General features: G+C 38.0%; 3 protein-coding genes across 6 annotated transcripts; all 3 read right to left on the bottom strand.

The window, feature by feature from the left end:
* Positions 1-4,201: 4,201 nt before the first annotated feature.
* On the bottom strand, positions 4,202-6,391 carry LOC5564267. Of its 2 annotated transcripts, none has more exons than XM_021853606.1 (3): positions 6,153-6,391; positions 5,936-6,091; positions 4,202-5,879 (listed from the first exon to the last, which is right to left on the bottom strand). In XM_021853606.1, the coding sequence occupies exons 1-3, from the start codon at positions 6,268-6,270 to the stop codon at positions 5,464-5,466; spliced, it is 690 nt and encodes a 229-aa protein (XP_021709298.1). In that variant the 5' UTR covers positions 6,271-6,391; the 3' UTR covers positions 4,202-5,463. The 2 variants fall into 2 exon arrangements, with proteins under 2 accessions (XP_021709298.1, XP_001648613.2); XM_001648563.2 differs by having other exon boundaries at positions 4,206-5,876; positions 6,153-6,390.
* Positions 6,392-16,412: 10,021 nt separating this feature from the next.
* Positions 16,413-46,795, bottom strand: LOC5564266 (MFS-type transporter SLC18B1). Of its 2 annotated transcripts, none has more exons than XM_021851107.1 (8): positions 45,681-46,795; positions 24,812-25,129; positions 24,422-24,752; positions 24,189-24,354; positions 24,033-24,128; positions 17,719-18,042; positions 17,358-17,471; positions 16,413-17,298 (listed from the first exon to the last, which is right to left on the bottom strand). In XM_021851107.1, the coding sequence occupies exons 1-8, from the start codon at positions 45,789-45,791 to the stop codon at positions 17,214-17,216; spliced, it is 1,545 nt and encodes a 514-aa protein (XP_021706799.1). In that variant the 5' UTR covers positions 45,792-46,795; the 3' UTR covers positions 16,413-17,213. The 2 variants fall into 2 exon arrangements, with proteins under 2 accessions (XP_021706799.1, XP_021706800.1); XM_021851108.1 differs by having other exon boundaries at positions 16,413-17,286.
* Positions 46,796-65,744: 18,949 nt separating this feature from the next.
* LOC5564268 (protein takeout) lies at positions 65,745-136,676 on the bottom strand. 2 transcript variants are annotated; one of them, XM_001648567.2, is made up of 5 exons: positions 136,570-136,676; positions 129,589-129,890; positions 77,281-77,655; positions 66,503-66,652; positions 65,745-66,441 (listed from the first exon to the last, which is right to left on the bottom strand). In XM_001648567.2, exons 2-5 carry the CDS (start codon positions 129,671-129,673, stop codon positions 66,287-66,289), a joined length of 765 nt encoding a protein of 254 aa, XP_001648617.2. In that variant the 5' UTR covers positions 129,674-129,890; positions 136,570-136,676; the 3' UTR covers positions 65,745-66,286. The 2 variants fall into 2 exon arrangements, with proteins under 2 accessions (XP_001648617.2, XP_021705272.1); XM_021849580.1 differs by lacking the exon at positions 136,570-136,676 and adding an exon at positions 136,329-136,347.
* Between the last annotated feature and the right edge of the window lie 90,637 nt (positions 136,677-227,313).

The raw sequence follows: 227,313 nt of genomic DNA, 5'->3' as shown, positions 1-227,313 counted from the left end.
TCAAAATATTTTGATAGGTAGTCTCAGAATAACACATTCTGAAAATAATACATGCAAAATAAATTTGATTTAATTCAAGCAGTGTTCCCAATCTTGATGATTGTCATTGTGCTTTGAGTGGTCTTCTGAAAATAAATTATTTGTTTTTCTATTGTGCTTAAAATATGACGTGGGAACTAAATCAGCAACTCTATGAAGGCGTAAGTTATTTTTATTATAAATACTATATTATTACTTCCGTCTGGACGTACTTTAAACCTTAAAATTCTACTCATATCAGTTCCATTTAAATTTAAGATATTTTTCTTTAAAAAAAATGATAAAAAATGATTTTATGATATCTGCAAAATTGCTTCTCCAAAAATAACTTGATATTTTTTAGCAAGCTTCTAATTGATGATGCTTTCTAAGTACAACCATTTTTTGAAAATAAAAAATATAAATTGTCGAATTTTCCTGCCGATTTTTAATAATCCTTGATTTTGATAACCTCCAAAAATCGACCGTTCTAAACGTTGTGCCTTATTAGTGTGAAATCATATTATTTTGGTAACTTTTTTATTACCACAGCATTGTACAATATTAGTCGAACGATGTACAGAAAACCGATTTCGATTTCATTGATAAATTAAAAAGATATTGCATGTCCAAAGTGTCCACTTTATAAAATGAACAGTCCTTAGGTTATCGTCACACATGAATAAACATACATACATAACGTTCTTAGTAGCAAACCAATCTTTATCATTATTTAGATAACCTTTATCGAGGGTAACGCATTCAGGATTAACTTCACGTATACAGGTTAGTTTGTAATAACAAGATGTATGTACTTGGGAGAGATCTTCATCTGAACAATGTACATTACAGATGAAAGGATCGCGCGAAAACTCTGCGAAGAAAACCAGACGAAAAGAAGAAAATAAGGAATACTAAATGTAAGTCAAATTCTGATTCATTTAATTATTACTCTACTAAAACAATGTATTGCCATTCGCAGGAAGATTTTAATCCTGTTCCAATAAACTGATTAAATTCTCGGAAACGTTTCCTTTCTGTACCTTCTCGTTGACGATTGTCACCAGGAAGGCTTCTGAGAAATTACAAATATTCGTCGTCCAAGCTAGAAATGTTTCAAAATTTATTAATTATAAGAACATTCCCAGAGAAATCAGTGTTGAAAATTCTGAAGTAATTTTTTTCAGCATTTTGAGAAATCATTGAAGAAATTCATGAAAAAATAGCGAGAACTATCTTTAGAAGTAATTTTCGAAGATTCTTCGCAACAATTCCTGAAAAGATTCCTTAAGCAATACTGAAAAATGCTCTTCGGAACACTCACTCTCGGTAAACACACTTTTATTCCTCTTACGGAACGTGAGCTCATAAACTGTTGGACCAAAAAGACGGCAGATATATAGAGAACGTGATGAAAGCAGAGAAACTTAAATTTGTATTAAAAGCACTTTCGCTATGTTGGACGGAAATCAAGCGTGTTTTAGATTATAGGCCTATTTCTCTTAATCAATCCTGTATTTTGCCAAGCAGCAAGGTGATTCAACTTTTTCATCTCAGCACAATTAGAAGTGCTTCATTTTTGCGCCCTTAGGAGAGACAATTTAATCTCACTTACTTCTTGATACCGTAAAACGGGGTAACTTTGATAGTTTTTTCGAAGAAAACTTGAATATTTATGCATGCTGTTTCAAAGAATTTCAATTCATATTTTTAAAACAGGTACTGGTATCCTAACTATCGATTCCAGCTGATAGATTTCCAAAAGATTTATTCTTAATGGATGTATAATTTTTCATATAATCGAAAGTCGGTTTTCTGTTTTGGGGTAACTTTGATAATGAAGCATCACTCGAACAAAATTGAATGAATTACAGAACATTTGTAGGGCGTTGCATATCTTTAGGCGTTTAACGCTATATGGTAATATCTGACTTAGATTACAAAAATGGTCCCAGTTTGTAAAAATAGTAGTTTTGAGACCGAATTCGAGGTCTACTATAACTAGGCTATCAAGTATAAGTGACGAAATTAAAATTTAAATAAATCCTAAAATGTACTTGATTCCAACGGAAATAGCTTTAACATGAAGTGTCATACTAATACCACAGACAAACAGACGTAACACTTAGAACAAATTTCTTCAAAATCCATCGCCCAGTTTACACCATCATCATCTGGTGAGCATGTTGCACGAAAAGGTGTTTCGTGCAACAAGACCGGCAGATGGCGGTAGTGAGAAACGTCAAACGCGAAGAAAAACGATGCGCGCGCCTCTGGGTGTGAGATTTGTAACATAGCGAATTTGAAATGATTGTTAAATGAGTGGTCGATGGAAATTTCGTCAGTGTTACGTCTGATTGTCTGTGCTAATACTCTTTACTTTTGCATTCGTTTTGCTTAACAGATTAACAGGAACTTTGTTATTTCGTTTAGTATGTTGAGAGTTTCGCATTATCAAAGTTACCCGCATTATCAAAGATACCCCGTTTTACGGTACCTTTATTCGTAGAATTGGAGGAGACGAGATGAGAGACGTAGAAATGATCCTCATAGTAGAGACTTAAAGTGGAGAGTCCAGTGTTGTTAGCAATCACAGTTGTCGACACGTTTCAGTTGACATTCGAAAGTCTTTGCCTTCCGCAGTCATAAGACGAGTGATCGAACGAACGTACGAAAAAAAAATGTCAATTGAATGCAGCTGTCAACGTTGGCGTCTCCAGAAAACGGTACGGTTTTATATATTTTAATTTTTAGTGTCGTAATGAAAGCTGCTCCACTGTGTGACTGTCACATTTTACACAACAAGCAAGAATAATAACTCTTGCTGTATGTGAGCGGGCATCTCTGAAATTTATGTAAAATTTATAATTTATGAAAATGTCATTGTGTCATACGACATTGATTTCACATTGTTGCTTTGTTTTTATCAATGTGCTGTGCATTCTACCGTTCGTGCTGTGTGTGAGAAGTGATGGTAGCAGATTAGGGTAGAAAAATCAACTGACTGCTAATTATGGAAGCGGAACGAACTTTGCGAGAAATTTCAAATGCTTACAATATTGGACATAACATGCAACATGCAAGATAAACCAGTCTTTTTGTTTATGATCGGACATTTCTGAAATCTATGCAAAATTCATGATTTATGAAAATGTCATCGTATATAATACGAATATAGGAACTTAGGAACTTATAAGTCAGCTGTAAAGGAAGATATCAGAGCTGGCCTTTTTAGTTCGGGTCTGAAAACGCTAGCCATTACATTACACCTGTATCGGTCCATGATCAGCAATGTTTCACAAGTTGTAACAAGTTTGATTAATTACAGCAGCCAACAGGAACCCCAAAGAGGGCGAATATTAATTAAAAGATAATTGAATATGGCGATATCATCAATTATGTGGAGGTATGTACGACTGAGTTTAGGGTACTTTATTGTAAAACGAAGTCCGTAGTTTAAAATATTTTTACATACACGTTCAAAATGAACCTTTACCTGTTGCTTAAAATAAAAATTTGGTTCACATTGATTAAAAATATCATTTTAGAAGAGTTTTGAAGTTATGGCACAACAATTTTCTGAACTCAAAAAGGGATTAAAACTGTTCATGATTTCTGTAAACTGTATATATTTCAACGAAGTTTCTATCAGAGCTCACGAATATAATTAAAAGATTGGAGCCAGTGACCAAAATTAATGTTATAGTTCGAATTATTGGATTTTTTAGCAAAAATCATTGGAAAACTTGCATTACTCATAATTTTACCTAAATTTCATATATGTCCGCTGATAAATTGTATAAATGTACTTTACTACATCTGAACATCATAATAAAGCACTTCAGCAATCAAATAGAGCGTTTAAATTTAGTTTTGAACGTTGTACGTTTGAATTTTGGTAGGTGTACGAATATGGAATTGGGTGAATTTTAGACATACATTCAATACTTTTCCATTAATCCAAAGAAGAATGTAAATGGAAACATCATGTGATTGGCAAATAATAGATGACAACTATTGCCTTCAATGTGGATAAAGTATTTTAAACTCAATACATTATTTAATAGTTTTTTACTAACTTGATGTGAAAACAGTATCCTGTACGAATATGAAATTGGGCCACTGTATATCCGTACTACGCGCGCGTAGTGAGCTGTTGAAATCATGCTGCTGCAAGAACGACGGCCATCTTAAACCATTCAAATACTGTGTGTTTTGTCGCTAGAGGCGATTTTTTTCATCCTTGTTGTGCATTCTACCGTTCGTGCTATGTGTGAGAAGTGATGGTAGCAGATTAGGGTAGAAAAATCAACTGACTGCTAACCATGGAAGCGGAACGAACTTCGCGAGAAATTTCAAATGCTTACAATACTGGTGTTACATTCGACATAACATGCAAGATAAACCAGTCTTTTTGTGTATGATCGGACATTTCTGAAATCTATGCAAAATTCATAATTTATAAAAATGTCATCGTATATAATACGAATATAGGAACTTATAAGTCAGCTGTAAAGGAAGATATCAGAGCTGGCCTTTTTAGTTCGGGTCTGAAAACGCTAAACATTACATTACACCTGTATCGGTCCATGATCAGCAATGTTTCGCAAGTTGTAACAAGTTTGATAAATTACAGCAGCCAACAGGAACCCCAAAGAGGGCGAGCGATGATAAAACTCATTTTTCTCGCTTATTTACCATTGGAGGTAGGTGTTTTATTTTACACGCGTTATAAACAGGTATGAAGGTATGAAGTTTGTATAGATGGGTCATGAACTGTTATCGCCCCGATCTAATCAGAGTTGTTGCAGAAGATGATAAACAGACTCTTCTGATGTTCAGCGAATCATGATTGTTACTTTGACTGATAAGTGTAAGAAACCCTCAATTAAAAAAAAAATAATCCCTGATTTAATGATCAATAATTTGGATACATAATTGGAAGATACTGATCATATGTGCTATCAGCAAAAATAGTTCCCAAGTAGGACTGAAATTGATCGATTGGTTACCATTGTGTGAGCAATGGATCAAGTTTTAGCTCGAACCGCTCCTCTAAATTCGTGATCTTGAAATTTTTAGGCGTGGCTTCGATTTATCTTCATCTCAATCAAATCTTTTCGTTTCGGATGGTCCAATAGGAATTATTCAGTATATTACTCAGTTAGTTTATTTGACTAGTCATCCTAAAGAGAGATTCTTTGTATCATCCTCATTCGAATATCACAGTACATTGTCACAAATTTTCTAGAAACTCTAATTTATCATATAAATAAGCAGTACATACATTTTAGTCAGCTATTGGTTAACGTTGGACAATGCTAATGTTTATGTTTTCGTATAGTTTTAATATAGCACCATTTAACATAAAGTTAGCAATAGCTATCTTTAGCTGACTATTCCAAGAATACATTCAATTAGATTGGCACCTTTCATATTTTCACATCAACAGTCATCTGCTTCGGAACACTCCCCGTCCGAAAGTTCTCCCTGCATCGGAATGCACCCCAACCAATTTTCGAAAATACTATCATCGAAGTCTTCCTCACGGCTGTAACGATTATTTGCTTTTTCGACATTCGACACGTGGAATGAGCTAATATCTATCGCTACATTGGAATAGTTCCCAATGCTACCGTAATATCCTGGCCATGTAAAACTGGTTTGTCGCTTTTCTTTAGTGTGATTCACATCGTAGGAAAAATCTTGTTCATTTTTGGCAGTTTTTCTAACTCTTACGCTTACATTTAGGCAGAGTTGTTCATGCTCCTCACAGTTCTGATGATCGCTGATCCTTTCCGGAAGCCAGCAATTCAAATTGAATATGTGCGTTCCTGTTTTGAATCGGACTGGCTGATCTGCTGAAATGAAAATCGTTTTAGGTTTGCGAAGCAAAATTTTTATACTCTACCAATACCGTAGTTTCCTAGAAGGTCGATGTCTGTTTTGAAGTCAGTTACACTTTTTCTGACTTCCTCGCAGTCATTTTCTTCATCAGGATCATTGATATACCGTTTATACTGATCATCCGAGTCGCAGTCAGTATTTCGGCAACTGACACTCAGTTCTACACCTACAAAAACACCAATTTCATAACGTTAACTCATAAAGGACAACCAAAGAGCATATCGTACCTTTTACCACAATCACTTTGGCACACCGTAGCTCAACCGAAATGTGTACCCGTTCTCCGCAGTAAAACTCACGATTCCAATTGTAAGGAAATGTAATATCACAGCTTAAATCACGCATTTTGACTAGACTTTTTAAAAACAAATTGTGAAATTCCCTATCTATATGAATGAACAGAAATGCTTCCCGTTCTAACACGTTCGATTGCAATCGCTCTCTGAGGATGACTAAATGCCGGGTACCCGCACTAGACAATCGGCCGGCCGGTAACATGTGATGACACAGTGAACGCGTGCACTTCTGGATGCAATTGCATGCATTTGTGAGAGCGCAAGCGCCAGTTCAGTGGGAGAGTGCGAACACGGAGTGGGAAATCCCGCTTCATTCATAGAATAGCTTCAACAGGTTTTATTGAATGCGAGCAAAGCTTGAGGTTGCGTGCAAGTTATGATGGTGGAACATCCAAATCAAGACTTCTTGGTCGGCATACTTTTAAGGCGCATTCGATTCGTTCATACAGGTATGATTGATAGTGTGACGGAAATATAATATACTGAATAAGTGAGGATTATATTTTAATAGTTGACGCTTTGAAATTGATTTTCTAGTTTTTATTTTTTGTTTTTTTGTTGATATAGTAAACATCTGTTTTCACTTTTGAGCATGAGCATGATTGACCGTCCGGAGTTGCTACTCCGTTATTGCAAGGACAGCTGTACTTACACAAGGAACCAGCAGACGCTACTCAGGATCAGTAGCATTTTCAATGTGTAAGTACCCGAGGAGGAAAGAATAACTCGCAATAACTAAGGCATACCATATTTTGGTATCATACCATAATTAGGTTTTGTTCAGTTGTCAATACCTCATTTTGATATTATAATGGTATTTGGAAAAATATGTTTAAAACAATTAAAAATACTTCATTTTGGTATTCGGTAGCTATTGAGGACTGCTGGAGGTATTGAACTACTATTTAAAATTTCACTTTTATATGAAAATCCATCATGTATTATTTAGGTATTACAATACCTGATTCAATTATCAGCTATTATTCAGCTGGTATTTATAGAACATGCAGAAGGTATTATTTGGGGTATTTTACCTCTTATGCAGGGCTCATTCATACCTCATTCAGGTTGTAAGTATTGGAAATTATCAGGTATGGAATACCTCAATTTGGTATTCAGTAGTTATTTTGTTCTGCTCAGGTACTGGTGCCCCCATTATTATAACAAACAATACTGGCGCCGGCTGCGTCCGAATGCAGGTCAATTTGGGGATGGAAGGGAAATGGTGACGTATAACTTGCTTTATAGAAGCCGAGGAGTCCTCTGCACTTCCACAAGAAAGCACTGGGATTTTGGATATGGGAAAGGATTCGTTTTGGTCAACGATAAAGATATAATTTGAAATGAATACAGAAGCATTTACACGGATGATCGATAGTGCGGTTACTACGCGAACCAACCACAATTGATCCGGATTTCGTCGCTCGCCCACAAAGGAGCATGCAACAGATTCAGCAGACCAAAAACTACCCCACATCTGTTTTCACTTTTCGTATACAAAGTCAACATCTTGAAAATCACATTCCCCATCATACACGACTTGAGTACTATCAACACTTGGCCTACCACTATCTCTATCTGCAAGCATGTACTTCATTTAAGTAGAATCAATTTCAAGGCCTATCTTTGTTGTCTCCCTCTGCAGAGACAAGAAGGCTGTTTCACTGGTATACGATCGATTTCAATAAGTTTAAAATCGTAGGCAAACCCAAAGAGCATAGCATAAGTTGGTGCAAAAGCTCATCCAGAGTGCAATAATCAATATTTCCAGAGAAACTATATCAGTTGGAAGGAAGTAAATACCACACAATGAACCCTCAACACATTGGATACAATTTTGACGAGCAATCTAGTGTCAAAACATTTTCACTTTTAAGTTATAAAAGTTTTAAAACAAGAAAATGGAATGTGGCAAATAAGAATAAAAATACAGTAGATTAGGCTGATCACTTATTCCGAAACAATGAATTCCAAAAATAATATTCAGCAAAAATATTTGAACCTGGTGGAACTTATCTCCTTTGTGGAAGCCCACGAATACGCTGGCTGTACGCAGTGAAAGAAGATGGCAACCTTAAGGACATATTTGCTTGAGTACCAAAATCGCCTCTAATATGGCACCTCACTTCCTCCTTCACTTTTTGCTCCCCCCACCCAATAGCGTAACTAGGGGGGTGCGATAGGTGTGGTCCGCACCAGGCCCCGAGCTCATAGGGGCCCCAAAATTACAGTGCGGATTTCTCATAGTATTGAAAGTTCGACCTAGCTTATAGGAAATTGACTATTTGTATGATCCCAAACTAAAAACTTGTATAATAGGCTTAGGTTTTGGAGGAGATTTGGATCAGCTATGTACAGGGGCCCCTTGATTATCCCTTATTTTTATTACTTTAGGGCTAGATTTAGAGTCAGCAGAGGGGCCCCGGGGGATCATCGCTACGGGCCCCAACTTTTCACGGGGCCTCCTCAAATATTTGTTTAGTAAGTTATTTTCCTTGTTCTTGTAATAATTCAGGATATTTCTTAAAAAAATTCTCCTGTTCATTTAAATGAAATTATGCCATGAATTTTACTACTTTTTTTGTTAAACCTATTTTGAGATTCCTCCATGGTTTCGTTGAAAAATGGGAAGGTTCTTTCAAGAATTCGTTTAGAAATTCTTTCAGGAATTTTGCAGAAATGTTATTTGGATTTCTTCAGAATAAACATTAGCAACATTAAACATTACCAACATAGTAAATTCAGGGATCTTTTTCCAGTGCTTTCATGTAAAGAACATTATGAGCAATGCTACCTGGAATTTTTCAAATAATTTCTGAAATAATTGCTTCGGGTGTAAAACCACTATAAGATAGCTAGTTATAATCGATTTGGCATTCCGATATGGACGGCTATTCATGAAGGGGTTTTAAAAAAATGCCACAGAGATTCCGAAATTGATTACCCTGATTTTTTTTAAGGATCCTTGAAGATTGCATACAGGAATCGTTCTAAACATTTGCCCCTGAAAACCACTGAAGGGATTTCTTGGCGTACCCTTGGTCAAGTCTGACGTTTTCCCAAGTATTCCTTTACCAATGCAATGACTCCTGGGATTCTTCCACGAATTATACCTTTTCAAATATCCCCTTTGAGGTTTATCTGAGGACTTTTTTCTGGCATTTATTTTAGAAGTTTGTGAGAATTTCACAGTTTTTTTTTTTTTTTTATCTTTTTGGATTTGTCCTTCATTTTTTCTTGAGTTTGTTTATTACTACAGAGTGGCCGTAAATTACAAAACAACAGAATATGTGATAGATTATCACTCATATAAAACAATAAAAAACCTATGTCGATGTATGGTTTTTAATACATGTATGGAAAAGCGAAAGATATAATGATTGATATTTTAAAAATTAATGCTTCTTACTAAGATAATCCAATTGAAATTTATTGGAGAGGTTTTTTTCTGAGGGGCGCTAGCCATATTAGGTAGAATTTCTATAAGATGAATTCAAATATTCTATTTATGTATGAAATTATCTACAAAATTTTGGCTTTAAGATAGACTGGAAACAGAAAATTATTCAATTCAATTCCATTGAGTTCGAAGGGCATTTCTTTTCCATCATAAAGCTCGAAAAACGGCGTTCGTTAAGACAGTCCAACACGATTGGGATGGATTTTACAATTATTTGACATCAAAAATGGGTCAAATTTGTTGCTTGAGAACAAAATATTAAACCATGTAGGAATGATCAATGTATCTATTTCGGTTGCATAGAGGCATGTTTTCAAATTTAGTACGGATAATATGCGGATACCCTGCACGAGAAGTTCTCCAAGTGATAAAATCAGAAATTTACCCAGTAACATCTGCCAGTTTTTTGTCAAGAATTCTTTCAAATAGGGTAAGTGATCCATTAGTTGTGGGTGTTCATATAGTTGCGGTATTGCCAGTTGTACTGAGTCCATTGAATTAATCACAGAATCGACACATCGACATGCCGTTGGTTACTGCGATGAAATCAATTTTCTCATTTAATAGATGGTCGGAACGTCCCGTTACAACAATGATATGGACTTTAATTGCTCTTCTTGAATTCAGAGGAGGTAATGAAGTTGAATCGTGCTTAGTACCTCCACTATTGGCACATTTACCCTATTCCTGCAAAATGTCTTCGAAGACTTCTTTTACAAGGAGTTTTTTTTTAATCCTAGAATTTAGAGAATTTCGGTAGAGTTCCAGCAGTTCCAGAAGTTCCAGAGTTTTACTTCAGAAGAATCTGTCCATGTTTTGGTTTCACAAGGGGTCAATTTTCGGGATTTTTTACCCCCGCCTTAAATATAAATAGTTTGGCGCGTAAGAAATCTCAAACCAACCCCCTCCCCCCATAACCCCTTACGTAATTAATAAACGGCCCCCAAGGTATATTCTAAAATTTTCTCTTAGAGTACCTCTATGAATTTTGCTGGGAGTTCGTCATAAAAAGATATAAAAAATCAAGCATATTATTTTGATTCCTGGATCTGCACAAAAAAACACAACCAAGAATTTTCCAGTGTTTTGCGCAATAGCCATTTGTCCAGTGATTGCACCAGGTATTTACCTATGAATTGTTCCAATTTATCACGAGTTTTCAAAGAAACCAAATAGGAATAACCGTAAGCATACTATTAAATACCGTACAACATACAGGAAGGTATCCAAGAATATCATTAAGATCTTTCTAAATAGAAATATATAAGCTTCTGAAGAAATCGCTTTATATACACTTTAATTATTCCGTCAACCTCAGAAATACGAATAGCCGAGAATCCAGCAGCTTAGAATTCGGTACTTTTCAATACCGAATCTCGGTTATTAGTTTACTGATATTTCTGCAATCTGTTTTTTTTTATCGAGATTTTGGCAATCGCTACCGAGATCTCGGTAAAAAAAATTACTGAGATATTAGCTGTTGGATTCTCGGAGAATCCGTTTACCGGAGTAGATTTTTGAATTTAAGTGTGTATATATTGTTATGGGGTCTTCCTGAGTCGAGAAAGCAAAGCCATGCTGAAGGTGTCTGGGCTTGATTCCCGGTCGGTCCAGGATCTTTTCGTAATGGAAATTTCCCCGACTTCCCTGGGCATAAAAGTACTTGCTCGCCACACGATATATGTATGCGAAACTGTGCTCATAAGAACACTAAGCTGAGAAGCAGGCTCTGTCCCAGTGAGGACGTCAATGCCAAGAAGAAGAATAAGAAGATATATTTTTTTAGGTTCCACAAGACCTAACAACAAATACTATTTCTTGGCCGAAATTATTTTTTTGATTTTTCACGATTTTTCTTAACTAATACTGAAGGTACGTGTGACCTTGCTAATAAAAGACATGTTTTGCAAACCTCATTACGAGGGGCCCCCAAATCTACCCTCGCACCGGGCCCCCAAAACTCTAGCTACGCCACTGGACCAGCCCCCCCTCCCAAACTTCTCACAGTGTTTTGGAGAGTGATCACAAAAAATATTATTGTAAGTTAGTAATCTTATCGTAGAGGAACGGTTTCTTAACTGAAAGCATTCCATAATGTGTTTTTCATAATTTATCAGTTTTTGAACGCAAACGCATTTTTTTTTTGCTGTAATTTGTGTTGTAAAAAACTCCTAATTACCGAACCACTGCTTCTTTACCCACCGTGTTGTTGTTTGTTGGCTTTTTTGTGCTCGTTGTGAAACTCACTTTTATTTGTATTTCTACTCAACGCAGCGTTACAAAAATCTGATGCAAAACTTCAAACACTTTGTGTTTTCTCGCTGCGTGTTCCTGGGAGCAATAAATCACTTACAGTATGGCCCATAAAAAAATGTGAAATTGTTTGATCATGAAATGTGCAGTCACAATACTATATTTTTCCGAGGTCATAGATTTTGGAGCATTTGCGTCTTATATGTTTGATGTGCCTTCATTTTATGTTAAAGTTTAAAAAAAAATAAATACAGAGGTCTATAAGCTTTTGCTGAGGAATAAGTTTTTTCCTCTAGTTAGAGACAATTTAGATCAATACTAGCTCATAGGTTTTGACCAAAACAGAGCCGCTTATCACACTTACATGAAGGCTTAACCACTGCTCTTCAGATGAGCCCCTTTTTTTTCTAAAATATGTTAATGTAGCACTCCAGGTATAAATCCATTCCATAATTTGACATGCGCGTATGTTCAAGACGAGGCCTTTGAAAAATCTCACATCGTAGTTGATGTTTTAAAAGCTTTCATCATAAAGATATTGATCTCGATGACTGCATGATAAAATTTGATGGTATTCTTCCAATTCTTCTCTAGTAAGGTGAGATGAACAGATAAAAATCATGTCCAAAGTGAAAAACTGGGTCTAAACAGATAAAACAATACAAATAATAAATATTATTTTAGTTTCGTTTTCATTTTTCATATAGAAACTACCATAGAACATGATATGACGATTTTCACATTTTTTTATGGGCCATACTGTATATCCATCAATTTGTGCTCGAAAAACAACACCGGAACGCGAATGCACAGAGCCAACATTGATTATGAGTGGGATGCGTAACTCTCACTGATTGGAAGTGATGTCAGTTTTTATGTTTGGAATTTGAATTGTTTGGATATTCATACGCTTGCTTCAACAACGTATTCTAAAATTTCAAACACTCAAGAGGTGCACAATGTCACAATTTTTGCAAAACATTTTTTTACGTGTGAAAAAACATATAGGATGCAATTTGACAGCAAACAATAAATATTAGTCTCGCTTAATTTAAGACCTCGCCCTAAAGCCATTTGTAACCAAGTGTGTTGCTTGATTTTACTGAGCATACGAACTGATTTATACGTTATTTATTAATATTACGATGAATATAAGATCCTCCTCTATATTTTTTTCTATCTTTATGAAGGTAAAACAAACTTCTAACTTCTACTAAAATTTGAAAGGCACAAATCTCACGAAGAAAGCATACAACAAATGGTGCACTTTTTGTTTTGGCTTTGTGCACTAGCAGATAGTTTAAAATAAGAAGATCAGGAACGTTTGCCAACTTTTTCTCCAGCTTAGTGCCTTTGAAAACGTGAGTAGGGACACAAGTCGGCCGTTGAGGTCGCCATCTTTGCGTTCCGAATCTTTGCATTCCTTAACGAAATTTTTAGCTCTGGGTTAGTTCATGTCACGACCAATGGCTTAACTCGGGGATGGCATTCAATCCCAGGTTTTCGGCGTGAGTGGCGTTTGTTCTAACCATTACACCATGTCCCCCAATCCGCTATCTTCTAGTAGTGATAATTTTTCATGGTGTGCCAGAAACCGTCAATAACACAAAAAAAATGTCCAAGAATTTGGAAAGATATCGAAAGATATAGTATACAAATTAATAGTGATGCACCGTTGGGGATTATTGTAAAGCATGTAGTTATTCCTTGCAAAATAGCTCAAAACCTTCAAATCACGATAGGTTTCGATTCCCTCGTTAAAATATTTTCAAATTCTCGGAGAAGATGCTTGAATGCTATATCTTTTGAATGGTAGGTCCCATATTCTGGAACATTATTTTGTGTTAATAACGGTTTCTGGCACACCGTGTTCTTTTTTGATCCATTCATTTGCTTAAAAAACAACGAGCTACACGCTCGATTACCATTGGCTTTTTGGGCAAGATCATACACGCAGCAAACTGGACTATCGAAATTCATACATTTTGCCTTATGAACGATAAAACGATTATTGCAATACGACCACTCTATGTTTCGTTTTAACATCTTCCAACATCAAGGCGTCAATAGTCCCAAACGCTTATGTTTAACCCAAAAACACATGTTTACTCAATTTTTCAATGTGTTCTGTTTGTTTAAGTTCAAAAAAGATTTTTTATTTTTTTTTTATAGATTTTGTCACACTTCTTGACTTAAACTCAAATTTTGTATATTGTTTTCCGTGTCCCTTCCGAAATTTCACATAGGAACAATCCCAGTGTTAAAACAAAATTAAAACCCTTATGGTGTTTCTGTCGACTAAACGAACGTCAAATATGATCAAAAGTGTCAAAGTTGATTCGTCAACTTAATTTTTAAATTTAAGTTGAAATATGATATAGCCGTTATTTGAGCGGGAAAAATTGCTAAAATAGTTGCAGTAACATGCTCTTTCGTGTTAAGGTGATTATAAAACGAAGCCAAACTTTGAATTTTGAAGTGCACATCCATCACATTATAATGGACATTAGAGTGGTTCAAAAAATCGTTTTTGCTCCACACCGCTCATTAGATTTTAGATCAAATTCTGAGTGTCCTCCCAAAATTTGAACTCATTCGAATGAAAACTGAGACTGCACAATAGTATGGGAAAAGTAAACAATTCATGCAATCGGTCATAGTGTTTGCCCATGTGCTCTTGGGGTTTAGAGCAACGTTGATACTGTGAGATACATTCATCAACTTTGTGGAGGACCGTTTTCAATTCGGACGCCTCAGTAATTAGTTATTGTGTTGGGGCCCAGATAGCCGTAGCGGTAAACGCGCAGCTATCCAGCATGACCAAGCTGAGGGTCGTGGGTTCGAATCCCACCGGTCGAGGATCTTTTCGGGTTGGAAATTTTCTCGACTTCCCAGGGCATAGAGTATCTTCGTACCTGCCACACGATATACACATGCAAAAATGGTCATTGGCATAGTAAGCTCTCAGTGAATAACTGTGGAAGTGCTCATGAGAACACTAAGCTGAGAAGCAGGCTCTGTTCCAGTGGGGACGTAACGCCAGAAAGAAGAAGAATGAGCGGTGTGGAGTAAAAACGTTTTTTGAACCACTCTAATGGACATATACATCATATAAAGTTTTCCCATTTTGAAAAAAAGAAGCGAGTTATAATTAGATGCCAGAATGCTGCTCATCTGTGGCAATTAGAGTATGTTTTGACCATTGGAGTGGTCCACTGAAAAATAAACCTTATCTATTTCAAATATAGCTAGCTATAAATGACTTGCAATACGTCCTCCAGCGGTAACATGACTAATCGCTTCATTGAATAGTGTTTCCGTTCAAAACTTTAAATAGCGTCTAACTTGTAGATAACCCAGTTCCAGACGGATTGCAATGACAATCTAATGAATGAAGTTCAATTTTTCGAGTTAAAATTAGAATGCTTTGCATAGTTGTTTTTGTATAGCTAAAGAAATTCTTGGTCAGATGTTACTCGACACTTAACTGGTACCTACCACAACAGACCAGTTTGAATTTGAATCATCTAGTATTACATAGTGCAATCATAATAGCCCAATTACTATAACTTTCCGTTCCCCATCTGGAAACGTCTTGGATGCAGTAAATCTAGACGACTATTTTTAGAAAAGCTTATCATCCTCGACGCCGCCGCCTTGCGCTCAACTACGATTCAAATCGAGCATGACATCTCAAGACAAATAAGCCCGGCAACAAATCGTAGATTAACCTCAAGACGATGCGCTTTTTGTGGAAGGCGTCTGCCAGATGGCGCTTTCCATACCTCGTTGCTTGTCGCGAAACGTTCACTATTGGCTTGAGCTTATAAAAAATGATGGGAATGAGAATGGTAGTTTAGAGTAATTTTGCCTTTTTATGACACCCCTTTGCCATTTATGTGTTTTTGCAATAAAGCATTTCCAGCTCAAAATGGATGAAACTTTGGGCATACAATAGTAAGTTTTGTAATTTATGTCCTCCATATTGAAAATATAATATACATGGTACTTCACATAAAATTATTTTTGAAGAGGGCTTATCACGGAAAATTATTGATATGATTTGAAATTTGTATAGTTCAATCCAAATCAAATCCAAAATTATTGCTAAGCCGGTTGTTAACCAAAACATAATTGATGCAATGAACAGTTTATGTTCTTTGGAATGGTGCTTATGACACAAAAGTGATAAGCAGCGTTGAGACATTGTCCCTTCAGCAATCAATTCTGCACTTGGCGAACCTTCCACAGGCATCAGCTGATTGATAAGGTCGTGTGTTAGAAGACTATCTCTAGTAGGCACGTAGAAGGACAGAACCACTTCCTCGTAGCAATTGTTGAACATCTCGCGCAATGTTGTGGACAGATAGAACCAAGAAGTGAAAAATGACTATCAAAGGAGTACAAAAACTGAAAAGAACTGCCGATGGGCTTGTTGGGGATAATCGGATCCACAGAGTCAAACACTATACAGTGGCTTCGGTTTCATTATAAATAGCCTACATTTATTGTGCTTCTTGTTGGTAAATCATCTTCATGTCTACAGCTCTGAGCTTATCGCTTCCACGCTCTTTTGTTTGCTCCGTAGAGAGTAAATGCTATCATCACATTAATAAAGGTTCTTGATATTTTTTTTCGTATTTTCTGTTTCTGGTTCATCTCGCACCGCAAGCTCGCGAACCTCCTGTCATGGCAAGTGCTTTGCGTGAAATAGAGATTTGATTCCGTGTTTTTTTCTCCTACATTTCTGATGCTACAAATTACTAAGTACTGTTCTGCGTAAAAGACATACACGGGAGGGGTAGGCAAATTATGCGAAACGACAACGGAAAAATTGACGTGAACAAATGTCCTAGCTAAGTTGCTATACTGAAAAGTAATCGGGAAATTGAACTGTGTTCGCTAAATTTGCTGCCGCATTTTTTCGGCTACTGATTATGTCGCTTGGCCAGTCACGTGAATGGCAAGTGTTTCTTTGGTAACCGCGTTCCTATCTTTCTCTGCGCCTGACGTATTGCTGCATTATAAAGTACAAAGCTAGAACAAGTCTTATGGTTAAACGTTTAATCTTTCGGTTCAGCTGCTATATCATCGCATGCGATTTGATTAAGCTGCCGCTGCGCAGTGGGAAAGGGCGGATGGATTAAATCCGATGAGTAGTGTAGCATTAAATATATTTACATCCTAGTTAAGGGAACAAGAATGGCAGGTTTATCCAAAAATTGATCACTAAATTGACCAATCCGTTGGGCAGGAGATGAACTCGTGGTTATCCCTGCTTAAGACATCGTATCCTGATAGGCCGGTCGTGCATCAAAACTGCCATACTGCGGTCCATATTGTGCCACATTACTAGATTCCAACCTGAAAGCAATAAGTATCAGTGTTTGTAGACAATGGAGAAATGGGATTTCATTGCTTACTCCGTAACTGATCGAGCCCAGTGGCCTTGCTTGCTGTTGTAGCTGTTGCTCAGGATCAGGCTGTTGGCCGAGGGGCGCCACGATTCTATGGCAAGCGAATGCTGACTTCCTCGTCTGAAATACAAAGCATAGCGGAGAGAAAACAATAACATATCAATTCCTGGCCCTGAGCTGAACTTGTCCTAAATCCCGAGGCATTCGTTCGACGTTATTGAGAAAGCGAACAGAACTGACGGTTCACCGTAAACAATACAGCTTGATAGTAGCTGACAGGTTACAATGATAAGGCTTGCGAAAGCCGGATCACTGTTTGCATCGAACAAAGTGTTCCAATATCACCCTACAGTGTATACCCACGTACCCTCGGAAGCTGATATCCAGGCTGCTGCTACGGCTTCCCAGGATACTGTCGTGTGATTGGCTGTCCTGGCTTTTGATGAGCGACTCCACCGACGAGATTTCCTTGTACTGCGATGGAGTCTTGTCGCACATGATGAAGAACAGCAGGATGGTGCCTACGATCAGCTCCAGTCCGACGATGAATAGGGTTGAACCGCGGAAACCGATGGCATCGAAGAGGAGACCACTGACAGAGGGCCCGACGAAAGCTCCGAAGGCGAAGGTTGACGTCCACAGGCCGGACACGAGCCCGTACGTTTCAATACTGTCCGGGAGACCTTTGGCGCTGTGGATTAAAACGAAAGTTCATAGGTATACTGTTTTATCTTAACACGCTCACTTTAACTATGAAAATATTGTTAGATGACAAATATGTATATAGATGAGATTGGACGCATTCTGCAAATCTGTATATATATATATATATATTATATAACAAAATTGATAACACTACATGTCACCGATCAATTTGTGGGCAGAGAATAAATCGTCCAATCACAGTAAAATAACGTCGACGCTCATGGGCAAAAGCATCTTGTACAAATAACCAGATGCAAAGGTGAGCTCGGTTTATGCTATGTTTGCTTAACATCTGGATGGAGGCACATCAGAACAAGAAGTTCATTCGAGAAGTTCTTTCGGTATGTTACTTCGGAATTGTGATTTTCTTTGTAATTTCCCATGAAATTTCTTTCGGAGATTGTTTTAGACATTCGTTTGGAATTCTCTTTTGAATTTCCTTTGAAATTTCTATTTGAATTCGGAATTTTCTTCGGCATTTCTTTCGGATTTTCCTTTGGAATTTCTTTCGGATTTTTTTTTTTTGTGTTTGGAATTTTTCGCGGATTTTTCTTTGGGATTTCTTTTGAAATACAGAACTCCCAGTGGATTTTTTATTTAGGAATTTTATTTGGTCATGTCTTTAAAAATTCCTTTGGGATTTCTTCCGGAATTTCCTTCGGAATTTTCGGAATTTTTTTCGGGATTTTCTTCTGAATTTTCTTTCGTAATTTCTTTTGCCTTTTGGATTTTTCTTCGGAACTTCCCTTTAAATTTCCTTCAGAATTTTCTTTAAAATTTCCTCTCTGAACTTCCATCGGAGTTTCCTTTGGATTTTTTTTCGTAATTTACTTTGGAATTTCCTTCGGCATTTCCATTGATCGGAATTTTCTTTGGAGCATCCTTCAACATTTTCATCGGAATTTCCTTGGGATCTTCCATAGGAATTTCCTTCAGAATTTTCTTGGCAATTTCCTTCGGAATAAGAAACTCCTTTGGAACTTCTATGATTTTCTTCGGGATTTTATGTGGAATTTCTTTTGGATTTCTCTTTGGAATTCCCTTCGGAATTTCTTTTGGAGTTTCTCGAAGGAACTTTCCTCGGAAAGTTTGTAGGAAGATTTTCCAGAAAATGCTCTAGGGTTTCATCCAGGAGTTTCCTTCTATAGAAATTAAAAAAAAAACGTTTGAAAAAATTTTCTGCGAAATTCTAGGAGAAGTTGTTGGAGGAATTCCTGGGAAAATCCCTGTGGTAATCCTTGAGAAGTATTTACGGAGTAATGCATAGCGCATTTTTGGAGGAATTTATGAGGTATTCTAGGAGGAATTTCTATACAAATGTATTCAATACCCTGAAAATTTCCCCAAACTAACATTATTTTTAAAATAAATACAAATTTTGAAATGTAAATAATGAAAAAAAAAAAAAGAAAAGATTTCGGCTTTGTAATGCCCTACGGCGCACGAGCCTACCAAATAAACGAGATAAGTAAAAAAAAGGACCTTCCTTAGCCAAGTGGTTAGAGCCCAGCAAAGCCATGCTGAAGGTGTCTGGGTTCGATTCCCGATCGGTCCAGGATCTTTTAGTAATGGAAATTTCCTTAACTTTCCTGGGCATAGAGACTTCCCTGCCACATGATATACGAATGCAAAAATGCAAATGGTGCTCATAAGAACACCAAGCCGAGAAGCAGGCTCTGTCCCAGTGAGGACGTTAAAACCAAGAATACATAAATAAATCAGTAAAAACAGGAGGAATTTCCGGCATAATTCCTGTAGAAATTCATTGAAGAATGGTAGAGGGATTCCTGAAGACAAATTCAAAGGAATTCGTAGAGTAATTCATGAAACAATTTACGGAAGAACCCATGGAGAAAATCTTAAGGATTTTCCTGAACATCCAGACAATTTTTTTGAGGAACTTCAAGCGGAATGAAATGAATGGATTTCCCGAATAAATTCTGAAAGAATTCCAGAAAAATTCCTGAATTCGAAGGATCTTCTTGGAGGAACTTCCTTCAGGAGCTTTCTGAATGGACTCTATGGAGGAACTTCCGAAAGATAGTTCAAAGAAAATTCCGAAGAATCCAAACAAATTCTAATAGAAATTCCGCAGGAAATTTTGAAAGAAAATTTGAAATCAAATTCCAAAAGAAATTCTGAAGTTAATACCAATGCAAATTTCGAAATAAATTCCAAAGGAAATCCCAAAGAAAATTCCAAAGGAAATCCTCAGATGAAATTCAGAAAAAAAGATAAATTCCAAAGAAAATTTCGCATAAATTCCAAACGAATTTCCGTACAAAATTCCGAAAAAAATTCAAAGGAATTTCTATGTTAATTTTGAAGAAAATTCCTTAGGAATTTTCAGAGAAAATTCCAGAAGCAAGTTTCAAAGGAAATTAAGAAGTAATATCCAAAAGAAATTTCGAAGGAAATTAGGAAAACACATCAAGCAAACTCCAAAGACAATTGCTTAGGAAATTTCAACGAATATTTAAAAAAAGAAAAAATCCAAAATGAATTCCAAAGGAAATTAGGAAAAAAATGAAAAAAACTGCGAAGAAAATTCCTAAGGAAATTTCAAATGAAATTGTAACGAAAAATTCAATGGAAATTTCAAAATAAACTTAAATAGAAATTCTATAGAAAAATCCGAATAAATTCGGGAATTCCAGGAGAAAATTAGGAAAAAAATCCGAAGAAAGTTCCTAAGGAAATTTCAATGGAAATTGTTAAGGAAATTACAATGGAAATTCTAAAATTAATTCCAAAGAAACTCGAAGGGTATTTCGAAGTAAATTCTGTAGGAAAATTATAAAGGAAATTCCTATGTCAAATTCAATGGAACTTCCAATGGAATTCAACAAAATTCCAGAAGAAATTCCAAAGAAACACTTAACAAAATTCCGAAAGCAATTCCATAGAAAATTCCGAAAAAAATTAAAAGGAAATTCCGAAAAAAAATCCTAAGGAAATTGCAAAGGGAATTTTAATGGACAGTCTAAAGAAAATTTATAGGAATTCAAAAATGAATTCCGAACGAATATCTGAAGGAAAAGAAATTCCAATGTAAATTTCAAAGGAAATTCCGAGTGAAGTTTCAATTGAATTTTTAAAGGAATTTCCGAGGATGGAAATTTCAATGAAAATTCTAAAGGAAATTCCGAAGAAATTCCAAAGGAAATTCCGAAGTAAATACCCAAGCAAATTTTGAAGGAATTTGCGGGAGAAATTCTTAAGGAAATCCCAAATAAAATTGGGAACGAATTTTCAAAGGTAATTCGAAGAAATTCCGAAGGAATTTGCATGAGCAGCAGCACAGCAGAATGGGCAGATCAAACACCATTAACGCGATCCGTGTTCTATCGTGCTACGCGAGCGACGCGCAACACGATTGATCCTGACCGCATCATCCGCCCCCGCAGGAGCAAGCGACACGGTCAAACTCTCAAAGAATTTCGGAAGTAAATTCTAAAAAAAAATCTTCTAAGGATATTCAGAAGAAAAATCCAATTCCAAACGAAGTTCATAACGAAATTTTAAAGGAAATTCCATTGTTATTATAAAGAAAATTCCAAAGGAAATTTCGATGGAGATTCAAAACGGAAATCCGATGTAAATCGCGTAAAAATTCCAAATTCTGATGAGATTTTTCCAGTTCCATTCTCATTCATGGAGAAATCAACTGAAAAATTCCTGTATATAATAACTTCTGAACGAATTTCCAGAAGAATCGTGTTGGAATGCTTAGAAAAATTCTGGAAACTAGGAGGAAAATTTTAGGAAACTTCCGCGGTGAATTCCTGTGCGAATGCTTGGAAGATTTTGTGGAGAAAATTACTGGATACATTTCTGAAGACATTTCCGAAGCATTTTCTGAGGAAATTACCGAGGAACTACCAAAAAAAAATGCCCGGTATAATTCCTGAAGGAGATCCCAGAAGAAATTCTGTAGGAGTTACCAAAAGAGTACCTGTAGGAATTCCCATAAAAGTTCTGGAGGAATTCCTGAAAGTCTTTAAGGAATCATCCAGAAAACAATCAGTAGAAGAACCATAGGAGTTCCTGAAAAAAATACCCCGATAATTTCCAGGAGCAACTGCTTGAAGATGCATGAATTTTCCGAGGATTTTTGTTGGACATTTTTCGGCTGATTTGCCGAGAAATATTGTTTTGGAAATATAGGAGTTATTTAAGATTATTTACCTAAATAAATTGCTGGAAGAATTTACTGAGTAATTATCGGAGAGTTCCTTGAAGGAATTGTCTGAATTGTTCTTGTGGGATCTTCCAAAGGAATTCCAGTACAGATTCGTTGAAATTTTAGAGAATCTTAAAAAAAAATCGGTAGGGTGCAGAGCACTTTGGCTTGGAACTTTGTAATAAGAAGCACTTCAATACGACGCATATTGTGGCCAAACTGCCCTGATTATCCCCCTACCTTTCTCTATAGTTTTCCACCAACATAATCACTTCACCGGATCTATAAAAACACATCCATGCAAAATATTGAATATTGTTTTTTCATCCTTTCATCTTCCGCTCACTTGGGCAAGGTAATATTTTATTCGCCAACTTCATCAAAACTGACTCGTCCATATGTTCCGGAATGAAAACAAACATTCATGGTGGTAAGCTCCATCGAAGTTAATACGCCAATCGCGTATTATCCTCGATTGTACTATAGTAAAATTCATGATAGATATCATATGATACGAAGTTTGTATTCTCAAGGTTCTTATAGTGCAATTACCGGCCAAGTTCTTAACTGAGAGATGATGCTCAACTCCTTCGCTGAAGACAGTACTGTTCTATCTTATAAGGTATACGAGATATTCAACAAAACCCCCAAATTGATGAAATCCCTTAAGCACTGGGTCTCCTATAACGCGCTTGTTTGTCTTATAGGAGTGCGCGTAGTAAAAATACGCGTTATAGGAATGCGTTTAACAGCAATGTGATATAAAACAGGTGAGGAGATGATTTTGGATTTTGTATGTTTGTATGTATTAGTGCACCGCTAGCGTTTTCACTCAGCAACCCATTGAATCGAGACTGTGTGTGTCGTCATACAGTTTGTTATCGCAAGTTTCTAAATCTTTGTTGCTAGCCACCCTCTCGTTACCAAGGTTGTTTTGTGTGTTGCTACTCAAACTAAAACATGAAAAAAATCAGCACAGGAAGATGGTACTATAGGTGATATATGTAATTTAGTTCTAACTTTTGTTTTATTTTAGGATGAAATCTACAGGAGATAGAACCGTAGAAGGTTCCTATGAAATACTAGCCCGTAAAATACTGCGCCGTAAAGTATTAGAAAGAAATGGATGTGCATGAATTCTACCGCAATTTCGCATGAGATGATACGTCTACGAACATAGTGCTGAGACTCATTATGATAGGGCAAAGTAAATTGAGCCGCGAATGTATTGCTGAAAAATATGACTCCTACAGCTGCAATCTACTTATACAAATTGTACTTTTAAGTGTTGGCTGCAGATTTCTACCAGCAGACTGATAACTTGACTAGCTTCACAATATTGAGTGCTTTGTACTCACTTACAGCATTTGATTGAACCCGTTTGACGTCATCCATCTTCCCCTCAATGTTTCGATTTTACACTTTACTAATACAAGCACACAACGACTCTCTCATCACCTCTTCTTTATCACATTGGTTCAACAGAAGACCCAACTCTACTGGGAAGACCTTGAAGAGATTTCTCAGCAGCTAACTTTTTACGTAATTAATTGAACTTTGGTTCATACTTGTTTCGCTTATATCACTGAAAAGAATGTTGTTAAGCCAAAAAGTAAACTTCGATGAACTGACAAATTAAAGATAAGATATGGTATGTGCATACGATGTACGAATGCAAAAATGGTCAACTGACAAAGAAATCTCCCAGTTAATAACTCGGGATATACTCATAAGAAGCTGAGATGTTCTGTCCCAATTGGACCATAATGCCAAAAGAAGAAAACAATACTCACATTGATGTTCTAAGCGCATCCGTGAATCCTGATACTAGAACCGCAGCTATGCCAAGGCCGTGAAGTACTAGCCCAATGATCACCACGTCGAGAGTGCTGTATAATAAATGAATCTAGTGAATCGCTATTTTCAAAACATACATTCACACTACTTACGTCTCTATCGGTAAAAACGATGCTGGTCCAACCATAAGGAATCCCGCCACAACCAAGAAGCAACCCATAGTAGAGCACACCTTGGGGCTCAGGAATTTGTCCACCATCCAACCGAAGATCGGTGCCGTAAGTGCATAGATTCCACCGTTGATCACGAATACAACTCCTGTCGGAAAGACATTTAGGTATCAGATCATACTATTTCCTTAGTTGGATGACCTTCATCTACTGACCTAACAGAATTGGTCCCAGCTCAAACTGTCGCAAGTGAGGTTCCAGTGTCGCACTGAGGAATCCAATGGAAGCACTGGTAGCGCAGATCGCTAGCGAGCTTACCAGGACTCCCGGGATCTTTAGAACGCTCCACATGGAAGTTCGTTTGTCATTTTCTTCGAAGGCTTCGTTCGCGTGTTTGGGTAGAATGCACAGCGTTAGGATTGCGGTGACGAACAGGGCCGACCCGAGCACCACAAACGGCAGATAGTATCCACCCACGGAGTAGAGGGCTCCGCCAACCATGGGACCTACGATCAGTCCCAGCCCGAAGCAGGTTTCCAAGGATGCCTGCGAAATAGGAGTGGGTTCGAATTATTCTGATTTAATGTAACACCAGGGATACTTACGAATGTGGTGGCCACATTGTTCGGGAACTCTTTGGCGATGATGGCGAAAGAAGCTGTGAGGAACGCCGCATTACCCAAGGCTTCCACGATTCGAATGATGAAGGCACATGTGATGAAGGGGATGTGATCCGGTATCCGATCCAGCAGACCAAACAAGATGGCCGACGTGCCGGTGGTGAAGATTCCGCTGTTGAATAATACTTTTGGTCCAATCCGGTTGATGCACTGACCGTAGATTGGTGAAATTATGAACACTACCAATTCGAAAATTCCAAATACTAGACCGTACTCTGTGGCCGTTGCACCTTTCCGTTCCGCCTGAAATGTGTAGGAAAAATAAAAGCTTTATCAGGAAACAAGACTCGAACCATAATTAACCCTTCTATCCCCTATCTCCGTTTCTATTTCTAGCTCAATACGTTTGCACGCGTGATTGTTGCCTTAACAACGTAAGCAGCACAGCGCCAGGATCGAATTTCACATCTCGCTCGTGGGGAGCATTGGGAACACGCTAAAAGTGATTCACACTTGATTCAGTTACTTCAAAAAATAATGTTTAGCCCTTGGTAAGTGCTTAGATTGATTAAACTCTATTCAAGAAACATTGGTTCCGTCCCTTAAAACTACAACTAAATTATTTCAAATTTATTTTGAGGTTCCCCGGAACGACATTCCCCAGAACGCCATTCTCCAGAATGGGACATTCCCCAGAAAAAAACAAAAGATTTTTGGGGTGTTAAAATCCAGTTAAATGGTAAATAGTGAACGCATTTAACTGGAAAATTCGAGGAAAACCAAATTATAGTTTTTATAGGTAAAACATTTTCGTATTTGTTTTTAACGACAGGTTTGTTGCAGTTTTTTATTCATTGACCGGAGAATTTTTAAAATAAAAATTCTAGAAATTAATCAAATACAGCGCCACATATGGTCGGAAATGTTATTCGAACCGTTGGGACAATTTTTATATATTTTTGACGATCTCCTTACAAACTTCAAGCTCGTTTAGCCCTTCTTTAGAGTTGTTGGACTCTGTTCAAATGTTTACAATATTTTATTATAGTCTGATTAATATGGGTCACCCTAGTACACACAGACTACGATATTTTGTAGCTATTTAGTTTTGCTATAAAAGGAAATTACCATAGACAAGAGATTTTTTCTAGTGTAATTGTGTTCCGTTAATCTACATAATTTCGAAGACAATAAACCTAGGAAGAACAGCATATACAGCCCAATAAGTTCAGTTTCTTGTAGTTATTTAAGCAACAGAAACTTTGAGTGTAATCAAATATGTTTCTTTCTGATCAAATAACATCACTGTTACAGTCAAATTTATTAATAACAACTACATGTCATTGCTTTGCAACTCGACTTATGGGCATACACTTATGCAAAATAAGTTTTTTCAATGTTTATTTTTGGTAAAATAAATTTTAAGTGTTTTCTTCATTTTCGATTACATCCCAAAGATGGTCACTGAATTTCTACAAGTAAATTCATGTCAAAAAAAAAATCTATGCCATTGCTCTATATGTTGATTTTAAGCCAAAGAGGTTGAAATTCTAGGGTTTTTGGTAAATTTCTGGTAAAAAATGTTTATGTGTAATCCAAAATAACTATGTCTGCCCAAATGTGTTCGCTGGACATGTACAAGCAAATTTATACTGAAAAAGCTAGATATTATCCCTATGAATTTTGTTTTACATGCAAACAGATTGGAAACCTTAAGTGCCTTGTAGTTTTTTTTAAGTAAAACAAATTTTGAGTGCTATCAATAATTCATATTTCTATCCAAAAATGTTCACTGGACCACTTTAGTCAAATTGATGTCAACGAAACTACGTGTCATCGCTTTGGATTTTGTTTGATAAGCAAACAGTTTCAAATAACGAGTATTTAGTGTTATTTTTTAGTAAAACTTATTTTGAGTGTAACCATAAAACTCTATTTCTGATAAAACGATTTCATTGCATTTCTACAATAACTTTCATGTCTTAAAAACTATATGTTGTTGCTTTAAATTTATTTTTATTTTTGAATGTTTTTTTCCAAAATGGTTTGAGTAGACGCATTTATTCCAAAACAATTAAAATTTAAGATGATCTTGAATGATGCTTGGTTCCATTTCTGAAAAAAAAGTTCGGAATCGCTTCGAAAACAACAGCGATATGCATTGTCAAAGCTGAACTTCCGAGTTATTCAGGGAATTGGATGTGCAGGTTTAATGTGTATTTCATTATGCTGTAGTGTCACCCGAAATATAATGACAACTGAGTGGAAGATATCAGATGTATGACCAAGTTCTCCAAACATGATATCATTATATTTTGTATCGTTTATTTGTTAAGTATGAGAATGAGTTAACGGATTAAGCATGAGAATGAGCAGAGCTTGCCGAAAAGGCCCTGAAAAGGTTACAAAGCAAGCAGCGGCTGACAAGCTTAGGACTCCGAAGGTTCGAGGTGACAAACCTATGAAGAAGCGAGACAGAGAGTCACCAGGAGAAGAGGAAGTCCCAAAAAAGCAGCGCAACGAGCATGGAAAAGATGTGCCGGACGGAAAAGGACAAGAACAATGACTTTTTTGGGATCGCTCTCGAAAACACAGTGAGAAGCGTGTGAGGAGGGAGCGGAAAGTGAAGGGGGGAGGTACTCAAAGGTAAGTTCATTCTACTCAATTCAAGAATTTCATGCGTTGACCTCATCTTGATATGATGGGCATGATCGGCTATGTTCTATTAATTCAACCAATATGAATCTAACTCAGATTTGTTTTGCTCTTCACTCTATGATAATAATAGAAGGAGCGAATGCAGGAGGCAGTGAAAGGTAACACAAGAATAAATTAGAAAATACTCAAATGAGGAATTTTCATTTTATTTTTCGTGCTAAAGACGGGCTGTTTTTCGTCTTCTTTTTCCATGACACTCAACATTGATGTGTCGATATAGTTGTATCATGTCAAGGCTGTGCATCGTTTTGATTTTGTATTGGATTTTGACTTCTCCTGCTCTTACAGGCCTTTACACGAGACGTTTCAAATTAGCTGATCTTGTAGCACTTTGACTTGACTTTTATGGAAATGACAGCCCAGTGTACGCACTGATCATCCACCGATGTAAACAAATGCAAACACGATCCAACATTGAAAGGCCTATTATGGAAGAGTGAAAGAGAGAGGAAGATTTTTTTTCGTGCAAAGTGTTAACCCAGACAACCAAAATGTACGCACAATGAAATCAACTGGAGGCTTTGTATGTGCAAAATTTCACTTATAAGATGTCGCGAAAAGGCCTTCTACGTACAAAAGTGGAGGCGATATGCTTGCATATATTATGTGATGATCAATAACATACAGTGCGAGTATATAAATATTCTACCGAACTAACCTGTAATCTCATGCGACTTAACTTATGATAACAAATGTTGATTTGACAGCTGCTACGGATTGATTCGACTTACTTTGTACGAGTGTACGGGACGGAACAAAATGTACAAATGAACTCAGAAAAAGAGTGTTTTATACGAGGAAACTCATCAATTTGACGAGTTAATCCACGGTGTTTTGCGGGTTTGATGTAATTAGTATGAATTGTCTGGGAAGATTTGAATTCTGTCATACTGAAGTTAAAGACAATATAATAGAGAGCGTTTGTAATTGATTTGAGATTTTACCATGTTTAGCCTTGATTGCCGAAACAATGATATATCTTTTCAGAAGTTTGTGAGCATGTTTAGCGAAAGAAATCGGCACTAAATTTACAATATGGATCCGGCAGTATTTAACAAAAACAATGTTTCTTTCGACCCCCGAGCGTTGAAAATGATGTGTTAGTGTTTGCTCGAAAATTGATGCTGGAGGATAGTTTGGACGAATTAAAGTAGTGAAAGTAGATAGTTGTATTCGTACTGATATCCAAGATTCCCATGGATTGTTTCACAGGAAAATAGCAAACCAATGGTTACAGTTTTGTGATTATTGTAAAATATTAGCCTTTTTTTTCGAGGATACAAATAAATTGCGGTTATAGTAAATTATACGAAATGCAACGGTGAAATCATATGGTTTTTCCAAAAAACGTCCAATGTGTGAAAGTAAAAACAAAATAAGAACGTTTTTCCATAGGCGACTAAAAATACACTTATATCACAATAATGCAATTCAGATAGCTTTAAATGGATATACAGCGGGGATTTGCTGGTTGAAACACGACTGCCTTCCATTTAACGAATCCGACCCGTTAGTTGAAACGACTTTCAGCTGGTAAAAATGATCCAGACTAACGCATCTGGAGCGCAAATCGTTACGAAACGCACATATAATTACACATTTGTTCTATATATTAAGACTTCAATGCGACGGTAGTCAGACGTCAAAGTCAGTTTGACATCCTCTCCTGACATTCGAGTGCTTTTTAGTTGGCATTTTTTTCCGACCAGCGAACATCCAACTATCGAGTCCTTCCATGTAGCGGACCGCCAACGAGCGAATCGCCACTGTAGTCCATTTAATGAGACGTTTTTGAACAGCTGATCGCTTATTGAATGAAATTTTGACAGGAGGCGATGTCGTAACGTATGAAAGTAACAGCAAAATCATCAGTGTTGCCGTTTCGTAAAATGAACTATGAAACAATCCAATTGTAGTAGTGCGATGTTTACTGAATTTTCTTTGTTTGCTGTGTGGAAGGTAACATTAACAGAAAAGCTTACGAGTACTCACTTCGCTGTTGGACCAATGTCGAAAAAGCGCATGATATTTGATGAATTTGAATTAGCACATCCTACTTATTGGCAAAATATTATAACATTCAATCCGATTGAAATCTAGCTTTGAATTAAGTGAATCAAGTATACATAAATAAATCAATATCAAACAAACATCGATCATTTCAAGTAAATTGATCTGTCTAAAACAAATCATGTAATGGTGTTCGTGTCGCTTTGCTTGCTTTATTGTCCCAATGAAAGATAAGCGTGTTGATCGGGACGACCACGCAACGAGACTAATGGCATGTAGTTCGAGACGACCATGCTTCTAGAGGATGTTGTCTAAAGAAAAGGCAAGAGTGTTGATTGAAACGACCACACAAGGATATGAATGGCATGTAGTTCGAGATGACCATGCATTGATAGGATATTGTCTAAAGAAAAGACAAGCGTGTTGATAGAGATGACCAAGCAGGATGAAGAGCAGCATGTAGTTCGGGACGACCATGGGATTAAAATATTGAAACGAAAGACAAGACAAGGCAAGATATTGTCTAAAGAAAAAACGAAGTTGTTGACCGGATCGGCAAAGAATGGCTTTGACAGAAGCGAGTTGGTCGCAAAAATAATCAAGAATTTGAATAACACGTTGTTCACAAAAAACATGCTTTAGATAAATACGAAGGAGTAAATATGAGCTTATTGTAATAGCTGACGAAATTATCTAACATACAATTTTAATAGCGTTTTTTTTAAATATCGAGAACGTAGAGGTAATATTTTATTTTACTTTTAAATAGTATTAATGGCTTGTTATTCTATTTTTTCCTTTTATATTGAAACAAACTTAAAGAGAGCACAGTTTTTTTCTTACAGAGAAGGGGGAGGATGTGTGGTGTGTGCCAGTCTAGAATATGGACTAGTCTAAACCGCCGCTGACAGGCCAAGTTGATGCATACTCGCAACACATTTACATGCCTCAGCCAGTAAGCAGTAGATTCTCAAGGTGCTCGGTGATTGATTGTGGCTTTTCGAAGTTCCTCTACCAGAGAGCAAGAAACATAGAAGGCGAAAAGGACCGAAAGGTCGTATTCCAAGCAGCTAGAGCTGCTTTCAAACGCAAGATAACGTTTAGCAAGTCTAAGTGCTTCAAGGAACTGTGCCGAGCAGCTGACGCCAACCCCTGGGGGGACGCATATCGAGTGTCACTTAAAACGGCAATCCTTGCGTACCCGGATATGTTCCGGAAGGTGAAGCAGAAATGCCTGGACGAAGTCGTTTCCCCGATACATGGAAGAACCAGAAGCTGGTGCTTCTATCGAACCCAGGAAAACCACCCGGTTATTCATAATCCAAACTCTTGGAACGGGTCATGCTAAACAGGGTGGCTAAATGTGTGGAGAGCGAGAACGCACTACAATTCGCAGTTCGGATTCCGGAAGGGAGACGGTCGACGGTAGACACAATTCAGACAGTCCTGGAGAGGGCAGTGGAGGCATCGAATCAAAAACGAAGAGGAAATCGCTACTGCGCCGTAGTTAGGATAGAGTAGTTGGGAGGCCATCGCCACAGTGCTGCATAGAATGCGGATTCCTGACTATATTTGCCGTATTCTGCAGAACTACTTTGAGAATCAGGTGTTGATGTATGCAACCGACGTCGGCCGAAAGGAGTTATGAGTAATGGCGGGAGTTCCACAAGAGTCCATACGCTGTGGAATGGGAGTGGGACTCCGTATCCTATCACTGGAGTTGCCAATGGGCATCGAGATCGTCGACTTTGATGATGACGTCATTATAACACCAATAGGCAACACACTGGAGGAATTTGAAGTGCTAGCCACGGAGTCAAGCTGAAGATAGCCCACCACAAAACGGAGGTGCTACTAGTCAGTAATCGCAAAGCGGTTCAACATGTTTAAATTACCATCGAGGGACATTCATAGCATCACAGCGGTCGCTCAGACACCCGGGCGTGATAATAGACGATCGGCTAAACTTCAACAATCACGTCGACTATGCATGTGAGAAGGCAGCAATGGCGACCAACGCACTCACAAGGGTCATGCCGAAACGCTCATGGTTCGAGAAGCAGTTGGAGGCGTCTCACTAGCCAGAAGCGTCGATACTGAGATACGGAGTTCCGGCCTGGGGTGCAGCACTGCGAATCAATAGTAATCGGCATAAGCTCAACAACGTTCCGGATCATTGCAATGAGAGTAGCAAGCGTATACAGAACAATATCGTCGGAGGCAGTATGTGTGATCACCGGGATGTTTCCGATGTGGATCATCCTGGGAGAAGACATCGAGCGATATCAGCGGAGAGGCACTACGCAGGTGAGGAAATTGACACACGACTGGTAGATTGCGCTGAGTGCAAGAGCACATAGCGGGAAAACGTCAAGTCAAGAAGTGCAGATGCACAGCAAGAAGAAGTGCAGTCAAAAATCTTGGTTTGAAATCTGAAAAAAATAAAAAAAAAATTTGGAGGAATATTTATAGAAACACTTTTTTTCCTAGGTGAATCCATTGCCCAACCGTTGTGAATGAATTTATTTTGAGTGTTATAAGTGCTACTGACAAGAATTAGAGCAGAATTCTCAATAATCCTGATAATTTGATAATACTAATAATATTTGCGGATTTCCTGCAAGATCCTTTGTTGATTATTAACGAAATCCTTTTAACAATTTCAAGTAACATCTTCGAGAAAAGCGATATTTTTGATTCGATTTCAATAAATCTCAGAAATCTTAGCGCAATTTTATATATAAATACTGCAATTTTGTTTTCGGCCAGCCATTCTTTTCTGACTACGCCCATGATTATTTTACTTTTGACCGCAGTTGAAAGTTTGTCTCCAAATCCTATATTTAACAAATCATCAAATGTGTTGAGCATGAGCATAGATCACCGTGCAATTTGTAGTTGCTACTCCGCGATTGACCAGAACAATCGAAGTCACACAGGGAATTATTAAAATATTAAAAGTCAATATCGGCGCCGGCCACGTCCTTACGGTCATCGGGAAAGGGAAGGAATATTAGTTAGACAACCGTTTTCGCTAGAGACCGAGTATACCTCTGCATCTTCACAATTGTCATGGATAGGATATTGGGTTAGTGAAATAAGGTAAAAATCTGGGTGTCACCAATGGTTTGAGATGCGATCCATGATATAATCACGCCTAATCGGAATCGTGTAATAATTCGATTATATTAATCGAATTATTTCGCGATTATATTGTACGCCGAACAAGTGTTCATCACTCGCCCACGCAGGAGCAAGCGACGCGATCAATAGATCAAACACTAGGTACTAACGATCCGCGGTGCTTTTTCATTTCACTACGCGAACAACGCGCAACATGTTTGGTCCTGCCCTCATCGCCCGCCCCCGCAGGAGCAAGCGTCAAGGTCAGAGGATCAAACACAACTCTTAACAAATCATCAGATGTGTTTCCCAAAAACCAATAGAATGACATGGAATGGACAAAATATTTTGGTCACATGTCTGCATGAAAACTACCCATAGTGAGTTCTAAACAACGGCTAGAAATAAACTTGTTCAAATAATACTTGAATATTTATTCATTCTTCACATAATATAGCAATAATTTCATTATTACTTTAAATCTCAGAGATACACTAAGTCACCTCCAGATTTTTCTAAGCTACCTTATTTGATGTACCCCTTTCGCTGTGTGAACCAATTTTAGCGTGACGACACGCGCACAAAACCGATCCCGAGTCAGGGCTCGATGACCAAGGTCATTTTGCGTGATCACAGCTCTTTCCAGCACTATCAACACCAGCTGGAACGTGAACATCTCCTTCCGATTCGTCGTAAACTGGAAGCCGGTTTTCCGATTTCTGCTGACTGGGCTTATAGATAGGTAATACCAGACTAGTGCAGATGCGGATCTAATCTAAGTCTCATCTGATGCAATGGGGAATCTAGGCGATTAGGTTTATGACGTTCATTCAACGGTCATTACCGTTTGATTAGTTTTGGCGGCTCGGTACAAGTTCAGGGCGATAAGGATTCGCCTAACCCATGGCAGACGAGACGTGTAAGCGAATTGAAAAGAAACTATGATGCGAGTTATGACTTTAATTCATCCGGTCTCACTATCTCCATGGTTAGAAATGCCATCAATGGACGCTACCTTGGTTTTGAACTGAAAGAGGTTAAATGTACAAGCACATGTTCTAGTCAATTGTTTTTTCTTCGGTCTGGGTTCTAAGCGTATCATGGTCAATGATTGTATTTTTTTTTTGGGTTGAGAAGGATTGTGATTAGGTACGCAATGTGCTGTACGTAATCAGGGCTAGCAAAATTGCCAAGGTAGTTGCTATTCAATTTCTGTCACGTTGAATCATTAGTAATTTCGATCTGAATTTCTATTAAAAGTCAGTGAATTAAATTTTTAGTAGCGTTTTGGCATCCTAGAACATGTTTGAAAAAAATCATTGAAAAAGACGGAAAATGTTCTTTTAGGATATGTACAATCGCTGTAGAAGAAGTTCTTCTTCTTGGCGTTACGTCCTAACTGGGACAGAGCCTGCTTTTCAGCTTCAGTGTTCCACAGTTATTAACACTTCAGTCGTCGCGCTGTTGTATTTTGTTCAACACAGCTGAAAAAACCTTGCTTTTCGTTCACAGCAGCAGCGTAGTGGTTCTGATGGTGGCAAACCACGCGACGACTGGAAGGTTAACTGAGAGCTTTTTTGCCAAAGTTGCCATTCTTGCATTCGTATATCGTTTGGCAAGTACGATATTACTCTATGCACAGGGAAGTCAAGGAAATTTCCATTACGAAAAGATCGTGGACTGACAGGGAATCGATCCCAGACACCCACTCCGTTAAGGAAGGCCCCGCAGCTAAACGTAACATGGTCAATGATTCTGTTTTTGGATGAGATGGATTGTGACTAGGTACCTACGCAATGTTCTGTACGCAATCAGTACTACCGAATCAGTAGAAGAAGCCTCATAAGGATAAAACGTCGAAGGGAAATAATAAGGAGGAAACGAGAATTTCTTGGAGGAATGAGTATTTTTCCGAAAGATTCAACAGTTTCCTACAGTGCCTAATCGATTTTGGAAATTAGGCGTGATTTTTTTTATCATTTTTATCTAAGTATTAGAAAATATATGGCGATTATTACGAATGATTTGAAAAATATCTTGGAGCCTTCTTTATTTTGACTCAAAAGCAGAGACATCATGAACTGACTATATGCATAATCTGAAAAGCACACTTGATGCACAGACAAACAGACGTAACACTCTCACATTGTCCATCGATCACCTTTTAAACGGTCGATTCAAAAATATGGTAGATGGCCAATCCGCCACCCGCAGCTCTCGCATCGGTTTTGTTCATTTTTGACGTTAACACACTACTGCCATCTGTTGGCTCGTCGGCCAAACACACCGATTTTATCATTGGGCGTATATGTCCTAGTGACTTTGATTTTAATCGAGATTTTTGTCTTTTGTCTGTGCTTGATGAACAAGCGTGGTATTACTTTGAGTGGCCATTTTCGATTGTTCTAACTTGCAAATGTGTAGCTTTAAATCAATACCATATTGAAGGTAGCGAATTTCGAATACAAGTGCAGTGGAGGATCCTTTTGGGTTTTTTTCTGGAATTTCTGAGCATAGAGTGCAATTATGATTACCACACGACATATGTGAGAAAGTGAACGTTCTCATAAATTATTACGCTAAAATAAGTGTTATCTCAGATTGAATGTAATGTCAGGGATGCTTAATTTGCTATATAATTCAAACTTTCTGAGTACACGTAAATAAAATCGTCCCGGAAAATACGAACATCAAGTCACGAGTTCCAGTACAGGCTGTTTTTTGCTTTACGAATATACACTAGACTGATGCAAATTTTAAAGTTTTTGCTACCCTATGCTTAAACAATGTCAATTATGATGAAAATGATCCTTATCTGACTTACCTGAGTTACCTCAGGGATCCCAGACAACCAAAATGTACGTATAACGAAATCACCTGGAGGCTTTGTATGTGCAACATTTCACTTATAAGATGTCGCGAAAAGGCCTTCTAAGTACAAAAGTGGAGGCGATATGCGTGCATATATTATGTGATGAATAATAACATACAATGCGAGAGTATAAATATTCTACCGAACTAACCTGTGATCTTATGCGACTTAACTTATGATAACAAATGTTGATTTGACAGCTGCTACGGATTGATTCGACTTATTTTGTACGAGTGTACGGGACGAAACAAAATGTACAAGTGAACTCAGAAAAGAAGTGTTTTATGCGAGGAAGCTCATCAATCTGACGAGTTTATCCACGGTGTTTTGCGGGTTTGATGTAATTAGTATGAATAAACGAGTTGTAACGTGAACTTTCATGCGATTTCTGGTTGTCTGGGATGTCAAAAATCTTTGTTTGCGGATGACACAGGCCTCTCCGCCAAAGGACGAAGCCTGCGTGTCATCTGTAGTCGATTGCAAAAAAGTTTGGATATTTTTTCTTCATACTTGCAAATGCAAATGCTTCCAAAACTCAACTAATAATGCAAAATGCTTCCAAAACTCAACTAATAATATTCCCACATAAACCAAAAGCTCTTTATTTGAAACCTTCAAGTAGACATGTTGTCACGATGAGAGGGGTTCCAATAAATTGGTCAGATGAAGTTAAGTATCTAGGGCTCATGCTAGATAAGAATTTAACTTTCAAAAATCACATTGAGGGCATTCAAGCCAAATGTAACAAATACGTAAAATGTCTCTATCCCCTTATTAATAGAAAATCAAAACTTTGTCTTAAGAACAAGCTTTTAATATTCAAACAAATTTTCAGGCCAGCCATTTTGTATGCTGTACCAATATGGACTAGCTGTTGTAATACCAGGAAGAAAGCTCTGCAGAAAATTCAAAATAAAATTTTGAAAATGATTCTGAGGCTTCCTCCCTGGTATAGTACCAATGAGTTACATAGAATATCCAATGTTGAAACATTGGAACAAATGTCAAATAAAATAATTAATAATTTCAGGCAAAAATCGTTACAATCTTCTATTGTCACGATTAATGCGTAATATGTTTAGGTTAAGTTAGGTTAAGTATATTCAAAGCCTTTTTTTTCTCTTATAAGCAGGTGAAATCAACTCACCTGTAAAAAATCTGAACTGCTACGGCAAATGAAATGTAATATGTTATTAACAAAATGTTAATAAAATCTTAGATTTGTTTTACCAAATTAGGATGATAGTGTTGTCTAATAACACAGAACACCTAGATATAAGAAATAATGAATGTAATGTTTGGAATAATACTAATACAAAAAAAAACTAAAGCGCAAAAATATGCCTGGGCTATGAAAATGATCCTCCCAAAATTTGGAGTGATTCAGAAGAAGTTTGGATGTGCACACGCTATTTGAAGTTTACATGGAAATTACTATGGAAAAGGCAAATTATTTGTGTTCAATCCTCTAACTGCTCGTCATAATAATACATGGAAAAGTGAACACACTCATCTCATGTGAAAATTTCCCAGCTACAACTTTGCCGAAGACCACATTTCGATGGGACGTAAGGATAATTTGTTATTTTTGATAACAAAGTGTAAATCATGCTGAGATAATCATTCAATTACTTTCAGAGCAACACTGCTTTTTTGCTGTAGAACATAGTAGCCTGAATTACTTTGATCTATTCTTTCCGCCAGGAGCACCACTGTTGCCTGCCGAACAGTTGGTGGAGCATGCTTCATGCAAACCATAACAATTTATCCTGATGTCCGATCAAAAAGTGTTCTTCGGCAAAGTTGTAGCTGGGAGGATTTCACGTTAGAAGAATTTGTTCACTTTTCTATAAAATATCATGACGAAGAAATAGAGGGCTGAACACAAAAGATTGGCATTTTCCATAGTAATCTCCATATAAACTTCAAATGGCGTGTGCACAGTCAAATTTCTTCCGAATCACTTCAAACATTGGGAGGATGCTATTTACCATAATCAAAATCGTTTAAGCATAGGGGAGCGAACATTTCAAAATTTGCATCACTCTAATATACACCATGAATAAACATCATGGAATCGGGAACAATGTTTCACAAAAGATTCGTAACGCCTACGATTCTGATTACTGACAGCGTACTGATCATGGATTCGTGATTTTTGTTCTGCTAATCGAGAACATTATTCTTGGAAACAGGAACATTGTTCCACACTTGTTCCGGAAGCCGTGATTTTTATCACAACTTACAAGAACCTACTTTCTGGAGATGAGTTCAATTTTCAGAGCTAAAATGGATGTTTCGACCTGAATATAAATTTTTAGCAGCAGGGGATTTTTTTATTTCCGTACGGGTTTGGGCCTATGGGGCCCAGATAGCCGTTGCGGTAAACGCGCAGCTATTCAGCAATACCAAACTGAGGGTCGTGGGTTCGAATCCCACCGGTCGAGGATCTTTTCGGGTTGGGAATTTTCTCGACTTTCCTGGGCATAAAGTATCATCGTACCTGCCACACGATATACGCTTGCAAAAATGGTTATTAGCATAGTAAGCTCTCAGTTAATAACTGTGGAAGTGCTCATAAGCAGTGCTGGGAATGGTAATAGTAGTAGGCTTGAATTTTCGCGAAAATCACGTGGCTCTCCAGTACAGTAGTTCAAAAACGTCAATCTCATCAAGTAGCCTATGTTGGGTGCACGAATTTTCTAAATCATGAGTGTCATTGAAGGCTCTAAATGCGGGAAATGCAGCGGGAAGTAGAACATTTTTCTACAGTAATTCTGGGTTGCCCTTAGCAACGGGTGTTTTGCTATTTTCAAGGCTTTTCGCCTACAGCAGCGATGGGCGTGAGTTTCACTGGCTTCGCTGACTGTGATTGGCTTGGCTTGGCTACTGTAGAGTGAATTTCAAGATTTTTCCCAACCCTGCTCATAAGAACACTAAGCTGAGAAACAGGCTCTGTCCCATTGGGGACGTAACGCCAGAAACAAGAAGAAAGAAGAAGACGGGTTTGGGCCGAAAGGTCTCAGATTTTTATGAAACTTTTTCCACAGGCAGGGCTCATCAATATATGAATAAAAAAAAATTGAGAAAAATTCAGAGTCGCCTATTTTCCCGGAAAACTCAGTTGGAAATTTTTTGTTTTCCCCTGACACTACTTACTTTGAAAAATCATAACTCAAGAACGAATCATCATAAAAACAAAGTTTGTTTTATGAAAATGAAAGGAATAAAAAAAATATTAACTGGAAAAAGTTTTCCACCGTTGAGAAACGTAAAGAAAAGCCGGAAAAACTATGCTCCAACTCGTGGAAAATTTTCAAAAAAATATTTTTGAGAAGATAATTTTATAAACTTCAATCGCTAAAATTTTTGAAATGTACTTTTTTTTTCGTTTTTGAGTTATGGCCAATTGTGTAAAAAATGTGCAAATGTGCCATTTTGAGCCCTTTCTTTGAAAAGTCATAACTCAAGAAAGAAGCATCGTAGAAACAAAGTTTTTTTTTATAAAAATGAAAGCAAATTTCCTCATGAATAACAAAAAATATTAATTGGAAACAGTTTTCCACAAAATTTTCCACCATTGAGAAAATTCGTAAAGAAAAGCCGGAAAAACTATGTTCCAATTAGTGGAAAACTTTCAAAAATATATTTTTGAGAAGGTAATTTCATTCGCTGAAATTTTTTAAATGTACTTTTTATTCGTGTTTGAGTTATGGCCAATTTTGTGGAAAATTACCATTCTTTGAAAACCCATATTTCAATCGAAGCATCGGAAAAACAAAGATTTTTTATCAAAGCGATTGCAAATTTTCTAAAACATCTGAAAAAAAGTTATGGGATTGGTTTTAATGAAGTATAAGTCGTAATGGATGATATTTTTCATAAAAAATTACACCGCTAATAAAAACTGAAAAAACTGTTTCTGCCTTAATTTTTCATTACACTGAAAAGGGATTCTTTCTTTTCTATGGAACAAATAAGATTATTATTATTTTTTAAATTTTATTTATTCAATTATTCAGTTTATAACTTACATTTTCATCTTAATACTATCTATTTTTTCAACCGGGAAGATTGTCTTTGGTTGATAACACCAGAAGATTTTCGTTTCCTTGTATTATTAAGAACAAAGCATGCTGTATTTTCTTGGTTTTCATGTGCATCTGAGAATTCACTAGCAAAAATGCTTCGTTCATCTTTTGGTATAAATGAATGATATTTTTTTTTTTGTTGGAATTGGAACAAGGTTAGAAAATCTTTCCTGAAGAAAATTTTTCATGAATAGGGTAACGGTCGTATTTTGGACCCCCTAAGGAAGTGATTTTAGTTTTTTGTTTCAATTAATAAATTGCACAGCGTAACGAAGTCAAAGAACATGCCAACATGTAGCGAAAAGCTTCTTTTACGAGATAAAAATGCCCATACAGTCAGGTAGGATCCAAAAAACGTCGAAAATAATTGAATTGTGAAGCACAGTCTGTTATTATTTTGGACACACCAATACATTTTGGACCCTCAAGGTATATATTTTGGACCCTCGGCATTTTTTTTTATCGTTTGGCGACAAAGTCCACGACACTGGTTGTATAATATGCTTGCCCATAGTCTAATCAATCGATTGACAATGGAAAACCGAAAAAATTCTACGCTTTTAGTTCATAAATTTGAAAAAAGGTTTTGTTTACATTTGAAAAATTTCTGACGGCTTAGATTTCTGTGTGTAACGTGTTGTAACGGTTGCATGGATGAACCGATTAAATTTAATTAATTTCAGATAGAATAAACACATTTGCTATGTACAAACGCTTGATGCAAGTGCGGAATAGTCCTATCTTTCCAAATGGCATGCGAATTGAGTTCGATTTAAACTGGGAAATTTGCACCCTAGTCATTTTCAGTTGCATAGATAAATTCCCAATCTTTTTTAAATTGGTCTTTCACCTTTTGCGACACAGAAAAATTGTTTGACGTTATTAATTTCTGCTGACTTTCTAATACTAGCATATCTAGCCATTCGCTTAATGTCAAATTTCAAAAAATATATGCAACCATGAAAATGATTTTAAAATTAAAGCAGAATGGTACTGTTTACCAACCTCACATGGAAAAGGTCCTTGTGATGGTATCGGTACAATACTTTTCTTTACGAATTTTCTCAACGGTGGAAAATTTTGTGGAAAACTTTTTCCAGTTAATATTTTTTTTTATTCCTGAGAAAATTTGCTTTCATTTTCATAAAAAACTTTGTTTCTACGATGCTTCGTTCTTGAGTTATGATTTTTCAAAGTAAGTAGTGTCAGAGGAAAACAAAAAAAAAATCCAATTCCAAGTTTTCCGGAAAAATAAGCGACCCTGAATTTTTCTAAATTTTTTTTATTCATATATTGATGAGCCCTGCCTGTGGAAAAAGTTTCATGAAAATCTGAGACCCTTCGGCCCACTTTGTACGGAAATAAAAAAAAAATCCCCAGCAAGCACATTAAGTTTCAGCATTATCAGCCAGATTGTAAATATGTTAATAGCACAATATAAAAAAAGACAGCAGGACGAAGGCAGCAACAATCAATTCTGTCGAAATCTATGCTCTTTGGAGATAGAGGAATTTGTTAATATATTCAGATAGAGGAATATGTTAATAAGCAGTAAACCCGTCAACTTTCAAACAATTGACACCACTTTTACTAAATTAAAAACAGAACTTTTAAGAAATTTGATACAATCCACACAAAAAACGATCTTACATGCCATTAATTATGTATTCAAAATTCGCTGGAAAGCGAACACAGAATTGCAAACCCAAATTGAGGATTTCTTTGTTGTCTACCGTATGTTTGTTTTTTTGCGCATGCGCATTTATCCTTTTTGACAACGCGCGGGAACTTAGTTCTCTTTAACAGGAATCACATCGCGAATATGAATTTCTTGGTTCTAAATATCGTGATTTCAGAGTCATGGTATTGAAAGCGTTACTGATCAAGCATGCCAGTGGAACAGGCAAGATATTTGTTCTGGAATAAGTGACTACTTTCATGAAGACGGGATGCAAAGAATCACGCTTTTAGAAACTGAATCATGAAATAGAACAAGTGATGCGTTCCGTTTACCATGACTTTTTATTCACAAACATGGGAACGGATTTTTTTGCGTGTACCCAAAGATATAACGACGTGCACCCACGTGTTTCTAAAAACCGACAAAGTACGAGCTGCATTGGAAGCACCATTCACTGGACCATACGAGGTAATCTCAAGAAACAATAAGACAATGACCATCATCATCAGGAGTAAACCTGTAACAGTATCAGTCGATAGAGTTGAACCAGCCTACTTCGCTAAGGAACCTGATCCATCATTCGATCCTAGAAAATCCGATCGAATAACCAGAAGTGGACATCACGTAATATTCCGGAATCAGTGAGAATTTATCTAGGAAAGGGGAGTACTGTGGTGCCCAGCCAATCTGGGCACACTGTTGACTACTGAGCGCGACAACAGCAAATCGCAACCACGGTAAAAAGAAGCAAGGTATTATACTCCGAAAAATGACGTTTGGCAGTGACGTCATTCCTATCGCAAACTCGAACGAGTGCAAAAGAAAGCAAGGCCTGCTCTCCTTTACTTTCCTCAAGGCCTCCTGCTTGACGATAGGAATGACGACACATGCTTTGATGGAAAATCGTTGTTTACACGAGGGAATAGCCTACCTTGTTGTGTATACCGTGATCGCAACCATCTTCAGTTTCGATTGTAACCTTCACTTATTCGTATCGTAAATAAATCGCTCTGTATTGTAGTTACTTCCTTCTTCGTATTTTCATAATCCGCACCTTAGATCCATTGCTGTAAAAATTTTGGAAATCGCTCCACTTGGAGAATATATACATTATAAAAGTTAGAATTTGGATTCTCTTGATTTTTGCTCGATATTCGAAATATTTGTTCTTAAATACATGTATTATTCTTCTGATTGTTCTCGATGTTACGAGTCTGTTAAACTAAAAGTAGTAACTTTTTTGGTAAGATTTGACACGATGCTCAGGCAGTTTCTGTTAACAAAAAAAAATTTTTTTGGTTCAATTGCATATACGTGTTCGATAATAACTTTCACTCGCAGAAAATATCCAGCTATCTGAAACTTCAGTACTCGCGGAGAGTGAATTGATCGAGTGGCTGTGATCAAGAGCATAGGTCTGCATTTGGACACAAAACTGTCTTTTAGAGAGCATTACTTCATCACAGTTGCCACGGTAAACCGAAATCTGAAGTTTATATTCAGAATCTCCGGAGAATTCAGTGACCCAAACTGTCTACGTGCACTGTATTATTCTCTGGTGCACTCTATGCTAATAGAAATATAAGAAGTAGAATGCTAGTGGCACTGTTATCACAAAATAGAATTATTTTAATGTTCTTACTGTTGAAATTTTTGATTGCTTGTTTAGTGCCATGTTGTAGAGAATGTTTTATTTTGGTCGAAAAAATTGATTTGACACTTATAGACCCGGTACTCAAGCTGTCAGAGCGTGGCAAACTAGATGTTGGTCACACGAACAGTAGCGACATTAGCGTTCTACGGCTAATACTTCTACTTCTATGCTCGAGTGGTTTGAAGTCCGTACACCGGTATTTAGACATCTAGGATTCAGCCTCGATTCATCCTTTATGCGTTGAGGTTTCTTCCATGGCTTTATCCCACTAGTCACGCGCCGTATCAGAACCGGTGTCGGCTCCGTGGAATAGACACATAAAAGGCGGCACCGAATCGAGAGGGTATTGGTTGTGCAACAACTGCTAATGGATAGTATCAATGGACCCAATATTATTTTCCAAATCAATATCAATGTAATTCTTAGCTTAAGACACACTAACTTTCTTAGGTTATATTTAAGACTCACAGTGCGTTCGTCTATAGACAAAAATCAAATTTCAAGTTATTTTATTCGGCCATAATAAGTATCCATGAGTGTTTATAGATAGCATCCACTATAGCAGCAAGTATTGATAAGCTATACAAAGCACTAAAACTACTTCAACAAGCGTCGAAAGCGACAGTTTTCGGAGTTGCAGAAAAACTAAATTTTCTCGCATGTTTTCAGCATTCCTTTCAACTAGTACGAAGAGTGTTGAAACCAACCTATTCAATCAAAATCTCAAAGAGAACATGGCTGAAGGTTGATAAAGTATATTTGATGAGATAAGCAAACAAAAAAAGGTCCACCGAGTTCCATCCTAAATCACTTACAGACATGCTTCTTAGAGTGTCCTCTAAGAGGTCTGAAAGAAACAGCTGCAACTCCCTGCAATTCGAGATTTTTTACTTTTTTTGGGTATACTCCTTATCCAGCACAAACATTAAAATGGTTTGTTTGTGCAAAAAAAATCTGAAAATCTTTTAACACTGTGTGGCTTTGGCTCAACCAGACATTACACCAGAGCAAGTTTATGCTTAAAATAATATAGTTTAAATGAAGTTTCCAAGATTTTATTCAAATTTCAAAAGTCACTTATGCAGCTACGAGTGAGAAGAGACGTGTTTGCAAATAACTGCTTGCATAATTATGAGCAATAAAAGTACAAATTTCGAGGTTTTTCTTGGAAATTAATCAAGTTGGCGCTTGGGACATTTTTGCGATTATGCGTATATTATATGTCATTTATGCAAATTGTAGCTCTTTTGATCAGGAACAGCTTTTCCTTCCATAATAAGGTGCTCAAATGGCTTGATCTTCCAGTTTTGATTTTTATCCCGCATATCCATACATTCAACGCACTGTGAAACGCAATGAGTTCTTTGTTCAATCGTGTGTATAATCTGTTTGACTTCTGTATTAGTACTCATACTTTTATATATCGGCTACTTGTTTCCAATGCGTTTGTTTTTTAATTTATGTTTTATTCATGTAGACAATGATGTTACCATGTATGCATTTTATGGCAGTATGGCATGAATCTAAAAAAATTTTAAATTATCAAGAGCTTAAAAGTCTTTATTTGAGGCTGGGCTGATATTTTGTGCAGCGCATATCGCATATAGGGTGAATTGTCAGATAATAATTCTGATAAATTACATTTACCACGTAATGTATAATCTCAATGTGACTGTTATGCGATTACAATTATCAATATGACCAATTCAAATTGTGTTTTTTTACAATTGTTCGTTGAACAATCTCACAGATTTCAGTAAGTTAGTTAAAAAAGTTTATAAATGGATGACTCTCCACGGTGTTAACTTGAAATTTAAAAAACAAATGTCGAATGTGACAAATATGCAGTTATGGGCAGTATAATGGGTTTTCGTCTTTGTTTCCATACTGTTAAATACACATTATCAAAGTTGCCACAAACCGAAAATCGATTAATGAGATCGTAGATCCATTCAAGATGAATTGTTATACAATATTTCAGTTCTATCCCGTTGGGCTGAAAATAACTGAGAGTTCTTATGGGTCTTAAAGCCGCCTGGATTTGTAGGCAGAAACACCATGCAACTCACAATATCCACTGTGAAATATCACTAGAAAGAACAGCCTTTGTAAAAAAGAAGGAAAAACACTACGAAATGTGTCAATTGATGTTTGTATTCTTACCTTATACAATCAAACGTTCTTTGGTCTAAAATATTTTTCGGCCTAACGGCACTTAGCCTAACGGCCTTCTGCCTCACGGTATTCGGTCAAACGGCCTGCTTTCCTTATGAATCGCCACTGAAATGGCTGCAAATTTGACGGAACTCTATTTTCATCACGAAGATTGTAAAGGAAGATATTGGAGATACGGTTCTTAAGAATAAAGGACCAAATAGATTATACTATGATCCTGGTACTGGCCTCCTTGGTATACAATTTAAAAAAATAATCATACCTTGTCAATGAAATTTGGACAAGTTAAATCTAGACTAACATGTGAAAAGGGCGGAATAATTTCTACAACTCGAAGCTCCACAATTCTTGAAAATTTTAACTACTAAATTGGTAGTTCTGATTTCTTTCCATCATATAGAATTTGTTGAAACCGAGGTATTGCATGCGAGGAAGCTTCGATTTCCAAAGGTTGATCCGCTATTTTTATATATTAGCCACGATATTATACCCTGATAGACGACCCTTTAACGGATTTTGTTCGTTCTTACCTCATTGGGGAAGAATGGTGCTTGTAAACTGACGCAGATTGCATTGCAAAAATCTGCCAACCCCATGATGAACAGCGTGAGCCACTGCCGCCTGGTAAAGTCCAGCGCCATGGTTGTCTGCCGCTCCTACTGATACCTCAGCTATTCAAGATGAAAACGATGCAGCTTTTTGTCTGGTGCCACAGGATGGATCAGCTACTATCAGCTAACCACGGTCAGAGCGATTAATTTTCACGGTTGCACTCCGATGTTCTGCCAGCACTAATTAGAAAACTAGGACTAATTGCAATTGATAACGTCACTTGGACCGAAGATTTGGCCTGCCAATCTAAGGCGAGTGGCAGCAGTCTAGAGCGCACAATTTCATGCACCAGTTGGCGTTCTGTATGTATATTCAACTGCCATGCACAGGGAGATATGTATGGGAGATCGATCAGCGCGCGATCTACGTGAGTTACGAAACTTCGATCCACACCGATAGTTGTTACTCTTTTGCCAATACTCGTCTAATGCTGTGCACAACTCTTCTATTCAAGCGGGAATTTGTTTTGTCTAATACAACTACCACCTATTGTCGTTGAACACAATCACTCACTCACTAAAGACGATTATTTTACACAATATATCCTCGAGGAACTTTTCACTAATTTGTAATGCTGATTGAGTGGCTACACCTCACAATAAAAAACGAAATGCAGTCTTCTTTGGCACAGATTGATTGCCTATCATGGCTCACTCTTTGTAATCCAGCTGCAGCCCGATCCAATGAACTTTTCGTAAACACGGTATCTCCCAGAAGCGTAGGCTAACGGCGCGGAATGACCTATCTCCTCACCGGGTCGTAGGTACCGATAGACACTCGACCTTTGGGTACTCTTTGGGCAAAGGCATTTTAACTTCCACAAGGTATGGAACTTCAGTAGGTTCTTCGAAGCCAACAAAATATCCAATTTTCACCAACACAATACACCAATAGAATGTCAAACCGGGAAGCCCGTACTCTGCGCAGGACACTTCTTGAGGAGACGGATCCTGCCTTAGGTACTGCTCGACTGGACTCGTTGTGCACTTCGCACCGACGCTCGAATCGGACTGAACCTTCCTGGACCGGGACCGATCATCTCTAGCCAAGTAGAACTCAAATCCGAAAACGATTCGCGCACATTCTTATCGATCGGGATTCTGCCGTCATCTCAGACGGTTAGCTCTTCCAGAGCAAGCAAATGAGAGCGCTTTCTTCGATAGTGTACCGACTCTCTGGCGGGTTCATCCGTTAACTAGGTAAGTAACTTGGCGGAGAAAGTGCGTAGGATTTGACGGGTGGAAATGTGCTTTAGTAGTGCAGACACTATTTCTTATCAGTTCATGCAGGTCAATAGCGCGAGACGGTGACAAATGAACGACAGCTACGATGGGGATATTCTTAGAGAAGGTAAGAATTATTCAACCGGTGGTTGTAAATTATCGTTACATATGCACCACACGAGCTAGATGATGCATGTACGAGAAAGGAATGAGTAGAGTCTACTGGAATGGACATGGGAGTGGCGATGATTTCCATTGAGTGGTCAAACTTTTCTGAAGGTAGTAAGCCAATAACTATCATAAACGAAACTAAGCTACAATACGTCGAATTATTTTTGATTTGCTATCGTTTGGATAAGGGGTCGTACACTAATTACGTAAGGGCTTATGGGAGAGGAGTGCTTAATTATGGATTTCTTACGCACCATACAAAATATTTTCAATTTTCATTCAAAAAATGTCACCTAAGGGGGGGGGGCGTGGTATTAGTTAAAAAACGCCAAAATTGTCTTACATAATTAATGGTTAGCCCCTAAGTATAAAGATCTGATAAATACCATGGTTATGATTATGGTATCATAACTAAAATGCCTATTGATAAGCTTTTTTTTATTCCATCTGGCGTTACAAACCAACTGAAACAGAGGCTACTTCTCAGCTCTGTTATTATGAGTACTTTCACATTTATTAGCTGAGAGTTGTCTTTGCTAAATGACTATTTATGCATTCGAACATCGTGTGGCAGGTACGAAGATACTCTATACCCTGGGAAGTTGAGAAAATTTTCATTTCGAAAAGATCGTAGACCGGTGGGATTCGAAACCACGACTCTTAGCTTGGACTTGCTGAAAAACTGCTCGTTGGCTCTCTGGGCCCTGTTATTGATAAGCTGTTCCATTCGATTTTCCCTAATTCAGTATTATTGAGAATGCATATTTCGTGAAAATTGATAAACCTTGGTATGATATTGGATATTATCACAACAACATTGTTTAAATGCTATATATTTGTTTTTAAACACCTACTCAATAACTTATTGAGCTCTTAAAAACGCCGAATAACCTTTTGAAGAGCATGCTATAGTATGCCGGTATTCAATGTTAATACCTTGGTATGATATTCGTTTACTATACTTTTCTGCTCCGGGATTCGTGAGATTTCTTCATAAACTGTTCCAGATATTCCGCTAGTATCTTGAGACTCTTCTAAGCTAAATATTCTTGGAATTTCACCATGATGTGTGATAAAAGCACACCAAATTACTGCATGAGTTTTTCGGGAAGAGGTTTGACCGTAAAACACTTCAAGGATTTTTCCAAAAATAGCACAAATCATTCGTCTCAGAATTAAATTCGTAACTTCTCTTGAATTTTCTCAACAAATACTTTCTTTAAGATATATCCTCAAATACTTTCTTTAAGATATATCCTCAGGATGTTTATAAAGACATTACTCCTGATAATCGTTTGAGATTCTGCCATGCCTAACTCCATATTTTCCTCATCGAATCTCTTGTCTGCGGAACTCAATTTAGATTCTTGAAACCTTGGCTAAAATTTCTTAAAGGACAAAAAACTGCAAAATAAATCCTTTGGTGGTTTAAGAGACATTCCTTGGAATTTTTTTTAGAGAGAATGCCATTATAGGTCAGCGTTAGGTCACAGAGGACCAAGTACAAAACAAAAAAATCAGATTATGTCATTAGATGCAAAATGACGGTAGCTTCATTTCACTTTCATTAGGTTTGATGGATGTTGTACACTGCGAGAGATATAAAACTTATATTTTATTTGGTTATTCAATAAATTTTGATAAAAGTATGCAGTAAGAGTGGACCAAGTGCTTATAACCATAACAACGAAAAATATGCGCTGTGCAATGCGAGAAAATGCTAGACATTTCAAGTGATATGCCAGGTTTTTCGGCATCGAATGATTATTTTTCTCACTTACCTCTGGAAATTGATAAATGTAACATGAACCGATGCATTGGATTTTGATTTCTGGCCACTTATCGTATTTGGATATTTGATCAAAAATTGTAACAAATTCTGTGTAGAGCACTGAGAAGAACAGCAACTGGAATACTTACAGAAATTTTCGAAAGAACTCTTACATGAAGTTCTGAAGGAACTCCTACGGGAACTTCCGAACTATCTACTATAGGAATTTCCAAAATTACTCCTATAGAAATTTTCGAAGGAACTTCTACAGCAATTTTTACACAACACCTACAGGAACTTCTACAGGATCTCCCAGAGGAACTCCTACAGGATCTTCCAGAGGATATCCCACAGAAACTTCTGGATGAAGTTCTTCAAGAATTGCTGAAGAAGCTCGTACAGGAATTTCCGGAAGAACTCCTAGACTAAATTCCGGTCAAACTCATAAGAGAACTTCTGACGGAATTCATACAGGAGCTTCCAGAAGAACTCCCACAGGAATACTTACAGGAACTTTCGGAGGAACTCTTACAAAAACTTTTGGAGGAACTCTTACAGAAACTTTCAGAAGAATTTCCAAAGGAGCTCCTACAGGAATATCCAGAGTAACTCTAATCGTACAAGAATTTCCAGAGGAACTCCTAGAGGAACTTCTGAACGAACTCCTTAGGAATTTCAGAAGTAACTCCCTCAGGAACTTCTGAATGAACTCGTACAGGAATTTCCAGAGGAACTTCTAGAGGAGCTTCCAATGATACTCATACGGGAACTTCCACATGAATTCAAACGGGAACCAGAGGAACTCGTACAGGAACTTCCGGAAGAACTCCTACAGGATCTTCCAGAAGAACTCCTACAGGAGCTTTTGGAGGAACTATTTCTGAAGGAACTCCTTAGGAATTTCCGAAATTACTCCTAGAGGAATTTACGAAAGAACTTGTACAGGAATTTCCGAAGGAACTCCTAGAGGAAATTCCGATGAAAGTCATACGGGAACTTCCGGATGAATTCATACGGGAACAAGAGGAACTCCTACAAGAACTTCCGGATGGGGACGGACCTGGTGTAGTGGTTAGAACACTCGCCTCTCACGCCGAGGACCTGGGATCGAATCCCATCCCCGACATAGTCACTTATGATGTAAAAGTTATAGTGACGACTTCCTTCGGAAGGGAAGTAAAGCCGTTGGTCCCGAGATGAACTAGCCCAGGGCTAAAAATCTCGTTAATAAAGTCAAACCAACCAACCAAGAACTTCCGGATGAATTCCTACAGGATCTTCCAGAAGAACTTCTACAGGATCTTCCAGAAGAATTCGTACAGGAGCTTCTGAAGGAACTCCTACAGGAATTTCCGAAACAACTCCTACAGGAATTTACGAAGGATATAATACAGAAATTTCCGAAGGAACTCCTAGAGGAAATCCCGATGAAAGTCATACAGAGTTCCCCGAGGGCACCCTAATGAAGCATTTCAAATACATTGATAGTATTCTTAGGATAAATCATGCAGAAAAAGCAGTCGCACCTTTTTCGGTGAGGAAATACAGTTGTCCCCTCGAAGCAGTTCCCTGAGGGCATTCCCGTCACTCCAGAAACGACCCAAATGGCCCACACGGTGCCCCGACAGACCGTTATTATGTAAAAAAAATGTCCATCAAATCTGAGTACAGGGCTCGATTCCTGAGGTCATTATGTACCTCTGGACCAATTTTTAAAAAAATCCCTAGGCGGAATCTCGATAAATCCTGATTTGAAGTTTTTGACTTAAAATTTCAATATAATTTATATACAAATTACACAATAGCGCCGGGAAAACCTAAAAAATATCGTTCAAAACGACGGCCAAACTGTTCTTAACTAGTATATAATTGTTATAGTGGTTATATTTATAAATATGTTTAACTAACTTAACTAACCAGAGTGGTTTGAGTAAGTTTTTATATGGCTTAAACCTGTAAGTTTAGTTCAATTGAATGAAATCTAAAAAACTAAATATCAATATAATGTTGTTGTTATGTTCGATCAAACTAAAACTTTCAATGGTTAATATTATTTATTCACAGCCCATTTTTCGACCTTCACACTAAGTGACCAGCCCACTGAAGTCTGCCGTATTTTTTTTTTTTTTAATATTAGCTTCTTCATACATATTGTACTGCTCTTGATGTATACGTCTAGTTTTCCATCAAGTATTGTCCTCAGTACTTTACGTTACAATTAACGTATTCTGTATACTTAACCACAACAGGGTTTTGACTACACGTAGAGCATCATTTCCACATCTCAAAAGTGTTCCAAGATTAACATAGTTTTCAACAACTTCATAAAAAAAAACCCCAATAAGTACTACTAAAGTTTCAACATCACTGGGAGTCCTAGTTCTTGTCTTACTTAGCTTGTTACCATGTAATTTGTTTTTATACAATTCATTGTCATCTGTTTATTGATTTCAAGGTCGCGTTCGACTCAGTGACGCAAATCTATCTGTGGCAGGAAATACTTTAACATTAACTGGGAAAGCTGATTAAGCTGATATATGCAATCAAGTGTATAGAATGCATACGAGGTGTTAACTTCGTTTGTGATGTTACATGAATTATAAAAAATGCATTTCGAAATTTACTAGTCACCATTACATTCTGATGTATATACTTTTGCAGGCTTTGTAGGCGATGACTTTATTGGAATCGATCGCAGCGCAGTTGAGCGGGCTTTCACTATCTTAAATACACACAACAAAGATAAGCTTGTGATGCCATTTAACCTACCCAAATGTACATGGTTGCATGAAGAGAAAGAAGCAGGTTCAGTTGTGTTATGGCTGAGGCAGTGCTTGAAGGGGATATAGTTGAAATTGTCGAAGAGCCTTGGACGTGTGACAATTATGTCTCCCGTGCAGTTCTGGCTACGAATATCAACTTTTACGGATTACGTAACTAGCTTGAGGACCCGTTACTTGCAATGGCAAATTACATTTCTACACTGTTGCCTAATAAAAGCTTATCTAACTTCATCCATTCTCTCTTTCGTAAATAATTTCGCAATAATAAACACCACTGCAATGTTTCTATCCTACGATATTGCGATGCTTTATCGTAGAAAGTGAACTGAAAAGAGTTTCGAAAAAAATAGTCTTCAATAATAATAATGAAAAAATACATGATAGCAGGGCAAGAGAGTGAGAGTCCAAGTGATGTTGAAACTCGGATAGAACTAGGCATTGAAATTGTTGAAGACTTTGTAAATCTTAGAATACTTCCGACATGTGACAATGATGTTCCCCGAGTAGTCAAAATCATGTTGTGGATGAGAAAACAGAATACGTTAATTTTAACGTAAAGTTCAAGAACAATACTCGGTGGAAAGCTTGACGTATACATCAAGAGTAGTACAAGACGTACAAAGAAGCAAATAATATTAAGAAAAATGAATACGGCAGACTTCAGTGGGCTGGTCACTTAGTGTGAAAGTCTAAAAACAAGCTGTAAATAAATAATATTAACCATTGAAAGCTTTACTTTTTTCGAACGAAGCATCACCAGTAAATTGAAATTTAGTTTTTTTGATTTCATTCCATTGAACTAAGCTTACTGGTTTAAGCCATATAAAAACATACTCAAACCACGCTGGTTAGTTAAGTTAGTTAAAAATATTTATAATTATAACATCCATAACAATTATTTACTAGTTAAGACGACCAAACGTCATTTTGGACGATTTTTTTTAGGTTTTCCCGGCGTTATTGTGTAATTTGTATATAAATTATATTGAAATTTGAAGTCAGTAGCTTCAAATCAGGATTTCTCGAGATTCCGCCTAGGGATTTTTTTTAAATTGGCCCAGAGGTGCAGAATGACCTTAGGAATCGAGCCCTGTACTCAGATTCGATGGACAATTTTTTTACATAATAACGGTCTGTCGGGGCACCGTGGGCCCAATGATGACCCAATTACCCTCTTCAAATAATTTTAAAGTCTTCTCATGAAAAATAATGAAGAAAAAGCTGTCGCGCATGATCTTTGACGCTGAGGACTGAAAAACTCAATACTTTTAAGGTGAAGTAGGCCGTCATTGAAATTTGTACGTGTTGATGATGATTGTTGTTAAATCATGTTACAATTTAGAATAAAAAAAATCAGATGAAATTTGAAAAAATGTTACCAAAATTACAATAATAGTTTAATTTAGTGTTACCAAATAAGGATGATAGTGTTGACATTACATATACATACTTCGCAATTGGGTTAAATGGACACATTGATGTGATATTTTCGAAAAAGGTGAGGATCGAACTCACGACTCCCTGTTCACTAGATAAGGCGCATTACCCCTACACCACGAGAGGACACATGGATCCTTAGGTTAACCAGAATTTTGCGTGCCTGTTTCGGAAGATTTAGATGCCCATCAAAATACAAGTCGAGAGCGCATTATTTCTTAGGTATTGAAAGACCACACATTACTCTGGACAAGATTTATGTGAGGCTATTGCACCTTTTTTCCCAAGAACAAGATCTTATGAGATTTTTTTGTTTGTTGTTTTCATATGGAAACGATTTCCGTATGAAAACAATCCATATGTGTGAGTGTGCAGGAAAGAGAAACGTGATTGAACGTCAGATTGCCTAACTCGGAGAGATCATACTACCCAAAAAACAAGTTTACACTTAAAATTGGGTTAACTGCAATTAGTTTTTACCCACGGTTGGGTTGTTTTGCCTTTCACGCAACATCTATGTTGTCAAAGATAGAGAGGGACGCAACGAACCAGCATCGAATGTCCGTGGAATAAGCCAAATTTGGGTTCTTTCGAGTTTAGGGGAACTGACGAACTGAACGATTTGGACGAACGATGTGAATGTTTTTTTTTCACTCTGGATTACCGTTTTGATTCATATTACGGACAGCTTCAAATTCCGGACACTCTCGTTTGTATGGGAAACATTTCACACGAAATGTTTCAATTTTCGTTGTCCAAAAGTTCTCATTTTCGAGGCTCGTTTTATTAGGTTTTTTCCATAAATATCGTTGCAAATTTATAATGCCCAACTACCTTAGACGTCTCTTAAGTGGTTGAACGATTTTATTTGATGATTTGACTGTTCCATTAATGATTATCATGAGCTGTCCGTAATTCGAATCAAAGCGTCCGGAATATAAGGCAAAAGTGAGGGAGCGTCCGGAATAAGAATCATGAAAAGGCCACACGTATTGATTTATTTAAAATTATTCAAGTTGCGGACGCGTATTCTTTACCCATCATCCAAAAGTTAAGGGCTTCCGACGCTCGATAACGCTAAAAAATCATACAGAATGATTTATTTTGTATGGTCCAAGCTGGGTTATACTTCACTGAGGCCTTAAGTGTCCGTAATATGAATCAAAACGGTATAGAGAAAAGGATAAATATGCTTCTCTTGACATACAGTGCTGTTCTGAATAATGGCAGCGCATGCCGATTTTTATACAGAATGCTCAATTTTGGTATGCTGTAGTTTTGTTTCCTTTCAAGCAATCTAGTTGAAATTTTCTCTACAGAACTTCAAATACAGTCAGGTCTCCTATTAGACACATGGTTGGGGGGCGTAATAGGAATCTACGTTATAGGAGACCCAGGGCTTATGGGATTTCATCACTTTGGGGGTGTCGTTGAATATCTCGTATGCCAAAAGAGATAGTACAGTACTGTCTTCGGCGAAGTTTCAGTACTAAGTACGATCTACCTTTAGGAGTTGAGGATCATCCTTTTAGTTGAGAACTTGGCCGGTAGGGGCGCTTTTTCTGATTTGCACTATATGAACCATGAGGGATAAGAATGCAAAATTTTGTAACATATGATATCTCTGAATCCTGATGTTTTGGAAGGTTGGTGTTTTCTGAAGAGTTGTTCAGTAGCTCAAGGGCTGACATGTGGTGGCCATTCTAATACGGAATTACGCCACCAGGCGGCGCTAGTGGGCATGGAATTTTTGTTTTGCGCATAGCTCAGTTGCCTGACCACTTAGAAAAATGGCGTCTTCGGCAAAGTTGCTCAGTATCACAAGGGCTAACATTATTTGAGCCGAAAGTTTCGAAATTTTGCCACTAGGCGGCGCTAGTGAGCCAAGAATTTTTGATTTGCGCATAGCTCAGTAGCCTGACCACTTAGAACGATGGCGTCTTCGGCAAAGTTGCTCTGTATCACAAGGTCTAACATTATTTGAGCCAAAAGTTTCGAAATTTTGCCACTAGGCGGCGCAAGTGAGCCAAGAATTTTTGTTTCGTGGATAGCTCAGTTGCCTGACCACTTAGAAAGATGGCGTCTTCGGCAAAGTTGCTCAGTATCACAAGGGTTAACATTATTTGAGCCAAAAATTTGGAAATATTGCCACTAGGCGCCGCTAGTGAGCAAAAAATTTTTGTTTCGTGGATAGCTCATTAGCCTGACCACTTAGAAAGATGGCGTCTTCGACAAAGTTGATAAGTATCACAAGGGCTAACATTATTAGAGCTGAAAGTTTCAAAATTTTGCTACTAGGCGGCGCTAGTGAGCAAAGAATTTTTGTTTTTCGCATAGCTCAGTTGCCTGACCACTTACAAAGATGGCGTCTTCAGCAAAGTTGCTCAGTATCACAAGGGCTAACATTATTTGAGCCAAAAGTTTCGAAATTTTGCCATTAGGCGGCGCTAGTGAGCAAGGAATTTTTGTTTTGCGCATAGCTCAGTAGCCTGACCACTTACAAAGATGGCGTCTTAAGCAAAATTGCTCAGTATCACAAGGGCTAACATTATTTGAGCTGAAAGTTTCGAAATTTTGCCATAAGGCGGCGCTAGTGAGCAAGGAATTTTTGTTTTGCGCATTGCTCAGTTGCCTGACCACTTAGAAAGATGGCGTCTTCGGCAAAGTTGCTCAGTATCACAAGGGCTAACATTATTTGAGCCGAAAGTTTTGAAATTTTGCCACTTGGCGGCGCTAGTGAGCAAAGAATTTTTGTTTTGCGCATAGCTCAGTAGCCTGACTACTTAGAACGATGGCGTCTTCGGCAAAGTTGCTCTGTATCACAAGGTCTAACATTATTTGAGCCAAAAATTTGGAAATATTGCCACTAGGCGCCGCTAGTGAGCAAAGAATTTTTGTTTCGTGGATAGCTCATTAGCCTGACCACTTTTTTGGCTCAAATAATGTTAGCCCTTGTGATACCGAGCAACTTTGCCGAAGATGCCAACTTTCTAAGAGGTCAGACTACTGAGCTATCCACGAAATAAAAATTCCTTGCTCACTAGCGCCGCCTAGTGGCAAAATTTCGAAACTTTCGGCTCAAATAATGTTTGCCTTTGTGATACTGAGCAACTTTGCTGAAGACGCCATCTTTGTAAGTGGTCAGGCTACTGAGCTATGCGCAAAAAAAATATTTGCTCACTAGCGCCGCCTAGTGGCAAAATGTCGAAATTTTCGGCTCAAATAGTGTTAGCCCTTGTGATACAGAGCAACTTTGCCGAAGACGCCATCGTTCTAAGTGGTCAGGCTACTGAGCTATGCGCAAAACAAAAATTCTTGGCTCACTAGCGCCGCCTAGTGGCAAAATTTCGAAACTTTCGGCTCAAATAATGTTAGCCCTTGTGATACTGATCAACTTTGTAGAAGACGCCATCCTTCTAAGTGGTCAGGCAACTGAGCTATGCGAAAAACAAAAATTCTTTGCTCACTAGCGCCGCCTAGTGGCAAAATTTCGAAACTTTCGGCTCAAATAATGTTAGCCCTTGTGATACAAAGCAACTTTGCCGAAGACGCCATCGTTTTAAGTGGTCAGGCTACTGAGCTATGCGAAAAACAAAAATTCTTTGCTCACTAGCGCCGCCTAGTGGCAAAATTTCGAAACTTTCGGCTCAAATAATGTTAGCCCTTGTGATACAAAGCAACTTTGCCGAAGACGCCATCGTTCTAAGTGGTCAGGCTACTGAGCTATGCGCAAATCAAAAATTCTTGGCTCACTAGCGCCGCCTAGTGGCAAAATTTCGAAACTTCCGGCTCAAATAATGTTAGCCCTTGTGATACTGAGCAACTTTGCCAAAGACGCCATCTTTCTAAGTAGTCAGGCAACTGAGCTATGCGAAAAACAAAAATTCTTTGCTCACTAGCGCCGCCTAGTGGCAAAATTTCGAAACTTTCGGCTCAAATAATGTTAGACCTTGTGATACAGAGCAACTTTGCCGAAGACGCCATCGTTCTAAGTGGTCAGGCTACTGAGCTATGCGCAAATCAAAAATTCTTGGCTCACTAGCGCCGCCTAGTGGCAAAATTTCGAAACTTTCGGCTCAAATAATGTTAGCCCTTGTGATACTGATCAACTTTGTAGAAGACGCCATCCTTCTAAGTGGTCAGGCAACTGAGCTATGCGAAAAACAAAAATTCTTTGCTCACTAGCGCCGCCTAGTGGCAAAATTTCGAAACTTTCGGCTCAAATAATGTTAGCCCTTGTGATACAAAGCAACTTTGCCGAAGACGCCATCGTTTTAAGTGGTCAGGCTACTGAGCTATGCGAAAAACAAAAATTCTTTGCTCACTAGCGCCGCCTAGTGGCAAAATTTCGAAACTTTCGGCTCAAATAATGTTAGCCCTTGTGATACAAAGCAACTTTGCCGAAGACGCCATCGTTCTAAGTGGTCAGGCTACTGAGCTATGCGCAAATCAAAAATTCTTGGCTCACTAGCGCCGCCTAGTGGCAAAATTTCGAAACTTCCGGCTCAAATAATGTTAGCCCTTGTGATACTGAGCAACTTTGCCAAAGACGCCATCTTTCTAAGTAGTCAGGCAACTGAGCTATGCGAAAAACAAAAATTCTTTGCTCACTAGCGCCGCCTAGTGGCAAAATTTCGAAACTTTCGGCTCAAATAATGTTAGACCTTGTGATACAGAGCAACTTTGCCGAAGACGCCATCGTTCTAAGTGGTCAGGCTACTGAGCTATGCGCAAATCAAAAATTCTTGGCTCACTAGCGCCGCCTAGTGGCAAAATTTCGAAACTTTCGGCTCAAATAATGTTAGCCCTTGTGATACTGAGCAACTTTGCCAAAGACGCCATCTTTCTAAGTGGTCAGGCTACTGAGCTATGCGAAAAACAAAAATTCTTTGCTCACTAGCGCCGCCTAGTGGCAAAATTTCGAAACTTTCGGCTCAAATAATGTTAGACCTTGTGATACAGAGCAACTTTGCCGAAGACGCCATCGTTCTAAGTGGTCAGGCTACTGAGCTATGCGCAAATCAAAATATCTTGGCTCACTAGCGCCGCCTAGTGGCAAAATTTCGAAACTTTCGGCTCAAATAATGTTAGCCCTTGTGATACAAAGCAGCTTTGCCGAAGACGCCATCGTTCTAAGTGGTCAGGCAACTGAGCTATGCGCAAATCAAAAATTCTTGGCTCACTAGCGCCGCCTAGTGGCAAAATTTCGAAACTTTCGGCACAAATAATGTTAGCCCTTGTGATACTGAGCAACTTTGCCAAAGACGCCATCTTTGTAAGTGGTCAGGCAACTGAGCTATGCGAAAAACAAAAATTCTTTGCTCACTAGCGCCGCCTAGTGGCAAAATTTCGAAACTTTCGGCTCAAATAATGTTAGACCTTGTGATACAGAACAACTTTGCCGAAGACGCCATCGTTCTAAGTGGTCAGGCTACTGAGCTATGCGCAAAACAAAAACTCTTTGCTCACTAGCGCCGCCTAGTGGCAAAATTTCGGCTCAAATAATGTTAGCCCTTGTGATACTGACCAACTTTGTCATAAACGCCATCTTTCTAAGTGGTCAGGCAACTGAGCTATGCGCAAAACAAAAATTCTTTGCTCACTAGCGCCGCCTAGTGGCAAAATTTCGAAACTTTCGGCTCAAATAATGTTAGCCCTTGTGATACTGAGCAACTTTGCCGAAGACGCCATCTTTCTAAGTGGTCAGGCAACTGAGCTATGCGCAAAACAAAAATTCTTGGCTCACTAGCGCCGCCTAGTGGCAAAATTTCGAAACTTCCGGCTCAAATAATGTTAGCCCTTGTGATACTGAGCAACTTTGCCGAAGACGCCATCTTTCTAAGTGGTCAGGCAACTGAGCTATGCGCAAAACAAAAATTCCATGCCCACTAGCGCCGCCTGGTGGCGTAATTCCGTATTAGAATGGCCACCACATGTCAGCCCTTGAGCTACTGAACAACTCTTCCGAAAACACCAACCTTCCAAAACATCAGGATTCAGAAATATCGTATGTTACAAAATTTTGCATTCTTATCCCTCATGGTTCATATAGTGCAAATCAGAAAAAGCGCCCCTACCGGCCAAGTTCTCAACTAAAAGGATGATCCTCAACTCCTAAAGGTAGATCGTACTTAGTACTGAAACTTCGCCGAAGACAGTACTGTACTATCTCTTTTGGCATACGAGATATTCAACGACACCCCCAAAGTGATGAAATCCCATAAGCCCTGGGTCTCCTATAACGTCCTGGTGTGTCTTATAGGAGTGAGCGTAATAGGAGTGCACGTTATAGGAATGCGTTTAATAGGAGACCCGACTGTATGTTCAATTTTGTAACCACAATTTTTTTTATTTTTCTTACCTCCTGCCGGAAAGTTTGATATTAGGTGAAATTGTTTGAAAAAAATAACAGTTTTAAAAATTTAAATTTCTGCTTGGCATTGAGTTCTTAAATTTTAAATCATAAACTATTTGAACAACCTCCACCTAATTGACAAACATACACCCAAACCAAAAAATTTAAAAATATTTATGGAAGAAAAAAATAAAATGAAAGAGTGCTATTTTTTCGAAAAATTTCACCCTTGCCGGCAGGGGCTCAGAAAAATTTGAAATTTTGTGATTACAAAATTGAACACAGATGTAGTTCTGTGGAGAAAATTTCATCTACATTGCTTGAAGGGGAACAAAACTAGAGTATGTCAAAGTTGAGCATATTATATGAAAATCGACATGCGCTGCTATTATTCAGAACAGTACTGTATATAAATGTATTTTTCTCAAGAAAATCGTAAATAAAAACGTATAACAACGTTTCTTGCTGTTTTCGTTGCAATTTTCGTGCGATTTTCAAGGTCATATTTTAGGTCGATAAATAACTAAATTTCTGAAACTACCCGAGGGCCAACGTGCAATGTGCATAGTTTGTATTTCATGTAAAAAAAATTGTTAAATTCGACCTTAAAAAGCATAATGAAGGACCGAAACTTTAATCAACTCATGGGGGCCAAACGCTCACTCCTATTTCATAACACCAAAACAGCAGTTTGAATTCAAATTTTACCAAACGTATAGCGGCGCTTATTTTAAATCCACATCCAGCGGCGGCGGTAACGCGCAGATAATATGCGCGCAATTCAAACGCAACGTCAAATTCCAAGTAGGCTTAGATTGTTCCGTTCTGCAAGGACGCAAATGTTTCAAAGTTGACAAATCTGTTGATTTTTATTATCACTGCGACGGTATATCGAGATTTTCAGATATTCGCATTCCGTGGATTTCTCTTGCAGAGCACAATAAGGGTTCATTCAAATATTACGTAACGTAAAATTTGTCAATTTTAGACCCCCTCCCTCCCCCACGTAACAGCTTTTGTATGGAAAATTTTAAATTTTTGTATGGACCGTAACACTATGCTAGACCCCCTCCCTCCCCCTGTTGCGTTACGTAATATTTGAACGAACGAATTGCTACGATGAAGTTACGCGCTAATTGGAACCTCACAAATGTACATTTCTCGCATTAGCATGTATATTATTAATGAGCAATAACATCTGAACAAACGCCAGAATGTATGCAACATATAAGTAAGCAGGATTGTGTGCGTACGTTTACAGCACGAGTAACGCCGAACTCAAGCGGGGCGTTTACTCCGCAAAACACTACATATTCAGTTAAGCAAGCAAGAGACAAATTTAACATAGGGTAAATTGGTATAATGCGCCCCAACTGGACAATACGCCCCACTTCATTTTCAAGGGATTGAGGCTTCTTTAACACGTAAATATGATTACATATCTTAAATATCCGCGAAAAAATGATGTTGCGCATATAAGATCTTTGGGAAGTATGAACAACTAATTGAAATACCAAAAATATCGAAAATCAGCTATTTGGCGTAAAATTTTGGAACCAATAGGCAAGCCTCGTTGTAAATGAAGCCCATCCTTTGATATTGTACTTGTTACAAAAAACTTTTACCGGAAGACGACTGCTAATGGACCCTTTTAAGCTTAGCAAGAGGTGGAATTCTCCTTGGAAACATTTCTACAACGCTGCGGAACTTTTTCTACGGGAGGGGCATATTGCCCGGTTTGTTTTGAAACGTCAAGATTTGGACCGTTTACAGAAAACGTCTTTTACTCTTTTCAGAAGGTACCTGGCAAGAGAAAGTTGCATGCAGAGTATGACCAACTAAGTAAATAACACTTTGACACTAAAAACTATAGAAGTAATGCATTTGCCATTGCGATGGAGCAGTTTTTCCTTAGGGGGCGTATTATATTTGTTTACCCTATGTTTTGCATGAAAAACTAACTATAATAGTGCTCAAGTTGGCTCTCGGCGATAGTTTCAGAAATTTGACTATCGGCCTAAAAATGACCTTGAAAATCGCACAAAATTGCAACGAAAACAGCGAAAATCGTTTTTATTAGTTTCTTTACGATATTCTTGAGAAAAACACATAAAAATATATTGAGAGAACCATATTTATACATTTTATATGATCTAGCGTGGAAAAAAGCATTGTAAAACACACCGTTTGTCCAAATTAAGGGTGGCGTGTTTTGACCCCTATGGGCGAATTACCCTCAGTTCCCCTATGTCAGTTAATCCAGATTTATATTATCTCACGGAAAAGTCAAATTAAGTCAAAATAAGTCAAAGTTTGGTTGATTTGTGGATTTTGGGGGAAACGGAGTATTCGAGGAACTGGCATTCGGGGAACTGTCATTCGAGGAAAAATAGCACAACCTGTAGTCACGCCTAACGAATTCGCGCTTATTACTCTGTCTTGAAACGTCAATTGAAATTTCGTTTTACGTTGCTGGGCTCCGTTTTTATGACGACCGATTCCATAATAAAATCGATATTTGCATATCGCTATCTAACTTATGGTACTGTCATTTAAGCGAACCAGGTGTAAAATTCGTCAGCTGGTTAAAACACGCCACCCTCGTTTTGAAAATAGATATATTAATTCCAGAATAATGAAAATGGATGGCTGTTTATCTATCAGATAACAGTGTTGTGAAAAACTCAATTTCTCATAACTCAAGCTTGAGATTTTTCATGTGTGAGTTGTCAAACACGCAACTCAGCAGTCAAAAAATCATGGATGAGTTGGCTCACCTTTTTGACTCATTGTCTTGTATTTCCACAGTTTACTCACACTCCGCAATAATTTCTTGTTAGTCTGGTAATATTATAGTAATCCTTTCTAACGTAAACAACAAAGTTCGAGTTTCGCGAGTTTTTGACGGGTTTTGCGACGGAATCATGTTTTACGTTTTGAGTTGATTGAGTGATTTTGCATCAAAATCTTAAGCGTGAGATTTGCGAAGCAGATCTCTAATGAGTTTGCTCTCACGGGAGAGCGTATTGATTGAGATTTGAGTGTGAGTCTATACTGTCAGATAATGATTAAAAAAGAGCTTATAATAAATATAATACACATCTTCCTTCCTTAGCTGGATCGTTAATGCCCCAGTTTTCCTATGCGCTATTATGCGTGCTTCGATGATTTCTCTTTAACTTGGACCAATCAGTAGGCTTTGATAATTAAGCTACTTGTAAACTGGGAGATGCGAACTGAATATTAACAAGCCGCCAGGCTGCTTTCAAACTAAAATTTTCGTAAAAATGATCGGAGTATGCCTGGTCATGATTTCGTCACGCTAAAATTGTTATACAATTTATGTAACACAGAGACCGCCAACTATTTAAGAAAAGTTGAGATTGGTCCAAATTATGCATAAGTCTTTTACAACTGTTCTCAAATATATTTATAATTTACAAACAGCGAAAAACTTTCTAATTGTGTGAAATATGTTAGGCGTGCATTTTGAATGTTTCCTGCAAGACAAGCAAACCAATAACGGTTAGCACTCGTGCAAAAAATTGTGTTCAATTTGAACGACCTAAAAGATCGAGTTCGAACCTCCTAGCTTATAAAGTGAACTTGGTAGGTTGAAAAGGCATAATACGCCCCCTAAGGACAAACTGCTCTATCGCAGTAGCAAATGCATTAAGGTATATATTTATTTTTCAAGGGGTTATTTATTTAGTTGGTCATGCTCTGGATCCAATTTTCTCTTGCAAGGTAGTTTCTAAAAAGGGTACAAGATGTTTTCTGTAAACGATCCAATTCGTGACGTTTAAAAACAACCCGCGTCACATACTCCTTTTGTAGAAATGTTTCCAAGGAGAATTCCACCACTTGCTGAGCTTAAAAGAGTCCATAAGCAGTCGTTCTTCGGTAAGAGTGTTTGTTAAAAGTACAAAAGTTAAGTATTTGGCTTGTTTGACGGACGCAAAATTGTACACCAAAAACCTGGTTTTCGATATTTTTGGAATTACTATTGAGTTTTTATACTTGTCAGAGATCTAATAGGTGCAACATCATATTTTCAGGCATATTAAAGGTATGTAATCATATTTACGTGTAAAAGAAGCCTCAATCCCATAAATATGAAGTAAGGCGTATTGCCCCGTTTAAGCGCATTATCCCTATTCACCTTGTTGTACAATTTGAATGAATAATAAGTAGTACGCGTCACGAAACGAAGGTATTATTACTAAGAAAAAGCAGTTTGCTCTCTGCTGGTCACTGAGGACCAAGGTAATGAGGCCCATAGCTTAGAGTCATCCGAAAGCTCCTAATTTGTATGGACAGAGAAGCTTTAAAGCATGCCCTGCCAACGTACGGCCCGCGACCCCATTTCGTACGGACAGCGAAGAGTTCGATAATTCGTCTCAAATATGGCTTGTTGTTTGTTATATTAATTAGAAGTCAGAACATACCAAGTCCCATAATGTCGTTTATTTAAAATTTTTATTGAGCTTGTAACAATTTTTGAATTTTCAAAATAAATGATTATTTTGTAGCTAGACCATACGCTCTTTTTGGATTCGAATAACCTTCATAGCTGTTCTTTATAACCTCATAATAATCCAGCTTGAAAAAAACCGCTTTAAATACCGTAATGTAAAAGCCTGTTTTCCACTACTTGGTAGAAATAATATCCATCAAGCTCTAACGAAAGTTACGTCAAAAACATCTGGTAAGAATTATAGAAAGGACTCTCCCAAAATCCTGGGTGTTATTTTCGAACATTTCTGGGAAGGATTATTTAAAATATTTGGGACATTTTTCACAAAATCTTGAACAGGATTCTCAAAGAATCACTGACATAAGTTTTACTGGAATCCTGGGCATAATTCTCAAAAGTTGTTTAGCAGTATCCTGGGTAAAATAAAACACTGAATTTGAAACATACCTCTAACAAAATCCTGGGCTGGTCATCCTAACAACCCTAGATAGGATTCGGGAATTCTCAACAGGATTCATGTAAAATTCCAACCAACAAATTCTCACTGGACTTCTGGACAGGATTACAGATTATATCTTGAGAAAGGTTCTGATAAATTATACAGAATTCGGTGCATGCACCTTATCTAATCCTGGGAAAGCAGAATTCAAACAAAATCTTATGCAGCATTTTTAAAAAGCTCAGGACATGATTCTATGAAAATCCTTGGCAGAACTCTCATGGACAGGTAGGATATTCACAGAATTCCGAGTAGGTTTCTAAAATAATCTTTGACTCCATTCTTATATACTTTACGACAAGATTCATAAAAACTATAGGCTAGACTATATAATCCTGAGCGCAATTCTCATATGATCTTTTGTTCGATTTTGTAAAAAACGGATTTGTATGTGGACTACGAAAAAATTGGTCCGAACCTGTGACTGTTACTGAGATTTGGCCTGCGGTTCGGAAAGCTTGGGAAGGCCTGCTTTAAAGGGTCAGTGAAATTTTGAATTTTTGAAAATTTTGAATTTCCGCAAAAGTTCAGCTCCAAAAGATTTTAAACGACATTTCGTCCGAGTGCTATTTAATTCAAATTGAAATGTTTCAATGTTCTGCATATTATTCTCTCTGTGCTTTACAGACATGTTTACTTGAATTGAATAAAATGGTAGAAACATCCCTAAAGCAATCAGACTGCCCATTTAGATTGTGTCGAAGAATTAGTCTTATGAGCCTTATGCAGCGATTCCGGGCGATTTCTGGTGCAATTTTTCCCCCGAATTAGCGTCATAATATGGCAGTTAATTAACAGGTTAATGGCTCTTGATGCCCGCAGCCCGTACTAAATGTCAAGCTTTAGCACTCCGTCGCTGATCATAGTCGAAGGTCGCCCATGCATGAATGAACGCTGGTGGTCACGAGTTTTTGGCTGTGCAATGCGCTTATCGCGCCGTTTTGCTGGAAGTTCTGAATGAGGCACGTATTATCATCGTTTTTGGGGTGATTTTATTTCGAAAGCGTGGATTTAAATCGCTTCTGGATAGAGAAACCTACGTGCCATATATTGATGCGTCGGAATAGTTGAACAACCGGATAATTGGATTCGAATGAGCGACGTGTGAATTTTGTCATGGCGATAGGATGCAAGCGACGGTGAAATTAGGCAATTAAGTGATAGTCATTATAAGCTCGTTTTGGAAGGTGATGAAATATTCTGCACCGATTGCATAATCAAATTGTTATCAATGTTTCTTTGCAGAGAGAAAAAAAAATGTAATGCTTCAATTCGTGTATGATTTTTATTTCTGTTTTTCTCGTGTTGATTTTGCGTTTTTTGTATAAAAATAAAACTACACGATAAAATACTTTTAGTCATATTTACAATCATATGTGGCTTACAAACTAAACGATCGTATTTCGCAATAAGATTTTGTACGTTTCTGTCGTTTCTTCGTCGCTCCGCGGGAAACCTCTCACAGCCAATACCGAGAGGCGGCGTACGACTAGGAAACACGAACTTTCAACAGAAAATATACATTTTTCAACAATTCTACTACATCTTCAATAAATAATAACTTGTTTGTCGGTTTGGTCGACTTTCGGAAAGTTCTTCTGATCATTTTTGTCTTTTCTCCAAAATTGACGCTATTATTGACCAACTATGTAGAAAAAAGAGTTCCTCTCACTACGTCCTATCAATATCACTTAGCAGAACTAGGCAGAAGCGCTTATTATCTACTCACAACAGACACAGACATTCAACGATGATTCCAGGATCTCATTCACTTGCACGCGCTCACATTCACATCAACTTCGGCGGTTTTAGTTCTCCAGCAGCCACAACCGCATCGGGATGTTACTGAAGGCGTCATTCAGGAACCTGCGGAACAGCTTGGCGATACTCTGGGAAGCAGCTGGTCTCATCTCCTGGATCAGCTCGTTGGCGTTTTGGTTCAGGAACTGGTTGATGGCTTCGCCTGTTAGAATGAAATACAAGTTTTAGAAATGTTCAAGGCTTCATTGAGAATCGACACTCACCTAGCACATTCTGGGTGTTGACGTTGTCCTTGACCTTGAAGCGGGCGTTCTTCATGGTGAAGTCGACCAGCATCTTCTCGACGCTCATGAAGGTTTCTCCATCACGCTCCAGTGGTTTGCCGTAGATCTTCGCAATGGCGCTGATGTCAGCTGAAAGAAAAGGAAGACATCCATGATCAGTTCATTCTTCACTCGGATTTGACATTATCGATGTCGAACCGATATCCGATACATAAATAAATTAGTTTGGAAGTACAAACACCAATTTTATTTCAGCTCTCTTAAGACCTTCTACGACGCCTTTTTTCTACACACATTTTACGTACGGTAGTTCAATAACAGTTTATTTAGCTTAAATGCTATATATATACAGCCTCTTTTTAGCTGAATACACTGTTATTCAGATACCAATATTAACTAGGTAATCCGTGTTCTATCGGAGAATTATGGATGTGGGTGATGAATCTATGACAAAAGGTCGAAGGACAAAAGGTCGAATGACAAAAGGTCGAATGACAGAAGGTCGAATGGACAAAAGGTCGAAGGGACAAAAGGTCGAAGGGACAAAAGGTCGAATGGACAAAAGGTCGAATGGACAAAAGGTCGAAGGGACGAAAGGTCGAAGGGACAAAAGGTCGAATGAAAAAAAAGTCGAATGGACAAAAGGTCGAATGGACAAAAGGTCGAATGACGAAAAAGGTCGAATGGACAACAATTTAGGAAGAACAAAAGGCTATACTCTTTAGATAAAAAAGCAAGTTATCACAAGCGCTACAGCTAAAATAGACGCGAAGAAAACGCGCATATTTTCAGAAAGACCATACTGAGGGAGGTTCAATTTCAGCTGGTCAACGATCTTTTCGGGGTGAAATTTTGTTCGACTTTTCAGGTCGTAGTGCATTCAGAGTTACTGTGTACGTGCTGTAGCCTTATCTGCAAGAGCCACATTTCTTTCATGCTCACCCGTGCACTGTACATTTTGAGACCTATGTTGGTGTTCCTCGGTTTTTTAGGGTAATTTCTCAATGCGTCTCATGCGCTTCGTAACATACGTTGTTCAAAAACAGCACAATAATTGATGTGAAGACAAAGTTTTAAAACGAGAATCGAAATTGTAGCTTCCGGATCGCGCGTCTTAGACCGTACCATGTAGACCATCTAGACACCTGTATAATAAGGTAAAAATAGCTGTAGAGACTCATCGTTACTGAACAGTTGTTTTACAACTTGGAAAGCGATGGCGAGCGTAGCACCGAGCAGCGCATGTGTTGAATCTACCCTAGCGCGCGCTTTCAGAATATTTGTGAACCTAGCGCAGCACACTACGATTCTGATGCGTTGAAAGGCGATTTGGTTGGAGACTCGTTAGTTTATTTATGTTCTCCTGGTAATTATGTAACTCTAAGTGCATCGAGATGCATGCCACTCGATGTGCTATGTGTTGGGATGCCGAGTGCTGGAATGCAGTAACTGCGGTTGTCATTCAGATTATACTGGAATTATAGTACCTATGGCGTGCCGCCATGAGTTGACTGCAGAGCAGAGGGTTCGCTCTGCGGAGGCTGGTTACCTGTAACAATGTTCAAAACGGCTAGGAGAAGCAGTTTGCCTTGGCTTTTTCTTCTGCATATGCTAAAGTGTTGCATCGGTTCGGGTTGCAGATCATCTCCTAATAAAAAGCATGATGCACAAATGCAAAAATGATCAAATTATCAGAAAAGCTCTCAGTAAATGCTAGTGTAGCTGAAAAACAGACTCTACCCTGGTTTGGACTTAATTCCAGAAAGAGGATGATTCTTTTTCCCTGATGCTAATTTAAATCAGTCGAAATCAACAGTCAGATAAAACTCTATTGCATAGCCCTAAAACAGCAAAACTTCAAAAGAAGGAAAATCCTTTGTAAGAAGTGCAATTGAAATGCTTATAAACTCTATAAAGCGTGAAGAACAGCCAATATTTATAAGAAGGCAACATTTCAATTGAAAGAAAAAATACAGGCAAGATGTAAAAGTGAAATCTATGAAGAACAGTCAATTATAAAAGAAGGAATAATCGTCGATACAAGCGTCTACAACAGTATAAAACCACTATAATGTATAACTCCAAAAGAACAGCCAATGTTTCAAAGAAGGACAAATCTCTATTGAAAATGTATCAAATAAAAAGCTAATAATAATTACTTTATGCTTAGGAGTATCAAAATTATAACAATCGACATTCAGAAAATGAATCATTTGTTTGAAAAATAACATCATTAATACAAATTACTGCTTCAAACGATAGTTCTGAAGAACAGCTATCATCTAAAAGAAGGAAAAACTTCAGATGAGAAGGGAGGAATTTGTGATTGAAATGTTAGCAACTGAATGTACGAGAATCCTCTCAACGGTACAATTTGGACCTTTCATCCATTCGACCTTTTGTCCATTCGACCTTTTTTTCATTCGACCTTTTGTCCATTCGACCTTTTTTTTCATTCGACCTTTTGTCCATTCGACCTTTTGTCCATTCGACCTTTTGTCCCTTCGACCTTTCGTCCCTTCGACCTTTTGTCCATTCGACCTTTTGTCCTTCGACCTTTTGTCATTCGACCTTCTGTCCTTCGACCTTTTGTCCTACAACCGTGGGTGATACCTATGCGACCAAGGCTACCAAAAAACTACTTATCTCAAGTAGTCATTTGATCTACAACCATTGTTAGTGGTGTTTCAGAACCTTAAGAACTGAAATAATACTCATATAGGCTTATTATCTGAGGTTCCACCTAGTTTTGTTATTTTTTGATAATTTCAGAAAGCCATTGGGCTTAAAATTTTATGGAATATTGAAATATTTGTTATTATATCTCCGCAGGATCACTGGTTACGCGTATACAAAGGCCTCCACTCGAAAACGTTTTTGGATAACCGAAAATAATCGTTGGTGTCAAAATTTGATAGAACGTATTGTATTGAGCCTGTTTGGGTGTAAACTTTTTTTTTATAATGTTACAAAACTTACTTATTTACTGAAAGATCTAAAGGCTTTTGCTCGAAGGCATTTGCTTCAAGAGATAACCTGAAAACGTTAAACTTGGTTAACCATAATTGTATGAGCTCACATGAGTGTAAACCTCATAGTGTCGTCACTGACTGGTTACTTGTTATTCTGAAGATAGGGATAATGGACTATCAGAAAGGCAGTTTAGATTCCGGACGGGAATGTCGACGGTAGACGCAATTCGGACGGTCCTGGAGAGGGCCGAGAATGCTTCGAAGCAAAAACGAAGATGAAATCTGCGTTACTGGGCCATAGTTATGATAGACGTTAAGAACACGTTCAATAGCGTCAGTTGGGAGGCCATCGCCACAGTGCTGCATTAAATGCGGGTTCCTGACTATCTGTGCCGGATTCTGCAGAGCTACTTCGAGAATCGGGTGTTGGTGTATGCAACCGACGCCGGCCGAAAGGAGCTGAAAGTAACGGCGGGAGTTCCACAAGGGTCCATACTGGGTCCGAAACTGTGGAATGGGATGTACGACGGGGTCGAATCACTAGAGTTACCCAAGGGCGTCGACATCGTCGGCTTTGCTGATGACGTCGTCCTAAAAGTAATAAGAAACGCTTGAGGAAGTGGAAGTGCCAAGTGGAGGCCAAGCCCACCATAAAACCACAAGATGCTACTTTTCAGCATTCGCAAAGCGGTTCAAAACGCTGAGATTACCGTCGGCGGACATGTCGTAGCATCACAGCGATCGCTCAGACATCTGGGCGTGATGATAGACGATCAGCTCAACTTCAACGGCCACATCGACAATGCATGTGAAAAGGCGGCAAAGACGACCAACGCACTTTCAAGGATCATGCCGAACGCTCATGGTGCGAGAATCAGTAGGGGGCATCTTCTGGCTAGCATATTATCGTCGATACTGAGATACGGAGTTCCAGCCTGGGGTGCGGCACTGCAAACCAAGCGCGATCGGGACAAGCTCAACAGCACGTTCCGGATCATGGCCACGAGAGCAGCAAGCGCATGCAAAACAATATCGTCGGAGGCAGTATGGGTGATCACGTCGAGTATTATCAGCGGAGAGTCACTAGACAGGTGAGGAAATTGGCGAGGATCAGCTCGCTGGTCGCGGGGTTTCCAGACTACCACCGAAAGTGACGGCTAGTTGTTAGTGGATAGGCACGCATGTGAATCCCACTCAGTGTCAATTCTCTACATTCTTTCATAATTAGACCTGGGCTCAACGGGATTCTTGGATAACCCTAGTAAGACGTTGGACTACAAACTTGCTAGAATATGTTAGTTTGAGTCTGCTGTGGTATGAAGCTTATTACTGAACCTTCAAAAGATCTCAGGTTACGAGTGTAGGTACCATGGCGTTCACTCAAAGAAGTCTTTGGATAAATGTTAACAACCATTGATTACTAATTTCGATAGGACATTTAAGGTCGTACCTGTTTATGTGTAAATCTGGTTTATTACCGTTAGAAAGGGTACTGGTTATGCGTGTAGATTTGAAGTCCTCGTTTGGTTCTTCATTTTTCGGCTAGGTGGCACTTGTTGACATATTAAATCAAACATATGAAACAAATTCTATTTTGTGAACCAAATGAGATATAAAGTTCGAGTACTTGGGGAAGTCGTTCAGAAAGTCAAGCACATCCAAGAGGCAGGCAGTTTGATTAATAAGTTAGCCGTCAGGTGGCGCTATTGATCTCGTTCAAATGAATACTTCATACTAGTTCTATCTCATAACTTTGATTATCCTTCTAATATAAGAGCAGTTATTCAGAAAATCAAGGAAATCTTGTAGGCAAACAGATTATAGTGCGCGTTCGATTTTGCCACGGTTCGATATTGGAAACTCTACCGTTTGACAACAAAACTGTTCGATTTCGGCAACACGGAAATGCAAATACAAAAAAAAAAAGAAAAAGTAAGAAGCCTCCATAATTCCAACTTTATTCGGATTCGCACAAAGAATCTCACTAGAATCATTTATTTTTCTTAATTTCTTTCAGATAATTCCCTGGTTTTGGCGCTCAACGGCCCCGTTTGTGTGAGGGCACAAAGGAATTGATTTTCTAAGTTTCACTCCGAACTATGAGATGGTGGACCGTTGTCGCTTTGTAGAACCAACAGTAGTCCCCATGTAGAAAATATTTTCTGCAAAGCGTTGTTCGTATTGGTAGTAGACGAAATGAAGCGGGAGTATGTGTCCAATACCACCTGGAAGTTTAAAACAGGAGAGCGGGATAGGTGGATTCTTCCTAGCAATTTTCGTACACGTCTCGCAATTTTTAACAAACTTTTCGACCTCAGAGCTTTTTTCTGGCCACCAAAAATAATCCCTGAGGATTCGCTTCATAGCTGGGCAACCAATGTGACCTTGATGAGCTTCTTGCATGGCCTTAATACGGAGGACTGATGGGAGTTCTATCTTAGCCTCTATGGAAAAAAGTTCTCCAAAATCATGGAAGTTTGATTGCAATTTGTAGTGTGCGTATTCTTTTGTCCACGAGCCACCAATCCTTAACCACCAATCCTGTTCATCTCAATGTTTCTGTGTAATCTCTTTACAATCGAGACTACTTCGTATTACATTCAAGTGTTTCAGGTCTGTAATACTAATGAAGTGATTATGTTTTTGGGTTTTCGGCTTTCAGTCTCTAGGGATCATAAACGGATTTCCGTTCTACACCTGACGTTTCGGTCACATTTATTGTGCCTTTTTCGAAGGATCTACAAATGAACAATTAGTACGAAGCATAAAACATTAACATAAACACAATCTTACAGACAACGATCACTCCGTTCACTCGTTTCATGTATGTCTTAAACATAATTGTACGTCGGACCATAACTATAACGAAACACATGATCATAGGGTATCAGTTTGTGAAGGAGGTGTTAAGAAACTCACGTGTTTCGAGTTCCCTTCTTCTACGTTCGTTTTAAATCTACCGGTTGAATTTTGGTGTACCTCCTACGATAATTCACTACCGTCACTTTCGCGCCAGATATCAATTTCATGTGTGTGTCGTTATAGCTATAATACTATTGTGTGTTATCTCTTTCTGTTGTTCTACGTGTTGTGTGTTGTATCGTTTTGGCAGTGTGTAACACATCAGCGTACGTGCCGCTCAAGTTATCGGTATCGGTACGCTTGTTGACAGTGTGTGGTGTGTTCAAGATGTGGCATGACTCTAATATGGCTAAAATTTGATTTCTTGCTAGTGGAATCCAATACTTGTACCCTGTCTAGTAGAAATTGGTGGTTGTTGGTGATGCAATGATCCAGTAGTGCTGTTCTCTCCCGTAGCCTTTCCATCTCGTAGTCCGTCACGTCCTTCCCTGCTTCTCGCAATTCTCTAACTTTGTTGATTGTCGATCGGTGGCCGGACATCCGATCTTTCAGTCGGCATGATGTCATACCTACATTCATTTGTAGATCCTTCGAAAAAGGCACAATAAATGTGACCGAAACGTCAGGTGTAGAACGGAAATCCGTTTATGATCCCTAGAGACTGAAAGCCGAAAACCCAAAAACATAACCTCCATCACAGTCGATTCCTGTACACTAATGAAGTGAGTCAGGTCAGATTCATTTCATGTGATTTGATTAAAGTCTGGTACACTTTATACTCCAGTAACTACTTCATATTCATGTGATTCGGGTGTGATTCATTTTTGTTTCACTGATTCCTTAACAACTTTGCCGAATACTCGAGCGTTCTATCTAATGTGGATCACAAGAAGGCTTGATAAAAATGCTCAATTTTACATTCATACTATAGCGCCACCAAGCGGCAATACTAAACTGTTTTCTTCCGGATGTCCTTGACTTTCAATACAACTCTGTCGAAGACTCGAACTTTCTATCTCATCTAAATCATGAGATATATGCTCAATTTATATGCTCACTAACGCCACCTAGCGGCAAATTTAGAACCAAACTGTTAACCTTCCGGATGTCCTTGACTTTCTGAACAACTTGGTTGAAGACTCAATCTTTCTATCTCATGTGGATCACAATCTAGAACATGCTTAAAATACTCAATTTTCGATGTTCACCTAGCGGCAAAAATGCGAACCAAATTGATCCGCAGGACAACTTTGCTGAAGATCGTTTCTTTGCGAATCATAACAATCTCGAGTTATAGCAATGTGAATTTATTTGTTTAGAGTGATTATAAAATTTTTGGGGGTGATTCAATTTTCAACTGAGCGATGAAATATTTTTTTTAGTGAGTCCGTATTATGACGGAGAGAAATTGACTAAAAATGAACAAATTTTATATAAATCAAGATTCTAAAGTATAAGATGCCGATATCCACTCGTAGCCACTCTAAAACTGATTATAAGATTTTTAAACTTGTTCAGTATTCGCGGTAATCATTCTTCAGTAAGTCAGACCAGATTTTTTTTTAGCAAAAAACATTGGTATTTCCCTTAAATTGACTCATGATCCAAATATGTCCGCTTATGAATTGTCCAAATGTCCCAGACAACCAGAATGTACGTATAACGAAATCACCTTTTACGTCATGCGATGCTTATATGTGCCAAGATTCCGTATAAGATGTCGTCAAATGGCATTATGCGTTCAAAAGTGGAGGCTATATATGTGCATATTTTATATGATGAAAATTGACATACAATGCAAGTGTATAGATTTTATTACGAATTAATCTATAACCTATACGACTTAATTTATGATAACAAAGTTGATTTGACAGTTGCTACGGCTTGATTCGACTTCGTTTGTACGTTTATACGGAACGAATCAAAATGCACTGATGAACTCAGAAAACAGCGTTCTATGCGAGGAAATCCATCAATCAAACGATTTCATTCGCCATGTTGTATGGGTGTGATGGAATTCGCACAAGTATACGACTATTTACGTAAATTGTTATGCGACTTCTGGTTGTCTGGGGTACTCTAGTACATATGAACAACGCAATGAAGAACTTGAGCAATCATGTAGCACATTTAAAACTAGTTTTGAATTGTTGTATTTGTTTTTTTTTAGGTGTACGAATATGAAATTGAATCAATTGTAAACCCAAATTAAAAAATGTTCTGTTATTCCAAAGATTTAAGCGAACCAATACCGTTTATGATTACCAAACAATAGATGACACCTATGACCTTCATCATTGATAAAGTCCATAGATTATTGTTTATTGTTTATTGTTTATTGGTATTCATCAACAGGCTCAGTTGCCCAAATGATGATAAAAAAAATAAGTACATTAAACGACACTAATCAAACAATGAAAGCGAACAAAATTTACAAACAAATTAAAGCAAAAACAGACATTTAAAAACAACTATCTTCTTAAATATTCTGAGAATCTACTACGGAGTACTTCGCGAGACAAGTGGTAATCAAAGAGTGACGAAACGCGATTGAAGGTTCGTTGGAGTCCATTGATAGCTCCATGCATTGCGTAGTTTGTGCTACGATAGGGCAGTCGCAGCATTGCACTGTTACGCAAAGCCCGAGGTTGAACGTTGACGTTTATCTGTTGCAATATAGATGGGCAGTCAATCCGGTTACCCAGTGCATCAGCGATCAGAAGAAGAGATTATTCAATAGTTTTATCCCAAATTGATGTGAAAACAGTGCCCCGTACGAAAATCAGTTTGAGTCGCTTTACATACACTACCCGTCATAAATACGGACTCACTCAAATATGTATTGCAACACACAGCTGAATATTGAATCACCCTGAAAAGTTTAGCATCACCTCAAAACAGGTAATTTCACATTGCTATATCTCGAGATCCTTACGACTTACAAAGAAGCGATCTTCAGCAAAGTTGTTCAGGGGATCAAGGACATCCGGAAAGGGAACAGTTTAGTTCGTGATTTTGCCGCTAGGTGGTCGGATAAGTACTGTTAAAAAAGAAACAATGAGAGCACAGACAAACAGACGTCACACTCTCATCATTGTTCATCGACCACCTTTTTAACGGTCGATTCAAATATATTGTAGGTGGTCAATCCACCACCCGCAGCGCTCGCATCGTTTTTGTTCGCGTTTGACGTTTACACACTACCGCCATCTGTTGGTCCATCGGCCAAACATGACGATTTTAGCATTGGACGTATACGTTCTCTCGACTATGATTTTGATTGCGTTTTGTTCTAAGTGTAACGTCTGTTTGTCTGTGATGAGAGCTTTGGCAAAGCTAGTAGATCATCTGACCTGAACTCCTCGGCTAGTATGAGCACCTTGGAACATCTCACATGGATGAGTGAATTAGTTATGATACAGATATACCATGCCCACACAGTTACGGATCACCCACAGTGACGGATCACTTTGGCGTCCAACATCGGATAACTCGCTCAAAACATAAAAGTTGACGTAAAACATATTTTTCCCATGTTATACTATTTGTCTTCTACCATTTATAGTGTTAAGCACAACGTTAAACCGCTAAATAGCGGAGTATTTGACAAATGTTTAGTTGGTACCACACAGCTATCATTATATGGTCGTTTTCTGTAAGAAGTGCCGTCAGCATTCATAAGCTTCCACATGTGGTAAAATTCAAATGTTACAGTATAAAACATGCTCGTTCGCTTCGATTGAGTATGAATTCATCTTTGGAAAACATTTTCCTTAATTGTTGATTCTAAATACCGAATATTAGTACTTCTAACTAGTGATCCATAATATAGATCAGGAAATGATTGTTTACCACGGTTATGGATCACTTCCAAAGAATGTAGATTTCTGCCATTTTAAGCATTGGATTCGACATTTTCAGACAATAGCACTAATGATAAAACTAATAAAACATCAAGGTTTGAGAATTTCATTTTTTAGCCGACAAAAATGGGTGGAAAACTTGGTGTGGAACGAAAACAGTTCATGTCTCAGTTACTACAATGCAGTATCACATAAAAAGGGCATTTTACCCTTGTTTCTAGATCGAACACTGCTATTTTTTGTAGTAATATGTGACGCATTGTTAACTTTCGCCAAATCAGAATCAGAATACAGAAGCATTGAGTTGAAAATCTCTTGATTTTGCGTACTGAACGTTGATCCATAATATGGTTTTCAGAAACCGATACAGTTTTTAATTTTTATACAATCCAATGTAAATATTATACTCAAAATAGTTTACTAACCGAAGTTGCAATTTGAAACGGTTCGATTCGTGCTTTTAAATTACCATTTTACGTTGTCCATGTTGTTTTATTGAATTTTATAGGTTGGACTCCACACTATTTGATCCATAACTGTGGGGTCATGGTATTTATAGAACATGATTAGACGTGTACCGATATTGGATGCGGTAAAAATGTATAAAATAAATCCATATTCAAGTGCTTTTTCCAGGACCAAAACCTTTCCAATTGTTTTGGATATCTAGTGTACACATATATAGCCAAACTAGCTTTGTTAATATTTTTGCTGCAACTGAAGTCACAACTTTGCGAAGCAAGTTTGTAACTATCTTTCCTCCTTGATTTTATTCTGCCAAATATAGACACTGGATCAATATGACCCATATGTCCTGAAAGATTTGAGATGGTTTCTGTTTGTAGTTTTACAGACATTACTGTAGATATCGAAACTATCATTGAACTAGATCTTAAGAATTGATTTGCCAAAAAATGTTTTGATTATCGATCAATAATATAATTATCGATATAGGAAAATATCGGTTCAACAGATATCAGATATTTTATCGATAAAATAGAGCCAATAATATTGATGTTATTGTAATTGCTTCCAAATAATTTATATTATAAAAACTCACAGAACTCAGTCCAGAACTCTCCGTTGGACCGCACCGGCAGCAGCAGCACATTTCCGATGACCTCGTACTTGCCACGGGTTTCCACCCGGGGAATGCCCAAGCTCAAATCGATCCGGAGCTTCTTCACGTCACTGCGCACGTCCTTGATGGTGTAGTTTCCGGCTCCCAGCGCAACAATATCGGTGAACAGGGCCTTGATGCGCACCGCTCCGGCGTTATTCTCCATGGCCAGCTGGTCGATTCGTAGAGGCTCCAGCGGGGGAGTTTTCAGCTCGGCCAGCCCCCCGGCGATGTACGGCCGGATGTAGTTGAACGAGTTTTTGATACATTTGTTAATCTCCGGATCGCTCCGTCGGCAGGGCAGCACGTATGCGGCTGTTCGTGGGAGAGAGAGAGAAGAGGGCACGTGGTTAGATTGGTTTGCGTATTTATGGCAGAGTTGCGAGAATAGCATAACTAAAGGCGGTTATGCTTGATATAGATTAGTTCTTGCAAGGTGTTCACAGTTCGTCTGATTAATTTGCATAAGATTTCTTCATCTTGGCATTACGTCCTCATTAGGACTGGGTTTGATTCTCAGACTAGAATTCTTATGAGCACTTTCACAGTTATTACCTGAGAGTTTTAACAACTACCGAAAAGCTATGCCCAGGAAAGTCAATGCTCATGGTTCTCAATTCTTTAGAATTTGTTTTCAAGCTATCTTTCCAAAGTATTATTACTAATATTTTTAGTGGTGGAGTAAAATTTGTGGGGCGCGGCCCCATAAATGCGGCCCTGCTGGTAGGTATAACTGTATAATTCCTTTATGATCAGCTAAAGGTATTCAACAAACGCTGCAGTTTCGCCGGTAATCATTACTTCAAAATATGATATTAAATTGGGCCTGGGAGGCTTCTCATTGCATAAAAGTTTAAAGTCTTACATAGCTGAAGGGTTTGCGTGTGCATCTAAGCGTTGAATATTAGCCATAAATCGTGAGGTGTCAAAATTAGCAAGGATTAATTTGATTACCATCAATGATGAACCTTAATTATTAATAATCTGGGATAATTTATCACCGAAGCATCATAGGGTAACATTAACTCAACAATAATTCCTGAGATAAACCATATTTATCTTCCGGGATGTACACGACATACGTCGATTGATCGGCAGTGGTACACACGTAAGGCACACCCAAGAAAGGTGTGCCATTCATTCGTGAGAAGTCGATAATGCAAATGATAGTCTGTGGCATCACTACCGGAAAGATTACGTTCAAGGGCGACAGGCTGTAATTTTGTATTTATATAGCAGATATTTTTCAGGACCAATATTACATTATTGATGCAAGATTTTTGGACAAAAGGTCGAAGGACAAAACGGCGAAATGACAAAAAAAAATCGAAAAATAAAATGCCGATAAACAAAAGATCGAAAATGATATGTTTGGTTGGAAATTTTTCCATCTTTGACAAACAAATTTTGACCTTTTGTCCGTTTGACCTTTTGTTTTTCGTCCTTCAGTCCTTTCGACCACTTGTCTTTCGACTTTTTGTCAAAGATTCAGGTTGCTCATCGAACTGTTTTATTTCTGAAATTCGAGGTGTGGCTTTTGATTCATATCTACCTTGAACTTAGGGAGGATCAGTCACGTGCGACGGTCACTGGAAAGTATGGGAAACTGTTGCCACATAAACTCGTTTCTAGCTGTTATGTGTCGAGAAAAGTTCACCTTGTTTTGCTTTGATCGCTTCTTCACGTGTTTTTCACTTTTCGATCGAATTGGAATGCACAACGATCACACTCCAGTTAGGTGGCTCGAAGTGTTCCAGTTTTCTAAATAGTTGGCAATACTCCAATATCCAAAAATGTTTGACTTGAAAAACATGATCAAAAATTTATCTACAATATCAAATTGCTAAGAACACATGCGAAAATTTCGAAACAAAATCGTTTTTCTTCGTGATTTGACGCTCAATAGGTTGCACATGACAAAAAATTGTAATTATTGTTAATAGCATATGTTTTCAAACTGTTCAAATGCTTCTTAAGTCTAAGGAATCTATTAGATAAGAATCTTCTTGCTTTAGATTGTCTAAAAATTCGTTTTTGCAATAGGTTTTGTAAGCATTTATCATGATTAAAACTTGTCAAATATTGGGAATGCATAATTTTGCCATGTTTTCAAAATCTGCACTACTGTGTGGCCGTGGTCAATCTCTCCCATCATCTTCTTCACTTTGACCTTGTCCTTTCCATTTGCTGGGCCCGGTTGTGACCGGCGAAAGACAGCGTGGCGACCTTGAGGCATCAACTCGTCCCGTTCGAATCACGATGCATGTTTCGAACCGCGATGTATCTATGCTAATTATTTCGGTCAGTTTGCCAGCTTCCGTGCGGTAGAGGTTTCTAGTCATCTAGGAAGCGACTGTCGCCGCTAGATGGCCTTTTATGGCGAATGAATTTCGACGGATGTATGAGATGGAAAATTAGCATAGGCAGAATATTCAACGGGAAGTTCGAACCAGCCGTTTTGGGGGTCGCCTTCTGATTACGTAAGGTATTCTTAAAGATGTTTATGCAGCTGTTTATTTTATCTCTCTATTATATCATCTTTGCTTATGGATTTCATAATCCTTACTGTTATTGATGCACGAACTCCTGTCCGAAACTAACGGATTGGATTCTCGAGTTAGGAAGAATGACTTACTATAACGTCATCATTTGTACACCAATGTCAAATTGTTTAGCTACCCTGTCTTCCTATTTGATTTTCGTGCTTGTAGTGCATGGAATGCGGAAATCTTCTAAACCTGTTGCTTAGATAAACAGATGCACAATAACAGGACCTCAGTACATCTCAAAATTAAGTTAATGACATATCATGGGAAGTTGAGTGAATTAGGCATTTCACGGCGAAATTCTCTCTCTTTCGCTCTTCAACAAAACAAAACTTGGAAACAATGGTGCCAGTACCTGTCAACTTTGACAGGTACTGGCACCATTGTTTCCAGGTTTTCCGAAGGAGGGAAAGAGAGCGATTTTCTGATGACGTCACCGTGCAATGGGCAATTGAAGTGCAGATTAAGTGAAAACAACTTAGGGGTTGTCCACTAATAACGTAAGACGGAAAGAAATTTCTAACTTGTTTTCTAGAAGACACGAATGAATTTCCAGTGAATTTGATTCTTTTTTATTTTGGTATCAGGATCTCACTAGAATAAGGCCGGCATAGTGTTTATTGAGCACTTCCATAGTTAATGGCCGAAAGCTTCCTTTGCCTTTAAAAATTGCTTCAAATCAGTGCTGCCCTCCAGGGATTCTTCTGGAGATATTTTTCAGGATGCTTTCCTGTTCCTCAAGGTATTAAACTATGTATTTCGTTGAGGAATTCTCCAGGAATTAAGGATTTTCTATCCAGGAATTCCTTTAAGGACTCTTCCAAGTATTATTAATAAAAAAATCCTAACTGTTTCTTAAAAATCTGCGTTGCCATTTTTGCATCCATGTATCATGAAAAAGCACGACGACACTATGTTCAGGAAAGTGAAAGAAAAATGCATTATGAAACCGACCGGGAATCAGACGCTTTCTGCATGGCTTTGCTATGTAGCCGCGGAATTTACCAGAACGTTAAGGAAGGTCTTCAAGCAATTCTTTAAAAGTTCCCTGTAGGAATTGATGCTTGGATTTCGAACCCCATCAAGATCCATGTTTGCATAGTGAAGGTATGATTAGTGTATCTGAATAGTTTTACATTTTTACATAAAGATGTTGACCAAATGAACGTAAATAAAGGTACGTCACAATACCGTCACGCTGATATCCATTGATAGCACCTGTACCGCATTACATACCGTTATACAGTCCCATTAATCACAATCCGGAACACGCGCACGATGGCGTTTGCTGATTTGTCGAATTTGCAATTGTTTTCTCACACCCACCACCGGTTTTGTTCGACGCGTCACTTATGAACAATGTCGTTTCGGTTTTATCACGCCCTGATCCTTATTATTCAGAATACTTATCAACACATTTCACACACACAGCTTGTTTATGCCAATGTGTTTTCTGTGGTTTAATTATTCTGCTACATTTGATTTCATTCAATTTGGAAGGATAAGATAAGTTCTAGATATCAGAATTTGTCAAAAAGTGAGTTTGATAAAGCCGAAGCATACTATTACTATAAGAGTGCAGCTAAGTTTACAAAAGTTTTTAAAATCTGGAATGCGTATGCTCGTCTGAAAATATACTAGTTTGAGCTACAAATATTAACATTAGGGCGATCCAGAATTTAAAAATCTAATCTCCCATATATTCCTTACTATCCTTACCATGAAAATAGAGTTATGTGAAATTTGCAGCTTTCTAGCTGGTGATTTGAAGGGTACCCAAAGACTATGTAGGTTTATATGGAAATTACAATGGAGAAATTTGGAAAAATGTCTCGAACAGGTTAGTACTGTAAAGTAAGTACAAACTTACACTGTTCGACAAAAAAAATTTTTTGGCTGGATCAGGGACGCGTTTATATGGGTCTTGAAGTGCAAGAAAAGTGTAGAAAGAGGCCGTTTTCAAATGATTTGCAGCACCCTTGGATGAATTTTTGACAAAGTTTGAAAATTTTGCATTTTTCATCAAAAAAGGCGTAATAAGCAAAATATCAATATATTTTCAAATTCAATTATTCAACCATTGAATTATTCAAATCAATATTTATTAGCACTAGATCGCCTCAGGGAAACGTGCACCATTTCAGAAGAATATTGGCATCATTTTTATATATGAATTCGGAATGTTGACGATCATTAAGCAAGAATGTGACGATGTGCACCATATAAATACTGCTTATTTTTCTATTTCACATATCTGGTTCATAATATAATTATTATAGGTTCAAGAAGACGCTTGATAAGGATTTGATTCTTTGCTCCATTAGATAAAGCAATGAGCAATGCAATCCAGTAACATTTGATTTCAACAAGGATACGACTACGGAAAATTGATGTGTCTGTTATGTTTATATGAGATGGTTGGTCTAATAAACTCTCAGCAGAAATACAAAATTTATAAAGTTTGGACACTGACATGTAAGTGGTCTTACATGCGCTAGTCGGTTTATTAGGAGACGATGTCTGTAAAAAAATGTGATAACATTATTTTTTGCGATTTCCAAATATTTCGATAGGTACTCATTAAGAATTGTTTACTTATCGTGACATTCATTTTCCTCGGAATATCCAGTAGAAGCATTAACCTAAGAATGCTAATGTCGCTACTGTTCGTGTTACCAACATTTAGTTTGCCACGCGCTGACAGCTTGAGTACCGGTCCTCAAAGTGTCAAATAAATTTTTAAATCATCCACTACAACATGGAATCGAACAAACAATGAAAAGATACAGTTAAAGGTAATAATAAACAAATTCAGTTTTGTGAGAACAACGTCATTAGCGTTCTACTACTAATATATCTATTGAATATCCCTAGAAAAATAAAAGAATAACATAAAATAGCAACAAATAATTTAGTAATCATCATTATCACATTTTTGTCGAAAGCCGCTCAGGCAGGCAAGAGCTCTTTTTGATTCAGTCTGTGCACAATACTAATCATTTGTGAAAACTGATTTAGTGGTAACATGCCTGCTTCTTACTTGTAAGAGGAAACAATTTCTGGTTAAACCATTTCCGATATTTTTTTATTTTTCGGTTCTAAATTTCACATTTTTTTGTGCAATTTTAATCAAACTTTCAGTTTTGAGATTTTGAATGAATTTTACAAATAATTGCGATGTATTCAAAATGAGTACAACACTTGTTTTTCTATGTCTTCTTGTTTAATGAAGAAAAAATAGAAATTACGTGAAGTTTCGCATTGTTGTTCATAAATCTATGGATAAATTGTTTCTTAACTTAATTGAAAAGCAATTTTATTCGTTTCGAGTATATGGGAATCGGGGCTCATAAATGGACACGTTTGTCCTTATATGGGAGACGAGTTTAAACTAAACCTTAATGGTCGACTTCTTTATGATTCCAATATGCTTACAACTAAACCCATTTGAAGAAAAAATCCCATTGAACAAGAAAAAAAAATTGAAACTTTGATTTAAATTGCCGAGAAATATGTAAAATATAGAACCAACAAAAAAAAAAAACAAAAAAATCGGAAATGGTTTAACCAGAAATTGTATCATCTTACAAGTAAGAAGCAGGCATGTTACCACTAAATCAGTATTCACAAATGATTAGTATTATGCACAAACTGAATCAAAAAGATCTCATGCCTGCCTGAGTGGCTGTCAAATGGTGTCACAAAAAATGTGGAAACGTTGATTACTGAATTATTGGTTGCTATTTTACGTTAGTCTGTAATTTCTAGGGATATTCTGATAACAAATGGACCTCACGATAGGTAATCTATTCTTAATGAGTACCTATCAAAATCTTTGGAAATCGCAAATAACATTATTATTATCACATTTTTCACAGACTTCGCCATCGGCTCCTAATAAATCGACTAGCTCATGTAAGACCACTTACATGTCAGTGTCCAACCTAATTTGTATTACTGCTAAGAGTATATTAGACCAACCAGCCCATATAAACATAACAGATACATCAATTTTCCGTAGTCGTATCCTTGTTGAAATCAAATGTTACTGGATTGCATTGCTCATTGCTTTATTAAATGGAGCAAAAAAATTAAATCCTAATCAAGCGTCTTTTTGAACCTATAATAATTATTATATAATGAACCAGATGTGTGGAATAGAAAAATAAGTAGTATTTATATGGTGCACATCGTCATGTGCTTGTTTAATGATCGTTAACATTACAATTTCATATATGAAATTGATGCCAATATTCTTCTGAAATGGTGCACGTTTCCCTGAAGCGATCTAGGGCTAAAAAATATTGATTTAACTAATTCAATGGTTGAATAATTGAATTTGAAAATATATTGATATTTTGCTTATTACGCCTTTTTTGATGAAAAATGCAAAATTTTCAAACTTTGTCAAAAATTCATCCAAGGGTGCTGCAAATCATTTGAAAACGGCCTCTTTCTACACTTTCCTTGCACTTCAAGACCCATATAACCGCGTCCCTGATCCAGCCAAAAAAAAATTTTTGTCGAACATTGTTATCACCCCATAGTGAAAATTCATTATTCACACCTTAATAAAAGATGTTGCATAAGAAACAAACTGCTACACGTATTTGTTTCGGATTTTTGTATATGTTTGCTGAGCTTTAATCCCATATGAAGCTAAATATTAGAAATCAAATTCTTTAATATATCTCTTTTCCTATCCGTCGGATTGCAGCAAATTTTTTTTATTATGGTTCGAAGAATAAGTGTTCACTATGGTATGACAATTTTGTACTTTGAATTTATGTACTGGAATGTACTAAAGTGCTTGGTACATTTTTTCAAGATTTCTTCATATCCAATTCCATATAAACCAACATTGTCCTTGGGCAAACATTTCTAGTTTTTCAGGAATTTTTTATATATTTTCATGTAATTCAAAATCTTCAGCTTAAATTCCGTCCAAGAAAATTGAAAATCGGTCAAGCGGTACAAAAGTTATATTTTTTTTTAATAAAAATTTTGCAAAATCGCGGTTGTTTTGGTCACTTTATTCCGGAAATGGTCACCCTAATAAAAAATCCAAAAACACGTGTATCCTTATTTCGGATAAGAAACAAAATAGCAAATTTTTACGGAATTTGGTGACCCACTAGATCGGTTTTTTTATGGAATGGCTGTATAAAGGTGGCCAGCCCTGCCGTCCTGCTTAGTCGCGCTTAGTCGGCGACTAAGAAGCTTTTCTCATATATTTTTTTACAAATTAAAAAAAAAAAACCTGTATTCGGACCCTGTAGCATTTTGACTTTATCTCACATAGATTTTTGTGATGTCGTAAATTCGTCAACGTCCTGTCCTGTCTAAATTTTCTTACTGTGTCATCGCCCTGATAGAATTTTGACCATATCTTACTTAGGTTCCCAGTAAACCACGTATCGTATAAGAATGTGCATCCAAAATCACATATTCGTACGTCAAAAATCGGAATCGCACAATATGCCAAATAAGGCGTTATCAATCTCAACACAAGTTTATTCAAATCCCCACTACGATTCATAAACGACAATCTGTGTTGACAACAAAACATGTCGTAAATAGTACAACATAGAATCGCGTCAAGTTGTAAAAACTGACAGATTATATATCAATCCAGAAAACATCATATGAAGTCGCAATAACTTAGCAAGGTTTTCTGGAGCAATTTCTGTAAAATTCTTGATGTTTGTAAGTTTCTAGAAATAAAGATAATTCTAAAATAATCACTGAATAAATTTCTGAACATCTTTCTATAATTTTTCAATGGGCGGTACGCTGTTCATAAAAACTGCGCAAAAGGATAGTTGTACGCTGCTGAGAAGTAGAGCTGTTTTCATAACGCCTGCCATGCAAGTCAAATGGAGTCGTACGGAAAAATGTGCCATTCAATTACACTGCGGAACACGTTTTTGTCTCCAGCACCAAAATACCGCTATTCACTTAATAAAGGGTTGCTGAATCCATTTCCGTTTCTAGAAATATCATAGCACGTTTAGTTTTGGAGATATTGGTTGTTGAAAATGCAAAAATGATCATTTCAGACAACTTGCATGCAAGTTTGCCAGATTGTATGGTAGTTTATTTGCTCAATTTGCCACAGAACTCAAACTTTATGTGTACCGTTTTGACTCATATTCCGAACACTTAAGGCCAACAGTGACTTCAAATGCATCTGATTGGCATGAGTTGGCTGATATATGTGTAAATTTTAATTTTTTCGCAAAGTCTAACTGTTAGCTGTTGGGTTTACCAATAATTATGTTGATTTAATTAGTTTTAGTATTGTTTTTACGTAAAAGTATGTAACAACATTTTGATTCAAATGCCGAACACTGTGTTCATTCTGTCTCATATTCCGAACACCTTGATTCAAATTCCGAACAGCACGAATAAATCGTATTCAAATGAATAATTTCGCAAATACATTTATCTGAGGTTTTTCTACTGGCCTCAAACTAGATAATCATTACTACTCCAGCGGTATAAATTATATTGGAGACGTTAAAATTGAATTGCAATTGATTGCCATTTCCTTGTTATTTGGCGACATATATCAGCGAAACCAAATCGCCATACAAAAACTGAATGTTCGAAATATGAGTCTGTTCGGAATTTGAGACAATACGGTATAACAACACTTATCATCAAAGTTTATAATACTTTCGATGCGGAAAAGTTATTTTTTGATGGGTTAGATAATTATTGTATTTTGCCATATAAGAGAAACGGAGAATTTTGTATGGAGACTGCAAGCATGTTGAAAAAATCGGTTTAGTCGAAAATTAATCTAGCAATTTCAACCAAATTATATCTGAAATGAAAGTTCAAGTTCTATTTTGCATGCTTGGTGGATAAGATAACAAAAAAGTTTGATAAGTTATACTTTAAATTTCATGTAAACATCTATAAAACCAGTGTTTTATACAACTTTGGTGACCTGTAGCTAAGAATTGTGACGTGTTGGAACATTTCTGAGAACGGCATCAGATTCAGCAACCTCAAATCTACTAGAGACACATAATTTGATCCATGAGACACGGTAAAATATCATTTTTGTTACGCTGTGTTATTCTGCAAGTAAAAGTGACATTTCGCTCATACCGGATCAGCTGTCAAGTTTTATATGGTAAAAAGAAGAAATTTTACTTGAGTGTTTTACTTTTCAAGTCCGTAGTTCGCTTAAGGGTAAAAGGTAACTTTAGCTGCACAAATGCACGATCGACGACGAGGATTTTCGGAAGAATTTTTAGGATAATTTTCAAATTTCATGGAAGCACAGACAGTTGCTAGGAAAAATATAACCGACTCCCAATTTTTTAAGACGACATGAATAGCGTCGCTCTGGTGAGTCAAATGTCAACTAACACCTAGCACGCAATGTTTTTCTAGTGTCCATGTGATGTCAAAGTGTTCGTTTATGACATTTACGCTCAAAAAAGTTATACAGCTCACACGGGGCTGTTCAATATTGCCAATCATTTCTGAGTGTCATAAAATTAAAAAAAAATCAGGAACCAGCACAGAAGCGGGTTTTGTAGAATGTGTAAAAAACACACACATTTTAATTGGTCCAGAACAGTCTAATTTGATGTGAATCGTTCTCAATTCTTTCAAGTGCGTTTTTTTCGTTTTTTTTCTTTTTTTATTATACTTCAATTGCACGATAATATGAATATAGTCGAAAATAATGTTTACGCGCTCTTCACTCTAGTACTTGGATCAACGTATTTTGACAGCTACTAAAGGTACGCTGCATTTTTGTCTATTTTACACGAAAATACTCACACAGGTAAAATAGTTATGAAAATCCGTCAGATTTGTACTGAAATCGGAATATAAATTCATTTTATTCAATTGGCTTGTTTAGGGGTATCCAATTTTTTACATATCATGATTTTACGTCAAACATTGAGCCAAAATCCAAAATTTCATAATTTGCCGTGCACTGGAACTATTTTTAAAATACATTTGAAGTTAGTATGAAAATCGCTTTTGAATCATTGCTCGGCAAATGTTACTAAGGGACGATCTGTTATTATGTAAATTGAAATGTCATTGAGTCTACAGATTTAAATCCTCTTTAATCATTTTTAACGTCAACATTATGATATTGAAGCGTTATCAAATTGTATTATACTTGGACAAATGTACTCTTTCGATCAAGCTACTAAAATATTTTCAGTGCCCGTTTCCGCCGGTTTGGACTAGAAAGTAGGAGACTGTAATAGAAGCCTAAGGTAACTTTACTCTTCAATATTCACTATAAAAATGACTATGGAAAGTAAGACGCTGAGATCGATCATTAGGGTACACTTGCTAGTTTCGAAAAATTGTTGAACAGACAAGGAAAGCGACTTTTTTCTTTAAGGATATATGAACGTAATGACCAATAAATACTTTTAACAACAAAAAATGAAATTAACTAGAACTACTACTAAACAGCCTAATTTTGTTAAGACTTGACGACACTTGACATTTAAGACTCGAATCTTACGTTAAAGACAATAGTAATCAGAAATGACAATAGTAATGACAATAGTAATCAGAAATGACAAATTATTCGAAACCATTTCGACTGACAGTATTAGTAATGCACTACTATTTCAAACAAATTCTACACTACTATTTCAAACAAATTCTAATGGAGCTGCTGATTTTCATAATGCTTCCTTTTCTCAGAAGCAAGGGAATATGGGTACTTTTCAAAAACTACCACGTCACAATACTAATAAAAAACAGTGTTCATGTGGGCCCCATTGCCTAGTCCGTCTGAGTATTGGTCCTGGTAGAGGGGAAACTTGGCAAAAGCCAGACCGAGGGTTCAGCCTTGACAAGTTAAGCTGTCAGGCAACTCCAACTGAATACCATACAAAAAAAAAAAAAAAAAGTGAAAACAAATAACACGAATCTTTTCGTAAGTTCCAATCACTTCCGAGAATCAGATAGCAGGCCATAGCGGAAGAAAATAAAGAAAATCCTGATGTAAGTTTTGAACAACTATCGAAAGTTAAATTATATTGAACAATAAACAACAAGTAAATGCACTTTGTATTATTTATTTTATTATACCTATCTAAAATATCGAAAGGGTCGATCGAAAATCTTCCAAAAACACTGTTGTAAAGCTTGAAACTTTGCTGTATACTTAACTCAAAACCGACCTAAATGTCACTCTCACCCCTTTGTATTTGGGTCCCTCATGTAACCTAGACTTTCGGTCAAATTTCCCAAATTATATCAGATTCAATTCCTGCATTCAGTACAATAAGGCCTTTCTATGAACATATAGTAAATATATACTTGTATATAAAATATAAAAAAAAAACAACTTGCACGGCTAGTTATTTCTGAGGGAGGTAATGGGTTGTGATGAGAAACATGAAATAGAAGAAATGCATCAAATGACCTCCTAATCGGATACGTAACAAATTATTCTGCTAAGCTATCGATATTTTTCCATCCTATATAGCTTAATTTACTTAAATTGCATTAAAATATAACAAATTCCATACAAATCTGGTAAAAGTTCATAACTATCTACTAATACTAATGCACAGTCGTGAATAGCATACCTTCTATAGCTGTCAATATACTTAGTACTTGGATAGCGTGTCGTCGGTAAAATATATGGAAAATAAACCTTTCAGTTGTCGCGCACTGTACTTTGCGCAACACCCTAGATTGAGCATGTTCAACATGAAATTCCTTGCAATCAAGTTTAATTATGGACAACTATCTTCAACAAAGTTGTTAAGGAAGTCAAGGGCCGACATGCGGTGGTTCATCTAGATACGAAATTCCGCCACCAGGCGGCGCTAGTGTGCATGGAACTTTTGTTTTGCAGATATCTCAGAATCCTAACCACTTACTTGTTAAATAATCCAAGATCGAGCTTATTGATTTTGTCACCAGTTGAACATGAATTGTTTGTTTTGAAAATATCTCAGGAGCCCTACAACACAGAAAGATGGTGTCTTAGGCAGAGTTATTTAGAAGCTCAAAAGTCTGCAATACAAAAGTTCCATGCTCTCTAGTGCCACTTAGCAGAAGAATTCCGAATATTTTGAGGTACCATCAGATAGCACTCCCCCTCCAAAACAATTATAATGGAAAACCCCGATTTCGAAATTATATGGATTTGAGGTATACCTACTTACAGTGCTGTTCTGAATAATAGCAGCGCATGTCGATTTTCATACAAAATGCTCAAGTTTGACATGCTGTAGTTTTGTTCCCTTTCAAGCAATCGAGCTGAAATTTTCTCCACAGAACTACAAATATGCCCAATTTTGTAAACACAAAATTTCAAAATTTTCTAAGCCCCTGCCGGAAAGTGAGATACTAGGTGAAATTGTTCGAAAAAATAGCAGTTTTAAAAATTTGAATTTCGGCTTGACATTATAGTTTTAAATTGTATATCACTTTCCATTGGAACAATCTCCTCCTACTTATCAAACCTACACCTAAACCGAAAATGTTTAAAATATTTGTAGAAGAAAAATTTTAAAATGAAAAACTGCTATTTTTTCGAAAAATTTCACCTAGTGTCTCACTTTTCGGCAGGGACTCAGAAAAAACTGAAATTTTGTAGTTACAAAATTGATCATATTTGTAGTTCTGTGGAGAAAATTTCAGCTCGATTGCTTGAAAAGGAACAAAACTACAGCATGTCAAAGTTGAGCATTTTGTATGAAAATCGACATGCGCTGCTATTATTCAGAACAGCACTGTATTTTAAATTGCTGTCTACTCGAACCTTATATAGTGCGTTCATTATGTAGCTACTTTTATGTACATTTGTTGATTCTACCGCATTATAAAGGGCCATACTGTAAACAAAAACTGTCGAATAAAGCTCTTGAGAAGATTCTTGAGGAATACATTTTGGTTTGGTGTCCATAGATATATTTGTTGCAAAATTATAGCATACAAATCACAACACAGCGCGACAGCCCAAAGGTTAAATAATAGTTTCTTTTTCTCCTTTTAACTATCTTTGTTGAAACTGTTGCTTTGAAATGCAAGTGATATTTTTTCCATACTATCCTACATTCAAGTATTTGTGACATTACTCTTGTGAAGCTCCCTCGTAAACGTCAGAGTAGAACATCATGTTTTTTAAAAGAATTACGATTTTTGAATGATTTGATGGAGATGTGTACTTCTGACCAACATTTGTATGACGTACGGCCACTGCACTGTGTGTGGTGTAGTGGTGACGCGCCCTATCTAGTGAACAGGGAGTCGTGAGTTCGATTCCCACCGAGAAGACGTGTAATTATATTTTTTTACATATTTAACTTCAACTTGTTCATTTGATCCAATTAAAAGTATATGTATTGTTTAGTTTTATGATAGGTGTTTAAAATTTAAGATTAAATATTTATATTGACTTCTGCATGAAAGTATTTGATCTATTTGTGTAACTAACTTTAAACTGACTTAATTATTAAAATTGTATTACTAACCCTTTTAAAAAATTTAATAGATTTTTTGGAATGGTTTACTATTATCGCTGACACTCTTCTGGAGTAAAGTATCGTCAATACACGATCATTCATAGCTATATTTTCGGCAATGCAATGATTATTTTCAAAAATGTTTGCTCTGTTTGTTGTTCCATAGGCATAAACTGTTATTTACCATCATGGACTGTTCAATTTATCCGCATAGAACAGTGAAATTGTACATTTTGATCAGATTTTGTTGACGAAAAAAAGATGTGAAATTTTAACTGTTTAGCCTCAATCCGGGTTGTTGCTCCAGAAAACATTGTTGGTTTTTATGTTGTGCGATAGACATGGTTCTTCAAAATTCGTTGTTTTTTATCCATTAGAAACAAGATGAAACCCTGAAGGTGTTCATTTTACCATCACTTCTCTTTTCCCCTTTGCTGTATATGATTAATAGTTCACGACAATGGCACTCAAAGATATATGTAATTGGTTGGCAAGTATCAAAGTAATGTGAATTCCACTGGAGGTAACATTTCATATACACGGTAAGACATCAGCACGTTCGATTTAATGGATTGATCTCTTGACTCAATTCAAAACACCAATCACCATGATTTGAAGAGTTCTAACCTGGGTTGGCTCTACTGTCTGTAGCACTAGGCTCTGAAGTGAAAAGTCGTTGATTTTTAACATCATGTCTTTTGTATGAAAGCAATCATTGACAGCTAGCTGTAGGAAGTGATTAAAATTAAGTAATGCTGTCACATCTAATAGATGCAAGTTGGTGTCGAGGTAAGACACAGGACTTGCACCCCGAAGATTGAAGGTTCAAGTGTGAGTCTGGTTGTTAATTTCAAACCAAAACAACTGCAACGTTGAATTCAAGGGATGTTTCTTTGGTATTGCCATGATTAAACAGTAGTGCAAATCCATGTGCAGAACTATTGATATCATGGTTCTATTTTTTACTGTGTAACTAGAAAATTCACCTTCAAGACACATGTTCCACCTTCAAATCCTAATACTTGTGGATCAAAATTGTATGTTTTTCTTTTTTTATGCGTACATGACACTGAAGACTGCCTTACAATTGAGATCGAAAGACGCGTATCTGTAAAAGGATTCAAACTCTAATGGAATCAAATGGTACAGTATTAAGTTTGGTTTTCATTTAAGCATCAACTAAAGTTTTAAGAATTCTCAGAATTCATACGGAGACATAAATCACACGTTAAACTGTAGATGACGATTGAACTTGTTAATTACTTGATTGCTATACAATGTAAAACAAAATGCATTTAGTTGATTGTGATGATGAAGAGATTACTCGTTCTAAAATATATTACAAATCATGCAGGAATCCGTTATAAATGCATACTTAATTATTCCAAAGAATTCTCAACACTCTCGATAAACGGATTTAATCGCTTCATAGGTGTGACAGTAAACCAGTTTTGTAAAAACGGAGACAGTTTATCTCCAAACCTAGAAAGCAACAAGAACCACTTCCTTTCACCTTCGCAGAACAAATTTCCGTAGCGAAGGAAAATCCTGCACGGCGCAAATTACCATACGAGCATTCCACCATCACCGTTTCGCGCAGTCGTCGATCACACTCTTTGAACAGGCAGCACTCTGCTTGGAACGAGTTTTGCATTTCCCAACCCACACCGCTCCGAAGCCAGCCAACAGGAAAACTAATTGACTGGTTCTAATGCTTTCTAGAAGTCTTACTGCAAAAAGCCACCGTCAAATGGTGGCACAGCAACATCAGCAGAGAAGAAAAAAAACTTGAAACCGGATTGCCAAATCAGCTGACGACTACAGAGCAGAGACGTCTACAACAACGGACCCCTAGGTTGACTTGGCATCAGGCAACTCGCCGCCAGTAAGAGCCAGCCTTGCCACCAGCATCGAACGCACATTTCTGCGTTTGGTCTCTGCCGCAATTTGCAATTCCCCCCGATTCGGCAGAGGCAGAAGAGGAAAATGCATTTTTGTTCGCAGACATAGACACTGTACGGTTTGCTTGCGAAAGACTTCAACTCTGGTTGTCGTCGTCGTGGCACCACAACCACGTGCTACGGAGACGACGAACCTCTTCACAAATCGAAGCCCCATCACATCTTTCTGAACTGTTCGATTTCTTTGGTTAATCGTCGTTGTCCCGAAGTCACGGACAGAGTCTCATGATGTCGTCGTGCGCGAAAAAGTGACATACCTTGCGGCGGCGGCGGTGGTGACCAGTAGCCTAAACCCCCTTCCAGAACCGGTTCGGAACGCGTGCCGGCTACGCTTGTCAACTAGATAGGTATAGAGCACGGTGTGGCTGAAGCCGTTATTAATTTGAAATTTTTCTCACCAATTCAACACATGTTACTTGAAAGATATAGTTTTCCAGCATCTACTTCGTGAATGTGAAAATTACATCAACGTGGGAAACAAAAAATAAATGTGATTTGAAGATTTTGGACTACTTTGAAGGGATGCTTCAAAAAATATCTTGAGACAGCCAATTAAAAATGCGATTGAAGTTATTTGTTTCCATAAATTCTGACTTTAGGGCATATAATCCAACCCACGTCCTCCTTTATCATTCTCCAAGCTTGTTGCTAATGCAACAATGTTGAACAGAAGTTTGGTTGTGGATTGTGAAGTGTTATATCCATTGAGTTCTCGCTGTGCGGTGTCATAAATACAAGCGTAGAGTTGGTGGAAAATATCCCCATTTGAATTTGCCGGGAACAGCTGATTTTCGTTTATATTTTCCACCACAAATGTAGAGTAGTATTCGTGACATGTAACGTATATGAATGCAGTCATGTTACATGTTACGTGTACCATGAGTGCAGAAACCACTATTATCAAAGTTATCCCAAAACGATAGCGATCACGAGAGCTATTTTACAAATTCTACTCAAAATGAACACTTTCCGCTCCCTCTCGAATTGGTCTGAATTGTTGAGTAAAACTATGCAATATATCCCCTTATCTTTCAACAAGTACCTAAGCATCTTGTAATCTGGTTACTGAGTACTTGAGTACACTTGATTAATAATATTAGGATTTCAATAATTTTCTCCAAAATAGGTTTAATGCCCAGCAACTGCTTTGCTTACCTCCTGGAGGTACTGACCGGGGTACGAACTTTGGTCGTATGCTGACAAGGAAGGGCGGGTTTGCTTTTGCCTCTGCAAACCTGGAGCGTCTGTACTCCATGTTAGGAGCGGCTCACAACAGCATCTATTCCCCATGTCACAAGCGGCTGATCATCGCTAGAGTGCTAGAGAAGGACTCTAAGCTAAACTGTCCTCTATGGCCCTCCTAACATTTAGGGGGAATGATCCTCCGGAAATCTAGGGGTTGGTGTCAGACCCTGCAAGTCAACCGTAAAAACATATAAGCACAGGAACGTTAACGAGAGAATATGAACCTGAACAATCGGAAAAGACCACAGCTTCGGAAATGGACTAACATTGGAAACTTGTTACGTGGAACTGCAAATCTCTCAAATTCATCGGAAGAACATGCATACTCTCCGATGTACTGAAGATCCACGGTTTCGACATCGTTGCGCTGCAGGAGATATGCTGAACAGAATCGATGGTGCGAACGTTAAAAGGTAACCATATCATCTACCAGAGCTGTGGAGCTGTGAACAGTTTCAATAGTAATGGGCGATATGCAAAGGCACGTGATCGAGTGGTGGTCGATCAACAAAAGAATGTTCAAGTTGAGGATCAAAGGCCTGTCCTTCAACTTCATCGTCACAAACGTGTTTAGGTCTCGATCCGGAAGCACTGAAGATGACAAGGATGCATTTTATGCGTAGCTCGAACGCGAGTACGAGTACGCTCCTCAATGTACGGTATCGACGCTTGCCTCGATATAACCTAGCCTGACTGACCCAACCGAACGTTGCCACCGCATACGCGAACTATCTCGAGGTAGCGTTGTCGGAAGAGGGCGAGCTTTACGAAGCCCCTTTTGAGGTCTGCTGGAGCCATCCAGAACGCTTCCTTGAACATTGTCGGGTACGTGGAAAGTAAGACATATAACGTTTGGTTCGACAAAGAATGCAGGCAGCAATGAAGCGAGGAACGCGACAAAATGTGGAGCGATATAAATAGAAACGAAAACCAGAAACCCGCCTATTCCGGGACAAAATGCGTGGAAGAAGTGGAATGTGAAGAAATGTAGCAGCTGCATCGTTTCCAAGAAACGCGAAAATTCTTCGAAAACCTAAAAGGCTTCGTGCCGTGAGCCAAAATGTGTAGGGAGGATGGAAGCATCTTAACGGACGGATGTGAAATGATTGAAAGGTGGAAACAGCATTACAACGAACACCCAAATTGCATGGAGAACACAAACGTAGAGGGTAACGACAGCGAAGGAAGTAACTACGTCAGCACGGCTGATGAAGGAAACCAACCTGTTTCCACATTTAGGTAAGTTAAGGATGCCATCAACCAGCTCAAGAACAATAAGACAGCTGGTAAGGATGGTATTGGAGCTGAACCTATCAAAACGGTCCCAGAGAGGTTGGCCACCTGTCAGCATCGGCTGATTGTCAGAATCTGGGAAACGGAACAGTTACCGGAGGAGTGGAAGCAAGCCGATATATGCCCTATCTACAAGAAGGGCGTCAAACTGGTATGTGAAACCATCATGCAATCACTATCCTGAATGCCGCTTACAAAGTGGTATTCCAGATTATTTCCAGTCGTCTATCACCAATGAGTTTGTGGGAAAATATCGGTCTGTTTTCATCAACGGCCGCTCGAAGACGGACCAAACCTTCACTGTACGGCAATTCCTCCAGAAATGCTGTGTATACCGAGTCCCAACGCATCACCTATTCATCGATTTTTAAGCGGCTTATGATAGCATCGATCGCAAAGAGCTATGGAAATCATGGACGAGTACAGCTTTCCCGGGAAGCTCACAATACTTATAAGAGCAACGATGGACGGTGTGCAGAATAGCGTGATGATTTCGGGTGAACATTCCCATTTGTTCGGATTCCGGACTTCGACAGGGTGATGAACCTTCATGCCTGCTGTTCAACATCGCGCTAGAAAGTGTGATGCGGAAAGTCAAGTTTAACAACCGAGGTACGATTTTCACCAGATCCAGCCAATTTGTTTGCTTCGCGGATGATATGGATATTGTCGGCAGAACATTTGGAACGGTGGCAGAACTGTACACCCGCCTGAAACGTGAAGCGACAAAAGTCGGCCTGGTGGTGAATGCGTCAAAAACAAAGTACATGCTGATAGGCGGAACCGAGCGCGAGTGAGGCCGCCCAGGAAGCAGTGTTACTATAAATGAGGATACTTTCCAGGTGGTTGATGAGTTAGTCTTCCTCGGATCCTTGTTAATGGCTGATAATAACGTTAGCCGTGAAATACGGAGAGGCATCATCAATGGAAGTCGCGCCTACTATGCTGCCGTGAATCGCAAGTCAGTCCCATCTGCATTTTCGTCAAAATTGAGTTGACTTCAGTTTTCAACATATCTTTTAATGCTCTTTCAGCTGCCCCAATGAGATGATAAGATTTGTTCGGAAAAAGTAGGAAAAAATAGCAAGCCAAATTGTCCCATAATGAAAAGTAACCGCATATCAGTCCCACTACAGAATTTCGCACCGTGTAACACAAAAACGAACCGTGTTTTGATCATCTTTATATTTTTATCAGAAAGATATCGTAGTAAAAAGCAAATTGTGAAAGTTTTATAAAGATTTGAACATGTTCCAATCCTCTGGAATTTTTTGAATATACGTATGGAAAATGAGTGTGGAAACTTCAAACCCCATTTTCTCTATGCCTACTTTTTACAGATGGGACTGACTTGTGATTCACAGCAGTATGGGCTCCAGAAGAAGCTGCGGTTGAGAAAGATACCCCCAACCAGATGAAATTTTCTGGAAATTCTGAATCAATTAAACCTAAAAACATTTCAGGATACAGTTGTTTCTTCAGGTATTCTTTTCAGAATAAGTTCCGAAATCCTTTCAAAGGTTTGTCCAGCAATTATACTCACAGTTCTTTCTGATGTTGCCCTTTGCAGACTCTAAGAAATAAAAATTAAATATATATTTCTTTATATTCTCCTAGAAAATTCTTGGAATTGTCCATATCTTCCATATATATATAACCATATAATCATATAACTATATAAGACTATTGAAACTTTCTTAACTCCACCCACTATGAATGATCAGGTGGCCAAAAATCCAAAAAATGAATTGTTGTGATAGCTTTCTCTTGTTCATCATATATGCATTAAAAACTTCTATTAACATATTATTGGGATATCAGAGCAAGACCTTTTGTAGTTTCATTGACACAGTATGTCAAAGTTTAGAATTCAGTGCAAAGGTATACGTTAAATTCTATACAATCCTTTGTATACTGTTCAAAATTTTACTCTAAAAGCTATTATAGAAATATAAAATAATAAAAATTCATACCTAAATTCTGGTAAAATTCAGAGCATTTCAAGATGTAATAAGAAGGACCGTAAAAATTATAACTGCACATTTTTGGACCGATTTCATATTCGTGATCAAACGTCAACACCGCAAAATCGCTAGTGCTTGGAGGTGATGTTCACTTCCAAAATGCAAAATCATCACCTCCAACTTAGTTCTAATACTCTCCGTTATATGAGAGATGTTGGCGCTTCGATCATCGTAAGGTTTTCATTAAAAAGTCAATAGGGCTTTTGAACTTGTTTCAACATGCTCAACAATAATTTCTTCTTCTGTAATGACAGCTAAAGATTACTTCAGGGAATAATTGAATATCGCTAAATGATTCATATCATCAAAACTGTGTAAGTTCTAATATTTCTAATTGTTTTCGCTACGTAAACAGCAAAAGTGGCCTGCATGGAGTTAAAAGTCATTATTTCGTTTTAGGCCCTATTCAAATGTTCGTCTCGAAACCTTGTTTTCTTTCTAAATAAAACAACAAATTTGTACAACAAACTCACAAATATGGCAAACAATTTTTGGTTGTCTGTCTCTATGGAAACTGCCCATAATGCCGTCGAGTCGTTGACAGCCAGAAACATCGTGGATGTTGCGAAATAAGAGCGAGGTTTTTCACCTGGGTTTGCAAAGAATGCAACAGTGCGATAACTTAAGTGATATCTAAACGAATTTTTTATACTCAATTCCAGAAATTCACAGCAGATCTTAAGATAGAACCTTCAAAAACATGTGTTTGAAAAATATTTGGTGAAATCCCAGAAACATTTTGCCTGGAGTAATTTTTGGATGAATCCTTGAAACTCAAGGAAAAATATAGAGTAGATCCCATTACTTAAGAAATGCTTAGGAACCAAAGAAAGTATTTCAATTAATTGAGGATAATTGCTAAAAGTATTCCTGGATTATTTCTATAAATAACGATTTGGGGAATTGTATAAAAAAATCTTGGGGAATAGCTGCTCATGCATTATGACCGGTTGAACATGAACTTTCTTCCGATTTATCAATACATGTGCAAAAACAAGAACGATCGTTTGTCATAATTGACAAAATTAAGAAACGGACTTTTTATTTTTCTGTATGTTTGTTCCGTTCGGAGAAAACTGCTTTTTCATATTTGTCAAATGGCGGATTTCAAATAAAACCTTAAACCAAAATAATATTTTTACAAAGCTTCTTTATGGACTATATGTTGAACAGATCAAAACCTTTCAATTGATGTAGAACAATACCGAACAATAGCGCTACTAAGGCCGCTTTGATTGTAATCGAAAGTTATCATTTTAATAGATATTTGGACAAAATCAAGCTGTAAATCAGTGGTAGGTACTTAAGGAAAAAAAGGTGTAATACGTCCCCTCTTAAGGAAAAACAGCTCTATCACAGTTGCAAATGCATTACTTCTAAAGTTGTCATAAACAAGGTAGTGCTTATTTAGTTGGTCATGCTCTGCATGCAACTTTCTCTTTCCAGGTTGCTTCAAAAAAGTGTAAAAGATGTTTTTTTGTAAACCGTCCCAATGTTTACATTTCAAAACAACCCGGGTAATATGCCCTGTCATAGAAAAAAGTTCCACAGTGTTGTAGAAATGTTTCCAAGGAGAATTCCACCACCTCATAGGCTTGAAAGGGTCCTTTAGCATTCGTCTTCCGATAAAAGTTTTTATAATAAGTACAACAGTAAAGAATGGGCTTCATCCACCCTGAAGAATCCTGGACCTACCGGGATTCGAATCCAGACACCTTCAGCATGGCTTTGCTTGGTAGCCTCCAACCACTCGGCTAAGGAAGGCTTGCTTATCAGAAGCAAAATTTTAAACCGATATTTTTACAATTTCTATTGATTGTTCCTACTTTTCAAAGCAACATCATTTTTTCGCAAATAGTTAAGACAATGTAATCATATTTACGTGTAAAAAAGCCTCAATCCCGTGAAAATGAAGAGGGATTGCCTCGTTTGGGCGTATTACACCGAGTTACCCTAAATAACTCCTAACCTTCATGTCAAAAAATATTTTACTACGGTTAACAGCAAAACTGTCGTAAAAATCAACTAGTGTGACCTACTATGTCTTACGAGTAGTGGGTGCCGATTTTGTAGAAATTTTGTTTTGGTCATAACGGTTTCAGACACGCCGTGATAGCTACAGCGCGTGGCGAGTGAGCGATTGTTGAAATCATCGACACGGTGTGTGACCGACGACGGCTCTTTCGGTGGATCTTGGTGCCCTCAGTGTGGACCGACGAGGGTGCGACTCGTTTGTTTTGTCAACAAACTGTGTGACCGCGCGCTCGGCTGTGTAAGGTGGTGCGCTTATGGCTGCAATTTGTGTGGTTTCTTGGTCACCTATCCCTCGGTGTTGACAATTACCTACATGTACTGTATTGAGTTATAAGTACTTCACCCCGCCGCCGGATGGTGACGACGATCTCACGCTTCGGTGTGTGGTTCGCAGGGCTATTGGTGGCGAGGAATGGCAATTAGTTACTGCGTACTGAAGTCGGCAAGGGCCGTTTGGTAGATAATTTCTAGTCATTTGACCGTTAATCTATCAATTCCATGTCATTGAGACCGGGTAGAATCTAGTGAGTGCAGAGCAATTCTTGACCCTCTCGTGTTCTAGATGTTTCTTATTGAATGGTAACCGAACTAAATGGGCATACTATGGTCGGAAATATGCAAGAGCTTTTACTTCTGTCTATTAACGAGATTGTTAGCCAGATTTTTGAACATCGTCTTGAAGAGAAGAGCCCGATTTTTTACTTATGACAACCAAACTGAGAGTTTGTTCAAGGTCGTCTTGAAAGGTCACCTGAAGAGATCAAAAATGGAATGAATGATTCACTTGGATTTTCCCCAGTCCAAGTAATCATTATAGAAAAGAGAACCCAATCTGGCATTCTTCAGAAAGGAATATTGTGCAGTTCATTTTAACAGAAGTGATTTAAATAATATTAAAGCTTTAGAAAAAGCAATGCTTATGTTCGATGTCCGTGTGACATGGGAACAATTCCAGAAACCTGGAGGAAATTTCCAGAACCCCACTTAGCGCCGTTGGTACCAAAACTGGGGTCATGGAAAAAAACTTTGCCACATTGATGCTAAATGGATGATTTGCGAAGGTTCTTCTCACGCTAAAGACATCTGTCCTGCGAAGTAGAACACCAAAAATTTGTATGCGCAAATTGCGGGGCAACAAGAAGTCTAACTTTTGGGATTGCACTTCGCGTAAAAAAATCGTTGGGGCTCGTACCAGGCAGATAAACGGGAATGTCCGTTACGATAACGGTCGTTTTCGGAATTCCCCTGGTAGAGTATCGAACAATGCTCATTTTTCAGTTAACGATCGCTTGATTAAGAATCATACTGCCCTTATACGCCTACTTGACCCATGTTCTATGTAAACCTTATGGATCGCGGGACAAATATGCGTAGAACGGCAACATACCCATCAGGAAGATTATAATCATGCTTATTTACAAACTAATTTCATTCCGTCGGGTAGCCATTCGAATCTTTTAATTTCGAATGGATCTACCCAAGAAAAATCCTATGCCGATATCGTAACAGGTAATTCAAACCTCTCCCCTTTTCATACTACAAGTAACCGTCCTGATTGTTTCAAATTAAATGAAAAAAACCCTGCCGACACAGGAAACTTTTACTCCGCCTCTTCGTCTACTGAGAATTCTAACGGAAAGTCGTCAGATAATGTACCCACTTCACGTAATATGTTTCCCGCTGATTTTATTTTTCTAACTGAACAATTGAATCAAATGATTGATGCAATGTTCAAATCCGCCACTATGACTGAGTTGGTGTAAAATTTACTAATCAAATTTTTATCCGATTACGCTTCTTTAATGGATCTACATATTTTTTTTATATTTTAAATTTGAATGCTCGTTCTTTGAATGGTAAACTGTTAAATTTTCTAATAGCCATATAGCAGTTATTACTGAAATTTATTTGAAACGTTGATCCAAACTCAAAAGAGATCAAAACTTTTTTCGTTTATCGTAATGATCGACTTGATGAGGCATGTGGAGGAGTTTCAATTATCATATATAGGCGTTTAAAACATAAACATTTTTCGTCATTTGAAACTAAAGTTTTTGAAAGTTAAGGTGCTTAAACACAGCTTGGTAAATATACTTTCATAGCTGCCTAAATGCCTTGTCAATGCTCTGGGCAGCAAGTTAATTTACTCCAAATTAGAAAAAAAATTAAACAAAATTTAGAGAAAACTACTTTTAACTAAGATTAGTTTTTATTTTAGACAGATTCGATATTCAACTTACTTTCCATAAATTTAATTTTGAAGAGAATGATGCTGAGAGCTTGAAAATTGGTTGGAAAATAACAAAGTTGCAAAGACTGCACTGACGGTCATATTTCAAAACTTTAAATTCACCTGCAAGTCGCCTATGTCCCATCTACAACTTAATATTTTTGGCTCGAAATTTGAGGTTTCCCTTTTTATGTGATAAGAATTCAAAAGAATACACGTATTTTTGGATTCGAGAACATTTGAAAAATAAGCGGCAGATTTTTTTAGCCCACCAAGGAATGATAAGCTATGCGCTTAATGTTGTTAAGTGTGACCGATTACATATTCATGTTTTTTTAAGCTTTTTTAACTATTATTTATATTATTTTTGTGAAATTATATTGGAATGAATACCAAAAGAAAAACTACCAAGAAAACTCGCTGTAGAAGTGGTCGAATTATGACCAAGTTATATCCCAGTTATAATAAAAAAAAACATCGATGAAATTGGGGACCTTCCTTAGCCGAGTGGTAAGAGTCCGCGGCTTCAAAGCCAAGCTATGTTGAAGGTGTCTGGGTTCGATTCTCGGTCGGTCCAGGATCTTTTCGTAATGTAAATTTCCTTGACTTCTCTGGGCATAGAGTATCATCGTACCTGTCACACGATATACGAATGCGAAAATAGCAGCTTTGGCAAAGAAAGCTCTCAATAACTGTGGAAGTGCTCATTGAACACAAAAAGAAAGGCCCTGTCTCAGTGAGAACTTAATTCAAAAATAAGAAGAGAAGAATGATGAAATTGGTAATCCCCGTCTTCTCTTTGGCTATTAGACGATCAATCTGCAAGATCTGAAAAATATCGAGTTCCACCATCCATAGTGTGCCACAACCCACAGTATAATAATGGTATACAGTGAGAGGCAAAATAAAGTGCCCACCTTACCAGTTTTCGAATTTCTCTCATTGATTTGGTTCAAATTAAAGTTAACACACCTAAATCTTTTGTGATATTTTATTTTTGATGTTCTTTTAAAGTTGCACTTACGAAATTTTGATTAAAAAAAGAATTTTACTTAAAGAAAAAGAAAATCAATTTGTATTGAAAAAAAAGTAGTGACAAAAATAAGTGCCCACTTCCTTCTTGGCCCCAGAAAAGATGATTTAAGAAAAATAAAAAGCAATTTAATAGTTAATGTGTCCTCCTTTGGCCTTAAGGACTTGCTGGAGGCTCTTCGGCATGCTTTTCACCAGGTTTTGTAGGTGTTGTGGATCTAGTTCTTCCCAGGCGCGCTCCAAGGCTTCAAAATAATTATTTTTGTTGGTAACACCAGTTTTTTCAACCCTAGCATCGAGAATCGCCCACAAATTCTCGATGGGGTTGAGGTCTGGGCTTTGTGGAGGCCATTCCAGCGGTTTAATCCGACAAGACCGGAAGAAAGACTTGGTCTTCTTTCCAGTATGCTTCGGGTCGTTGTTCTAGAGAAATATGAATTTCTCTTCAAGGCCCGTCTGGATCAGCGAAACCTCCAGATTTTCCAGCAAGATGTTAATGTAGGAATCTGCCGTCATTATTCCGTCGATTTTCACGACGCTTCCTACTCCACTCCATGAAAAACACCCCCAGACCATCACATTTCATCACATCACACTTCCATGCGTCACCGTTCCTTGGATGTGGCGCTCCTGAAGCTCGAGCTGTCTAACCGAGAGCGGCGGGCTCGTGTGTGATGCAGAGCACCACATCCAAGGAACGGTGAAGCATGGAGGAGGAAATGTGATGGTCTGGGGGTGTTTTTCATGGAGTGGAGTAGAAAACCTCGTGAAAATCGACGGAATAATGATGGCAGATTCCTACATTAACATCTTGCTGGAAAATCTGGAGGTTTCGCTGATCCAGACGGGCCTTGAAGAGAAATTCATATTTCTCTAGAACAACGACCCGAAGCATACTGGAAAGAAGACCAAGTCTTTTTTCCGGTCTTGTCGGATTAAACCGCTGGAATGGCCTCCACAAAGCCCAGACCTCAACCCCATCGAGAATTTGTGGGCGATTCTCGATGCCAGGGTTGAAAAAACTGGTGTTACCAACAAAAATAATTATTTTGAAGCCTTGGAGCGCGCCTGGGAAGAACTAGATCCACAACACCTACAAAACCTGGTGAAAAGCATGCCGAAGAGCCTCCAGCAAGTCCTTAAGGCCAAAGGAGGACACATTAACTATTAAATTGCTTTTTATTTTTCTTAAATCATCTTTTCTGGGGCCAAGAAGGAAGTGGGCACTTATTTTTGTCACTACTTTTTTTTCAATACAAATTGATTTTCTTTTTCTTTAAGTAAAATTCTTTTTTTTATCAAAATTTCGTAAGTGCAACTTTAAAAGAACATCAAAAATAAAATATCACAAAAGATTTAGGTGTGTTAACTTTAATTTTAACCAAATCAATGAGAGAAATTCAAAAACTGGTAAGGTGGGCACTTTATTTTGCCTCTCACTGTAAGTGAGAATAACTGAGGAACAGTATAAAGGTGCACTCGGATCTCTCGAACTCCACATTGAAAATTGCGATTCTCAGCTGCATGCTGAAGGGGATTGCCATGTGCACTATTCATCGCCGTCGTCGTCATTTTCGCCTTCCACCGCTCACCGGTTGCACTATGGACGATTGCTATACAGTCTAGCGGTCAAAAGTATTTTTGTAGTCGTGTGTTATATTTATGAGTTTTATTATACCAATTTGATGTTCTGGTAAAAAAAAGAAAACAGAATCCCAATAAAGGTATCAACATCAAAATAATAGATTTGAGTATTGTACTTTTTAATTCCACCCTAATTATGGATACAAGTAACTAACACTGAAATGGCTACAAGTGATAGTCGAAATACGCGTATCTGTCAAAGGATAACGCAATTAGGGCGAAATTAAAAGGTACAATACTCAAACTTTGTTTTTGGAATATCTTTATCAAGTTTGTAAGATAAACTATTGCATATGACTTATAGTATATTATTTTTAATTATTGATGCAAATGGGCTACTACCATGGAAATCCCTATCAAAACAAGTTTTTTTTACCACCTGATCACCCATAGTGAGTTGGTGTGGCGTGGTATGTCGCAACATATCACGGCAATTTCGGTGAGTAAGCGAAAATAGCAGCCAATTCAATTCACTTGCTCCGGCTTCTTCTAAGGACGCCCGTACGAAGAAACGTACGGACGGACGGATGACTGGCTGGGGATGAATGGATAGACAAACGGAACAATTGGTCCGTGCCCGCGACCGAAGTGTCTGGTTAGCAAGTGAACCGGGCCTACGATGGGGGGAAATGAGGCTGTGAACTCCGGTTGGCCGTTCATTAACATTATTTACATTTTCATGAGCAAATGTTGTGCAAAACCGTTGACCTACACATGGCTGAGACTGAGACCGAGACTAAGACCAAGATGACGACGGGTGTACCGCACTAAGGTCTTGCACAATGTGCAACAAGCCAGCAACCAGCATCAGTCGTGGTGGCTGCAGTTCCAACCAAAAGAGCGTGATCTATGCTGTTTATGCTCGCACGCTTATGTTCTTGGTAGGCATTCAGGGCTTCGGTTTGTGCCGGTCTTTGAAGCAACAGCAGAGTACGGTGCACGGTACTCTGACTGTGTGACTATTCTGTATGGTATTGGCGGGCAATAACCAGTCCGTCACTGTTGGATCGTGGCGGAATAACTGCTAAGCGATTTCTGTTCGTACATTTGAGTAACGATCAAATGGTCTTGACGGCAGCCGGTAGCTGAACCGGAGATCTTTTGGGAAATTGCATGGGACTGGGCTTAGAAATTTATAACTTAGCTTAGTTAGGTTTGGTAGACTGTAGAATCGGATTGGTAGTTAGGAGGGAGTTTCCTTAATCTTGCAACAAAGTTGGATTGAAAGTATATATGATTATGCCTAAGAGGCCTTGATAAGTAGGTTTAAGTGATTCCTTTTTTTCAATTATTTTTCCCACTTCAACTGTTTTTGGCTTTCAAACAAGCAGCTCTCATGAACTTTGAATTTGTTAATTAAGAGTGTCTGGAGGAAACACCAGCTAAATTGGTCAAATGAACAACATCAGCATCTATCCTCTATCAAAACATATGTTGGAAAATGGAAGGATCGAATTAAGCGTAAAGACCAGAAAGCTTTAACACGATGTCGCTTAGGGCACTCTAGAATTACAAAAAACCACCTGTTCAAAAAAAATGCGCCTGATATTTGTGAAATTTGTAATGAGGAACTTAACACAGATCACATAATAACAAGATGTAAAAAATTTGATAACATTAGGCAAAAATTAGGTATCAGCTTAAATCTAAGAGAAGCATTGAGCGATAACAACAAATCAGAAAGCAAAATGTTAAAATACTTACGATTAACTGGATTATTGCAAGAATTGTAAAATGTTTTATTGAGGCGAATGAACTGGCTAATCAAGTTTAAAGCCTCATAAATTAATAAAAAAAAAAAAAATTAAGAGTGTTTCTGTGGATGCCTTTGTTTAAGTTTTTATGTCGCTTAACCAGCTGTCTACGGATTTGCAATCCTTCGCCGTTGATTACTAGGATAACTGGCAGGTTAAGGCCTCAGAGCTAAACGGAATATTAACACGAATTAAATTATCGTACCCGGTGAAACCTATTTATGTGTTCTCGAAGTACTACCAGTCAAAAATATATTGGCAAAAAAAGCTTTCAATCAATAATTGTGGAGGAGCTCATAAGAACATTGAGCTGAGAAGCAGGCTCTGTCCCAGTTTTAACGAAATTACAGAAAAAAAGTAGTAGCAGAAGAATCCTCATGATTCTCATGAGCATCGCTGTGGAACACAGTATGAATCCCTCGAGAACTTGAAGAACTACTTGTAACTCATCCCAAGTATCATAGTTTACACTCAGAAATGAAGTTCTCTGATAATGTTTATTAGAGTTGTCTATTGATTAAAATAAGACTTACTATTGCACTCAATAGCAACGCAAAAATCTCAAGAGGTTGAGTCTGGTTGGAACTTACATCCTCAATATTATAAATCTTTTCTTCTACTCACTGCTCCATTTTTTTGCCGTATACGGCAGTATTAACAATTGGCAAGCTCAATTTAGAGTTTAATCTCTTTTCTGATTCCCGGTGTTTCTCAAACCGTTATTTCCAGGATAAAATCCATCAAATTTGTGCTCATCAGTCGATTTCACCTGCATGTCTAGTAAAGTTAAAAAAAAATCGTAGTGACCGTTTTGAAGTTACGCCTTTTTAATGGTGAAGTCTGTTCCAGTTAGAATTTGGACGCACAAAATCAGTGATTTCCCCAAAAATAAAGAACGTACAAAAAATCGAAGCACATCATTTTGTAGCATTTGTATGAAGCTTCTAAAAAAAATATAAGAAAAAATATTGTTTTCAGTTGTTTTTTCGAACTGTTTTGCGGAGTCAAACTTACACATTTTTTCACAGTACCTACCATTGTCTACGTAATCTGCGTTCTGCACGGTAAAATTATGGTTACGGAATTTGAAAATTAAAAATAAAAATGCTATCGTTTCTCCAGATTGTGGTAGGTTTTTGTCGAAATTGTCATCTCACGTCTTTCGCGTTCGCGTTGTATGAAAATTTAACCGCTGTTATTACAATTCTTCTGGATCAATACGCTGTAAGAAGTTTCTCGCTATGACTACTAGAGGCGTCATTATAATTAAATTGGCTTTTCAGTCTTGACAAAATTAAAAACTGTTTTTTTATTTTGTCCAACGTTTCGGTCCGTTTGGGACCTTCCTGAGGAAACAGCCAATATATCACCAACAACGAACTACAGTCGAACTACCAACGATTATAATTAAAAACTGGTTTTCATTGGTCGGGACGATCAAATGAAATTCACCGTTAATAATGATTAAATATTTTCAGTGACAAACCGTCATAACAAGCATTTAAAGTTTTCCACAAATAACTGGTTTTTCATGGGCTCAAGCGCTCTAAGGCAATACGGAGCCAATGTCATTATGTAACTAAATTAGTTTTTGTGGCATAATATTCAGAGTAGTTCGATGAAGCCATGTACTCACGTTTAAATGCGTTTTAAATGCAACTCATGGGTAAATGATGTATAAAAATGCAAATTTACCTCAATGAATACCATGGGATTTTTAAAGTTTCGGTGGTCAACAGTTATTTATTATACTTTGTTCAGCCTTTTCTTTCCGGCTTTAATTTTTTGATTGAGTACTACTAAGTATAACAACAAAATCGAGTTTTAATATCATTAAATATACAATGTGGGTAGTGTATAAAATTCAAAGAAATTAACGAAAGACATTGATAGCAGGGGTAAAAATGGAAGAAAATAATGAAAAGTACAGCACACACTTTATTGTTTTGTTCCATGGATCTACAGTATACCTGCACAATGGCCAACTACCACAGAACAATCCAAGATTTTCCCAAAACCAAAACTAAACGTTGCTAAGCCATTACAACTATGTATTAACCATATTTGACATATGTTGTTGAAGTTTTTCCCAGCTGTATAATCTTTAAATTCAAATAGTAGATTCAATTTGAACACCAATTTTTCTACCAGTCCTAATCGTTGTCTGTTTGCTTGTCTCGCAGGAAACCTGTTTTTAAGGTGCACACCTGAAATACTTCACACAAAGCTTCTGCAGTTTGATGTAGGCAATAAGTTCAATAAATTAGCTGAATCAGATAGTTATGACCTTATGTAAGTTAAAAATATATTTCATAAAAGTTCTGAAAAACTTACGCATCAATAAAGTAATAATCAATAAAGTTAACGTTTTTTCAACAGTTGATAGTTTTGTGTCACATAAAATGTATAGCAGATTTTAGCGTGATGAAGTAATGACCACACACTCCTGGGCAAACTCTGATCATTTTAAAGAAAAAAGAAAGCTTAACAGCAGCCTGGCTGCTTGTTGATATCCACTCGATTATCTGGGATTCGATTATCCGGAATTTTAGACTCGATTATCCGGAATATGTTTTTTGATGTTCTTGTTTTTAAATTTTTATGCATGAATCTGAGATAATTTGGTTTTGCAATATACAACATGGATGGTTTTGCAGTTTTGAACGTATTTAAGAAATGGGGGGTTTGAAAAAGTGTTTTTTGTGTATGCTGGTCAGAAATTTGATTTTTCTTCTCAAGACCCCAACTGTTCCTAGAAATAATTTCTGGCTACGCCACCGCATCATATAAATAAAACAAAAAAGGTAATATTTGTGTTCTTTTTTCGAAGATTTAAATTTTTTTCTTAGTGATTCGATTATCCGGAGTGAAAAAAAATCGATACTCCGGATAATCGAGTCCGACCTGTAACAGAGATTTTCATTATAACAAACAAGAAATATTGTTGAATTTATGGACAACATTTTCAATTATTTATATTCTTAAAACAACAAAAACAAATTTCATTTCAAATGGATTGTTAGTTTGTTTCAATTATCTCCATTGTTGGTGTTCGAAGTGACACGCCATTTTTGTTTTTGCTCTAAACGATGTAAAAGTGAAAATTTTCGACGCGAAAATATTAATTGAAGCACTTGACATGGAGAAAAAATCACAAAGAAAAGTTAAAGATGAATCGTTATGGAACACCTGAAACAACGATCAAAACTATTCTATTTTTTTCCTCATCTGTAGAGGCTTTAGACCACTGCTACCATTATTTAGGTGGCATGACCCATATTTTATTTGGTGCTTATCAAATATCCTTTCACGATTGAGATGTGATAGACATTGGGGCCCAGATAGCTGTAGCGGTAAACGCGCAACTATTCAGCAAGACCAAGCTGAGGGTCGTGGGTTCGAATCCCACCGGTCGAGAATCTTTTCGGGTTGGAAAATTTCTCGACTTCCCAGGGCATAGAGTATCTTCGTACCTGCCACACGATATACGAATGCAAAAATGGTCATTGGCATAGTAAGCTCTCATAACTGTGGAAGTACTAACAAGAACACTAAGCTGAGAAGCAGACTCTGTCCCAGTGGGGACGTAATGCCAGAAAGAAGAAGAAGACATTGGTTGATGTGTCACACTGTCCCAACTGAGCACAACTCATTTTTCAAAGTCTATTACTCTATTTGGACTACCTTGCCAAACTTCCAAGGGCTCTGATAACCCTTTTCCAAATGTTGGTTTTCGTTGTTGCCTCAGAGTAAATGCTCAGCAGTTTCGTTTTCAGCTTGACAAAAACGACATTCAGAGTATTGGGTTTTTCCTATCTTTTTAAGATGATACCTACTTAGACAGTGACCGGTCATCAGGTCAGTTATTACCCTTAGATTTCCTTTATTAAGATTCAGTATAGCCCGGGATTTTGCTAGACTGGGTGCACTCAGGAACACCACATATCGGTTCAGGGCTGACAAAGCTCGAAGCTGCACCCTGTCTTGCTAGATTGTCGGCTATTTCATTCCCCTCAATTCCACAATGATCGGGCACCCAGTGCAATGTTACTTCGTCCCTACTGGCCAATTGCTTCATTGAAAGAATGCATTCCCACACTAAGTTTGATCTACAGCTGCTTGACTGTCCGAGAAAATACAGATCTTTGCAAACCTACAGTTTCTTTTCAGACAAACATTTGTACAGTCAAAGATGGCTTGTATTTCAGCTTGGAACACAGTGGGACTGCTTCTAATAGCGATTACCTTGCTGATACCAGGGCCGAAAACTCCAGCTCCGGTATTGTCGCTTATCTTTGATCCGTCGGTATAAAATACAATAGAACCTGGACGTAAACTTGGCCCACCAGAATCCCAAATATAGCGGCTTGGTTTAACCACTTTGAAGGGAACATCATAGTTGGTTTTCGTTGTCATCCAATGTTCTATTGTTCTCATATCTGAATTCAAATTGAATTCCTTGATGATCTTCATGTGACCAATCAAATCACCATCTAGTATTTTATTATAACGAATAAACTGCAAGGCATTTTTTGCAGCTGGAAGTTTAATGAATTGATGCAAAGGCAGTATATTAAGAAGGGCATCCAAGGCAACCCGGGTAGAGGAGAATAGCAAAAGAATAACAAAATTTACCATTAAAATAGAATGTTTGAATAGCAAAATTTGTTCTTTGTTTGTTTGAAATAAGAGATAAAATAACAAAAATAATAACCAAGTTTGTATGGCATAATAACTAAATAATAGCATATTTTGCCATTGTAATAACAAAATAATAGCAAAAATATAAGCAACCGTAAATAACAAAATATGTTATTATTTTGATATTGATAACAAAATAATAACTAAATAAGCTATTCACGAGTAGATCAAAATAACGATACTTTTAGTTATTTGACTTTAATATTTAAATTTAGCATGATTAAAAAATAAACTTTTAGCTCTCTTGCTAAAAAACTTTTTCTTTTTGAATCATTAATGAATATCATATAAACAGTAAAACGAGCTATTATGGCAAAATTTGATATTGGTTTGTTCTCATAAATTATTTAAATAAAGTTTTCAAATATCAAAATAATGACATATTTTACTATGATGGCGATTTTTGTTATTCTTTAGATATTTAATGTTTTTTAGTATTTTTGTACAAATAACAAATTTTACCATGATAGTATATTTTGTAATTGATTAGTTATTGCATGAATTTCAAGTATAACATATCAATAACAAATTTTGCTATGATAGTATGTTTTGCTATTGATGAGATATTTAATGTCATATATTAATAACATAATAATGGTTAAACTAGATATGATAGCAAAATTTGTTCTTATTTTACCATTATTTTGTTATTCACCTCTACCCGGGAACCGATGGTGTACTTTTCATTGCCCCTGTCATTGATATACAAGCAAGTCTTTGCAACTTAGACAGCTTTTTTTGAGCGGTTTCCTCATTTGTCTTGGGCCACCATACCAATGAAGCATCAGTAATTTTTGGTCGGACTACTGCTGAATAAATTCAGTTTTCCACATTAGGTCACAGTCCTCAAGTTTATCCTAGGGCTTTATTGCAAACCCATAGGGCATTAGTACCCTTACTTATGACCTTGTTCAGATAGGAGTTCCAGTTCAATTTCTTTCATAGTATTCATAGTATCCCCAAGGTGTTATACTACAATAGATCAAATAATGGTCGCAGTGGTTTATGTACCGAACAGAAAAAAATCCTAAGGTGTGTAACTTCTTCCGAAAATTGAATTTGAACTCCATTTAAAGAAGGCTGTGTAAGATTTACCTTTTTCGTTCTGGTAAACGGCACGATAATATTTGAAGGGTCTACGTTTTACCCCTCTTTTCTACACCATTTGAGAATAATGTTCAACGCAGTTTGCAACCGATCGGAAATCGTGTTATCAAAATATCTACGAACCAAGATGGCCACATCATAGGCATATCCAATTTCCTACAAAACCTTGATCTTTTAGATTTCTAAGGAGTTCGTCTACTACAAGAGACCACAGTTAGGGCGATAACACTCCTCCTTGAGGACATCCCTTAGTAACTCTTTTAGATATTTGCGCACCTCCTAGATCAGTAGAAATTGTTTGATCCTTGAGCATAGTCATAACCCATTCGATAACACTTTTATCCAAGCCCCTTCCCAGTAAACACAAACTCGTAGAGGATAGCGCCTAAGAGTACAAATGTGGAGGCGATATACGTACATGCGCCATTAGACTGCATGTTAAATGTACGTATATCACCTCCACATTTGTACTCTTGTACCCTATCATATACGATCATGTGTTTACTGGGTTGCTTCCATGGCTGAACTCATAAAGCTATAGGATGCATTATCGAATGCTCTTTCAATATCGAGAAAAGCAACCACGGCTATTTCTTTAGCTTCAAGAGATTTTATTTACCAGTGACTGCAGCGCCGTAATGGTTGATTTATTTGATTGATACGCAAATTGGTATTTACAAAGAGGCATTCCGTTTTAATTTGTTGTCTTGGTGAAGTCATCAATTATGTTTTCCATTGTCTTTAAAAGAACAGAGGAAAGGCTTATAAGTCTAAAGGCTTTGGGAGTTGTTTTATCCTTTCTTCCAGCTTTTGGAATGAAAACAACTCGAACCTTTTGCCACGCTTTCGGAATATATGAAAGCGCAACATTTGCATTGAATATTTCGGATAAGAGCGGACAAAGCGTCTCTTTTCCTTGTTACAGTAAGCCTGGGAAAATTTCAACTTTCCCGGCAGATTTGAAAGACTGAAAAGAACTCATTGCCCATTCGACCCTCGAAGGCGTGAAGATTTCACAAGCCTTCTAATAGGCATTTATTTTACCATACATGTCTTGCCTCATCTGAGACCTGTTCTTCATCCGAATATGGGATTGATTCAGGGAAATGAGTTCTCATCATTACTTCCAGTGTTTCATAAGAGTCAACAGTTAAACTGCCGTCTTCTTGTTTAAAGCTACCTAAACCATTTGAATGATCTTTTGAAAGGACTTTGTGCAGCCTTGCAGCTGCAGGAGCGTTGTTGATGCTCTGTTGTATTCTTTCAGGCCTGTTTTGTATTCTACCCAATCTAAAGTGATCTTTGCTCTATTGAAAACAACCGCCTAGATATTCGCATGATAAGATGAGACCATTTAGGGGGCAACGTGGCGTAGTTGGCTACACGTTCGCTTTATAAGCGGATGGCCATGGGTTTGATTCCCAGCCCTCTCAACAAAAAACTTCGTCATTCCGCTCAACATCACGGCTGTCTGAAAGTGGACTGATATCTGACCTTGAGCGAATGCTCAACTGCACCTGGATACACGGTAATCGACAAAAACAGCTGTGAACAAATGGACCTCTCTTGGACTGAGAAAGCATCCCTGCGTGCTCTTCGATCTACCTGCGAAAAGTAAAGGGCACAAAGAGACAGCGTAGTAACAGATCTTAAAATAGAATTTGGTAATACAATAGTGTGAATTTAGGCGTTGTGCTCAAGTACAACATTTCAATCGATCTTCGCTCAAGTGATGCCCAATGGTGAAATGAGCTTCCAATTAGAATATAAGTGAATTGAGAATAAAAAAGAGGGCCTTTTTTTTAAAAAAAAAAAAGAGGAGACCATTTGGTCAATGATCCCATTAGAGAGGCATTTTCCAGCTGTGAAAGAGTTATGAACTGTTCACCGTTATGGGAATACTTATCCGTTAAATGAAAACGATAGAGATCCCAATTGGTTTTCTTTAGGTTTCTACAGCTTTCTGTTATTTCTGATCCATCGAATCGGATCGGATTTGTTTATGATCTGACAATGATTCTTCATCAGAAACATGCCAATTCACAATCTTCTCCGATAGCACGTCACTACAGATCGTGAGAAGAACCTCTTGTCAGATAGAGTTTTCAAAAGTAGGAGAATCCCCTCTATTATACGTCTATGCTGTTAGACAACAGGTAGTTTAAAAGATCTTCTCCTCGTTTATTAATATCGGTGCTGCTCCAAATTGTATGATGGGCATTTGCATCGCACCCTATTATAAATTGGGCATTATTTTTCTTACAGCAGTTGACAAAATGAACGACAGAACATGGAGGCACACAACATCTCCAGGAAAGTAAGCAAAATCAATACATACCTCAGTTTTTTCCCGGATAATTGGCATCTCTACTATGATCGCAACAATGCCTCTACGAATGAATTCTGTAATTGGGACAAATTTTGTGTCCCTATTTACAAGAATAGCTGTTCGTGGTTTGGACAGAGATTCGTCGTACAAAACTCTACAACTGCTCGAAGGACAACCAAGTACCCTATCATTGTTTACCCAGGGCTCTTGAATTAGTTCCACATTGATATTTTCTTTGGTGAACCTTCTGCTGAGCACTGCTGATGCGGCCTTTGCATGATGAAGGTTCACCTGGATAATTTCACACGTTCATTCATATTACAAAACATGCTCTCACTCGTATCAAGCCTATGATTTGAGCCTAAATATGAGTAGCCGATTATTTCGGAGAAGTACAAGGTCAACTGCGCTACTGGTCCGGGTAGCACAGTAACGGAATAATACTGTGGAGGGTGCCCCGGTACTCCACAGGTACCGTTCACGGTTAGGTTTCTTTTGACCCCCTTACCATTCAGTCCTAGGCACGGTATGCTTTTAGTCGCATGACACCATGAATTAGGGGCCACCTGTATGATGGACTTATACCACCGGAACAGACAATCCGTAGTGTTATATCTATTTTTTTTGCAATCGGCTACCGAAAATACAGGCCATCTAGGCTGTTTGAGTACCCAGACAACCAGAAGCCGCATACGAACAAAGTCGCTTATTTTTACAAACTACATCACTCCCGCACTATATGGTGGATGAAATCGTTTGATCGATGAATTTTCTCGCATAAAACGCTATTTTATTAGTCCATATGTACATTCCATTTCATCCCGTATACTTGTACAAAGTAAATCGGATCAATCCGTAGCAACTGTCAAAAAAAAATTGATATCATAAATTAAGTCGCATAAGACTATAGACTAATTCGCAAGAAAATCTACACACTCACATTGCATGTTATGTTTCATCATATAAAATATGCACGTATATCGCCTCCATTTTTGTACGTATGAGGACATCTTATACGTGGTACTTTACACAAATAAGCATCGCATAACGCAAAAGGTGATTTGGTTATACGTACATTCTGGTTGTCTGGGTATAGAAGCTGATATTCAGGATCAACTTCCATTGAGGCCGAATAGCCGTGAAAACTATTCTTGGTATGTTATGACTGTTTTTTTCTAGAAGGTTGATTCTACTTAACTGATTTTATTGATTGCAGTTACATACAAGATAACATAAGCGCTGTTACTAATCTATTAGAAGGAAATTGAGCTGCTGATCAGTGTTGGGAAACTCGTGAGTACTCACTGAAAACTGCAAACTCACTCGCGAGTGTGAGTTGTACAGCTTGAACTCTCGCGTGAGTATACTCAGACGTGAGTTTCAGTTGTACAGCTCATACTCGTGAGTGAGTTTTCGACTAACACTTACTCACTCGTGAGTAATTTTACTCACTTGAAATATGTAAATATTCAAAAAGCTTGCGAATAGCCCAAAAAATATTAAGTAATATGTAAGGCTATTCTTGGGGTGACCTTATTCAAATTATAAGATGAAAATTTTATTGGATTGGATTGGACTATTGGATGCGCACAAAACGTTATTATAATATGAATTCTTAACACAAGCTGTAATTTATGTAAGGTATTCCGCTGCGCATGCTGCATCGTAAATACCCTTTTCTTCTTTTTTCTGACGTTACACCTCTAATGGGTCAGATTCTGCTTTTTAGGTTAATGTACTTATGAGCATATCCACCTTTATCAACTATGAGCTTTATTTGCCAATTGACTATACTATACCAATAGTACTCTTTGCTCTGGGAAGTAGAGACAATTTCCAAATTTATTATTTTTCTAAAAAAAACTTATGATTTTGAATTTTGCCCAAAAATTTGGAACGGCAGACTAAAGTCGAAATCAAAATTACTAGCATATAAATAGATATAACTGACACAGTATGATAATCTACACTTGAACCTACTTTTGTCAGAAAAAATATGCAGTTGTTTATGTTCGAAACAATTTTTCGAAATATATTCAGCCTACAAGTACACAGAACAAAATAATGTAATTTGCATCGACGTAATCAGGCCGATGTAACGAAATTCTGATGAAACCCCTTAATTCAGATGTATTAGAGCACCTTTTTGATGTTATATTACAACGAAAAAAATCCGATTACCATTTCTCATCACATTGCATTTGTGTAATTTTCATATCCAACATGTATCAATATTACACGGAAACAGATGCAACCAAGTCGTTACAACCAACATAAGCGATATTACACCTAGGGGGTGCGAACTTTATATAAACAAGTAGCCAGGCTGCTGTCAAGGTGATATTTTCTTCAAAATGATCCGAGTATGCCTAGGAATGTTCGACCATTACTTCGTCACGCTAAAAACTACTATACATTTTATGTGACACAAAACTATCAACTGTTTAAAAAACGTTTACTTGGTCTTATTGATGCGTAAGTTTTTCAGAAGTTTTGTGAAATATATTTATAACTAACTAACTGAAGACGGTTTCTTGCGAGACAAGCAAACAAACAACAGTTAGCACTGTAAGAAAAAAATGTGTTCAAATTGAATGACCAAAATGTTGGAGACCGCACCCCTCAGTTACATGAATTCAATGCTATTTTGCATCCTTAACAGATGCTATAATACTGCCCATGTTTGTTTTGTTCAGAGTGGATTTAAATAAGATTGGCGTTAATGTCAAAATTGGAACAACGGCGCACTGTCATTTCCATACACGGAGAAAACAGAAAACCCATATTTGAGTATTTTTTAACTTATTTTTGAGTTATTTTTCTCTCCCTATTTCATTCGCTCCTTCTATTGTTATCAAAGAGCAAGAGCACAAAATCCCAAAAACCGAACCTTTGTGCGTTACCTCAAATTTGAGTAAGTGGCATAGTACTAGAAGTTAAGTTAGTTGATCTGCCGGTTGAGTGAAAAGAACTAAGCCAGTAGGTATTTTTTTTTTCGCATGGCTACAAATGACAACAACTTCTACCCCATCAACTCAAAATGAGGTTAACTTACGAACCTTCTGAGTTGAGTGGAGTGAACTTACTTTTGAGTACTTCATTTTCTCCGTGTGAAAATCCGAGACCTGTCAAAACTTGAACATGACGTCACTCTTGTTACAGGCACTCTAGTTTTGTCTAGTTAACGATGTTTCTGCAGTCCGCATTCGCGTTTTCTCCGGTGCCTTTTTTTAGTTCTGCGGTGAAAATATCAAGAAAAGTGTCATCTAAAATACATTTTACAGTTAAATGTACCTGTGCAGTGAAAAATTATGTTTCAGTTGATCCTGAAAACCCGTTGAATCAATGAACCGCAGAATCGCAGAAGGTAGAATCGAACGGCTCTAACTACGGAAGTCAGGAATCGTCGTTTTCCACGAACGTCCAGATAGAGCACCACGAGAGATCGGTGGAAACAAAATGATATGGGGAAGCAGCAGGTTTTATACTACGGCTTCGGATGTTACCGGATTCAACCACATACCCAACAATACTGCAACTGCGGATTGTACTAGCGAATTTAGCAATCCGGAACAGCTTGTTACTGGTGGACTCTACAGTAAGTGGATTAAGGGGACACGGGAGACCGTGTTATTTTCCCTATCTTTTGTCTCACTCTAACAATTATCATCAAAACTTTGTGGAAGCAAATCTCGAGTTTTAGTGAACCGATGAAGCTGAAAATTTATTGGGTTGTGCACTACATATATAGAATCATAGTGATACATTTTTCGCATCGATATATGGGGTGGTTCTTGGGATTTGCTTCTTGAAATGGATAGGGTGATTATGATGACGTCCCGTGCTGCCTTAATAACAAGAGCTTCAGTCTGCATCCATCGATCCGAAGCATGGCGTCAAATGCAGGAAATGGGCCTATCCAGCACAATCGGAACGGTACCAATAATGGCGACTACGATTAAGCGGATAATTATTTGGGAGATTTATTTGCTAATAAAAAGGAGAATAGGGAGAAACTTTGCGCCAAATGGGAATGTTTCAAGCTTACGGAAATTTTTCAGAATATCATTCAATTGCTGATTCCCAAGCAGAGTTTAGTTGTTATGCCACTGGGCTATAAAAAAATCCGAGATTATTTCCAAATTATTTCTTGCATACATTAAGGTAAAGATGCATCGAAGCCATAATATGGCTTAGATATTATCTCAAATTTTCAAGAGCACAAATATAGAGAACCAGACAACTGTTTGTGCTGAAAATTTAACTCACTGGTCAAGTTACCAATTGACAAACTTTCAGCGCGAACGGTTGCATCTTTAACTTAATGCATTTATGCCAAATATGATTGTTTTACAATAGCACCACCGCTAATTTGAACGGTTTCTCATGTAAACCATCGGGGTTCATTTTTAATTTGAACATCTAGTCAACCTTGAATCGTATTTTGGTTACCTCTTTCACTGTTTTGTTTTGATTCTGCGTTTCATTCCACTTTACTTCGTTCCATGAGCTAAATGACGTTTGAACCATTTTTAATTTGAACGATGTACAAATTAACGGGGGACCAAATTAAAAAGTGTTCAGATTACATGTGGTCAAACCATCGGGGGTACCTGGTAAATTCAAAAGTTTTTTCCTTATAATCTGTGAATGCATAGAAAGTTTGAGAGTGGCTTGGCGAGTTCGCACAAAATTTCTTTCATGGGACCCAAGCATAAATTAACAATTTAATAACATTTTTAGATTTTCTCGTAACCTTGTAACATTCCCATTTGACATAAATGTTCTTCAAAACCTCTTAGGTAATCGAAAATAATGCAAAAATAATCTGAGCATTTACTTTTTCCAGGGGGGCACAAATTCTCTAATTAGTTCAAAGGAAACACTATTAATTGAAAAATTGTCTGGGAATTTCCCTTTATTTTTAAACATTAATTAAACTTAACTTTCCCATTATTTTTGAATTTTTCGTAATCTTCAAACATTCCCATTCGGAACATGCATTATCCCATTTTTTGGCTTTATACTTAAATTATTTAAAAATAATCTCAGATTTTTCCGAATCTTCAAACATTTGCATTCGAATTATATATTTGTTCATAAATTCTGTGTGTTCAGAAAAAAAAAACATCAGAATTTTCCGTAGCTTTTAAACATTCAGATTTGAAACAAATATTCTATATTTTTGTACTCACAAATTATTCAAAAATAATCTCAGAATTTCATATTATCTTTGAACATTTAGATTCGGCACAAATTTTCTCCAATAATTCTTTTGCATTCACAAAATAATCTCAAATCACAGACAAACAGACGTAATACTTGGAACAAATTCCAATCAAAAGTATAGTCGTGATGACATGTACGCCCAATGCTGAAAACACTGTGATTGAAAGATGGGACGACAGATGGCGGTAGTGTGTAAACGTCAAACATGAACAAAAACGACGCAAGCACTGCGGGTGGCCGATTGACCCCTTTTAAATATTCGAATCAACCGGTAAAAATGTGGTCGATGGATAGTGATGAGACTGTGACGTTTGTTTGTCTGTGCTCATATTTTCCTGAATCATCAAACATTTCCATTCAACATTAATATTGTCTCTAAATTTCTGAGTACTCACAAATTAATCAGAAATCATCTCAGATTTCTTAAACAATCTCCGATTATTTAGATTCGACACAAATATTCTCAAATTACTCCTGTGTATTCACAAATAATTCAATTCGAAATCCTCAAACAATCCCATTCAACATAAATATTCTCCTATTAACCAGAATTTTCCGTTATCTTTCGACACATTATTTTTTTGATTCAACACAAATATACTTCAAACCCCTTTGTATTCACTAATAATCCAAAAATTATTTATTTAAACAAATATTTTTCTAAATCTTCAAACAATCCCATTTGACATAAACATTCTCGCATAATGTCTAAGTATGAACAATTTATTCAGACATGATCTCTGAACTTTCCGTAAGGTTCAGCGAGGCAAGTGGGTGAATGGGGAAATTGAAAATAATTTTAATATTTTACCCAAAATATGAATTAACATTTCAAACTCATGCGTAAACCTTTGAGGCCATTCAGAACATTACGATAGGTAAGAGATTCTTACGATTTTTCAACCATTATTGCATAATAGAGCGAAAGATTGTTAACCTGTCGACTATTACTCTGTAACAAGTTTACATGTTACTTATGTTATTGTTCATCAGGACGCCTTAACTAATGTTGAAGTTTATAGAAATCGTGAATATAACCGTTTGTTTTTCAATTTATTGTTCAAAACGACAAACTTGTGAGGCAAGTGAAAGACATTTTGCAAAAACTTTTACTGTATAGTTTTACCTAAAAATAAATTTCAACATACTGCTTATATTTGGTGGGAGTCAGTTTAAAAAATGTATACGACCTCATTTATTTCAAGTCTTTAGAATTTGAAGAATCTCAACTATGCGATTTCCATTACCCACTTGCCCCGCGGTACCTTATTTCATTTTTACTTATATTTCAATTCAACTGAAAATCAATTACATAAACGCATTCAGAGAAAGTTTCAGTATTATTTTATGTCACTAAACGAATGAAATTAGTCTGGAAAATATTTGAACACAACCGGTTTTTCACCTCTATAACTTGTTAATTCATGTTAAAAAGCTGATTCTAAATTCAGTAAACTTTAAACAATCAGACTAAAAACCGCATCACAATGCACAGTGAAATCGACAGCAGCTGTAAACACTATGAATTATTTACATTTAAAGTCTTCCACCTAGTATAGAACAAAGTAATGTAATTTTGCTAATGTTATTTTGATTTGGGAATTGGTTACTCACCATACTCACAAAGAGTAACTTGCTCACTCACCCGAGAGTAATGACGTCATACTCACTGCGAGTATTACTCTTTACGTGAGTAATACTCGCAGTGAGTTATGACGTCATACTCTCGCGTGAGTTAGAGTAAGGAATGAGTGACTCGCAGCGTGAGTATTACTCGCAAAAGAGTACGAGAGTGAGTATTTTTTTACTCGTGAGCACGAGTTTCCCAACACTGCTGCTGATTACATCTCGTGATTTGGAAAGTGGCGCAGGCACCTAGAACATATTTAGGAGAAAATGTAAATAAATTAAGCCATAATAGCCATAATCTTTTTTTTTCATTTCAAAATAAAAACAAAATGAAGGAAAAGGGGCCTGGGACCAATAAAAAGATGTTATTATTTCAAATAAAAATATTATTCAAGCAAAAAACAGCAAGACTTTGTATTAAAACAGTGAAGTTTTTTTTACTGCAAAAATATTGTCGTTGCAGACGAATAATATATTAAATCAAAAATTTATTCTGTTGAACCGCGTTACACTCAGCTGTGAAGTTCAACATTTTTTTAAAATTAAACCACCACCAGTACTTAAAACAATGAAAGGCTTTCATAAGCCGGCTAAATTTGGTTCGGAATTTCCAGGAAAATTATTTGATATTACAATTAGATCTTTTATCTATTATGTCAATGAAATCAATACCAAATCAAATCAATACTGGAAATAAATAATGCTTCGAATCGCTCAATACATCGACCCATAACGCGGGTAGATCACCTTTTCGTGGTGTGTTATTGGGTAAAGATCTACACGGATAAAAATCTGATTCCCACACCATGATTTACAAGTCATGAAATTCATAAATTGGTTAGCCCATGATTCAGGACGATAAATCATGGTTCTTAAAGTCATAATCATGATTCTTCATAAACGTAACATCCAGAGGAACAACACATTCATCAATTTGCTTCAAGTCATTCGCATCGATCACTTATCATTCATCACGATAGATTGGTACTGTGGTAAAGTAAGTGGCTCTCAATCAGAAGGTTCTTGAGTCGCATCTTGCTCTACCAAATTTTGTTCATTTTTGTTTTCATTTTATCGGGTAGACTGACAGAAATATAAATAGATCCGAAATGGATGCGCGAATCATGGTCATTCTTACATTTTAAACCTTTTTGAAAGTGACAAGTCTCGGTTTTCCCAGTTGCCGAGAATGGCTAGGCGGCATCCACAAATTACGTAACGCTCTAGAGGGAGGGGGGGGGAGTAGGCTCAAGCGTTAAGGCTCATACAAAAATTTCAAATTTTTCATACAAAAAGCGTTACGGAGGTGGGGGGGAGGTGGTCACAAATTTCCAATTTTAGCGTTACGTAATTAATGGACGCTACCCTAGAGACAACAAAAAAATGAGTCGAATTCAGCAATTAACTTTCTAATATTTTATTTATTTAGTTCTCTAGTTTGAATAAGTAAGGGCTAGGATTCTGATGCATGGACAATATCGGTGTAATTTCTTGGCTTTATCAGGAGATCCTATTTTGACTGATAAAGGTGTGTGCCTGTAGAGAATGCACTCACCCACACTCTTCGAAGGGAATATATAGCGGAACCTTTCAATTTGAATCGTTTTCTGTGATCAAGTTAGGAATTACAGCTGTAAGAAAATCTAATACTTTATCACTTCTCGATAGTGACAAAGTTACACGACATGCACTAAACAAAGAACACGGGATATATTACTTTAGATCAAATATTGGTTGCAGTGGTTTATGTTCCGAACAGAAAAAAAGCTCAATACATGTCAATGACTCAGGCAATGACAATTTTCCAACACTACATTCAACACCCTTAACCATAACCATAATATCTGGGCATGAAGTAAACGTAACATTTTTTTTGCACAACAAAACATAGAAAACATCATATCCAGCGCTAGATAGCACGTGAGACACGCATGTTTGTAGTGATATTAAAGAGTCACTCACCGCGAAGGTTTTTGCGAAGCGCCAGACTAAATAGCTGCTCTCGTAACCAACTGCCACCTTTAGCTGGCTGCTGCTGCTGCTGCTACCTGACCGACTGGGCTAGTAGGTATCAACAAAACCTTCCGGATTTTGAAAGAAATCATTGGATAGGCGTGCGCCGCGCGTATCGCTGATTACATTAGTTTAGTGTACAAGCAAATAGAGTGCTCCAACTCGAGTACAAAACAAAATGCTTACAATTGGAATTCGTGAGTCGAGTAACAACAGTGAGTGTCTGATAGTGTGTGGTTGATAGGGTTCACGTACAGAAGTCCTCTTTTCAATCGACGCATAGGTAATACTGTTAAACAATTTTAGGATGACAATATTGTGGGTACATGTTTTTCGATAGACGAAATTGAGTGTACCTTATACAATAGTTGTTGACGAAAATCTGTACAAAGAAATTATCGCAAAAAATAACAAACACCCTACTTATACCTTACTCTCATAGATGCGTGTAAGCTCAACATATGCATCAAATGTACTGCAAAAAAACAAGCAAACAAAACGCTACTCCTCTTTGAACACCAACCAGTGTATCATCGTACCCTTAGCAGCCCCATCGCTGCCATAACGTCACGTCCTAAGGATGTTAGAATTTTTTATTCGACTCAACCCTTTCAGGACGAATACTTTAGCAGTAGGAATACTCTATTCATATATATTTATTTTAAATAGCGATTTTTGTGAACATTTTGGAAGGCCCAGATCTTCCAGGAGAAAAACTTTTTCCAATATTTTTCCTTATTCATGGCTTTTATGATGCATCTAGATGGGAACCCTTCAATCAGTTTTGAGAAAAAGTCGTCCTGAAAGGGTTAAACCTGCACATTGAGCCTCCATCCATTCGATGAGCAAGCAATTAATCAATGCAACCGGCAGTCAATGGCTTTTTCGGTTGCATAAAAGTGCACTTGAGCGTTGGGCCTTCTTTTGTTTCATTGTTGTTCAGGTGCTTCGGGGTGCTCGGTTACCACTTGGATGGCCATTCGGGTTGCTGGAATTCCGCTTTGAACAATCGACACTCGGACTGACGAAAGTCCCCCGAATTCAATCGCAGCCAAATGACATCATGCCAAGCCGTCACACATCAGCTAATTACCACTATAATTTCCACTAATGCGCGATGGAATTTGATATCAACCCTCACGATGGGTTCTAAGCTAGGCAGCCAACTGATGCAACATAATGCTGTTGTTCGTTGCCCGGCCAAGTCCGCTGTAGTGTTGAAAGATCGTTCACGGTGCTGTTGGCTGTTTCCGACGCGCCATATGACCAACCGGATGGATCCGCTCGAAAGAATCGAAATCGATGCTAAGAGCCGCTATAAAAACCGTGTATACCGGTTAGAGACGACCTTGCCATAGCGCCAAACCGTAACCGGTTGACCGCTTTCTCGATCGGACTAGTCGATCAAAATCAGTGGGGCAAATGCAGTTGATCGTGAAGATAAACGACACGAACACTGTTTTGAAATGCTCTTAGAGTTCTGATTGGAAATCGGTTAAAGTATTGGGATTTACGAGTCTGTCATATTTAGTACATCCCACAGAGATCTTACAATGAGCTAGCTGAATTTCCACGAGCCGGAAGTCTATATTAAATCTGATAAGACCAGTTTTTATAGGATTTTGTCAAATATGTGCATAGGAGTTGCTAGGATTTGGGTAAATCATACGGAGAGGCTTTTTCAAAAGCTTTGGAAGGTACATATTTGCATGGCATGTTCTCAAGAACCTACTACAGATCTCGGGCCGCGGCGAAAATCTAGCGGTTCTCTACAGTATTGTACGGGATGAAAAGCTATTAACGCGTCGGAGTTCGCTTATAGACGTTTCATTTAAATACGAAAGCCCACAACTCTCTAGACTTCCAAAAGTGCGGACATTCGTTGTTTAATATATAAGAAGAATACACTGATATGCTTTGAAGCAATCGAGCACTTTCAATCCCATTTCCGTACTTATGAGACTCAACTGCGACATCCACTTAGGCAAGAAACGTACAATACATTGAACATCTTTAGAATATCATAGGTTATTCAGGGGCACAGAAAGCCGTAGCGGTTAACGCGCAGCTATTCAGCAACACCAAGCTGAGGTTCGTGGGTTTGAATCCCACCGGTCGAGAATCTTTTCGGGTTGGAAATTTCCTCAACTTTCCAGAGCATAGAGTATCTTCGTACCTGCCACACGATATACACATGCAAAAATGGTCAATTTTGAAACAAAAGCTCTCAATAACTGTGGAAGTGCTCATAAGAACACTAAGCTAAGAAACGGGCTCTGTCCCAGTTAAGAATAAGAGGACACACGACAACCAGTTGGACTAAGTGCATGTATCATTAAAACATAACCTTCGCCACGCCCAACATTGAAAGGTCAACACCCTGCGGGCATGGGAATTTCCCATGATCTATCAGCATGCTCGTCCGGTTGTTCATCATGTTCGAGGGACCCCCTACCTCTCTAGTGGAAACAAACACTTGACCTTGCACAATGAATCCGTCGTCAGCCAGCGGCACATGGTCCTCGTCGAACTTCAAACCGAAAATCGAACTTATTTCACGGAGAGTGTTAATAGATGACGAAGTCGGCGATGATCCGAACCACTCGCCAGTGAGCCGTTATTTGCTCTCCGGTAATGATGGGGTAATTTTGTCGAGATCCGAAGTGCGAAGACCCTGCATTTTGATGGTCATCGGTCTATTGGTCGAAGAAGTACGTACAGTACTGGACAATACATTTCACCCACGTCACGTTACATCGTTTTCCGAGCTGGCAGAACCCTGTAAGATTTCAATGAAATTTTGTGGATTTTTAGAGCTTGAATACGTAAGCCACTTTGCTTACTTAGTTTTTCCAAAATTTATCTGAACTACCAATCGAAAAGGGTCAAACTGTCTCACCTATGATAAAAGTGTCTAGTACACGACACTGAAGACGGCCTTACAGTTGAGGTCGAAATACGCGTATCTGTCAAAGGATACAAACTCTAGTGGAATTAAATGGTATAGTACTAAATTCGGTTTTTTCATCTACTTATGTCTCACCTATTTTTTTTTTCAAAATAATGATATTTAGAAATGACAACTCCCACAAAATATTGAAGTACGGATGACTTGTAGATATTGTCTAAATTTTTATTAAAAATTCTGAAAAATCTAATTTGTGGCCTACACTGAAAAAAAAATGGATTTCGAAACCTAATGTCGATTGAAAAATTATGGTAAACAAGTGAAATTCACATTTATCTCAGAATTCAATGAAGCTCAATAAGTGAGACATTTTTGTCTAATCAGTTTACTTTAAATTATCGAGAATACCATATAAAATGGGCTTATGACGCGTTTCTCGTCACAAGCTAGCAGCACTGTTATTGAATACAAAAAAATAATATGAGACCTAAAGTAAACTTATTAGACAAAACTAACTCGGTTACTTAGCTAAAAAATATTGACTTGAATTTCAGCATATATATTTGAATATTTTTTACAATCACGGGTAAAAAGTAATAACGATTTAATCAAAGTGTAATTTCCTAGTAAAAATTATAAACGGTATATTAGAAGATATGAAATCCCCACACAAAAAGTGTCTTAAAATTTTGTTTATTTCGCCTTAATCTACCACCGTGATCGAGATACCATGAAGCTACATGTTCAATTTTTAAATGTATGCCAATTATTGTAATATGGCAAAAAAATCACTTTTGTCAAACCGTTATTGCTATTAAACTCGAGATTGGAAAAATCACTCAAAAATATATATCGATGTTCTGCTATGTCCGATTTTCAATTCAAAATTATCAAACTTGATAGGCTAGATCTTAGTTATTTATTCAAATAACATCAGACATAACTTGATTTTCATCATATATTTTTGAGTTATTTTTCCAACCACAAGCTCAAAAGAAGTTATGTTTTGATTAAAGTTTATTTTTTGACGAAAAGATATAGACAATTTATCTGAAAATGTGAGAGCTTTACACAAAATCTGTGTTCAGTAAACTTGTTGACCATTTCAAAATCTACAACTTTTCTCAAAATACTATTTATAGCTTAATAGCAATATATTAGGTAAAGTCAATTACTAAAATACGTCAAGAGTTCACTTGTGAATTCGAGATTGCGAAAATCATTTGCTTCTATATGGGCTACCAAATTTTACTAGAATCAATCGAAGGACAGCTGAGATATTTCGGTGGGCACAAAGTGGGTGGCAGCGTCTAATAGGAGGCCTGATTGTATGTTGAAGTTGAAGTTATGCCTGATTTGATGAGTAAATTTCATTCAAATCGGTCCCTAAATAACTCAGATCAAGCCCTCCATTTTGTATGGAAAAACAAAAAAGTTGCAAATTTAGTGTCAAAGACTGTATATTTACACTTTTGGCAACGCATCACCCAAAGGAGGAGAAGGGGGACTCTTGTGGACGTTCGCGTTCACGCCTCGTTCGGTGTCAAGGTCACAACAACTTGGCTGGTGTGTTTGATGAGTTTGCTCGTGCTGCCTGTCACTAAGGGTATGCGATATGCATTTTATTTTATGTTGAAGAACAAACGGCTCATTCTGGAGAGCTGTGGTTGAACCTTCATATTAGTGTGATAAGCGGCACTGTTTTGCTAGAAACTTATGAGACAGTAATGATTTTAGTTATCTTCAACCAAAAGAACATGCTTCCACCTTGAAAATAAAAAAACTCTTCTAGACCTCAGCATTTATTTTCTATTAAACTCTTATAAAAATTAAAGGCATATCAGACGCAAATGCTCCCAAAACCATGACCTGGCAAAGTATTCTATTGTGACCATGTAAAACACGTTCTACGAGACTTTTTCCATCCACTGCTCTAGTACATTATTTAAGTAAGAAAAATATATATGACAAAAATTGTCCTGTGTACGAAATTATGTCAAAATATATTACAGTAATCAGAAATCACAATAATTCTCTAAAATAATGAAAATAGCACTTGTATTTCCTAAACTCACGTACAAACAGTTTTCGCATTTTCATGGCCCATGTACAAACATTACATTACAGTATCTCCTGAAGAGGACACAATACCAATGTCGAAACGTCGGACAAACAAGCACAACGTTTTATCTGCGTAGTCGGAAAATTGAGCATAATTATAAAACGAAAAAATTCCACTCATTTTCTTTTATGAATTTAAGCAGAAAATTGTATTAACGGTATTGACCGGAATCGTTCAAAATACCGCATACCCTTACCAGTCACTGTTTGTTGGAGTGATTCGAGAGTTCATTATCCGGTACGCACCAAAGTCCGTCTCGTACAATGGGTGGTGGTGGCATTGAAATTTATGAATAATTATTAAAACGTGCCACTGGCGGACCATAATCGAATCGAATTTTAGGAAATCGGATATAAACATGCGAGGTGCGGGTGCACTTCACACATGATTGGGCTATTGAAAAAAAAAAATCTCCACGGACAAGATCGTAATCAAAAGCATTCGATTAAATGCACGCTCAAACGAAATTGCACAAAAATGTGAAGGTTTGGCACGAAATCGAGCTCTTGTGGACAAACACATTAAATGTGTAATTTTAACACATGCTGAAAAAACTGCTTCTGGGATGATTTCTTCTTCTGTTTTGAAAAGCATCTCTGAGTATCATGAAATTTGAGAAAATTTTGCAGAAATCAGCACAAAATCGTTTTTTTAGGATATCTGAATATAACACACATGGTGTGTTGGCTCAGAAGAGCCCGATTTTGTGTAGCTTCGTTTTAGACAGTATGCAATCAATATTTATGGCCCAACGTTTTCAGAACTTAATAGCTTTAAGCTATCAGACATATTCCATTCTATACCAATCGAGTGGCCAATCACTTCGAATTCGAATCCCCATTCGAGACATCAGACGAGGCCGCCCTTCAACGGCATTGTAGTGCAGCATTCGGATTTTGCATGCCACTTAACGCGGGAGGTCAACAGTTAATATCAATTATCGAAAAAGAAAAAAAGAGAATGTACTTACGTCTCTCATACGCTGCCCAGGAGGTTCCGGCCAGGACTGCCAGGCAACCGATCAGGTTCCATATCGACGTCGTTCGGTAGTGCATCGCGTTTAGTTAGCTAGTGGTAGCTCGTTTGCACAATTTCAGGAAGAACTTGGAGCGAGAGGAATTGTCACGCGAACTGCGATAGCTTCTTCAACTGGTCGAGCGTTTGGGCACTTCTGCTTGTCGATAACGATTAACTTATTTTGATGCCCGATGGCCAAGTTTCACAGCAAAGCAGCTCGCTTTTCGTGGACTGTTGTTTCCCCTAGATTTGTTGCTGTGGAGTCGTAAAAGTTGGAATTGCAGTTGAGTGATGTGGATTGGGAAATATTGGATGGGCCTGCAACAGTCGATTGGAGATGTTTTGAGATAAGGAAGATTACGAACAAAGTCCCTGTACTACTTCTTGCGTTGACTACCTTTCAAGTTCTGAAATTTCAGAAATTTGTTCAGCTTTAGTTGCAACGAAAGGGTATAGTTTTACATTAATCATGCCTATTTGGCTTAAAATTATGAGAATCATTTTTTCCAGTCAAGCCTATGAGAGATATCTGGAATTTCATTAAAATTTGAGGTTTGATTCTGAAAGACAGAAGTGCTCAATTACTAAATGTTTACACGAATGCAAAAATGTGCATCTGGAAAAAAGTGTAATCTGAAAGAGGAAATGTGAAAAATTAATAATCCATGTAGCTATTAATTTTCAGACCAATATTTTATGTTAGTGCTGATATAGCGATAGTTTGTTGGATCAAATAGTTCTCATTTGGAAAAGAAATTCACTTACATCGTTATAATTTTTTAAATAAATTACTGAATTTTTGATTTTTATTCATTATTAACATATTTGAATTTATCATTATTTCGTTAAATCAAATTCTGCCAAGTTTGAATTGATTTGATGAAATCTAAAATTTCTAAACTTTGTCGATTCATCCAGAAAGCTATGCACTGTCACCACCAAGCCACCCGTTGTTTATATTTAGAAAAAAATCTCAACGATTGCAGCAATCAGTAAACCACTCACCCGTGCCGCCAAGCTTTCCGCTTTTACCGGAACTAAAGCAATGGAATAATTCGTAACATGATTCCTATCGCATCCATTCCCTAGTTCTAATTCTACCCGGTCAGTTCCGTCAGTTCCAATTTAAATTGCCCCTATACTAAAGACACTGAGTGCAACAAAGCGACGAACCTGCTTAAAGTGCCTTCGGCACTGTTCCGGTCGTAGAACCTGTCACCTGTTTATCTTTAGTTTCGAGAACGATGTCACCGTTGTGTTATTGCTACCTCGTGTTGTTAGGGTATTTAATTTTTTACGAGATTGATTGTTGATCATCGGTGTTAAACCTGGCCGACAAAAACGTGCAACTTGCAATTTTTACACCTTCCTTACATAACAGCGTGTCCACCACATTGAATATTCAACTTTAATAACGCTTTTAAAAGCAGACACACCCCTCACCCCAAGCAGAAGCAACCGTCACCTTAAACGGATCGATCTTAGGGTAGGCACGCAGGGCAATGCAACGCGTGAGCTTGTGCTGAGTTTCAACAAGGTGCCAGGGTGACATGTGTGCAATAATCGATAAAATGCAAAATACCAGACTAGGGCGGTTCAAATTAAAAAAGATTCAAAAAACAATCTTTTACAGCTTATGTACGTACAGTCCTTAGACAGAAATAGAGTTCTGTAAAATTTTCAGCATTTTCGGTGAAGGTTCAAGGGTTGTCCATATATAATGTAGTTTCACATGGGAATTATCATGGACGACCAGCATAATTTCAAGCTATTTTATTTTCGAACTGATTCAAAATGATCGTCTTTTTGTCTTTCAGTCTCTTTAGAAGAGTAAGAGATAAGTCTGTGGAAATGAATCCCAGTGATGCCACATACACATACACCGCTCTGGCCTACAGATAACAGTTCACAAATTTTTGAGAAAAACTAAGATTTTTGGACTTAGCACTAGTTTTGGGCACGAATTTCGAACATATGAAATATGAATGGCATTCTTCCAGTTAGTTGTTTCGCAAATCCTAACTAAAGTATTTCAATATTTACGAAACAACCATTTATTTTTGTTTCTATGTGAATGTTGCTTTGCGAGCTATGCAATATACTTTTAAGTAAACAATATTTACATTAATAATTGTTACGATTCCGAGAACATGCAGGATTTGTTTGCAAAAGCTCTTGTTAATCACATTTATTGACATTTAAATATTTTTAGCAACAACAATTTTCACCAAGTGTTTTGAAGATAGACTATTTTGACCAAAAACACAGATTAAAATCGAAAAATATGTAGCAACACTGGATGAATCCGTTGTATCCAAACGAATTGTCATAAACCGCATCCAAACGAGCGTGAGTGAAGCCTTAATAACTTTGTTATTTTTAAATCAATATTTAAACTCTTGAACAATAATATTGTCTTATTTTATTCAAGAAATCATGTTTTTTTATGTTGAAGATGTTAAATCGTGTTTTAAACAATGTATACAACACATAAAATAAAATTGACTAGGATTTTGAGCGAAAATTGCCCAATACCATATTATTCAGCGAAAAATACCAGATTTTGCAAATTTTTGCCGCCGTTTATATTTAAGCTTTAGCTGGATTTTCTCATATTTTAAACCTTCATAGAGGTTTTAGCAACATTTTTTGATGAATTTAATGACAAAAATATTTTTGAGACAAATTTGATTATTGTCTGCCTCAAGATAAATTCAATTATCGCGATTAGCTACCTATGTCCTCAAATACAGGGTGTCCGCAAATAATCCGTACAAACTTTGAAGACATGACCCTATACAATCAAGTATAATAAATTCAATATTCTTGCATGGTTTTAAACATTGGCTTATTTTATTCTTAAGAAGTAAGTTTGACACTTTTCAGATTTCAAATATTTGCAAAACAAAGCCAAATGTATTGAGGTGTCTTAAAGGGAGCTGTTTTTCGAGCTTTATGACGGAAGAGAAATGTCCATAGAACTCATTGGATTTGAACCGTATAATTTGCTATTTCCAGTCTAACTTGAAGCCACTGGTCTGTAGGTTACTTCAAATAACAATAGGACATTTGTATTCATCTATTTTAGATTTAAGGGATAACACATCTCCAGTATGACTAGCGGCCCTCAGGAAAAACGTCACCGAAAAGTTTAAATTTGCTTATCTCAGTAACAAGCAACCATTTCGAAATTGTTTAAAGTTGTATTTTGTGTTACCACAAGGTACATGGACTTATATTTTTCATTGTTTTCAATGCGAGATCATCTTTCCAATATTTTGCTGTTCGGATAATTTGCGGACACCCTGTATAAGCGCAGTGGTCACTGATCATACAGACTCTTCAACTTCGAAACACTGTACATGGACTAGACAACAAGCACACTCATCGTGTCCAGTGACTCCTTATTATTATTATTATTGTCTTTATTTAAGAGATTTTCAGCCCTAGGCTGGTTCATCTCGATCCAGTGACTCCTGATATCTATCACTAATACATAGTTGCAGTGCTGTCATTCTGCGAAAACCACGTGCTTTCAATTTGGGCGCGAAAGTTTGTATCAGAGGATGGAGGAGGTCTTAGAGAACCTGTTTTCATGGTCACATTTTTTTTTGTCAGGGTTATAGTTTTGGGAGCATTTGCGTCTTATGGGTTCGATGTCCCTTTATTTTTTGTTAATGATTAATATAAAAATAAAAACAGAGGGCAACAAGAGTTTTTTTGGTGTACAAATTTAATCCTTCGGTAAACGACATCAAAAACCAAGACTAGCTCATAGGTTTGAAGCAAAACAGAGCCGCTTATTACATATAAATGAAGGTTCAACTACGGCTAACCAGAATAAAATGTTTATTCTTAAATAGGTTTAAGCCTTCTTCACTCTATGTAGGAATCCATTCTATCATTTGATATGGACGAATGTTCGAGACAAGGTCTGTGAAGAATCTCACCCCATCGTTGATGTTTTGAAACCTTTCATTACAAAGATAATAAACTCGATGACTGCATGATATAATTTGATGGTATGCATTAGATTCCTCTCTAGTAAGGTGAGAGTAACAGATAAAAATCATGTCCAAAGCAAAAAAAGGTTCTAAACAGATTGAACAATACAAGTAATGATTAACATAATAGTTTTAGTTTCATTTTCCATATAAAAACTACCATAATACATAATATGACGTTTTTCGCATTTTTATGGACCATACTGTAAAGCAACATTTTTGTTGTTTTCAACTGAAGTTAAGTTTGTTTCAATATATATTCAAACTGCAATAATTTCAGTAAATCACCGATTTATATAATTGCAAAAATGGAAACGGTTTTATATATATGTATGGACGCGTCTGTAAATTGTGCTTATGGCTCCTGAATTGTTGGAATACCACATTTACACATGTGTTATTGCATTTCCAATCCCATGTAAAAATCACTTAATTTCAAGCTATAAAAAATGGCATTGTAATATCATAAAATAGTATGTCTATTTCAAATAGAAAAAAACAAGACGATTGTTAAATTTGAACAAAAGATTTCCTTGAAGCAAGGCCGTTATTGGTTGTTTTTAACGAGGTTTATCAGTTTTTAACAAACTAGAAATTTGGTTGTTTTTTGAACTGTCACATAAAAAAACACAATTTTTTTTTGGCTGTTTCAAACAATTTGGTTAAAATAAGGTGGAAACCCACGAATTATTTATCTTCATACTTTAGTATGTTTCAGCTATCGTACCAAGTCAAATCAAACTGATATTTTGTTTGTGCAAAATTCAATATGAGTTCTTGGTTAAAATTAACTAAAATTTGTTTGTTTTAACCCAACCCTTTTCTCCGTGTACAGAACACAAAACCACATTTGTAGCGTTTCTTTGATCTCTTGTGTATGGAATATCGCTATTTGAGCCCTAAGGGATGACGAGGTTACGTTCATCTAGTTGTATGTCATCAAATGAATCCCTTAAATATTTCTGATTTATTAGGCATAATTGCTTTTAGTCGACAGTTTATCAGTTTTTGTCTTCATAGCTGATATTTGATTTTCGATTCCTACAACTTGTAGCCTACAGGCGCTATTAAAAGGCTAGTTCTCTTAATATGAAAAAAGAATAATGAACTATTCGTTGAGAAGAAGTAGATTCTGTAAGAAAAACGATTAGATTATGAAAAATAAGGACCATCCTCTTTTATCCACTTCTACTAGCTTATGAAATTTATGTGTTCGACATTAACAATCCGATGTGTGTCGCCGTCATTGTGCACAATTTTGTATCGGAACGAATAATTAAAAATTGTTTGCTTGCCTATTCAATCACGCAATGAAAATGTGATTTATTTTAATTTGTAAAATTCCAGTTATTTGTCCTGGGGATTTTAAACACTATTTGGTGTGAAAGGGAGTGGTGATTGAATTAGGAATTTTTGAAAGCAGTTTTTTTCGTTTCCAAACAATGAAGTTTACATGAAAATGTATTCACTGTTTTTTGTTCTGCAATCAAAATACAGTGAACACATTGTCATCACATAAATCTCAATTTCGAACAGAAAAAAACTGCTTTTATAGTTTCGATAATAACGATGATGGATTCTAGAACGCGTAAATAAAGAATCAACAATTAACAATTATTGCAACAATAAATGGTTGGTGTTCAGAGAGGGTTTCAGAGAAACATGCACAAGGCATTCGAAATATCATATTTGCATATTTTGCTGTTTTAATGGAATTTATCTATTGGATGATACATCTGTATCCTAATAACATCGGAAAAATCAGAATAGATATAGTTATAAACATATATTTGAAACGCAAAATATAATTTGGTACGGTCTGTCTATAAACCGACCAAACGATAGTAGCAATATTCATCAATTTATTTGCTATTATTTTGCTTCATGTGGGATCCAACCAAATCTAACAAAATTCTTCGACTAGAATTATTTTTTTAGTTTTGCATATTAATTTCCACATGAATCTTTAACTTCTATGGACAACCTTCAAATACTCATCAAATCTATTGAAATCTTAACAGAGCTGTATTTTCATCATAAAGGGTTTATAACAGATATGGGAGATTAAATATCCGAACTTTTTTCCAACTTGAATCGCCCTAGTACCAGACCCCACCCGCATCTCAGAAACAAAAAAACACAAGAAAATGCAAAAAAAAAATCAGTTAGAATCAATTTCAAGTTTCCTTTCATCACTCCCGACTGCTGCTGCTGCCATGGAATTTGACCATCAAAATTTATAATCGACGACGAATCGCGGCGTGGTGTGATGCCGCGACGAGTTTTCCTCGGCCAGCGTGTTTCCTTCAATAGCAAAACCACGGCGCGTGGTTCTTCTCCACCACCGCTACAATTTGTCCATCCGTCCAATATCCCCAATTAACAACAAGCGCGTTTTGGGGTTTATTTTCCGCAAGCTCCGCTCATCACATCATCTTTCTTCACCGTGTTCGAGTCACTTTCGGTTTCAGTTTTTCAATGATATTGCCAAATGGGGACCGTTTCCTCACGTGTTTCGCTATTTTTTGTCAAATCTCAATCTTTCTTCACTTGCACAGTTCTTGCTAAATGTCACTGGACGCACTTTCGTTGTTTCGAACCAAAATCCATCATCCGTTGGATTCTATCCACTGTTAACTCGAATACTTCGTATTGTGCACGCGAAGGACGTCCTTCGCTTAAACTCCACCTTTTCTGCTGATTCAATATTGTTTTTCTTGTCTGTTTTTTACTTCAGAGGATATCTTCTCGTTCGGCACCATGCATCTCAAGCACAACACTCGGCAACCATCATCATCAGGGTGTACAAGTTTTTTTTTCTTCTTGAATTCCGATCCGAAACAGATATGGACACTCTCGCAAGTGGTAAACCTTCACGATTCCAAAAACAAAAATTCACACAACTCTGAAAAAACGAATTGACAACTCACTCGCAACAGCAGCACTCTTTTCGGTAGCACCTTTGGACAACAAATAAAGAAGAAATTATGAACACAGTACACTTTTATATAGATTTTCTCGGAGCGACAGGTATCACTGTGTATAAGTACAACAGCACACACTAAGCGGCAGCAGCGGAGGCTCAGACCAATGCACACATGCACTATGCGGTGCGGCGAGGTGTGATCAGCCAGAGACAAGCAACCTTTTCTTCGGAGTCGGCGTCCGGTTGCGTCGGAGTTGGAGCATTCGTTCTCTCGGGCTAGAAAAAGCTCTGCCGCTGAGTGGATGGAAGTTCCTTAGCTATGGTCGTTCTCTTGTTCGGTGCGTATCGAACGGATTGGTAGTATACCCGATCGATTCGCGAGATTAGTATACTAAGATAGGGCAGAGGCGTGTAAGGGGTGACTACATTTTGCATAGGGTTTCGTTCTACTTCGTCGTGAGCGCTATTATTCGTCGTATCAAACTTAAAATGTTCCACTACGGCGGATATTCCAGCTCACCTGCAACATACATTCAATTTCCAAGTGTATTTTTGTGAAACCTGTCATGGTTTGTACACTTGTACACTAAAAATGCAATAAAACTACTGTATTTCGTTAAATAACTTCAGTTCAATTATCCACTTTGCACTTTTTCATCGAAATCGCATGGACGAACACGATTTGAGAGAAATGCTTAACGATCGACACCAGTCACACAACTTTATGATACAAGTACCATCCCGCCCCCCATGTGACTTTATTCGCCAGGCACTTATTTTCGTTATGGAAAATCTTCGTACTTCTTCACTGAAGATTTTCATTCCAATCACACGCCGCAAAAGTTCCATAATTAACGAAATTTTATGAAATTTCCTCAACGACCGCGTAAAATTGAGAATGTAAACAAAGTTCAATCCGTCGTACTGAGACAAAAAAGCTTGTGCGCATCAATGTGTGCGTGATGCTCGACGTAAAAACACGGTTCCTTTGATTGTGTTGTTTTCGCTGCACTGTGAGCAAATGCCATAATTGTAGGGTCAAAAGGAATTGTGTTCATATGTTTGGGCTGAATTTTGATGACGAATAATGAAATGGAAAAGTTGTAATATCTAAAGCAATAAATACGTGTAAAGCAGGCCTGTCCAACCTTTTTGGCTCTTTTTTGACATAAATGGTTGGTTTGCTTAGAACGATCTGAGAAATTAAATGAAAACTTGGTATAAAAACTGATTGATCCATGCATAAAAACTAGACTTTTTATCAAATTTTTCGCTACAGATGCTGTTAAGTCGAAAAATTGATGCGGCCCGTCGACTGATTTTTATTTTTGCATGCTTCACAAGCAAAAAAATAAATTTGAATGTTCACAATCAGATATCATACCAAGCTTTCATTTGAGGTATAAATTTCGAGTTGCTGAGAGTTGCTCAAAAGCAACTCATGATCTAGCTCACAATCAGTAGGCTGTCCCGCTCTTTGATTAAAAACATTTCAAAGAAATATAAAAAAAAATGCATTGAAATTCTATGACAAGCATATTTTTCAGTTTTAATTGGAATATTGAAGTAATTGGTTTCAATTTTCAATAGGAAAATTTTTGGTTATTTGCTAATTATTTTTGTCTTGAAACATCTTAAATGTTTTAGGGCTAAAATTAGTTTTTGTACTAATTTTTATTATTGTATTGTTTATCTACAAGTCTTCATAGGCATATCGATTATGTTTTTTTTTTAATGTTTGGTGTTAAGAAAGAATAGCATATTAATAATAAGAAAAAACAATTCTGGTTTGTTTAATGTTTTGAGAGCTTTGATCTAATGACCACCCACTCGGCTTAAAAACTTCGTCCTAATGACCTGACACTGTTAATTTGAGCCAAAAAAAACTATTCATGCATTTCGTTAGAAAAAAAATGACTTAAAAGTGCTTACCAAGTAAAGTATTCTCATTTCTACAAGTGTCATTTTTTAATGAATTACACAGCTCAACAAAAAAAGACATTTTTGCGTGTCTCAAGGATCAAATTATGAATCTCTAGTAGATTTGGGGTTGCTAGATCTGATGCCGTTATCAGAAATTTCCTAGCACGTCACAATTTTTAGCTACAGGTCGCCAATTATTGATGTTTGAAGATTGAGCTACAGGTCGGTTTTATTGACGTTTACCTAAAATTTGAAGTATATTTTATCAAACTTTTGTGTGATCTTATCCACCAAACATGCAAAAGGGGACTTAAACTTTTGTTCTAGATATATTTTGGTTCAAATTTCACGTTTAAATTTAGATTAAACCGATCTTTTTCAACATGCTTGCAGTCTTCATAAAAAAATTCTTCGTTTATCTTATATGGCAAAATACAATACTTTTCTAAACCATCAAAAAACAACTTTTCCGCATCAAAAATATTATAAACTTTGATGATAAGTATTCTTATACACATACAGTTTGAATTTTGTGGCAAATGAGGCAAATTAATTGCCTTACAAGCTGACAAACTTGCATACAAGTTGGCTGAAATAGTCAATTTTTGCATTTTCAAGAACCAATATCTCATAAACTAGACGTGCTATGATATTTCTGTAAAGGGCAATGGATTCAGGAACGCTTAATTAAGTAAATACAGGTATTTTGATGCTGGAGACAAAAACGTGTTCCGCAGTGTTATCTTTTTTTTGCAATGCTAGAAACTTTCACCTATCCCGAATATCTGGGACTAGAGTAGCCCAGCTGAGTATGGGAGAATATTAAAGTTGTACATTTCCACAGGGCACCCTCCAGAATTATTCCTTAGAGTAAGAAGAAGACTTCCTGACAGTTTCAGCTCATTTGGTCGTTCCATGAGCTGGCGCATTTGAATTGAAGTTAATATGAGATTTCCAGCTCAAACATACGTGATTCAGCGCATTATCTACTGTTTGGTTTAGGGAAATCGTAGATCGCGTTCAATTGCACCCAGAATGTCAAAAACACTACTTGATACCATAGCGAACATTATTGTAGAAGGTTGTTTCATGATTAAAGTGAGAAAGTTGGTGTTTTAACTATTTCAAGTAGATTTACTAAGGTCATGCTATACTGCTTTGTATTTCTTCAACATAGCCACTAAGCGCATCATAGCAATCTATGACGCTGGCGAGTTGCTGAGTTGCTTGCTGAAAGCTGAGCTTAGATCAGTTTCCCGTACAATCACATATATGCATTAGCCTGGGACACGGTTATATGGAAAATTTAGATTCTCGCTCCAGTCCACTTTTTGGATTGCATTTAGATCCCATAACAACTGTGCAAAATTTCAGTTCGATCGGAGAAACTATATTTTAGCGCCAGCCGTTCAAAGTGTGTATGGGATTTACTATGGGAAAACTTACTTTTACAAAGAAAAATCGCCATAGGTCACCCATTGACCTCTATAAAAATTCTGAACACAGACTTCGATAGGTATTTTTGCAATGAAGAATATTGCCGAAGACCGCGAAACAATCTGACACTTGTGAAAAAAGTTATTCAATAAAAACCTATTGGTGAGGCGACGTTGATTAACACGTAAAGGAATAATAATAATAACAAAATCGGGCAAAATTTCCAAATATTCTATGCTTAATAACTTTTTTCACAAGCATCGGATTGGTTTGCGGTCTTTGGCAATGTTGTTCATCGTAAAAACACCTATAGAGGTCTGTGTTCAGAATTTTTATTGAGGTCAATGAGCGACCTCTGGCGATTTTTCTTTGTAAAAGTAAGTTTTCCCATAGTAAATCCCATACACACTTTGAATGGCTGGCGCTAAAATATAGTTTCACCGATCGAGCTGAAATTTTGCCCAGCTGTTATGGGAGCTAAATGCAATCCAAAAAGTGGACTGGAGCGAGAATCTAAATTTTCCATATAACCGTGTCCCAGGCTAATGCATATGTGTGATTGTACGGGAGGGGTGCACGACGTTAGGCATAAAGACATTAGGCATAAGTACGATAGGCATAAATACGATAGGCATAATGGACGTTTGGCATAATAGATGTTTGGCATAATGGACGTTAGGCATAATGGACGATAGGCATAGACCTGTGCGCCGCCGCGCCACGCCGCCGCCGCCGATCAATTTTACGTCACGCCGACGCCGAGTGAGGCATCGGCGGCGCGCCATACGCCGATCAGCACTTCGACGCCGATTTTGTGTTTTCACGCCGAAAAATAATTCGGCTCGTAAAATTTGATAATTTTATTTTGAAAAAATGCTTTACAAAATAATTTATTGTTGCTTAAGAAATTTCTATAAGGATTCTTACAGAAATTCATCAAGGAATTAATCAAAGAATTCCTCTATGCATTTCTTTGGGAACTTCAGGAATTTATCTATCAACTCCATCTTGAAACCTTCCAGAGATTCTTCAGTGATTTATCCTGGAATACATACACGGATTTCTGCTTGAACTACTTCAGAGTTTCCTGTACGAATTCTTTCAGATATTACCGTCGATGGGGTGATAATGGGTCTAGGGGGTGGAATTGGGTCAAAACGGAAAAATATGATTTATGAAATATTTCTGCTAATAACGCTGATGTTTCTAAAATTTATAATGCATATGTTAGAGAGCATATTATATCACATAATTAATCACAATATACATTTTTAGAAATAGTAGTTTTTGTTAAAAAATCAACAAACTTGTATGTTGAAACTAGAAAAAATTTACAACATTGAAATTCTTCTGTACAAAGTATCACGCATGTACTTTAACCTCTAGTATTATGTTAGTAGAAAGTTGAAAGTCTAGTCAATACACTTCACTCGTATTTTCCAGAATCTATTTGATTTTTCCACAAAAATTTCATTTTTTTCAGTACAGTGTCTAAAACATTAAAAATGGGGGTGAGATTGAGTCATATAAAAACGATTGTGAATGAAATCATAAGTCTACGTTTTTGTCGTTTTACGGTGCTGTGTACCGTCAAGCTACCATTCACCGTGCATTTAAGAAAAATTTGCACTTCAAAAAAATATAAAACTATTCCAAATAATTTGAAGCGTACTAGAATACCACTACGTAGCGGGCAATTATATAATAATTCAGGGAAAAATCTAAAACTAGTGATGCATAACAAAAAATTAGTCAAAAATTATGTTTGAAAATGTCATGTTAAGGTCGCCTCGTACCGTTCTATGTCACCATTTACCGTGCACACTAGTGCACCATTCACCGTGCGTATAGTTTTCGTCATGATTTGATTTTGTATCTTGAAGAAACGTTGTTAATGGAGCAACTATGTTGCTAGTAGTGTGCGCATTCATTTTTAAGAGTATTCAAATCTTCATTTACAATAAAAACTATACAAAGTTTAAAAATTGGCTAAATTATTATTTTTTAATTAAAATCGTTATAGGAGGTTTGACTGTATTGTCCAAACCATTCCATATTCACTTAAATTCTAAATATGAAGTAGTTTAATGACGACATAACAATAAATCTAATATTATCGCATAATTTCATGCCTTTTACACTATACACGGTAATAGGATCCATATATATTGAAAAGGATCCATTCACCGTGCATTTGGGTTTCGACTGAAACACAATAAAAATTCTAATTTGCATTAAATCTCATTGCTCATACGATGAAATACATCTTACTAATAATACCCACAGTGAAAACTTGTTGAAATTTTGAAAAATTTCATACTCTATCGTTAAAATAAAAAATGTGATTTTTTGGCGTTTCTACTAAGATTGTTGCAATATCTCGTTATCAAACAGAATTCACACGATTTTGTCTACATAAACTAGGTTTTTCAAAATTATTTGTGACAAAAACTACTTCGTTTCATCAGTTTTATCTTATTTTGCTGACCAAAGAATGATTTGTGAAAATTGTATGAATATTCTGTAGGAATTTGTATATGTGCACGGTGACTGGTGACTTAACGGTACTCTTTTATCATTAAGATGTTTTTAGTCTTTCTAAATACAGCATCGCATAAACATCAAACAAGTCTACTTGAGGATTTCGTGCATTGAATAGCAATGCAAAACATTTTGCCATCTTCTCAAACCAGCAACTGTTTTTCGTATGCAGCAACATCATAAAATTTTATCAATTGATTTTTTTATATTTAATTATTTATTAGCATTTTCATATCATTGATACATTTCACGGAAGTACAAATGAGTTGGATCGCTGAAATACCGAGATTACGACGTCAACAACGTCCTGAAATATTTTGATCGTGGTATTTCGCATCGAAATTTAACTATTTACGAAGGTTTAAAATAATCACAGTTTCAGTACACCTTTGGGGAAACTGAATAGGCTTTATGGCAGTTGGGATGAGATTTCGAAGACAATTTGAAGGAACAAAACAAGAAAATTTATGTAAAATTGACAATAAATGCTGGGTTTACATAATTTTTTCATAGCTCTTCAATTCTTCGGTAAAATCGTACTTTAAAGTGGTTTTATCATACTTGTGAAACAACTTAGATGTCTTTTTGTTTTTACATTATTTTGTTGTTTTAGATGTTTTTTTGTATCGTATTTCATCAATATTTTTCAGCTATGAATGGTTTTGCAACCATATTCACAAAAACAAGTTATTTCAATTACAGTGACCCAATGTCACCCTCTTTATGGGGTGAGATTGCGCCATTTTTCATTCACTTGTAGTGCCGTAGTGAATCAAAATTTTCTATTATTTTTTGAACGGTTGGTAATGTACCATCAAAGTACATACACACCAAATTTGAAGTTTATTGGAGTTAAATTGCGATAGTTATTCAATAAATAATTCATACATATCCTTTTTTGACCCATTCTCACCCCCAACGATGGTACTTTAGAATTCCTACAAGACCAGCAATTACTCTAAGAATGCTTACACAGATTTTATCAGTAAGCTTTCAACTTATTCAAAAAAAAAATACTCGATAAAAATCAATTGTTTTTTTTCCAGGAGTTCCTCCAAGACACTACTCAGGAATCTTTATAGAAGAATTATCAAATATTTCTCAAATAATTGAAACAAATATATGCCTAGGAATTATTGCCAAAGAAGTTTTTTCAAAGTTTTCTCGTGTTATAACAAATAATGCAACAATTTATTTAAAAAAAAAACCTGTAGGAATTCTTCTATAAACCTACAAAAAAGAACCTTTGCGGGATTTCTTCATATGTTTCTGCACTAATTCCTCCAATTATTTGTTTAAGAAACACTTCAGAAAGTCCGTTAGTAATTACTTCGAACGTTGTTAAAAGGATTTATCGAGAAATTATTGCAAAGATGCCTTTAAAATTTCTGCCGGCACTTTGGAATTTTTCAAAGGATTACATGGATATAGGATACCTACATTTCCCAATCGCATTTGTGATTAGGTAATCCGTTAAGGATTACTCTTGAAATTTATTCAGATCTTATAGAAGATACTTCTTTGAGTTTATCCGTCAAATGTTCATTTAAAAAAAAATCCAAAGAAAACACTTTAAAGCTTGTTCAAGGACTCTTGGACTATATAGTAAATTTTACTCGATTTTCCAACCTGTACTTTAAGTAATTCCTTTGCTAATTTCGACAAGAATGCTTTCAGTAAATTTCGTAACGATTTTTGAAAAAAAAAAAGATTTTAGTATGGTGGCAATGTAAATTTCTATAAACGCACCTGTATTTTCGATGTAAATTTTTAATGAATTGATAAACTAAATAAGCAACCATTTGACAAGAAAGTAATTCACCAAACACAGCAGAAAAATGTAACAAAAGCAAATATACCACTTTTTAAACCCAAAAAATTAACTTTATGCACATTTTTATCGTTCTTTCCGAGCGGTTGAATGATAGATTTCTAAACTTTTTATTGAGTTTACTACTTTTATTGAACTTTAAATATAGAAAATAATAACAATTTTCTTATGAAATAACAAGATAACCAAGTTAATAACTGGTTCCGTTTTTCATTCTCGCTAGAGTTTCGGTTATTTTCCATAGTATGTATACTGTAATTAATATAGTATTATTAGCTTTATGTAATTCGGCGAGAATATATTGTGTTTGATGGAAAAGTGTTGTACAAATTGGAGTTCCACGCACTACAGGATTCATGCAGCTAATTCAAAAATTTCTGCAACTTTCACGTGCTTCAACGTGAGAACTTTGAATGAACCCGCGCGTGTTGGGCTCCTGGCTCGTGAACTGCGGAATGTCGGCGTGAACGTGGCAGATGTCCAGGAAATACGCTGGCCGAGAACCGGAGAACGCGAATTCCGAGCGGTGGACCCCATCGCCAACACTTCATTCAAGTACCACATCTACTACAGCGGTGGCGACAGAGTAGAACGTGGGGTTGGCTTCATAGTGATTGGGAAGCAGATGAAGCGAATTATTCGGTGGAAACCGGTAAGCGACCGAATCTGTGTGTTGAGAATGAAGGGCAAGTTCTTCAACTACAGCCTGATCAGCATATATGCGCCAACGAACGATAAGCCCGATGACATGAAGGATGAGTTCTATGAGAGCCTGGATAACGCCTACGGAGAGTGCCCAAAACAAGACGTCAAGATAGTCATCGGCGACGTGAATGCGCAGATCGGGAAAGAAGATTTCTTCCGACCCGTCATTGGAACGGAAAGCCTTCATTCCGTCACCAATGATAATGGCCTGCGGCTAGTAACCTTCGCTGCTGCTAGAGGGATGGCAATCAGCAGTAGGTACGCACGAAAGAATATCCGCAAACACACTTGGCGACACCCGAGTGGCGATGCCTGCTCCCAAATAGACCACTGGTCAACGACGAAGACGAAACGACTGATTCGATGAAGAGTGCCAGAGAGTGACAGACATGAAGAATGTCGCCTGAAGCCGTATGCCTGTGGCCGGTGCTTGTGGAGGTTAAAAAGGCTATCAGTGAGCTGAAGAACTGTAAAGCTGCTGGGAAGGACGAGATCCCGGTCGAGCTTCTCAAGCACGGAAGCGAGCAGCTTTACCAGTCGATCCACCGAGTACTTCTGAAGGTATGGGAGGACGAAAAATTGCCCGCCGGCTGGTTGGATGGCCTCATCCGCCCTCTCTACAAGAAAGGGCACAGTCTGGAGTGTGCCAATTACAGAGGAATTACCCTGCTGAATTCGGCGTACAAAATTCTGTCGCGCATCCTGTTTAACAGACTGCGACCGCTCGAGGAGTCCTTCGTCGGCGAATACCAAGCTGGTTTTCGTGAGGGCCGTTCGACAACGGACCAGATGTTTAGCTTGCGAATGATCCTAGACAAATACCGGGAGTATAACTTGCAGACTCTCCATCTGTTTATTGATTTCAAGGCGGCGTACCACTCAATGAAAAGAAATGAGCTTTGGCAGATAATGGTTGAAAATGGTTTTCCGGCGAAACTAATTAGGCTGATACGTGCTACGCTGGATGGTTCGAAATCAAGTGTTTGGATCGCAGACGAGGTGTCAACCTCGTTCGTGACGTTAGACGGATTGAAGCAGGGAGACGCACTTTCGAATTTACTGTTCAACATTGCACTGGAAGGTGCTATTAGGAGATCTGGCGTGCAGAGAAATGGCACTATTATCACAATGTCGCACATGCTCCTTGGCTTTGCGGACGATATAGACCTAATTGGAATTGATCGCAGGTCAGTGGAAGAGGCCTTCGTGCCTCTGAAGAGGGAGACAGCGAGGATAGGCCTGACTATTAATTCTACCAAAACGAAGCGCATGGTTGCAGGTAGAGATAGAGTCAGGCACGATGGTGTAGGTGTTGAGGTAGTGTTTGATGGGGATGTGTTTGAAGTTGTTGAAGAATTTGTTTATCTTGAAACACTTGTGACATGTGACAACGACATTTCCCGCGAAGTGAAAAGACGTGTTGCGGCTGCGAATAGGGCCTTTTACGGACTACGTAACCAGCTTAGGTCCCGCAGCTTGCAAACGGAAACAAAATTCGCCCTGTATAAAACATTGATTCTTCCGGTGGCTCTCTACGGGCACGAAGCGTGGACGTTGAAAGAGTCAGACCGGAAAGCTCTCGGTGTTTTAGAGCGTAAAGTGCTGCGGACAATACTCGGTGGGAAAGTCGAAAATGGTGTGTGGCGCAGACGCATGAATCACGAGTTGTATCAAGTGTACAAAGATGCGAATATTATCAATCGTGTAAAATACGGCAGACTTCAGTGGGCTGGTCACTTAGTGCGAATGTCGGAAGAAAGAATTGCGAAAATAATATTCAGCAGGGAACCAGGCAGAGGTCGGCGGCTTCGGGGAAGACCACGAATACGCTGGCTGTACGCAGTGGAAGAGGACCTGGCGACCCTAAACGTTCGGGGCAACTGGAGAAGTTTCGCCCAAGACCGACGAAGATGGAGCTCTACAATACGCCCGGCAATGGCGTGACGCTACGCTGTAGACATCAAGGTATCAAGGTAGGTATATTCCTGCTAGAATTTCAATTACGTCCTTTATTTTTTTTTTTTCAGGGTTACTTTGAGAATTCTTCAAATATTCGTGCAAGAATTCTTCGAATAATTTTCTCAAAAGTCCAGAAAAAAAATTCTTACACAGTTTTCCTATAAGTCACACACATTTGTCTGTGGTAATTTTACCAAATATTTTTGTGAGTTCCTTTCTGGTTCGTCGAGTATTTTTCCTGGTTCCTAATTATTTTCCCAAGGATTCGTCCAGGAACTATTTTTAAATTTTATCCGAAGAATAATAATAATGAATAAGTTGTCTTGAAAGGATTTCACCATAAATTTCCCCAAGTTTTTTTTCAGGGTCTGTTGCATCTTTTTCAGAGATTTTTCAAGATTATTCCAGATAAGCGCACTTTGACACTTCACGACATAGAGTATCTTGGAGGCTTTTTTTAGCCTAATGACAATGTCCCGGCCAGTGCAGGATTGTTTCGTATATTTCGACTCTCACTTAACAATTGTGGAAGTGCTTGCAGAAAACTAAGCTAAGAAGTAGGCTCTGTCCCAGTAGGAACGTAACGCTGGAAAAAAGAAGACAAACTCAAACATTTTGATATCCAATTTTCTCCACGCCGATGCACGCCGCCGCCGCCGCCGCCGGAACTTGTTAACGGCGTGACGCCGATGACGCCGCCGCCGCCGGTATAAAAATGCTCTCATGCCGCCGCCGATTAAAAATATTTCGGCGCACAGGTCTAGATAGGCATAATTTTCAAAATGAAAATAGAAATCGTTTACTGGAAAAGTGTATGCACTTTTTTGATATTTTTTTTCCTATCTTCATTAACGAGATTTTTAGCTCTGGGCTTGTTCATCTCGGGACCAACGGCTTTACTTTCCTTTCGAAGGAAGTCGTAACTATGACTTTCACGTCATAAGTGACTATTTCGGGGTTGGGATTTGATCCCAGGTCCTCAGCGTGAGTGGCGTGAGTTCTAACCATAGAGCAAAGCCATGCTGAAGGTATCTTAGTTCGGTTCCTAGTCGATCCAGGATCTTTTCGTTTTCTTCACTTTCTTGGCCATGAAGCATAATCGTGTATCGTGCACAAATGAGAAAACCAAGAATAAGAACGACGCTGTACATGATCAGTTGCTCATCTTTTGGGTTTGGTTCTACACATATAACTGGCAAATTTTTCATCAGAGATTATCCCTTCTTTAAATTGAAGGCTGTCCTTTATAGTTTTGATGTCAACAAAATTATTGGAGTTAGTGCTGCTAATGTCTTCATCAGAAAATTTCCCTTCTTCTATAAATAGGCTGTTCTTTCGAGACATTAATGTCACTATTGCTTTTAATATTTCCATCATACATTTTCCCTTCTTTGAATCATAGGCTTTTCTTTATACTTATACAGTTAATTAAATGGTTGGAGGAAAAGACTGTTTGAGAAATCACCTTCTTCCAATATATATTGTTATTTGTATTTTTATTTTTCTAATAGTTTTTGCAAATGTAGATGTAAATATTTCCATCCGAAATTTTCGTTTCGACTTGCTGTTGATTGATTATGAGTAACACTGGGTAATCAAATAAGTTGTTGGAGCTCTATGCAATAACATTGGGAATATCATTTTTCTCTCAAATGCACGCTATGTTTAATGCTGAATACCATGCTATGTTGAATTTGAACTTGACTTTTGTAATTAAATAAATATCTAATCAAATTTAAAATTTCAAACTCGACGAATATCGAGGAAATTGATTGAAAATCATTGAAAATTGTTTGCACAAGAAGCAAAGGAACCGTTCTCACTACATTTAATTGACGAGCAGACTCGAAGTAGCAATGTAACGCCAAGAAGATAATTGTCATACTACCAGAAAATTATTGCTGAAGATAATGTCACCTATCATAACATAAATTCTTGACTTGCCTCTCGATTATTGTCTTCAAGGTACTCATTTGCACTATAAGTATTAATATTTATATGGAAGATTTCCCTTCTTTAGAATTAACTCAATTATGTAAGAGAAATATAACAAAAAAATGTCATATACTCATTAAAATAAACATATTTAGAAACAAATAACACTTTGATTGCACATCGCAAATTTAAATTGATACTTACAAAAATGAATTGAGCTGGATTTTATAATGATAACAATAAAAATGACAACCAATTTTCCTCCATATCTGTCATTCGGTTCATGGTCACATTTCATAGCACCGAAAAAAGTCATTTAATACCAGTCATTTAAAATCCACCCTTTTGTAACACTTTTTGTATGAACATCGCACTTTTTTATGAACTGTCACACCTTAAGGACAGATACCCACCCCCATCAGCATAATTGAATTTGTAAATTTTTCGATATAGGACGAGTTTAAAATGACACACGCGCAAGTTATTTTATGCCAAACGTCCATTATGCCTAACGTATATTATATCTAACATCCATTATGCCTAATGGCTTTATGCTTAACGTCCATTATGCCTAACATCCTTATGCCTAACGTCCTTATGCCTAACGTCTTTATGCCTAATGGGGTATACTCGTACGGGAGGCTGATCTAAGCTCAGCTTTCAATAACTGAAATTTTAATGAAAACGAACTTAAATCCAGATACAACCTACTGCAATTATGTTCATTAGGATATCAACTAGTGTATTTGTCATTCTTGGCTCAATTTAACGCGATCGACTAGTATACGGAACGAAACAATGACATTGGGTTAATTCTCAATATATTTAAAACGAATATCCCATACAAATAGCACCGCTAGCGCATGACGGCTCACCATGATAGCATGTCCGAAAGAACTTGAAACTATTGAGAACCAGAGCAATAGGTCCAAAGTCCTGATAAAGGTGGATGGTTGTGATGGCTATGACCGTGGTCATCATGTAAAGAACAAGCGGACAATGCTGTATCATGCCAGCACCGAGGAGGCAGCCCCTCTAGCACGATGTAGGTAGCGCAACCCTGGTTAGGTGGCCTATCGAAGACTCTTCACCAACCAAGAAAGGCTAAAGTAGAGCAAACGGATTGATTTTACGGCAACAGACTCGGTAACGAATGAAGGACAACGATTGGAAAGTTGGATCTTGGAACGTGAGAACTTTGAATGAACCCGCGAGTGTTGGGCTCCTGGCTCGTGAACTGCGGAATATCGGCGTGAACGTGGCAGTTATCCAGGAAATACGCTGGCCGAGAATCGGAGAACGCGAATTCCGAGCGGTGGATCCCATCTTCAACACTTCATTCAAGTACCACATCTACTACAGCGGGGGCGACAAAGCATAACGTGGAGTTGGCTTCATAGTGATTGGGAAGCAGATGAAGCGAATTATTCGGTGGAAACTGGTAAGCGACCGAATCTGTTAGTTGAGAATGAAGGGCAAGTTCTTCAACTACAGCCTGATCAGCATATATGCGCCAACGAACGATAAGCCCGATGACATGAAGGATGAGCTCTATGAGAGCCTGGATAAGGCCTACGAAAAGTGCCCAAAACAAGACGTCAAGATAGTCATCGACGACGCAAATGCGCAGATCGGGAAAGATGATTTCTTCCGACCCGTCATTGCAACGGAAAGCCTTCATTCCGTTACCAATGATAATGGCCTGCGGCTAGTAACATTCGCTGCTGCTAGAGGGATGGCAATCAGCAGTGCCTACTTCACACGAAATAATATCCACAAACATACTTGGCGACACCCGAATGGCGATGCCTGCTCCCAAATAGACCACGTGCTGGTTGATGGGCGACATTTCTCAGATGTCATGGATGTCAGGACCTTCCAAGGCCCTAATATCGACTCGGATCATTATATCATTGTATCTGAAATTCGGGCGCGGTTATCTAGCGTCACGAGTTCCACAACAAACAGAATGCTGCGCTTCAATATACAACGCTTGTCAACTGATGGGGTAGCTGCGCAGTACCGTCAGCAGCTAGACGAGCAGTTGGGAAGAATCAACGTTGCTGGAGACGTCGACAGCCTGTGGGACCGTAACCACGAAGCTGTGACAACAACGGCGCTGAAAGAGATCGGTACTGGTCAACGACGAAGACTTAACGACTGGTTCGATGAAGAGTGCCAGAGGGTGACAGACATGAACATGTCGCCAGAAGCCGTATGCTTGTGGCCGGTACCCGACAGAACAGAGAGCGGTACAGGGCAGCGAGAGCCGTAGAAAAGCGAATCCACCGCAGAAAGAAAAGGCAGCACGAAGAAAGTGTGGTAGCTGACGCTCAAGAAAGCATGAACCGGAATGATATACGGAGATTCTATGCAACGGTCAATGGTGCGCGGCACAATACCGTACCTGTGCCCGCCATGTGCAATGATCGAGAAGGGAATTTGCTGACCGATAAAACGGTGGTGGCTGCCAGGTGGAAGGAGCAGTTTCAGCTATTGTTGAACGGAAATGTAGCGAGGAACAGGATGAACATTCGTGAAAATTCCAAATGGATATTCGAAAATATTCCAGTAAGTAAGTATGTTTTCTGGGAACAAAAAGCAGAATTTCCGTAAGAACTGAAGAAGAATTTCTTTAAGGACATTATAAAGGGAAGCCAGAAATGGCTACCAGTATGGCGCTTACTCACTTCTTCCCCTCTGCCGAGTGTTGGTTGGAGCAAAATTATAAAGGCATATTTATTGAATTTTAGTCACTCTTACCTCTTAGTTGCAATGCAAAACTGCTGCTGTTTACTAGTATACTTTAAAACTGTTAACCATAACTCAATTATACGCTTGAATCATCTCGAACAGCTTAATTACTGCAATTTTATCACGTACCTGAATTGCCATTTCTTCTAGCTTCTTCTTCCATTCTTTTGAAACACATTTGGCAATTTTAATTGAACCTAGTTTTTGAGCATTTTCACACATAAAAATACAATAACATGTTTTCACTTTGATAATTGATTGCCATATTATTCATCATCATGAGCAAAATCACGAGAAAGCATGGAAAATCTCGTTTAACTGCAGTACACTCTGCCAAATAGACTATCGAAATACATAAGAATCCCTTATGAAAATTCGCTACAAGGAATCGGGTTGAAATTCATAAATTTGCCTTATGAAACCAAAATTTGAAAACTAAAAATGTTTTCGCGACCACCTGGAATCGAACCAAGAGCCTTGCGATCGATAGGCTCGTGCGTATACCACGCGCCTATCGACGCCTTGATGTGGAGTGATGCTGGAACAGCACATAAAGCGCTCGCATTGCAATAATCGTTCCACCTTTCATGAGGCAAAATGTATGAATTTCGATAGTCCAGTTCGGTGCGTGTAAGAACCGAGGTCAGATTTCACTTTGTTAAATGTTAACAACCACGACGGTGACTAAACGCAATCGTGTTGAATAGTAATATTGGTGACTTTCGTTGTTGCCATAACATTTAGTGCGGATAATTCATACGAACCACACCTATTTTCGAGTGATAGTGTTTTGCGTAATATAGAAAACAAAGAATATATGTTTTCAGTTTAAAATACTCCTCTAAAACGTTGGTTCATCATTGAAAACTCATTTTTCCAATAATTTTTCAATTGCTAGAAATATTTATTATGCAATATCCGCAGCACTGCTGTGTTTGCTGCGGCGGAGGCTGTTCTAACATGATTTTTGTCACACTAATAATATCATTGTGTGTCAAAGGCACATTCTACTAATACCTATGCAGTTATTTTACATGGCTTTGCTTTATAATGCCCTTAAGACTGCCAGGAGGATTTCCAAACAATTTCAGAGGAATTTTCGAATAAATTATAGAAAAACTTTGGAGGGATTTCCATAAAAAAAAGATTTTCAAATAAATCCCAAGAATTTGAACTGCCTTTCGTTAAACAATAGATTTTTTATTTAAGAATCAGGCAGAATAATCCTAATATGTTTCTGAAAGAATCTCAGAGGGATATTCGAAGAAGTTTCTTGAAGTTTCACGGAAGAGCTACTGAAGGATTCCTTCCTCTGGAAAATAATAATAGAAACATTTTCGTCAGAATTCTAGGGAAATTTTACGGAAGAATCCCAAAAGGATGTCCATTATTACCAAAGAGGAGTTTCAGGGATAATTCAAGAGGAACTCACATGGACATTTTTGGAAGAATCACAGAGCGATCAGGGTGATAACTACATATAATAATTTCAGAAGGATTCACGAAAGAATCTCAGTTGATTTTCAGGAAGTCCCCTAGCGCCGCAACTATTTTATTACCATAGCAATAACATATAACCTAAATCAATGATGAGCAATAATTACAAATTGTGGCGAGCTGAGTGATTTGTACGCCATTCGTCATATAGGAGAATGTGTGGAAAATAAGTATGAGCTGCGCAGACGCAGCTACAGACCGATTTACCATTGGTGCGCATTTTTAAAAGCATTTTATTTTTATTTATAATGTTTGTGCCATATGGCCAAAAACTGTCGGCGCGATCCATTAAATTCACTCATCAAAGCCATTTTGGTAAATATATCATCATAGTTAAAAAAGGAGAAGGCAACTTCTCGTTGCTAGTGATAACATGAATTCGCTGCTGCTAGACTGAAACGGCAGTCACCCACGAACAACTGGAGTGAAGCCAAATATTCGGTGCTAATTTGACAGCTCGACCCAAAATACCGTTTTAGATACGAAACACACTAGTTTCCGAATGCGACATTCATATTTTACTCATCATTCTGGTATTGAGTGCGTATGACTTAATCCAGTTTTCTGTAATTGTAGGATAATTTAACCACATTTTATTAGGCACAATGATAAACGATTGTCAATAGTATGATTTTTTTCGCATACGACATTTGTCGCTACAGCACGGGGTTTGATAAGGGCAAAGTCTAAATTTGTTTATTCAGCACTAGCGCCACATAGATGGCGGCTGGCTTCAAGAACTAGTGCTTTCTTCAGAGCGGTTGGTGAAGAACAAACTCTCGCAGTTATGGACGGATTTAATATTATCGCTTGTCTCTTTCCTCCAAAAAATCGGCATGAGCGATAGGTTTATGATTATTGTCGTGATCGATAATTTCCCTTCCTGTTAGGACTGCAAATTTTACTCTTATATCTTATCATATGCAGTAATGTATTTGCTGGGCAACAAATCAAATTATCTTTGAAACGCTCTCACAATCGATTGTTCCTACTTTCGCGCATAGGAAGAATATAATCGCAAAAAAAAGAGTCTTTGTTGCTACATTAGTTGACAATTGATTCCCTGTTACTGGGTCAGCTTTACCGCTACGACCATCTGGGTCCATTTTCTTCTATAAATATATGGGCAGAATAATGCGAACGATTTATGGAATTTTAAATTTCATCTCCAACCAAAACAGCCGATAACCCAATTCTGTGCACGTCAATGTACTGCGAAACTGTTGTTAACTTTTTGGTAAAGTTCTTTCGCACTCTTAATAAAGAGCACGATACCAACTCGTTTCTACACGATCATGAGCAACGGTGAGCTTTCAGAGCGGGAGATATAAAGTTCGATACCTAACCAGTCAACAATGGACTGGGTGGGGGTGGTTCGTGGTCGAGAGAGTGAGCTTTATTTTCCACGGCGGATGGTCCTTCGTACCAATGACGATGAAGTAGTCAGACGATGGCTTCTTGTGGGCACTCCTTTCGTCAACTTCTCCCTAAAAGTGTGTTTTTTTTTTGCAGTTTGCTACTTGTACTTTGGAATCTGTGTGGGTTGGAAGTTGCTTTTTATGAGCGCCACTCGACTTTTGAATGGTAAATAAATGCAATATCCACGCCGTTCACAGGTGAATCATATGGCGCATGGTTAATTTCCTATTGCACTAGCTTAAACCGGATGACGATATTTGACCTAGAGCCGTTTGTTTTCGTACAATTTTACGATATGGTTGGTAAGCTGAAGGTCGTCATTTCACATTACGAGCACGCACTCGATGTATGTTTTATGTATCAATCAATCACACCGCTCGGATTCCATGACGTGTACACTTGTGTGGATTGTCGGTCGGTCGGTACCAACATTCAAAGCTGTGACGAAAAAGAAACCTGACCGGAATCGAAAGTAGTTTGGGACGTTTAACTAAAAATTCAAATAGGAAGCACAATTGTTCGGATAATGTCTGCCCATTAATGCATGCGGAGCTATCGGTGGATTTATTGGGGGTTCTGGTGGAATACTAAACAGAGCAATTTATTTCACCCAGTATGACAGCCTAGCTTCCCAGGCGGGATTAGAACTTCATTTCAGAACAGGCATAATAATTCGGTGGTATTGACGTGTCCAAAAGTAATTAAAGCGCAAGATTGGCCTTATTGTTAGGAAATCAACGCCCACGAAAACAACCGAACTCAAACGGTTTTCCCCAAGGCCAATCAAAGGTTTAGTTTTGCTTTTCCATGAATTAACTGCCAAAGACCAAAGTCATACTGATCAAGTAATACGTATCGTACCGACGCACAGTAGTCCGATCTAGCACAAATGTCGACCAAAACCTCAAATTCTCATTTGAATTTTATAACGAGAAACGTAGCATTTTTTCAAACAAAGAACTATTTATATATTGTTGTCTTTATCTTTCGAATATTTCGAACGCTAACTGTGATTATTTTGTTTGCTCAAATAATGTATTACATCGAAAACTTTTATATTAGACAGTCAATTCTTTTATGACCAATACGAATTTTCTTAGAAAACCATGTCGATCCATAGACATGATTTTCTAAGAAAATTGGTATTGGCCATAAAAGAGTTGTTTGAAATCAATGATTTTGTTTCAAACGTTGAATTTAAACGATAAAAATGTTAAGGAAGCCGAGAAAAATAATACTTGCTAGGTAAAACTACTTTCATTTTTGATGTTTTGTGTGTACCCGAACCACTGTCCGAAGAAATCTGACTGCAACATGTGATCATAGTCCACAGCCTAACAATGCAGAACCAATTCGTTTATCGTGGAGTGACAACTTCAGCTCAAAAGTACTTAAATATGCAGAAGTAAAATGTCAATAAGTGGACGCAAAATAAATTACTGCAACAGTTTAACACACGTCTCTGATGCTGGAAGGTTTCCCGAGCCTCAGTGTAGGTACCCGTAGAGTTGAAAGGGGCAAGGTAATAATAACTGTAGCGAATTGATCGGAAGATAATGGCTGCACACCACACACACGATCCGAACGGATGGACGCTACTCAGAGATTATTATTTCCAAGCTTGGCCAGGGTAATGATTCGATTGAATGGATGACCCTGTCCCTCTGTGGATGAGCAGTGAGCACTCACTTGCGCGCACGCTTTTAATAGACACCCGTCAGTCAGCAGCACCGCGCGGCCGATGATGTAATGTCGAGGTCGAGGCTAGTGACAATGGTTTGATAACGGAAAGGTTTTCAAATTACAGTTGGGCGGGTAAATTAGCGCTTAAATTATATCAATTTTGATCATTCGTGATAGTACTGATATCTGCGGAGAACATTACACTCTACTAATTACCAATGTGGTAGTTCAACGTCGTGATGTCAGGAAATCCACTTCTCTCGTTGACTTTGTCTCTATTTAATATTTCTAGGGAATGTTCACGCTCCCGGATCCTTACCTTATCCCACTTACCCAATATCCTTTCCATGACGAATGGGGACATGCAGAAGAATTTTCGGTCTCTAGTAACAATGGTAGTCTAACTAACATTCCTTCCTTGATGACCGGAGCTGTTATTGACTTCCATATTTTGAGCTCTCGATTTATGCACATTGAGAATCCTAAGCACCGTTATTTAAATCTCTGTGTAACTTCGATTGCTCTGGTCAATCAGTCGTTACTATGAATTGTACGGTCATCTAGGCTCATGCTCATGTTCATTATTTAATAAATGAATTAATTATCAATGTTAACCCCTTTCATCTTGTCAGTCTAGATAGTTGTTTAGTGCCGGTAATGGTGGTCCATTGGCTGATTCTACCCAATCACCCAAAATCCCATTACCCCGAATGCCATCACCCCGAATTCCATAACCCTGAATGACCCATGACCCCGAATTCCAATATCACGGGGCAATGTCATTCCAGGTGATTGGACATTCGGGGCAACAGCATTCGGGGTAATGGGACATTCGGGGTAATGGAATTATCGGAGATGACATTCGGGGAAATGGGTTTCAGGGTAATGGGGTAGAACCCCGGATCTACATTGACTGCCGCTTTTAGGTAACATTCGGAATACCATCGAGTGACGCGATTTCACGGCTTCAGCATTTTCATCAATCGTCACGTTCGCCGATTCTTCTCCTTCATCTGCCGCATACGGCGCCGAAAGCCATGAGCTTGTGAGGAACGTGCGACTTCTCTTGAGGCTGCTCTAAGATTTGCAATTGATTCGCACCACCAGTACACGGGCGGCCTTTTCTCTCTGGAAGGGGCTTTTCTCGGCATGGAAGCATCACACGCTCGCAACATGCTTTTCACCCTTTAGGTCCATAGTGTTTCGGTTCATGCCTCAGAGCTTAGTGAATACTTCGCCGATGAAGCGCACTGTTTTCCAACGTTGAGCTTGGGTCGAGTTACATAGTTACATCATCATCATCATCATCATCATCATCATCATCATCATCATCATCATCATCATCATCATCATCATCATCATCATCATCATCACATCACATCATCATCATCATCATCATCATCATCAATCATCATCATCATCATCATCATCATCATCATCATCATCATCATCATCATCAATCATCATCATCATCATCATCATCATCATCATCATCATCATCATCATCATCATCAATCATCATCATCATCATCATCATCATCATCATCATCATCATCATCATCATCATCATCATCATCATCATCATCATCATCATCATCATCATCATCATCATCATGCATCATCATCATCATCATCATCATCATCATCATCATCATCATCATCATCATCATCATCATCATCATCATCATCATCATCATCATCATCAATCATCATCATCATCATCATCATCATCATCATCATCATCATCATCATCATCATCATCATCATCATCATCATCATCATCATCATCATCATCATCATCAATCATCATCAATCATCATCATCATCATCATCATCATCATCATCATCATCATCATCATCATCATATCATCATCAATCATCATCATCAATCATCATCATCATCATCATCATCATCCATCATCATCATCATCATCATCATCATCATCATCATCATCATCATCATCATCATCATCATCATCATCATCATCATCATCATCGATAACGAGAATATCGATGCCACCGATGATTATAACGGAAAACCTCAAGCGTGAGTTGTGAGAAATTGAGTTTTTCACAACACTGATCGAGAGCAGAGTAGAACTGCAGACAGCTCACTCAAAAAAGAGATACTGTTAGTCAGCAATTGCAACCCAGACAACCAGAAATCGCTTGAAAAATCACGTAATAGCTCGTTTATTTATACAAATTACATCAAACTCGCAACACACGGTGGATAAAATCCCCAGATTGATGAGTTTCCTCGCATAAAACGCTTTTTTCTGAGTTCATTTGTACATTTTCTTTTGTCCCGTACACTCGTACAAAGTAAGTCGAATCAATTCGTAGCAGCTGTCAAATAAACATTAAGTTAAGTCGCACAAGATCACAGGTTAGTTCGGTAGAAAATTTTTACACTTGCATTGTATGCTGTTATTCATCACATAGTATTGCGGTTCGTTTGAAAATTTTCCGTTCTGCGGTAGCCGCCAAGTTCTACCGCAGCTGTCAAAGTTCTACCATAGTCTTGGAAATGATTGTATCATTGAACGAAACCATCTGATCAAAGTATGCTAGTAGACTCCGAAGCTTTGAAAACAACAAAACAAAAACAGTTATTAGCATGGTTACCAAGGTATCTTTGCAACCGATCGATGATGCTTTGTGAAAATCAGTAACGTGACTGCTGCGGTAGCTTTCTTTTTGACCGTCGAACGGAAAGTTATCTCTAAAATTGCAATATATGCACGTATATCGCCTCCACTTTTGTACGTAGAAGGCCTTTTCGCGACATCCTGTACGTGAATATTTGCACATACTCCAGGTGATTTCGTTATACGTACATTTTGGTTGTCTGGGAAGGCAGTTAACCAGATGAAAGTCAACGTCGGAAGGTATGTGATTGCACCGAAGCGATGGAATTGGGTGTAATGATCGACGATCGGCTGAATTTTAATGGTCACGTTGATTACGCATGCGAAAAGTCCGAGAGGTGAGGCGAGCAGAGGTGAACTAACCTGACACAGTTCCTATTAGGTCATGGATGTTCCAGAAAGCATATCTATTGATTCGGGCACGCAGTGTCACCACACTGCCAAACATCGAGGAAACACCACAACAAGTAGTTTTTGACTGCCCAAGATACGCGGAAGTGAGGAACGAAATGCTCGAAAGCAGCGGCGGAGATTTAACCTCGACAGCATTGTGCAGAAAATGTGTCAACACGCAAGTATGTGACGCGCAGTGCCTCTGTTCTGTCGTCGCTGCAACAGAAATGATGAGAATACCAGAGGGCGTCGGGCCTCGATCGGGGTAGGTAAGATCCTCCGTCGGGGACTAGGCCGAGTATTTCGAGCGTCACGTAGTATCGGTGATGGGTAATCGGGGCACCTGCGAACTGGAAGCCGTAGGACTGACCTCACACCATATCGACCACCATCGAGTCGGAGTAGGCTAGATCCTTCACCGGGGACTAGCTGAGTAGATCGTGGAACAGCACAGCTGTCGTCGGGGCGCCTGTGTACTGGAAGCTTTTCTCCACCGGAATCGCAGGACTAACCTCGGCGTCTGCCCGGATACCACCGGTTCGGGAGTTCTTCCGCCGTCAGGTAAATCTTCCTCGGAGTGGGATAGATCCACCATCGGGGACTATTCTGAGTATTCCGTAGCGAGTCACCGGCTTAAGTCGTCGGAGCGCCAGTGAAGCGGGAGCCATCCTCCAACCGGAATCGCTGGACCGACTTCGGCACTCTACCGGCCAACAGCAGAATGAGAACAACGCGTAACGTTACCGGTTTCGGGAGATATTCCTGCATCGGGGAACTCTCCATCGGAGTAGGCTAGCTTCACCGTCGGGACCTACGCTGAGTAGTATCGACCACGACGCATCGCCGGCCTTGGGTCATCGGAGTGATTGCTTACCAGAAGTCACCCCTCAACCGGAATCGCAAGACCGACCGCGGCATCTAACCGGTCCACCCGAAGAGCATGATGAGCGGAGCAGAGGAGTCAAGCGCACCAACAAACACAGTAGCATCTGTTGTAAAAATTCTAACATGGCCCAGGCGTGTGGGCCAGCCCTATAATGTAAGTGACGTTGAAGAAACAAATTGCAGCCAGTGCGAATAGAGCAGGAGGTGACGAAATGGCGTAGAGACATCAACAAGCCCCTGGATTTACATTTCTGCAGCCCCGGTAGATTTTACCTGCTAATGCTTCCTTCTGAATTTAGTTTACGGCTGATAAACGGAATGCAATCTACATATATTTTTAATCCTCGCACACTCTCAATACATTTCATTAAGATGTTAAGGATGTTTCTCTCCATGAGTTTTGCAAGCGTATCCAGCAGGCTATCATGTGGCCGTATCCTGCGCCATTACGATGCCAGTGAACAGCAGAACTCTATAGTGATGATCCGTTTAACCTTGCAAACCCGAAGAATAGAAAGTATCGTGAATTGGAGCGCGCAATGTTAGCCCGTATGGTAGATAAGGGAGTTCACATGCGCATGGTAGGAGCTAGGAAATGAGAGAAATGATCAACCGTTATAACATGTGGGCAATACAATTGTTAATCCAGTTCCCTAGATTTCTTTAATCAAAAGAGAAATAAGATTCAAACGTTACAAGGTATATGGGTCTTAACGAGACAGGCTGGATCTCTAATTGTTAACCGTTGCTTTGGCAGCAGCACTAACATCAGGACCTTCAACATTTCTGGAAAGCTACCTTCGTCTAGACACAGTCATGAACATATCCGAAATGTCAGGAAGACAGCTTTCAACGCCACGTTTGGTATACTCTTCCCTATCCAGATTCGCATCTTCTCTTTGAGCCTGCCTTATGGCCCTGTGACAAGCAGCGAGTTCTTGTTAGCTCAGTGGCGTCGATATTCACTCCCGCTTCTTCGCTCAGCGATTGAGCCATCATGCGCTCCTGGAAAGCGTAGCTGTCTTTCTACTGCAAAAGATATCTGTTGGACAGCTGATAAGCTTTTGGACAATGTGCCGATGTTTTTCTCAAGAAACAGTCCAATTGATCCCATATTACGATGTGAAGCTATGATTTGCAATTTGTTAGATATTCATTTCTCGAATGCACATACATCAATCATCTAAATTAGATAGCGAATACTTCCTTGTGTGTTAACCCTCTGCCTCAGCCAATGCAATGCTTTAAATTAATAATTCGGTGTTAATTTTCTAGGAAGTCCAAAACTTCAAGGTCCACTACCGAGTAGTAAACTTCCTCAGAACCTATGGCTGGCTTGCTTGGCTTTCATGCATGAATGACTTGCCAAAATCTGGTAAAACAATGGAAATCAGTCAGAGATTGTCCAACAAAGCATATCTATGTGCTGCATTAGTAAAATATGCATGATAAGCGAGAAAAAAAAAACAAACCATGTCACGTCCTTTTCGTTCACGGTAGCTTTCCGGTCCGGAGTGACTAGAATTGTCGGCGATGGAGACAAATGAATTGATGTTAAAGCATGAATTACATGAATTGGCTGCACGAACCGATTTGTCACCTGTGTCCCTCAAACTAATGGTGATTTGAAAGATATGGCTACATTGGACAATGCATTACAATTTTTATTGTAGAAACAGCTCGTGACCATCACGGTTTGTGACGGTTTACATGAAGTGATGATCTAAGTAGAACATTTATCAACCTGTTTGCGATTGTCGTTACGTTGACAATTTTATGACTAAAGCTCAATATGCCCAATAAAAAGCATGCCGGAATACTTCCAACATTTGAAATATCCATTATTATTGTTCATAGAATACACTCTAGGAAAACCGTGACCCGTAGCTAATATGGTCGCCTATAATTTCCAATCAATGTACTGAGGTTCATAATTATTGTCACGTCCTATAGTCCCATTGATAGTGACCAGTGACAGCTTAATAGCTATGGGGATCATGTTTTTGCAACAAGTTCTTCCGAATATCATCTGCATATGGTCAACCACAGCAATAACCGGGACACAACGGTTGAATCGTATCCATTGTTACTGTCAGAATGTAACGACGAGGAAATGGGAGGGTAAACAGTTGACCACAGAAACCGTCGGGTGTAAATCTTCTGTCAACTCGGATAGGCCTGCTTAATAGCTATTAGGTACCATAAAATGGAGTGTCTTTGACAATGCTGGTAATTTTGATAGGAAGAATCTCAAAACATACTAAATGAAGAAACAAAATTTATTTTGGATAGTTATCAAAGTTAATGACTTTCAATTGTATGAAAAATAGTTTTTTTACAAACATATTGGTTTTGTGAACTTTAAACTGCAACTGATAACTAAGATACCAGTATTTGTTTCAAAAGTATAACAAAAATCCTCTAAGTCATGATGTAGAATGAATCAGTATTGCTTAAAAAAAACTATCAAAATCTCCCTCGTTTCACGGTATCGACCAACGCAACGTGTGCGAGTGCTAAAGTTGACATCATTGGTTTATTAATATCTCTTTATGGATAAATTGCGAATTGTTTGGCAGATGGAGGCGCAACGAACGATACCACAGTTGTCAACAGAACGCGTTTTTGTTGTCACCGATGGCAGTCAGCAGTCCGAAACGACAACTCGCGGTTGGTTTGGAATTCAAGGTGTAAATAAACGTACCTACCTATGAGTTCTGCTTGATCATTATGGTGAATGGACGTTGAACTGATGGAAATTTTTAATTTTTGCTTAAATTATAACGAAGGATTAGAGGGCTGAATGCAAAAGGCTGGACTCTTTCATATAAATTTCCATACGAACTTTAAATTGCGTGAAAACAGCCAATATTGGTAGGATGATATTAACTTTAATTGATACCGTTTAAGCACTGACAAACAGACGTAACACTGACGACATTTCCATTGATCACACATTTGGCGATCAATTAAAATTCAATATGTCTCAAATCTCAAAAGCAGTGACACCCGCCTCGTTGTACTTCGTGTTTGACATTTCACACTTGCGGCTTCTGCAGGCCTTGTTGCACAAAACATTGTTTCGTGTAACATGGTCACCAGATGATGATAGTGTGAATTAGGCGATGGATTTTAAAGGAGTTCGTTCTTAGTGTTATGTTTGTTTGCTTGTGGCCAAAACTTTAAAATATAATGTCTAATAGGCGTGGTATGGAACACTGTTGTTCTTACATAATGCTAAGCGTTAGGCAGTAAGCAGAATCCGGTTCTGTAGCTCTAAAATTCAATAAAAACTACAGTGAATCGAATATTCAGAACGTTACAATAAATTAGTATTCAAATTGATGTATGCATAGATGTTTAATTCAGTGTTTGGATATGAGACAGTTGAATTATGTTTAATTTATTTAAATATAAAAATGCTACTTCGATCCTCTTCAGCCCATGTTTGCATAGTTGATGTAAGCTAAATTGACAATTTCAGTATTCTAACTTGTAACATGGTCATTTAATGTAAATATTATTTTAAGATTTATTATAGTATTATAGAAATGTAGATACATATTGTTACGTATACAGTCATTTATTTCCTTCAATGTAATTTGTTATTCCGTGTTTAATTTATTTTTCCATTTCAAACGATAATTCTTTGATAATTTACAAAATCCATAAGTTCATTAAATATTTGCAAACTCAGTATCACCACTTCTAAATGACATGCATTATTCTCAAATCCGCATAACTTGCATGCAAGTTGCCTTCAAAGTTATAGCAGGATAACTATCGTTCACACGCCGCCGTAGAATCTGAATTAGCTCGAGGTTCAAAGTTCAAATCCGAACCATTCTCTCTTTTTATATGACCGGCAAGCGAAGATAAAACAAAACGAGACAAGACCATCTAGAAGGTATGCGTATGAAAGGGATGTAGTTTGGGCAAGAACGATGGGAAGATTGATGAGAATCGATTGTTTGAAAGGTCGTCGAACTACTTCGGGAGTTTGACGCACTTCCGGCCACGAAGACCGTAACATTCAACCCTATCTGAGGATTTCAGGGACTTCTACTCGTTCACTTTGACTTGAACCGTGGAAGAGGCGAGAGTGCGCGTAGTTAGTACTTAAGTGTACCTTGTGTCGCGGTGTGTTTAATGTGGTATGTGATTTATCAAACGTGAGAAGTCTTTAAGATTAAGTTATTGTTCAATTTTTGTTCCTTTCCGTGTAGCCTTAGTCAACGATAGGTCAAAAAGTTACGTGCGGTCTATTTTTTTGTGTGCGTATAGTGTATAAAGAAGGTAAATTGAATCGTCTTTTTTTTGTGTGGAAATCATTAATTAATTATTAATTAATTGCGTCGAAAAAGCCGATCGACGGCTTCTTGTGTGAAATCGCTTCTAGCGATAGAAAACCTGCTCGGCACACCGCCCGTTTTCGTCAAGCGCATTTTCGACCCCACGCTTCAACGTCGAAGGTCCCGGGTCGGGGGAGATTCCGGAAGGGAGACGTTTATCTCCGACAGAGCGAAAGGTCCAACACGCTATTTTCCGCCACGTGTGGACCATTGAACGGATCGACGGTCCCCACGTCGATTATTTGCACCAACCGTCACCCTCGTGCAAATCGCAGCAGAAGTCGAGAAGCCAACTGGGAGTGCAACGCGCAATACTTCGTCCGGCGAGATGCTGCTTGGCCGACGACGATAATGCAGAACACGGTACCGTGAGTAGAACAAAGCATGCTTATTTCCACACACCAACACTGAGCTCGAAGACAGACGATAAACCTTAGCAATCGCTAGAACTGTTAGCTAGGAAACCGCACACAAGTTAGGCTAGGAAGCAGAAAGAGAGAGAGAGAGAGGGGGAGAGGAAAGGAACCACCATGAATAAACCCTAGGGTACAAATCCATGCAATAAATGTTTAAGGTCTCGTTTTTTCCTGAATAAATGTGTTTCTGTTAGTTTAGTTCATGTAGCAATAATTTTGGTCCGAAGGATTTCTCATGTTTTTCGCGTCGTTCTTGTAGTTTTTTGTTGATTGTTTTACTCCAGGTTGGGCTGCCTGGGAAATCAGCCTCAGCACTCACGTGTCGGAAACGGACGAGAAGATTTGAACAGTGAGTTCCTCCCGTGATGAGAAATACGTGAGTGGTGTTTTTGTGGTTTTTCGGTAGAACGACGGTTAGCACCAGTTTTCCCTTCAGGACCGTTTGGAGCATGATCTTTTTCAGCCGTACTCGATAGGTGGTCAGAATCGTTCCGATATTAGCTAATAACCTAAAAACCCGCCCTGAGGTTGGGTTTCTGCCGGGCAACCTAAACTTGACGGACAGTCCTCTTTGAGGTGGCGCTTAAGCTGTCCGTTTTTTCGAGCTAGACCACGTGTAGAGAACGAGCGGAGCGTAGCCGCAATTAGCGTGCTACAAACTACAATATCGAGTGGAAACACAATTGCAAATTTAATTGATATTTTCGATATACTTCTTTCTTCAGTACAATTTTTGAACTGTAATAAGCCCAATTTTTCTATCACAAAATTACGTAGTTTTTAAACGGCATCGAAGCTTATCTCTAATCATAGCTTAAATCGCCTTCTAGTTTAAACAAGTTTGTGTTACAAAACATGTGAGAATGAAGTTTTCAAATTTGTCAAAAAAAAAGCTATGTACCATCAACGGGGTAACTTGCAAAACACCAACGTGATACCAAATACATCCATTTGGTAAGGGCCGAATTTACAAATGTGGGGACTCCGAGGCCAAAATCGTGTGGGGCCCTTTTCCCAGAAAACAATTTTAATGCTATAGTATGTTCTCATTGATAACTTCACTTATAAATGATATGCTAATGGTCGAACGGTATACCGCGGTAGGTAATTGTTATCACCCTATCCATTTGAAGAAGCAAATCTTAAGTACCACTCCATATATCGATGTGTAAATGAATCACTGTAGTGCACAACTGAAGATTTGTTCCTGCCAAGTTTTGATGATAATTGTTAGAATGAGACAAGAGATACGGAAAAATACACGGTCTCCCGTGTTACCTGATTCTTTTTGATAAGGTTCTAATTATCAGATGTCAGATTTGAACTGCTTTAAACTTCTCATATGCGCAAGTTGAGATCGATGGGTGTATGTTACAGATCCTTCTTTTGAGAACTACAGTTTTAAAGATTTTCAACAATATTTTATTCTGGACAAATTCAATGAGATCCATAAAAACAAGCCAATTTTCTACATAATAATCTTAGAGACGGAAAACTCACTTGAAAATACCGTTGCGAAGATCAAGAACAGTACGATATTTCAGTATACCTAACTCAAAATCGATCAATTTGACAATTTCACTTAATTTGGTCCCTCAATTGTAATTCAATAAAACTTATTTCAAATACATCATATAAATAGTAGATTTACTTACTTTTCGACTAATTTATTTTGAATTTTTAGACTTATGTAAAAGATTACTTAACAAAATATTTTGAAACAAACGAATACTGAAGCACTCAGATATACTGCACACTAGAAGAAAGCCTAAAATCATTTAGAATTCTAGCTAAAGGATTATACACTAGTTCAAAATTAGAAACTTTTAATTTTCCAAACTTTCGATGTGATTCAAAAAAAAAAAAATAACACCACTTCATTGGCTTCTAATAACTATAAAATGTTAAATAATATTTAAATAAGTCGTATTTTGTGGAGGCCCGGGAGCCATGGCCCCCTTGGACCCCATGTAAATACGGTCGTGAATTTTATATTATATATCAAATCAGTTATTGCTCTAAGTTTTTGAATAGCAAATTTTTGCCTTGGTATTGGTATTGTTTCGTTTTTGGTTGATTTACTGAGATGAAAATCATGTTTCACATTTGACTCAGTATGAAGCAAGACCGAAAAAAATGTTACTTGTTTCACACAAACGGTGAAAAGGGGGATTAGGGGCATAATGGATACCCCTTAATCTCTGGGAATATGGTTACTTCATCAAAAGTTCATACACTGCATGAGATATGTATAGCATTTGATATGTTTGACGGTATGAAATATTATTTGTTGCTTCAATTGTCCTCAGTTTGATATTCGCATTTAAGCAAGGCGGTGAAAGAACCTAATTTTTGAGCAAAGGTACGAACCCAGAATTGTTCTTATCAGCTATTATGATTGAGTGAGAGCTCATTTACATATCAGAACGATAGAAAGTCAATAATCATACTCGGTAAGTAGGCCTTGACCAGGTGAAACGGTTTTTTTCTCTGCTTGTCATTTTTTTTCACATTTCAGATACAAATTACTTCCGAGGCTTTGGTTTGCGTTTCCGTGGATTTGAGTGCAGTACTTCTCTGAGTGTTTGGTTCAAGAGTTGCTGTTTTTTCGATCTTTGAAGAGTTTCGTCCTATATTCAAGTTCGTTGTTGAAGCTTGGTTCAAGTTCTTTTTGATGTTTCGTTTGTTTTGATATCCTTTTTTAATTTTATTCCTTCATACTACTATATTCTACTATTTCCTTTATTCTAATTCAATCCATTCTTGAAGAAATTAACAATTTTTCCCTCGTTGAGTTTCTGTTATGGAAACCGATGAGGGTGAGGGAGGGTCAAAGGACGGGAATCAATCACATGAAACCTCTTCATCGAATAAACCTTTTCGTGTTTTATCCTTCCAGTTGCCCTGGATCATTTGTTGTTTATTTTCAAAAAATAGAAAATCCGATCAATGTTTCATTGATTACATCTGAAATTTAAAAAAAATACAAATCGGTAAAAGAAATTAAAAATAATTCTCTCGATAAGTTGAGAGTAATTTTTGGATCAAGAGATGATGCAAACTCTCTCTTGGAATCAAAATTGTTTTTAATTCCTATCGCGTTTATGCTTTTTGTGATGCATGCGAAATAAATGCAGTCATCTATGATGAATTTTTAGATTGTGAAGATGTTAGGAACCATGGCTCGGGAATTTTCAAGAACAAATCCCTTTCTCCTGCTGGAGTTCTGGATTGCGTTCGATTATCGAAACAATATTTTATTGGAAATGATCCAAATATATCCACCATTCGAATTGCATCAAAATTACGTTTTCTGGTTAAGTCCTTCCAGATTTCGTAATGATTGATAATGTGAAATTTCGCGTGAGACTTTACTACCCAAAGCTCATGCATTGCGATAGATGTCTTCTTTTTGAACATACCTCTAGTTTTGCTCCAATAAACAAAAATGTTCGAAATATGGGGAGCAACATTCTTCATCTGAGTGTAATAAAAACTCTGATCTTTGTATTTATTGCAAACAAAAACACAATTCTTTAAAAGATTGTGCTGTTTATATTGAACATAAAACAAAATTTAATCAAAAAATGAAAAATAAAAATGTTTTGTCATATGCTGAAGTAATGAAATCCTCAGATAACATTTCTTCACCTAATGCTCTTGAAATTTTACCTGATGATAATGGTGTTGAAATATTTGATAATTTCAAAAATTTTGTTTATAAACCTCCTAATAAAAGGAGGAAAACTTCCAACAAATTTTAAAAAAAATAATATATCTGATGAACCTCAACCATCAACTTCTTTTGACACGAACTTCCCTCCCCTTAAGACATCTGTACCTCACAATAATATTCCTGGTTTTCAAAGAATTGATCCCACTCATCCAAAACTAATAATCATGAAGGAAACAATATTTCTAATGCACAAAATGACGAAAGTTCAAATAATTCAATGTTGAAAATATTAGAGGAACTTGTTGAATTTTTGGGATTAAATGATTTTTGAAAAAAAAAATATTAAAATGATTTTACCATTTTTGGCCTCTATTTTGAATAAATTGAATTCATTTGTTCCCCTCATTGCCTCATTTTTCTCGTTCTAATGGCTTTAAACAATAACAATAAATTGAATATTTTACAATGGAATTGCCGCAGTGTTATTCCCAAAATTGTTAGGTTAAAAGTATTGTTAACAAATTTTAATATTGACGTTTTTTGTTTGAATGAAACATGGTTAGGAACGTCAAATGTTTTTTGTATTCCACAATTTAACATAATACGGAAAGATAGGGATTCGTCATTCGGAGGAGTTTTGATCGGGATTCGTGATAACATTGAATTCAAATATTTAGATTTATCTTTTCAATCACAAGTAGAATACGTTGCTATTTCTAACAGAAAAGATAAATATGAGTTGTCTATTATTAGTTTTTACATTCCTCTAATGTTAGTTTTTCAATACCACATATTAAATGTATTTTAAATGAAATACCTTCTCCATTTTATATATTAGGTGATTTCAATGCACATAATTTTGCATGGGGAAATGAAAGATCTGATGGCAGAGGTTCTCTAATTATGGATTTAATTGATGAATTAAATTTGAGTATTTTAAATGATGGATCGATTACAAGGATTGCTGTACCTCCTAATAATCATTCATGTGTTGATTTATCCCTGTGTTCAAATAATTTATCAATGCAATCTTCTTGGGAAATTATTGATGATCCCAATGGTAGTGATCATTTACCTATTTTAATTGGTTCAATATCTTCTGAACTCAGAAATGTTATACATGAACCATGTGTTCTTGATTTCTGTAAAAATATTGTTTGGGCTCGGCCGTGAACCCAACGTTTGTAGGCGGAGCGATGAACTGGTGGAAAGGGAAAACTAGGACCAATTCCGGGGCAGGGAATCAGGAACACACACTGTACTGCTGCTAATACTAGACCTTTATTACTAATGGCTTACAATTGGTTTGCTTTAATGTTCACTGGTTGGTTTCCGAATTGGTACTGACTCGCTCGAGCTGGGGCCCTCCTTTTATAGTACTCCGGCTTTTATCCAGAAACTTCGGAGCCCATCTGTCGCGTGGCTGTTGCTAACGTGGTTGTTAACTTGCCCAGTCATAGCTACATAGGTGGCTACGATCAGAAAACTCCTTGCCGCTGGGCACGCTAATCGCGTACATACTGCCCCCCGTTGGAATCGAATTCCAACACTGGTTGTAGATCTTCGCTGTTGTCGCCTTGACAGCAACTCTTACGATGCAATACTTTCTCTAACCGCAAAAATCGCTTCAATGCCAATGATCTGGAGCTCTCCAGCTGATCCACTGAATCACGAAAAGGCAGCTGGACCACGAATCGCCCATCTTCATGACAAAGGTAGAATCGTTGAAACTGTCCTTCGTGGTCTTCTTCCGCACTCGCCATTAATGCTGGCTCAGCAAATTTTCCTTGTTCTATGCATGTTTGCATTCCATCGGATACGGCCATGTTGCAGCACACTGGAGGATCCTTTTTGATTTCCTTATAAGAACCTGCAACTACCCATCCGAATTGAGTTTCATACAAAGTAGGCAGGTGGTCCGCCAGCTTGATTTGGCCTTGTTTCAGAACTTCGAAGAAATGTTCCGCACCTATCAGCATTTCCAATTCACTTGGATAGTTGAACGAATCATCAGCTAGTTCGATACCGGAGGGAATACGCCAAGAATTTACTTCAACATTCACGGACGGAACAGTACCAGTTATCTTCGGTGTAACGAGACAGTCTGTGTTAGTAGTAAAATTGCTGGTCTTGGATGTAACTTCCACTGCTACTCGATGATGTATCTGGGATCGCAGACCACCTACGCCTACTACTGGAACGTTGGTTGGATGTTTGGAAAGGTTTAACTTCTTAACCACAGATTCCGACAGAAGGTTGACCTGCGACCCTGAATCCAGTAACGCTCGAACTTGATGGGTACGGCCGCTTTCGGAACGTAGAATGACCATCGCTGTCATGAGAAATACTTGCTTGCTTGGTGGACGAAACACACTTTTTCGTTGCTCGTAATGTATTAGGGTATGGTGCTTTTTGGAACACTTTCCACAGGATTTGTCACTACGGCATGCTGCGCTGCGGTGGCCCTTCCTTAGGCAGTTGAAGCACAAATTGGCCGATTTCAGTTTGTATTGGCGCTGCTCAATGCTCATCTTCTGGAAAGCTGGGCATTTGCAATTCTGGTGCTGGCCGGAACAAACGTCGCACGCATATTCTGAAGCCGTTGTTATGACATGTGACTTGTACGATTCACTTCTGGAAAGGACCTTCGGATTCGGAATCTTGGAAGCTGAGCTTGGAGTAGAATTTTCACACCGTTCTAAAATCACACAGCGTTGCTTCAGGAAATCGATCATCTGTTCGTACTCTGGGAGTTCCGACTGGTTGAAAGAAGCTTCCCAGAGCTCACGGGTTTGGTCGTCCAAAACACGAGCCAACAATGTAACCACGAATAGCTGAGACATTCCGGTTAACTGCTGATCCAGCTTGATGAGATTGTCGACGTGGCGAGAACATTCATCTACCAGATTCCGCAGTTCCTTTGAAGACCTCTTGGAAATCTTTTTCATACTCAGGAGGCCAAGTATGTGGGACTCGATGATCACTCGCTGGTTGCCAAAACGTTCTTCCAGAATCTCCCATGCTCTTGCGTAATTGTTATTCTGCAACGTTTCTATGTCGATGACACCTTCAGCGTCGCCTCTCAACGAGGTTTCCAAATGGTACAGCTTCACGGCATCGGAATCGTTGGATCGTTGCATCATGTCTTGAAACATGGCTTTGAAGCGTGGCCATGCTTCGTAACGACCATCAAAGGTCGGTAGAGGAATGCGATAGGATTGAGTGTTCACAATTATTGGTTGGCCCGACGAGTGATTCGCTGCGGACGATGACGATGGCACGGGTATAGGCAAGGTGATTTGATTCTCTTTCTCAATCGCTTCTATCATCATTTCCACCTTGATCAGGGTTTCATTGTAGAGTTCTTCAAACTCAACGTACTTTTCTTCTTGGAAATCGACATTTTCTTCGTCGACGAAGGCAATGATGGCGTCATGGATGTTGTTGAATTCTTCATAGAACACCTGGAGATTTTTCGCATGCACTCGCAGGACGGAAAGGGGTATTATTCTTTCTTCTTCTCCTGCTGCATCAAAGAAGTTGGAGATCCGAGTGACCTTCGCCTTGATATGGCCTCGCTTTTTCGTCAGCATCCTTACATCGTCCATATTGTCTGTCCTCCGGGGCGGGGTACGGCTTAACGACATCTTTCACACGAAAGCTTCGACTTGTTGGACAGGCACAAGGGTCACGTTCGAGCTTCAATCGTGAAGGTGGAACACACGCACAGAATATCCTTCCGATGAACTACGACACGTGACGGAAAAAACGACTTTCACGCAAGTCGCAGTGAGTCACGCAAAACGGAATACCAACGAAGCAAACTATGGGTTTTTCGCGTTGTCAAAGCCACGCGAACGCTCTTTTGCGTTGTCAGCCACGCAAAACGCTTTACTTACTTAGCAGCAGTACTCCAGTCCAGATCCGGCTCGAAGGACCAATGTTTGGGCTCGGCCGTGAACCCAACGTTTGTAGGCGGAGCGATGAACTGGTGGAAAGGGAAAACTAGGACCAATTCCGGGGCAGGGAATCAGGAACACACACTGTACTGCTGCTAATACTAGACCTTTATTACTAATGGCTTACAATTGGTTTGCTTTAATGTTCACTGGTTGGTTTCCGAATTGGTACTGACTCGCTCGAGCTGGGGCCCTCCTTTTATAGTACTCCGGCTTTTATCCAGAAACTTCGGAGCCCATCTGTCGCGTGGCTGTTGCTAACGTGGTTGTTAACTTGCCCAGTCATAGCTACATAGGTGGCTACGATCAGAAAACTCCTTGCCGCTGGGCACGCTAATCGCGTACAAATATAAATTGGTGGAAATTTTCTGATCTTATCTCTAGTTCTTTGATGAATATTGTTAATTCTGATTCTCCAATTGAAAATTATAGTATTTTTTCAAAACTATTAAATAACTGTTTAGTAATTTCTCAGAAGAGATAAAAAGTTCCTGGCAATATAAGAAAAACTCGTCCAACTTTTTGGTGGGATGATGAGTGTTCCACGTCTTGAAGGAACAAATCAGAAATCAGATGCATTCAAATTATTTCACAGATCTGGCTCCAGAAACCATTTTTTTTATATTGTAAAGGTGATGCACAGTTCACAAGAATTACTAAATTCAAAAAGAGAAATTATTGGAAAAATTTTGTTGAAAATCTTGATAGAGATACTTCATTATCCAAATTATGGTCCGTAGCTCGAAATTTTAGAAATTATAAACCTCATCTTCCTCCTGTTTTGGAATATTCGGAAAATTGGATTGACGATTTTTCTTCAAAAATATGTCCTGATTTTGTTCCTCCTTCTATAAACTTTAAAACAAATTCTTTTATTTACTTTCCGAAATTTTGCAATGCTTTTTCATTGCCTGAATTTGACATGGCTGGTGTAGATAACATTAAATTTATAGTTTTGAAAAATTTGCCAGATGAAGGAAAACTTCATTTACTTTCAATTTATAATTCTTTCTTACTTCAAAATATCATATCTCATGAATGGCGTTTCATTAAAGTTATTAGTATTGTGAAGCCCGGTAAAGATCCTTCATTAGCGGATAGTAGAAGACCAATCAGTTTATTATTATTTGTCGTAAATTATTTGAACGAATGATTTTAAATCGCCTTAAATTATGGGCTGAAAACAACAACATTTTTCCTTCTTCTCAATTTGGTATTAGAAGAGGTCGTGGCACTCGTGACTGTATTTCTTTGTTGGCTTCACAAATTCAACTTTCATTCAATAAAAACCAGGATGTTGTATCAACTTTCCTTGATGTTTCTAGAGCATATGGTTCTGTTTTAATTGATTTATTGTTGACGAAAATGAATAATTTAAAAATTCCAAATCTAATTTCCAATTGTTTGTACAATTTATTTTCTTTCAAAATAATGATTTTTTTCCATAATGGATGTTCCAAAACTATTCGTTATAGTTATTTTGGTCTTCCACAAGGGTCTTGTCTAAGCCCTTGTTTGTTCAATTTATTTACAAGTGACATTGCTTCCATTATCCCTAATGGCTGTTATTAACTTCAGTTTGCTGATGATAATGTAATTTCTATTAGCGGCAAAAGCAGAGAGGTTATTAGACATTTTATGTAATCTGCTTTAGACAATATTGATATGTGGGCGCATGAGAATGGTTTTTCATTTTCTGTTCAGAAAACGAAATATATTGTTTTTACAAGAAAACATTCTTCCACAAGTATAAATTTATATCTCAATGGTCTTGAAATTGAAAAAATTATATTTGATGGGCTCAATAGCAAAGGGGTGTAAGTGACATTTTATGCGGTTTTGTGTTGAGTTGAGGAAATTCTCCTGTTTCCAAGCGTTCTAACAATATTTTCAGTTGATTTCCACTCAACAGAAAACTTCTTAGAAAACTGGCTTGTTATATTTTTTACTCCCATACAATTTTTTAAGAATGAAAAATTGTTTAAAAACGGCAAAATAGATTTTCTCTAAACTTAATTTTTGTCATTGAAACCTCTATGCTTCCAACACCCTTATTTTCATGTGAGTCGGTGCCACAAGACTAAGAAAGCTTTTGTCTTTACAGGGCTGGTAACGACTGAGTGCTTTAAAATAGTAAATTGAAGAAAATAGAGGCCTAAAAAGAATCAAAAACAGGCCGAAAAGGGACCAAGCAGAAACCAAGACAATAAAACGAATCCTTATAAGAGTTTGATGCTGAAAAATTTCTGTGGGTAATTCTAGTACAGTTTTGAAAAAAAAATAATAAAGTAATACCTGAAAAAAAAAAAATACTGGAGGTAGTGGCTTTGAAGTTCTCAAGGGTTTTCTGGTGCAAATTCTGGAGAAATACTTCAAAGTATCCTTTGAAAAATCGCTGGAAGAATTGGTGGAGAAATCTGTAGAAGAATCTCTGCGGAGGACCTCTCTGTAGGAGGCCCTGAAAGTATTCTTAATAAAATCATTATAATTCCTGAAGCTTTTCCTCGGGTAATCTGAGACGAAACTCTTGAAGAGCCTGTTGAACGCGTTATAGTCTCTGCAGTTTTCTAGCCTGTACAATCTGTATCAGGATTCAACGCAAGCAGAATAATGGAAAAAGTGACTTTAGAGACTATTTTGGTTAAAATGGATACTTCAAAGACCCTCCATTAAAAAAGATACATTTTAGAGACTTCCATTAATATAAAGACCAATACTCTAAAATAAAACCAGTCCTGTCTTTGGGATCATTCATTGAATCAACTTTTTTGTCATTCATTTCAAATAATATGAATATCATTTAAAAAAAAATTAAACATTTTACTATGCGTGATAATATCATGAAAAAAGATATCGTGTCCTCCATCCTCCAGAAGAATAAGTACAATGTTGATCAAGTTTGTTTGTATATTGAACAGATGATAAATAGTTAACTTTTTTTCTGCTAATTTTGTTTTTTTTTGTTGAATAGTGGGTAAGACAATCCTTTGAATCCTTCAATTTTTCAACCATTTAGCTTTAAAATTGAACAGTGTTGAAAGTAATCCCGTTTACGGTACTAGAATGTTTCAGTGCCTTGCTTGCTATTGGCTAAATTAAGAAATATTAAAATACCAAACGCCATTCAATTGTGATTACCCTGACTAAGATATTCATTGATCCAAATATAACTGACATGCTGTAATACAAACAAGCTTTATTTTATCAGAGATAAATCAGAAAGTTGTTTCTAGATTTATCAACAGTTCTATCAAATTTATATAATTGATTTGCTCAAATTTTATTATTATCTAGTTTCCCTGAAAATCATCAATTACAATTAACCGAAGTAGAATCACTTTCCATTTCCGTGAGCAATGGCATTTACATGAAGCATCTCCCGGATCGTTTAATTCTCTATTCCTGCTTTATCGAAAACGGCTTTCAAAGCACACTCGTCTGAACGGTAGTTAATATTACCACCCTGTCCGAACACCGGTTTCAGCTAGAACTTCAATCGACAGTAGATGCAACACCACCATTTTCATGTTTCCTTTCACTTCCTGCACGTTATCGTCGCCTGTATCGTACTGGATCAACCGGTACGGGAGATTCTTCATCCAATGCAGCAGCAGCAGTACCTTCAATAGTCGGTATCTATCCAGAAGAACAGTGGCGTAGCTAGGGTCTCTTCGGGGCCCAGTGCAGAGTCAAATTTTTTATGCTCCCAAATAGGCGTGAGTTATACAAACCCTACATACAAATAACTTGCGGCTGAGTAATCTAGACCATAATTTCATTATTGTTTCATTGTAAGGTTCCAACGAAATTTGATGTCTGTTCGAATTTAAGTTCATTATAGACTAAATTTATACTACTATGTAAAATTTAAACCATGATTTTGGCCCACCTGGGAACTCGGGGCACTGTCTGGACCCCCTTGCTACGCTGCTACGAAGCAACCCCCAATCGAACAACATTCGGCGCCAATCTTTGTGTTGAGATCGCCAGAACCAGTTACCTCTGCCATATCCGAGTCTAGTCCAAAACACAACAACCGAAAGTGAATGACACCGGACCAGGGCACCAGCCTTTAACAGACTTCCCGTACAGGCACAATGATAAGCCGTATGCCACCATTTGTTCTATACAAAATTTACGAACCACCTTCAAGTGTTTTCCTCGTTTTCATGCACTGATTGACAACTGCCGGGGATGCTGTGCTGGAGTCAAAGCTTCTTCAAACCGTGTCTATCTGGTCGACCTTGATGGGATGAACTCTTCCGGGGCCCTCTTTGAAGCCGCCTTGGCATGAGCATGACTGTTATGTTGATTGCACGCGGGTCTCCATAATAAGCTGATTGCTACTATAAATAGATGCATCACGAGTAGGCTTTCCGCGGGGAGAACGAACAGCAGCTGTTTGGCAGAACAAGCCTCCAAGTTATTGAGGCATGAGATAGAGTGAATCAACGGTGATGGAACGCCGTATCGATGCTTACATATATTGGAAGAAATATTGGAGGTCATCCAAAATCCACGTGGTCATTTATACCATTTATATTGGAGGGGGCGTGATGTGTCTGGCCAAAAACCACGATCCATCTTCTTTTTCTTTCTGGCGTAACATCTCCACTAAAACAGAGCCATCTTCTCAGCTTAGTGTTATTATGAGTACTTTCATAGCTATTAACTGAGATCTTTCTTTGTTAATTGACCAGTGGCAGGTATGAAGATAATCTATGTTCAGGAGAGACGAGGAAATTTTCGTTACGAATAGACCCTCGACCGGTGGAATTTGAACCCACGACCCTCAGCTTGGTCTTGTCAAATAGCCCAAATGTCACGATAATGTAAATGTTCAAACTTCAGACAAGTTGAACATAAAAATTCGTTTTTTAAAAGCAGATTTGCTTTAAGAAGATTTTTGTTTCTTATTTTGATTCTCAGCTTTAAAAAAAATTGGGTGGAGAGCTACTTGGGCGCATGAGGTGTTTTTAAAGAACTTCAATACGAAGCATATTTTGGCCAAAAAAACCCCACTGCCAAAGTGAATAAAAAGTGCAAAGAATAGAATCCCTGGCACAGACTTGATTGATTAAATATGACCAACACAAAATTTACTACAGGATAGGCTTTTGGTATGACATAATTTCAAACAACTTCTATTATACGATGTTTTAAAAATATAAGATCTAAGCAATTGGGTTTGGTTGAAGAACTAAAAATTTATTCTCATAAACCTTTAAGAAAAGCTGACGTACAAATTTAAACAATATTTTTCGCTTGACAAAATCTTCATTTCTAAAACATTTTTTTTTTTGTTGTGGCAGGGTAAAAGCACCGGTTTTGGCCATATCTTCAGTTGTAGCTACAGTGGATTTTACATCGATTTACATAGACAATTAGCATGAAGCATGAAACGTGTACAGTAGAGATCATTCACATGAGAAAGGCATATTCATTTATTCGTCCAAATTGATCCAAAAACAATAGAAAACATATATTTTTTTAAATATTTTTAACTTCTATACAACTAAATTGGTCAGGATCTTCCCAATTTGTCCATTTTCATAGGAAATCAATATGATTGGCCAATTAAGGAACTAAAGTTAACCATCAAAGCCCCGCGACAAATCGTTTAGTTCCAATCAACTGGTGTATCCAAAAAAATGTAATCGATGTGATTAGTTAGACTTCCTGCCGTTTTAAACCGGAAGTTCAGGTTTGGACATGTTTTTCAACCGGAAATAATTGTTCCCTAGTTACATTTTCTACATCTTTAGCTACGAAACCGATATTTAACTATAGATTTTAGTCATTTTTAGACATTAAGTCACGGATCAATGCAAGAATCTATCATTTAATTTATAAAAGACATCAACTTTCAAAATTCAATTCAATAGGATCGCACTTTTCAGCATTAAAAATTTCAAACATCTAGGTTAACATTATTTTTAATTGAAATCTCGAAACGTTCTGGATACTCTAACAAGACTAGAATACCTCTTTCAATTTTAAGGCCCATGAAACATAAGAAAGCCAAAAAATGCGTAGCTTAGAAATTTGGAGATTTGAAACCTTTTGGTCTGCTAAAATTTTGATTCCAGCTTAAAAAAAAACATCAATATGGACTTATTTAAAAACGTTCGTCCGTAGTGCGGCGCTAAGTAAGATAAGGAGAAACATCATTAAAATGGTATGTTTACATGCACATTTTCATTTTTCTTCTCCAAATTAACACTTTTCTCGTTCTGTATATTGATGTTTTATATTGGCAATAGCCTCTTATGTTATCTTTCTTGCTGATGGATATGAAATTATACAACTAACTAAAATCTAGAAGATTGCTTCTCCGAAGGCACAACAAGACCAACTCAATTTAATTGCAAACATTGTTAGCGGAACTTTGTGCATCTGAAAGAGGATTTAGGGTTGTTTGTGTATAGTACATTTTTTTTCAAGTTGAATGGTGAAAAAAGTGTTGCGCTACGCAATTTTTTGCGGATTGGAACACTATTTCCTCATACTCATCACCATATGTTACGATCGCGAATGGCTGCGCAAACAGACTCGCAATCTGATAAGGATCAGTCGATTTGACGTTTGGCTTGGGTTGTTTTATATTGAACTGACAATACCCAAGCAACCAAAAGTTCTGATATTACTTAACAATCGAACTCAGAAGTTTACATTTAGTTGAAATCTAGTTCCGTTGAACTTTATTGCTGATTAATAAGATCGTATGTATGTCAAAGATACTTAATGCTAAAAGAAGTACCAATTATAATTTCAGAAACCCGAAAGCTCAAATTAAGTACAAACTGAACTCTATTCGAACCTCCAACACAAGGTTCGTATAAAGTACAAACCGAACTTGACGTGAACTTCTTTGTAATATGAGGGAAATGAGTTCAATCTAATTGATAAATCTTTTTAAGCGTTCGCTAGTATTTTATTCTATTGTCTAATTTAATAAAGTACATCACGACACTCCACCATTTTCTGACTTCTTGGCCCTGGCAGAAATTGTGGCGAATTGTTCAGCAAAAAAAGGTATTCAATTCAAAATCACTTTTGTATTTATTAAAACGTACCTGTTTCGAGTTACTTAGTTCAGATGTCCCTATTTCCAGCCATTTGAGAGCTTTGTGATGTTCCATCAGCACAAGTTCAGAGTATACACCAGGCAAATTCAGCTCCTTTATTGATATCCACCATTTAATATATACGAAAAATGAGTGTTATGCATCCGACTATTTATTAGATCTTTGTTGAAAACTATTGCACTGTGACTAGTTTTATTTCTTATTTAAAAAGCAATGAAGTTTATTGCATCACTGGGAATCAAAACAAACTGAGTAATGTCAAATTGTGAAGTTCACAAAGAGTTCCACGAGAACTTTTTAAAACTTTCAAGTAGAGTTACTGCGCACGTGCTGTAGCCTTAGGTGCAGGAGCCTCATTGCTTGCGAGCTCACGGGCGCGCTGTACATTGTGAGACCTTTTTTGGTGCGCCTCATTTTTCTTGAGATGTGTCTCAATGCGGTCTCATGCGCTCCGTCACATGTGCTGTTTAAAATTCAGCGCAATAATTGAAGTGATAACAAAAGTTTTCAACGATGATCGAAATTGTAACTCTTGGATCGCGAGTTTCAACCATATCATGTAGGCCATCTAGACACCTGCATAATGGGGCGAAAATAGTTGTAGAGGCTATTCGTTACTAAGCAGTTGTTTCACAACTTGGAGACTGTTGGCGAGCCGAAGCGCCGAGCAGCGCATGAGACGGGTCTCCCCGAGAGCACATCACCTAGCGCGCGCTTTTAAAATTTTCGTGAGCCTCCGGCTAGCGCAGCACACTAAGATTCCGACGAGCTAAGAGACGGTTTGGTTGGAGGCTCGTCAGTACATTTATGTGCTCCTGAGAAATATGTAACTCTACTTTCAAGTTCTGTTTAGGATATAAGTAAACTTTTAAATGAACTTCAAGTTCAGGATAAGTTCCGAGGGGAAAAGATGAAGCCTAGATCTATGAAATCAGCATATCGAGTAAAATAATGTGTCATTTCGCTACGTATACACGCAGTAGTGGTATGCAATCTGGTTTCAACGCAAGGAACTCGAGTTCGAGTCTCGACGTAAGTTTCAACACAAAAATATAACTCAAACACAAAAAACATATGTACCTATGATTCATAAAAACCCTCTACCAATTAGCAATGAGCTACCACTAAAGTTGGCTAGTCAATAATTTTTTTTTGCCAGTTTATCGAAGTTTACTTTTGGGCTTAACAGCATTCTTTTCAGTGGCGTGAGCGAACCAATTGTGAACCAAAGTTCGGTTAATTACTTTAAAAGTTAACTGCTCAGAAAGCTCTTCATTTACTTTCAAATATCTGATTAAGCCAAAATATGCAATTTTATCCGTACTTTTGGTTGCTTGGGAAGCCAAAGGTCATATCGTTTGATCACTACCAGAAAGTGAACCAGATTGCGGCAGTCATTAGCGCTCGTTAAGACTGGATAAGGAACTTACAGCATGCGGACCACATCACTTCGCTATTCTTTAAAATGATATTACTAAAGCCAAACAAACATTATAAAACTATTTATTTATTTCCATCAAGCATAATTCTAATTTAAGCCCTATTTCGAGCGCATTCCATGATTTCATTGAGTTTGAAAATACAGATCGGACTCGATTATCCGGAGACTCGAATATCCGGAGACTCGATTATCCGAGATTCGATCATCCGGAATTTTGAACTCGATTATCCGGAGTATCGATGTTAATATTCTTATTTGAGATAATTTAGTATTGCAATGTACAATATAAATGGTTAGGCAGTTTTGAACGTAGGTATGAAAAGGGGGGGGGGAGGTGTTTAAAAAGGTTTTTTTTTTGTTGTGTATGTTGGTAAAACAAAGTTTTGTTATCAAGACCCCAAATGCTTCTAGAAATAATTTCTGGCTACGCCTCTGCATCATATAAATAAAACAACGAAAACAGATAATATTTAAGTTCTTTTATCGTAGATTTTTTTTTGCTCTTAGTGATTTGATTATCCGGAGTGAAAAATCGATACTCCGGATAATTGTGTCCGACCTGTACCACGGACCTTCCGTACACTGACATTGTACTGCAGCTGTCATGATGCTCCCGTGTTATTAAAACTAGACATGCGACTGCATGGAATAACGTCATCTTTGCTATAACTGAGGTGAGCTTCTTGCCTGCATCAATACATCAGCCAGTTGTCCAGATTTTGAGATCCTTTCTGCTGAATCTCCCTGGTTCACCGGAGTTGATCTCAGAATTCAGCCATCTGGTCAAAGTATCGATACATGCTCGAAACATATTAATGAAGTCACTGTTTCAGAATCCGGTCAGAATTTCTGGTCATCTGGCCGAAGTGTCAATGCATGCAGTAGCATGTTCTTACATCAACGCTGAGTTTAGTTCATAAACTTAAAGCAGTATCATGTCTAGTTTAACTTATTTTATATGTTTGTCTCTTAATTGACCGGAAGTGACATCAGAATCTGGGGTTGGGTGAAAAAACGTCGAAAGACAAAATGTCGAATGCCAAAACGTCGAATTCCAAAATGTCGAAAGGACAAAACGGCGAAAGTAGAACGCCAAAACGTCGATTGCGAAAACGTCGAATGCCACAATGTCGAATGACAAAAGGTGTTTAAATCTTTTCTCTTCTTCCTCTTCTTGGCATTAACGTTCTCCCATAGATATTAACTGAGAGCTTTCTATGCCGAAGTTGCCATTTTCGCATTCGTATATCGTGTGGCAGGGTCGATTATACTCTATGCCCAAGAAAAAGGCAAGGATATTTACATTACGAAAAGATCCTGGACCGACCGGGAATCGAACCCAGACACCTTCAGCATGGCTTTGTTTTGTAGCCGCGGACTCTAACCACGCGGCTAAGGAAGGCCTCTTTTCTCATTGTATTCTACTACTCTTAGAATCTGCTTCGTTTTTACCATTGATAATCTGGATTCGGAGCTTTACAGATATTCCTTGGGAGAACGACGCGTAGCCATGACCAACGTAAATATCTCAGGCTACAGATTTTTGTCCCTTCTATTCGACTATTCTCGATGAAACCAGGCAGCCATCAGCACCCATCGTTAGAATTCCAATTTTATATCACTGATCGCTAGTATGTGCTAAAACTAAAGGGTGATCCTTTCGATTTAGTGGACCCCCCTCTCATATCTCATATTTTCCTTGGAACACATAATTAACTTAGTGGCATCTTATAGAGAAAGGATATAGCTTTCATCTGAGACTAAAAAAATTCTGGCTACCAGTTTGAATTTGGCCGCCATCTTGATTTTGTTAGAAAAATCGTTTTTTTCACTATTAGCGCACCGCTCGTTAAGAATTCAGAGGTCACCATCAGATAGCTGAGAAAAAAACTGAGTAAGATAGGCTACAAAAACTAGGTGTGCAATGGTATTTCCCTATGAAATGAAAGATTTTCTGAATAATGTTCAACGATTTTGATATATAACGCGAGTGCATTCATTGATATTTTGTACAACAAAGAAATAAGTTTTCAATGGTGATCGTAGTTTTCAATCAAGTGAAACGTAACAGCTTAAGTGAAAAAATCTGGCAGCCATCTTGGATTTTGACGCCATCTTGATTTTAAGTAATAGAATGAGTTTTTTGCCTTATCAGCACTTGTTAAAGTTAAAGGCTAGAAAGCTTTTATAATAAATTTGAGAATAGAAGAGAAGAGATAACTCATTTGTATGATTCATATTAAGAGAAGATCCTGACATTGTAAAGACCAAACATATCATATTTTGTTTTTGAATATTGAGTTAAACAAAATGGCCGCCAAATAAATTTTATATAGGCAATCACGGTTCCCCAGAAAAAATCGGAATATCTTCAAACCCAGCAATGATTAATATCAATGCAGATTCTGAAAAAAGGTTTTTTTCTAGAACTTGTGAAAAGATGCTGCAAAAATTTGGATAAACAAAAAAGTTATCTCGATTTGATTATTTGTGGTTAAAAATGAGACTGCTGATAGGGTTACCCCCTAGGAATAACTAGAACATTGATAGAAATGTAACGTCAAATCCCAATTCTAAACAATGTTTAAATGTTGTGGCAGTTAAGGCAGTGAAAAATACATTTTTTTCCAAAGTTATCTGCAAATGCAAAATTCCAAAGTTAATTCTGCAGGTTATGAAACAATTATAGGAGTCTCTGCTCAAAGTGCTAATTATAAGATTCTCTACAAAAAAAAACATTGTATAGAAGTCATTTCAATTTAATTTGGTTTTTCGGATATGCTGATGAAATCTGTTTCCCAAAAACAACTAAATAAATCGATTCATTTTTACTTATTCGACAAAAGAATGAGTAAGTTTTTGATGAATAAAAAAAATCACTAATTGTCAAAAATCCAGTTGTTAGTTTGACGGAATTTATGTCACTAGTTTATAAAAAGAATGAACAAGTCAAGAGGTGCGACGACAGAAAGCTAACCAACTTCTATCTGTCTTATGCGTTAATAGATTTGTTTTTACATCATCACAGTCAACAATCTCAGGCTTCAATTTCAGTTTCCTTCTCTAAGTACTTAACTGCTTCTTTTCTAGAAAGAAATAACATAAATTTGGTCAGGTGGGATTAGAACCCACGACTCTTGTATGATAGACGATTGCTTTACCAATTAAGCTACCGAGCCACTAAGTGACTCAATAACTTAAAGGTCAGAAGTTTCGAACTTGTTCAAAATTATAAGTGTGTACAAATAGGGTGCCATACACCACCATAACTGATACACTTGATGCTGTTGATGCTGTCTGAGAAACTATTATTTTACGTACATCCTTTTTCAGGGGTCTGCGGCTTGTTTGTGGAACTTCCAAGGGGGTCGCACTTTCTAAAAGGATTGGAATGACTGAGCGTACATTGTTTCACATAAAAAGGTTATATTATGGATCCGACAGAAATAAGGACAAACATTTTTTTTTAAATATATTTTTTCTCAATCTCCAAGCGTCGCGACTAGTATTCGAATAGTGCGCTGTGTTCATAAACATCGTAAGAATGCAGCGCCACACATTCATTATGACAGTTATGTCGGGAACGAGTTGTGACGTCGCATGTCCCACACGTGCGTTCCGATTTGGTGGGCGCGCGACAATATTAATACTTTCTTTGAACTTAACATATCTGCTCGTTTCAGATCATTTTCGATTCAAATGTTTTTCCTTTAAAAATGGGTTGAAATTAATTTTATGATATTTAAAAACATAAAGCTTCGCCAAATATGAATATTGAAGTACATGTCCTTTTAAAGAATAAATCATTGGATTTCCGAATTTTCCAACGAATCTCTTAAAATAATTTACTTCGATATACCTCAAAAAAAAAAAAAAAACTTTTACTCATGTATGTATGTATGTATGTAGGTAGCCACCATCCTAGCTTGAGTCTTGCTCTGCATGCGGTCCCACTTAACAGTACAGTCAATTTTCATTATCAATCTGAATTCAACATACCATTGTATGAAGGGCCATAATGGGGTGTGGCGGACCCGTTAGCAGAGACACTTACGCGAAACCCGCGGGAAATAGAGAATCTCCTTCCAATAATATGATCCAACGGAGAGTATAATGAAAATTTCAATACCTGTCAAGTTATTCACGATATGGTTTGTTGTAAGAAGGGCGCGTCAAATCCATTACAACTGTTGGGATAGAAGAACCCATCTACAAGGATGTTACGATTACTTCAACCCTTTACTCCGGCTGGCACTCCACTCCATTGTCCAGCAGATACTTCAATGATGCCCTGATGCACCCTCCCAATATCACCCATGTTGTATTCAATTAAAAGATTGTTATGTAATAAATTTAAATACAATAATTTAAAATATGAAAAAATATCAGAAATCATGAAACCTAGAATCGTTGAATAAAAGATTATTAGTATTAAATACATAACAACATATTGTTCCAATAAGCCTGAAAAAAAATAATAATAATGACAATGTACATTGTATGTGTTTTACAAAGGCTTCCTGCAATTATATCTCCTGAAAACAAATGTCATGAATTAAATATATCGTTTGCAGGTGCTTTGCAGGAAATCTGTAATCAATTTTTGAATTAATGGTTAAAATTATTGACTAAGCCAATGACTGTCACCCTCACATATAATTATGAAGTGCAATCGAACTATAAGAAATAGTAAAGTGTGAACTCAATTTTGACAGCCCGGTTTTGTTTATTTTATTTTCAATACATAAAATGAACATTAAGGCTGCGATATGTATTGAGTTATTGGAAATAAGTGGTGTGAACCCAAAAATGATTGAATATGAATAAAAATATAAATTAATGAATTTATGATTAAATAAATGTAAGCAGATACATGAGATCATACTTCAACCCATAATTAGTTATGAGTAAACCTGTAAATATAAATAAGTAACAGAAAGTATGAAAAAAACTAGAGATGAACGACAGCCATGTAAACGCGTAAACAGTATCCAGTCGAGAAACAGGTTTCTCTCCAGCCGGAATACAATATCTGGACCAAATCAAATTTCCATTAATCAAATGTTTATATAATGAATAAATATTAAAGAAATAAAGTGAAAGATCAAGGCATTAACAAAAACACTGGTGCTCTGTTGATCTTACGGAAGCTTTTTGTTTCAATGGACCTAAATCACTGCAGTTTGCATGAGCTAACGTTTTAAATAGTGTGTATGCACGGTAGTGTAATAAAATGTGATAGAATACAATAGAATAAAATATAATAGAATATAATGCAGAACAACAAAAATATGTACAAAATAATACAAGTAGTTTAATCAAACAAGGCATAAAATACTATAACTACTATTTATTTGTTCCTACATAAATGAACTTGATGAAACCTCACCTACAATGTTTCGCCAATTCACTCGGTACATGACTGCTTCTTTCCATCAACGACCTATGCTCCCCTGGTACTGGTAATATAATGCATTATAGTAATATAAAACATCATAATAGATTATAGTATAGCATAATGTAATATAACATAAACAAAATTAAAACAATAAATAACAAGAGAATATAAATCGAATGATTCCAATCGCCTAAACGCTCCGTGTTGTAATCAACTTCATTCCCATACTGAACCCCTAAAAGTGTTGAAGATTACAATTTATGTTTTTAAACCCAAAAAAAAAACTCAATAGAGTTAATCTACAGATAAACAGACATAACAGCTAGAAAAATTATCGATTTAAAACTTAGTCACGTAATTATTAACGCCCAATGCAAAAAATACTGTGTCTGGCTAGCCGGTTACCAGGTGACGGTAGTGCGCAAAAGTCAAACTCGAACAAAAGTGATGCAGCACGGGTGAGCCGTCGGCTAGCTGACAAATATAAGAATTAAGCGCTATTTTGCAGTACGTTGAAAATAATTCGAGTGCTACATCTGTTTGTCTGTGGTTAACATAAAATTAAAAACAATGATATAATCTAAAAAGTTATTGATTCAATGTAATTTTTGCCATCAGTCCTCCACCACACCAGGAAATGCGCACCAGCAAGCAAAGACTTCATTTTTTGCACGAAACCTATTTGATGAAGAGGAAAAATTTCCGTTATCACAGTCAAATCGAGCCTTCACAAAATATAACATAAACTCGAAAGGCTTAATTCAAGATCCACCCCTTATTTAAACAGTTCAGAGTAGATACAATCCCGAGCTCGTTATATCGGATGGTAGAACCGAATCGGTTTATAAACATATGTGAATATAACTAGATACGTAACATGAAAAGATCTCACCCAATTAAGGAAAACGATGCAAAAACGTTGAAGTGTTTCCTTGAGACGGCCTTAGTTTGTGGTACTGCTTATTTGCCTCTTTCCCTTGGATTTACGATTGCACACATGATCTAGTTTTTCTTCAAAACCAAGGGACTGGCAGCACTATACCAACCAACACGATGTTGTCGTAGCCAGCATTAGAAGGCTCAACCCAAAGGCCCAAGCTGACAGGCAGACTCAATGCCCAGTGTTGCACAGTTTTGATGCTGGCTTCGACAACATCACAATCTGACAGTCCCTTGTTCAAAACAAACTGACAACACAACTTTCTGGCTCTATAGAGCTTAGTGACATTTGAACACACGAAGACTAGCATACGCTCGTCATACACAGTTTGTTTTTGTTTTCCTCAAAGAAACTTTCACACGCTTTCCAGACTCATCAAAATGTATATGGCAATATTACCCAATTTGAAAAATTTACACCCGGATTCTGGGTGTTTTTCGAGACAGAGTGCATATTGTTTTCCTCTAAGGTTCACAACTACATCTACACTAGGGCACCCATACCATTGGGCGTGATAACCACTATGTTGCCGCACCTATACGTTCACGACATTTTCTGACTTCTTCTGCATGTCTTCTCATTCACCCACATATTACACAGAAAACAATCACCACATTACGCTTTCGAAAAAAGTACACACACATTTATTATGCCACCTGCACACACTAATGAACAAATTACTTCGTTCGTTCCCCCATACACTCATCCGCCGCCTGCACTCCCACTTTAAATTTATCATTTTTTTTTCTCGACGCCAGCCACTAGCGACGCCGATCATATAGCATCAGCTCATGCTCTCCGAAACCACCGCACACATACACTCTCCCTACAGCTTGTGTTCGGATCACTCTTGAAGCTTCGCATGTTAGCACTAACACTTTCAAAATTTATGCCGTTTTTCACTGAAGAAATCTTCAATATGCCTAGATTTCAAATCAATCAAGTTTTTTGTAGCTTTCAATATAATAAATATTATATTTTTTATATGCTTTTCACTCCGACGACATTCACTTAACACATTTTCACCACCGAAAATCGACACCGAATGCGATTTGAGTAGTCGGTACTTGGGAGAAAAACGCAGAGCTTCTAAGAGAACGTCTGATGACGATGACGTGCCACACCGAACTGAAAAAAAAAACTTTTACTCATGCCTAAAAAATTTAATTATTTATGTGACAATTTTATTTCCACATTATTATACATACAATACTATATTGTACATATAAGTCAAACGACGCACAGAGAGCCGATAGTGATTTTATCAATAAATTAAAAAGATGCAGCGTGCACAAGATGTCTAGTTTATTAAATGAACAGGACTGAATTTGGAGGACCGATGTTCTCGAATCTTCGTTTACTTATATTGTGGGTTAAGAGTCGGTATCGTTTGATTTAGTAGATTACTTATGACTCCAGTAGATTGAAGATATGTATTCCAAGTAGTTTTTAAGTCCGTTCCGAAAAAGCAAAGTAACTTTATATTTTCATCATCTTCTTATTCTTGGATGCCCTCACTGGGACAAAGCCTGCTTTGCAGCTTAGTCAGGCACGATTATACTCTATGGACCAATGCATGAGTTCACTAATTTGACGTTTGATCGGTGCCGAATTCACTAGTTGCCATGGTTACGTAAATAACACGGCACCGCTAAAACGTCAAATAGTGAACTCGTGCATCGGTCCATAGCCCAAGGGTGGAGGGCGGCTGTCAAATGGGAGTAAAATTGGAAAGCCGCCAACCGAAGTCCAGAACCAGTTTTAAGGCTTAACGAGGAAAATTAAAAATCATTATTCGCAAAATTACAGGTAATCAATGCGCCGGAGAGATATTATTTGTAAGCAGTTATTTGCTACGTGCTCTTGCAGTGCGCTGTTGGCAATTAAAGCAGCAATTTCTGCTAAATTCACAAAATGTATGTTTTCGAATAATTCTGTTACTCCCTCACCATTGTTTGTATTGTCGTTATTTTGTATGGTTGTTTACATTTTAGAACCAGCGACACGTTGAGGTAGCAATAAAGAGCCGCCAGTTCCTCCCTTGCTATAGCCTGATTTGCTACTGAGAAGGAATCGCCAAAGAAATTTCTCGCCAATTCCTTGCAGAAATTTTCTACAGCGACTTCCATTTGAACTGACATTTCTTTTCAACTGCGTACTGCGATCAGAAAAAAGCGCATTCTTGATCGATTTCTTGCAGAAATTTTCCATGCATCAAGATAGGCCGAGAAATTACTTGTCAGCAGCGAATCAGGCTTATGCCCAGGGAAGTCAAAGAAATTTCCATTTCAAAAAGATCCAGGACCGACCGGAAATCGAACTCAGACACCTTCAGCATGACTTTGCTTTGTAGCCGAGGACTCTAACTACTCAGCTAAGGAAGACCCCTAGTTATATTATACATTATTGATTCTCTAGGGCATCACGTCGTTTTATAAAATAATTTTCTCATGAACTGCTTAAATTTATCAAACAATTCAATTTATCAACTCTTGATACACTCAATTTTTACATTTCAGTTAAAAACATCTTCAAACAACTAATCCTTTGAAAAAATAAACCAATATTATGAACCAAGCTGGTAACGTTATAAAAGACAGTCATTCAACTTGTTTGCATCTTTCGTAAGCGCTCGTTCAAACGTTTGTCCCCAGAATTCAACCCTCAACCCAGCGCTGCTGCACAGTGTGTGCTTATCAACGACGACCACCCAAACCCAAACAATGTCTGCTTTTGCGAAACGTTTCTTTGCGTCTTGTTAACACTCCAAAGAAAAAAAAATGTCCGCACACTTTGCTGGACTTGACCGCTGCGGTTTATTGACGTGATCAGCACCTTTGGGCCGTGTTACTCCGTGGCATTGGCCTTGAATCGGGGGGCTTACTTTTACAACATTTCGGGCACCGACAGTCGCTTTCTGTTTGATTTACACAAATGTCCACTTGTTGAACTGGGCATGCCCCATCTCCGCACCAGCCCACGTGACTTCAAACAAACAATAACACTATTCACTATGGGCAGTTTCCACACTGTCTGGTGGTCAATATATATTTGCCGTTTTATGTCATATGTTGAGACCACGAATGGCGGTACGCCGTGGATGAGGATTTGGCGACCCTAAACGTTCGGGGCAACTGGAGAAGTATCGCCCAAGACCGACAAAGATGGAGTTCTATAATGACGCCACGCCGTAGCCATTAAAGTACAAGTTCAGAGTCTCTTGTATAATTTCTGGAGAGCTATCTAAAAATACCTGGAATAATTCTGAAGGAATTCTTGGAGGAATCTCTAGAGAAATTCCTGGAGAAATCCTTTGAGAAATCTCTGAAGCAATCCCTGTAGAGATTTTCCTGGAAGCTATATATTCAGGATATATTCTAAGAGAAATATAAGAACCGGTCTAAAAATCCAGATGCGTTCAAAAGCTCTTGCTTGACAAACCAATTGAGTAGTTCTTAGAGGAATTCCCAAAAAAATCCCTTGAGCAATCCTTAGAGAAATGCCAGATACAGAGATTTTTCTGGAGAAATACCTAGAAGAATCAAGAGAAATTCTTGGAGGATTTTTTGAAGATTTTACCCTGTAGGCTTTTTGGAGTCAGAACCGATCTCAAAATGCATTTGCAGTCATTTTTCAGATTTTTGGTCACCCGATTGCCCATAGTGCATCCAGTGCGTGCCTTCGCTTGGAATGGCCGGTGGTCATAAAAGCGCTGACTAACTTCACCTTGCACTCTATCTCTGGGTGTCTCCCCGTTGTCATCGTTCACTGGTGCTGCCATGTTCAAAGAAGAGATTTATTGAGACAGATTGGCTGATTAGTCAAGATCTCGTTTGCGCTCTCTTTGACTACCGCTAATGCTGCTGCTGCTGTATGTAGAACACCTGTCCGGAGATGCAGAAGACGTAAACCACCAAACTTTTAACGATCAGATGCCGGACAGGAAAGCCATCAATTGACTACAAAAAAGCACTATGATTCACCCGACACGTTTTTTACACACTGCTGCGCCGGTTGAGTTACATAATTTTCGCAAACTGTTACGAAATAAAAGAATTCACACCGAAAACAGTCCTTGAAATTGGTTAATGGTTGGTCGTCGGTCGCACAGAACTCAAGGAGACAAACAGAGACGGTAGATAGATTGGTCCTCTGGATGCGGCTGCTGAGGCAATATGGAGGTTAAGGTGCCGTTATTCATCGGTATTTGTTAGTTTAAATGGTTATGCTAAAATGTAAAGCCCGTACAACTTTTTTCACATCATTTCAGTTGGTCAGCGTAGTATAGCAAATAGATACGTATGTGGTTTTCAGGAAGAAAGGGGAATGGTCTGGTCTATGACCACGGTCCGTGTCAAATATATAATTCATCACAATATCCGTGGCTCTTCCCTCCCCAAAAGAAACCGCGACTTCTTTTTGTTAATAACACTTTTTACCGCACATAACCATTCGCGTAATTCGATTTTTTTTTGACGTAGAAGTACGTCTTTCTTCTCTATACAGGAGTGAAATTGGAATTTCAAAACCAAGAGCGTTACGTTGGCATGAAATATTTGAAACGTTTATAACTTTTCGCTGGCTTAACGGAATTTCTTGATTAGCACCTCAATCGAAAGATAAGACATCAAAGCTTCATGTCGTTTACTTACTGAATCCCACATACCTGTCCAAATAGTTTAAAAACTGTTTTAAAAGAGAACGTTGATTTCAAGCAAATCTATAAATAGGGGTGGCTAGAGAAAATTTGACGTCATTTGCTTTTCACTCTCCGATTGGCTCGCATCTCAGCAGACGACAGAGCGGCTTGCTCTGACCGGGCGTGCTTCTCAGGCACAGACATCGATAGCGAAGGACGCCCCCGTTTGTCTTGCTTCGCTCAAATCAAACTTTCGAGCGAGCGAGAGAAGATGCCGTCCGAAGCTAAAGCCATCACCGCTGCCACCGCCTAGAAGAAGAAGAGGAAGCAGTCCACAGGTGAATTTGCGGTCGAACTGTGAACACGGTCGGGCGAGTCATTCTCACTTTGTGGTTCACCGCTTGTTTGCGTTCACCCAGCCATCGTCATCGCCGCCGCAAATTTCATCGGCCGAGGAGCTGGTGACCCGCGCTTTAAAATTTCGACTAGTGATGAAATCATCATTGGTGGTCAAGAAGCAATCCCGTTAGGAGCAAATACCAGAAGCCCCCTGAGTTTTGCTGCGAGCAGTGTTATTTATCCGTAACAACATCGAAGCTAACAAAGCCATCGGTTCTTTTCAGAGCCATCAAATTTGTGGAAAAGAGTTAAAAGAGAAATATTTCCGACTTTATATATAACTTCTAATATTCCTAAATCAATTTCACGGCTTCATACAAAATTTAATTTGTCATGAATAATTTATGACTCAACCATTTGAGATTGTACTCGCGAACGCTGCTGCAGTGCCGTCGGGGTGAGTGCTCAACATTTCACAACGATTGTAAAATAGAGTGGCTTTTCCAACAGCGCCTCTTATGTTCCATATTTTATGGGGACACTTTGATTAGGAAAATTATCCCATGTAACAAAATTGCGACATATATAGAATGCTTTAGATAAGACATTCTCATTGAACAATTGTAATAATTTTGGCACCCATGGATCAGAAATTTACCGTCATAATAAAGAAAATTATTGATTATCAATAGCTCGTATTGAATATTTAGGGAATGCCAATCATTCCAACAATTCATGTTCGACCGATTTCTCGCGTATTAGTATTCTCCGCAATTTTCAAGTAATTCCAAGCCCAACACATTATTGGCACCCCAGACAACCAAAATGTACGTATAACCAAATCACCTTTTGCTTTATGCGATGCTTATATGTGCAAAGTTTCACGCATAAGATGTCGCGAAAAGGCCTTATGCGTACAAAAGTGGAGGCGATTTACGTACATATTTTATATGATGAAACATAACATGCAATGCGAGTGTGTAGATTTTCTTGCGAATTGGTCTATACTCTTATGCGACTTTATTTATGATAACAAAGTTTATTTGACAGCTGCTACGGATTGATCCGACTTACTTTGTAAAACTATGCGGAACGAAACTAAATGTATATATGAACTCATAAAATAGCGTTTTATGCGAGGAAACTCATCGATCAAACGATTTCACCCACAATTTAGTGCGGGAGTGATGCAGTTTGTACAAATAAATGACTTTCGTCGTATACTGCTATGCGACTTCTGGTTGTCTGGGACATACCCATTTCCCAGATTGGTCGATCAGAAAGCGAAGACCACAAAAGGGAGGAGCATCATCTGCTATTCCAAGATTATAAAACATGCTGCCTTCGTTGGATTCAGTTTCATTCCATTTCCGCTTTCGAGCTGGTAAGAGCTCCTCCGAACTTGCTTAGCGAGAAGTACCTCGCTGCTAGAAGCCTGCTGAGCTGTTAATCCAGAATCTGGTTTGTGAAATCGCTCAAGATTTCAAGATTGAGCTACGTTTCCAGATTTCAACTAAATCCCTGTGATCCGCTACCCTGTTGCTGTTGTGCACCCATGAAATATTCATCTGGTTTGTCGAATAAATAGAGAACTTATTCACATCTTCTTCTTCTTCTTCTTGACATTAACGTCCTCACTGGGACAGAGCCTGCTTCTCAGCTTAGTGTTCTTATGACACTTCCACAGTTATTAACTGAGAGCTTTCTTTGCCAAAGTTTCCATTTTCGCATTCGTATATCGTGTGGCAGGTACGAAGATACTCTATGCCCAGGGAAGTCAAGAAAACTTCCATTAAAAGATCCTGGACCGACCGGGAATCGAACCCAGACACCTTGGCATTGCTTTGTAGCCGCGGACTCTAACCACTCGGCTAAGGTAGGCCCCAACTTATTCACATGCATTTGCAACTTTTTCGATTTTCCATACAAAATGACCAACTTTGGTAAGTAAGATCTCAGTTATTTATGGAAATATTTTCGAATGAAACTTTCACAGAACATCAGATGTAACTTGAGTTTTAACATATATTGCTGTTTGCATTTGGGATACAAATTTAGACTAAACGTCCTCCAAATGCGGTAACACAAAACAATCAAAGGACACCTAGCAACGATTTGTGTTCCCGCATTTGATATTTGCATTTCACACAGCACACAGCAATATTTTTGAATATTTTTTCCAATCACAAGTTTAAAAGTAATAACGGTTTGACTAAACTGTAATTTTCGACGAAAAATTCAAAACTTTTTATCTTAAAATCTGATAGCCTTACACAAAAACTGTCTTCAGCAAACTTATTCATCTCGTCAAAGTCTACAACTTTGCTGAAGATACCATGAAGCTATTCCTTCAATATGTTTAGTTATAATTATAAAAATCGTCAAAAAATTAACTTTAGTCTAACCGTTACTGCTTTTCAACGTGTGATTGGAAAAATCATTCAAAAATATGAGTTAAAATTTAAGGTATGTCTGATATTCTGTGAAAATTTCATTCAAATCGGTCCATAAACAACTGAGATATAGTTTATCAAAGTTGGTCATTTTGCATGAAAAATAAAAAAAGTTGCAGTTTTTTTCCTCAGCGACGAATCACACCATCAACGAAAATAGCGCGAAAGCAATAACCAATCGCGTGCGAGTAGCGAACGGAGTGACGAAACAACCAAGCGAGAACCCCACCACTCGCCATCGGTGAACGGAGCTCGAGCAAATAAAACCACTGGTTGTTCTGCTCCCAGCTCATTCACAAATCGAACGGCATGACGAACGGATCAAGCAGCGGAGCAGCAAAGAAGAACGCGTGAAAGCCACAGCAGTGTGCGAGTAGCGAACGGAACCAGAAGCGAAAGCAACAACTGAAAATCATTGAGTGGACGGGTTAGTAGTCAGCGCCAACCGGCGACCTGTTGGAAAGTAACGCCAGCGCCATCATCTGCCTCTCCTTACCATTCATATTCTTGTACTAGATGAATTCAATTAAATGGTTTGGTTTGGCGATGGAGCGCAAGAGTTATTTAGGATGATTTTACTTAACAAAGAGTTGTTGATAAATATTCCAATCAACCAATAACAATGAGAGTTGTCTTGAAAAAGTTCACTTTTAGCAGAATTTTCCTCGGAAAATTTCTGCTTTACCAAAGAGTTGTTAATGAAATTCCTGCAGCAAAGGGTCAAGTTTCTTCCAACGAATATTTCCAGCCAGGACCAGTCATGGCCCCCGCTTCCAAAATTCTCGAGTATGGAATTTGGAAAATGTATTAAAATTGCGACAGATTTTAAATACTGTTCAATAAACTGTTTCTTGACCAATTGTAATGAGCAACTATTGATCTGAATTGATTTTTCTACATGTTGTTTATTGCATTAATCTGAGAAATAGGCTATATGAAATTGATGTCTTGGCAAGGGATGTACAAGATGAGCATTATGCTGTTATTGCATCCCGACGGCACTGCAGCAGCGTTCTCGCAACATCTTCATATTGTCGTATTGTCGATTATTCGTGATAAATCAGATATTGTATGATGCTACGAGATGAATTGAGAGATCATAGCAAGTATGTGGTAAGCACATTAAGAAATATTACTAGCTATACTGTGTTTATCACGAGAAGTTCTTACTAGCTCGAAAGTGTAAATGAAATGAACTGAATCCTGTTGTTGTTACAGAGGGATTTTAATCCGAAGGTCATTCGTCCCTTTAATGAACCGAATTTGTTGAATATAGTATGTTTTACATAATTTGAATTGCAGACGATGCTCCTCCCTTTCGTATTCTTCGCCTTCTTCTGATTGACCAATCTAGGATAAGGTACATGAGGTTGATGTCTTGGTTAGGGATTAACATATCTTGGAAAATTCACATGCGAGTTCGTATAGACAGTAAAAATATGAACATTATTTTAATAGCTTACAAGAAATTAAAATCATGTTAATGCATGTTTTGCTTTCGTGCAAATTTTAAATATTTCTGATCAATGTTAAATGTGTTCTGATTTATATACTATGACATTTGCAATAGACTAACCTGTAGAAAAATTTCAGATCAATAGTTGCTCATTACAATTGATCAGGAAACAGTTTATTGAACAGTATTTAAAATCTGTCGCAATTTGAATACATTTTCCAATTTCCATACTAGAGAATTTAGGAGGTGTTCCCCCGTTATATGAGAAATCAACGATGCTGTTAGAAATACCATACAATGCTGAGTAGTATGATGTTATTACGGTCCGACGGCGCTGCAGCGGTAAATTCTCAAATACATGTAATTATGTGGGGTAAATTATGTGAACCAAATTGTAGTATACCGCGATATTTAGACTGTTATAGATAAATCAGTAACATTCCTTGCTGTGCGCTTGAACAAGCCAGTTCAGTTTTTGGCAGTCGGTAGTTTTTTGGTTTTTTCTTCCACCGCCCGTGTGGTTTTTACCAGTGCAGTATTGTACCGTAGTGCTTTAAACCGCGCATCGTGAAGGAAGCGAACCAGATTGGCAAGGGTCAACTGGTATCGTGCCACGAGAAGATATTGTCACCATCATCCCCTGGTGATTGGATTCCCCGTTTGCATCAGCAGCAAAACGACGACACGTTTTTTCTGCCTACCTACGGTGTAGAAGACCAGCTGCGGTCATCGAACGGGAACGGATAAGTATCAATTGTATACCTACTCCACATCCTTTTGAATTGCTTTCGCATCTCCGAACAAACAAGGTTGAGTTCAAGGTTGTTTTTCGGTTCACTTCTGTCTCTCTCCCGGTGCCAGTTTTGCCCGAATAGGGGAGGCTTGTACAAAACAGCCCTAATCGGTTAAGTTTTTTTTTCTCGATATATTTTTTTTTTTTTTTGGTATTATTTTTTTTTTGCCCGTATAGGGGAGGTGTGTACAAAATAGCCCACTGATAAGTTAACTTTAAGCATTTTTTGTTTTTTTTTTGTACTTTATTATTATTATTTTTTTTTTTTTTTTTTTTTTTACTTTATTGTTTTTTTTTTATATAATTATTTGGTTGCGGTTGATTTTTATCCCGCATGGACGAATCGGATGGAGGCGATACGCCTCCTAAAGATCTCGTTGCTCGAACGCGGTTTTATCAACCGTCTTCGGCTGGGCCTTGGGTTGTCTATTTCCGGCGCAAAAATAAGATTTTGAATGTGCTCTCGATCTCTAGAGAGCTGACGCGTAAATATCCTGGGACCGTTATTCACCAAGTGAAGCAATCCAAGCTGCGTGTAACTGCACCTAGTTACAAAGCAGCGAATGAGATTGCTCAGCATGAGGCTTTTACTGTGGAGTATTTTATCTACATACCTGCCAGAGAGGTCGAGGTGGAAGGGAAAATTATCGACGCGAGTCTGACATGCGAAGACATTAAGACTGGCAAAGGTGTTTTTGAGAACCGGTCCATTCCTGATGTGGCTATACTGGATTGTAAACAATTACAATCAGTTTCCATGGAAGGAAATAAAAAAGTGTTTTCGCCGTCAGCCTCGTTTCGTGTAACTTTTCCTGGTTCCGTTCTCCCGAAATTTGTTTGCATTGATAGTGTTTTTTACCCAGTGCGCCTTTACGTGCCGAAGGTATTTAATTGTACCAACTGCAAACAGCTTGGTCATAGTGCTAGCTTTTGCGACAACAAGCCCCGTTGTGGCAAATGCAACCAAGCTCACTTGGAAGATGATTGCACACAGGAAGCTGAAAAATGCAGCTACTGTCGTGAGGATCTTCATGATTTGCAGAAGTGCCCGGCATACAAAAGGCGCATTCGAAATGAGAGTCGCTCCATTGTGAAGCGCTCCAAGAAGACGTATGCGGAAATGGTGAAAGCTTTAAATCCGCCTGCAAAAGAGTCTTCATCAGCCATCCCAGTTGGTAACTCTTTTCAAGAGTTGTCTTCCGACGAAGCGAACGACGACGAAACCGATGGGGGAGATTCTTCGGAGGTACACGCACCCGGAAAACGAAAGTCTCCATCTTCTCCGGGACTGCGCCGTAAGGTAATGAAATCTTCCCTCAAAAGTTTGCCGAATTCTAAAGGAGGTGGGGCAAATTTGAAAATCCCGAAGAAACAGGTCTTTGATGCTTCCGTTCCGTGTTGCAGCAAAGATCTGCCGCCCCCGCCTCCGCCGATTAAATATACTTCGAAAAGATGCTCTAGACAAGATAGCAAGAAAAAAGCTACTGAAGTTCCTCGCTCTTCCTCGAAAACCCCCCGGGCCAAGCGAGGACTGATAACTTTTACGGCCCTTGTGGATCGCATATGTGATGCCCTCGGAGTTTCAGACTCATTCAGAGGCATACTCGACCTTTTTCTCCCCGCAATAGAAGAGTATCTCAGGGAATTGACTATCTCGTGGCCCCTCCTTGCTTCGATCATATCTTTCGATGGATAATTCATCGAGTGAGGTACAAGATATGATCACTGTGTTACAGTGGAACTGTCATAGTCTAAAACCTAAATTAGACACATTTAAGTTTTTGCTTCACAATTCAGATTGTGATATATTTGCACTTTGTGAAACATGGCTTTCTTCTGAAGATGATCTTAACTTCTACGATTTTAACATTATACGCCAGGATCGAGATGATAATTACGGGGGTGTGCTTTTAGGGATCAAAAAGTGCCATTCATTCTACAGAATCCCCATCCCGACTCATCCAGGCATAGAAATCGTTGCTTGCCAAATAAACGTAAAGGGTAAAGATCTTTGCGTAGCTTCTGTTTATATTCCTCCAAGAGTTTCAATAAACCGCCGTCATCTTTGGAACGCAGTCTCTATGCTTTCATCTCCAGTTTTAATACTGGGTGATATGAACTCACATGGTACTGGATGGGGCGAATCTTATGACGATTATAGAGCGGCTATTTTCTATGACTTATGCGACGATTTCAACTTGAACATTTTGAACACAGGTGAAGTGACACGTATTTCATCCGACGGCAAAGAAAGCCGTCTTGACCTGTCTTTAGGATCAAGTTCACTATCATTCGATTGCATGTGGAAGGTGATCGATGACCCCCATGGTAGTGATCACTTGCCCATAATAACCTCTATCAGAACTAATTGTGAAAGGTCAGAACAGTCAATTCAGGTTCCTTTTGACCTCACTAGGAATATCGATTGGCAAAAATTTGCATCAGCGGTAACTTTTGGTATCGAATCATTCAACACTCTCCCACCGTTGGATGAGTATCGATTCCTAACAGAATTGATTTATAAAAGTGCATTAGAATCCCAAAAGCAACGAGTTCCAAGTGCATCCTTCAAAAGACGACCAGCCACACCTGGTTGGGATGATGAATGCACTCAGTTGTATCGAGAAAAATCTAATGCCTTTAAAGCTTTTCGTAGATATGGTACCTCAGAACTTTATTTAGAGTACTCGAAGCTCGAAAAAAGACTGAAGAATCTTATTAAAGCGAAGAAGCGTAGCTATTGGCGGCGTTTCATCGATGGCCTCTCACGAGAAACTTCAATGACGACGCTTTGGAGAGTGGCTCGCAACATGCGAAACCGCTCATCCTCAAATGAGAGTGACGAATACTCCAATCGTTGGATATTCAACTTCGCAAAAAAGGTCTGTCCAGACTCAGTTCCAGCTCATCCGCCTTTTTGGGAAACTCCAAGAGACGATGCTTTGGATAGACCATTCACTATGCTGGAATTTTCTATGGCTCTTCTTTCATCAAACAACTCCTCTCCGGGAAGCGATATGATTAAGTTCAATCTTCTTAAAAATCTCCCTGATATCGCTAAAAGACGGTTGCTTGACCTGTTCAACTCATTCATGGAACACAACATTGTTCCACCTGAATGGAGACAGGTCAAAGTAATAGCTATTCAAAAGCCTGGGAAACCAGCGTCTGATCATAATTCGTACCGCCCGATCGCTATGTTATCATGTTTAAGGAAATTGTTAGAAAAAATGATCCTATCCCGACTCGATCACTGGGTCGAATCAAACAACATGCTTTCCAGTACACAATTTGGCTTTCGCAAGGGCAAAGGAACAAACGATTGTCTAGCGTTGCTTTCATCAGATATTCAACTAGCCTTTGCGGACAAGGAGCAATTGGCTTCGGTTTTCTTGGATATTAAGGGCGCTTTTGATTCAGTTTCCATAGAAATATTGTCAGAAAGCCTGCACAATAGTGGATTACCTGGAATATTGAATAATTTCTTGTACAATCTGTTGTCAGAAAAACACATGAGCTTCACTCTCGGTCAACTGACAACTTCCAGAATTAGCTATATGGGCCTTCCCCAAGGCTCATGTCTGAGTCCCTTGCTTTATAATTTTTATGTTAAAGATATTGACAACTGTTTGGAAGAACCATGCACGCTTAGACAACTTGCAGATGATGCTGTGGTCTCTATGAAGGGTCCACGAGCGGAAATCCTGCAAAGACCATTGCAAAATTCCCTTGATAATCTATCCACTTGGGCTAGAAACTTAGGGATCGAGTTTGCTCCGCAAAAAACTCAACTGGTTGTATTTTCTAGGAAGCGGAATCCTGCCCAACTGAAGCTTAAGCTTTTGGGAACAGACATCGACCAGTCTTTGACTTCAAAATACCTTGGGGTCTGGTTTGATTCAAAAGGCACTTGGCGAACCCATATTAGGCATTTAACGGAAAAATGCCAACAAAGGATCAATTTTCTACGAACAATTACCGGAACATGGTGGGGTGCTCACCCGGAAGACCTCATAAAACTCTATAAAACAACCATTCTCTCTGTTCTAGAGTATGGCTCTTTCTGTTTTCTCTCAGCAGCAAACTGCCACCTGATTAAATTGGAACGAATTCAATATCGTTGTTTGCGTATCGCCTTAGGGTGTATGCACTCAACACATAATGCGAGCCTAGAGGTTCTGGCAGGGGTTTTACCGCTACAGAACCGATTCTGGGAGCTCTCGCTAAGAATACTGATTAAGTGTGGAGTGAGCAACACACTCGTTATCGAAAATTTCGAAGAATTGCTCAAACTGAATGCTCAGTCAAAATTCATGAGAGTTTATCTCTACTACATGTCATCTGACATTAGCCTTCCATGTTACAACCCCCCACGTGTACGCTTCACCAATGACAGTTCCTCTGTTGAATATGATCTATCCATGAAACAAGCTATTCATGGAATTCCAGATCAACTTCGATGTATTACTATCCCACGTATTTTTAACGCAAAGTACCAGAATGTCGATTCCTACAGGAGATATTTCACTGACGGGTCCCGTATAAATGGATCCACTGGCTTCGGTGTCTTCAATGAAAACTCTTCCGCCTTCCGAAAACTTCAGGAACCTTGCACGGTTTATGTTGCTGAGCTGGCAGCAATCAACTTCGCTTTGGGGATGATCTCAAACATGCCCGCAGACCACTTCTTCATCTTCTCGGATAGTCTCAGTTCTATTGAGGCTCTCCGATCGATGAAACCTGTAAAGCATGCATCTTACTTTCTTACAAAAATAAGAGAGCAGATGTGTGCACTGGTCGAAAGATCATATAAGATTACCTTTGTATGGGTCCCCTCACATTGCTTAATTTATGGCAATGAGAAGGCGGACTCTCTCGCAAAGGTGGGCGCTGAGGAAGGTGAGATTTATGATAGACGAATTTCACACGATGAATTTTTTCATTTAGTACGTCAAAATTCTCTTCACGGTTGGCAAAGCGATTGGCTAAATGACCAACTGGGACGGTGGTTACATTCCATAATTCCTAGAGTTTCCTTGCGAGCCTGGTGGAAAGGTTTGGACATAAGTCGAGATTTCATTCGCGTGATGTCAAGACTTATGGCCAACCATTACTCGCTAGATGCACATCTACATAGGATTAACCTCGCGCTGAGCAATATTTGTAGTAGGTGTGGTTCCGGTTATGATGACATCGATCACGTAGTTTGGCAGTGCCCGGATATGGACGCCTCCAGAGCGCAACTTTTGGATACCCTTGCGGCCCGAGGTAGACAACCCTATGTTCCAGTTAGAGATGTGTTGGGCACCCGCGATTTCACTTATATGGTCGCAATTTACGATTTCCTTCGCTTGTCTTGTATAAAAGTTTAATTCTCTTGTGTTCTCTTCTCCAGTTTTTTTTTTCTCTGTGTTGTCCCTTTTGTGTTGGATTGAGGATCCTGGCCATCCGGCAGACGAATACCGGCAAGAAATTGGTACCAACGCCATGACACGATAATAGAGCTACCACGCTATACCTCCCGGATGAGCTGCAGAGAACCCTAAACCCAATCCTTACCATGTCCTTCCCTTTCAAAATTGTGACCATTAACCTCGAGTTGCCACGAGTACCCTGGCTCCATCCCATACTAACTTTGGTAATGAAAATGTAAATAAATTGTAAATAGTACAAAAATGAACTTCGGCTCCGTAAAGCGTTACACGCATTTGAGCCCCAAATAAACGAACTAGTAAAAAAAAAAAAAGATAAATCAGTAAATATCATCCAATAAACCCTGTTATGAACGTATGTTGGCCATGAAAAGGGCCGATTGCGCTTGGATGCTGTGACCAAGAGTCGATATCTAGATGCGCGGATCGGTCAACCTAGAAATCTTGAGTGATTTCACAAACCAGATGCTGGATTGGCAGCTTGAAGATTAACAGCTCAGCAGATTTCTAGCAGCGAGGTACTTCTCGCTGAGCAAGTTCGGAGGAGCTCTTACCAGCTCGAAAGCGGAAATGGAATGAAACTGAATCCAACGAAGGAAGCATGTTTTATAACCTCAGAATAGCAGATGATGCTCCTCCCTTTTGTGCTCTTCGCTTTCTGATCGACCAATCTGGGAAATGGGTATGTGCCAATAATGTGTTGGGCTTAGAATTACCTGAAAATTGCGGAGAATGCTAGTGGATGAGAAATTGTTGGAAAAGTTGACATTAACTAAATATTCATACGAGCTATTGATAATCAATAGTTTTCTCTATTATGAAGGTAAATTTCTGATCCATGGGCGCCAATATTATTACAATTGTTCAATGAGAATCTCTTTTCAAGAGAATTCTTAATATGTCGTAATTTTGTTACATGTGACAATTTTGCTAATCAAAGTGTTCCCATAAAATGTGGGATATCAAAGACGCTGTTGGAAATGCCACTCTATTTTACAATTGTTGTGGAATGTTGAGCACTCACCCCGACGGCACTGCAGCAGCGTCCGCGATTACAGTCTCAAAATGTTTAGTCATAAATTATTCATGACAAATTAAATTTTGTATGAAGCTGTGAAATTGATTTAGGAATATAAGAAGTCATATATAAAGTCGGAAACATTTCTCTTATAACTCTTTTCCACTAATTTGATGGCCCTGAAAAGGGCCGATGGCTTTGTTAGCTTTGATGCTCTTACAGATAAATAACACTGCGGGATGTTATCAGTTGATTGCCATGGTCAAACGGGGAATCCTCAACTCAAATGTATAAATTTGAGCAAGTTATTTGCTTATACGACGAGTTTCGTGGCGTGGTTGACGCCCAACAGTAATAGGTAGTGGATCACTGGGCTTAAGTCGAAATCTGATGATGGCGGCGATGAAGATGGCTGGGTGAACGCAAACAAGACCGTGTTCACAGTTCGACCGCAAATTTTCCTGTGGACTGCTTCCTTTTCTTCTTCTTCTTCTTGAAGGCGGCAGCGGTGATGGCTTTAGCTTCGGACGGCATCTTCTCTCGCTCGCTCGACAGTTTGATTTGAGCGAAGCGAGACAAACGGGGAGGTCCTTCGCTACCGATGTCTGTGCCTGAGAAGCACGCCAGGTCAGAGCAAGACGATCTGCTACCTGCTGAGATGCGATCCAAGTGGAGAATGGAAAGCAAATGACGTCATCTTTTCTCTAGCACCCCTATTTATAAATTTGCTTGAAATCAACGTTCTCTTTTAAAACAGTAATTAAACTATTTGCACAGGTAAGTGGGATTCAGTAAGTAAACGACATGACCCTTTGATTACTTGCCTTTCAATTGAGGTGCCATTCAAGGAATTTCGTTAAACTAGCTAACAGTTATAAGAGTTCAAAATATTTCATGCCAACGTAAGGCTCTTGGTTTTGAAATTCCAATTTCACTCCTGTATAGAGAATTTTTATTTTACTCTCAAACTGTGCGGCATAATCAAATGCAAACGCATTCAGTTTCTGGTGGTTAGTGCCTGTGCTTTTACTGTTCATAAGTCGCAAGGTGGAACTTTCCCCGAGGTTGTGTACGACTATGACAAAAGCCAGGATCAGCAATTGGTATATGTTGGTTTGTCACGGGTTACTTCACTGCAAGAACTATTTTTGACAAACTCTTCCAATTTTTTTAAGTTCCATCACGCCAAAGGCAGCAATTCTCCCAAGAGGGTTGACTTGAGGAATGAGCTGCAGCGCTTAGGCAATCATCGATTAGTGACGCTTTGAGACGAACTGCGTGAAACACTGGATCATAGCGGCCAAGCCTGCATATTGGTGAGTGTCAATGTACAGAGCCTAAATGCTCATGCAATGGATATTGCTACAGACCAAAGCACTGAGAATCGCGATCGAAGCTCCCGAGTTATCAAACATCTAATCTACTGGAAGAAGTTGGCGAACTACAGCTGGAGCCAGAAACCGATCACCCAACCAAGCAACACAAGGAAGCAACGATCAAACAAACAAATTTAATCATCTGGCATTATTCCTGGAACACCAAACACTGGTTCTCGGAACCACATAACGACAAATGGTTCTTTTCAGGACTACCAAAATGAGTCCAAAATGAGTTAACTTCTGAAAACTTCATCAGATCAATAACAACACAAAACTAGTACACTTACAAATTCATACACATGACAAATCAAATTTTTAATTATCGTACTTCTACGTCAACCCCGCGGTAATGTAATAGACATTACCCACACCAATTTTTCATCTACACATTATACACCATTTTACAGGGTGTCTACTCAATTTTGAGAACGGAACTCCCTAACCTTTCAGTCAATTTCCAAAACTTGGATGAATTCAGGTTCTTAGTACGTTTGACAACACTTAGAAGCTCTTAAATTCTTAAAAACGATACCGTGAAAATTTATTTTCGAGCAGACTCAAATTCTAAACAATCGGTTTTTATGAAGTTTCCACAAATGAAGTTAACTCTAATATTAAAGAGATAATCGAGTAATCGAGTTGGAGATATTGAGTTATAGAACACAAAATCAATGCAACTACAGCTCATGGGACTATAAGGAAGCCATGTAAACTATATTTCACTATAGTTGTACAACTAGAAATGATGATACGGAATATTGAAGAATAAGGTATCCGAAATATGAAAAAAAACAGCGGATTGTAAATATGACCCTACCATTTCTTCACCTTTTTAAAGATTTGAGCTGATTCCAAATTCTCAATCCTTAACATACTTTTCTTGCTTTTTGCTTAAGAATTTAATTTTCTTAATATCTTCTTCTTCATAGCATTACGTCCTCACTAAGACAGAGCCTCCTTGTCAGCTTAGTGTTCTTATGAGCAATTCCACTGTTATTAACTGAGAGCTTTCTTTGTCAATGTTGCCATTTTTGCATTCGTATATCGTGTGGCAGGCACGATGATACTCTATGCCCAGGGAAGTCAAGGAAATTTCCATTACGAAAAGATCCTGGACCGACCGGGAATCGAACCCAGATTTGATCCATAGTAGGGATCCTCCTCTCTCACTGATCCACATCTGTGGAGTGGACATCGTATGAAATTTCTATCAAAATCGTCACTTTTTCGTAAATAATCGAGAATTTTGAGGTGTATTCTCAAAAACAACTATATTCTGCGGTGCCAGGGAGGTAATTTTGTTTTGTACAGCGTTACCATGATTTTTAATCATATGTTGTTCTGAAAAATGACCGTTTGTTGATACATAAATTTTGGGTGACTGTAGTTGCCACTCCATGATGGATTAGAACAAACAGTATTGAACAAAGAACAAACAGACACAGTAGAAGAAGTAGTTAATTTCTCAATGCAAATTCCCAAATTTGTTGCAATTACGCCCGTGAGACCTTTGATGCATCAGGTATAAACATTTGTCTCAGGTAATGATTCATTTACTCGTAGCGCCTTTTAATAGGCAACCATAGCATGCGATACATTGCCATACAACAAAATTGCATACGAGACTGCGTACGATAGTTTGCGTCGGTCGAGGGGTCTGTTTCATTCTTTTGAGCTTCTTGCAGAAAATGTTGGATTTGCAAGTACCATGCTGCTTAGAATAGTCCATTTAACGGAACCACAATACTTATGATAATGTTGTTATTTTCACACGTTACGACACCGCCTGCTGTCAAAATTTTATTCATAAAATAAGCGATCAGCTGTTCAAAATCGTCTCGTAAAATGGACTATCGCCGGATGCTTCAAAAGAGGGACAGAAACAATTTGTGCTTTAAGAAAAGCTTCTCGGAGCAGGTTTATTAAGCTGTTAATTGCTTAACTATTGACTTATTTAACATTACACTATTATTCAAGCCTTATTCGCCCAGAAATGGAGAATCTACTCAACAACAACCATTTTATAATGGTAAAATATTACATGTTTATTCAATGACCTTACGTCGGCTGTTAAACAGTAGTAACACTATAAGTAGACTTGAAAATGTTTATTCAACATTTAATCCACCAGGTATACAGCGAACATTCAGAGATGCTTGTTAGGCGTTTGTTTGACAGGATTGCATGACGTGTTATCTCTAAATTGTTGAAGAAAAGTTGTAGGTGCCGTTATTACTTGATAACAAGTGTACAAAATAGTAGGCTTTGTTCAGCATTAGTTCAACAAAAACACATGCTGAACACAGTTTGTTTAAGTGTTTGGTTCAACTGAACTAGACATCATACTTATTTATGGAATTAACTGTATAAACGTACAAAAAGAGGTTTGTTCGATGTTTCTTCAACATTTATTTAATAATAGAAACAGCAAAAACATTGGTAGATATTTGCGCACTTCATCAGATACTCATATCTGGATATGCCTATGAATTTGACGCTTCATTATTAATTTTCAATTAATCAAACATTGTTGCGAGATTGAGGATCGAACTCAGGACCTTCCGATTTGCAGGCGCATGTTTCTCCACTGCTTTAACTAAGGTTATACAGATCATCAGATAAAGGGCAGTATTTAAAGATATAATAAGATAATCGAACAGATTATCGTACATACGTTGTTTAAACATTGTCTAAGTATTTTGCTTTCCTGTGGTGTAGGCAAACGTCATTGTTGAACATTGCTTGCTCGCAAGACTTATTCAAGCTATCAGCTTTATTACAGTTTAATAACAGATGAATAAAGATGAATAAACAAACGAATGAAAACATGATATTGAATTAACATTGTATAAAGGCTGTTTCTGGAATGACGGTGATCATAAGTAATAAGGACTTCTTCAACTTTTCATCCACAATTTAGAAAAACTTTCACTCATTATAAATCCTTGTTAGACAAACGCTGAACAACCATTTCTGAATGTCCGATGGATAACTGGTGGTTTACTTGTTGAATCCCGTTGTTTAGTCTATTTATAATGTTATTAATGTTTAACAGCCAAGGATAAGTCACATCAAATGGTTTATTATTAAATAGATTCTTCGTTTCTGGGCGAATAAAGCTTGAATAATAGGTTTTTTTTACCAAGACAATTATTAAACAACCAATAGCTGAATAAAACAGCTCTCAGAAACTTTTCTCAAAGGAGTAATTGTTTCTTGAAAAGTTGAACAATACTTGTGATTGAGAATTTTATTGCACTTCAACAGAAAAGTAATCGCCTATCTGGATGCGTAGGATATTTCTTGCAAGAAATGCTCAAGAAAAGCATTTTTCTTTGATCGCAGTACGCAATTGAAAAGAAATGTCAATTCAAATGGAGCTCACTGTAGGAAATTTCTTAACCTTTTTTTGGGCAGTAATTTTTTTGCTGTAAAGCTTTAGTAAAGCAGGCAAGTTTATTAATCGCTTACAATTGTTTCTTGGGTGGTCTCTTTCATGGTATTTTTGGTCTAAATAAAAATATTTTTCGCTTAGCATCCATGATTATGACGTCTTCCGGTTTCCAGCAGTGGCGCGGAAATTGGGTAGGACAGGTAGGACATGTACTACGCACAAAAACACCAGGGTAGGACAGTCAAAGGATTTTTTTTTACTAGTTCGTTTATTTGGGGCTCAAATGCGTATAACGCTTTACGGAGCCGAAGTTCGTTTTTGTACTATTTACAATTTATTTACTTTTTCATTACCAAAGTTAGTATGGGATGGAGCCAGGGTACTCGTGGCAACTCGAGGTTAATGGTCACAATTTTGAAAGGGAAGGACATGGTAAGGATTGGTTTTAGGGTTCTCTGCAGCTCATCCGGGAGGTATAGCGTGGTAGCTCTATTATCGTGTCATGGCGTTGATACCAATTTCTTGCCGGTATTCGTCTGCCGGATGGCCAGGATCCTCAATCCAACACAAAAGGGACAACACAGAGAAAAAAAAAACTGGAGAAGAGAACACAAGAGAATTAAACTTTTATACAAGACAAGCGAAGGAAATCGTAAATTGCGACCATATAAATGAAATCGCGGGTGCCCAACACATCTCTAACTGGAACATAGGGTTGTCTACCTCGGGCCGCAAGGGTATCCAAAAGTTGCGCTCTGGAGGCGTCCATATCCGGGCACTGCCAAACTACGTGATCGATGTCATCATAACCGGAACCAATGTGGTATAGAGGAGGTGAGGAGAAAGTCGCTGTGTGCTTGTATTAGTACAGCGTAAAATCAAAATAAACTTTGAGGGGAAGATTGGTGACGTCATACCATTTCAATGCAATGCTATGAGTGGGTACAAAATGCTCCATAGCGTGGAAAAAGTCAAGATCAGACCAGAAAAAAAATCTGCAACAAACTAGACATTAAAATCCTTTAAGTATATCCCGGGAAAAATGATTCTTGGGAATAAAGTCAAGGATTTAACTGCTTTTACTAATCATATTGAATTTCAACACTGCATTCATGGACGCATTATCTCACACAATATATTCGTAAAACTCATGCACATGCATTTACTACCAGCATTACGGGTTAGTATTTTAAGGTGCCTTCCATGGTTCTATTGCCTGGATTATAGATTTCATCCTAAAATAAAACAAAAGTTAAAACTAAATTAGGTGCATAAATTACCTCCTGTGCCATCTTCCCGTGCCGATTATTTTTCATGTTATTGTTTGAGTAACAACATCCGAACAGCCTTGGTAACGGAAGGGTGGCTAGCAACGAAGCCCCAGAAACCATTCGATAACGAACTGTATGACGTCACACATAGTCATAATGCAGTGGGTTGCTGTGTAAAAACTCAAGAGATTCACTAACACAATCAAACAGTTGTGTAATATACAGAATCATCTCCTCACCTCTATTAAAGCACATTGAACCGGAACCACACCTATTACAATTATTGCTCAGCGCGAGGTTAATCCTGTGTAGATGCGCATCTAGCGAGTAATGGTTGGACATAAGTCTTGACATCACGCGAATGAAATCTCGACTTACGTCCAAACCTTTCCACCAGGCTCGCAAGGAAACTCTAGGAATTATGGAATGTAACCACCGTCCCAGTTGGCCATTTAGCCAATCGCTTTGCCAACCGTGAAGCGAACTTTGACGTACTAAATGAAAAAATTCTTCGTGTGAAATTCGTCTATCATAAATCTCACCTTCCTCAGCGCCCACCTTTGCGAGAGAGTCCGCCTTCTCATTGCCATAAATTAAGCAATGTGAGGGGACCCATATGATCTTTCGACCAGTACACACATCTGCTCTCTTATTTTTGTAAGAAAGTAAGATGCATGCTTTGCAGGTTTCATCGATCGGAGTGCCTCAATAGAACTGAGGCTATCCGAGAAGATGAAGAAGTGGTCTGCGGGCATGTTTAAGATCATCCCCAAAGCGAAGTTGATTGCTGCTAGCTCATCAACAGAAACCGTGCAAGGTTCCTGAAGTTTTCGGAAGGCGGAAGAGTTTTCATTGAAGACACCGAAGCCAGTGGATCCATTTATACGGGACCCGTCAGTGAAATATCTCCTGTAGGAATCGACATTCTGGTACTTTGCGTTAAAAATACGTGGGATAGTAATACATCGAAGTTGATCTGGAATTCCATGAATAGCTTGTTTCATGGACAGATCATATTCAACAGAGGAACTGTCATTGGTGAAGCTTACACGTGGAGGGTTATAACATGGAAGGCTAATGTCAGATGACATGTAGTAGAGATAAACTCTCATGAATTTTGACTGAGCATTCAGTTTGAGCAATTCTTCGAAATTTTCGATAACGAGTGTGTTGCTCACTCCACACTTAATAAGTATTCTTAGCGAGAGCTCCCAGAATCGGTTCTGTAGCGGTAAAACCCCTGCCAGAACCTCTAGGCTCGCATTATGTGTTGAGTGCATACACCCTAAGGCGATACGCAAACAACGATATTGAATTCGTTCCAATTTAATCAGGTGGCAGTTTGCTGCTGAGAGAAAACAGAAAGAGCCATATTCTAGAACAGATAAAATAGTTGTTTTATAGAGTTTTATGAAGTCTTCCGGGTGAGCACCCCACCATGTTCCGGTAATTGTTCATAGAAAATTGATCCTTTGTTGGCATTTTTCCGTTAAATGCCTAATATGAGTTCGCCAAGTGCCTTTTGAATCAAACCAGACCCCAAGGTATTTTGAAGTCAAAGACTGGTCGATGTCTGTTCCCAAAAGCTTAAGCTTTAGTTGGGCAGGATTCCGCTTCCTAGAAAATATAATTAGTTGAGTTTTTTGCGGAGCAAACTCGATCCCTAAGTTTCTAGCCCAAATGGATAGATTATCAAGGGAATTTTGCAATGGTCTTTGCAGAATTTCTGCTCGTGGGCCCTTCATAGAGACCACAGCATCATCTGCAAGTTGTCTAAGCGTGCATGGTTCTTCCAAACAGTTGTCAATATCTTTAACATAAAAATTATAAAGCAAGGTGTAGTATGCAGAGTTATCGTCGAATAAAATAGTGTTGAACATTAATCACGTCTATATGTATTAGATAAAATCAATTTAGATTATGTGCCTGGATAAGATAAACCTCGATATGAATATATTCGAATCATCGTGTATTAGTCTGCACGAAAATCCGAATGATTATCTGAACCGGATGAAGATAGTTGAAGTTGTGAGAGAGTATAGGGCACCAAGAGTAACCGAAAGGATCTTATATGTATGCGTATACGCATGCGTATGTATATGTATGCGAGTGCATCGAGAGAAAACGAGGAAAGCAAAGAGAGACGAAATGTATACTGGTGTACGTAGCTAAAGGGCGAGTTTGTATTGATGTGTGAGTGTGAAGGTACCTTCTCAGGAGAGGAATGTTAAGGAAGTGGGTACAGCCTTCATCACGAGAGAAATTGGATTCATTCTGTTGGTTATATTTGGTGCGGCCAGACGTGTTTCGCGGTACGATGGCATCGAAGCGAAAATCGGACCGGTTAATGTCGGCGGAACGGCACGACAATGGCGCAGTCGGTAGCTCAGGTGACCAACCTCCACGGTAAGTTCGGGTTTAATTGGGCTAATGCGGGTTATCATTTATTCGAAAAAGAGGAATTTTTAAGGAGAAGTTCGGAAAAAAAGGATTTCGGCATTAAAAAAAAAAAAAGGAGGATTTATCGAGTTGTGGAAATGGGAACAAAAGTGAAATGTGATTATTCTATTCGAAAAAAAAACGCGTCTATGTGCTTGTAGTGATGAATGGAAAAATATAAAACGAACGGAACAATCGAAAAAAATATAATAAGAAAAACGAAGAACGGAATGAAACACGTGATGAAAAAAAATTGGCAGGAATGGTTGAGAAAAAAAAAAAAAAAAACATGTGGTCGGAAAAGCATGATGGCAAAAAAAAAAAAAAACACAACGGACTGAATGGAACACGTGATGAAAAAAAAAAAACAAGATGGCAGGAATGGTTGAGAAAAAAAAGCGTGCTGGCAGCGGTTACGTGATGAAAAAAAATGGCAGGAATGGTTGAGAAAAAAACACGTGGTCGAAAAAGCATGATGGCAAAAAAAAAAACACAACGGACTGAATGGAACACGTGATGAAAAAAAAACAAAAGATGGCAGGAATGCAAAGGCGTAAAACCGCAATTAAATGCATTTTCATGGTTTAACGAGTTAAAACAAAACAATCAATAGATCGCTTCTGGCCAAAAGTTCTTTATGTCATTTGAAAGGCATAAAATAGCCCTTTCAAAATCACAAATCGCTAAGTGCGTCAATCTGCGTCCAAACTAATGCTATTAGTCCAAAAAAGCCCCATAAAAATCGATTATTTAGAAATAACTATTTTACCATAAGAGATAGCAAGTTGCAATGTTCAGCAAAAACATGTAGTTTTGGTAGATTAACAACTTTGTAGAAGGCACAAAAAATGTCAAAAATGTTAGAACGAAGTTATACTAAAATTTTGATTTTTAAGTGTCATTTTAATAAAAAATGACATATCTTGTAATTTATAAGAGATAGAAATTTGGTGTCTTCGACAAAGTGTCTTGAATTAACATGTGCTACAACTTTGCTGAAGACACCGACCGTCTATCTTCAACAGATAAAAAAAAAATTTTTTATCTCACTTTTAGGTGATTTAATCACCTGGCCGCTAGTATCAAAAGAAGCGCTTTCACAAATCAAGAAACTTCCCTGAACAAACTTTTTCGCTAAAACCAACGGTTTAGACGCTATTCCATTTCGATCACAAAATCAGCAAAAAAAATCACTGTGGAATGGTTGAGAAAAAAAAAGCGTGGTGTCCTGCCGATGTTACGGCCCATACAAAATTTATAAAAAAAAAATGAAAGCAAAACATAACTAAAAAAAAAAAAATGATGAAAAATAAAGAAAAAAAAAAAGTTTGAAAACCCGAAGGCAAAAAAAAGCGTACCTTGATAAAATTAAATGTTGAACAATAAACTTGAAAAAAAAACTAAGCGAGTATTTTTTGTTTTTTTTTGTGGATTTCTGTTTAAGTAAATCGAAAAAGAAAAACATGAAGTTGGAAACTGCTCTGAAAGAGCTGGCAGCGGCTAAAGCTAGCAATGCGTTATTGAGCGAGGAATGGAACAAGGCACAGGAAACTATCAGATCTCTTCAAACTACTTTGAATGCACCCAGAAGTGAGTCGAGCGATATCAACAGCGACGAATTCAACGGAGATGTTGGTCCGTCAAGTACGCACCACGTTGGAATACAGCGAGAAACGAGTACAGAACTATCTCGCTTCATGTCCTCCGTCAATCAGATGTCGCTTTCATCAGTCACGGTACCCGAGTGCAAACCATCGGTGGGCAACGAAGAAATTGGACGTCAAGATTTTGAAGCTTGGAAGGATCTGTTGGTAGATACCATGAAGCTGGCTGGCATCATGGACGAGGCCACGAAGTTCATAATTTTTAAGGTTAAGGCTGGAACGAAACTCCTGGAGATTTTTAAGAACACCAGATCGTCTGCCGAGGCCCCAGATCAAAACGAACACCCGTTTCTGAACGCAATGTTCCGATTGCAAGCATACTTTGCATCAGGATCCGATGTATTGCTGCAAAGAAGGAAATTGGCGTTGATGGAACAGAAATTGAAAGAAAACGATCTATCATTCGTTCTGCGTGTGGGTGCTACAGCCAGATTATGCGAATTCGCTCCTGACAAGGAATTTGAAGAAGTTGTAGGAACAGTGGCAGAGCATGCACAGAATAGAGATGTACGCACCGCGGCCCTTAAACTGTTGAGTCGAAAGGGTACGTTTACCGACCTAGTCGACGAGGTTCGGGAAATCGAAGCAATTCGACTAAATGAAGAATACTTCATCAAGAAGCATGGAGGTCAAACTCCGACATCAATAGCACGGGTAGTAGATGGGCATGATCGTCAGCGGTTCGGTGGAAGACAAGAAGATTTTGGTCGGGGTAGATTCAGCACCCAACAAAACTCACGAGGCGGAGCAATGCGGGCTAGAAACCAGGTGAATTGGAGAGGATCGAACAGTTCAATTCCGGAGCGTTGCTTTAGATGCAATAGTCTGTTCCACAAATCCGTCAACTGTTTTGCCGTGGATAAAGTCTGCCGGAACTGTGGCGTGAAGGGACACCTACAACGGGCGTGCCGAACCTTCGTTCGAGGAAGATCGATGCAGCAACCAAGTGATCGCGTTCGAGATAGGGCATTATCGGAGATTTCCGCAGTAAGTGCTAAGGAGGAGACTAAATCGGAAAACCAGATGCTTCAGGATTCTGTAAGTGATATGCCTTAATCATAACGAATGATAATTTGAAATAATGTAGAGAAAATAATTATCACTTCTCACCAACGACAATGAATTTTTGTGAGATGAACTGAATTTCAATAAAGAACAGTGAAAAGAATGATAAATATTATTTCATACAATATTTCAAAAAGAAGAAAATGACTCCATAAGTATTAATTTAACTAAGACTATTCGATTCGACAGGTCTCAGCACTCCCAGCGCAGGGCAACGTCATTTCCCGGGTAGCGAACATCAGAGATGACGGAATGATAAAGGTTCTAGTGTCGGGGTTTCCCTGTGACTTCCTTATAGATTCTGGGGCGCAGGTTAACACATTGACCGAGTATTCGTATAACAAGATTGTCGAGAACGAAAACTGCAAGAGAGGTTTGCATAATATCCAATACGGGAGCGACCGAACTCTCAAAGCTTATGCTGTGTCGGGGAACATTCCGGTGGTAGGAACATTCGAAGCATTCATGTTCATATCGGAGGATCGGCCAATGCTCCTAGAAAAATTTTATATCGTCAAGGAATCGCAGTCATTACTTGGCAGACCTACGGCGACGCGTTACAGTGTGCTATTGTTAGGTCTTCAGGTTCCGGTGTCCATGGCACGAGATTCTCAGCTCCAATGTTTTGACATCGCGGCTATAAACTCCCAAAAAGCATTTCCCAAATTTAACATACCGCCGGTAGTCATTCGGTATGATACGACCAAGCCTCCATGCCGGAATATATTTTTCAATATACCGATGCTGTGAAACCACGAGTCGAAGAAAGGTTGCAACAGTTGGTTACCGCCAACATTATCGAAAGGGTAACAGACGAGATGGACCCGTCATTTTGCTCGTCCATGCTGGTTATCCCAAAAGGCAAGGAGGACTTCAGATTGGTAATTGATCTACGTGGTCCAAATCAATATATCCTTCGCACTCCCTTTGCAATGCCAACACTTGAAAAGATATTGGTAGAATTGAAAAGAGCCAAATGGTTCTCGACCATCGATTTAAGCAATGCCTTTTTTCATATTGGGCTCCATGAAGACAGCCGTCATCTGACAAATTTTATGACAGAGTTTGGAATGTTCCGCTCGGTCACGACTGCCATTTGGTCTCTGTAACGCACCGGACATTTTCCAAGAAGTGCTTCAGCGGAAAATCCTAGGTGGCTGTAGAGGCGTTAAAAATTATCTCGACGACGTCTTGATTTTTGGAGACACCATGGAAGAACACGACACAAACTTAGCAGCGGTGCTGGAGCGATTCAAAGAGCATGGAGTGGAAATCAACGAATCCAAATGTGTGTTTCGAAGCCAGAGTCTTCCTTTTTTGGGCTTTATTTTAACTCCAGATGGTTGGCAAATTGAAGAGGAAAAATTAAGTGCCATTAGAGATTTCCGTCGACCTGTTAACTGCTCAGAGGTGAAAAGCTTCCTGGGGCTAATCACCTTCGTAGACCGCTTTCTGGTACACCGGGCTACGGATACAGTCCAGTTGCGAACATTAGCTAGTGCTGACAATTTCTATTGGACAGATAAGGAAGAAGCAGAGTTCGTTAAGCTGCAGAAGAGCACATTAAACATGATCAAGACTCTAGGATACTTCAGCACAACGGATAGAACAGAACTGTTTGTGGACGCCTCACCAGTTGGATTGGGAGCAGTCCTCGTCCAGTTTGACAACGCAAACGTCCCAAGAATCATTGCGTGTGCCTCCAAAAGCTTAACGGTTAGAGTAAAGTGGGGCAAAAGTTCGAGTGGGGTAAGAGTTTCTTTTTAAGATTTCTAGCTCAATTCAAAACAAATATTATAAATGTCATGGTGGTTCGAATGCTATTGAAGTAAGAGACTTTTACTCAAAATATCATAAAAATCGATTGAAATTTGGAAAAGTTATGGCTATTTGTTGTTTTTCGACGTGATTATTGTAATTTTTGGTCAAACTTTCGTTGCATGGAATCAATTGAAGATAAAATCTTTTTCAATATTTTATGTAAGGGCGTTTCTAGGCCTATCATAAGGTTGCTTTGAGGTGTATTAGTTTTTGCATAAATGCTTGAAACCAATTTTTGGCCCATAGTGGGGCAAAAGTTCGAATCAGCGGGGCAAAAGTTCGACCCATGTATAAAATCACGGAAAAATTTGCAAATTGCCTTAAATCCACATATTATCTTCAAATTTAGTTAAATTTGTCTGATCGTGTGAAAATGGTCACCAAAATTTTACATTTCCACTTAGTTTTGCGAAAAACTGCTATTTTTGAGTATATTACAATTAACTCGGTTTTGGGCAATTTTTTGATGAAAATTTAGTGTGTATTTTTCGTTAAACTTAAGTTTACGGCTGGTGTAAGGCATGTTTGTCATGAAAGGATCGATATTTTGTGTTTTAGCCAGCGAACTTTTGCCCCACACTAGATTCGAACTCTTGCCCCACCGGTGGGGCAAAAGTTCGAATAAGACAATCAATTTTGAAACTGTTATAACTAAAAATGAGTAAATATTTTGACACAAGTTTGTTCAGCAAAATTATAGCCAATATGTAGAAGGTTCACTGTACGATATTTGTTTTGTTTTAACTGCTATTGTTTTTCTGGAAACTTTGATTATACCACTAAGGTCGAACTTTTGCCCCACCTTACTCTACCGAGCAAAAATATCCTCAAACCCACCGGGAGGCCCTGGCGGTTGTTTGGGGAGTAGAACGTTTTTCGTTCTACCTAACAGGGCGGCGATTCACAGTGAGGACGGACGCAACAGCAAACGAATTTATTTACAATTGCCAACACAGAATTGGAAAACGGGCCGTCTCGAGAGCCGAGGCGTGGTCACTCAGACTGCAACCGTACGATTTTCAGATCGAAAGAGTCGCTAGTGAGGATAATGTAGCCGATGCATTATCACGACTGATTCAGCATTCTCAGAATGCAGAACCATTCGAGGCTGAAAATGAGAATCATCTTTTGTATGCCTTGGATGGCGGTATGAATATTACGTTGGACGAAATTGAAAAACATTCGGAGACTGACGAAGAAATGCAAAACCTTTGCTTGGCCCTCAGATTCGATAAATGGCCTCGCAGTTTACGGCGATATGAGTGTCAGAAAAACGATTTGTCCAATCTTGGCTCACTAATCTTCAAAAGCGGCACTATAATACTCCCCAAAACATTACGAGAAAAAGCTTTGGTTTCAGCGCACGGAGGTCATGTGGGGGAGATAGCCATGAAGAGGATCATGCGGGAATTCTTCTGGTGGCCAGGAATGGCAAAAGACACAGAAACTTTTGTCAAAAGATGCGAAACCTGTGCCTTGCTCGCTAGGAAGAATCCACCAATCCCGCTATCATCACGCGAGTTGCCGGAGGGTCCGTGGGAGATCCTCCAAATAGATTTTCTAGCTGCGACAGGTTTCGGTTCAGAAAAGTTTCTGGTCATCGTGGACACCTATTCACGATTCCTGTACGTAATCGAAATGCATCAGCTGAATGCCGCAAGCACCAATGCTGCCCTCTGCGACGTTTTCAAACTCTGGGGTTGTCCAATGATTTTACAAAGCGACAACGGGCCGCCCTTCCAGGGTTCGAGCTTTTGTAATTTCTGGGAAGAGAAAGGAGTCAAGGTTAGAAAATCCATCCCATTAAGTCCGCAGTCGAATGGAGTCGTGGAGCGGCAGAATCGAATGGAGTCGTGGAGCGACAGATGAACCGTTTAGCGGTCCGTCAGTTGCTATCCAGGATGAAACCATGCCGAATGGTTCTTCATGTTCAATCCAGTCTCAGACGAATAACACCAATAACACTACGGAAGAAATGGGCCCTCGCGAACAGGAACGTAATCTTCGCTCTAGAAGCGGACTAAAGAAATCGTCTCGATATGATAACGATTTCGTTTATCGCATAATTGAGTAACAATACCTTGTTGTTTGTTTGTAGAATTCCTGAAATGAGAAATAAATATTAACTCACAAGAAACTTACCAATAATTATTAATGGTTTCTACAGTCTGACTGACGTAGAAGCGCAAAGAAACTGGAACGACAACAAAAACAATCTCGGGGATCAATCAAGAAACATAATACGTTTCCAAATGCTGTGTATATCTGAAGACTGACATGGGTGGCTAGGATTTGTGTTGTTTTACTAACGCACACAATGAAAAGATCTTTCGCAGTAAGATGTTTGTTTTCATCAGGAAGCTTAGCAGCAAATCCATTTACCAATAAAACAAAAACAACACACAAACAAATCACTGACGCGGTATCCGTATATCGAAAATCTCCTAGTCAATTCTGAGGCGGCTTAGAACAGAAACAGAACTGACAGCAATGATAAATAACAAACAGTGAGACTGTGTAGGTGCATATGATAGGTAATACTTACATCAAGGTGTGATCAGCTTAGCTTAGCTTAGCTTAGCTTAGACTGACTACACATATCAATGGTTGCTATTCCGTGATTGACCGAAGTCAGTGAAAATGCACAAAGAATCAACTAGAAGTTCAGCTGGGATTGGCCATAATCTTCTTCAGTGTGCATAATTCAGTGCCTCTATTTATACAAGGTCAATAACGGCGCCGGCCACGTCCTTGCAGTCAGGTGGGATTGGGGGAAGGAATGTTAGTGTGTAACCTTTGCTATTTGGAGACCGTGTTTGCCTCTGCATCTCCACAAAGGTTACTGGGAGGGATGTTTGTTAGTGGGGAGGATCGTTGGGTCAAAGGATTCACTTTGATAAGCGATTAGACCATGATAAACAATGATTTGTGAGATATATACATGCTTATACGTAAATATAGTTGTTCATATAATTTCTATGTAGAGGAAAATTATGCCGACACTTGAGGTGACGAACCATTCAAAGTTTGTTGAACAAATACCTAAATGTAACATTCCTACAGCTGTCAGTACGAAAGCATGTGTTATTATATTTTACTCATTTGAAAAGAAACAAAAGACTCAATTGGTTGGGACATCATAGAATACTCTTATTCTTATGCCGACACTTACAGTGGCGAACCATCCAAAGTTTGTTGAATAAAGTGAACCTTTTGCAAGTCTACACTTGTAGTGTCGAACCATTCAAAGTTTTTTTAATTACAAAAATAAAGGTATATAAGGGGTGTTCTGAAAAAAAAAAATGTTAAACATAAATAAATCATGAATCAGAGTTTGTGTCGACACTCACAGTGACGAACCATCCATAGTTTGTTGAAACATCATATTTACATCCCACCATTGTAACGATTAAATGTGCAGTCATACATATTTTATAGATTAGAAATAGTAGCATGAAACGAGCTCACCAATTGATCCGTTATCCTTGACTGAGCAGCCACAATCCACTTTCAGCTTCACTCGTTTGCTCGGCTAGCACTCAGAAAAAAAAAAAAATAGGCGCGCGACCCGAAAAAAAAAACACGGACGACAGCTCGGGCTTTCTTGACGCACTGCCCAGGAGCAAGCGTCAAGGTCGTCGAAAGATCAAACAGAACTAACCGATCGCGGCACTTTTTAACTTACTCCAACCGAACTCCCCGATCACGCCACTTTTTCACTTACTAGACCGACGCGCGACATGTTTGATCCTGCCCTCGTCGCTCGCTCCGGCAAAAGCAAGTGTCAAGGTCGAAAGATCAAACAGAACTCAATACTTATATCAAGGTGTGATCAAGGCATAAAGAGCATGAAACGGTTTGAAACGATCGCGGTGAGCGCAATGCACACGGAAAACAAAATGTTTTTTGTAGCTCATATTGACGATTAAATGTAAAATGAAATTTGGGAAATTCTATTATGAAAATTCAAAATTGACGTTTGCCAGACAGCTTTGATGACGATGGAAAGGTACGAAACATGGTTTTATTGAAACTAACAAGTTTGACATCTGTGCGACAGTAAATCAGAATTAGCTCATTAAATTTTTAGAATTTTTCGAATCATAACCCAACTTTTATACGACAATTGCGGCGTTCATATTAAATCCACAACCAGCGGTAGTGGTAACGCATAATTCAAATGAAACGTCGAAATTCAGATAAGCTTAGATTTTTTCATTTATGCATTCCAATACTTGTAGTAGGCACAGTAGCCGTTGAAATGCAATGTCGCCTGGACCTCTCCGTAGATTTTTTTTTTATTTTTTGATCGATTGCGGCATGGAAGTGTTTACTTTTTCGAGAGGAGCAGCATACTTAGCTCAAAGCTGCACAATTTTGTTATTTCATTATCACTGTGACGGTATATCGACATTTTCACATTTTCAGATAATTGTGTTTTGTGGATTTTTTCGTGCTAGGCACTATAAAAAGTGTATTTATTGTGTTTCTTTATGTTTGAACGTTTAGTAATGAAAATATATAAAATTGAATAATTTTTAACCAACGGCAATCGATTTAGGTAGTGGAAAGAAAACACAAGAGAGTACAGGAGGGGAATATTGTAGTATGCAGAGTTATCGTCGAATAAAATAGTGTTGAACATTAATCACGTCTATATGTATTAGATAAAATCAATTTAGATTATGTGCCTGGATAAGATAAACCTCGATATGAATATATTCGAATCATCGTGTATTAGTCTGCACGAATATCCGAATGATTATCTGAACCGGATGAAGATAGTTGAAGTTGTGAGAGAGTATAGGGCACCAAGAGCAACCGAAAGGATCTTATATGTATGCGTATACGCATGCGTATGTATATGTATGCGAGTGCATCGAGAGAAAACGAGGAAAGCAAAGAGAGACGAAATGTATACTGGTGTACGTAGCTAAAGGGCGAGTTTGTATTGATGTGTGAGTGTGAAGGTACCTTCTCAGGAGAGGAATGTTAAGGAAGTGGGTACAGCCTTCATCACGAGAGAAATTGGATTCATTCTGTTGGTTATATTTGGTGCGGCCAGACGTGTTTCGCGGTACGATGGCATCGAAGCGAAAATCGGACCGGTTAATGTCGGCGGAACGGCACGACACAAGGGACTTAGACATGAGCCTTGGGGAAGACCCATATAGCTAATTCTGGAAGTTGTCAGTTGACCGAGAGTGAAACTCATGTGTTTTTCTGACAACAAATTGTACAAGAAATTATTCAACATTCCAGGTAGTCCACTATTGTGCAGGCTTTCTGACAATATTTCTATGGAAACTGAATCAAAATTGCTCCTTGTCAGCAAAGGCTAGTTGAATATCTGATGAAAGCAACGCTAGACAATCGTTTGTTCCTTTGCCCTTGCGAAAGCCAAATTGAGTACTGGAAAGTATATTGTTTGATTCGACCCAGTGATCGAGTCGCGATAGGTTCATTTTTTCTAACAATTTCCTTAAACATGATAACATAGCGATCGGGCGGTACGAATTATTATCAGACGCTGGTTTCCCAGGTTTTTGAATAGCTATTACTTTGACCTGTCTCCATTCAGGTGGAACAATGTTGTGTTCCATGAATGAGTTGAACAGGTCAAGCAACCGTCTTTTAGCGATATCAGGGAGATTTTTAAGAAGATTGAACTTAATCATATTGCGTCCCGGAGAGGAGTTGTTTGATGAAAGAAGAGCCATAGAAAATTCCAGCATAGTGAATGGTCTGCCCAAAGAGTCGTCTCTTGGAGTTTCCCAAAAAGGCGGATGAGCTGGAACTGAGTCAGGACAGACCTTTTTTGCGAAGTTGAATATCCAACGATTGGAGTATTCGTCACTCTCATTTGAGGATGAGCGGTTTCGCATGTTGCGTCGTCATTGTCGTGAGAGGCCATCGATGAAACGTCGCCAATAGCTACGCTTCTTCGCTTTAATAAGATTCTTCAGTCTTTTTTCGAGCTTCGAGTACTCTAAATAAAGTTCTGAGGTACCATATCTACGAAAAGCTTTAAAGGCGTTAGATTTTTCTCGATACAACAGAGTGCATTCATCATCCCAACCAGGTGTGGCAGGTCGTCTTTTGAAGGATGCACTTGGAACTCGTTGTTTTTGGGATTCTAATGCACTTTTATAAATCAATTCTGTTAGGAATCGATACTCATCCAACGGTGGGAGAGTGTTGAATGATTCGATACCAAAAGTTACCGCTGATGCAAATTTTTGCCAATCGATATTCCTAGTGAGGTCAAAAGGAACCTGAATTGACTGTTCTGACCTTTCACAATTAGTTCTGATAGAGGTTATTATGGACAAGTGATCACTACCATGGGGATCATCGATAACCTTCCACATGCAATCGAATGATAGTGAACTTGATCCTAAAGACAGGTCAAGACGGCTTTCTTTGCCGTCGAATGAAATATTCACCTGTGTTCAAAATGTTCAAGTTGAAATCGTCGCATAAGTCATAGAAAATAGCCGCTCTATAATCGTCATAAGATTCGCCCCATCCAGTACCATGTGAGTTCATATCACCCAGTATTAAAACTGGAGATGAGAGCATGGAGACTGCATTCCAAAGATGACGGCGGTTTATTGAAACTCTTGGAGGAATATAAACAGAAGCTACGCAAAGATCTTTACCCTTTACATTTATTTGGCAAGCAACGATTTCTATGCCTGGATGAGTCGGGATGGGGATTCTGTAGAATGAATGGCAGTTTTTGATCCCTAAAAGCACCCCCCTTGTAATTATCATCTCGATCCTGGCGTATAATGTTAAAATCGTAGAAGTTAAGATCATCTTCAGAAGAAAGCCATATTAGTCAAAGGATTCCCGCTCAAGATTCAACAAAAACAATGTCAAAACAGGATCAGCAGAAAGCTTGAAAAATAAATTAAACTATTTAAGTTAACTCTCCCTTAATCGATATTTTTCGGTTTTCATGGCTAACTCGATTGTCCCTTAGATCGCAGTTGCACAGGTTTTGTGTTCTGTAACTCGATACCTCCCTAACTCGATGGTCCCTTCAATATCGAGTTAGGGAGAGTTTACTGTGTTATCTGTTCAATGTGCATACTGCATACAAAATCGATCAACGTCGTACTTTTTCTTATGGATAATGGAGGACACGATAAGGTTTTTCATAGCTTTTCATGCCTAGTGAAACGTGACATAGTTTGTACATAATACCACCCCCCCCCCCCAAATTCAGGCTCGTGTGAACGATTGAGAATATCTATAGTAAAAATCTTGGGACACTAACTGTAAGAATTGTACCAGGAAACTTTTCTGATCGTTAGAAAAACTAATGCAGCAATCCTCTATGACATTTCTGTATCAATCAATGGTTAGTTTCTTAAAAATATACACGACCAACCCTGTATATGGTCTCGGACAAAGCATGCCTGGAAGTAATTCACAAGAAGATTTAGGAATATACATGGATAATCATCAGATTCTTGAAGAAAGTTTATAAGCGGTTATGAATTAATATCAGATCAGTCGCATCGTGTTTGGATCGCATCGATTTCTGCACAAGCACAGATCACTCTTGAACCGCTTAGTGATTTTCAGGACAATTGCCATAGAACTCCCAGAGTGTCAAGAAGTTCTTGGCTGATTCAGAATTGCCGTAGAAATTTCTTAAAGTAGTTCATACTTAATTATTGAAAAAATCATTTCCTTAAATTCCCACTGATATTTTCCGGTCTCTATTTTAATGTAAGTCTCTAAAAGTCTCTTTTTTTATTGGAAGGTATGAAATCTTCTAAAACTCACTTGTACACAGGTTCTATCAGAAGTTACTTTTGGATTTATTCATCAGAAAAAAAATCAAGGCGTTTTCCTGGAGACATTCCTGAAAATAAAAAGTTTCAAGACTTACTTTAGAAAACCTCATAGAGTTAGTGAAGGAATTTTTTTAGATATCTCAGAACGAATCTCTGAAGCAATTGCTGAAGGTATCTTTAGAAAAATATCACATTGAAATCTTGTATAAATCCCGAAACACGATTAGAAATTCCTGAAGGCCATCTGGAGAAGTTATTGAATGAATTTTAGAAGATGTTTTGACCAAGAATCTTGGAGGAAGTCCCAGGGAAGTCTATGGATGAATCACTGGAGAAAATCTTGGAGGAATTAAGATTTTCTTGAAAGAATTCTCAAAGAAATTTTGGAGCATTTTTTATGATTCCTGAAATAATCTGTGGAGGAATCCCATTTATTTAGTACTCTTTGGGAAATCCAGGAAAATTTTTGAAGAAATTCCCTAGGAATATTCCTTGGGAAATAAACGCTAAATGTACATTCTCAATGTTCTTGAATGTAGAACTTTCCGAAGTAATATCTGAACATACCTAAAACATTTTCTGAAAAAATTCCTAGAGTAGATTATGAAAATACACATACACTAATACGAGCAGTAATACTTGTCGAGGATTTCTAAAAAAAGTCTTAGATCTTAGAGAAATATCTCTAAAGAGAATCAAAATCTTTTTTTTTTCGTGGCTTCAATTACGTTTCATTTTTTATTTTTCTTGCTTCCTGTTATGTCTCCTATTGTAAGGTTCTTAGGTACTTAGGCTTTTTTATGTTTGTGGTAACGACTGATGCCCTTTGTGTTTGTGTCTCTTGAATTCATAATTAATTTTCAACTTTCAATTTTCAGTTTAAATTCGGGTTAAAATTTGTCTTTGCTTCAATGCGTACAAAATATTTGCCAGAATATTACCCATGGTTTCGAACGTGGACGCCCCTCTGACTTGCAGGGTGCTATAAATAAAGGCCAAAAGCCGAATTATAAAATTTCATTTTTTGGGAACGTTAAATGTTACCTCTTACTATTAGCAAATATTAATAAACCCACACGAAAGCCAAATTGCTGTTGAATTATTACTATACCTTTATTTATAAAAATTAATATTTAGGAGTGGACTAGGGCCGTTATTCGAGATTTAAAGCGTCCGGGCAATTCGAATCAGCGCGAAATTCCCGAAAGCATACTGAAGTCGTGAGTTTCGATTAAATAAAGGTGAATATTTTTTTTTCTGGATTGTACATAAAATTGTCTATAATCGACTAAAATTTGGATCAGTGACCTTTTTCGATGACAAAAAATCAAATTCATAGGTGTTCTTTTTAGTTTGATAAGAGAATCCAATCCACCGTGTAATAACCTTAATCAAAATGTAGATAAGGAAATTTCGCATCACATATGGTTTGCGGAGTCGCTTATAATGTGGCCACTGTATCAAAGAATTTTAAGAAAGACGCATCAGGGTAAATATTTTGAGAAATGATTGAATTAGTTAATCATGTATATTGCATTTGATTTACCCTACAATTGACCATTTTCGGGTTCCCAGGGTCACTTTAAATTTAATGTAAGTAGTCAATTTGTATCTAAACATCTGTGCCAATCTTATGTGAACGCAGTTTTGTGAACTATTTTGTTTGGTACCTTATTATCGAGAGTTGCTACTCTCGATTCTCCCGATACTCGATACTCTGATTAACAAATAAATAAAAATATCTTGGCATGTCCACTCTCAGAAACGAATTTTCACCCTTATCCATGGATCGCATCACCGATCAAAGGAGACTCCCAAATATTTTTCCTCCCTCATTAATTAACACCCTTCCCGTGATGATTGTGGAGATGCAGAGGTGCTATCGGTCTCTAGAAGCAACAATCGTTACACATTAGTCATTAGCGTGGTTTCCAAGGTATCATCGCAACCGATCGATGATGCTTTGTGACCATCAGTAATGTGACTGCAGCGGTAGCTTTCTGTTCAACCGTAGAACGGAAGGTTTTCTCTAAAATTGCCATATTATCACAGATAACAGGCGTTGGAATCTGATTACAAAACTGTGTAAGACAATTAACTGTCATTTCAAATGACAACACAAGTAACATAATGTTGGCGCTAAGTTCAATGATTGACGCATCACTTTGCATGGTGGCGCTAGTGATTTCAACTTACCTACATTAGTTTGAATCTTAACTAAGGTTTTCAGAAGATTTGTGTTCTAGAATGGATACCTGTTATCTGTGGTATAATTGATTATAAATAACATTATTTTTAATACCATAATAATACCAAATTGAGGTGTGGTCAACACCTGGACTACTGAACAATATCTAATTAAGGTACGATACCAAAATATGGTGTGCTGTAGATATTAGGATGCCAATGAAAATCGATTTTTCGAATTTCAAATAATGGTAGTGCTCAAAAGTTTTGTCTCCTCGAAAAAAGTCCCCATGCAAATTTTGAGCTCAATCGGACTTCATTAAGTGGACCCCCAAAGCGGTCAAAGTTTGTTTTTTTTTGACCCATGAAAAATCTCCGATTTTTTTTTTTGATGCCAGATATCTTAGAAATGCATGAAACGTCGAGATCTGGTGTTATTTGGAAAATATTTTTTTTTGAAAAAATCGACCTTTTGGGATTTAGTAAATTTTTGAGTTGGGAGAGTGAATTGAATTTGAAATGAACGATTTGGATTCAATTGCTGAGAAATTCAAGGCAATAATATTGAAACATATCCTATATTGGCCACTGAAAGCATATTATATGTGATATTTCATTAGGGTGGTCCTTTTTGTTTAAAAAAAATTGAATTTTAATTGAATATTGAAGACAATGGTATAAGAACATCTCTCACATTATCGTAA

Source organism: Aedes aegypti, chromosome 3, assembly GCF_002204515.2.
Source record: "Aedes aegypti strain LVP_AGWG chromosome 3, AaegL5.0 Primary Assembly, whole genome shotgun sequence".
NCBI lineage: Eukaryota > Metazoa > Arthropoda > Insecta > Diptera > Culicidae > Aedes > Aedes aegypti.
The sequence above is the reverse complement of the archived record's forward strand: the minus strand, read 5'-3'. Positions and strand labels throughout refer to the sequence as shown.

Coding starts and splice junctions, on each gene's coding strand:
- LOC5564267 (XM_021853606.1), bottom strand. CDS start 6,270: ATGCGTGATTTAAGCTGTGATATTACATTTCCTTACAATTGGAATCGT. Junction 6,092..6,152: donor CAAAGTGATTGTGGTAAAAG/GTACGATATGCT, acceptor GTGTTTTTGTAG/GTGTAGAACTGAGTGTCAGT. Junction 5,880..5,935: donor CGACCTTCTAGGAAACTACG/GTATTGGTAGAG, acceptor TTTTCATTTCAG/CAGATCAGCCAGTCCGATTC.
- LOC5564266 (XM_021851107.1), bottom strand. CDS start 45,791: ATGGCGCTGGACTTTACCAGGCGGCAGTGGCTCACGCTGTTCATCATG. Junction 24,753..24,811: donor ACAATGTGGCCACCACATTC/GTAAGTATCCCT, acceptor CCTATTTCGCAG/GCATCCTTGGAAACCTGCTT. Junction 17,472..17,718: donor CTGGATATCAGCTTCCGAGG/GTACGTGGGTAT, acceptor TTTGTATTTCAG/ACGAGGAAGTCAGCATTCGC.
- LOC5564268 (XM_001648567.2), bottom strand. CDS start 129,673: ATGCACTACCGAACGACGTCGATATGGAACCTGATCGGTTGCCTGGCA. Junction 77,656..129,588: donor CTGGGCAGCGTATGAGAGAC/GTAAGTACATTC, acceptor TCCCACGAACAG/CCGCATACGTGCTGCCCTGC. Junction 66,653..77,280: donor AGAGTTCTGGACTGAGTTCT/GTGAGTTTTTAT, acceptor CTTTTCTTTCAG/CTGACATCAGCGCCATTGCG.